Source organism: Protopterus annectens, chromosome 17.part0, assembly GCF_019279795.1.
Source record: "Protopterus annectens isolate FY-2018-M chromosome 17.part0, PAN1.0, whole genome shotgun sequence".
Lineage (NCBI taxonomy): Eukaryota > Metazoa > Chordata > Ceratodontiformes > Protopteridae > Protopterus > Protopterus annectens.
In genome coordinates, this window is record NC_056751.1 from 533907754 (window position 1) to 534196111 (window position 288358).

General features: G+C 38.8%; 1 long non-coding RNA gene across 1 annotated transcript; it reads left to right on the top strand.

The window, feature by feature from the left end:
• Positions 1-86039: 86039 nt before the first annotated feature.
• Positions 86040-215749, top strand: LOC122791709. Its single transcript, XR_006363190.1, has 2 exons — positions 86040-86442; positions 215118-215749. It is a non-coding gene; the product is annotated as an uncharacterized LOC122791709 (long non-coding RNA).
• The last annotated feature ends 72609 nt before the right edge of the window (positions 215750-288358 follow it).

Consider the following 288358-nt stretch of genomic DNA (forward strand, 5'->3'; position numbering starts at 1 on the left):
TCACTCATACTACACTGGAAGATATCGCTAACCTGCTAGCCGACAGATTCAGTGTAGACTTCACCCCCCATCCCCACCTACTGTATCCCAAATCATACCTGACTCCAGTCATTTGCCTATTATCTCTAGAGAACAATTCATCTCTGCACTCACCAAGGCCAAAAACACAGCCTCAGTGGGACCAGATAATGGTCTCACAACCAGACCAGATAATATCCTAGGTTGTTTACTAAACAATCTAAAACAAAACCTAGTGGACCCACTTGGCGTTCTGTTTAATCATAGATTGATAACTGGCTATATTCCTGTAGAATGGAGAACAGCAACTGTAGTCCCCCTGAATAAAGATAGGCCATCAACTGACTCTGTGAACTACAGACTTATAAGTCTAACCAGCCTCATCTGCAAGGCTATGAAAAGAATTATCATGGACCTTATCAACAAGGACATGGGTGACCTCCAGACACTGGATCCAACCCAGTTTGGCATCATTAAGGGTAAATCTTGCTTATTAAACCTGGTGGACATCTATGAGAAAGTCACCAAAGCCATGGATGAAGGTAAGACAATGCATACTGCCTGTCTTGACCTTGCCAAGGCTTTCGACATAATTCCCCACTATGGCGTCATTGAGAAACTCTCCCAGATAGGGACTAACCCCTACATTACTAGATGGGTAGCCATCTGGCTCACTGACAGAACACACTCTGCCAAAATTGGTGACTCCACCTCCAGCAGTAGACCCATCACCAGTGGAGTACCACAGGGGTCTGTGCTCAGCCCTTTACTGTTTGGCATCTATTTCTCATTAGTCCAGGCCAAAGTAGATGGCCTTTGGCTCACAAAGTTTGCTGATGATTGCAAACTGGATGCAATCAGTGAATACCCCAATGATGTCAACATTATTACAAGAAGGGGTAACACAAGCAAATGATTGGTGCCAAAGCCATGGTCTAAAACTAAATGCAAAAATGGGTTATTATTCCCTTTGGCAAAATGGAATTCCCTACAAATTACAATATTGACAGCACCCCCTAAGTTCCAACCGAGTGGACCCACAAGTTTTCACAGTGGTAAAAAAAACTTTTATGTAATGCACCTCATAAGGAAGGGCATAGCATCCAGGTCAAAGGATGTTATAACTCCACTGTACTTGTCCCTCATCAGACCACTAATAGAGCATAATGCACCCTTTTGCATGTACCTCGCCAGACACCTGCAGCAGCTGGTGACACCTCATAGGTTTCTCACTAAGAAAATACAGGAACTCCAAACCATGACTTACTTACATGGACAGGCTAAGAGCCCTGTCACTTTACTCTGTATCTTATAGGCTGCTGAGAGGTGACTTGTGCCTTGCCTATAGGGCAAGCTACAACCCTGCCCTAATGGAAATGCTGCACATCTGCAAGTTAAATGGCACAAGAGTCACTCACTCTAGGGATCTCAACCTAACTTGTAACATTAACAGAACATGCTGGAGAGACACATATGTCTTCCAGAGACTGCCACTTCTCTGGAATAGACATCTTATTCACATAAAATAGAGCTCTTCACTGACCCTATTCAAATGCATGCATCCTAGATAATTGGATGGAAGACTGCAAATTCACCCCTGGGGCAGCACCTATGTCCATCATGGACAGGGATAGCTAATGTTGATCACAGACCTGCTCTGTTCATACATTTGTTCTGCGAACTACCCAAAAAGAACATATGGGTATACTTGGGATTAACATGGCTAGGATAGGAAAGGCTCTAGGGCCTCTAGCCTAGTAACCTCCGATGAACCAGTGAACATAAAACTTAAATGATATTCTTAAATTGAGTGAAAACATATTCTTTACTATTCAAAATAATTTATGGAGGTATCATATTAAAATGCTTGTTCTTCAAGGTTAAAAAATAATCAAAATACATTTTCATTTTTTATTAATTCTCCCATGGATTTAACACTATTCTCACTAAATATTAATGGACTAAATCCAAGAAAAAGATCAAATCTGATCCAGTTTTTAAGTAGAAATATGGTGCAAGTTATATTTCTTCAAGAAACTCATATTAAACCTACAATTTATGTAATAATATCTCAATTTTGTTTCAAAACAAGAAGAAGAGGTGTTACTGTATTATGGAAAAATATTATCTCCTCAAATATTATATAAAGATAAATATGGACTAATATCTCTTACAACAACAAAATATAACATAATATGGATTCTAGTCAATTTACATTGATTTCCTGGAATGAGTTTAAATTTAGCCAAAAAACATCTATATAGTATTCTCGATAATGGCAAAGGTAACTTAATAATAGGAGGACACTTTAATGTTATATTAAGCAACACAGAGACTAGTGCAAAAACATATGACTGACTCCCACAGTTAAAGCTGTCAAAAATTGGATTGAGATTTTAAAGTTAAAGGAAACATTCTACTTAAAAGACAATAAATCATTTAATTTTACTCTTTATTGATTGCTAACATATTAATCTCTCAAGATATAACAGCAAAAATATTAAAGTTTAATATTATATAGTATTATACCCTGCCAATTTCTGACCAAAATGCTCTTATCTTAAAACTTAAAACAAAACTTCCATCTGTATCCAGAATACCAGCCTATATAACAAAATGGATATATAAGCCCTGGTTAATTTCTGAAGTAGATTTTTTTATAAAAATGAAATTCATGGAAGACACAAATATAATTATAGTATGGGATTCACTTGACACATGCATATATGGCAAATCACTATCTTGGTATAAACTCAAATTAATAGAACAGGAATCTGAACTAGTGGGATTACAAGATGAGTTACATAAAGCTAAAACAAACTATAAAAGTAATGACAAATCTATAATAATTGCAATTGAAACTGTAAACAAAAATATTTTGAGATTCTTTCACATAAAATGGTTTTAGCAATAGAAAAATTAATACTGGCCTCATTTGTCATGTCACAGAAAAATATGCATAACTTAGCTAGAAGAGTCAAGATTCAAACTAGAACTAATAAAGTCATTGAGAAAAAAAATAATAAAGATAATAAACATATACTGAAAATGGAGATATATTAGACAATTTCAGACAATATTATATTTCTTTAAATTAGGAATTGGAAAATATAGGATCAAATATACACCAAAATACAGACCTCTCACATCTGGAAAAGATTACACCTGAAACAAAAAAGAATTTGCTTTAACAGATTTACAAAAAACTCAATGATAAAATCCAATTACTCAAACCTAGTAAAGCTCCTGGCATTGATGGAATAATATTTGAAATATATAAGCTATTTTCTCCATCTATTATAACATTTTTATACAAAACTCTCATAGAAATTCAAAACAAATAAATTATTCCTACATCTTGCAAATATTCCTTAGTTTCACTGGTATTAAAAGTAAACAAAAATTCCCAATTATGCTCCTTGTATAGAACCATCTCACTCTTAAATAATGGTTATAGCATTTTATCTTTGAGGATGGACTAAAAGAACCCTCACTGCAAGTGATTAGTCCAGAACAAAATGGTTTATTACATAAGAGACAAACACATGAAAATATCAGAAATATTTTTATTATAGACATCCTTAAAAACAGAAAATAAGGCCCTATATTTGTGAGTTTAGATAACGAGAAGGCCATTGACTCCTTGAAATTGAATTATTTTTATAAAACACTAGAGATATTTAATTTCCCTACACAATTAATCCCTCTCTTTAAAAAAAAAAAAACTATATAATAATAAAGCTTATGTCAAATTAGATCACTTTACTTCTGAATCTGTTTCATTGACTAGGGGCACTAAACAGGGTTGTCACTTATCTCCTGTATTGTTTGTCTTGGCTATAGATTTATTAGAAGCCTTTATGTGAAACAACTGTAGAATAAAATGTATAGAAGCACCAAATAACTCAAAAATAATGTTGTTTGCTGGTGACATTCTATTAACGCTTTCAGATTCATAAACAACATTAAAGGAAATAAAACTCACAATTAATAAATTTCAAGAATAATCAGGTTAAAAATTTAATAACTCAAAGTCACAATGCACTTTTAAATAAAATAGAATGTAACAACTGCATAAAAATAATATTATTGGGGAACAGCTATAATTTTAAAATAGTTAGGTATAAATATAAGAAGTACATTGGAAGAAACTAAAGACATGAATTATATAAAACAAAATCCAGGAAACCATTACAGATTTAATTATCAAATTGAATAAAATGAGACTTTATATGAAGATAGAGTGTAATTAACAAAAATGGGTCTTTTTCCAAAATATTATATATAATAGAAGCTATAGCTCTTCCTCCAAACAAAAAGAAAAATAGAAGAAATTAACAAAATACTGGAAAAATTCCTTTGGTTTCGAAAAAAGTTGAGAGTAGCTTTAAACATCTTATTAAAATGTGTGACTCAGGAGGTATTAATTTTCCAGATTTAAATACCTATGCAAAATCATTAGTTTTTAAAACTATTTAAACTGGATAGAGACTAACTATAACTCAAACTGGAAGACTTTACGTATGTCTCTCTTTCATGAAAGAAAAAAAAAGTGATACAACAAATTTTATTGAAAAGGATAATCTTTTCTGGTATATATGTAATTATTATCAATAGAACATCTATTCTCTCGCTGAATCAAATTATATTAATCACTTTTTAAAACATTCAAAAACACAATTATAGGTAAGATAAATCTGAAACTGTGGTTTGAGCTGATTATTCCTTTAAAAATAACAAGAATCTTTTTTCATAAAATTAATACTACTAGAATCAATAACTGGAATGTGATAAACTGGCAACAATGCTTTATTGATTTAAGAATTAAAGAAACAGAATATTTTATAAATGCAAATTATTTAGATTCTCAAGTTTGGATTTATTTACATAATGTTAAAATATATGCTCAATAGAAATCATTCATAATACCATAATCCCAATACAGAAATAAGCCACATTTAATTTAACTTATATATGAAATTGCAGGTCTACGACAAAAGAACGAAACAACAGATCACCGACGACCACATTGCCAAGACAACATCGCCGACAGTAGACATCCCCGACAACGGTGAGTAGTGCGGAATGGGAGTTAGACCCATTCCTTCACTGTAGTGCGATCTCGTAGTTGGTATATTCAAGAAGGGGGTGTATGGGGGTCGCAGCCCCCACATGGTGGGTGCAGGGGGGCTTGCCTCTTCTATACACATTTTAATGTGTGTTTTGTGTGTATTACAAGAACAGAAATGTATTCCGTTCCATAATTACTTCACTGACCTTTGTCGGGGATGTCTGCTGTTGGCGATGTCATCTCGGCGATGTGGTTGTCGGTGATCCGGCGTTTTGTTCTTCTGTCGTGGACCTGAAATTACACATAATGCATACATAACAGAGAATATAATTTCTAAAGTATATAAAATTCTTATTCCTTATAATGTTAATAATAATGCTTACTTTTGGAAACATATTACCTTAGGGCATAATAGAAATCTAACTACTGAATGCAAAAAAAAACAAAACAAAAAAAAAACAAAAAAACAAAAAAAAACAATTATTGAACTGTAAAAAACATACCTCATGGTCACAATACTAGAGTATTTTTACTTGGAAATTTCTATATTGGTCTTTCCTTACTCCTAACATAATAGCCAAGTTTATTAGTAATAAGGATATACGATGTTGGAGGTGTTTGAAACCTTGTATATGTACTGGTCGCATATATTTTTGAATAGTCACAAGTAAGACTTATTTCAGGAGAAAGTAGAAAACTTTTTAAGAAAATTATGATTTCACACATTCTCTTTGACAAAAATGTTAGTTTTATTTAATATAATAGGAACTTCTAAAATAGGCAATGGAAAACTATCAGGTGGACACAATAAAGCCTACACAGTCATTTTTCAACATGTGTACATGGGTGCAGACAGTTTTAGATTCATTAAGCATCGTGTAGAGGCATGCACCCCTGCACAAACAAGGTAAACACCATAGCATACTAATTACAGCATAAGCAGCTAAATACCATGCTAATTAACCAATCCAACATGGTGGAGCTATTCAAGAAGTTATAAAGCATCCATGTAGATTCCATACTGGTTTCTCCTGTGAATTCCAAAACTTTTGGAATACAACCACAGAAGGGAGTCCACACAGACAGAATGTTGGTGGCTGCTGCTGCTGCATTAATTCATTTGTATGTGCTACAGGCTGAAGCCAGTGCTGCTGCTGCTGCTAAGAGGCCTCGGCCAAGAAAGAGAAGAGTTTTCAGGCCCCTTTAACTTTTCACAACCTACATGATGTGAACATTGTAGAGCGCTATGGAGGGGGGCAGGGACAAACTACAAGAACTCTGTGACCTCTGCTTAGAGCCAGAGTCAACCAAGGGGAGCCCATTCCAGTGGAGACAAAGGTATGTGCATCCCTAAGAATATTAGCTATAGGTATCTTTCAGAGAACAACAGGATATATGCTGGGGGTGTCACAGGCACCAGCATCCAGGATCCTCCACCAGTTCCTGAATGCTATGCTTCAACATGCCAGTGACCAAATATGTTTCCCCATAGTTCTGAGGAGAGAGCCAGAAATATGCAGGAGTTCTGTCATGTAGCACATTACCCTGAAGTAGTGGGTGCCATAGATTCTATGCATATAGAAATGAAGACATCACTTGGGGAACAGGGTAGGCTCTACATAATCAGAAGGGGCTACCACTCTGCCACAACTGCCAAGTCATGTGTAATGCCAAGGGAATCATCCTGAATGTGTGTGCTGGCAGCCCTGCCAGTTACCATGACTCACATAAATGGCACACCTTCCAACTATACCAGATGTTTGCTAGGGGGGATATCCCACAGGGACATCTACTGGGGATGCAGGCTATGCACTGGAACTATGGCTGATGACACCTATCAGAAATGCACACACACCCAGGGAAGAATGCCATAATGAGGCATACACTCAAAGCAGAAATATCATAGAGCATGTGTTTGGGCTGCTGAAGTTACAGTTCCACTGCCTAGATACATCTAGGAAAGCCCTGCAGTACAATCCATGGACATGTACAGAAATATTCGCAGTATGTGCCATGCTACACAACATAATCCTGAGGAAATAGCTTCAGCAGGATCAGCAAGAGGTAAGGGGCACACATCCCACCCCAGTCACCATAGTCACAGGCAGTTGAAGAGTCAGAGGGGGAAACACCGGCTGCTGTGGGTGTTGGCAGACATAGGCATGCTCAGTATGCCCTTGCATTGGCTAAGAGACAATGCATAGTACACTCACTCACCACCTAGGGGCAAAAGACCTTCCTCCTACTCACATATGTAAAGTAACATTTTTGCCAGGCAACTCACACAACCGTTACCTCCCTGTGTATTGGCTGTGTACTGCTTGCATCAGACCTAGTCTGCCCTGACCTAAAACTGTGGCAACTGCAGCATTTACAAGGTAATTCCTGAACTTGGAGTGTATTGTTTAATAATATGAATGTGTGGTACATCCTTGTATTTCATTAGTTGGTACAGTAAGCAAGTAAAATGTGAGAGATTTGTACCGAAAGTACCCTAACATGTGACAGCAGAGACTTATTTGACTTATTTGTGTCCATTACTAAGTAGTAGGCCTCAGGCATCAAAGATTCACATAATCATACCTCTCAAAAGTACTGATGAACACTGCATGCCCTCAGTTTAGCACCATACATTTGTACTAGAAAATTATTAAAGAGAGAATTTAGAAAGTAATGATACGTTGCAGTTTCTGACTTCAAAACCCTCACAAGATCATTCACTATACAGTTGGGAAATGTTGTTGCTATTAGCTGTCTAACTTTCCAAGGCCAATATATGTCGAAAGTACAATTAACAGTTCAACACCACAAATTCAGACATACTAAGCACTAAGATACAGTAGCTATATACCCTGGGCATCATACACAAAGCTTATGTATCCCTGAATCCAAAAGATAAAGATAGAAAACAGGGATATGGCACAGTTATCATCACTTGTACTGGGTGTTGTGCGTGTGTGTGTGTGTGTGTGGGGGGGGGGGGGGGCAGGAAGCCTAGGCTGACACAGAAGGTCAGTGAGAGTGTGTGTGAGTAAGAAAGAGAGGCAGACAGATAGTTGGATACACCAACAAATGGCCAGTGAGACAAAATGAGTATGTGTGTGTGTCTTTAGGGCTTCTCCAGGTGAAATTGGTGTGTGAGCATTTGCATGAATGCAGCCAAGCACTGTGCTAGCTCTACTTCTTGGTATGTCAGACACGTGTGAGCCATGTATGGTAGAGGTGGCAGCTCATCTTTGTCATCCCCGACTGTGAGAACTGGCTCTATCGGGAATTGCAATGGCACATCCACGTGACTTGATGTCTGCTGCATGAGATCCCTTCATGGAGATGCCCAGGGCCATGATCCCATGGCCTGCCACATCTGGGTGTGGACAGCACACTTGCTGATGGAGCAGTGGATGTAATGCCACTACTGGAGTGTGATCAGGCATGGCCATGTTGGCTGACAACAGATGATGTGGCTGACCTACATCCATGTGGATACTGTTCCTCTCCCAACAGACATCCTATCATGGACACCACTCATTCCAACATGTTATTTATCTGATCCATTGAATTAGCAACACAGAGGAGGCAGCAACACATGTCAGACTGTGCCACATCTACAACCCTGACCTGAGCATGTGTCTGGAGCATCTATGGGAACATGCCTGTGCCTCCATGACAGTCCTAAACATATGTTGAGTGGTACAGGAAGTGAGACACCTGCACCAGGTGAAGGAGGGACAGGAGGCCCCCTCTGAACACCCCTATCAGCTATCCTGCATGGCACCTTGTCCACACTTTGGCTACAGCCAGACTCAACAAACACTGAAGCTGCAGTAGCCACACTTCCTTGATCAGTGGCTTCACCCTCCACCTCTCCAATATCTGGGTTCTCACTCTAATAGGTAGGCACAGACCTACTGGCTGTGTCCAATGGAATTGCATAAAATGGCTGTATGCCAACCTCAGTGTCAGATTCAACCTCTGCACCCCTGACTGTGCCTCAACTTGGCCACCACCATCATCAGAGTCTGCTGATACACTAACATCAGGTGGCAGAGGGCCCACACTTCCACTGTCATGATCAACTGTGATAAAAAGCAACAGACACAAGAATAAATTAATACCCACACTACTGTACTGCAATATATGCTAACAAAGTAATGGTGCTGCCACTATTCCAGACAGTACAGCAATAAATACAACAGGTCTGACATCAACAGCACACACTAAAATATTTCTTTAAATTGCTCAGCAGTACTAACATAAAAAGTTTGGCTTACCATCTGCAGAGCAGATTCCCCTCTGTAATCTTGATGGTCCTGGAAGAAGTTAAGCAGCAGGTAAGAACAACATCATCACAATTAATAGTAACACAGGGGGTGATACTTTTACTCCTTTATATATCCATTAACTATACTTTCAACAAGAATGTGGTTGAAAACTCCAACCTAAGATAATAACTGTAGCCATCTTCAAACTCCCCCAAAAGACAGATAAGACACATAAATAAATTTCAGTTGTTTTACTATATAACAGTATTCAGCTGTTCAGATACCAAAGCCTACCTAGAAGCTCCTCCTGGGACGTGCTTGCTTTCTCTGAAACTGTTGCTCCGACATCCAACACATGTTGTACTGAACTCTCCTGGGAGCTGTCTCGATCTCTGATATTGGCCAGGAACTCTTCATTGGGTGTTAGTGGTGGTTCCCCTAGCAGGCCCTCCTATGGTAACCATCTGGTCAAGGCCCACTGCAGCTGTGCAGATGTGATCATGTCAGTGGCCCTGTGGTGCACCTGCTCATGGATCCTGCCATTGCCGCCCACAGCATTCATGTCAGCTACTATCTGGTGCCATATTTGCTGCCTACATGCCATATGTCCCCATCCCCTTTCCACCAGAAAAGCACCATGCTGCCTAAAGGCATCCATAATCACCTGGTTCTCAGCATTGATGAAGGGGAGTCTCTGAGGATTGACACACCTCGGTGGCATACTTCTAGGTGTCCTAAAAGACAGCAGAAGGATAATACACATAAGTATTACATAACTACAAAGTAACTGTTTACAGAACAAACAGAAAAGATATCCACTCAGTATTACCCACTGGAGAAACATAAAACAGTCTAGAGATGTGAAATAAGAACAACAGGCAGCATGCAAATAACGGAGAGTAACAAAAACAACATGTCCTTGTTTGTGCCACAACATTAACTCACCTTTGTCCCCCCAGAAAAGAACAATGTACTCATTTGTGCCATAACATTAACTCACCTTTGCTCCCCTCAAAAGAACAAGAAAATTACATGAGCCATCTTTGAAATGCTAAAAGTGCTATCAAAGGAACTGTCCTTGAAACATTTGTAGATATGTATCACACAGCATTCCATTTTCATATTAGCAATCATGTATACCTCTGGAATGGCTTGGCAAACCTGACCATGCCATCAGTACTCTTCTAACTAATACATATAGATAAAAGTATAAAATATTTTGCTTCAGATTTTTCTTAAATACATTCCAGCATATGCAGTATGCAGATGATGAAATGGAAGCATACATTCTGAAGTTCAGTACAGATATATCGTGAAGAAATAGCATTATCAGCAGTCTTCTCAATATAAACAAGTCTCCTCACCATCAGTTTGCCTAGTTACATGGTTGCCTTTTTGTATGGTGTAAATTCAGGGCTGTTAGCATGGTGAATATGCAAATGAGGGGTGAGCTGAATAGAATTGCTGAATCCCCAAAAAAGTGGATCCATGTAGGAGATGTAAACATAGTGCAGGCACTCCTTCAGTGTTTGTTTTTAATGGATTGCAACTGTGAATGATTAGTGGTTGGAAGAAAGAAAACACAACAGCACTGCAGGCAGCCTTACTTTCACTGGATGTGTCAGGTTAGATCTACAAAGTGTTAGATGTAAGGTTGGAAATGTAAGTAAGCAGCACACAAATCACAGGTTGTGGTCCTTAACATCCAACCTGCCCTTCATTTGTTGGCAACTGCATATGATATTATTTCCACTTAATATCCTCACACGTTTTAAGGCCAGTGATATAGAATGGCTTACACACTGCATGTCTTGGATCACTGTTCAGATAAATGAAGAATGGCAAGCAAACACAGAAATGTAAGACAGAGCTGTATATTCATAAGCAATAATCATGTCAGGTTGTGTGATCGCTAGGTGCACTACATCCAAAACTGATAAATGTACAAATAACACTTGTATGGTTTGATATCACTGTAGATGATGTTGCAGTTGGCTGTGTGCAGATTGAGTTCAGTTCTTTGCTGCAAAGCTGTTTGTGTGGCAAAGAGGGATAAGGCACCCATCCTGTGCTCTGAAGGTGCATTGGAGTGAGAGTTCAAATCCAGACTTATGTAGAAATATGTCATGTGTACTAACATTTTGTAGTGTGTATGTTATAGATTGCCTTTTCTTATTTCAACTAACTCTCCCTTTTTTTTTCTTTTCATTTTTTTGGGGGGCACTGTTTGTGCAATATACCATTTAGTGCAAACATGGGAAATGGAGAAAAATGAATGTCAGGTTTGGCTGTGTTTATCTCATTTGTACGAAGTGCAGCACTGTGCAAACTGGACAACTGGCCACTCAGGACCCAGACAGCCAAAAATAGAAACCAAATGCATTCAATTAATATTACTGAGCATCATGCAAACTTCTAAACAATGTTGCATGGTGGTTAACAGTGAGACTTTTAAGAATGATTAGTACAATATGGAATGTCATCTAACTAGTCCTGTGGCAGCAGGTGTAAGTGTAGGGCTGGAGTACAGCTGGTCCTGGGTTCTAGTACAGGGTGTGCAACCTTTATTTTACTGTTGTGACACTAAAGTTTATAGCAGTGAGCTGCAACATTGACAAGTATTTTCTCAACCTTCTTGTGGCAGCAGGTATAAGTGTAAGACTGCCATACACATGGTCCTGGTTTCACATACAGGATATTCCTTACACTTTTACTGTTGTGCCACTTCCAATTATAGTCACTCTCACTTATGACAGTTGATATAGTGGAGCTGATATAAATTATAAGTATGAGGGCTGAGACACTAGTATTGTGTCAGTTATTTATGTATATATCTATGTATTATCACATTTATCACATGTATGACTGTGGGTATACTGTGTACTATATTCCTGTAAGTATATTTCTGCTATCTGGACTGGCATGGCCTTCACATTTGCCTAACACACATACACAACTGTCTGTACATCCAATAACCTTGAAATTGCAACTGCAATTATGTAATGCCTCACTGCTTGCCACTGTTGTGCTCCACTTACCATCGCGCAAACATGGTGCTCAGAGGTGTTCACTGCTGAGCACTGTGTTTGCACGATGGTAAGCAGGGAGCAACATTTTCAAACAGTGTGCACACTCCCAGTAAATGCAATGACTGAAATTAGTGGGAAAGCATCATTCTCCATTGCTGTAGATACATCATGACATGGCAGGCATTTGTGGGGAAGGTATCAGGTTTAGGGCACAGAGATGGGGTGTCCAGGAGTCCAAGATTTTTATTGGACTCCTAGTTAAGAACCACAGTGCCAGGCTTCTGCAGGGGGACTATTCTGGCTCCCAGTATAAGTTGGAAGCTTGGGATAGTTTAGCTTAGGCTGTTACCAGTGCCACTGGTATCTTGTGCACTGCTGAACAATGTAGACATCACTACAATGACCTACATAGGAGGATGAGGGATACCCTTGACCATGTGATCACGGAATTTAGGACTGCGGATATCCCGCACTTGTGTAATTATCAACTACAGAGAGTACTTGTAAGACTTAAAATGCTGAATATAGATAAGACTGGTATTCATAATAGTATTCTGTTCTGTTCCATTTTTTCCACAGCTGTTCGTGATCATGAGATAAATGTTCAAACTCATGGGGCAAAATTGGGGAAGATGTGGGAAGTATGTGGTTAATGTATGCAGAAGAAGAGTAGTGTTTTTGTAGCATTAAAGGTTAAAGATAGCTTTTTTGGTATTTTCTAGAGTTGTATCAAATTGAGCATGCATATTTCAACTGCAAAAGCAAGTACACATGCATTAGATTGTAACACAAACCAAGAGTACAATATTAGACTTTAGTCAGAGGCTATTGGTTGAAATACCACACTTCCCAACTATACAATACTGTTAATGCTTCAATTATTTTTAAATTAAATTCAAACCTCTATACCAGTGGTACAAGTGCTCTGCTGTAAACTGTAATCTGGATAACTGGAACATGCATATGTGCAATACATGCACATGTTAAGGAGTACTTGCTGCAATCTGTAGTGCAGTGTGCATCTGTTAGGAGCTGGTAGTCTTAAAAGTAAAAGTTATCTGTTAGAAGTTAGTAGTATTAAAAGTAAAAGTTAAGATAATAGAGCCAAATCATTGTATCAGTGCTTTGTATGTCATATATGAAGGTACTCATCTGATCTCTTTTTTTTCTCTCATTCCAACCCTTATCTCTCTTTTTTATTTTATTTTATTTTTGTATTTTATTATTAATTTTATTAAGTGTTGTCAAGATGTGTCCATGTTTATCAGACCACTAATTGAATACAATGCTATCTTCTGTCTGTACCTCATCAGACACCTTCAGCAATTGTAAAAAACACAGGGTTGTGCCTGGGAGACTTCAGGGCCTCCAAACATAACATACATGGAAAGACTGAAAGATCTGTCAGTGCATTCGGTTTCATGCAGACTGATGACAGGTGACATATACGTGCCTTACAGAGCAGTCTCAGACTCTGCCCTACTGGAAATGCTGGAAATCTGCAAATCAAATGGGAAAATAATAACATGGCTCAGTGTTCTCAACCTAGCCTGTGACAAAAACAGAACATGCATGTGAGATAGATATATTCTGAATAGCTCACACTCTTCTGTAATAGGTTCCCACTGTGTGTGAATCAGTGCTCCTCAATGACCCTGTCCAAGTGCAACCTTGACTACTGGTTGGGTGATTGTAATGTCACCTTTGGGGTGGCATCTATGTTCCTCATGGACAAGGTCAGTTGCTCACAATATCATTCTGCTAACAATGACCATCCAATTATGCTCAATAAGGGTGCTTATGTTTTTACACAGCTAGGCTTTTAAACACTGTAGGGCCATTAGGCTAGTAAGCCTCCTATGAACATATGAAGCTATGAGCCTATGCAAGTCTCCCAACATTTTATCTTCCACATGGCCTGCTGATGTCATGTACTATAAGTTCACCTGCAGTCATGTAAAAGTCAGACTTGTGCTGTGATGCTTGCATAATGTACTGTGTTCTGTAGTCTGTGTACTTAGATAGGTAGGGGTTCTGTTCTCACTGCAGTCAACTGTGTGTGTGTGTGTGTGTGTGTGTGTGTGTGTGTGTGTGTGTGTGTGTGTGTGTGTCTGTGTCTAGCCAGAAGAGCAGAAGTGTGTATTGTGTAAAGCAGCAAGTTCTGTAGTCTGTGTACTTAGATAGGTAGGGGTTCTGTTCTCACTCCAATCAAGTGTGTGTGTGTATGTGTGTCTAGCCAGAACAGCAGAAGTGTGTATCCTGCAGGTACCATTCCAATCCCATGAATTGAAAGTATTTTGATACTTGCACATGTCTACACATCTAGTTCATCCAGGCATCCTGACTTTTTCTCTACAACATGCACTTCTGATGCTATCCAATATGAGTTGGCCTGCAGTCATGCAAAAGTCAGACTTGTGCCATGGTGCTTGTGTAAAGTACCAAGATTTGTAATCTGCGCATTTAGATAGGTATGGGTTCTATTCTCACTGCAGTTAAGTGTGTGTGTGTGTGTGTGTGCTGTTTGACACTACAGAGAGCATTTTACACCAGCATGTGGGACACTGTTATGTTCTGCTCAACAGACACTGCTGATCAGAGCCTGTGCTAGCATTTTGGGGGCTCCCAGCAAGTTTCAAGTTGGGGGCCCTACTCAGGAGAATATAAAAAGTGTTACCACATTGCCGTCACATCCCCTTCCATATTAAGGTCATGCAGCACCATTTAACAATCACTGTATAGTGCTACTACATTCAGACCATTAAAAAGACTTGAAATGCCAAGGGACATACTGACTGGCATTTAGAACCAATGCTGCATTATGGCAAGCCCCTGTGCCACAGCAAGGGAGCCACTCACAGATGTACACACACACACACACACACACACACACACACACACACACACACACACACACACACACACACACATTGACTGGCATTTAGCAGTAATGTTGCTACATTATGGCAAGCCTCTGTACTGCAGCAAGGTAGCCAGTCCCACAGAGGTACACAGAGACACCCACACAGACTCCCTCACACAGAACAGAGACACAAGACAGACAGCTACACAGAGACACACGGGATGAAGACAGCACTACAGTAAGACTACAGTAAGAATTAAAAATACTGGGCTTATGAACTAATCGTGACACTAGAATAAGCTTTTTCAGTAGCATGTGTTGCGTGACCCCACATTTTTGATGAACAGACCAAAACTAACAAACATCTGGACATTGTGCAACATTCTCACAGCACCTACCAACCTCCTAACCTCTCAGCATAATTCCAAAGCCAAAAATAACTGCAGAACAAAGGTGTAACATCGAGGATAGTTACAAACATTGCTATGATAAACTTAGAAAGATATTAGAATAACAGGGATTTCATTAAATAATCAGTACATTCTGTAGACCTCCTCCCAAAAATCTCAGCACAATTCTAGAGGAGATAAAAACAAAAATAAAAAAAACAAAAAAAAAAGAAAACAAGGACGTAACATTAGGGATTTAAAACACTGTGCTTATGAACAAATACAAATGGTAGAATTACACATTTTCCAGTACCATGTGTTGTGTGAATTCACATTCTGATGAGCAACAGACCAAAAATACAGGTCAAACATCTAAACATTGTGCAACATTCTCACAGCCCCTACCCCTCTCCTAACCTCTCAGCTTAACAATTTCAGACAAAGACAAAAAACAAAACAAAACTGCAGAACAAAGGCATAACATCAGAGATAGTTTGAAAATTTGCTATGATCAACTTCGATAGTAGAACAGGGTTTGCATTGGAATGATTTAAGAAATCAGTACATTCTGCAGAATTCTCACAGCCCATACCCCCCAGTGCCTCAGCACAATAAATCTGGATGAAGTAAAAGCAAAATAAAAAAGGCATGACGTTAAAAAACAATGTGCTTATGAGTAAACAAAGATGCTAGATTAACAGATTGTGCAGTAAAATGCATTGCATAACCCCAGATGTTTTAATGAAAAGAGACAAATACCAGGCAAACATCTGAATATTGTGCAACATTCTCACAGCCCGTAACCCCCCACCAACCTCTCAGCAGAATAATTCCAGACAAAGCAATGATTATAGAACAAAGGCGTACCTTCAGGGATAGTTAGAAACATTGCCAGTATACACAATACTAGCATAACAGGGTTTGCATTAGTATACATTAAAACAACATCTGTAGATTCTGCAACATTCTCGCACCTACTAACTCCCCTCCCAACCTCTCAGCACAATAATTCTGGACAGAGCAAAAAATTATCATAGAAGAAAGGTGTCACATCAGGCATAGTTGTAAACATTGCCGATATACAAAAAACACAGTAGCAGATCAAGGTTTACATTGGTATACATTAAAACATCTGTACATTCTGCAGCATTTTCACAGCCACTATCCCCACTACCAATATTTCAGCACAATTGTACATAAAACAAAAATGCATTAATGAATATTCTTATGGAAGACTAGCTAAAAAAACTACATCAAATCTGGACATTAATTACAGACAACCTTTCCTTCCTCAGTCTCTTGGCAGAAGAATTCTGGACAAAGGTAAAATAAAACTGTTACAACCACAACCCCTGCCCCCCCAAATCGTAGCATAAGAACTCTGCAGAAAAAAGTTATACAATCCTCTCCCTAGGTTTCCTTGCCCCCACCCCGCCAGCAAAAAATAATGTTAAAAATAAACCCAGTAACTTACCTTTTCTGCAGTTGATAGAAGGCTGCTACTAACCCTCCGCTTGCTTCTCCTACACACAGACCAGACCAGTTCAACCCTTTTAAATTGCCCTCAAAAGGACAGTTTTTCAGATCTTTTAGAAATTGCCTTACAAGGGCAGTTAAAATACAGCTGCTTTGCTGGTCCCATGGTCCTTCCAGTAAAAATTGCATCCTCCATCTATCATCATGCCATACCTCTCAACCTCTTAGCGTGACAAATCTAGACAAAGCCAAAAATAATTGGGGTACAAAGGCTTAAAAATAGGGTCACTTTTTAAATCTAGCTCATATAAACTTACAAACTTGCTTTCAGGCTTTGCTTTAGTGTATATTTTTGGAAGGATATAAAGTAAGGTTACCATCTTTTCCTCTTTGTCTGGGACAGTCCATCTTTGGGCAGTTGTGTATTTTGAAAAAAGTAACAAATGACAAATGTCCTGAAATTTTAGGAGAAAATATATTTCACAAGTTTTCTTTAATAGTTGTATTAAACTATTATTTAATATCTGAAATACCTAAGTGTTATATAAAATAGTATAAGCAACTCAAATGCTACAAGAAGTTTCTATTTTGGCAAAAAAATGAACTTCCATCTTTTGTATTGGCCGTGAGTATGTTTTGTTTTGCACGAGCTCTCCTTTCTTAAAAAAAGTTCCACTTTATGCATTTGAAAAGGTGCCAACCCTGTAAGTCTGAAACTTAAATGACTGCCATTATTTAGAGACTTCAGTACTCATTGATTTATAAGAAAACCTTGAACAACAAACCAAAAATATGAAGCAAAAATCTGGACTTTCTTAAAATATCTGGGCAGTTCAGAGGTGTGCCTAATGCTGAAAATTCACAGAACTGACCCAACAGACCATAGATTACAAAAGCTCATCAGGAAACTAGAACTTGCTTCCTTGACTGCTGCAGCCAATCAGGTCCCTTGATTCATTGAAACAGACCTGATTGAGTGCAGCTTACAAGTGAAGCAAGGGACCTGATTGGCTGAAGCAGTCAAGGAACCAAGTTCTTTCAAAAAAAAAAGCCAGACTCGTGCGATGATGCTATAAAGCCAAATGACTGAGGCACCGAACCAGAAGGGAAGAGATAAAGAAACCCACAGCTGCTTCATGTGGGGGCCTTCATACACAGGGTGATAATCAAGGGCTCCCCGCAGCCGCAGGTTCAGTGGGTGCCTAACGCCAGCTATGCTGCAGATGTCATCAGCTCTAAAATGTTGTCTGACACACTCCAAGTCAGACCTGAACTGTGGTGCATGTGTAAAGTACTGTGTTCTGTAGTCTGTGTACTTAGGTAGGGGTTCTATTCTCACCGCAGTAAACTCTGTGTGTGTGTGTGTGTGTGTGTGTGTGTGTGTGTGTGTGTGTGTGTGTGTGTGTGTGTGTCTAGCCAGAAAAGCAGAAGTGTGTATCCTGCAGGTACTGGTCCACTCCCATGAATTGAAAGTATTTTGATACTTGCACATGTCTACACATCCATTTCATGTAGGCATCCCAACTTCTTCTTTACAACATGCACTTATGATGCTATTCATTATGAGTTGTTCTGCAGTCATGTAAAAGTCAGACTTGTGCCATGGTGCTTGTGTAAAGTACTGAGATCTGATTCTGTGTATTTAGATCGATAGGGGTTTTGTTCTCACTGCAAGCAACTGTTGTTTGACACTGCAGAGAGCATTTTACACCAGCATGTGAGACACTGTTATGTTCTCCTCAACAGACACTTCTGTCATCAGCTATAAAGTGTTGTTTGACACACTCCAAGCTACAAGCCTAAGATCTCAATATGATGATGTGACTTATGATGTGCACAACATAGGCTTTCAATACCAGTGGAGACACTTGGTGGTCAAAATTCAGATTGTTATCTACATGTGTTCCCAGTGCTTGCATTACTGGGTTTCTGCATAGCAGGTCTGTTGTCAATACTGTAATTAACATGGAATTCCACTTTTCAGGTGGACAACATTACAAACACACATTTCTGCATTTATTTGTAGATCATGTGCACTTGTCACCATTCAGATGTGTGTGTTACTTCCTCCTGTACTATGTTGTCAGCGATGGTGGATTTAATCATTACACACAATATGCAAGAATCAGCAAACTTGGTAAGCCGAAGGCTACATACTTCAGTCAAAACTGTTGAGAAATAGAGTTCAAACAGTGAAGGGCCAAACTGTTGGGAAATAGAGTTCAAACAGTGAAGGGCCAAGCACAGATCCCTGGGGTACACCAATGGTGCCAGCTCTACTGGTACAGGTTGATTCACCAACTTTCACATGCTGTGTTTTGTCACTGAGCTAACTGGTTACCAATCAACTGATGTAAGGGTTAATCCCCAGCTTGGAGGTTTTCTCAAAGGTAGCTGCATGGGAATTGTATCAAAACCCTAGTTCAGATCATAATAGGTAGTATGTACTGTCTTACCTTCATCCAGGCCTATCACATGGAACCACTGGGCTGTGACAACATCACAAGTCACCTATGGCATGACTCAGCACATACACCTTCCTGATACAGTTGACTACACAGTTTAACACACCTTCCACACGGCCTATGTTCACATGCAAGGGTGTACATCAATGTGCATCCACCTGAGTTGAAGGACAGCACCTGATGCATGCATGTATAGAGACATTCTGACTCTCCTCAACTGTGAGGTAGACCAACATTTCATCATGGACTTCTTCTGCATGTACATTAGTAATACTCCAGGTGTGTGCAACAGACCTGTGTGAGCTGTTAATGCTACATCAAGTCCATTACATCTGTTAGATATCCTCAAAGATGTCAGTGAGGGCATGCATGATGACAACAGTATCATCTTATGGAACTTGAGCAGGTCAAGGCATTTGACACAAATCCACATTGAGGTATTCAATCAACACTGTCATATGTAGCCGTAAACAGCTATATCACCAAATGGGTAGCCCAGTATATGACATATGTGGCATCTCACTATGTTGAAATATATGACATGACCTATATCACAGGTCCAGTGATCAGATCGGTACATCAGGGGTGTCTGCTGGACCCTTTCCTGCCCATTAGTTAAGTGATGGACATGACAGATGACATATGCATACTGTGTCCAAACAGCTGCCTGCATAACCACAGATTGTAGGCAATCGTTGGCACCATCTGTGATATTAATATAATACAGACAATATCAGCACATACCAAAAACTGCTCAACATCCATGACAATACCTGCATTGACAAGAAACATGGGATTTGTTGAATCAGGAAATGAGCACACCACCCAAGTATAATGTGGAAATCACACCCTATAATCAGACCAATAGGTATGTGATCCGTGTCCTGGGGTAGGTGGTAAGTGGTACATCCACCAGCATGTGGTCACAGTGCTGACTACTCCCTTGAATGTAACACAAGTACTGGGTATGTGAAGGGCATGCACATCAGAGGCCATAATATCTTCATGGTTCATCACACCAATAACTGTATACAATGCACCCTTCTTCATGTACCTCCCTACACATCTTCCAGTTATGTGTAACTGACGTGTACCACCTTTGCCACAATGTGCTGTCACACAGCTTATTGGCCATACCTAGGTATTCTTTCTGTGGAATATACATGACTGTCTGATGGTGCATATATATATAAAAATACGTATACAAAGCAACTAGCCTCTATTGCCCATACTGTCAGATACAGGTATAGCAATGTCCCTACTAACACTTGCTGCAGATCTTACAGTGTCAGGACAGTGTGCATGGTTACCCTTGTAGACTGTGGATGTATCATAATAGTTATTCAAATGTTTGTATACAGAAGCATGTCTTATCACTTCACATCGCATATGTTATGTCAGAGGCATGGGATTAGTAATGGTATTATTTTAATATTGTCCAAGAATGTGGCTGGTTCTTGTAATGGTTTCCATGATCTTTACCCGTGGCCACCTTGCTGGTGACCTCTGCTGTGAGTACAGTCATATCCAGGAATATCAGTTTCACAGCTTCACAATATGTACTACCCCAGTTGTATGTCAGATCCCTTGTAGATGTCCTCTGCATTCTTCATGTAAGGATGCTTATCTCACATAGACATCCTCCCCATTGTTATGTCACCTTGTGTGACAGTCGCAGACAACACATTTTTACTGTACAGTCTATACTGTATCATATAAATATGTGCTTAGTGTTGCTGCTACAACCATCTTCCATTGACATGCCCTCCTCTGCTGTAAGTGAGGGAGTTTCACCTCTCTTCTTTCCATGGGTTCATTCCTACATTCATCTGTGTGTCTATATTCAATACACACAGTTCTCCTGAGTGATCATTTTAGAAAGCAGTCCATGTCCTGTTACAGATCATTAACATAGCTTCAGTACAGAATGCCTGGAATGGGATATAACAATACTCTGCACTGTAGGTACACTGTCTGTACTTTGTTTGCACTACATACTTCACATTCATACCTCTCAACTGTCCAGATATTCCCAGGATGTCTAGATGTTTTCCTTATCAAATCTGTGGCTTTCTGCAATATCACTGGGATGATCTCTGGACTGATGTGACTCAATATTACATACATTTGAATGCATACCACTCATCTGTCTTGATTTGTGCAGAATGTCCAGTTTTTGTTTCATATTTTTGATCCTCTCCTCATAACATTTTTGTTTTTTAGCAAATCATTGGCATGCCATTGTGGAGTGAAATCAGAAACTGATGACTGACATTTGAGTTTCAAAATACATGTTCTTCAGAAATTTCATGCTAATGTACAACCTATTATTCTATCAACTTTCTAAGTTTAGAAGTGCAATATTAAAAATCTGTCCTTATTTTTGGTCCTATGTCTCCCCATTATGTATGCCTTTGTTCACATATCTTGCTCAAAGAGGATGACAGGTATGTATGAGTTTCATTCTGCCGCCTTTGTATGTGACATCTATGGCAAATATGTCCCTATTTCTGGTTAAATATCCCCACATTATGTTGGCTTTTGTGAAGATATGTTTTTTCTTGCCACAGCCATAGTAGCTCAAAGTAGATATTCCCCAGGATTCAATAAACTCTATGTAGGCTCCACGTGAAACCTACATGGAGTTTACTTGTTTGCACGATGGTGCGAGGCGAGCTGCAGCGTGCAATGCATATTAATGCTGCAAGCTATCTGTGAAGCTTTGGTGGTCATTATGGCATTCCACTCAAATTCATAGAACTTAGGTACTCTGATTTTTACAGAACTGTATCTATGTTTGCTTACACGTTTTTCTGGCCAGCAACACTGTTGCCAGCCACAAAATCTAACTTAGGCCTGCCTTGCAGCATTAATATGCATTGCACGCTGCAGCTCGCCTCGCACCATCGTGCAAACAAGTAAACTCCGTGTAGGTTTCACGTGGAGCCTACACAGAGTTTATTGTATCCTGGGGAATATCTACTTTGAGCTACTATGGCTGTGGCAAGAAAAAACATAACTGTGAAGTTGAAAAACTCAGTTTTAAGAATTTTTGTCATCATTAAAACAAACAACCTTCAAAGAGACTAGAATAAAGGAAAGCAAAATATATCCTAGGACTATTCAGAAGAATCCTTGGACTAAAGTTCTATCACTTATTAATTTTTATCAGAACATTTTTACCATCATAACTTGATAACTATATAACTACTAAATGTATTTATTAACTTTCATATAAAGGCATGTATTAAATAAGAATTCAGGGAACTATGTACATATTGCATATTTTAAAATGTACTGTTTAATTTTTCACTATGTTTCAAATTGTATTAATGTATGTATCAATGTAACACATCACAAAGATTTTAATAAAATACAAAAATCACGTTAGTCCTGCAAAACCAAAATAATAAGCAAACAGCAGGCAGCTAGTCATTTCTCTTCAAAGAAGACAGCCACAATGATTACACCTTGTCTGCCTGTGCATATCAGGTGTCTAGTTAAGTAGTTCATCTTATTTCTCAAAAATGCACACAAGTCCTGTTAAGCTAGAAAGTGACTGTTTAAACTGAGCATATGAGAAGAAGCTCAGTTAATTTCATCCAGCCAGCCCCAACTACCACCCAGAAGTTGTAGCCAGAACATCTGATGGCATAACTCTCAACTGTATCTGATTTTGACTCAAATTTTAGCTTTGTCCATCTTAACCCCTCCTAAAAATGGTAACTTTTGGAGAAAAAGTAGTGAATTACACCTAATAAAACAACAATAATTAGTGAAGTATTTTATTTCAAAAATATATATCAGTTCAACGTTTCTTATTCTGTTAGTGTCTTAAGTTAATAGTACTAATGTTTTAAAGGTGTCCCTGATTATTTCAAAATTAGTCCCAATTCTGTTGAGATTAGTCCCTGATTCATTAAGAGCTATGTCTGATGACTATGCAATATTTCACCTCTTAAGTCCACAGAAACAGGTAGCACAGACACATTGAAGTATGCCAGTCTAAGTTGTGCCACATAAATCTCAAAGCCAGAGAAATAGTGCCCAAAATATCCAGTTTATCACTGCCAGCATCTCTGTAAAAAATAACAATGCTTATCTCATCTCAACTAACTGTCAAAACAAATCACAAAGCCAGAAATATGTGGTTGATCACCACTAGCAATATTGTAAAAATACTTAAATTGCCACCACACCATTCTTCTCCTCTCAAATGGCCACACAATGCTAAAATATTATTTATTTTATTGACATTTAATTAACTAGAAAGTCCAACTAGATAGGTGCTCATTTTTAGTGGAGGCTTGGGGAGAAAAACTCCACATTTAAAACCAATAATTTTACAGTGTTCAAAATAATACAAAACAATTTAATTTTAAATAATTATAGCACATTAAACATAATGTAAAAACATTGGTTAAGAACGGATACATTTTATATGAAAATTATGTAATATTTAGAGAAATTTTAGCCAGTTTATAGAGAAATTAATGTTAACATACAAACAGGAATTGCAATATGGAGTGAAAGAAAAAAACAGGGTTATGGCATATTTAGAAACAGTGTCAGGAGAATAAATTAAAGTAAGGAAGTGATTGAAGAAGGGAGAGTAAGACGGTCTGAAGTATGAATAGGTATTCGTTCATATTTATGGTTTTAGTTTTTCATGGGGCTAAGCAAGAACAGAGCTGGATATTGTCGAAGAAGTCTTTTAGAATGGTTTTAAAGGGCTGCAAAGAGGGTACTGACCTGATGGATACAGGCACACAGCTCTAGAACATAGCAACATAGTATGAATACAGACCATGCTCAGCAGATTTGATAGGTTTGTGAACAAATAAAAGTTTTTGGTCATCGGATCATAATGACCGATTGGAAACATAGTTGTATATAATGGTATTTAGTGCTGTACAAGCAGATAGATGCTGGATAATTTTATATGTGGTAAAAGCTGGGTACATGTTAGTTGATGGGGTAGCTTTAACCAATTTAGGCTTTTTAGTGATATATAATGGTGGATTTGCAGTTAGTTTAGCCACTTTATTATAGCATTATTCAAATTCTGATTTTTGAGATGCCTGAAGATTAGTAAGGATGGTATGCCCATAAAGTAGTATGGGAGGAGGTAAGTGTAGTTTTTGGTGAATTGGCCCTCTAAAGCATCCCTATTTTTTGGTGATTTTTTTTTTTTGTGCAGCTTTGTATATGATAAACAGGTCAAATTTAAGATTATCATCCCTCTGTCATCCCTACTAATTTGCTATAGAAACAATGTCAATGCTTTTATTAATAAGAGAGGATTTTAAATTTTGTTTTTTCATGAGAGTGAGACATGTAACTGTGTGATACCTTAAACCTCTTGCATCAGAGGCCTCATGGGATATATGCAAATCACTCTTTAAGGATATCATGTGTTTCAGCTAAATGGCCTGAAAGTGGCCATAAATAGACTTAAAAATGATAAAAAGAAAAAGTCATGGACATTCAGAATTGCCATTTAGCTGAAACACCTGATATCCTTAAAGGGTGATTTGCATATATCCCATGTGGCCTCTGATGCAAGAGGTTTAAGGTATCACACAGTTAGAAGTCTAGCTTTGCTAGATTTTTCTTTTCGTGTTTCTTAACCAGTTGGTTATCTGTGTGACCTTTTTACTCTTTGTTTTACTTTGAGAATGGGACATGGGAAAAAAAAGAAAGTAGTTTTATTTGGGGGGGGGGGGGGATTGAGCATGACTTGTGAGTTACAAAGCCATGTTTCAGTGGCTGTTAAAGTTTCCTGAGTAAGTTTTTGGAGATGTGTCAGGTTGTTAGATATACATATGAGTGCGGCATCATCTGTGCATAGTATTAGGGAGGGCTGTTGTCTGGTTGCATAGTGGGTATTAAAGAATGTTAAAGAAGAGGGGACCACAGAAAGAACCTTGTGGTACACTGATGGTGACTGGAAGGTATGGAGAGAGGGTGTAGTGCTATCTTACTGACTGAAATCTATTGGACAGGTAGCATTTGAACCATAGAAGGGTGGGCTGAGATAGAACTAGGGAGTACATTTGAAGTACACATTTGCTGTGGCAAACTGTGTTGAAGGCTTTAGACAAGTCTAGAAATAAAGAGGAAACTAGTTTGCCCTTATCTCTAGCTTTATTGACTGTATCTATAAAAGCAGAAATGCAGTGTTAGTACTATGGAAGGGATAGAAGCTATGTTGTAAGGGCGATTGGAATTCGACCTGCAGGAGATAGCTTAGCAGTTATTTTTGAATGCATTTATCAAGTCTTTTGGAGTGGGGGATAAGATTCCTGTAGGTCTGAGGTTAGTAATGTCTGTTGAATTTCCTCCTTTGTGTAGAGGGAATGTAGCAATCTTTGATTCACCTTTTTATAAGTATTTAGCCGGGATAGGCAATGCTACTGGCTACTATTTGAATGTACTTGCTTGGAAAGTCATCAGTCAAAGCATGATTTAGGTTTGTTTAAAAGTAGTTTTATATAGGATGTAGGCACAGGTTTGGGGGTGAAAGTGGATGTGGTGATACATGGCTGTTGGGCAGGGTAGGGATTAGATGGTTGGAAATCTTTGGTTAGGGATGCTATACTATATATAAAATAAAAGTTGAATTATATAGCAGTTTCAAGTGGTGAATTATTGGGAGAGTGGTTAGAGTTTAATTTTTTTTTCTGGGATGTAAGATTTCTTTAATGGTTGACCAGAATTTTTTAGTGTTATTATTGTTGAGAATGTTGTTATAGTATGTTTCTGTCTTCATTTACCTGCTTTGTAGTACTGTTGCAGAGCAGTCTGAAGTTTTCAAGATATTGCGTTTTTTATACTTTTGCCCTTCTTTCCATGCTTTTTCTCTATCTGAATTAGTCTTCAACTCTTTTTGGGTAGTCAAATTGCATTATTTGTTATTAGTCTCTGCAATCCAGGAGGTGCAAGGCTATTTAGGATATTTAGGAAAGTTGTATTGAATTAATTTACAACATCATCTAAGGGGATGCTTTTTAGGATGTCCAGTTCATAGATGATAGGGTAGTGATGAATATTTCTGGGTTAAACTTGGACAGGTTGCATGTTGCTGTAAAAATAATACTGTTTAAGTATGTGTGAGATGTCTGGTTGCATAAATTAGGAGATGGTCATGAGAGAGTCTGACATTGTACCTGTAGTGGTGACTTTGCTAGGATTTGAAACTAGGATCCAGCCTAATAAGGAATTTGATGTCTTGCTATATGTGGTGCTATTAATTAGTTTTGTGAAACTGTATAAGTTCATGCTGGATGAGGGTAGTTAGAGGTTATGTCTAACCAATTGATATTGACATCACCTAGTAGTATTTTTTATTGTAGCATTGTTATGGATAGGATATCTTCCAGTGTAGCTTTATTGCTGCCTGGAAGAATGTAGAGCACAGTAATACCTATTTGTTTATATTTGTTTATTTGCAGGAAAGTAATAAAAAACTCTGCTGAACTGAATTTTTTTATTGTTTTTTTGCAGGGGGAAATTAAATGTGGTAGTTGTTGGGAAATAATAAAGTAATATTACCACCTTTCCTCTTTACATAGTCATTAGGGATGATATTATAGCTGTGAGGTTCATTTTGGAGTCATTTATGCTGGGTGTAAGCCAAGTTTAAGTTATAGTGAGAATATCAGGTTGTGTTGGATAATCTAGTCTTGTAGTTCATTAGTTTTACCTTATGCTTCGAATATTTATTACAGCAAATGTTAGATTACTGGGGTTGGGGGTTGATCACTGTGGGGTTAGAGTAATGTGTTGAAGACAATTGCCTTGATATTGGTGGTGATAGGTGAAACCAGGATTAATAGGTTCATAGGTTGGTACTAGGCTATCAGCCCTAGGGCCTATACAAGCCTAGCCATAACAATTCCCTGGCTATTTCTTCCCACACTATTTACTTCCCTGGACCCCTGTCTAGCAGGGCAACTGACATGATCCCTGGGGTGAATTTCCTTTCTCCCATCCAATCGTCAAGGTTCCTTTTGAAGAGGACCAAAGAGGCATTCTGCTTGACATGTATGGGCAATCTATTCCAGAGTCTGGGGAGTCTCTGGGACAGGAACCTATCCCTCCAGCATGTTTTGTTTATTGTGATGACAAGGTTTAGATCCCTGGAGCGTGTGGCTCTGAGGGATTGGGATTTCTTTAAGTGTAGCATGTCCAACAGCGCTGGATTTGACATGGCCTTGTATGTTAAGCAAATATTGCCTCTGAGTAGACGATATGCGACAGAGTATAGCTGGAGTTTTTTAAGGCGGTCAGCATAGGGCATCTGCTTTAGGCCTGTGATTCTTTTAGTGAGGTATTTCTGTGGCCTTTCCAGTTGTTGCAGATATCTTGAGAGGTACATACCAAATGGGGCATTGTATTCTATAATGGGTCTAATTTGGGATGAGTACAGTGGGACAATGACCTCCTTTTTTCTGGATGAAAAGCCCTTAGTGATGAGGTGTGCCATATAGAAGGATTTCCTGACTGTTATGGCGATGTGGTTATCGAAGGTGAGACCACTGTCCACCTGTGTCCCTAAGTCTCTTATCAAACTTTCGGTGTTTAGTGTACTGCCACCTATATGGTAATTCATGGATACATGTTTTTTCCCAAAGGGGATAACTATACATTTCTTGGCATTGAGCTTGAGCCCATGGCTCTGGCACCAAGCATCTGTTTCTGTAAGGCCCTTTTGTAGAGTATCCACATAATTTGGGGATTCAATAATGGCTCCCAGTTTGCAGTCATCTGCAAACTTTGTTATCCAGAGTCCCTTAGTGTTGGCCTGTACTTCAAAGAAGTAGATGCCAAACAAGAGCGGTCCCAGGACTGAACCCTGAGGTACTCCACTTGTCACTTGTCTGGAGCTGGATTTGGAGTCGGCTACTTTTACAGTGTGGGTTCTATCAGTAAGCCAGTTAGCAACCCATTGGGTGACGTAGGGATTAATGCCCAGCTTAGTAAGTTTATCTATGATTCCAGAGTGGGGGATGGTGTCAAAGGCCTTGGCAAGGTCTAGATAGGCTGTGTGGACCACCTTACCCTTGTACATGGCTCTGGAGACTGATTCAAAGAAGTCAATCAAGTTTAGGAGACAAGATCGGCCCTTCACGAACCCAAACTGGGTGGGGTCCAGTGTTTGAAGGTTGCCTGGCAGCTCTACATAGCATTACTCTGAATGTCCCCTCCTAGGAGGATTTTAGTGTTTTGAGGAATTACTGATTCTCGTTTTTTGTAGAGTATTTTTCCACTTAATTTTTAATTTGATTTGAGTTGAAATGGAGTTAATTATCAAACATTATCTCATTGATCACTGCCAAACCTATTTTTAAAATAATATAGCTTCTCACCTTGCCAATGCTTGATCACTCCTCAATGTTTATAACTCTGCAGAATATCCAAATAAAATAAAAATTGCAACATATAGCCAATGATTTTATTTTAAAAAATATAAAAAACCCAAATCAAATGAACAACAAAACAAGCTTTGTGCCTACATTTAAAGTCTGCAAGGACTGTCCTCCTCTGACCTTGCAACATTTAGAAATGTCATTACATTATTAGTGAAGCTGAACACTTCTCTCTGGAACATCCAATGTTTCTGGGTGCATTTTGTTATTCTTTTGAGGTGAGTTATTTGTTTATATATTATTGATTGATTTAAATAAGCAGGAAAAGGGCACCATTACAAGAACAGCAAGCATGGGGCCCTTAACGGTCACCTTATTTACCTATGTGTAAGGCTGGCCCTGCCTATCAAGTGGTAACTGAATCTACCAGGTAAAGCATGCTCTATACTGACTTACCCACTAGCATTATGTAGAGCACTACTAGGTAAGGCAGTAATGCTATGTAGAGCTGCCAGGCTGCACATCGCTGCCTGTCCTTCCCAAACCCAAGGCAGCCTGGTATGCATTAAGTGTAACAGGTTCTCCTGTGCACCATTCATGAACACATCAATGTCATTATGTACTGTAGAAAATTATCAAGATTCAAGACTGATTCTTTGTTGTCCGTGGCAATATAGTGAGCTCAGGTTGCTTGATCTTCAAAAAGCATGTACAGATGAACAACCAATCATGTTTTAATTTTTTAATTAACTCATTTCATTGTGCACTGTTAATTATTAAATATTTTACTTTGCATTGTACTATAGCTATTTATTCAGACCTGCTTTTTAACTATTAATCAAATTCTGCTCCATTCTGAAGCTTTGCACGCTTCTGCCCCGAATCATTTTTTTAGAATCAGCTTAAACATGTTATTAATTCAGTAGAAAACATCAAAGTCAAGCCACATCTGGAACTGAATGTGCATTATTTGTTGAACATTTTATCAGTCCATGATCCATTCAAGCATGAATTCAAATGTTGAAAGGAATATGTTACCATTAATGAGACCACCAGTTCAAAGTGTTTTATACCAATTGTATTTTCAGAGGTTGAGATTTCATCATCATTATGTGTATTTAACAACAGTTTATGATCAGGGACTACTTGAAACACAGGTAGTGAAGTCTTAAAATTTTCAAATACTCTGTAAGAGTGCAGTAGGCAACTTTTCTTTAAAATTAGCGTGTATGCACACAAAATGTATATAACGGACTATTAATAGTATAACGCTAATGGGGCATTTCAGAGGAGCCACATATGGTAATTAGCCATGGGCTCTTCTCCTAGAAATGCCTGCAGTAAGTGATTTACAAAGCAGAGCAAGTCGTAGAATTGTGGTAATTAACTTGGTCAAAAGCTTACATTCACCCATTGCTTTCAATGGTTGAAACTTTGTTAGAGGTAAGTGTTGGGGACTTTCACATATAGGTAGTGTTGGGTATTAATATGAATGTGTGTGGCTGCATGTATGAGTGTATATAGATATATGACTGGTGTCAGGTAAAAGTGTGTCTACCAGGGTGATCACAGCGGGGAGTTAGAGGATAGGTAGGGTAGGTGTTTTGTGTGTGTGTTTGTTTTTGAGAGAGAGAGAGGCCAGGAGGGGTGTCCATACCTCTTAACTTCCCATAGACTAACAGCCAGTAGATGCAATGTGTGTGCGTGTGTGTGTGGGGGTGGGGGTCTAGACACCAGAGAATATTTTCTATATTTTAATCACTGGAAAACAACAGCATCACAGGTTCTGCAGCATGAAAGATGTATGGAGCAGGGTAACACTAGTCATCAGGTAGTATTGTATTTAGTACTCTAAGCTACTTAAAAAGTTAATAGAGTAACAGGTCTTGCATTTGAATGCATTTACTGAACAATAAGAAGTATAGAAATCTAATGGCTGGCATTACTGATTGGCTGTAAGGGTCTGTGATGTATGAGGGCTGTACTCAAGACTGCAGACCAAAAAAGAGGAGGGGGGACACTAGATTGTACCAAGGAATTTTTATGAATATAACTGTGGTCCACTTAAAAAGTTATTAGAGCAACAGGTCTTGCATCAAGTGTGTGCGCGGTGTGTGTGTGTGTGTGTGTGTGTGTGTGTGTGTGTGTGTGTGTGTGTGTGTGTGTGTGTGTGTGTGTGTGTCTGTGTGTTTATATTTGGATGTGTGTATGTGTTTGGAAATTAATGAGGGTGATACTTGTGCTAACAACATGTATCGGCCATGTTAGAGCTTGTGGTAATCAACAAGCATTTCAGGCATGTAAATTAGCTGATATTTTACAGTCAATGTGCCTCTGATTCATTGGTTTCCAAGATCTTTCTAAAAGACTCTTAGTGCTGCAGCCTGGCAACATAGTGAGTTTAGGTTGCAGGGTCTGATTCTGGAGCAGGACTTGTTCCCATGGATAATGCTTGATCCTTAAAAAGCATGTACTAATGAACAACCAATCTGAATCCTGGCTACTTATCAGACATCCATGCATTTGACCGCTGGTAAATCAGCATTCATCTAGCACATTCATTAATAGTTTACTGTAATCTGTTCTGCCTGACTGCATGAATGGCCTGAGGTTTGATATTCTGGGTATAAACACTGTTATATAAGTCTAAAAATAAACATATGAAGAACTTCAAAGACACTGTGAGCTAAGTTTGAATTTAATTATTTTCTTAGGTATAGTCCTTCATTCATTTTTTTGTTTTTAGTAGTATACAGATTTTATGTACAGGACCTGCCCTGAATGAGTCAGTTATTTTCTTGTTTTTTTTTTTTTTTATGGATTGTTGCAAGTCGGTCCTTTCCTGAACCTACAATAAGGAACCAATCAGTTGTAATGCGGATCAGTGCATATGAATATGACTCTATGGGGGCTATACAATTTAATAGGATCAGATGGCAGGAGGGCTAGATAATTAATAAAATATGAGTGGGAGTTAGGGCACTCATTCAGGCCAAGTGGCTACAAACAAATGTGTTGTGAGCTACTAGCAAATGAACACTTGTAGTAGACCTAGTCTGTTCTCTGCTTGGTCAGTTTCCCTTTCCAATCTCCTGTTTTTGCTCTAAACTTCAGTGGGGACAAAATTAATAAAACATGCTGGATAGTTACATTAGTCATAGTAATAGCACAAGACCATTAAGATAAAGTCTCAGTTAAATAGTGTGTCTACTCAAAATACAGCACATTTTTCATAGCATATTATTTCCTATAATTTCATCCACTACACATACTCATATCTTATTATTTATATAATTTCATGCCCATAATTTAAACAGATATCCTTCAACATACCAAGTAGAAGTTGCCACTAATTATGGTTCTTGGCTAAATATGATTAAATATGCTTAATCATAAGTAAAATCAAACCCTGAATCATCAAGTGTGTAAGAAGGGGTTGTTTCCATAATGCTGCAGTTTTATTTAGCAGATTGTTTAGCAGAAAGCATAGAGATGTGAGTTGAATGACTGGGTTATGGACATTTTTCAGCCCTTGGGAAAGATGAGGAGTGAGGACTTTTGCAGTATGGGGGGGGGGGGGATGGGGATGCTAGCACAGAATGACAAAGAAACTGAGAGGAAGGGATACAAGTGACATCCAGTCTTCGTATATAATTCAAGTGACCCAAGGAAACATCAAATCATTTCTGGAGATGACTTAACTAAAAAAAAAGAAATCCTAACCTGCAGCATGATTAAATTAGGAAAACCTACTACAAAACTGTCCATCCATAAACGTGATTAGGTAGATGAGCAAACATAGTAAGAAACATTGGTGGAGAAAGTCTCAGTAGCATAAGGGCAGCAGATCAGGAACCAAAATATATAAAACAAAAAAAAGAAGTATATTTACTTATCTAATTCTTACTAATTGCAGTCAGCATGCTAAAAAAGGAAGGGATGCTGCCAGATATAGTTTTGGCAGTAGGAAAGGATGTCAGAATGAAAAAAAAATGTGTGAACATCCGTTGTAAGGGTGGCTGACTGTGAAGTGGATGTTGACATAGCTTATCAATCACAACTGGATGAGCTGCAGCTTATTAAATGCTCTTCTGTGTAGGACATTGTTGTCAGTTTTATTTCTTACACGTCAGCAGTTCCTCACTGTCTTTTTGGAGAGTCCGCTTTTCTTTGTGATGGTTTGACCACAGAATTGTTTTATAAGTAAAAGGGTACTGGCTGTTTGCCCTCTAAATTGGGATGATGGGGGGGGGGCTTGCCTTGCAAAGAAATAAAAAAAAAACCCACTTTGGCTAGATATTCAGCTTTGACCAGTTGTGCTTGTCTAATTGTAGTTTCAACCTGTAGTTACTTGTTAAGGCATAGCAGAAGCCTATAAACTATTATAACATTTTAGAAATAATTAATGAAATGCAAAAATAGACAAGTTAATTCTCGTTTTCTTCTACTATTAAGCTTAACTCATGTATTGTCATACTTATAAAAAATCCAAAACAGTTTTAATGGATTATCGTACTGAAAGGTTATGATAATTACTACAGATTTTGTAAAATTTGGAAATATTAATGTTCACCAGCATTTCATATTTCCCTTGCTCATGTTTGTTCATTCAGTAAGTAACTGTGTTACTGTCACTTGCTTTCTGTTTTTACCATTATAAAAACTACCAGACACATACCTCATTTTTAAAAATATTTCTGGTGGAGGATAGTCTAGTTTTGTGTCTTTCCCTGGAGTCTGTTAATTAGATTAGAAATTATATTTCCTGTGATGAAGTGCGGTATTGCCAGCTATGCCAGGAGAAGTAAGGCAGTAGATGTATACCATATACCAGCACAGCTAGCTGGAATTTTGTAAAGAATTATATGTCATTTGTATATCAAACTGATTTGTACAGATGCCTGTGCTGAAAATGTATTTGTAAAGCTGATTGTATTAGAAATGTGTCAGTAGTGTTTCCTGCAGGACAGAAAAGGAATGTACACGCATTATTGTAACTGTTTAAATGTATATGTTTTAACAGGGGATACTGAAAGAGCAGAAGTTAATCTTAATACACCTGACTTTGCAAAATATATCTGAAATTAAATTACTTTATGGGTTAAACATAAAGATATTATCCCACAGTTTGAATGGAGTGAGAGATGCAGTGTCTGTGCTAGAGAATAATTGGTAGCTCCTGTAGGAAGAGTGAAATAGTTTTATTGTTTTATGACTTCTAGCAGCTGCAGCTAATCTGAGAAATACTCTATATGTGTGTATGGTAACACATAGGTGCTAAAACCCTGGCAGCTTCTTTTGCTGGGGATAGTGTGGGAAACAGAATCAGATGACCAGATGCATATAATGTCATTCTGTACATAAATAATGTTCTAATATTAGAGGAGACTGAAGTCTCAGGGGCACTCTGTTCTTGGAAACCTGACTAGAAAGACACCAGTAAGTCATTTAACTAGGGGACAGTAATTATTTTAGCCAATGAGGAATAGATAGTGAGAGTAGCTAAATACTGTTTTTCTGTATCTGTGTGAAACTTTCTATCGGTGTTATTTTTAATATTTCCTGTGTCTGAAACTCTGGTGTTTACTGTAAATAGACATTTAGTATTTTCATTTTCTTTTGTTATTTATTATTAAATATATTTATTATGCTTTAAACTTTATATTGTGACTGGTCCTTTTAGAGAAATATTTTAACCTTTGAGAGTACTTATATCTATTGGAGATAATTCTGGCCACTCCTGAAAGCCTTGCTGTTTGGTCAACATTACCATTTTTGTTAATATTAATTTCAGCCAGTATAAATGGGTACTCTTGCAAGAGCCTTGCATAGTTGGCTTTGTAGTGTCTGGTGGCAGTGATAACTACCTTATAGTTTTGGCAGAAGGGGCACAGTGGGAAAATCTGTGCCAGCCTTTCCCAGGTGTGTGTGTGTGTGTGTGTGTGTGTGTGTGTGTGTGTGTGTGTGTGTGTGTGTGTGTGTGTGTGTGTGTGAAAATCAAATCTCATAGTCTGTGTGTTTCAGCTACTTGGAGCAGGGACACAAAGCACTGGTTTCACACAAAGAGTGGTTGAGGACTTGGCTTGAGGACTTAACTCTGCAGATGTGCCAGTGGGGAGCCTTACAGGGTACCTGGGAAGAGACAGAGAGAGAAACTCAGACCCCGGACTGAGTGTGTTCCCTGTGTCCTCTTAACGGAAATTGTGCTTGCTATAGAGAGGGCTGCATTTGGAAATACTGACTGTATCCATTTATATACATTTATATACCAAGTGAATGTTTATCTCCAGGGTCTGTGGTGAGGATTCAAGCTCCTTGATTACTGGCTCAGAGTGGGGATGTCACAGTTCACACAAAGGTTAACAACCACACATCATGAAAACATGGCAGTGCAGAACACTTACAGACCTGTATTGTAGTAACTTGGAAGTAATATTGCAAGAATGTAATGTATATCTCCCATGCCTTACAGGAGGATGCAGTGCCATGCTCTTCATGTCCTTGGATGACCTAAAGTTGGTACTGCTCTATATGGACTCACAAACTCCTGCATCACACTACATGCAGGGAACATATTACCTTTATTATCATATGTACGCTTTATGGATCTTTTACCTTAGATTATTGTCTCAAAATGGGGATAGAAAATTAACCTGGGTAAAAAAAGCAAAATAGTAGCTCTCCTACTGTAGAATTAATAGCAAGTTATGTTCAAAATAATATACCTGTTGCCATATTCAGAGCCATAGAAAGGCTTATTAGAGAAGACAGAGCTTTGTTTTACAGTTATGTGATATACTATTTGAATCATGTTATCAGCTAACCTGACACCTTCAACATTACCCATGAAGTTTTATTCTGTTCACTTCCATTGTGGATAAATGTTATATTCTATAGCTCTCCTCTATAAGTAATTATTCTATTACTATGGTACTGTAATTGTTTTTTATCCTTTATTCTTGTTAGCATATGGTATGTAAGTTTCATACTGTAAATGATATACTCTAGGTCAATTTTCTTCACATATTACATTGTATGGTTGTATCTAAAGCTTCAACATCCAACTCTCCTTACAGTGATCTTCAAGCAGAGGGTTTGCTAAAGTTACCAATACATCATAAACATAAAAACACAGAAACACACACATGCATACATTATAATTTGATGATTCAGTTATTCATGTTCAGTATATTTCTGTATTTTACTTCCAGATTCTTGTGCCTATAGCTATAAGTCTGGCTAGGGATCTATTTATCTATTTAATTTAATTATTTTATTTGTTATATTTTAATGCTACCATATGAAAGTCTCATATATTTCCTGGAAAAAATACACTTCTGCTCCTTGCTTATTTATTGTTTTTACATCAGAGATCCCTGCCAGTCATTGAACAAGGTGTCCGCTATGAAAGCTTCGGCTTTTCACTCTCATGGGACAGCATTCATGTTTTTCTGTTATTTGAGAATGATAAGGAGACATTTTGGTGTGTCCACCTCATCATATGTATGGCCACAGGATGCTGGAACATATACTGGTAAGTGACAGGCAGAGAACCAATCCTGGATGGGCACGAGTCTATTACAGAGTGCACACATATGTACCACCTACTGATTGTCAATCAATGTAAAATTTTACCAAATGCCTGCTTTCATGTCTTTGAGATGTGGAAGAAAATGGAAACACCTGGCAAAAAACAGTGTAGATACAAGAAGAACATACTGACTTCACACAGATAGCACACTAGCTGGGACTTTGTTATTCTTATGGTGTTACAGCTAGGTGATGTTGTACTTCTCAATAAATTTAGTATTACACGATTACTTTATGAATGTAGTGCCTTTTACTTTTATCTAAATTTAAAGTTCACTTGCTTTTCCTACTGATAATACTGCATCTCCCAGTATCTCTTCCCTTTCTTTGTATACTGACTGCAGTTAGTGAGAATTAGATGACTAAATATGAGATTTTCAAAAAGTTTGTTTCTTTAGTGTTAAATGTAAAATAAAAATACTGATAAGGAAAGGGAAATCCTTCTGTTTTTATAATGGAGGAAGTCATACAAAGATATGTCCCTCTAATGCTTTATCCTGCAATTATTATCCTGTTTTACAGACCCAAGTTTTGAGCTCCGAGGTCTGGTACTGAACTCCAATAACTTTCTTTGTAATATTTGCATACTATACTAATGTCTTTTTAGGGTGTGTTTGGGTATGCTGTTTTTCTTAAAAACACGATAATTGAATTGTTAATTCTACACAGTGCATAGTTCAGATACAAACACATGCATAAACACCATGTAATGCTTGTTGACTATTAGTAATGTACTCATATAAATATGTATATACACACACACATACACACACACACACACACACACACACACACACACACACACACACACACACGTGCGCACACACATACATGGGTCTCCCTTAATTTTGTCAAATGCCATTTCCTTGACAAATGCAGGGGTGGTGCTTTAATGTTAATGGTTAAGATATCTGAGCAATGGCAATGTTGATAGTGTTTAATGGCAAGACAGGTAAATGGGGTTGGAAGGTAAGAGTGTTTGCACATGTGTATATGAGTTAGGATTGGAGATGAGTATCAGTGAAGGATAGGTGTTATATCTTTGTGTGTTAGTTTGTGGGTTTTAGGGTTAGGGTCAATGTTAAGTTAGGGGCTAGATATTGTGTTTTTTGTGTATGTTTGTGAATGTTTGTGTGTCTTTTATAGTGGCAGTTCTTATGAAGGTAAGGTATAGGGTTAGGTTTGAGGGAAGAAGCAGCATTAGGGTTAGGGTTAACACCCATTACTAAGGTGGAGCAGGGGCAGGGTATGGTTATAGATGGTTTTAGTATTAATATCAGAAGAGAAATAGTTTTTCTTTCTCAATATTATTTCATTTGATATTTTTCATGTTCGGTATTGTGTATGTTTGAGCTTTTTTTGTCAGTGTTTTAAATTAGTTCACTCCTACACAATAGAACCATACACACACACACACACACACACACACACACACACACACACACACACACACACACACACGCACGCATATTACTAATAGTCAATGTGCATTACATGCATACACATTATATCAATACCAGCATATTGATAACATGCCTAAATGAAAACAGTGTCCTTTTGCAAATGGTAAAAAATTAATAATAATAAAAAAGATTGCTAAATGGCAAACTGATATTTTCTGCATAGTGATACTATTAAGAAAAGGGTGTTTAGTATTGGAATGTGTAGGGCTGGGATTAGGGACAGAGAGCAGGGCTTGGGTTAGCTTTAGGACACATGAGTAAGGTGGTGCAGGAGGATGAAGTACTGGGATTGAAAGTTTAAAGTTAGACTAAGGACAAAATCTAAGGAACGAGATGGATTTTGTGTAGTACTCGGTCATGAATACATAAGAAGTAGCTGTGTATGTGTGTTTGTGTGGGGGATGTGTGTGGGTGTGTGTGCGTGTATGGGCATGTGTGTGTGTGTGTGTGTGTGTGTACATACGTTTGCATATTGTTTAGTAGTATTGTTAAGGAAAGAAGATAAACAGCAGAGCCCCACACAAAAGATAAACTGCCTTTCTAATTTAAATAATGTTAAAACAGATGAATATATTTAAAAGCTGTCACTATTTGACACTCTCTGCTCTCATAATTCAATTAAAGCACAGTCTGTTGCTTCCTTCCATTCTCATAGCACAATAAGGGAGAATATTACAAGTGTCCCGACACCATTACACATCACAACTAATTATAAAAAAAAAAACTTGGTGAAGTTGAGAAACCATTTTTTTCCCAAAGTTTAGCATTTTAATCTGAAAAATGCCCCAAACTTTATCAGAACAAACAGCCATTAATTCCAACAGTTTAAATATCCTTCAAAAATCATGTGACAATCATGTGATCAACATTTTTTAACAAGTAAAAAAAACTCCCGAAAATAATTTATTAACATTTTAATGTAGCTCTAACATGAGGGTTACCACCTGTCCCACTTTGCGAGGGGCAGTCTCTCTTTTGGCAGTTGTATCCTGCATAAAAATTGAAAAAATGGCAAATGTCCTGAGATTTTAGGACAAAAATATTTCCTATATTTTACATAATACTTGCATAACACAGTTATTCTGTATCTGAAACACCTAAATGTTATAAGAAACAGAATAAGCAACTAGAATGCTACAAGAATAAGCTTTTATTTAGGCAAAAAAAGTGAATTTCTGTCCTTTGTAGTGGTCGTGGGTATGTTTTGCCCTGCAAAATCTGACGTTTGTGCCAAAAATGTCCCACTTTGGGCATTTGAAAAGGTGGCAACCCTAAACATGACTTTCTTTTAAAAAACAGCTAATGTTTACAATGACATTTAATCCTAGATATATATCCACATGTAAATGTAACTGCCATCTTATTTCCTTAATTTCTAAACTGTTTATGAAATCTTCTTCACTAAAAGCTTGCAAATGGAGGTCTAAAATGTGGAAAAATATGTTTAAATTACTACAAGTGGAATGTCTGAAAAGAGCATTATTTATATTCTTAACATTATTTGCATACACTTGCTCCCTGACTCTTTTAGGTTTATAGGTAAATACTAGGCTAGCTGCCTTTGCAGGTCATTTTAAGCCCAGCGAATTTTCCTCTCAAAGGAGAGAATCAAATCCTGTACCTTGTGACTGTGAGGTAAACATCTTTAAACATTATACCAAACCCCCAACATTAAAGGTCATCCCAATATAAACACACTCACATGTAGAACACAATGCAGCATAAATATTATAAATAATAAACATATTTATATATGAATATATGACAGACAGTCGAATTATCCAAACACTGAACACCTGTTACACACTTAAAACTGTTTAAATCATAACAAAGATTTGAACAGTAAATGCATTGAACCAGGCAGGTTTGAACAAGGAATACATTTTTTTCTGCAGGGGTATGCTCCCCCTACCTCCCCATGTGGGCTGCACCCTGTACACCTCCTGCTAATTATATATATCAACTCTGAGATCACAATATAGTGGGGGAAAAGGGTCAATTCCTTGATCCCCACTGTACTGTGATCTTGCACAGTGTCCAATTTTTGATCAGCTGTACCATCTTTTTCGCAGTTTAACAAGTCAACTAGTCGATGGGCTGAATGAAAGTCATCCATTCATCCACAGACATATATATATATATATATATCTATATATATCTATATATATCTATATATATATATATATATATATATATATATATATAGATATATAGATATATATATATGTACATATAGGTTTACTATCAAAATGATGAAAGAAGATGCTTCGCAGATGGAAAATCGAAAGATGGATGTTCGATTTTCCATGTTGCTGAACATCTCTGTGTTTGAAAGTTCATATCAGTGAATGCACAGTGCATTTGATGATATGAACTCGAAGTACTGTACAGAGATCGCTGTACAGTGCAGTTTGGGAAATTCATCCCTTTCTTCACTGGAGTACGATCTCGGAGATGGAGTATACAGTTAACAATGTGATGTGAGGTGTAGGAGTTTCATTTACCTGTGCTCCTACATGGACATTGTGTGATCTGTTCGACGATAACGTCAAATCTACTGAATTCATTCAGCAGATTTGACATTGTGCTGTTCTATATTTTTACTTTCGTGTTTTATTTTCGGTGTTCCACAGTGGATTTTTTTGCATGGGTGAAATTTTGATATTAAAACACACACACACACACACACACATATATATACATATATATATATATATATATATATATATATATATATATATATATATATATATAGAGAGAGAGAGAGATACTTTGAAATGCTGAAAGCCCAGAATACCGAATGTTATTTTCATGACATGAAAATAATGAAACTGAAAATCCCAAACCACGTACTTTTTCCCAGGGCAAGTAAACACTCACCCAAAACTACAAAAAACAAGTTGTTACCTCACAACAAGAGGCTCTCCCATTGGATTCTCGGCTTGGCTTGGGAGTGCCTTCTGTGGGGAGTCTGCATGTCCTCCCCGCGGTTGGGTAGTGTTCGAAAAACATGTGTGCGTAAATGGGCGTGCCTTCGTTGAAGGTTGGTCGTTGAGCTGGCACCTCGGCGTTTCGTAAAAATCTACTGCCAATCATTAGTGGACCAGAGTTCCACTGTGGCGACCCCTTACCGAAAAAAAAGCCGAAAGACAAACAACAATAACAACAACAACCATCTGAAATCCACCTATATGGGGTCTACCCCACTATCCCCTAACTGTATATACCAACTCCAACTACAGTTGGTAAAAGGGCATATTTCCCCACGTTGGGCAAATGTTTGCCTTGGGGAAACAGCTGCTTTTGATTAAAAAAGGTGCATTAATTTAAAGAAATGATTATGTTATAAAGAACAGCCTAAGAATTTTATGTTATTTACCAGCACAAAACAAGGCACCTTTAAATGTACAAATGTGTTTATTGTATATGTGTGTGTGTGTGTGTGTGTGTGTGTGTGTGTGTGTGTGTGTGTGTGTGTGTATATATATATATATATATATATATATATATATATATATATATATATATCTATATTTATACACATATGGAGAAATCCTTCAAAGATCCTTTTAATCGAAAAGACTTCTTTTTGCGAATTGTGATTCACGAAATTTGGTTTACATGGCTAAATGTAATAAATGTGATGCATACTATGTGGGTATGACAAATCATAAGCTAAAGGAGCAGATAAGTAATCACCTATCAGATATTAATAGAAAAAATATTACAAATGCACTTTATAAGCAAATTTTAGATATTGACAAGTCACACTGTTTTAAATTCATGATTTTATGAATAATTTATGAACCATTACAAGGTGGTGATATAATGCATTTAACTGACAGTGAAGAACTTAAATGGATTTTGAGACTGAGAGCTCATATACCTACTGGATTAAATGGCACTGTCACTTTAAAACCAGTTCTGAGAGAGCTCCGTAAACAAATGCACTGATCCAAGATGTTTTTAATTAATTAAATTATGCGACTATTTACTTTATAAAATGACCTTATTTTACTCACTTTATATCCCTGAAGAAGCCTATGAGCGAATGTTTTTACTAGCGTATTAAATAAAGTTCTAATCAGTGTTGTAGTCATAGTTCCAGTGATTTTGTTACTTTATTTTATTGACTTCTATTTGAGGATTATAATGACAACAGTCTGAGCAGTGTTATATGGCTGAAATGTTCTGAAATGTCATTATTGGTTCGTATGTTTTGTTCCACTGCTTACTATAATTTTAAAATGCACTGTAACAAGCGGTGCTGTATTAAACAAAGAATGTATTTTGATACAATTAGGAAGATGAACCAAAGAACACATGCATTTATGCTTGGTGCCATAAATATGTGCAGTGGGCAAATGGTTTGAAAACAGCCCAGAGATACACTTAATCCACCACTGGCCAAATGCATTTTCTATGAAGTCGGGTTTCAATGCAGTTTTAGTAAATGTGAGTTTCAAATGTCAAAATTTGAAATAAAAGTTTTAAATTAAATCCAAATACTTGTAATCACTGTACAGGTAAAGAGGAAAATATTATGCACACTGATAGGTTTGAACAGTGTTGTCTGGTAACCGGGGAGAGAGAGGCAAGTAATGGGACATAGAATGGCTGCTGGGTTGGATGCTTGGAGGGAGAGCAGGGAAGGACCTAATCCATTACCCTGCCTAGGGCCCCATTTAACCATGATCCAGCTCTTTGTGTAGTGGTACTATTAGGGAAAGGGGTTTGATAATGTAATGTGTAGGGTTTAGGGTATGGGTAAGGTTAAGGTAATATACACGAGTAAGGTGGTGATTCAGTATTTTCAGTCATCATTGTTTTGTGCATTCAGTCTTTTTTACACACACACACACACACACACACACACACACACACACACACACACACACACATATATATATATATATATATATATATATATATATATATACACACATATGTGTGTGTGTGTGTGTGTGTGTGTGTACATATTTAGACCTATAGAATATGTATTTATGAATGTTGTAGGCAGGGAACCAAGGATAGAGCCTTGTGCTACAGAAATGGTGACTGGGTGGTATGGAGAGAGGGTGGAGTGCCATTTTATTAACTGATACCTTTTGGACAAATAGCCATAGATGGGAGGGGCTGAGATAGATCTAAGGAGGATATTTGAAGTAGACATTTGCTGTGATGAAGTGTGTCAAAAGCTTTAGACAAGTCTAGAAATTAGGAGGAGACTAGTTTGCCATTATCTCTATCTTTATTGAAATTGAAAGTATCTTTAAAGGTTACAAGTACAATGTTAGTATTATGGGAAGGATGGAAGCTGTGTTGTGTGGGGGATAGGAGTTCTTCCTGCAGAAGATAGTTTAGCAGTTATATTTGAATACATTTTCAGGTATTTTGGAGAGTTGCAGTAAGACTGCTATAGATCAAAAGCCAGTGATGTCTGTTGAATTTCCTCTACTGTATAGCGAGATAATGCCTGATTTTTTCCCAGAGAAAAGGAAAGTGGGATTCCTGGATTGACCTAATTATAAGGATTGAGACCGGGAAGGCAATGCTATTGGCTGCTATTTTAAGGTACTCGCTTGGAAGGTCATCAGTTGAAGTTTAGCATGGTTTGAGTTTGTTTAAGAGTAGTTCTATACAGGATGAGGGAAGAGGTTTGCAGATGAAAGTGGAAGTGGTAATATGTGGCTGTTGGACAGGACTGGAATTAGATGTTGGGGAATCCATGGTTAGGGACACTATGCTATCTATGAAATAAGAGTTGAATTCTCTTGCACTTTCGAGTAGTGAGTTATTGGGAGACAGGTTAGGTTTGAAATTTGGCCTGGATGTAAATTTTTTTAATGGCTGAACAGAGGTTTTTAGGGTTGTGTTTGTTATAGGTTCATAGGTTCATCAGCCCTAGTGCCTATACAAGCCTAGCCAAAAAGGTACCCTGGCTTTCACCACCCAAGAAAATTATTTTCCTGTGCCTCTGTCGAGCAGAGCCACAGAGGTGATCCCCGGGGTGAATTTCCTATTTCCCATCCAATCATCAAGATTTTTCTTGAAGAGTGCTAATGAGGAGCTTTGTTCGATATAGATAGGTAGTTTGTTCCAGAGTATGGGAAGTCTCTGGGACAGGAATCTATCCCTCCACCATGTTCTGTTTATTGTGGTGACAAGGTTTAGGTCTCTAGAGCGTGTAGCTCGGCGGGATTGGGATTTCTTTAAGTGGAGCATTCCAACAGCTCTGGGTTTCTCATAGCTTTGTATGTTAGGCAGAGATCGCCTCTGAGTATGCGATATGTGACGGAGTAAAGCTGGAGTTTTTTTAAACGGTCTGCGTAGGGCATCTGTTTGAGACCAGTAATCCTCTTTGTGAGGTATTTCTGTGCTTTTTCAGTTGTTGTAGATGTCTTGTGAGGTACATACCAAAAGGGGCATTGTACTCTATAATGGGTCTAATGAGTGATGAGTAGAGGGGAACAATGACCTCTTTTTTCCTGGATGAGAAACCTTTTGTGATGAGGTGTGACATGTAGAAGGATTTCCTGACTACTGTGGCAATGTGATTATCAAAGGAGAGACTGCTGTCTACCTGTGTCCCAAGGTCTCTTATCACACTTTCAGTGTTAAGTAGACTACCATGTACGTGGTAGTTCATGGGTACAGAGTTTTTACCAAAGGGGATGACAGTACACTTTTTGGCATTGAGCTTGAGGCCATGGCTTTGACACCAGGCAGCTGTCTCAGTAAGGCCCTTTTGTAGGATGTCCACATCATTAGGAGTTTCAATTATGGCTCCTAGTTTGCAGTCATCTGCGAACTTCATTAGCCCAAGACCTTCTGTGTTAGTCTGTACTTCAGAAAAGTAGATACCAAACAGGAGAGAACCCAGGACTGAACCCTGTGGTATTCCACTTGTCACTGGTCTGAAGTCGGATTTAGAGTCTGCTACTTTCACAGTGTGGGTTCTGTCAGTGAGCCAGTTGGAAACCCATCTTGTGACATAAGGATTTATACCTAGTTTAGTGAGTTTATCTATAATTCCAGAGTGGGGGATGGTGTCAAAAACCTTGTCAAGATCTAGATAGGCTGTGTGAACCACCTTACCCTCGTCTATGGCTTTAGTGACTGCTTCAAAGAAGTCAATCATGTTTAAGAGAGATGATCTGCCTTTTACAAACCCGAACTGGGTGGGGTCCAGAGTCTGGAGATTACCAATGAAAAATGCATTTTAGTTTGCGTGCTCTCTCCTATGCTGTGCTGGATCCAAAGTTTTCTTAAGGCACACAGTCTTGCTGTGCTGTTTACTGCTGAATCAGAGACACAGAACTTTGCATGACTCCATCTGTAGTCTGTTTAAAGCACCAAGCCTTTCAAACTGCACACTGATAAAGAAATATATTTTGCAGCTATAAGCACAGTTACAAATAACTTAATTTATAACAAACGATACATACTATTTCTGTCAGATTGTAGCATATATTTACAAAGTTTTCCTTCATTACAGATATGAATGATGACAAATACAAAATATCTCTCTCGTCCTTCTCTCACATAACTGAATTACTACAATAGTTACATAGAGAGCTAGTCATGCACATAGATGTTGTTTCCTCTTGGTATGTTTTTTTTTGGCCTTCTATGGGAAGTCACATCTATTGACCTGTCAGCAGTTCTGCTGATGTGAAAATGCACAAATGCACACAATCAGAATAACAGAAGAATGAAAGGAAATGTCTGTTCTGTTTCTACTGGAAAAACATCACGTATTGCTGAATTTATAAAAAAGGATGTCTGTTAATAGATATTTGTTCTGCAAACATGAGAAAATCATGTAATACTTGTTTTCCAATTTTGATGCTGTGAATAAAAGCCTGTTTGTTATACATATAGTATGAATGCACATTTTAAACTCTATACATATATTCAAGCAAACTTTTTCTTTCAGCATATTTATAACAGAATTAATGTTAGCCTTATTTTCATAATATCTAACAATTCCCTCTGTTTTTACACATACTCAAAACATTTTATACGGATATGTATTTTTGATCACATTATATAGAAAACACATTAAGAAACAAAACCTTTAGTCTTCTTTTTATACAAGTCAAAATGCAATTTTACATATACAATTATATCAAGTATTACTACCAAAACTGAATGTATTTAATAACTTTTTCTTTTGCAGACCATTCTGTGAAAATATTTTGTTAATAATGAGCTGTGTCTGCTTTAATTTTATTTTTAAACTTGATTAATTTATAACTTAGTAGTTTTTTATTAACTCTTTGCACCTGTTGAATTAACTGTTTACTTGTATTGATTATTTTATATCAAAAGATTAGAGATAGATTAATATCTATAAGAGGCAAGAACTATGTGCTACTCCAAGCATTTATACACTGCTGAAAATATACAGTTTCAATGTCATTTTAATCATAACATTGTGGTCATGTCTCTGAACTGCCCATTAACATCTTGTTAAAGTACTGAACTGGGCTTAGATAATACTTGAGGATTAAAAAACCCCACAATTTATACACTAAAGAATGCTATGTACATATTAATCCATTAGCTGTATGAGTACAATATTTTAATATCATTTTCCTCTAACTGGGGTAAAACCAGTGATATTACACCTTGACAAATTACTTTTGAACTTATTACAATGTATCCTGTACAGTATGTATTTACACAGACTGTTTGCTATATATGCATTTCAATCTAGTAGGTACCCTGGACCCATTTTTTTTAAAACATGTTTTTTCACACATATTCATTACTAGACATTAATTTCATTTGTACTGAATTCTTCTGCATTTGTACATACAAAGACTATCATTTGTACTGAATTCTTCTGCATTTGTACATACAAAGACTGTAATGTACATTTAGTCTAATCTTACAAATTTAATAACATTAATATTAAGCAAAATCTTGGAAAATCTGTATGTCTCTTTAGAAATATCTAGTGGAATTGACACCAAAGGCATATGTCCTGTTATTTTAAAATACATACTCAGCAATTAAAAACATTTATGCTTTTTTATACCAACATTGTTTTGCCAAAAAACATATTAAAAATAGTGACCATTCTTGCTATTAGAAACATTTATGCATTTTGCATATCTTTATTCTGTCTTGTACAGCTTTAATAAAGCAATTTTAAATCCATGTCTTGTATAGCTTTGCAGTTTAACATGTTGCAAATACAATTTAATACTAAACAGTACAATAATAAATAACTAACATAAAATATTTTGGCATTTCAAGTTTAATCTGTTTATTGCTAATGCACTAATACCTGTTTTTTCATCCCTCTTAAAAGAGTATTGTAAAGAAGGAATGAGATATTATTTTCTCCTGTAGCTCTTTTTCAGACCCTTGTGCAATACTGCTTATACAGTCAGTGTAAAACTGAAAAAGTACCCCTCCCCCTGCAGCATTGCAGTATTGTTTATCTGCTTTAGAATGTACACCAGCCCAATACTTTGGCCACACATTTACTTTATTGGGTTGATCATTTTTATAAAACTTTTGCTGTTTATTACCACTAGTAGGCATTTACACCCTTCTGCACAATTGATTTGAACTGTATGTATACTATAGCCCATTTGCTGGCTGTACTTGATGCAACTGAGTTTCTTTTTCTTTTAACATTTACTTGCAAACAGATTATCAGTGACATCTATGCACAATTGTGACATTTTATTACAATTACCAAATAGCGTTGCTTGTAAACATTTTAACAATTATGTTTTAATAATAATAATGTTTTATAAAAACTCAAGCTACTTGTCTGGCAATCAGTCTTGTTTTTTTTATCTTTCCAACATTTCCTGTAACTATTCATCTAGTCTAGGAAAGTCTGAGCTCACATTTTATACTCTATAAACTATAGTTAATTATTTTAGCATTTTTTCCTTTAATTTGATTGTGATTTGCATAACTATGCATTTATACTACATAAATAGACATTATTTTACAATTAGCTTACATGGATTTCAGAATTGTTTATTTTTTTATTTATCTATTTAACTGTCCTGCCATTAATTTTACAAAAACTGTTTGACTAATACCATCTGTGATTTTATTTCTTTTTAAAATTCAGAACTTTGACTGTTTGCTGTTACTATACAATTATAAAAAAAATTGTAAAAAAACAAAATAGGTATTAGCTTAACTAACACATTTATATTTACATTATTTATATTTGCTGTTGTCTGCCTGTTATTCTTGTGTATTGTAACAGATGTATTTTAGATGAAATGAAAATACATGCATGTCTTTCTTGTGACTATAAATATTTATGTAAGCATGTCAGTCTTGTGATTTTAAATCTTTACTCTTATTAACTATTTTTATTTAATTTTATGCAATAAAACTGGTGTATACCTTTTGACTATGCTATTAGAATAGCAGTTTTATACTGTACTACTGATAAATGTCTTGCTTTAACTGAATGAAAGTAAAACATTTGAGAATGATTTGTCCCTACCATCCTACCATGTATGCTTAACCATTTTCAAAACATAAACATATTATAAAATATATTTATTTTGCGCAGATTAGCTGTGTATGCAGGAAGTTCCTAGTCTCTGTCAGTTCAGCTAATTGATTTCCTTTATCCTGCAGCTGCTGTTGAATAGTTTCCTGTAATGTTGCATGGTCTTTCTGACATTCTTTAGTAAGCTGTTCTGCTGAATTTGAAACTCCTATGCACTTTTGAAAATATGTATGTATAACTTGTCTAAGCTTCCTGAACTCATTGTGTCTGTCTTTTAGAAGTTTATTACATTCTTTTGTAACAAAATGTACTAGAGGTTCTATCAGTAAGTGATTTGACTGTTGTTGCAGCTCTGAAATAAACCTTTTACATCTGGTGACAGAACATAATTGTCTAACTTTTGAATATAATGTCAACATATTAGTGGCATGCACTGTATTTTTATGACATTGTACACATAATAAACATTTTTTTATACCACACAGGATTTTGTTGCAGATACCAGTCAAATATTGTAATCCATTTGCATAATGCCTTACTATCAACTTGCAATCCATTTGCATAATGCCTTACTATTAACTTGCCCTAATAAGGTTTTACATTTGCTAATATGCAGTATATACATTTATTCTGTTATTATTATTACCTCTATGGCATTCATACTGTATGTAATACAGAATAATTTTCTTACCAGTCAACATAGAGGCAGATGGCCAAGCTGCTTTACTGTAGATGGTTGAAATGTTTCTGTAGTCACTTGTGAAGTTGGTATAGCAAAACTGGCAGTTTCAGTCTTACAACTTTGCCTTGTACCTTTTTTTGGAGAATTTATGGAACTGCTCCACCTTCCTGCATTGCAGTCTCTCTGGATTTAGACGTCTAATGAACTGTATTGCTACAAACTGTGGAAAACTGTAGAAATCTGAAGTACTTCACATAAACGTTAGTCACTGTGCTTTTTATAGGAGTGACCTTATACAAGGCATTACCCATTCACTCCCCCTGTTTTAGGATACAGGCTAGAAACGTTGTCAAAAGATCATGATTGAAAAATTTATTTGAATTCGCTTGCTCTCTCCTATGCTGTGCTGGATCCAAAGTTTTCTTAAGGCACATAGTCTTGCTGTGCTGCTTACTGCTAAATCAGAGACACAGAGCTTTGCATGACTCCATCTGTAGTCTGTTTAAAGCACCAAGCCTTTCAAATTGCACACTGATAAAGAAATATATTTTGCAGCTATAAGCACAGTTACAAATAACTTATTTTATAACAAATGACATGTACTATTTCTGTCAGATTGTAGCATATATTTACAAAGTTTTCCTTCATTACAGATATGAATGATGACAAATACAAAATACCTCTCTCTGTCCTTCTCTCACATAACTGAATTCCTACAATAGTTATATAGAGAGCTAGTCACGCACATAGATGTTGTTTCCTCTTGGTATGTTTTTTTTGGCCTTCTGTAGGAAGTCACATCTATTGTCCTGTCAGCAGTTCTGCTGATGTGAAAATGCACAAATGCACACAATCAGAATAACAGAAGAATGAAAGGAAATGTCTGTTCTGTTCCTACTGGAAAAACAACACGTATTGCTGAATTTATAAAAAAGGCTGTATGTTAATAGATATTTGTTCTGCAAACATGAGAAAATCATGTAATGCTTGTTTTCCAATTCTGGTGCTGTGAATAGAAGCCTGTCTGTTATACATATAGTATGAATGCGCATTTTAAACTCTATACATATATTCCAGCAAACTTTTTCTTTCAGTATATTTACAACAGAATTAATTTCAGCCTTATATTCATAATATCTAACAACCAATGCCTTGCAGACCAGGCTCGTTAGGCTAATGGGGTAGTAGTTCCTGGGGTCTGTGGTGGCTCCCCCTTTGTGGAGTGGGATAATCATTGCTGTGCACCATTCAGTGGGCACAAAGCCTGAGATGAGGCTATGATTGAACATAGTGTTTAGATGGGGTACCAGTTCATGCAGAATGCAGCCTGGGATGTTGTCAGGTCCCATGGATGCTGTGTTCTTGGCTTTGGAGAGTGTGGTTTTTACATGTGCAGCTGTGATTACAGGAACTTTGTATTCTTCCGGTATAGAGATAGGCCCTTTAGGGGGTGAGGGGTGTGTAAAGTTAGCACTAAAGCTGTCTGCCAGGATGTTGGCAATATCAGTTGGTTCTGTATCTGTAGTGCCATCTTGCTGCAACTCATAGAACAGATCTGACTGTTGCCATTGGGATTCTTGACATAGCTATAGAATGCTTTGTGGTTGTCTTTAGAATCAGTGACAATTTTGTTTTCATAACTAGCTTTGGAGGATTTAATGAGAGATCTCAGCTTCTTACTGAGGCTGACCAGGGAGTACTTCCAGTCATGGGATTTTACTCTTTTTTGCAACAGTTTCTTTCTTCTGTTGTAGAGTTTGTTTATGACAGGGGGCCACCAGATTGGCTTCCTTTTTTTGGAGGATACCATCTTGGTTCTGTTAGGGATAGCACGATCCATGCACTCGTGTAAGTGCTTATAAAATGCATTTGTGTAGGATTCAGCAGTAGTACTTCTATTGTCCGTCTGCATGGGTCTTGTGATGTTTGCCACTTTGGTCTTAAGAAGAGTGAAGTTGGCTTTGGAGAAATTTTTTACGGTGGGTTCCCTAATGGGGGGTGGGGGTGGGATGTAAATTTCTAGGCTGATTAGCTTGTGGTTGGATCTGACCAATGAGGACTTGACCTCTGGTGTGGAACACCGGTCACCCATGTTGGTAATGACCAGATCTAGGATATTGCTGCCCCTGGTGGGGATGTGGATAAATTGATCCAAGGCATTGGAATTTATGAATTCCAGAAAATGTCGAGCAAAAGAGTTGGTACATGAGTAGTTTTCCCAGTTAATGGTGGGGTAGTTGAAATTGCCCATTAATAGGGTGTTGGGTTGTACCCTAATATTTTCCAGTGTATCAAGAAATGAGGAATGGAAATCCTGGGGCATGGTGGGGGATCTGTGGCAAGTTATAATTTGGATTGCGGTCTTGCCCAGAGGTAGTTGCACTTGGATAATCTCGGATGCATTATGCTGAGCAACTAGCCTGGAGGTGTGGATATCCTTAATGAATATGGACACACTTCCACCTTTAGTGTTTCGGTCCAGGTTAGGTGGCCAAAAGGTGTGGTATGAATTATAGCCTGGTAATGCAGGGGTGCTCTCCGGAGCCTTGAACCAGGTCTCTGTCACTGCACAGATGTTGATGTTCTCCATTTTAAGGAGTGCCTCAAGTGAGCGCATTTTAAGGTTTAGACTTCTAGCATTCAGTAGCATTACCCTCAGATTTTGCTTGCTTGTACCTGTTACAGTGGTGAATTTGTCATTTGAATCTTGCCTAAAAATTAGGTGTGGCAAAAGCCTTAGCCAGTATCCGGAATCCCAAGGGCGACAGGTTCAGGCCATCTCTGGCAAAGCATCGTTGTCTGTTGATCATGTCATCCCAAGCAGACAGATACTGGATCCCCTTAGAATGACACCAGAAGCTTAGCCAATTGTTGAAGTCAATCATTTTGTCCTTGTACTGTGGTATCAATCTGGGTGACGGCAGGATGCTACTCAGGGTTAGGGTCATACCTGCCTGGGCTACAAGATCAGAAGGCTCCTCCATGTCTCTTTTCATGTAGTCCAGGGAGGTATGTCTCAGGTCATTCACACCAACATGGACAATGACAGAGTCATATTTGTACTTGTTGTGGAGTGACCTGAGTGCATGCATTATGTGGCGGATCCTGGCACCCAACAGGCAGCTGACAGTAACTTTCTCCTTGTTTAGCCTGGTGAGTGGAACATCAGTTTGCCTGACTATAGAGTCACCTATGACTAGAGTGTTGGTTACGTTGTTATGCCTTGTGGGCTGTGTGTCATTTGGGTTGTGTTGGGGGGGGTGTAGGTTGCATGTGTTTCTGCTTTGGAGATCTGTGTTGCTTGAGCAGATTTTTATTGAGAGCCTCTGTGAATGTAGGTGTGTGTTTTGTGTTTCTATGTGTGTGTTTTGGTGGTTTAGGCTTTGAGGGACTATGTGATGAGTCTGGTGTGGTGCAACTGTTTACCTTCTCCTCTTGACTGTCTAGTCCAGTCTTGGGTGAAGTGAGCTTTGCTTCCAGTTTAGCTATATAAGTGCATCTCTCACAGGTTGTAGTGTTGGGTGGTAGGAGGAGCGGGTTGTCTGTGTACATGAGGCAACTGCTTCATTGCCCCAAGATGCCCAGATTCATCAGGTAGACAGAAGCTGACCCTTAGAAATGCCTGGATAGGTGCTTATTTATTAAGTACTAAAACTGTTTTCCTCTAGACAAGTGAGGAAAGCTGAGTGCTGTAGTAATTTGTAGATTATTTAGTGCTTACAATGAGTTCTGAACAAGTGCTGAGCTCAAAGAAACAAATCTGAGTGCTAAAACTAAAAAACTGGCTGGTTCTAAGGGAAAATTTGAAGAGCAGACTTTATGGCGACAGAAATAGTTTACTACTAGCTAAATGATGATGCATAAAATGTATTTTTTTTTAAATAACAGTAGCAAATGAGCAAACTGATTTAAACAATGTAACCAATAAAAAGCTAAAAACTGAGCCCTGTTTTAGCAGTCTTCAATCCAACAAGTTCTAACTGCACACTCCTGCCATTAGGGTGCAGGGGAACCTTCTCCAAAAAAGATGGCCTAGATTAGTGCTCAAGTTATACAAACAAAGCTAGATTCAGGATTCCTGAATCTAGGCAATGCTACAGCAAACAAGGCACACCAATTTCAGGAAGAAACAGTTCAAATAAGCAGGCACAGTAATCCTTTAACCAGAAATTCCCAGCTCAGAAGGGCAGAATCTAACCTCTCCTCCCACAAGAGTGCAGACCACAAACCTTCTTAATGTAAAATAACTGGCCTGAAGCCCAAGTGCTTAAACCAGAACTAATACATTTTTAGAATAACAGACACTGAGCCTTCAATCAGCAATTCCAATTTAGAAAGATGCAAGCTACCTGTCCTGCCACAACAGTGCAGACCACAAACCTTCTTAATGTAAAACAACTGGTATGAAGCCCAAGTGCTTAAACTGAAAGGCTTAGAATAGCAGTTACATTTTAATCAGGCTACTGCCAAGCAGTAATAAATGCAGCAGAATAAATACAATTGAGTACTTTTAAGAAGAGTCAAAAGCAAAATAAAGTGCAATATATATATTTTTTTAGTAAAGTGCAAGGAGAGAGGAAGGAGGAGCAGAGGTTAAGAACCTAAGTGGGTTGGTCTTCTCAAATGTTCTCTCTGTATTAAGTGGAGTGAACACCAGACTGGGAGGGGTGTCCCCGATCAAATTTACAGTAGGGGTGGGCAACTGGAAAGCCACCTACTATAACAACTGTACAAGAATAGGGTGTGAGGGAGGGGGAAAAAACAGTTTCAGGACAGATGAGAAACATAAAACAAAAAAAATTTGTTCTGGATGTTGCTGTAGTATAGCATAGTGTAGTATAGTGTAATATAATGCAGTATAGTTTTTTTGACATCATTTATTTGCTTTGTAGTACATTTGCAGAACATACTAAAGTTTTCAAGATATTGTGGTATTTGATATTTTTATCATTCTCTCCACGTTTTTTTCTCTATCCTGAATTTTTGTTCTACTCTTTCTGGTTAACCAAATTGCATTATTGATTTTAAGTCACTTTTTTCTAGGAGGTGCAAGGTTATTTAGGATATTTAGGAAAGTTGTATTGAATTACATGATAACATCAACTTCTAAGGGGACAATTTTCAGCATGTTCCATTTAATAGATGATAGGGTAGTAATGAATATTTCTGGGTTAAACTTGGACAGGTTGCATGATATTTTACAAGCATCCTATTTAAGTGGATGTGTGAGATGTCTGGTTTTATAGACTGGGAGATGGTCACTGACAGAGTCTGACATTGTACCTTTGCAGGATCCAGTTTAATAATGAGATTGCTGTCTTGCTGTAATGTATAGGGCTATCAATTAGTTGTGTGAAACTGCATATGCTCATGCTGGATATAGGGGAGTTATAGGTTATTTCCAACCAATTGATATTGACATCACCTATAGTATTTTTTCTTGTGGAATTGTTATGGGCATCAGTGTAGGATATCTTTCAGTGTACCTATATTGTTGCTAGGAGGGATATAGAGGAGAGTAATACATATTTGTTTAATTTCAGGAAAGTAATAACCTCTTCTAAATTTAATTTTGGTATTGGTTTGTTGTAGGGAGAGCAATACGATAGTCTTTGGTAAATATTAAAGCAATGCCCCACCTTTCCTCTTTTTATGGATGATATTATGCCAGTGTGGTTGTAATTTCAGAAATGTGTGCGCTGGGTTTAAGCCAAGTTTCAGTTATAGCCACAAGATCAGGCTTGTGTTGAGTGATCCAGGCATGTACTTCAGTAGTTTTATTTCTTTTGTTTCTACTATTTATGGAGTCAAGAGTTCGATTACCTGGGTGGGGGATGACCATTGTGGGGTTACAGTAGTGTGTAGAAAGGAATTGTCTTGATGTTGCTTGTGACAGGTGTGGTGAGGAATAGGATACATGTCTCCACCTTGGAGGATTTTAGTATATTGGGGTATTTGTTTGAAGAGTATTTACAACGTACTTTTATTTTGATTTGAGCTGAAATGAAGTTAACCAGCCTATTGTTGGGATAAAGTTGATGGACATTATTAAATAGATTTGGCGCAATATGTGAATAAAGGAGAATAGAAGATAAGCTGAGGAGTAGCATGTGTAAGTAAAGTGATCTGTGTTTTATTGATGTAGGTATTAGGGAAGTAAGAATCAAGAAGGAAGCAAGACGTTGCAGGGCTGTAGGATATTTAGTTGTGGCGCAGTCTGAAAGCTGCTAAAAAGCAGGCAGGAAAGAAGTATTTTCTATGAAGGAAACAGAGTTAGGTTACCCTGGTATCCTGTCTTACATTTCTGAAATGTAAGAAACGGAGGGTTTTGAAAGGGTAGAGTATGAGGATATAGTTAAGACAGGAAGTAGTGAGGGTTTATTTGGGGAAAGTAGAAGCTGAAATGTAGAGTAATAGATAGGCACTGTTGGGAGGGGTCTAAGTATGAATAGATATATATAGTGCAAAGCAGTATAGGAGGGAGAAAGGTTGTTGGGAATGATGCTAGATGGAAGTTGGGAAATATGAAAATAGAAACAGGAGTGTTTGCATGATAGTAGTAAAGTTGTTTGTGGATGGTTAGGGAATGGGTGTCACGGGTGAAATATGCATGTGGGAAGTATAATGGTACAGTAAGACAGGGTGGGTAGGAAATGGCAGTAGGGTAAAGCTACTAGGTAACAAACAAATGCTTCTTACTCCCATCCCTCAGCTCTTCCAGCTCATGAGATGCTAATGATACCTTAAATTAAATAGCCCAAATGTGTCTTTCGTGAAAGTGTTTTATGAATTGATTTTAATGCTGAAGATATGTGATCTTGTTTTATATGTACAAGTTTGTGGGTGGGGTATGGTGGGATTTCCTCTTTCTGCAAAACCACTTCCCATAAACATGCCTTTGAGGCTTTGCTTTTGAGATTCTGCCATTTGTGATTCTTGTGTTTTGTAATATACTATAAAGTGTATATATGTATATTTATATATATATATATATATATATATATATATATATATATATATATATATATATATGTGTGTGTGTGTGTGTGTGTGTGCGTGTGTGTGTGTGTGTGTGTGTGTGTGTGTGTGTGTGTGTGTGTGTCCTAAAATGTACACTGAGAAGTAGTGTGATTAAAATGGTTATCAGATGCAGATTATATCTATTTTCGTTCATCTCCATTCTCATTGTCTTTTTTTCAAGCATTTATTTATTTTTCTTTGTTGCTTTTGCCCCTGTATCTGTTGCCATCAAACCTCTTCCCCAGTTAGACATGGCATACGCATTCCCTGTACTTGAGAATTTTACTAGAGATCAGGGTAGAAGCTGTCTGGAAGTGGTCATCATTCAGGCAGCCATGAAGACATTTTGTGCCTCCACCTGTCCCCTGACCATCCACTTCTTTGCTGTGGAGAACAGTGCCCCTCAGGTCAGTCTGGCTACACTCATCCAGATTGGGATCTGTAGAAGTCCTTATCATTCTAGCCCTACCTACAACTATATGAGTCAAGCATAGTTCCAAGACTAAAAATCAAAGATAACCTAGTCTATGTAACTCTAGATGATAAGCACACTCTCTTATCAACAGCCTGCATCATCCTTGGACACAGACAATGGAGGAAGTTCTCCAGCCCATAACCCACTAGTTTCTGATGTGTGCATTTTCCCACTGAGGAGATAATGTCACCAGATGCACAAGCCAATTCTGCCCCCCCCCCCACCTCCATCAATGCCCACTCATGAAGCCACTGCTTGCATTGGTGCACTTGGCCAACCAAACATCACCATACCCTTAGCTGAGAACTGGCTACACCCAGCATATACTTCTTACTCTCATCCTCCCTGGATCTTTCAGCACCTGTGAGATGCTAATGAAACTCGTTTTATCTGATTGTAGTTAAGGCATCATTCCTCTATGAAACTGTGTCAGGCTTGTCTTCAAACATTTTTAGCACCCTGTACACATTAACAACCATTCTTCACCATTGTAGAACCAGTCACAGTACATTCGCCCTTTTTACAAGAAACCATAACATCATTCAAACTTGAAAGAAAGTGATTGGAAAACCTCTTATCAAATCTACCAAATCAGTATCCATAAATAACTTTTGCCCCATATGAATCCTTCCCACAATGGACAAAATATTCAAAAAGATAGCCTACCTCAAACTTTTTGACTATCTTAATTCTTACAGGATGTTGTCCAATAATCTGCATGGGTTCTGGTCTGTCAGTAACCTGCAAACTACACTATTTAAATTCACTGATGATATTCTATTAAACATGGGCAAAGGCAACCTCAATCAACATTCTTTATTAATCTTAGTAAAGCATTTGACTCAGTTATCAAATCTGGACTAAATAACAACGGTTCAGTAGCTTTCTAAAAGTCTGACCACTTTATAAATAATAGAAGGAGCTCCACATTAGCATTGGCCCATCTTACAAAAAGAGTATCACATGGTGCAGTTGTTTCACTCCTTCTATTCCTATTATTCATAACCTCCCTTTTTGCTGACCTTCCCTACCAATCTATTATACTATATGCTGATGACATTGTGATCTACAGATCTCACACTTCCCACAGCTCAGTCAAGAACCTTCTGCAAGAAGACTTGATCCAGCTTTCAGACTGGCTAATAGAGAATAAATTAGTAAAAAAACAATAACCACCAGTTCCAGGTACACATAAATCAGGTCCCAAAGTAGCAAGTATAATGTCCACTAAATCGCCAATACAAAAGAAGCAAGTTTAATGTCCACTGAATCGCAATACAATAACGTTTTACAAAAACAAACATTTTCGTCATCAACTTCCTTCCAAGTTGATGACGAAAACGTTTGTTTTTGTAAAACGTTATTGTATTGCGATTCAGTGGACATTAAACTTGCTTCTTTTGTATTGGCGATTTAGTGGACATTATACTTGCTAATTTGGGACCTGATTTATGTGTACCTGGAACTGGTGGTTATTGGTTTTTTATTAGTTTATATTTTCCGCCATCGGCTCTTGTTTTGTGCTTAAGAGAATAAATTAGTCTAAAATGCTACAAAGAATAAATGAATCTAAAATGCTACAAAGACCAAATCAATGATATCTGGTACTAAACACAAGCTCTCTTTTTTTCTTAGTGGCTGACTAATAACAATCAGTAGGCATAACTCTCTAGAAACCACACAAAATTTCAGATAAGTGGGAATATGGTTAGAGCCCATCACCATGTTGAATTAACCAATGCTAAAATCAGCCCAAACTTTTCTGGGCCTAAAATACCCCAATTTCTTTCTTCCAATGGAAGGAATGAAACTGGAAAAGAGGTCATTCTTTCCCAACTGGAATATGGACTCCTTTTTGTAGCCATACTTTCCAAGACTATTTTTTATGCATTACAGACTACTGTCAATAACATCTGCAGAGTCATCACTTCAGTACTAAGGACAGAACACTGCTGTCAGGTGCTCACTAAAGCCCATTGGTAGCTAATTCCCTACAGAATTAAACTGCTTTTCAAGCTTAATTAAACTGCTTTTCAAGCTTATTATCCTGGAATCATTTCCTTTCTTGTCAGATTGTTTGCATAGTTACAGCTTAGGTTATCACCTCAGATCCCTCCCTTTAAATGAAACATTCTGGAAAATACCAAGAATCAATCTGTATTTCACTAGGCACAGTTTCCACATAGTACACTACATATCTTGGAATATCTTCCTACTTAAGTGAAAGAAAATGCTTTTTATAAATCATTCAAGTATGATCTTAAACAATTCCTATTCAGAGATGAGGTTTTATAAGTGATTCAGTATAGGCAAAATCAGATGAAATGACATAGCTAACCCCTCTGTATTAATCCTTCCTGTATACTAAAACTCAAGCCATTTAACTCCATACTCTTCATCTTCTTACAATCCTTTTCTTTTGTATAATCTACATAGCTCTCTGTTTCTACTATACACTCACTATCTTCTTTCTGCAGTTGAAAGTTATTCCGATACTCTTTATTAACATGCATGTTGCTATGGTTAATTATTTGTATTTTTGTATGATTTTAACTGTTATGAGATTCTTAATTTGTGATATTATTTTATTTTGCTGGGCTGAATGAAAATGGTCTTTCAGAGATCAGCATTCCTTCCTAGATAACAAATTGAAATAAAATAAATTATGGTAAAATAACTAAGTCATTCAAATTAATACCAGACATACTCTGGAAAAAACAAATACTGAAACTACTAAAAAATCTCAACGTAGCATCCAAAGAACGACTCGAGAAGGATAAAACCAAATGAAAACTTTATGAAGCACTTTTTGTCAGGTTCGCTGACCCAATTTCCTCAGATAACAAAAAAGTTTAAGTACATTCAAAGTGTCATGTGGTAATGTCATTTACATAGTAAATTGTTTCAATGTCAATTAACTACATAGTATCTCATTTAATTCTCTAAACTACCTTGCTTTTAAAGTAATATCCTAACTAATAAAACATGTTAAACTGTTTACTAAAAGTACAAATAAATGCTCTCTACTTTGATATATAGTTAAAACCATTCCCCATACAATTCAAAACCTCAAAAAACACTTAGTTTAATTTATGTCAACGTGTGATACACTATTTAAAAAAATATATATTCCTTGGACAAGTGTTGTTTTATATATATATATATATATATATATATATATATATATATATATATATATATATATATACATATATATGTATACACACACACACACACACACACACACACACACACACACACACACACACACACACACACACACACACACACACACACACAATTCCTTACAACTATCTAATCAAGCTTCTAAGTCTCAAATATGGCAAAATTGAACAAGTTTAGTTAATTCCGGGAGAATGATGGGCATCTAACCTTAACTGCCATAACAGCTCCAGTTGTTCTAATAAAAAACTGGTAGGTCCTCCTCTATGGTCTGCCATAATCTGGTCTATTGCCCTAAATTTCAAACTTTGAGTAAAATTGTATTTTATGTGTTTAGTTAAAGCATTCTCAATCTTATTTTTTCTTATACTGTAAAGATGTTCATATATTTTTTCTTTCAGTTTTCTATTGTTTTTTTCTGATATAGAAAGCTGGACAGGAGTTACATTGAGCTAAATAGACTACCATTTTTGTGTTACATGTGAACCTCTTCTTAATACTGTATTCTTTATTTCTAATGATAAATTTTTCTCCCGTCGCTATAAATCCACATTAATTACATGATTCACATTTTAACATTACTGGTGTCTGCGTAAAATTTATATTTGATACCTCTAACAAGTTTTTTAAATTATGTCCTCTCCTGTTCACAAAATCTGGTTTTATTCCTATTTTACTTGCTATATACTTGTCATTTAATAAAATGTTCCAGTTTTTCAAAATAACTTTTTTTTATTTCCACTGTTTCAGGACTATAAGTAAACACAAATCTCATGTTATATTTTTTACTTATTTCTTTTGTGTTCGATTCTCCCTCTAGGTGGACAATGTCTATTTGATCTATATTTTCTTGTGCTGTAGTTTTTAATTGAAGTTCTATACATTTTTGTTTTTGTTTCAAAATTGGTTCATATATTCCCTTAGATCTTTTATAAGTTACTTCAGATACCAGGTCTAAAAGAAGTGTTACTAGGTACCCTCTTTGTGTGAACATCTGTGTTAATTGTTCACATTCTTTATGAAATTCCACTTCAACAGTTACCATCTTAGCTGCCCGCACTAATTGACTCTTAACTACTGATCTTTTTTGGCAGTAAGGGTGTGAACTGGTGAAGTGGAGAAATGAGTTAGAATATGTTTCTTTAAGAAAAATAGATGCTCTATAAACATCTCTGTCCTTCCTAAGGAGAACGTCTAAGTATGCTATTTCATCAGTGTTAAAATTATTTGTAAACCTCAAGTAGGTACTGCTGTTGTTAAGATGTTCCACTAAATTTTTAGCTATAGTTTCAATGCCCTTCAGGACGATAAAAATATCATCCAAAAAGCATGTGTAGTAATGGATATGCTTCATTATGTTAACATTTGAAAAAATAGTTTCGTGTTCCCAATGGGCTATCACTAAATTTGCATTACTAGATCCCATCAGTGAGCCCAATGCCACACCTATTTGTTATGTAGATAGATTTCTTGTTCAAATATAATGTAATTGTTATGCAATATTATAGAAATAAGTTCTTCTACCAGTCTAATATCTATCTGGGGAGCTTTATGTTTCCTCATCATTGCTAAAACTGCTTGAATCCCTTCCTCATGGGGTATAGAACTATATAGATCACAGACATCTATTGTTAAAAAATTATATTCTCTGTGAAAAAACAATTTATCTATATCTGATAAAAATGACCAAGAGTCACGACAGATCTGTTTTTCATTGTTGACATATTTTTTCAAAGTTTTTTCCACCACTTTTGCACTAGCATAGGTGACCGACTGCCTAGCATCTACTAGTGCTCTTATAGGTGGGTTAGCTATGTTTTTGTGGACTTTTGGCACTCCAAAGATACATGGGATCTTTGGAAAGGATATAGTTAAATAATTCAAAGTATGTGTATCTATTATTCCTTCTATAAACAAGTCATTGAGATATGTATTAATATTTCGATATGCTGTATTTAATTAATTTCTACTAACTTTTGTATATCTTTAGGTACTTAAAACTTTATTCATCTTGGTTACATAGTTGGTACTGTTCATCATAACCAAACCATCTCCTTTGTCTGGTTTTATACATCTAACAGGTTGATTTCTTATTTCATTTAACAGTGAATATTCTTGTTTAGTTAATTTCTTACTATTATAATTCCTGTCCTTCAGCATTGTTCTGAAATCTAATTCATATATCTGCTCAAATGCAAATAAGGATGGGTGTAATGGTGGATTGAACATACTGGGAATATATAATTCACTGATTGTAGTTTTGTCACTACCACATACAACCTCCAAATTAATTTTTCTCACAAAACTTTTAAAGTCTAATAACAGTCTTGATATGTCAAGGTGTGGTGTTGGTACAAATGTGTAACCTTTTGAAAATAGTTCAACAATGTCTTCATTGATCTCAATGTCTGAATAGTTATAAAGTTTAAAGTCACCTGATTTGTTAAGCATAACTTTACAAGAGGAACAAGATAGTTCAACATCAGATACTTCTACCTTTTCTGCTACGCTTTCCCTCGTGTATTGTAAGGGTTGAATTGGGTGTTCGTTACCGAAATGTACTTCTTGTTCTTCACCGAGTGAAAATTTTGTCGGTTTGATTGTACTGCCGCTGCATATATATTAGTGTCTGCATTACTATATGAGAGTTCCTTGCCTCTGTTTGTTTCTTTTCCTTGTTTGTTGGCACTAATTTCAGCATCGTTTCTGCTGGTAGATGGCATAGAAGTAAAGTCCTCCTTGTTCAAAGCTTGGTTTCCATTATTATGACTAGATGACGTTGTATGCAAATTACTTGTTGAATTCCACGCCTGTGATGTGGGTGGGTTGGGCTAGGCAGTACCTTTGGCATAATCTGTGCGGTCTCTTTGCAATTTCTTAATTTTAACATCTTTCAGTTTCTCAGTTTGTTGACTAATACTCGTGAAAATCCTGTTATGATCATAATAATAACAACGTGGATAATCAGGGTGTTTTTTTTATATCCACATTAAATTGCTCAATTTCCTTAGCTAGTAATTCAAGATTACATTTATAGTGTTTACTCATGAGCTCCATCAGTTCAATACCTTGCCTATTAAATAGTTGTAATAATTCTTTGTGAAAAATCGACCCAGACTCAAGGCCTGTAGGAAATTGCCAAGATCTGAGTCCTTTTGGAACTATATTAGTATTGCAACATTCATTAAAATTACTAATCTCTAATTGAAGTTTCTTGTGTTTTAAAATTTTGATGTCAAGTAGTTTTAACTTATTCACCAGTAAGTTCTCGTTTCCTTTGGCCGATAACACAGTAAAGGTTCCTGTACCTGGTTTAAGCAGAAGTAGTGCGTCTTTTAACCAGGCAGAAATCTCTGGTGTACCAATAAGCCCCAAGGATGAATTTGTATTAAGTAATGATATAATAGAATCATTGCTTACCACATTTTGACCACTTCCTTGTATTGGTAGCAATGATTTTCGTTGGTTTGAATGGCTTGTTCTCTGTTCACTTACAATAGTAATGGGAGCTAGTGTTCATGGACTAGTAACACTAGTTCCGTTTACTTTCACAGTCCCATTTGGTTCTTCATTCACCATGACTGGCTGCGGTTGTGATATTGTTTCCACTCGTGCTGCAAGGTCGTCTAGTCGTTTGGACATTAGTCCCAGGAGCAGGGTAAGATTTCCTGCTTCAGTTGGAGTTGACTGCATTAGTGTATCCTCTAGTAGCTCAATTTCCTCAGATGCCATAACGAAACAAACTCTGGAAAAAACAAATACTGAAACTACTAAAAAATGTCAACGTAGCATCCAAAGAACGACTCGAGAAGGATAAAACCAAATGAAAACTTTATGAAGCACTTTTTGTCAGGTTCTCTGACCCAACTTCCTCAGATAACAAAAAAGTAATAAATACAAAGTTTAAGTACATTCAAAGTGTCATGTGGTAATGTTATTTACATAGTAAATTGCTTCAATGTCAATTAACTACATAGTATCTCTTTTCATTCTCTAAACTACTTTGCTTTTAAAGTAATATCCTAACTAATAAAACATGTTAAACAGTTTACTAAAAGTACAAAGTTCATAAACTTTTCATTTGGTTTTATCCTTCTTGAGTCATTCTTTGGATGCTACGTTGAGATTTTTTAATACCAGACATACGTTTACAGCTGCCAGTCCAGTCTTTGAAGATGTCTTTGAAGGTTGTCTGCCATGTACCCTGCTTGACATATACAAGGTAGTCTTTCCAAATGGGGTTGATGTGTTGAATAAGAAATCTATCATGCCATTATAAGATCAAGTCTTGTTATCTTACTGTGGCAATTTTGGTCTTTAGAACAAGTAATCATTTTGGAATTTGTTTCTCTGAAGGTATAGGAAATCAGAATTTGCAGGTTCTTTTGGATTCATGTTGACAAGCTAAAGATAATTTCAGTCACTCTGAAACCTTCAAAATGGGTTTGCTGAAATCCACATGAAGTGAACCTAAAGCAAAGTTTTTGTGAAGAATGTAAGCCCTTCCCCACCTATCTTACACAGACTAAAGCCATTGTCATACAATAGTGGTGAAAGGAAAAATCAGTTTAACTGACTATAGGCTTTAAAACCATTTCAAAGTTGTAACTCAATAAAAATACTTTTATTGTATGATCACATTCCTGATCCTTCTTGCCACTAAATGCTAAGTGAAGGTCTAGAACCCAAATGAGATAAACTATTGCAAGAGGGACTTTAATCTCTCAGGATAGCTTCAGTGACTTAAATAAGAAATTTTATTTAGTTTAGAATTGTTCAGCCATTCAAGATATGCAATGTGTTTTGTTAGGTACTTTCTAAATGTGCCATTGCATTCAGTGATGGACCTTATAAAGGAGGGGTACAGAGGGACAAGCTGATCCCTTGACCTGAAGAAGATACTAAGATAAGTAAGCTGTGCAAGGCAGAATGAATTTTTAACTACCACTGAGACATGGTGACCTAAAGACTGTTCATTGTTTATGTGGGTATTGAGATCTATAATAACAGATTCTGTTTTGAAGGGACCACCAGCAATGTGATGAAATGAAGGCAACATAGGACTCATCACAGGTAATTATGTCTGCTATTAATGCATTGAGTGGTGGTCTAATCCAGCTACTGTTAGAGAATATGGGCATCATGGGTGGGATCTAACAATAGCACCCCATTAGCACCCATAAACTTGATTAGCCAGAGACATTGGATGCCCAATTTCACTTCTGAAAAAGTTCATGTCAAATAGAAGGAGACATAGGATTAAGCCATGTTAGACACCACTTTTGACATCTCTTTGACTAGAGGAGCAACCCCCACTTTGACACTTTGAGTTTGATCAGTATGCCATTTACTTTCTGGCAGATAACGTAAGGGCTAACTTTGAGAATGGAAAGTTTGTCAATTACCCAAATGAGGAATGGTATCAAAGGCCTTAGCAAGGTCAAAGTAGGCAGTGTGGGGCTGTCTTGCCCTTCTCTATAGCTTCTATAACATTGTCAAAGAAATTGATCAGGCTGAGTAGATGCGACCTGCCTTTAAGAAATCCAAACTGATTAAAGTCAAATGTCTAGAGATTGTCCATGCCATTATTAATTAGTTCAAAAATAATGTATACCATGCTTTTATACAAAATGGTAGCGTGTCCAATATGCCTATAATTAACAAGGATCTGTTGTGGAGAAATGTAAATGTGTCTGTTTCAGGTATATAACATATTGAGAGACTAACATTAAAAACATTTGGGAGGTTAGAAAGGATAGGGAAGAGAGATTGGTTAAGCAATTCACAAAGAAACAATGGGGATATATGTATGTCTCTCAAACATGCGACAAAGTCTAGAAGATTTAGAATGTTTGCTTGAAAGTGTTTACCATAAGTATTTTTAAACCGCAAGTAGATTCCAAAAAATTTTCCTCAGGTAGACAGCAAATGTTGGAGGTGTGATTGGGAAAAAAAGAGGTAATTGGGACATATTTTCTGCGGTTGTAATGAGTTGGTAGACTTTAACAATTCCCTGCAGGCTACGCTATCAGAAATACTGGGTGAGCAAATTGGTATGTCTAAGGAAATTATTTTTTGAGCTATGATACAGAATTGGAATTGCCTAGATATACTAAAGCCTTGATTAGTCTAATTATGATGGCTGCCAAAAACATTTAGTAGGAAATGGAAATCAAACAAAGTCTAAACCAACTGTACTAGAAGTAATGAATATAGTAACAGAGATAAAACAACTGGAAATGGGATCTTTAGAAAAGGGTGGGAGCAGACTGCATAGAAAAAAATGGAAATTGTGGGAACAATACACGTAGATGAGGAATGAGATTTAAAAGAAAGCATGATTTGAATGAGCTATGTAATGTTTGACTGACAGTGACTGGACAGATATAAGTGATGTATGTTTGCAACTGAAATTATGTCATTATAGTTTGTTTTCATTTATATAAATGTATGATTGCATATGTCATAAGTGATAATTTAATAAAGTTGTTTCTTGTTTTAAAAAAACATTAAAAACATTAGAAGGGATTGGTTATGTCATGTTTGATACTTGCAAGAAGACAACCTGCAATGTTGTCAGGACACATGGAACTAGTGTTTTTAGTTTTAAATTGTGCTGATGTGACTTGGTCTAGGCTGATAGCAAGTAGGATGGACAGAGGAGAAATTGAGGGGATATTGTAATGGTTGAAAGACATGTTGGAGCTAAATCTTTCCTAGGATATTAACTATGGTTCATGGACTGGAAAGAGATATACCTTTGAAGATATGCTCAGAGAAGGAATGGATATTACTTCTGAGTTTCCTAATGTAACTGAAGAAAACCTTGTGGTTATCCTTAGAATTGATGGGCCTTCTAAATTCATGAATGGCGTAGCACTTACTAATTGTTCACTTTAGGGTTTTGCTTAATACTTTACATTAAAAGTGAGGAAGACAGATATTTTACCAAAGAATTATGAGTTTTTTTAATATGGGACTTCCACCATGCTAGCTTATTTTTGGATTTTATCACTGTTATTGTGGTGGACAGGAACAGCCTCTTTTCTGCATATATTCATGAGGGATTGAAATACTGAGAGGTATTCCAAGGTCAGGGTTGGCTCTGCCACCTTTGATGGAAATGCCTATTTTTTGACCATCGATGTCATCGATCTATATTCTTCAATCCCCCATGAGGTTGCACTCGAATGGATTCAATTGGAAATGATTTTTCATCAAGCTCCAACCAAGGAGACATCCATGGTGGGTGAAGTGTTGAACATTATTTTGACTTGCAATTACTTTGCATTTAACAACCGATGGTTCCACCAGCTGATCGGTGTTCCTATGGGGTCTCCTTGTGGCGCTAGTGTAGCCAACCTGGTCATGGCTCACTGGGAAAGAGTGTTTGTTCTTTCCAGTAATATTGTGCAAGAGAAAGTCGCCCTGTATACCAGATTCTTCGATGACATTTTCATTTTGTTCAATGGCACACTAGAAGAAGCTCAGGATTTAGTGTCTAGCTTCAATAATTCATCTGACTTCCTGAAATTCACATCTACTATAGACCTGGAAAGAATATTTTATTTGGATGTGGAACTTTTTCAAGATAGGAGTCAAGGTCAGTTTAAGGCTAAAATTAATCATAAATCAACCTTCTTTAATTCGTACTTGCACTATGACAGTGACTATCCGTCTCATCAGAAAAAAGCTATAGTTAAGGGCCAACTTGTGAGAGCTGTCAGGATGGTTACAGAAGACAGTGATTTTCTGGACAAGTGTGAGTTCATTTCCAATTTATTTCTGGGCCGAGGATATCCAGAAACCTTGATTGGTGAGCTGTGTTTTGAAGTTAAGGCCAAGAGGGCTAACGGCCATTTTTTTCCTATTTTGGGTCGTTCTGCCCTTGAAGTAAATTCTTTATCTTCCAGCTCATGCCCTGAATCTCGGGTGAGTAGGTCTAGGCCTAACTTAATTTTATCCTTTAACATGGATGCCAATGACATAGCAGCTATAATCAAGAGGAACTGGCGGTCATTATCTCCTGATTTGTTTGGAGGGTCGGGTTTCGACCAACTCCCATTGATAACATTCAGGAGAGGCCACAACATCAAAGACATGTTGGAATCTAGGCGAACCCTAGCAACCCCAAGATCTGGGATGTTCAAATGCAATATGTGCAAGTATTGTAGATTCGTCCAGGCTGGTACAGCTTTCACGGTTAGAAACAGAAAGTTTCTCATTAGGGGATAATATATTTGTTCCAGTGCCCAAGTGGTATACCTTGCTCAGTGTTCGTCATGCCCTAGTTTTTACATTGGCAAGACTGAGAGGAAACTTCAGGATAGAATGTATGAGCATTTGTATACCATTAGGAGAATGAAAATGGACAATGCCTTGGCTACACATGTCCACGACTATCCAAGCCATGAGTTTACATTCATGATCATAGAGCAATTGCACACTGCCAATTTAGGTGGACCTGAGCCATATCAGATTAGAGTGTGAAGAACTTCTTTGGCAGTTGAGACTGGAAGCTTATCGTCCCCCTGGGCTCAATAGCTCGTTATCTATTAGTAGTTTCCTTAAACTTAAAAGTTTAAAGAGGTGATGAGCTCCAGTATTAATAGGGGTATCTTTGATTTTCTTCCAGAGGCTGTTTATGCATTTCACCTTATCAATTTTTCTTCTTATTCTTGTCATTTTATTATATTGTTAAAAATTGGGCTGGAGAATTTCATCAAATTGTTCTTGACCAAGTGGATAGTGGTATAGAGTTCCTTTTTTATATTAACTGTTTTACTATCCGGTATTCAAAGGTTGATGATAGGTTGTTCACTAGGGTTTGGTTTATTAGAATTTAAACTACATTAATATTTATTACATTTTTATATATTATATACTTTCGGTTTTTACTTATATAGTGCTTTTAGATATATTAATCATATCACAGCACTTCCATGTCACCTCATTGACATGGTTAAATTTGAGTGTTGGTAGTTGGTCTAATCACTTAGGTGTTTATCTTTATTGATTTATTATACAGATAAACTAAGATTGTTTATCTATGCATCATTTTATTTTATTTTATTTAAGCTATTTATTAATTGATAGCATGCACGATGTAAACTTTTGAACATGCTTTTTATCAACTGGTGCCCGGCTGGCATGGCATGGTTTGTTGGAGATGGAAATTTCAAGTAATTTTGTACAAGTTCTATTACCATACTCATGGACAGTCCAGCAATTTTAATGTACTGCATTGGGATTATCCCACACAGTTAAAAGGTTTTTATTGTTAAGATGGGGTAATGGAGTTCATTTTGTATCATTTGTTAGTGATTGTTTGCATTTTCTAATTTAACATGTTCAATACAACTTTAAAGAACTGTACCTTTAAGTACTTCCTGAAAGAACAAGGGGCGTGTTTGAATGATTAGTATTTAACGATTATTTTCAATGGCGCAAATGTTTTTAGGTATCTGAGGAAGTTAGTGCAAGGCATTAACGAAAAGCTTTGAGTATAGCTTAAATAAAATTAGCTTTTTACACTTATTGAACGTGTTGGATTGGCCTGTGTTATGTTCCCGGCTGCTCGAGTTAGCGGTGGTTTTTGCTGGTTTGTTTTTTGTCTTCGAAAGAATTTTCATGCTCTCATTTTAAGTAGACTACTGATACTGATAACTTTATTTAGTGTTTGAGTGGGCATTTCTTAAAAGCAGCTTTGATGCTGAGGTGTTGGTTTACCTCTGGAGAAAACACAGGCATTAAGCTTACCTGCCATTCCTAATAAAAAAAAATCTATCTTTGGTATCTAAAACTAACTCATCACGCACAAAAAATATAAGCTTTTTAAAATGACTGCACATTGTGCTGTGTTTGAACAGACAACATTTTCTTCTTTTTCTTCTTATAGTATTAAATATGTTCATATATCCTATTTAAGGACCTAAAGGTACATGTTACATGAAATGCCTAACATGATGTTCAACCAAATGCATAAATAACATGCCAAAAGCTACAATTAAAATAGCCTGGAGGCTTATAACTTGTTTTTCTATTTTCACAATAAAATAAAGGCACCTTAGCCAAGAAGCTGTAGTGATTTTTGCAATGATTACAGGCATAAGTACCCCCTAGGGCCCTTACTGCTAGCTGATTTAGATTGACCCACCTCCATTCCTTAGTCAATAAACAGTGACCTTTTACCAACAGTCTGAATAATATGCATATTATCTTGCAGGAGCAATTGCTCTTGACAATAGCTTTACTAGATAGAAAACCTAAACTAAACATTGAAGAAAAGCAACATCCTAGATTGAAATGACAAGAAAGAAGTAGTATTGCTGAAACAATCTGCCAAATATAAAGGCTTGTAAATATTAACCTTATAACCTTGTACCTTTCCTTTTATTTGTTAAAGTAATGTGACTGGATAGCCCCTCACAGAAAATGTATCAACTAGATTGCCATGCTTATTCTCAAATGTTGCCTCATCCTGTCAAACTGCTTGTTCTTATTATCTGAACCTTAACCACTGAACATGAAGTGGATGCTAACTGTTAAAATGAAGTAAGAATTATAGGTTCCTAGATAAGTACTAGGCTAACTGCCCTTGATGGGCCATTCTAAATCTAGCCAATTACCCCATGTGAGAATAAAACCCTGCACCTTGTGTCTGTAAGGTAAACACCTTAACCATTATGCCAGCCTCTCACCTTTATCTTTATCTTTTCTATACATGATCATATGATGTCTATCAGAACCCACACTATGATAAGGAGATAAAAAAACTATTGTAGTAGAACTTCACATAATATCCAGTCTAAGAAAACCATTGATCCTACTCAAATTATTACTAAATACAAACACACCCTGCTCATTACAACACCAAACAAAAAAGCTATGTTGTCAATAAAATTAAAAAATAATGATTTTCAGGTTACAATTGTACACTTATTCCTACTGAGCCATAAATAAATTAATGTAATTAGGGTTCATTGCTACATTCATTGAAACTCCATGAACTTGATAAAAGAATATATCCTTGATCGTAACAATGTTGTATAGTATTAAAATGCAAATATTCATTACTTAAATTTCTACACCCTGAGAAAATTCAGTATTATCCAGATGATCGACTTTAATTCAATGCATGCCAAAACTGTGAGGTATCAAAGTATATATGCTATTTACACTAGCTATGACCAAAACAAACAAACAAACAAACATAAAAGTTGGCTCAATAAATGTATCCTTTTTCAACAAAATCCTTAGAATTTAAGTTGAAAGATTTAATGTCTTTAACCACCTTTTTATTTTACATTTTATGAAAATTGCTAGTGGCTCAGTCAGTAGCAACAACAGGCTAAAAATGTGAATCACAGGGATTTCTGTATAAATTATAAACCTGATTGGTATACACAGACAAGAAACTATAAAATAAGTCAACCATTTCTTCAGCATTAAAACAATCATCAATCGACGTATCAGCTTCACGCATGCCATTTTTTATACCTTTTTATAAAAAAACAGTGTCTGGTAATTAGGAAAACATTTTATTTTCACGATCACTTGAGTCTGTTACTACTGAACAACTTCCCTTGCCAGCTTTCATAAAATACAAGTTAATATTTTATTTAAGTTTAAAGAACGATTCTCTTTCACACAGCTATAAAATTGAAAAGCTTATTACTAGAAAGTGGCACTGAAAGAAGTTTTCACATATGTAATTCACAATAATATTTGAAAGTTTCTGTGCTGTGAGTTACAGGCAGGTTAAAGCAATATGACTGTTTTAACATGGGTGTAAGACTTTAAACTACAATTGAGTCCAATAGTCCATTCTCTTTGCAAAGGAACAAAGCTCCAACTTTGTTTGTAAAAGTGCACTCAAACTTAATAAAGTTGTGAGAGGATAAATTAAAATTTTTAAAGACTACAGGCGCATGACTCTCACAATGTTACTATTGCACCTGTTTGCTGCTTGGTGAAAGGCACCTTACCTCAGTGCCCTGGTTTGATGGTGCTGTGTATGCAGAGATATTGGCAAATGCTGATTGTTTCTCTTCCATAATATTGTTTCAGAGTCTACCATGTTGAACTTTCTTCAAAGCTTTTTCATCTGAAGCAAGTTGAGGGGAATGTCATTGTCCTAAAACAACCTCCTTGTTGATGAACAGTGCTGGACTGTTTTTATTGTTGTGACATTTTGGAAGAAACAGCTTGATTGGAGGCAGAGGAGGTTACAGGAGACTACTTAGAATAACCATTTACCTAGTTAGTGTATTTTTTTTTCTTTAACTAGCTTATCATAAATATAAGAGATACTAGAAGAAAAAATTGTTGCTTTTTCTTGAAGTTTGACATCAAATGATTGGTAGAAGTGGTAATTTCTTCAATCTGCTTAGTATTATATTGCATAAGCAGTCAACATCTAACAAAAAATAGCTTATTGAGATATCATATTCTATTTCTTTAATAAATCACTAGGGAAAAATATATGTGAGGAATCTACTGCCACCCACAAACCTCTTGGTACTCAATCAGCTTCTAAAATATGCTTGAAGAACAAGTTGTCTTATGATATCCTCTTCAGTTTTAACAAGTCTCTTTGCAAACAATTGAATGTAGAGTCAGCCTTCATCATGGTGAATAGAACCTATAATGGAAGCCAAGGAAATAGTAGGTTCCTTAATGAGGTCAACTAACCTTGAATCAAAGGAATTATCTTTAGAGACAGTGACACCTTGTATGCTGCTTAAATCTCATATAGCAGTTGAACTAAAAGAGGCAGAACTAGAAGTGATTGTAGAAACAAGAAGGATATTACCTGATGCTCCATCATTATAGTTAACAGATGGCCCCATGTACATCAGAACATCATCCAGTAGTACCACGAAGCTCTGCAGAAACAATATGACAATATAATAATCCAAAAGCCGAGGGATTAGTAGGCTGACTGATGCTTGTTACAGCTATCAATGACATAATTAAATATAATTTACATAAAAAATGCCAGCTTGTGACCGGCTGGCAAAAAATAAATTAAAATAATATAAACCAACAAAAATGGGTATTCACTTTATCCCACATTATTTAACACGCAAGTGCTTTCACCTCCTTTCAAGGAGAATACATCAGATAAAAATGATAAAGAGTCCAAGGTTATTTAAAACAGTTTGAATAGCCAGTCAAAATTTATCATACACTATATTAAAAGAAGACAAAGTAAAGAAACATCCTCTTAGTTTGTGTAAAGATACGTTTGTTTACAATAAGTTTGAATTTATTGTGCTTGTTTAGCCTTGGGAAAGCACAGGTATTAAGCTTAACGTACCATTCATATTTCCAAAGTCCAGATAATTTTGTGACCCCCCCCCCACCATACATGAAATTACTTCATCAAGCAAAAAAAAGACAAACCCTTTAAAATGACTGCATATTGTGCTTGGTCTTTATGAAAAGTAGTTTAATTATACTGTTGTTTAAGGCAATAAGGGTATTTGCTATGAAAAATGCAAAACAGTACAGAACTAAATGTGTAAATAACATTCCCAGAGATACAGTTAAAGAGGCCTGGAGGTTTATAACTTGTTTTTGTTGGCTTGTTTTATTTTAAACTGACAAATAAGGCATTTTGAATGAGGCATATTAAGCAGTATTATTCATCTCTATACTTTGCAGTTTTGCTGTCTGCAGTACTGTGAGTAAATGGTATGTTGATTTGTTGTTACTAGGATAACACACAGATTGACACATTTTATGTTATAGAATATTAATCAAGGTCAGTCTAATCAAATCTTAACCATTGGCTCAATGGTATAGTAGGATTAAGTTCTTACTATGACCTGGGTAACCTGAGTTGGATGGGTCAGGCTTCAAAAAGTCATGCAAGGGAGGTTAGGAATGAACTGCTGATGTTAGGACACCTATCATGGGGTGAGGGAGTGGTGGTTTTAATTGACTGAGTGCCATAGGAAGAATTAGACCAAGACTCGGGCCATGGGTGATGGTAGCCATATTCAGTATGTGCATGTGTGTATGTGGGGTGTGTGTATGTGGGTGTGTGTGTGTGTGTGTGTGTGTGTGTGTGTGTGTGTGTGTGTGTGTGTGTGTGTGTGTGTGTGTGTGTGTGTGTGTGTGTGTGTGTAAGTATCCATGGATATGGGGAGGGTAATACAATATAGTGAAGCTAGTGCTTGTGTCAGCCACCATGGGAGGGTTAGAATTTTAAAAAGAATCCTTTGGGATACCTAGATAGAATCCCATCCAAGCAGAGAATATATAAGCTGAATGGTTGTGGGAGAGTTGATGGTTGGCAGAAAGTGGGGATCAAAATGACACAGAAAAACATGTACTCAACATCTGATATTTAGAAAATACACTCGATGCTGTGTATATCAGTTTTTTCAGACAGTGGGAATGCAACACAGTTACATTCCTGACTTTCCTTTGACATATCTCATATGAAAAGCTGTTACAGAAAATATGATATACCTTCTCTAGACTGGTCCTATGATTATATGTTTTTTTTTTTTTGCCTTTTACGCAATAAAAAATTCAACACAGATGGGAATGTGAGTGCATTTGTTGACCTAGATAGCATACATGCTTATATTCCCAACCCACTGTGCAAATGACAAGCTGCAGATTAACAAATACAAAATTAACTTAGAGAAAAGGAATACAACAGCAGGTAAAATACCAATGCAAAGGCACAGAAAGTTAAAAGCGCTAATGGAATTTCAGACATCCATTTTGATAATTGTCTTTCATTTTGATGCTTGATATATTTCATTTCCTTTATTAAATGCAAAGAAATGGAGCCAATACTTTTTTGACAGTATCTTTTTATTATTAAGTTTATCAGGTATAACATACAGAACATTTTGAGTCAAGTATATAAGAAGGAAACTGACAATTCTATTATTTATATATTGATAGACTAGGCTGAAAAGAATAAAATGAATTAAGTGTAGGCATACCAAACTGGGAAAAAATGGGGATAAAGCAGTTTTAATTTAGCTTTCAAACTGCAAAGAATCAAATACAGTGCTGACAAAACATGAAAAAAAAAATCTACACTTCCCTTGAGACTTGCTAAAATAATGCCTGAAACGGATGAAATGCGGGCTTTTATGAATACTGAAGAAGGATTGAAAGGGCAATAAACCTATTTTTAATGTCTGAGAAATGAAAGATAGCTGGAAATTAAACCTGATGCACTTAGCTGACCATCTTCTAAATGATTAGGTGAGGCTGAATCAAAAATATTTATGTAAGTAGTTTCTACAACAAATGACCCATTTATACTGCTCATAGGTTCATAGGTGTTTACTAGGCTAATGACCACAAGGGCCTTTTTAAGCCTAGCCATGCATCCCAAATCTCTGACAAGTTCTGATACCCTTGATAAGTGTAAGCATGGGCCTGGGAGATGAACCATTTACAGGTTATCTGTGTCCATTAGAGACACAGGTGCCAAACCAGGGATGAAATTCCGGTTTCCCGTCCAATTGTCCAAATTGCACTTGAATTGGGTTAGGGAGGAACTCTGCTTCACATGGATGGGGAGCCTATTCCATAGATGGGATAGCCTCTGACATACATACCTATCTCTTCAGCAGGAACTATTTATATCACAGGCAAGGTTTAAGTTTTTAGAATGGGTAATTATGGTGCTATTTGTTTTTTGGATATGCCAGAGGTCCATCAGAGTGGCGTCTAACAATGCCCTGTATGCCAGGCATAGATCTCCCCTCAAAAGCCTGTAGGAGACAGAATACAGGGATAGGGCCTTGAGGCAGTCTGCATACATAGCCGGCCTTAGGCATAGGCCAACTAGGTGGCCGCCTAGGGTGCCGCTTTAGTAGGGGCACCTTTCCAGTATTTATTTGGTGTAGGTAGACCAGGATGGGGGCACTGGGTGGTGTGGTGGGGGGTGCCATGGTGCCCTTTTGCCTAGGGCACCAGTTGACCTAAGGCCGCTCCTGTCTGCATAGGACATTTTACTTACAATTACACCCTGTATTCTTTTAGTGAAGAACCTCTGTGGACATTCCAATTGTTGGATATGCATGGTTAATTACATACCAAAGGGGGCATTGTACTCAGCAATAGTTCTGATGAATGCCGAATACAGTGGAACAATGACGTTCTTGGACTTAGATGCCATACCTTTGTTTATAAGCTGTGCAATATAGAATGATTTCCCCACCACTGTAGACACATGATGGTCAAATACTAGATTACTATCTATGTGTGTCCCTAAGTCCCTGACTACCGGGTCAACTCTAAGGGATGTGTTGTCAATATCATAGTTACCAGTGATGGATGACCCAAAGTGTATATTTTAATTCTTTTCCATTCTGTTTTAATGTGCTATTTCTGGTTCAATACTTCTTCCCCAAATGCACTGCACCCACACAAACACACATTCAAACATTAATGCACCTCTGGTTTCACTTTTTAGATTATTTTATTAGCTGGCTAATTAGCACCTTATTGAGTGTATATTCCCCACATTTTCTCATAGATTAGTGAATCAAGGAAGTATGGATGTCATCACATTTATATTTTACCCTGCTAAAATAACTGTTCTAACATGACAGCACAGCACAAGAGAAATGAGAGTGGTCTAATTGGTGGAGTATATACAGATGAGATGAGGGGAAGGTAGTTCACACAGCCTACCTTGACCTTGCCAAGGCTTTTGACACCATTCCCCACTCGGGAATTATAGAAAAACTCACCAGCCTGAACATAAACCCCTACGTCATGAGATGGATTGCCAACTGGCTTACAGACAGAACTCACACGGTAAGAATAGCGGGCTCCAGGTCCGACTGTAAACCATTCACAAGTGGTGGCCCACAAGGCTCGGTCCTGGGATCCCTACTGTTCGGCATATACTTCTCAGAAGTACAGACAAACAGAGAAGGTCTATGGCTAACCAAGTTTGCCGATGACTGCAAACTGGGAGCCATAATTGACTCTCCGGCTGACATGGACATTCTCCAAAAGGGCCTTAGTGAGACAGACACCTGGTGTCAAAGCCATGGTCTCAAGCTAAATGCCAATAAATGCATAGTCATCCCGTTTGGGAAAATCAAAACACCCATGAATTACCACATAGGTGGCAGCCCCCTTAATACAGAAGAGGTAATAAGCGATCTGGGGACCCAGGTAGATAGTAATCTCTCCTTTGACAATCATATTGCCAAAGTAGTTAGGAAATCCTTCTATGTAGCCCATCTAATTACTAAAGGGTTCGCATCTAGAAATAAAGAGGTTATAGTGCCCCTCTACTCGTCACTCATCAGACCCATCATCGAGTACAATGCCCCATTTGGGATGTACCTCACAAGACACTTCCAACAGCTGGAAAGACCACAAAAGTACCTCACCAAGAGGATTACTGGCCTCAAACATATGTCCTATACAGCCCGACTGGAAAAATTCCAGCTGTACTCAGTCACATATCGCTTACTCAGAGGTGATCTCTGCCTGACTTACAAAGCCAAGTCCAACTCAGAATTGATGGAAATGCTCCACCTAAAGAAATCCAAGTCACTGCGAGCCACTCGCTCTAGTGAGCTAAGCTTTGCCACAACAATAAATAGAACATGCTGGAGGGATAGATTCCTGTCACAGAGACTCCCCATGCTTTGGAACAAAATTCCTAACTACATTAGGCAGAACCCCTCACTAACACTCTTCAAGAGAAACCTTGACGAGTGGATAGGTAACAGAAAATACACCCCTGGGATCACTTCATTGGCTCTTCTTGACAGAAGCACAGTTAATTAATCAATGGGGTGGCAAAAGCTGACACACTCTGGCTAGGCTTATAAATGCCCTCGGGCAGATAGCCTAGTACTTACCTTTGAACCTATGAACCTATGTATCCACAGCTTCTTTTATGTAATTTCTAATGGGATGGGATAAGCAGGCATTATATGAAATAAAACTGCTGTATTAAAATACAAAATAGATCAATATATGTACACTAGTGCTGGAAGCATGTCACAATTATATTCATGTTTACTGATCTCACTCCTTTCGTCCTGTAACAGATCCATTTATGATAATGTGTGCATGATACTTAATATTTTTCAACTCCTGTTTCAGATCTGCCTTTCCATTTTGGAAACTTATTGTGGTCCAAACATTAAAGTAGCTTTGGAGTTAAGAGTTTAATTTTTGACAAGTGTTTCACCAATGAAGTAATGTTAAAAAAATCCACATTCGTTTTGATAAGCTTACAGCATGCAAAGCTTATCCCAGTGCCATCATTAAAATAGCTTTAGGCTACGCTCTGGTAACTTCTAAAATTTTTGAAGAGTCAGAAAAAGAAAGTGGTGCTTGCACAATACATAGATTTTTCACCCAAAGGATGACGTGTCTTCGCAAACTGAGAACATTTCAATAATACAAAGCAAGACACATGTCTGTTATTCTCAACAAAAGAGAAAACAAGGAAAACAAGTTGTTGGTTACCTAGTTTATCCAGTAAAGAGGGGAACTGGACAGATTAAATAAATTAAGCAGTCCTTAACTTCTTTTTCTGTGTTTCATTTGCAGAGATTGACAGTTGTATCCTGAAACTATTTTCAAGACTACTGTCATGAAAAACTTATGCAAGCAGTAATACCATCTGGGGGGGGGGGGTCTATATTACAAGACCGAATATGCATTCTTTCAAAATAGTCTTGGTTGAACATAAAAGGCTGAAAACGCAAAATATCGAATTGGCTGTTAAGCGAATTCTTTCCCTGGTAAAGAATTCGCTTGGCTGCTTCAGTACTTTGCTGTTTTCGGCACTGTAGTGCGGTCTCTGAGTTGGTATTTTTAATTAGGGGGTGTGGGTGGCACAGCCCCCCACTTAATGTAATGTTTGAAATTGTTTTTTTTTTTTTTTTTTTTTGTTGGAACAGCGATTTTTTTCCCTTGGAAACAAATCACTGTTCTGACACTTTATCATTGTAGGCTTTCACTTACATAGGGTTGATTAATCACCGTTCGCTTTTTAAGCGTTTGGTGATCTAATATAGACCCCATCTAGAGTAGGCACTAGAAGGAAATAGCCCAAGAATATTGTGAGGCTACCCCAGCCCTTCATTGTCCTTAATTTCTCTGTCATGTCCACACTGAAGAGCATTATTGTGCCTATAAATGGCCTCCACAATTGTTTTTGGCTGAGTTTCTTGCTGTATGGCTTTGAAATTTTAAAGGGCATTTTATAAGTTTCTTAATGCTATCCTTTGTTTCCCTTTACACTTGAATATTTCACATACTGTGAACTTTTAAAATGGCTAAATGATTAGTTGTCTGATAAGATATGTATTTAATTGTAGATCTGCAACAGAGTTTGTGTGCGTGTGTGTGTGTGTGTGTGTGTGTGTGTGTGCTCACGTGCATGTGAGTGCGCGAGTGGGCTCACGTTCTCCAAGAAGAGTAACACTGGTACTTTTCTGACTCTTTTGGAGCTGTGACATTCTGCTTTACATATTATGAGACAGAGCATACATTTTACCAACATAATTCTTTTTTGTGGTAATAAAACACTTATCTGATAAACCCAAACTTGACTTCTCTGAATGGAGCTGTTACATGGAAGGATGATCTGAGCTGAGGTGAGATACTTTGCATTTCACTTTGTAACAATAAAGAAATAACTTACCATATTTTAAAATAATTCTGAAAAGCAAAACTGAGAATTGTACCACTTTTCTGACTGGTCTGGTGCTATGATCTTCTGCTTTGTATTTTATAAAATTTATTTTATTTTAATTTACATTTGTAAGATATCATAGCTCAGCTCGGACCATTTTTACAAAATATGCTATTCTGTGGCATTAGCCACACTGTTTGAAATGCCTGAATGGTATTAATTTGAATAGAACTGTGATATGGGGTATTCTGAATTTAGCTGTGATATTTTGCATTGTACTTTATAGTGGTGAAAAGGTAACACACACATAGTTAAAAAAATGGGACACATACTGATAGCAACACAGTGGTATTAAGTGGAGCTGTGATATAAAGCAAGATGTACCATTTTGAAATAAGCACTTAATATAAAGGTCAGAAATTCAAATTAAGCAGTCCACGATCTCTGGAAGTTGTTTGGCTTCTTGGTTTTATAGTTATCTGAATAAGAGAGCCTTTCAGGTTACCATTGGCATCACTATATCAAACACAAGAAAATTTATTAGTAGTGTTTTTTTAGGTCTATTATAAGCCCTACACAGTTTTCTCTATTAAATTAAACCCTGATCTCCCAAAATTAGATTTAACAGTGTATGCAGATGATATACGTCTTGCAAGTTTTGACAAAAAAATCACCAATTTACAAAATAAACTACTAGCAAACTTTAACTCTTTATAGAACTGATAACACAAAACAGACTTACAATCAGCATTAGGAAATCTACAGTCAAGATCTTTGCAACACCACAAGTGCTGGGGCTCTGTGGGAAAGCCTTAGCTCAGACGTTTTCCCCATCATGCTAAACCTTTCCAGTTCAGAAACTGCTCTACTACTGAAGCTTTCCATGGAGAGCAGTCTTGTGGTCAGAACTGCATGCTAATCCAGCAGTCCAGGGGAGTGTCTAATGTTTATTAGACATGGAGGAAAAATTAACCACAATAAAGCACTGTAATCACCCATTCACTCCTGTGAGTGAATTCATGGTGCAGGTAAGTTCAAGAAAGATGTGGGGATGTGTTGTATGTTAGTGTATGTATTTATGTGTAAATGTCTGCCAGGGAATGACTAAAGATGCATGAATGCATGTATATGCATGTGTGTCTATGTGTGTATGTGACTACCATGGTTTAGGCAGGGAAATTAAAGTCTGGATATGTGTGTGTGTGTGTATTTGTAACTACCAGGGTGGTTGAACTGCAAGTTAGGCAGGGAACTGTGAGTCTGGATATGTGTGTGAATGTGTGTGTGTGTGTGTGTGTGTGTGTGTGTGTGTTTTGGATTGTGCATGTGAATGAATGGATGAGGGTTTCTGTGGTAGTGATAGAGTGTGAGGGGAATAGGGCTTGTTTGCTGATGGGTTTATGTGGCTGTGTTTTTGTGGGAATGTCTGGAAATGTGTGTGTGTGTGTGTGTGTGTGTGTGTGTGTGTGTGTGTGTGTGTGTGTGTGTGTGTCTGTGCGTGTGTTGGCTACTAGGCAAAACTCTAGGGCAATTTGGTTAGACCGCTCTAGTGTGCGATTCAGAAGCTTGCTAATGAGCTGAAAATGAAGTCCTTCTCATAGCAATCATACTTGCCTGATAATCACATTTTCTCACCATCTCACTAATTGACCAAACTACATTGGGCAGTTAGCATGAGCAGTGAGTATGTTTCTGAATCCTGTACAAAAAGGATCCAATTCAGATTACATTTGGAGACCTTTTTGGGAATGCAATTAACCAGGCTTAGAAGCACAAATACTTAGGCCTTCTCATGAGTCATATCTATCCTACCTTCCAAACCATAAACTGAGATAATTGCACAAAAGTTATTTTATTAGGTAAACTGTGATGTGCAATTTCATCTGAGCTTTCTCCTGAAGCAAGAATGGCAAAATAAGTATTATTACCAACATTCTTTTTAATTCCCTCTGTAAAGACCATAATACCCCAAGCCATTGTAACCAGAATGTGTTTTTTTGTATTATTTTAGCTAAGACCAGATGCCATCACTGCTTACTTTTGCAGAAAACAAGGTAAAGCAACACAACTTCCTGCAGCTTTCCTTATCAGATTAATGTACACATATATCCTCCTTTATCTTCAAAGCATTCAGCATTAACTACCCCACATGATCATTGGACTAATAATGACAATGTGTTAACCCTAAAAAGACCCATTTCAGCCGAACCACTTGAGAACAGGATTTCTCCAAATTGTGTACAATTTGCTGGAACAGTCTTTCTACAGAAATTAAGCAGCAACAAACTTTTGCAACCTTTTAAAACAATGTAATTCTTTTTTTCTTTTCAAGAAATATGAATGCTTTGGCTTTAGAGAGGCAGTTCCTGGGATTCAGAAATATTTTCTTTGCCCACACTCATTGCCTTACACATGTTGGTTAATTAGGATAAGAGAGAGAGATTCTGATTCAGAGACATGGTATAGCTGCAATAAAAATACCTCATTAGTTGCTTATTTTTTCTAAATCAAACACTGCATTTACATGACTGCACAAATGGTCTGCTTTGCAGCCCTAAGCATCACGTTGGCAAAAGGTATTCTCTCACACACACACACACACACACGTTCATCCAGTCTCAGCATCCCTTACCCATCTATTGCACTGGGAGCACACACACGCACGCACACGCACACACACCTTGTAATCCCCTGCCAATCTTCCATAGTGTGACCACTCAGGTGGACAAATATACACGTGGAAACAGGAATTCATTCAGCCACATTCATGCTGCACTCACTGAGATACAGCTCCTCTGTACTTAACTGCACCATGAGTATTCCCATAGGTGATGGGCCTTCTTTCAACAGTGCTCATGGTTTCCTGCTTTAAAAAAATTGTAGTAATTTGGGACCCACAAGTATTTGACATGATAAATTAGCATTATCCATTCCCCCAGACTGCTGCATTAGTTTTATCCTCTCCTCATTACGGCCCCAGTGTGTAAACCTAATGAGAGAAGGCATCCCACTAAGCCTTTCTGACTCACTAGAAGTTTATGCCTTAATTTGTTTACTATATAAAATTGTCTGCACTAAATACAGAATAATAATAAACCTTCCCCCTGCTTTATCTTCTGCCTCCACTACTACGCTGTTGAAAAACTTATTTAAATTACACTTAATGAACTCCTGGCTATGTCCATGCATTACCTAACCTTCTCTGTTTCTACCACCCCAGATAGCTTCATTTCCAATTATACCTATTGTATTTTTTCTACAGTATCAGGAATTTTTTTCTGCTATAGTTTCTAATAGTTATACTAGCTCATACTAAAACTTACACTAATTAATTTCTAAGTAGTCTCTGTCTGTTTCTATAGGCAGTTATAATGCTTATCTAGTGTCAATTTCTGTATCAGTTTTATTTTTTTATCTAGTGTCAAATTTTTGTTTTTGTATCAAAAGTTGTATTTGTATTTATTGTCAATTTTTTTGCTTCTGTATATTGTTATCATATTGTTCAACTATTTGCTTTTCTGTGCTGAATGTGGTGTTTTTCTCCCTGGGCCTCTGCTGGAAATGGACATGTGTCCAGTCGGACTATCCAGGTAAACAAATGTAAAACAAAATAAATAAAAAATAAAAACCAAGTCTATGAATTTAAATAAGCAAACTTGGTAATCTCAAATATAATCTTTACATATGTAATATACTATGCTACTGTTGTATTTAATACTGTTATTGTTATAGTTTTTGTCTTGTTACTACTGCAGTATTTAATACTGTTACTGTTATGTTTTGTCTTGTTAATACTGCAGTATTTAATATTGTTATTGTACTCACATCCATTTTTTTTCTATATGTTTTCATTTCTCTGCTCCTGAGAGAGCTTAGGTCATAGCTGGAAAGGGATTTGTGACAATTGCACTTTTCTAGTAAAAATAAATAAATAAATAAATGAATAAACAAACAAACAAATAAATAACAAAGGCTGCCCATGCACTGAAAACATGAAGCTGAAAATAAAGGTGTAGATTTCATCAAATGTTTGACAGTTTTGATAGCAGTTATGATTGTCAAATGAACAAGATATCCACAGAGATGGTGGCCTTTGGAAATATTAAAATATGACTTATGCAATAAAGTCTGGCAGCTTAGAGAGAGAATTTGGGATACAGAGTGGCAATCTGCTTTAGAGTGTCACAGTTCTGTTTGTTAGCAGTCTGTATGGTCCAATTTTCTTTTTAATTAGCATAATGTTTCTACAATCGACCCGTCACATTTAATATATTTATCCCTTCTGTAGGCTGTTTGCTAAAAAGTAATAGCAGATGACCATGTTAAGCTCCTGTCAATCTGTCCAGAAAAAAGTCCCCTGGAATTAAACAATGAATAAACAAACAACAGTAATCTTCTTTATATTATTCCTAATCTGCTTTTCTTTCTTTAAGTGATGTTACTGTTGCAGATTAACAGAATTAATTTCTGTAAACTGGCATGTTATTCCACAACTATTTTCAAAATGTTACAACTTACTAAAATCCTCTTATGTTTTTGGATGATGACAGTTTTTATTTTTTAACCCTTCTATATCTGGCATTCTGCCAGTGCCCATCTTTTCCTCATGCCTTCATTCGTGGCACCTTGTTATGGGAGTTTTGTTAGTGTTGCAGGGCCCATCTTTTCCTCATGCCTTCATTCGTGGCACCTTGTTATGGGAGTTTTGTTAGTGTTGCAGGGCCCATCTTTTCCTCATGCCTTCATTCGTGGCACCTTGTTATGGGAGTTTTGTTAGTGTTGCAGGGCCCATCTTTTCCTCATGCCTTCATTCGTGGCACCTTGTTATGGGAGTTTTGTTAGTGTTGTGCCGCTGTGACCCTGGGCCAGAATACTGAGGTCTGCTATTCTCTAACCTGAGTATGTACTACAAAGGCTAAGCAGATGAGCACTTGTACATCATACTGGGCATGTCTCTGTGCTTGGACTTCCCACTGCCATCCTTCATCAATGGTCAAGTCTTCCCATATCCAGTAGAGGCTGAGACCTTGAGGTACTCCACCCAGAGGAAACAGATCAGACTTTTGGCTACTCGTTCCTGTCAGAAGACTTCCTATGTCAGGCACTAGTCGAAGCTGGAACTTTAATCACACAGCCAGAAATTCTACCTTGGTGCAAACAGACTGCATAAATTTACACTTTAATAGTAACACTTGCAAGTTTCTCCCAAGTACAGAACTGCTCAGGTAAATATTTGTTTGTTTTCAAAAACTGTTTAACTGCTTAATATTTCCATCTCAAATACTTAGCATATTTTAACATCATCCATTAGAGAGAGGGGTTTGAGTACTCTCAGGGGCACACTGGATGATGTACTTTCCCTGGTGTAGACTGGAGAGACCACCACTTCTATTCTGAGAGGAGAGATAGGGCCACTTGAACAAGTGAGGGCAGTCCTCTGCAGATGGCCCATTGCATGCTTGTCACCAGTACCTAACTGAATTTGCAAGTTAGGGATGGAGAGAAAATCAGAAAAAATGTAAACTGCTCCAATGGCTATCTAAATGATTGCCCCACCTGTATGACTCTTGCCCTCTCTGCTTCACATCTGCAGGCTTTGGGGTTCCAACTTGCCGTCTGTTCGTTATTTGTGCAGGGGGTACATTTTCTCTCCATAGTTGCAAAACTTACTTCCTTTGCTTGATTGTAAGCTTTAAAACTATAAATGTTACAGTTACCTTTGTCTGTATCTCAGGTTATGAATGAAAATGGTCTAGAATAGACCAATTGTCCAGTTAGCAAATAAATATGCGGTGGTAGGGATTGTGTGACTTTTCTTTTTTTCAAAACACAAAAGGTAAGGCTATTGCTCCATTAGGCATGTATTGCAATGTCAGAAGCATGTATATTGTTAGGATTGGATAAAAGCATGCATTTTCAGGGTGGTGTTTATTCCAGTGTTGGCATTATGAGCAGCAGACAATAGCTATATGAAACAGAAGTAAATAAGTTCACCATATGCAGTATAATTGTGTAAATTAAGAAGTCTAATTTCAGTGTATATTCCAACATACACATGCTGTTGCCAGTAAACTGCCTGCAGTTTTTATGAACATGTTTCAAAGAAAAAAAAAACATTAAAGGCAATCAAAAATCAGATTTATAAAAGGAATAAAAATTGCTGAATCTGTTTTGCGGATACACAAAATTACAGTGAAGCAAAGCAAAATGGTTAGTTTACATTATGATTTTTATGAGCACGTTTGGCCCATCCCCCTCCCCTACTCCCAGGAGGCTAGGACTCATTCCAACACAGAGTACGAAAGCACTCTAATAAATTTAAATTGTGCTTGTGTGTACATTCAGGTCATTACTTGCAGATGAGAGCCTTTATATTCTGGCCTGATAAATGATGCCGTAAATCTCTCTAAAGCTGCCAGCTAATCTCCCTGAGGCCCTCTTTCTGAAATTAGAAAGTGAAATAAATAAAAAGAAGCAACAAGGCAGAAGATAAAATTGTACTGCAGTTAGAATGTACTAGCACCTAGCCATTCATTTTTCACCATAGGATAAAATAGTTTCCTAATGCTGTGTAGTTTTTCCTGGTGGCTGATTTGACATACAGCTCTCCTTCCTTAACAAGAGATGATGACCACCTGACATTAACATTACTGGCTATAATGATTTTGGAGTTCCCTACAAAACCTTTAACTTGGATCCTGAAACAGGGACAGTGAGTTGCAAGAAAGTCATCACCACTTAATATTACTTCATTTTAAATACCATATTCTTTGAGTAGTGCTTGCAAAATGTGCACGCTCTTCCGTGTATAAGATGCAAAGTCTATGCCCGTAGCTCTGGACAAAGAAGGAGAAAATGACACAAAAAGAAAGAAACGGGTAAAATAACTCATCAAAATAAGCAGTTTGGTTCGACTCTCCTACACTGGTAAATATGCTTCATCCATTCTGAAATGTCAGTTATTTATTTACATATCTATCCTTCTAGTTATTTATTTATTTGTACATATAAGAGAACTGGAGCACTATGGCCTGTTTTTAACTTTGACCTAGGTACTTTAAAAATACCATTATGCTTAATAATAAGACCCCTTCCAGCCATGTAAAACAAAATATATAAGAACAATAAGACTCCTATAAAAATGTCTGTAAACAGTATATTATTTAGCTGCCCCCCCATACACATTTACAAGAAGATTCATGCCCGAAGTGTTGATTTAATGCTTTTGTAAAACTTGGAGTTAGTATGTGTGCTACTTAGATTTCAAGTTGAAGAGAATTCTATTTGTGCAATGCATGGATTAAAAAAAGTCATAGATGTACAGTGTCATGACCATAAGGGGTGAGCTAGATTAAGTGAAGTAGTAGTGGGTGATCTGGTTGTCCGAGCTGAGGCATTTTGTTTAAGATTCTGCACACAGAAATCTGTTTCTGTCTTGATGAGGTAGATTTAAAAAGCCTTGATTATGACCTAGGTAAGCCATGATCGATTACAGTGATTTGCCAGTGTTCAGAAGCTTACCTTTGCACCACATGTTTTGCTTAAACTACCAAACAGTACTATTCCTCATTATGAAAAGCTTTCAGCATCTTCTCCGCTAAGAAAAATGCTTTAAAAATATACATTTTTCATATGCTGATGTCACTGAGTAAAAACAGGGAACATCAAAATCAGTGTAGGAAAAACATTAGTTGTGTCCATAAACTTTAATGGGTGTACCACTGCTCATGTACTAGTTTTCCCAATTAAAGTCTATGGATGTACCACATGTTATCCCATAATTACACTGCAGTAGGAAAAACTAAATTTATTTGTGCTGTGGTTTAATAAAAAAGCTTACAAAACTTTTTTTATTAAAAAAAATGAACCAAAAATGTAAGGAAGCTGTGACAATTGGGGAGAGATGGGTGAAGGCTGCCAGCCTAGTCAAATAGAATTTGATATATAATTCTGGCATTTATAAATAAATGTAAAATACAGGCATGTTTTCTTGAGTGTAAAAGAATACTGTGAAATGTGGAACTGCAAAATATGTGACAACATTGCATTTTACTGGCCCAGTGAAGCATGTTGTGACCCTATCATGTTAGAATTCGGCTCCAGTGAGTCTGGATGAAGGTTTCATGCCCATTGTTTTAAGGCTAAAGTTTATGACAAGAATTTACATGTGGAAGGTGCTTTATTGCTCTGGTTTCTGTTAGAGTATATATGTGAAATGACTTTGATTGTTGTAAGTTTCTGAGCAGGTGTTAGGTTGCTAAATAATGCAGTTTGTTTGCCTGGGAAAACCTAAGTGTCAACATGATGTAATTTGGGAGGGACCCAGCAGACATGTTTGTTAGTAATGTTTAAATACTATTTCTCAAAAGAGACTGGACGCATTTTGATCTTGGGTATCTAACTCAGCACTCTGCCTAATCTCACATGTAAGTTTCTAGTACTGTGATTTCTTGTAGGAATAGTTAAAGCTAGTCTTGTGTTTTAATTATTTATTATTAAATATTTTTAAAACCTTCTACCTGTGGCTGGTTTATGTAGAGATAAATTATGCTTTAGCATACATTATATATTTATAGAGTTTACTGTCTAAGCCCTTCCAATATGCCTAGACTGAATAGTCACACTACCATTGGATAATAATACTGTACAGTAATAATTGGACACCCTTTTAAGTGCCTTTTAGTAGTTGATATTATTAGCTGGGTGGTGGCAGGGATTACTACCATATGGTCTGGGTAAAGGGGCACAGCTGGAGAATCTGTGTCGGCCTTTCTCAGGAGTGTCTGTGAAGTTGTATAAATACTTATCTCAAAGTGTGTGTGTATGTTGTGTCAGCTACTTGGCAGGGACACGAATCACTGGTTGGACAGAGAGGATACTGGAGGTTCTAGCTTGCCAAGCTAGGCTGAGACCTTGACCCTATAGCTGTGCCAGAGGGTAGCCTTATTGGGGACCTGGTGAGCAAAGGAGCAACCAGCCCCAGACTGACTGTGATCTCTGTGTGCACTTAAGGGAAATTTACTTTACTGTGTATATTAGTTATCCTTTTCTCTTCTATGAGACAACCTCCCTGCTGTTAGTGCTGAGGATTGGTGCTCCTTGATTGCTGGGCCAGGGCACGGTCATCACAGAAGCACAAGTGGGAAAATACATTGTGGCACTTGACTCACCAAATGCTGCTATGTCTATAGAAATATAGACAAATCACTTAAACAGCATAGGTGCTAGAGGCACTGTATGAGGAGGATGAGAATGAACAGTGGATGCCAGCTCACCCATTCTGGGGGGGGGGGGCATCTCAGGTCTCTGCAATGGTGACACTTACAGGTGTATGGGTGATCACCCAAAGAAGCAGCTTTCAGGTTTGTTATGTATAGATGGTACACTGCTTAATTAGAGTGATATGTCTGGTAGTGCAGCATGCAATCACAGAGGTTGAAAGCCATGTGCAAAAATGGGCGTTAGGGAAGTCAGTGGGGCTGGCTCACTGGCCTGTTCTGTGCTATCCAAATCTCACTACCTGGGGGAATGAGGGAGCTGAGAATGCTCTCCAGACAGGGAATGGATGGGTTGTAGGGTTCTTCACACCCCCATTTGGGAATTAATGGCTCTTTCCATAACAGATAAATGAATGAACCAGAGGCACACAGGTAAGGAAGCCATTGGGCAAATCACATAGACTAGGGAACAAATAAATGCTTTACAGAGAAAACAAGAGCCCTGCAACTGCAAGTCCCACAACTACAAAAAATGTAGTGCAAATAGTAAACAGCTACAGTGACTCTCAAAACTATCAGCAGTGCCGTGAATGTATATTTACAGGGATGGTTCATTTCCTGCACCCCCTGATGATGAGATGCACCCTACACCCCTGTTACTTACATATGCTAACTCAGAGAGATGTGGCTTGGAATAAGGGGATGCACAGAGATACTGCAGTCCTCACAGTACTATTACCATTTCACACTTCTAGTTGTGCAGTTCTGGGTATCACAAATGTAATCCTTGCAATTTCATAATGAAGCCAAAGTGAACATGCAGTAATTCAAAATGCAGATAATAAGTCTGACATAGGAAATTATAGGTAGGCATATGGGTTCAGCAATGTTAAACAATGATGTTTGCTGAGTGGAACTCATCACAAAATGGCTGACTTTGTTTTGTGCAATCTGTAGCTTGCTGAGTAGTTTGTCATTTCTGCAACTGTAGGTAATGCATACACCATTGTGGAAAGAGCACTTTCTTTGCCAGTGATTCCATTGCTTTGCTTGAAAGAAATGTGTATGTACTGTAGCAAGATGACAGCTATGACTTTGGAAATAGCCTTTCTTTTTTGCAGAGAGGAAAGTGACTGATGGGTTGAGCCAGACTCCTAAATATGGGTAAAACATCCTCTAGTTGTGATTGTATACTTCCACAAGCAAAGGCACAAGCTGTCTTTTATCCTTTCTAACTTTTTGTGAGTGCTAAAATATGTAGTCTCTTGTTTCTTTCAGTATACTTCTAAACCTATCTGTTCATGATAAAAAATATCTGAAGCTGATAGGTAGTGCATTTAGGCATAGTAGTACATATATACCTTACTTTGTTAGCTAGATAGAGAACGTGTTTAGAATTCTAAATGTTTTTATTCTGTAGATAACAGCTGCTGAAACAGGTTAATTCATTGTTACCTAAGCCTTAGATTTTGAATTTTATTAAGAGCAATATGTGATTTACTGAACCAAACACCTTGGCAAGCTCCAGAAATATGACCTTTGCTAGTCCTTCTTTGTCTATGGCTCTTAGAACACAGTCAGTAAGTTATATTAGAGCCGTGCATGGTGCATGTCCCATGACCTTTATAAATACATGATTTTGATTACTTAAAAAGGTTGTAGTGGTTAAAGTGATTTTTAATTTACATGGCAACAATTATTTCTATGATTTTGTAAATGGGAATAGAAGAAAGGCATGTATATAGAAATCTATTTTGTTATATGGGTTTGTTTTGATAAAGAAGTAATGTAGGTAGTTATCCATAAGTCTGCAAAAATGTCCATGGAAAGAGAGATTGGAGATAAGACTTATGATATGTTGCACTGGAGTTGCTAGGAAAGTGTCACAAGACCCTTTGAAATTCCATCAGACCAAGCTTGAATGCAGTATGGTACTTCCCATAGGCATTCAGCAAGTTTAGCAATTGCTACCTATGTAAACAGAAACCAAACAATCTGTTCCACTGATGCTTCACTGGTCTGCCCTTCTGCAGTGTTCTTCCAGCACAGCTGCTGCTGGATAAGGTGTGAAGCAAATATTTTGCCACAGTTTAGCTTCAGACACTATTTGTGCTTTGATAAGCATTATATATTTGATATATTTTCTTCTGCCAGCAAGCAGTATATGCAGATGATATAATGTTTTCTTCTGTCAGCAAAGTTAATCTATTTTCTGAAACTTTGAATTTCCAAGTAATATCTGTTTTTCTGTTTAACTTCTTCTTTCGGCTTATCCTGGTTAGGGGTCGCCACAGCAGATCACCTGTCTGCTCATGATTGGCAGTGGAGTTTTGCAGTGTTGAGTTGCCAGCCTGGTGCCCAACCTTCCACAGAAGGCACACACATGCATGCACTCACACCTAGGGCCAATTTGGAGTGTCCAATCCACCTATAGCATGTCTTTGGGATGTGGGAGGAAACCAGAGCACCCGGAGGAAACCCACATGACCACAGGGAGGACAAGCAGACTCAGAACAGAAAGCACCCCAGCCGAGGATCGAACTGGAGATCCTGTTGTTGTGAGATGGCAATGCTAACCACTGCACCACTGTGGCTGCCCTTCTGTTTTTCTGTTTAACTACTTTAACAAAATTAAAAAATGTCAACAGGTTTTGGCCTTGCTCACACACTTGTTGACAGTTGTATTTTATGCTGCAGTAGTGCAGTAGTATTTGTAGCCATCAGGACTCTCATTGTCTTTGTATTATTTCTGACTACTTCTCATTTTTTGAGAATGCCTGTTTGAGCTTCAGAGTGATCCATACTGTTGTTGTTCCTTTAATCCTGTTGGTTCTAATATGGTAAATTATCTACTGGAAGAAAAGTAATCTGTTGAGGGTGCATTCAAGAGCTTCACTGCAGTGTTTTTGTTCAGTGACTTTTCTTTATTTGCTTTAATGGCATGATCCAAACATGGTCTTGCATTTGTACTTTAAGTTACGTCTACTTAATTACTTTACTTACTGGTAAAAGAATGTGTCTACAGACATAAGACACGATATCAGGAGGTACATAAATGGTGCTGACATTGATGGATCTGAGTTTGCCCAGTTTTAAAGAAGTCCCTCTCTGGTGCTGCAGGATCTGGAGACAGTGGAGAGAGACATTGTTTTTATTAGTTTCTTCATACATTGCATACTCAAGGTTAACATTAAAAAACTAAATACAGAGGCAAACAAGCAGCCATACAAACAAACAACTGAATAAATAACAGTGGAAATACAAACATTGCAAGTCATGAAGTGATAACAAAATATGATTGAAAACTTCAAAACATCATCGTTTAGGAGATTCCTACTGACTCTGTTTAATGCACCATTTTGCTGCTGTTCCAAACATTATGAGAATGACTGAAGATAATTTTAATAATGTGTTGGGGGACAAAATACCAGACAATTTGCACTAGTGCAGATTTCCTTGGGGTGGTGGTGAAAGATTTGATTTTAAGAGGTTGTTGAGGAGGGTCTGAGCAAACAACCCAGTCATTAGGATCAGCAGCTTTCCATTTAGGGGGTGTCAAGACATTAACTACATTTTGTGGGTTTTCTCCGGGTGCTACAGTTTCCTCCCACATCCCAAAGACATGCTGTAGGTGGATTGGGCACTCTAAATTGGCCCTAGGTGTGAGTGTGTGCATGTGTGTGCCTTCTGTGGAAGGTTGGGTGCCGGGCTGGCAACTTGACACCGTAAAACTCCACTACCAATCATGAGCGTACAGGTGATCCGCTGTGGCGACCCCGAACCGGGAAAAGCCAAAAGAAGAAGAATAAGAAGTCCTAATACCTGCTTTATCCTACGAATGGTCACAGGGAAGCTGCAGTATATTCCAGTAGTAATAGGTATCATTTGTGGAACTGTTCCTGGATGGGGGTGCCAGTGTATCACAGGATATGTGTGTGTCCATACACACACACACACACACACACACACACACACACACACACACACACACACACACACACACACACACTTCACTCATACCTGCAAGCAATTAGAGAATTTCCAGTTTGAAGTATATCAGATGCGAGAATGACACTCATATTTCATAAACTGAAGAAAACAAAAACGGAAGGCAGGAAATGCGAATACTCCACTGGAGTATTCATATTTCCTGCCTTTTGGTCTGGTTTTCTTCAGTTTGTTATTTTCTGGCCTACTAGTGGTTTGTTGTTTGTACCTATTACACTCAGATTTCAAAAGGCACCACCCCAGTAAATGAACCAGAATAGTTCCTCACAGAACAATTTATTTTATGTTGAGTAAGTACAGGAAAATTATCTGTGCACATTTTTAATTTTATTGGAAATGTATTGCAGCAATTAGATCTTTGTTCCTTACAGAGGTGTATCCAGACACTTCCATTTTGTAATCACAGCCTCATAACATTGCCCAAAAGGAACAAATACATACATAATTACATATCAGAAAAGATAAACATCTTAAACACAAAATGAAAAATGCAGTTATTGAATCGCTGTTGGAGTCTTCAGTATAGAATAAAAACATGGAGAAAAAAGAGATAGGTACAACTATTAAGAAATAAACTATAAAAAAGGACTCATTCAGTTAATATATCTGTCTATCCAGTCAGAACCTGCCTATTACAATCCATATATAGGACTCTAACTTTAAGAATTTTATATTTTAAAATTGAATTGCTCTCTTTATAGGACAACAGGCCTGCTGCTGAAGTACCTTTCCTAACATTAGGCACTGTTGCAAAATACTGGTTTCTATAATATCAGAATGAAATCAGTTTTAGTTAGTTCAAACGAGCACCTAGAGGATATTCAGGTCTATTTTTTATTCTTGAGATGAATTTTCTAATTTTGTAATAGCACTACAGGAACATGTCATGACAGAGATTGCACGTTTACATTGCAGGTGAAGTGATAAACAGCAGATATTTCTTCCTATTAATTCTATAAAAGCTTGCTGCTATAAAGTGACAACTACTGCAGTGTGCATAGGTCGATAGTACCCCTGTGGCTTGTTTTGTGGTAATATTCTCTTTGCCTTGTTGAAGTTAATGAACTGACTTGTGTCAGGAAATGATCATGTTTCTCCTTCTTTTAAACAAAACAAGTGGGTTCTTGTTACTGAGACAGCCATCCTGAAACAAGAAGGCTGACTGTTTTCGCATTTCTTTCTCAGTGTTCAGGCAGAATACAGTACTCTATAACAAAATACACTACAGATCTGTTTCCTGTTTAGTGTGTCATTTCTGTATATTTGTAAAGCAGTAGAGATCTGACATCATACAAAAAGTTATTATTCAAACAAAAAAAATTATCTTTGTTATTTAATCAGACAACAGGGAGCTACCTAAAAATAATTAACGACTTCTGTTGCATGGATGTGCTTAATATTAGTGGAGTGGCTATTGATATGTAGTCATAACCAATTCATGTCACTAGTCTTCACCAAAGAATTAATCTTGCGCAAAAAATCATCAGAATCCCTGATAACTGTTTTTTTTCTGATATCATTGCCTGCACACATATAGTACATTTAAATGTGTGGACATTTCTCTAAATGTTACAGCTTACATGTTTAATAAGTGAAGGCATCACTTTCAGCTGTTAACATCCTAGTCTCTACAACCACAAAATGTGTGCACTAGAAGAGTAACTATATTCTGTAAAAATTGTTGAGCAAATACATACTATAGATATCAGGTTAGATAGTTAAGCCTCTTCTGGCCTTTGGTAACCATAATGTTTCAGAAGGATGCCTACTTATGCTTCTTGGAGTATACTCAGTATGCCTACTTATGCTTCTTGGAGTATACTCAGTATGCCTACTTATGCTTCTTGGAGTATACTCAGTATGCCAACTTATGCTTCTTGGGGCATACTCAGTATGCCTACTTATACTTTTTGGAGTATACTCAGTATGCCTACTTATGCTTCTTGGGGCATACTCAGTATGCCTACTTATGCTTCTTGGAGTATACTCAGTATGCCTACTTATGCTTCTTGGAGTATACTCAGTATGCCTACTTATGCTTCATGGGGCATACTCAGTATGCCTACTTATACTTTTGGAGTATACTCAGTATGCCTACTTATGCTTCCTGGAGCATACTCAGTATGCCTATTTATGTTTCTTGGAGTATACTCAGTATGCCTACTTATACTTTTTGGAGTATACTCAGTATGCCTACTATGCTCTTGGTTCTTTGAAATATGATAACCGTTTACAGTCCAGATCTATTTGAAAATTGTGGCGCACTTTTCTGCACCTGTGGGATTATTGTATTAGACTACAGGTATATTAGTTTCAAGCTTAATTAGAGGATGAGTTGGTATTTCTGTTTTCTGAGTTTAGAAATTGCTTGGTGCTTGTACATAAAATGTTCAACTCCTTTTTAAGAGCAAAGATGCAATCGTGTTTTTTTATGTAAGATGACCACAAGTATCCCACTGTTTTTCTATATTGCTAAGGCATTAAGAGGCATAGGTTGTTACCTGTGCAGGAGGATAGATTTAATCCTAACGTCCATCTGAGACAGAGGGCAGGGTATAGTCATACCTTATGGAAAAAAGTTAGGTCCATCATGTTGTTTTTCGAAATGATATAATTTCATGAAAAGATGTATTCACAAACTTCATCATGACATTACATGACTTATGTTACCAGAAGTGAAGTATTAACAGTATATGTGTGTGTGTGTGTGTGTGTGTGTGTGTGTGTGTGTGTGTGTGTGTGTGTGTGTGTGTGTGTCTATCTTTAAAGAGGATAGTGTACACAAACCACTAAATAAATATTATTAAACCAGGCAGCAAGAAAGCTGAAAAAAATACACGTTACACAGACAGACACGCACACACAAACATACACATGAACAATCACACATACACACAGACATAAACACACAAACACACACATTGCAATCAATCTGGATTTAACAAAAAGGTCTAGACCGGTAGCAGGTCACCCCAGAAGAAAAGAAATCATAGTTTAAGGCATGATTTCCTTCTTTGGAACTGATGGTTTATGGGTATTGTCGCTTGTCTTGTTTCACAAGTGAAAACAAACAGGCAGGATAGTTCGTTTATATGCTTTATTACATAGAAACACATCAGCATGGATAGCAGCAGTACAAAATATAAATGAACTGATTAACTGAGACTACACAGACATCCATGCTTACATCTCAGCAATTTACTACAAAATGGCAGTCAGACTCACACGTGTTCAGTATTTATACACTTGTGCAAGCCCCTAGAAAGCTTCTTACAGTCATTGATGAACAACTTGCTTCAGGAGTTTCTTTATTTACTGGAATGTCCTCTGGAATCAGAATGCTGGATAACTCACTCTGAGATATAGAATCTTTCTCACAGGTATGATACTGCAATACAGACTCAGACACCAGTACCAAATGTTTCCAAATCCACCTAAATTCTGTTCCTTGCGATTCCACAGTGTATGATCTCGGCTCTAGACATACAATCTTCATGACTCCAGTTCGATCAAAACCTTTTGTTGTCTGCATCCTCCCTGTCTCTCCTTCTCCTAATGGATTGAGCAATTTGCTGGACTTGTCATAATAGGACTTCTGGGATAAGTGCTTCTTCAACAAATGGGCTTTCACTGATCTGTTGTTCTTGACACATGGAACCAATAATGAATTATTAATTGTAGTGTGGTTCTGGTTTGTCTCAACAGAATTCAATGTGCAGGTGAACCAAGATGTTTATCATGAGGAACATTTCTGAGATTCAGGAGATTCAAGAAAACATCGTTAGTGTCTAGGTTTGACTTCTCCAGTAATTGTTTTGCACTTTGAACTGCACATTCTGCAAAATCATTTGACTGCAGGTACTCAAGGCTACTTGTAACATGAGTAAAGTCCCACTCTTCAGCAGATCTTTTGAACTGCTGACTTGTAAACTGTGTATCATTGTCAGAAATAAATTTGTGCAGGCTGCCATAGAATGGAAAATTACGCTTTATCTTAGTAATGATAGCATTGGCCGCTAGACCAGGAAGTAGGTCAATCTTGAACCTATTTGAATAAGAGTCTACTAACACCAAGTAATGCTGACCATTCCACTCAAAAATGTCTGTGGCTACTGTCAAACAAGGTATTTCAGGAATCTGGTTTAGCTGAAGTGGTTCTTTCTGTTAACGTGACTTAGTACTATTACATATAGCACAAGATGAAAGTACTCTAACCCAGCCACTGGGGATGCACAAGCCAGTGCATTTCTTTGTGCCAGTCCCAAGCCTGGATAAATGGGGAGGGTTGCGTCAGGAAGGGCATCCAGCGTAAAAATTCTGCCACATAACTTATGGCGTGAAAATTTCATATTTCCATACCGGATCGGTCGAGACCCAGGTTAACAACGACCGCCACTAGTACTGTTAGCCAACAGGGTGCTGGCGGAAATTGGGCTACTATTGGCCAAAGGAGAAGAGGAGGGCGAAGGCATGCCTGAAGGCAGGAAGACAGGAGGAAGGTTAGGAGTGTAGCAGTGAGGGTAGGAACTTTGAATGTTGGCAGTATGACTGGTATAGGAGAAGACCTAGCTGATATGATGGGGAGAAGGAAGGTTGATATATTGTGCGTGCAAGAGACCAGATGGAAGGGAAGTAAGGCCAGGTGTTTAGGAAATGGGTTCAAATTGTTCTATCATGGTGTGGATGGCAGGAGAAATGGGGTAGGGGTTATACTAAAGGAACAATATGCCAAGAGTGTTTTAGACGTGAAGAGAGTGCCTGACAGAGTGATGTTTATGAAGCTCGAAATTGATGGTGTAATGATGAATGTTGTTAGTGCATATGCTCCACAAGTTGGGTGTGCGATGGATGAGAAAGAGAAATTTTGGAGTGAGTTGGATGAAGTTGTGGTGAGTGTACCCAAGGGTGAGAGACTAGTGATTGGAGCGGACTTTAATGGGCATGTTGGTGAAGTGAACAGAGGGGATGAGGAAGTGATGGGTAGGTATGGTGTTAAGGAGAGGAATTAAGAAGGTCAGATGATTGTGGATTTTGCAAAAAGGATGGACATGGCTGTGGTGAATACGTATTTTAAGAAGAGGGAGGAGCATAGGGTGACGTATAAGAGTGGAGGAAGATGCACACAGGTGGATTATATCCTATGTAGGAGGGCCAGTCTGAAGGAGATTGGAGACTGTAAAGTGGTGGCAGGGGAAAGTATAGTTAAGCAGCATAGAATGGTGGTCTGTAGGATGACGTTGGTGATCAAGAAGAGGAGGAGTGTGAAAGCAGTGCCAAGGATTAAATGGTGGAAGTTAAAAAAGGGTGATTGTGAAGTGGAGTTTAGGGAAGAGTTAAGACAGGCACTGGGAGGCAGTGGAGAGTTACTGAATAGCTGGGTAACTACAGCAGAACTAGTAAGGGAGACTGCTAGAAAGGTGCTTGGTGTGACATCTGGACAGAGGAAGGAGGACAAGGAGACCTGGTGGTGGAATAAGGAAGTACAGGAGAGTATACAGAGGAAGAGGCTGGTGAAGAAGAAGTGGGATTGTCAAAGAGATGAAGAAAGTAGACATGAGTATAAGGAGATGAGGCGCATGGCAAAGACAGAGGTGGTGAAAGCTAAGGATAAGGCGTATGGAGAGTTGTATGAGAGATTGGACACTAAAGAGGGAGAAAAGGACTTGTACCGATTGGCTAGACAGAGGGACAGAGCTGGGAAAGATGTGCAGCAAGTAAGGGTGATAAAGGATAGTGAGGGAAAGGTACTCACAAGAGAGGAGAGTGTGTTGAGTAGATGGAAAGAGTATTTTGAGAGGCTGATGAATGAAGAGAATGAGAGAGAGAGAAGGTTGGATGATGTGGGTATAGTGAATCAGGAAGTGAAACAGATTAGCAAGGAGGAAGTAAGGACAGCTATGACAAGGATGAAGAATGGAAAGGCTGTTGGCCCAGATGACATCCCAATGGAAACAGGAAGGTGCTTAGGAGAAATGGCAGTGGAATTTTTAACTAGATTGTTTAATGAAATTTTGGAAAGTCAGAGGATGCCTGAGGAGTGGAGAAAAAGTGTTTTGGTACCTATCTTTAAGAATAAGGGTGATGTGCAGAGCTGCAGTAACTACAGAGGGATAAAATTGATCAGTCACAGCTTGAAGTTATGGGAGAGAGTAGTAGAAGCTAGGTTAAGAAGGGAGGTGATGATTAGTGATCAGCAGTATGGTTTCATACCAGGAAAGAGCACTACAGATGCGATGTTTGCTCTGAGAGTGTTATTGGAGAAATACAGAGAAGGTCAGAAAGAGTTGCATTGTGTCTTTGTAGACTTGGAGAAAGCATATGACAGGGTGCCTAGAGAAGAGTTGTGGTATTGTATGAGGAAGTCGGGAGTGGCAGAGAAGTATGTAAGAGTGGTACAGGATATGTACCAGGGTAGTGTGACAGTGGTGAGGACTGCAGTGGGAGTGACAGATCCGTTTAAGGTGGAGGTGGGATTACATCAAGGATCAGCTCTGAGTCCTTTCTTATTTGTAGTGGTGATGGACAGGTTAACAGATGAGATCAGACAGGAGGCCCCATGGACTATGATGTTTGTAGATGATATTGTGATCTGTAGTGAGAGTAGGAATCAGGTTGAGGAGACTCTGGAGTGGTGGAGATATGCTCCAGAGAGCAGAGGAATGAAGGTCAGCAGGGCTAAGACAGAATATATGTGTGTAAATGAGAGGCAGGGTAGAGGAATGGTGAGGATGCAGGGAGTAGAGTTGGTAAATGTGGATGAGTTTAAGTACTTGGGATCAACAGTTCAGAGTAATGGTGAGTGTGGAAGAGAGGTGAAGAAGAGAGTATAGGGAGGGTGGAATGGGTGGAGAAGAGTGTCAGGAGTGATTTGTGACAGACGGGTACCAGTAAGAGTGAAAGGGAAGGTCTACAAGACAGTAGTGAGACCAGCTATGTTATATGGGTTGGAGACAGTGGCATTGACAAAAAGGCAGGAGTCAGAGCTGGATGTGGCAGAGTTAAAGATGTTAAGATTTGCACTCAGTGTGACTAGGATGGATAGGATTAGGAATCAGTATATTAGAGGGTCAGCTCATGTTGGACAGTTTGGAGACAAAGCAAGAGAGACGAGATTGCGTTGGTTTGGACATGTGTTGAGGAGGGATGATGGGTACATTGGGAAAAAGATGCTAAGGATGGAGCTGCCAGGTAAGAGGAAAAGAGGAAGGCCTAATATAAGGTTTATGGACGTGGTGAGAGAGGACATGCAGGCAGTTGGTGTGACAGAGCAAGATGCAGAGGATAGGAAGAAATGGAAAGAGATGATCTGCTGTGGCGACCCCAATGGGAAAAGCTGAAAGATGATGATGATGAAAGTACTCTCTCAATGTCCCTTGACACAGAAGGCCAAAATATTAATCCTCTCGCCCTTCTTTGGGTAGAATCAGTTCCTGGGTGGCCATGATGCAAGATAGTAATATATTCTTGTGGCAAGGATTTTGGAAGAATCACTTTAGTACCTTTCATGATGATACCTTCATCAAACAAAATCTCATCTCCATAAGTAAAATATGGTTACACTTCCACTGATAAGCAAGATTGTTTTAACGGCCATCCTCAACTGATAAAGTGGTTAAGCTTCTGAAGAACTGGATCTGTGGCTGTATGACTTCTAAGCTCATCAAGACTCATGGAAGAAAAATGTCTAACTATCATGACTTCAAAATCAAGTTTCACATTTTCATGCTGTTCAATGATATTTCTGGGTGATCTGGATAAAGTATCAGCAAAATAAAGAAGTTTGCCTTTTGTGTTGACAAGACTGAAATTATACTTTTGCAATTTCAATATCATGCTTTGTAATCTGGCAGGAGCTGTATGCATAGGCTTTCTCAAAATAGTGACCAGAGGTTGGTGATCTGTTTCAATCTGGATAGGTCTACCATAAATATAATCATGGAACTTTGAACATACAAACACAATTGCCAAGAGTTCTTTCTCTATCTGAGCATACTGCATTTCAGTTTGAATCAGAGTTTTGGATGCATAGGCTACTGGTCTGCCATCCTGAAGAATGACTGCACCAAGACCAAATTTCAAAACATCACAAGAAAGAGTAACTGGTTTATGAACTTCATAGTATCTGAGAGTTGGTGGACTGGCAATTCTTTGTTTCAGAACATCAAATTCTCTCTGGTGTTGCTCTAACCATGACCAAGATACATCTTTATGTGTCAACTCTCTAAGCGGTGCTGATAGTTGCCTCAAGTTTGGAATGAACTTGCCTAGGTAGTTAACCATGCCAAGAAAATGTTGTTGGCCTTGAACACTGTGTGGAGCTGGCATCTCAAGAATTTCTGTTTGCTTTGAAGCATCTGGTCATAAACCTGAACTGGTAAATAAATGACCAACATAAGTAACTTCTTGTAGCCTGAATTTGCACTTCTGAGGATTCAGCTTAAGATTTATTTCACGCACTCTTTGCAGAACTTTCTTTAAGTTTCTGTCATGCTTAGCTTCACCATTACCTTCTACTAGAATATCATCTGCTATAATAGCACACAGATACCCAGAAAAAATTTGCCCCATTGCACTCTGGAAGACTTCACTGGCAGAATTTATCTCAAATGGCATTTTCAGAACTCTGTACCTGCCAAACGGAGTACTGAAAGTAGTTAGCGATGAAGATTTTTGGTCCAGCAAAATTTGCCAAAATGAACTCTTTGCATCAAAGACAGAAAAAAAAGTGGCATTTGGCATGAGAGCTGCAACTTCTTTGTACGCATTGGATGATGTGGTCTTTTTAGGGCTATGTTCAAATCTTGTGGATCAATACATATTCTGATATCATCTGAGCTTTTCTTATGAGCCACGGCCATGGTGGATACTTATTCAGTTGGTTTATCAACTGGACAAATCACACCCTGCTGGACTATTTTATGTAGCTCAGCTTTGACTCTACTCTGCATAGCTACTGGAACTTTCTGGGCTGGTCTGATAACTGGACTGACCTCTGGGTCCAACTTCATGGAGTACACAACTAGGAGTCTGCCTAGTTTGTCTTCGAAAAGATCAGCATAGGTAGAGAAAACAGACTGGCCGAAATTAGAACAGTTGTCTTTCAAGCTTACATAGTGGACTTCCTTGTTAAATGAAAGCAGTCCCATTTTCAAACTTCTGAGGGCTAGTAATGACTGTACGTGCCTTTTGACCACATAAAATTGCAAGTCATAACTGTTCCCAAGCAGAGTAGCATGGAAACACTACTGAACCTTCAGTTTAAATGTCTTTACCACCATAAGCAACAAGCTTTGCACACTTTGCCAAATCAAGCTTCTCAACAGCACATACTCTAGCAAATGTTTCTGCTGACATAACATTGCACTTTGAACCTGTGTCAGCTTTGAGCCCTATGAGAGACCCATTTATCTGAGCAGTACAAAATACTTCATTCTTTGCCCATAAATCTACTGCATTGACTGTTTCATTAAGCACAGACACACCATCAAAATAAAAAGTAGGGTCACAGCTTTCTAATTGATGAACTTGTCTCTTGGAATGTTCCCTTTTAATAAAATAGTAACCCCCTTTTGGTTTACAAAATCTTTGAAAATTATTCCACTTTTTACATGTGTGGCATTGTTGACCAAAAGCTAACCACTTTTCTCTTTTAGATTCATGGTTTCCACCACAATTATGACAGCTGGCTATGAGGCTAGGTGGGGATACATAGTTTGAGTTTGCTGACTCACCCTTGTGCTTTACTGAGACTGTGCACACTCTGGAATTTGCTAGAAAGGTACAGGGTTTACCAGTGACTGTTGCAGTGGTCACAGTTGCTGTCGTGCTTGGGCCTGTTTTTTTTAACCATGTGCTGCATACTATCAATATTTGCTTTAGAAGATACTGGAAGCATGCATTTCTCATTTGTAAGCATATTTATGTGCTTTTCTCTAAGCTCATATATTTGAAAAATCTCAATGGCCTTATTCAAAGTTAAATCACGATCACAAAGCAAAATCTTTTTCACAGCATCATCTTTAATGCTAGACACAAGTCTGTCTTTTATCAAATCATCCCTTAAATCACCAAATCTGCACATTTTAGCCTTGTTTCTCAAATCAGCTATATATGCTGAAATGTTTCACCAGGTTTTGATCTCTTGTGTAAAACAAGTGCTTTGCCATTGTAATATTAATTTGGGGGGTTACACATTTCTTTAAATATACCTTTTAAGCACTTGGGGTCTTACATTGACTCAGCCGGTATCACTATATGATGGCCCCCCTCCTGCAAATACAGTAGGTGCATACACAAATTAACACTCTCTTTCAATGGCTTCTGAACCAGCTAAATTAAATAGAATAAAAGCCTGTGTATGTACATCTTTGTCAGAAAATGCAGCTTGTATAAAATATCATAATGTTGCTCAAACACTCTCCAATTCTCAGCAATATTATTATCAAATACAAGTGGACCTGGTTTTCGAAATCCTTCAGCCATGCCAAAAAAGTATGCCCAAACACACTGCAAATATGGCCCTTGTAATTATGTATGAACATGCACACACAGCAGGTACTTGTAATAATATTCAAGTGCACAATAAACTCTTCAAAATACAATACTCTGTGAAATACGCTTTGAAATTACTGTATTTTGTGAAATAACTGCACTGTAATACTACACAAACATGCGAACACTTCATACTTTGGATATCTTGAATAGCTTTAGTTAATGCCAAAAAGTAGCACATAGCAAAAAATGTGGTTGTTTCCCTTATTTTATTCATTTTATGTGATTCAGACATTATTTCAAACGTTTTCCTTAGTTATTCAAATATTTTGATCAATATGTCGCAGTTTCGACATTTCGTTTAACAAGAAATTTGTTTAGAGCATTCTGAGTGCTTTGTTTTATATTTTTCAAATATGAAATTATTTAAGTAAACTTTGTATCTTGAATTTCATTTCTAACCTATTTTTGCAAGTTATACATGCAGTAGTGATGATCCACTTCTGTATATTCCACCAAAATTAACTGAGTGCCTCTTGGTCCTGAATCTGGTCCCACTTCTGACACCATATCACTCGTCTTGTTTCACAAGTGAAGATGAAAAGGTGGGGTAGTTCATTTATATGCTTTATTACATAGAAACATTTCAGGATGGATAGCAGCAGTGCAAAATATAAACAAACTGATTAAATGACAGACTACACAGACATGCATGCTTACATCTTAACAGCTTACTAGAAAATGCCGGTCAGGCTTGCAAGTACTCAGTATTTATACACTTGGGCAAGCCCCTAGAAAGCTTCTTAAAGATATACATACATGTTGATCTACATGTATGACTGCTAGAAAGGCTTTTAATACATGGGTGCAAGTTTGCTGATGCTCATCATGTAATGGTTGTCAAGCATCATTTACCTGTATCTCTCACTACCCCTGTCCCCCATTACCACTGCTACACTCTAAATCCTGTGGCTCAACATTATTTTACTTTACAAAGGGCTGATCAATCAAAAGAAGGATCACACTGGACTGCCTGCCAGTACGTGTGGGGAAAGTAAAAAAGAAATGGGGAAAGGCAACTGGAGAGCTGGCATAAACAGGCTACGAGTGAGGCAAAAACAAAACAGGCAAAAGTGAATTTGAACCAGTCTGTATTTTAGTACTCTATATCCTGCCTATTAGAGCAAGAGAAAATTACTGTTACTTTTGCTGTGATTAACACCTGTACCTCCTTTGAATCAGAATTTGCTGTGATTAACACCTGTACCTTCTTCGTTCGTAGGTTCATAGGTTGGTTGGTACTAGGCTATCAGCCCTAGGGCCTATACAAGCCTAGCCATAATAATTCCCTGGCTATTTCTTCCCACACTATTTACTTCCCTGGACCCCTGTCTAGCAGGGTGACTGATGTGATCCCCGGGGTAAATTTCCTTTCTCCCATCCAATTGTCAAGGTTCCTTTTGAAGAGGGCCAAAGAGGCACACTGCTTGACATGTATGGGAAATCTATTTCAGAGTCTGGGGAGTCTCTGGGTCATGAACCTATCCCTCCAGCATGTTTTGTTTATTGTGATGACAAGGCTTAGATCCCTGGAGCGTGTGGCTCTGGGGGATTGGGATTTCTTTAAGTGCAGCATTTATTTATTTATTTATTGATTTATATTTGTTGACCGGGAGTGTCCGACTGGACGTAGGTCCATTTTCAGCAGAGGCCTGGGAGAAAAGCTCCACAGTTAAAATAAACAGACAGTAGTTACATTGGATTACATAGTGATTAACAATTTACATAGCAATTACTTACAACATATTTACAGATGAAGAACATAGTACATCAGTAGACAACTAGAATCTTTATCTGTGAAGTACATAACAGACATTAACAAATGCTAAAATAAGAAGTTCCTGCTGTATAAGTACTAGGCTTATGAGCATCTGAGCTTGCTATAATCATGGTAGTTAGTGGAGTGGAAAGAAAGGTAGTGGTTGGATGGGGTGGGTAATATTAGAGTGGGAGTTGCAAGGGCATAGCCAGCATGTTTTTAGGTGTGCTTTTAGTAAAGTTTTGAAGTGGGTGCATGATGGTATGGAGGTAATTGTGGGTGGGAGGGAGTTCCATAATTTGGCTATGGTGCAAGAGAATAGTGCTTCACCAGCAGAGTTATTGGCTTTAGTGATCTGCAAGTGATTTTTGTTGCTGGATCTTAGTGGTCTGGTGGTGCGATAGGGTTGGAGTAGATTCTGGAGGGATGGGACATTTAGTGGATGGTTTACTAGTTTGTGGGCGAGTGAGAGTTGATACCATTGAAGAAGGTGAGGGAGTTCAAGCCAGCCCAGTTCAGCAAGTGAGAGACAGTGGTGACTATGGTAGGATGCCCCTGTGGCGAATTTGGCAATTTTGTTGTAGCAGGTCTCTAGCTTGTTTATGTCGCATTGCCTTAGGTTGGTATATATTGGAGAGGCATAGAGTAGAGTGGAGATAAGGTGAGAATTTGCTATTGAAATCTTTGCTGCTTTGGTGAGAATATTCTTATTTCTATATACCGCTCCTAGTTTTTTGTGGACTTTTTTTATGGTCATGGATATGTGAATGTTAAATTTTAGTTTATTGTCTATTTCCAACAGCTCAGCATGTCCAACAGCTCAGGGTTTGACATTGCCATGTATGTTAAGCAGAGATCGCCTCTGAGTAGACGATATGCAACAGAGTATAGCTGGAGTTTTTTAAGGTGGTCAGCATAGGGCATCTGCTTTAGGCCTGTGATTCTTTTAGTGTGGTATTTCTGCGGCCTTTCCAGTTGTTGCAGATGTCTTGAGAGGTACATACCAAATGGGGCATTGTATTCTATAATGGGTCTAATGAGGGATGAGTACAGTGGGACAGTGACCTCCTTTTTTCTGGATGAAAAGCTCTTAGTGATGAGGTGTGCCACATAGAAGGATTTCCTGACTGTTGTGGTGATGTGGTTATTGAAGGTGAGACCACTGTCCACCTGTGTCCCTAAGTCTCTTATCACACTTTTGGTGTTTAGTGTACTGCCACCTATATGGTTATTCATGGATACATGTTTTTTTCCCAAAGGGGATAACTATACTTTTCTTGGCATTGAGCTTGAGTCCATGGCTCTGGCACCAAGCATCTGTTTCTGTAAGGCCCTTTTGTAGAGTATCCACATCATTTGGGGATTCAATAATGACTCCCAGTTTGCAGTCATCTGCGAACTTTGTTAGCCAGAGTCCCTTAGTGTTGGCCTGTACTTCAGAGAAGTAGATGCCAAACAAGAGCGGTCCCAGGACTGAACCCTGAGGTTCTCCACTTGTCACTTGTCTGGAGCTGGATTTGGAGTCGGCTACTTTTACAGTGTGGGTTCTATCAGTAAGCCAGTTAGCAACCCATTGGGTGACGTAGCGATTAATGCCCAGCTTAGTAAGTGTATCTATGATTCCAGAGTGGGGGATGGTGTCAAAGGCCTTGGCAAGGTCTAGATAGGCTGTGTGGACCACCTTACCCTTGTCAATGGCTCTGGAGACTAATTCGAAGAAGTCAATCAGGTTCAGGAGACAAGATCGGCCCTTCACGAACCCAAAATGGGTGGGGTCCAGTGTTTGAAGGTTGTCAATGTCTTTGTTTATAAGTTCCATGATAATACGCTCCATGGCCTTGCAGATAAGGCTTGTCAGACTGATGGGATGGTAGTTTCCGGGATCCAAGGTGGATCCCCCCTTATGGAGTGGGATAACTGTAGCTCCGCGCCACTCAGTGGGCACGAAACCTGAGGTGAGGCTATGATTAAACATGACACTTAGGTGAGGTGCCAGTTCATATTGTAGTTCATGTAGTACACAGCCCAGGATGTCATCTGGTCCCATGGATGCTTATTCTTAGCTTTGGAGAGTGCGTTTTTTACCTGTGTGGTCGTTATTACCAGAATTTGGCAATCTTCCAGTATTGGGATGGGCCATTTAGGGGTTGAGAGGGGGGTGAAGTTGGCACTGAATCGATCTACCAGGATATTGACAATATCCTTGGGATCAGTATATTTAATGCCATTCTGTTTTAGCTCAGAGCAGATCTGAGCATTGCCATTTAGATTCCTGACATAGTTATAGAATGCCTTGTGGTTGTCTTTGGAATCTTTGGCAATTTTATTTTCGTAACTAGCTTTAGAGGATTTTATGAGGGATGTCAGTTTCTTACTGAGGCTGGTAAGGGAGTTTATTGCATCCTGGGATTTTCCTCTTTTCTGCAACAGTTTCTTCCTTTTGTTGTAAAGTTTGTTTATGGCAGGGGACCACCAGATTGGCTTTTTTTTTTGGATGAGAGCATCTTGGAATCAGATAAGAGCATCTTTGAATCAGTACTTTAATAGTGTACAAGTTTTTTGAGCTATTGTATACAGTAACCCAGGCTCAGATACATGCAAAAATAAAACAGCCACACATTCATATAGATACCCATAATATAGATGTCCACACACTCAAACATAGTCAGAGCCACACACTAGCATCTATTCTTACCCACTCACATAACAACTACACATATCTCAGACCCTCATGTACTCCACACACATACACACACATATCCAGGCATACATGTATAGGGACAGAGACACACAGACACACACATATACACACACACACACACACACACACACACACACACACACACACACACACACACACACACACACACACACACACACACACACACACACACACACCAACATGCCCAGAGGTATTTGTCTACATGAACATGTCATTACACATACAGCCACACATATATACACACTCACACAGCCATTCACAAGTACATTCACAAATGCACACATAAACATTTGACATACAGAAATACATGTACAAATACACAAAGCCAACAAATACTCATCTGTACACCCACTCAACCCCCGCACATGCACACTTTCTCATTCACCTACAGCACATAGAAATACTCACACAGACACATATACACATGCATCTAAATAGGTCCACACACTTACTTTGAGATACACACACACACACACACACACACACACACACACACACACACACACACACACACACACACACACACACACACACACACAAGCCATCTAGCAACATGATTGTGTTTACTGCTCCTATAATTTAGTCTTGCATTGTTTCTACTTCTAGAGTTGGGAAACACCGCAGAGATATGCTAAGGTGCACAGAATTTTATGGTCTGAGGCTGCTAACTTTTTTCAGTATCACAGACATACAGTATACACAAATGGATTGTCAGTGAATAAAGAGGGTCATTCCCAGTGAAATAACTTCTGCAAACTGAAGCAGACAGCAACAAATGTAGATGATAAATGTAGAAAGGAGTTAGTAAACAGCTGAAATTATTCATTTTTTCACCAAGTACTTTTGATATCTAGAACAGTATTTCCACGAAATACTGGAGGTCTCTTACTTACAAGAGTACAAGGCCACTTTGTGGCATTAAATGATGACGTATTTACTGGAATAAACAACAAATGAATACAAACAAAAATATCAGAAGTATAATCTGTGAACTGAACTTGGGGACAATGTTTTTTTTCTCTTTTAACTAGTCCAACAATGTAGAAGAAGAGAATGCATTGTTAGACATTCCTAGACATTCCCAAGGGTGTATTTGGGTGGGTGGGCTACAAACGGATACACACAGCATCACTTACATGCACTAGTTTTTTAGTTTGTCCTATTTCCTTCATAATCCTTCTCATTTTCTAGGACTTACTTATTTATCTTTTGTCAGGATGATCCCTATTTAACCTGTCAGAGTATCAGAAATTGCATTGGGGAGCTTGAGCCTTCATGTCAAGCAAATAAAACAAAAGGGAGCAGGAAGAGGGGTTATCAGTGAAAAAATATAGATAAACTATACTTTATCATCATGAAAGTATAATGCAATATAAATGTGCAGATACTGGGGATAAAGAAAAAAGTCACAGACTATTCCAGTCATTAAAAAGAGTACCGCTGACTATTGAGAAAGCAACTTGGCTTTTCAAGCCTTGAAATGGAGTAGCTTTTCAAGCTGGGAGGTTTTGTCAGGCTAACATAATACTCTTTTTTAACCGAGTGTTAAGGGAATAAGATTGGAAAACACTGTAGGTTTATTCTAGCTGGTATTCCAGTGAAGCTTTTGAAATAGTGCCCCATTAAACGTACACAGATGATTGCACACAGCACTACAGACAACAGGTTATTGATCCTCCCATTAGAGAGCTGCATACAAATGATTAAATGTCTAATGTCTGCCCACACTAAAACACACACTTACACTGCCTCCATCCATCATATTGTAACACAGACAGATGCTCCAGATATTATTACATTAAACACAGCATCATCCTGGGATCCAGACGTGATAATATAATTCATGTCATGCATGTACACTCTGACACACACACACAAGAATGCACATGGTAACATAAACAGATGCAGACATATACACAAAACCTTGTTCAAATCTAGTTAACAGATCTTCTAACAAATGATTTTATATCTTAGCTTTAGAGATAAATAATTAAAAGCTGTGTACATGAATAGTGAACTGGCTGGGATTAATTAATACTATACTACTATATGATATACATATGCGTGTATATATATATATATATATATATATATATATATATATATATATATATATATATATATATATATGTGTGTATATATATATATATATATATATATATATATATATTTATATGTATAAAGAAATAGAGAGTGACTATGGTATGAATCTCTGAAAGTGTGAGGGGAAGAATAGCTGGGTATGATTAGAGGGAAGTCTAGTTAAAGACAGACATAAGGTTATTAGACTGTGAAGGATGCCTACAGGAGACTCCGGTAGAGGAAGGTAGGAGAAGAATGGGGCTTTGTGATACAGCTTTGGCATAGGGTAGGTGGGTTGAACTCATAAGAAGGATATGAAAAAGAAGGATATTTTGCATTTGGCAGCCAGAAAGGAAAAAGAAAAAGAACATGAAGATTACGACTGAAGTCAAGCTGAAGGAAGTACCATTTTTATAGAAAGAATGGAACAACCCTAGAATGTAGGTGAATGTGCACAGGGCAACTGAATGGGGGGTAAATGTGCGTAAGGCAACCAAATGGGGGGCAAATGTGCATAGGGCAACTGAATGGGGGGGTAAATGTGCATAGGACAACTGAATGGGGGGTAAATGTGCATAAGGCAACTGAATGGGAGGTGAATGTGCATAGGACAACTGAATGGGGGTAAATGTGCATAGGGCAACTGAATGGGGGTAAATGTGCACAGGGAAACTGAATGGGGGTAAATGTGCATAGGGCAACTGAATGGGGGGTAAATGTGCACAGGGCAACTGAAAAGGAACAAAGAGCATGTTTCCACATTAGGATTCCTAAATGCCTAATATCTTTTGGCTGTAATGCTGTAAATTATGCAACTTCAGCTGAGCAAATGGGTGAAACAGACCTTTTAAATGCCTGTGACTGTAAGCATGATTTATTCTGTTTGATTTGTTTGGTTTTGCACAAATGGAAAACTGAATGCTGAGGGGTAATGGTAGTATATGGCTGTTGTCCGGTTATTGTTTTGTGTTTTGACTAGCTTGAGAAAACAGATCAAGGATAGTTAAAAATGGATAGCTGAGTGAAATGAGTACATTCTCATCTAGGATACAAATCAAAGAATGTGGGTGGCCCCTGTACTTCACAAAGTCAGACAAACAGAATCATGTCTATGCCAACACTTGCATACAGAATTTGATTAATAAAAGGGCTTTCAAATGTATACGTAATGATCTTTAGACAACAGCAAAGAAGATTATGATTGAGTCTTCAATCATAACTTGGTTATTATGTGTTTAAGATTGAGATGCCAGGAAATTCACCCTGAGAGCAAAGCTTGAGAGATGAATCTTGGCATCCATGTTGAAAACACATAATAGTGGGCTAGGATTTGAATCACAATTATAAATTCTTAGCACAGCATGGAGCTTTACCTGCTTCATGTACTAATAGTTAAAGAAAAAAGTGTTGGAGTATAAAGTGTTTTGCCAACTTTTAAAACTGGTAATACATTTAGTACTGTCAGACAGACAGCAGGTAGAAATAAATGACCCCTCTATAGACCTAATAGCTTTAGAAGCTGTTAGACACTTCATTCTGACACACTTTCTGTTCATATATGTTGTGATGATAGAGGTACAGCCTGCCATGCCAGAAGAAGTATGGCAGTGAATGTGTAACATATGCCAGCACAGCTAGCTGAGATTTGTAAAGAATTATATGTCATTTGTATATCAAACTGATTTGTACAGATGTTTGTGTTTAAAAATGTATTTGTAAAGCTGCTTGTGTTAAAATGTATTAACAATGTAAAAATGAAAAAAAAAGCTAGGCTGAGGAAAACCAAGTTATAATAAATCCAAACTCCAGTTGATTGTGAGCACTTTTGTCCACTTTAATGAAATTAACTACTTCAGACAATTAAACAACTATTTATCCCTCCTATATATATATATATATATATATATATATATATATATATATATACACACATCACTATCACATGACTAATTAAGTCTTAATTAGTCATGTGATAGTGATGTGTGTGTGTGTGTGTGTGTGTATATATATATATATATATATATATATATATATATACATATATATATATATATATATATATATATATATATATACAAGGGGTTAACAGTTGTATAATTGTCTGAAGAAGTTCATAGGTTCATAGGTGTGTACTAGGCTAATGGCCCTGGAGCCTTTACAAGCCTAGCTCGTAGGATTACCCTGGCATCGTGCTACCCGACCTTAGTTCCCAGTACCTCTGTCGAGTAGAGCCACTGGAGTGATCCCCGGGGTGAATTTTCTATTTCCATTCAAGTCATCAAGATTTCTGTTGAAGAGGGCCAGTGACGTGCTCATGGGCAGTCTCTGGGTTATGAACCTGTCCCTCCAGCACATTATGTTGATTGTAGTAATGAGGTTGAGGTCTCTGGAGTGTGTGGTGTGGAGGGATTGGGATTTCTTTAGATGTAGCATTTCTAACAGGTCAGACATGGCTTTGTAAGTCAAGCAGAGATTACCTCTAAGTAGGCAATATGAGATAGAGAATAGTTGGAGTTTTTTTGAGTCTGTCCATATAGGACAAGTGTTTAAGGCCTAGGATCCTCTTTGTGAGGTGCTTTTGTGGCCTCTCCAGTTGTTGCAGGTGTCTAGTGAGGTAGATGCCAAATGGGGCACTGTACTTGATGATTGGCCTAATGAGGGAAGAGTAGAGGGAGACAATGACCTCTTTCTTCCTGGATGCAAAACCGTTAGTAATGAGATGTGCCACATAGAAGGACTTTCTGACCACAGTGGCAATGTGGTGGTCAAAAGACAGGTTGCTGTTAACCTGTGTTCCCAGATCTCTTATAATGCCTTCTGTGTTCAGTGGACTACCATTGATGTGGTAATTCATGGGAACTGGGTTTTCCCAAAGGGGATGATGACATATTTTTGGCATTGAGGTTAAGGCCATGGTTCTGATACCAGTCAATGGTCTCAGTGAGGCCTTTCTGTAGGATATCAACATCACTTGGGGAGTTAATAATGGCTCCCAGCTTGCAATTGTCTGTGAACTTTGTCAGTCAGAGTTCCTTCGTGTTGGCCTGGACTTCTGAGAAGTAGATACCAAACAGGAGAGGACTCAGGACCGATCCCTGTGGGACTCCACTTGTGACTGGTCGGCAGTCTGACTTGGAGTCAGCTACTTTCACACTGTGGGTTCTGTCTGTGAGCCAGGTTGCAACCCACCTAGTGATGTAGGGGTTGATGCCCAGCTTAGTGAGTTTTTCTATGATTCCTGAGTGGGGAACGGTATCAAAGGCCTTGGCCCGATCAAGGTAGGCTGTATGAACCACCTTGCCTTCATCCACAGCTCTGGTGACTGACTCATATAAGTCAATCAAGTTGAGCAGGCATGATCTACCCTTCATAAAACCAAACTGTGTTGGATCCAGAGTTTGGAGATTCCCTATATCCTTGTTTATTAGGTCCATGATGATGCATTCCATAGCTTTGCATATCAGACTTGTCAGGCTAATGGGGCGATAGTTCCCAGGGTCTGTAGTCGCTCCTCCTTTGTGGAGAGGGATGTCTATAGCAGTGCGCCATTTGGTAGGGCCAAAGCCTGAGGTGAGACTGTGATTGAACAGGTCACATAGGTGAGGAGCCAGTTAACTCTGTAGTTCATGTAGAACACAGCCAGGGATATTGTCAGGTCCCATAGAAGCTGTATTCTTGGCCTTGGACAGTGCTGTTTTAACCTGTGCAGCAGTAATACTGAGTGCCTGGCAATCTACTGATATTGTGACTGGTCCTGAGGGGGGAGAGGGGTAAAGTTGGCACTGAATGCTGGTCAGTATATTGGCAATATCTGTTGGCTCGGTATAGAAGGTACCATTGTGCAGTAGCTCAAAGCAAATCTGGGTTTTGCCATGGAGATTCTTTACATAACTATAGAAGACCTTGTGGTTGTCTTTACTATCTGCTGCAATTCTATTTTCATAGCTAGCTTTAGAGGATTTGATGAGAGATCTCAACTTTTTGTTTAGGCTGATAAGGGAGTTTTTCCAGTCTTGGGACTTCACCTTATTTTGCATCAGTTAACTCCTCCTGTTCTAGAGTTTGTTTATGGCAGGGGACCACCAGATTGGCTTCCTTTTTTTGGAGGAGATCGTCTTGGTTCTATTGGGTATGGCGAGATCCATGCATTTGTGTACATGTTCGTATAGTGTATTGGTGTATGATTCGGTGGTCATGCAACTCTTCTCCATTTGCATGGGTGCCCTGAAGTTAGCCACCTCTGTTTTTAGGTGCCCAAAGTCAGCTTTGGAGAAGTTTTTCATGGTGATTACCTTTGTGGGGGTGGGGTGGGAGGGATGTGGATTTCCAAGGTGATTAGTTTGTGGTCGGATCTAACCAGGGAAGAGTTGATTATTTGGTGTAGAGCAACAATGGCCCATGTTAGTAAAGACCAGGTCAAGGATGCTGCTACCTCTAGTGGATATAAGAACAAGCTGGTCCTGGGCATTGGAATTAATGAATTCCAGGAAATGTTGGGCAAGTGTATTGGTACTTGAGTAGTTTTCCCAGTTAATGGAGGGTAATTGAAGTCGACCAGTATGAGAGTGTTAGGTTAGACCCTAATATTCTCCAGTGTGCTTAGGAATGTGGAGTGTGAGTCTTGGGACATGGTTTGGGATCTATAACACACTATGACTTGAATCTCTATCTTACCCAATGTTAGCGGCACCTGAAGGATCTCTGATGCATTATGTTGGGCTACCAGTCTGAAGGTGTGCACATCCTTTATGACTATGGAAACATCATCGCCTTTGGAGCTTCAGTCCAAGTTCTAGGGCCGTTTCAATAAAGTGGACTTAAGTGCTCACAGTCAACTGGTGTTTGGATTTATTATAATTTGGTTTGCCTCAGTCTAGCTTCTTTTTTTATTTTTTTCAGTGGTTTGTAATTTACTTGGTGCTGTTGATGTATTAAAAGTGTGCCCTGCTGGAAAGAAAAGAAATGTACATGTATTATTGTAACTGAATTAAATGTATATGTTCTGACAGAGGATACTGGAAGAGAAGAGGTTAATCTCACCCTTCAAAAATAGTAAGAAAATTAAACTACTGGGTCTATGCCATAAAGATGTTATTTCACAGTTTTGAATGGAGCCAAAGACACAATGTCTGTAAGAGCTATGGTTTATTTCCTCCTGTAAGGGAAGTGTTTTATGGTTTTATGACTTCCAACAGCTGCACCAGATCTGAGCAATGCACTTGTGGGCATGTATTATTTACATGTAGGTGCTAAATTCCTGGCAGCTTCTAGTGTTGGTGATAGCAAGGGAGCCAGAAGTCAGATGACAATGCATGCATGCAATGTCATTCTGTACAGAAATAAAGTTTGAATATTAGAGGAGACTGAAGTCTCAGGAGCAGTCTATTTTTGGAACCTGACAAAGGAGGAAGACTACTCACCCACTTCATCTTGCTTTGGGCTAGTAAGTGACCAGGGATAGTAATTCTCTAAATCAGTTAGGAAAATATAGTGAGGATAGTTAAGTGTGTGAATCTTTCCAGCTGTGTTATTTTTAATATTTCCTGTGATTGAAACTCTGATGTTTACTGTAAATAGATATTAAATATATTTAAACTTCTCATTTTGGCTTGTCCTTTTAGAAAAAATATTTAATCTTTGAGAGTATTTGTATATATTTATTTGGTGATAACTGTGGCCACCCCTGAAAGCCTGGCTGTTTGGTCAACATTATCATTTATATTAACAGTAATTTCATTCAGTAAAATTGGGGACCCTTGCAAGATTCTTAGGTAGCTAGTTATGTAGTGCCTGGTGGCAGTGATAACCACCTTATGGTCTGGGCAGAAGGGGGCATAGCTAGTAAACCTGTGCCAGCTTTTCCCAGTGTGTGTGTGTGTGTGTGTGTGTGTGTGTGTGTGTGTGTGTGTGTGTGTGTGTGTGTGTGTGTGTGCATGTGCGCAAATCAAATCTCAAAGTGTGTGTGCTTGTGTCAGCTACTTGGGATACAAACACTGGTTTCACAGAGAGAGCGGTGAAGAACTTGGCTTGGGCACTTGGCTGAGGACTTAACTCTGCACCTGTACCAGTGGGGATTCTTACTGGGGACCTGGAGGGAGACAGCTAGAGAAATCCAGACCCCAGGCTAAGTGTGTTTCCTGTATGCTCTTAAGGGAAATTGTGCTTTTTGCAGAGAGGTCTGCATCTGGAAATACTGAGTGTATCCATTTGTATTCCAAGTGAATGTCCCTCTCCAATGTCAGTGGTGAGGATTCAGGGTCCTTGATTACTGGCCCAGAGTGGGGACATCACACATGTGACAGCTGTTTTACCTTCTTCCACTGTTTTTGGCAGCCAGCATTTTTTGCTCTCAGTTCCTAGCATGAGACCCTATCTTAAATCACTTGTGTCCTTACCGAACTTTTGTTAAGCACACCTAAGTACTGTTAAGATTAAGTCTAGTGCTAGGGAAGCAACTAGTAAATTTAACTTTATCCCAGTTTCTGAGCATAGTCATGGCACTCCATGCATTTTAACATATTTTTATTTCTGAAGCTCCACCCCAGAAGTGGTGTATAATAAAATAACCATTACAAATTATACAGAGTAAGCACTAAATATTATTAAACAACTTGGTTACACTCATACACATGGAGAATCACAGATAACAGAAATAAGACACATATGATGCTTGAGTAAGTACAGTAGAGAGTCGATTATCCAAGCTAATTGGGACCTAGGGTAGTTTGGATAATCAAACTGTTCGGATAATCAAACATATAATTGAACCGGACAAAACAATTCTAAAATCTTGTTTTTTCTGCATGCAGGGAATACACTTTTCAAGCATTCAGTGATTCCAGTGGACAATAAAGAATATTTTTCACACATGAGTGGGCTACAAGCTCAAAACACACACACAAGTAAATACATATAACATTTACATATTCAGACTTTATGATTTTTCCTACCTGAAAACTTTGGAAGGCTGTGTTCGGATAATTAACGTTTCAGATAACTGATGTTCAGATAATCGACTCTCTACTGTAAATACATAGATATTTATGGTGGCTTTAAAGGTTTCCAATGACCATGACTCATAAATTCACTATGACAAATTCCACTGGTCTGGAGATGGAAATGATAACAAGCACTAATTTGTTAGAACATCCTTTGAATGTGAATGCATAGTCCAGGAAGGAACATCAGGACAAAAAGCAACTTACAAATTCTGCTGCAGACTTTTTTTTTTTTTTTTATGTTATAGAAATTTGGTTGTCTGCCAGATGACCTAGAAGTAATTTTTCAAGCCTAGATGGCACAAGTGTAAAGGCTGGTACTGATGTAAAGTTAGGTGGAATCAAAGTGCTTTATGGAAAGGTGCAGACTTAATTACAGAAGAAACCTGGAGTGAAAAAATAGAGTCGTGGTTGAACACCATATAAAGTATGACACCCTGAATTAACCATCTGAAAGAGCTTCCTGTTTTACCTGACTTCATAGGCTTTAATAACATATCACTTGTATATAATAAAAAGTGCCTGTCATGCAGATTTCAGTGAAATATAAATTTAATCTCTTGCACTGAAAGCCATTTGATTCCAAATATCAGCAAGGCAGTAGTGGACAGGAGACCTCCAAAGATGTAGGAGGTACACATTGTTTAGTGTTAGACTTATAAGGGGAAATTCTGAAACTAAACCTCAGAAAGTAATGTGCTGATTGGACAGCCATAATTTCAATATGTTTGAAAAACTTCAAGATACATGTTTAGTGCCAAGCTCAGTGAAAGTCCTTTGTTTTAACTGACTGAGGCATGCAACTTCCAGTTAGAGATCCAGATCAATGAGGAACTGGAGGAATCATGGCTGAGCTACAAGATTTCTTTGTTGTTAAAATCTTCCAGAAGACCTGAGAGCACAAGTTAGAGCAGTATTATTATTTTTATTAAAGCAAAATAACAATAACAGCAAGCATTTCTTAAATATGTGTCTGCATTTTTTTCATAAAAGAATACCATTTCACAAATTAAACATTTATCCCTTAAACTGTTCATTCTTTCCCTAGGATAAGATTCCTGATTTCCACCCTACATATTTCTCAGCTCTCCCTGATTTTGGCTTGTCCCTCCTAAAATGTTTAATTTTCCTTTAAACCACTGATGATTACAGTCTTTCTTTATTGCTAGATATTAGTTTCAGACTTCTTATTCCTCAGAAACTGCACATTAATGCAAAACATGTTGCTCAATTAACTAATCAAAGGAATTATAGTGACATTTAGAAATTGTCAGTAATTTTGGTCCTTTGGCTCTGATTGTTGAAAACAGATGTTGAGAACTGTGCCACCATGGCGTCTTCCACTCTCCAGACTGATACTTTTTTCAAAACACTTTGGACTACATTACTTTTTAAAGCAGATTAAACAGTTAAAACATAAAAACATTATATATCTGTATTTATACAAATAATAATAATAGTAATAACAACAACAACAAACAAAACAACAGCAATAATAATTATTATTAGTGCTTGCAAAATGCCCATCTATATCACAAAATACCCACATATTTCATATATAATACAGTAATTTACCTCAATTTTCCATTCACTTTTCATAACCCCCTAGCAGGGGATTTGTTATGGTGTCAGTAACCTATGTAACTTTTAGCAACTGCTTCCTCTGCCTTGTGCTTTTAGTAAATTAAACCAAATATACCTTTTTTAAATAAAATGATCAAAGTTTCTTTTCTAAGAACTGCATGTTTGATAATGCAGCTTATAAGGGGGAGGGGGCTACTGCACCCCTTCACCCTCAATAAATTATTATATCAAGATATTATAGTAAAATTTAAGTGGTAAAAGGATTGCTAACTCCATTATAAGTAATATTGATGGAATTATACATTAAAGTAAGGTTCTTTTGATATTTTAAAGAAGAGCACAACTGCTTTCCACTTGGTATATAATTAAAAGCATGTATTTATAAAAGACTAAATATTATTTTATTCCTATTATGTTTACTGTAGAAGTGTATGTGTGTAATAGCCGAAATGGGTATTATTTGGAACCACATCATCACATACTAGGGAAATATGACCTAGGAAGCTCATGCCATGTATTTAAACTTAGAAACACTAACCACCCAACCCAATACCATATTCAAGGGTGACTTTAATTACCCCCACTATTAACTGGGAATCCTATAGGACACCAACATACATGCACAACGATTCCTGGATTTTGTAAAGATAAACTCCCTGGACCAGATAGTCAATACACCAAACAGGGATGCATTCATACTAGATCTGGTCCTCACTAATTTGGGAGAGTGCTGCACACCACCTACTGTAATGCCTTCCCTTGTAAGGTCAGACCACAAAATGGTCTCCTTTGAAGCAAAAATAAAACCTGGACCCCCAGCTAAACCTGGAATATTCAGGAACTATTCTAAGGCTAACCTCCTGCTATTAAGTGAGAACCTGGCAAAATTTCAAGCCCCCATACACCTTGAGAACACTGCTGCCTATGCGGAACTGTTCACAGAAACCCTGTACAAGCATGTTAACAGCACAGAGGCAGCTGTACCCACCAGGAGGAAGTACAGAACTAACTCAAAAAACAAGCCACCCTGGAGGAATCACAAAATCAATAGGCTGTATAACAGGAGGAAGAAAATAATGGCAAAAATTAGGAGGTGCAGCACCCAGCAGGATAAAAGCACCCTCATCAAACTAAACAAACAACTCAGAGGACAAATAAAGTCTACTAAAGCCAAATTTGAGGTAAGTTTGGCCTCCCAGGCCAAGGACAACCACAAAGCATTCTTTAGCTATGTCCACAACCTCAAAAGCAATTCACAATTGTGTGCAGACCTCATTGTAAATGGAGTCACCTATACTGAGCCAGAAGATACAGCAAACCTCCTGGCTGATAAATTCAGCTCTAACTTTACTCTTCTCCCCCCCTCTGGAAATATCATCAAATATAACTCCCCATGCTATCACTAGAGAAGAGGTCCTTAATGCTCTCTCTAAGACCAAGAACACTGCATCAGTGAGCCCAGGCAATATCCCAGCATGCCTTCTAAATAGCATGAAACATGACCTATCAGGGCTTCTAGAATTACTGTTTAACTGCAGCCTCCAAACAGGCTTTGTCCCTCATGAATGGAGAAAGGCAACAGTCATCCCTATGAACAAAGGTGGGCCATCTATAGACCCATAAGTCTCACTAGTTTTATATGTAAAGCCTTGGAAAGAATTATAATGGAGATGATCAATTGAAATATAGTAATCCACCAGACACGGGACCTAACCCAGTTTAATTTCGTCAAGGGCAGATAATGCCTACTTAGCCTGGTGGAGTTCTTTGAGAAGTTCACCAAATCAATGGATGAGGGCTAAGGCATTTGACACAATGCCCCACTTGGGCATTGTTGACAAACTCAAGAGGTTAGAAATAAACCCGTATGCCACCTGGTGGATAGCCAGCTGGCTCATAGACAGGACCCAGGAAGTTATTATTGGGGAGTCCACCTTTACAACGAAACCAGTCACAAGTGGAGTCCCTCAGGGATCAGTCTTTGGACTGCTCTTTTCTGGAATGTACTTCTCAGACGTCAAGGCCAATGTCAGTGGTCTCTGGCTGACTAAATTTGCAAATGATTGCAAATTAGGAGCTGTCATTGAATCTCACACTGACACAAATGTTCTTCAAAAGGGGATGACACAGACAAACAACTAGTGTCTGAGCCATGGACTAAGACTAAATGCCAAGAAATGCATAATAGTACCTTTGAGAAGTCATCCATGCCTGATAACTATCATATTGACAACACACCCCTTAGACTTGACTCAGTAGTCAGAGACTTAGGGGCACACATAGATAGCAATCTAGCCTTTGACCATCATGTGTCTATAGTGGTGAGGAAATCATTCTATGTTGCGCAACTTATAAACAAAGGTATGGCATCTAAGTCCAAAGAAGCCATTGTTACACTGTATTTGGCATTCATCAGACCTGTCATTGAGTACAATGCCCCCTTTTATGTACCTAACCAGGCAATCCAACAATTGGAACGTCCACAGAGGTTCCTGTCTAAAAGAATACAGGGCGTAAGTAAAATGTCCTATGCAAACTGCCTCAAGACCCTGTCCCTGTATTCTGTCTCCTACATGCTTTTGAGGGGAGATCTATGCCTGGCATACAGGGCATTGTCAGACCCCACTCCAGTGGACCTCCTGCATATCCACAAAACAAACAGAACCAGAATTACCTGTTCTAAAGACTTAAAGCTTGCTGTGATATAAATAGCGCCTGCTGGAGAGATAGGTATGTATTCCAGAGACTACTGTGTCTATGGAACAGGCTCCCCATCCATGTGAAGCAGAGTTCCTTCCTAACCCAATTCAGATGCAATTTTGACAATTGGATGGGATACTGGAAATTCATCCTTGTTTTGGCACCTATGTATCTAATGGACGTAAGTAACCTGTAAATGGTTCATCTCCCAGGCCCATGGTTAACACTTATCAAGGGTACCAGAACTTGTCAGAGATTTGGGATGCATGGCTAGGCTTAAAAAGGCCCTTGTGGTCATTAGCCTAGTAAATAACTATGAAACTATGAACCTATGAAAAGCACAGGAAGATATTAACATGGCATTGCTCCAGAGGCTGTAAATTCAAATGCAGAGAAAAGATTATCTACCACTGCATGGTAAGGATACAAGGCAAAAATGAGGAGGAGGAGCTCATTTCAAATGCTGGTTACACAGAAGATGTAGCTTTGCATATTTAAACATGTGACTGTCAAGATACGTAAGTACAGTTTAGCCCAATTAATCTGGTAATTTTCTTACCTGATGGATAAACAAATAATCTTAATTAAGCAAACATTTATTTTACTTCTACCCTTTATAAATTATTGTATGTCTGCCTCATGAATTTTGGAATTCATTCACTGTTATTGACTACACTATCTGTATCTAAAATACTGTTCTGATTGCCTACCACCCTTTTTGTAAAATAGTACTTCCTCACGTCTCTCCTGAGTTAGCCACTTTTGTTGGGTCTTATATTTTGAAAGTCAAAACATCAACAAAATGGTGTAACTCCAAGTTGGTACTTATCTCAATTTCTATCTCTTTATGACTTTAATGTTGGGAGGTAATCCCCTTTTCAATGCTTAGGTACAATGCATGGTAATGCAAATGTCAGCATCTAACCCAGATTTTAAAAGATGACATCCAGTTTGACACTATAATTTTTCCTGAGGTATTTAAACATTTTTGGCATCATCTTCTCTCTGTCTTCTTTCCTGAAGATTGTATGTGTTAGAATCTTCAAGTATCTTTTTTGTATGGTTTTTGAGGCAGGCCATACACTAGTTTTGTTCATCCCTTTTTGTATTGTTTTAGTCAGCATAAAGATGTATTTTGCAGAACAGAAAAGATTTCCCCAGAAGGGTTCTTATATGCAGTAAATGTGGAAGCATTGCAGCATTCAGATTCTCTTCATATTCCGCAATGCATTTTTGTGTCACTTCATTATTTTTAGTTAATTGGATAGATGAGCTCTGGTCCATTTTTTTTAGGCCTGCAGACCATCAAGCCATTCTCCTAACCCCTTGATACCCATTCATGTCTTATCAGGATGAGAGCTGGGCCATTTTTCCCCAGTCAAGGCAATTCTCTGACCTGGACATGAACTGAAAGCACATTCCTTCCCTCCTGAGATCAGAGCTGACTCCAGCAATCATTCATCTTCCAAGTGTTTCATCCAAACTCCTCAAAGTCTAACTCCCATGAAGGCTATGATTCCTGCTATTACTGCTTCCTAGGAAGATGCATGCAGGGGTGCATAAATTCTTACTTTCATTGTAATGTGGTCATCATTTCAGCCCAAGGTACTATATATTTCACCCTTTACACTCCTGTGGAGGTTGGCATTACAGGGAGATGAACTGCTCCCTTCCTACCTGGATGGGCAGGCTGGCATTATTCATTCAGTCCAAACATCTCTGCCTGTCCTGTCCAGCTACCCATGTGATGCCCATGCCCTGGGCCAGCAATCAAGGAGCCTCAGTCTTCACCACTAACACCAGATAGGGCATCTCATATCAGAGGAAAGGATAACAAATACACACAGTAAAGTGCAATGTTCATTAAGAGCACACAGAGATCACAGTCCAGGGCTGGTCGCTCCCTTGCTCCCCAGGTCCCCAATAAGACTCCCCACTGGCACAGCTATAGGGTTCAGATCTCAGCCTAGCTGGGCAAGCTAAAATCTCCAGCACCTTCTCTGTCCAACCAGTGCTTCATGTCCCTGCCCAAGTAGCTGACACACACACTTTGAGATAAGAGTTTATACAACCATACAGACATTTCTGGGTAAGGCTGGCACAGCTTCTCTAGCTGTGCCCCTTTTGCCCAGACTATATGGTAGTGCCACTTGCTACCCCCCCAACTAATATTTATCAGCTACCCAAAGGCCCTTAAAAAGGTGTCCAATTATTACTGTGCAATATTATTATCCAATTGGTAGATGTGACTAAACAGTCAAAGCTTATTTGGAGTGACCTGAACAGTAAACTCTATAAATATGCAATGTACTCTAGAGCTTAAACTATCTCTACACAAAACCAGCCACAGTTAAAAGGTTTTAAAATATTTAATAATAAATAATGAAAACCACAAGACAATACTTTCTACTACACAGTGCTAGTCAAAAGAGTTCAGAGATCACACAGAAATACTTAAAATAAATCAAGTAGTACAGTTCTGACATCACAGAAAAACACTTAGTCTAAATTTTCTAATTCCTAGCTGTTACTACAAGAAAATTTATTTGTGTCTTTCGGCTTTTTCCCGGTTAGGGGTCGCCACAGCAGAACTCCGGTCCGCTAATGATTGGCAGTTGATTTTTACGTACCAGCTTGCCAGGCCTGACGCACAACCTTCAACGAAGGTATGCCCATTCACGCATGTCCCCATGCAGAAGACGCTCTAGCTGAGAATCAAACTGGACAGTGTCTTACTTTGAGGCGACAACGGTACCGCAGCACCACCACCTATTGCTACAAGAAAATACACTTCTAAAATAACTTACTTACATAGATCAGCAGGCAGTGCTGTGAGTTGGATAGTCAGACAAAAATGCTTAATAATCTCTGGTTCTCACTGTTTAAATTGAAACTCCAGTTCTGCTAAACATTACATAATTTTTTACACCTTCCTGGTGTTCCCAGGCTGACAAAAACTGCATTTACATTATTTTACACTTAGAGCAATAAAGGACATTCCATATGTAAATTCTGGTCATTAACTTTAGCCTTAAAACAATAGGCATGTTACACCTTTCCTCTTTTTTTTAATTTGGTATCACTGCTTTATCTGCAGTGATGCACATACTACCTGGGCAATTTTATTCCCAGATACATTACTCTACTCATGTTTACATTAATTGTAAGCTTCTGAGGATTAGATCATACATTCAGTCTTGCAAAGACATTTCTCATTCTTTTACCATTTATCCTTGCTACATGTACTTATTTTTATTTATTTTATTTAACATTTGTTTACCGGGGAGGCCTGACTGGACTAGAGATCCATTTTCAGTGGAGGCATGGGGGGAAAAGCTCCAATTACAATTAAGAAAAAAAAATGACAATAATTTCCATTTACAAAAGAAGTACAATTAAAAAAGTGACAATAATTTCAACTTACAAAAGAAGAATAACACATTGTTTGATAGTATAACATTAATCTAGTTAGTACATAACAATAATAGAAACCATCAGAGTATGTATCTTCTAGTAATAATGGGTTCCATACATTCTATCCCCCTTAATATAATAGAAGACTTGTCAGCTGTTTGTTTTATATAGCAATATTATATATAAGGAGAAGTGAACTATGGTTGGGTGTTGGGGAGTAGGGGAAGAGATATATAGGGTAAGAGTGATAAGAGTAGTTACAAGAGTGAGGTGTAGGGTAGACATTATGGTGTGTTCAGCCAGGTGCTATACATGGGAATGTTTTACTGTGCCTAAGACCTCACCAAAAGACTCCTCAACCTGCACCTACTCGTTCCATTTGTTCTAGGAGCACAGTAGTTGGGAATTTCTATGATAGAAGACAGCCCACTGGCCCATTCATTCTTTCCCAGGAATCTGAATCAGCACTCTGCTCCTTATTGAGATTTGGATGGTAAGAAGCAGGCTGGCTTGCTGGATCTGGGGAGTGGCTTTCCTCTCCCTCTTGCAGATCCCTCCTAACCCTTTTGCAGATCATCTGAGACTCACTATTGCTGTATCCAAGGGACATGTGTCTCCACACAAAGTGTTCCATAGCTTAAAAGTGTTGTGTTGTGTCCCAGATCGGTCCAGAGTTGGATCCAGCACTAGGCAACCTAGGCAGCTGCCTAAGGTCCATGTTGGCTGGGTGGGCGATGTTTGGCTGGGGAGCCCAGATTTCACTATACAAAAAAAAACATCTTCTGTAAACAAAAACAACAACAAAAAATAAAAGCAAGACCAGCATTAGGACTTCACTGAAAAACTTCCATAAGGACAGGATAGCAAGCACAGAAACGTCAGTGTTAGGACATTGATAAACTTCTGGGCAGATACAGAAACCACAGGAGAATTAAGTGATGCAGACCACTGTTACCACTTTAGAGCAACACTGCACTGTTCCACTGTGCATGTGTGTGTGTGTGTGTGTGTGTGTGTGTGCGTGTGTGTGTGTGTGTGTGTGTGTGTGTGTGTGTGTGTGTGTGTGTGTGTGTGTGTGTGTGTGTGTGTGTGTGTGTGTGTGTCTATGTCTGTAATACCCCAGTTAGGGATGGCAGGTTGGTTAATTAATCATGTGCCATGACTGTAGGAGACAAGGGCCTTAATCTTCTACAGCACATACCTAACTGTATAATTACAGTTATTCATTGGAGTTGGTCAAAATGCTCTGAAATAAGTAATTTTGTCATTTATTGGTTCATTGCGTAATAAAAAGATGTTCAAAAACAAAATTTTTGAAATGAACTCCAATAAATGTTGCTGTATTAAACAAGGAATACATTAAATCAGAAATGTGAATCAAATAACAGTTGTGACTATGCATGGTCATAAAAATGTATGCAGGGGATCCATGGCTTGAAAACAGCTTAGGCACCAAAGTACTCCTAATCCACTACTGACCATGTGCATTTTCAAAGAATGTGAGTTTCAATGCATTTTCAAAGAATGTGAATTTCAATGCATATTCAATGGATGTGAGTTTCAATAGCATTTTCAATTGATGTAAGCTTCAAGGTAAGAGAAGTTTACAGTTGCTCATTCTAAGTCTGTTTTCAATGTACACCTGTCTTGTTTAGCAAATGGCCATTTGTGTTTGTGCTGTAAGATTTAAACGCACTGCTAGTAGTACAACAGGTAGCATACTCACCTTTGGTGCAGAAGGCAGAGGGTTCTACTCTCACAGCAGGTAAATGGATTGCTAATACTACAGTGCATTTTAAGGGGGCTACTGCTGCACTCCTGAGTGTTTTATCCTTCAGCTGAGATGTTAAACCAAAGTCCCATCTCTCTGCGCAGATGGTATGTGCTCTGAGATCTTTTACATGCACCTGAGCTATTGAAAAGAGTAGGGGGTAGTTCTCTGATGCCCTGGCCAAAGTACCAACAAGGGTTTCCAGTGAAAAGAGGCTACTAGCCTAGTGGGACTAACCTGATCAACAAAGGCTAAATAAATTAAAAGTTTTAAATTAAATCCACATCTCTGTCTTCGTTTCAAAAGCAAAGAAGAAAATAGTTTGCATGTAGACAGTTTTGAACAGTGTTTATGGTAATTAGGGGAAAACAGACAAGCAATGGGGCACCAGAATGATTGAGGGGGCCCTGGTCCATTACCCTGCCTAGGACCCCATTTTACCATAATCTGGCTTTGGGTATGTGTTACCTATGTGTTGAACCAGAACTACTTCCCTCTCACCAGAATGGGTGAGGTGGCAGCTGGTGCTCACTCCAATTCTCCCTGACCAGCTACTAGAGGCACCTGAGCTGCTAATCAATGTTGGGTAGACTACCCCATAGTGCAGGCTTTATTCCACTACATCATGGAGCTGACATTAACCTCTTTTGTGCAACGTTGTGTTATCAGTAATGTGAAAAGTTCCCTTCAAACCTTTTGGATTGTCACCTATAAAACATTGAAAAGAGCATGTAATAACTCCCTGCCCCCAGGTCTATGTTAAATAATCAAATGCTTAAAAAAGTGAACGATGATTTATCGAACCCATGTAAGCAAAAGCTTTTAATCTTCAGCGCTTAGAACAGTGATTTTTTTCCAAGGGAAAAAAAAATCGCTGTTCCACAAAAAAAAAATTTTAAAACATTACATAAATTGGGGGGTTTCACCTCCCACACCCCCCTGATGTGGAGGGCTGTGCCCCCACCCCCCCCCCAATTAAATATACCAACTCTGAGATCGCACTGCAATCATGAAAATGGCAAAGTAACGGAAGCGGCGAAGCAATTTCTTTCCCAGGAAGGAATTTGCTTATATGCTGTTTCGCTATATTGACTTTTCGTGCTTTCAAGTTCGATCAAGAAGCATTTGAATGAATGCGTCTTCGATCATTTAATAGGAACCCCCCCCACCCCCCCAGGGAACACATTTTCATCTGAGTGAACTCCATTTACTGTGTTTGTCTGTGCCTTTTTGCCCAAACAATGTTTTGCTCATGCTGTCACCCTAAAACCCACTCTAAATCATTCTAATGTGTTTGCATACTGTTTATGTGGTACCATCATATATCAGGGGCATCAGCCACATCTTTCTGATGAAACGCATTAGTTACTAAGGTAAAGAATTCTGTTAGATTTGCATGAATTGAATTTTTCTCTTCATATTATATTCTGTCTTTGGCTCTGTCTCACACTAGTTTCCAGATATTCTAAAATTCCATAACTACTACCTAGGAAAGTGCGTAATCTGACTCTGCCATAGGCTCTATTATGACATAGAAATCTACATCTTTCTGGACATACCATGTGCATTCTGTTTCTTTACTATAATATATAAACTATGCTGACATCTCCACTCTGGAAATTGTAATTGACCTTGCCTGTTCTGCTTACTCATTTGCACAGGTTATTGGGTTGGGCTCTTGTTCACACTCATCATGGACTTTCTTTTTCATTTATTTTTTAACTAAATATGTTTTAGGGGTATGTTGAACCCAAAACATGTTTACAGCTAGTGCATTCTGGTTTATTAACCTGAATGCATTCTCACAGATTCAAAGAGTGATAGAATTTACAAATTTGAGTCAGTCCATGGATCATTATCAACTTAACAAAACCTGCCCCCATTGGGTACTTCCCAACTCCTGGAGGGCAAAACAAGTGAGGTTGAATATGGATTCATGAGTGCTCATCCAGTCATCAAGGTGTGCCTTAAAGGAAAAGAGGACATCACAAGATTATCCTACAGATGGTGGAAGTGTTGAGTAATAAATCTGTCTCTCTAGTATGTCTTATTTATTTCTTGATTGAGTTTCAAGTCTTTATTTTATTAATCTGGGTAGAGCACTGATCTCAGTAGACCATTTTCAGGCTCACAAAACATGTTCATGCAAAATATTTATATGTAAAGAACATGAATATGCAATAGAATTGTATAAAATGTAAAATAGATTAATGATAGTACTAATAAGGCATGTAAGTCTTAATGTGATCTCATTAATCAGCAGATAGGTACAGTTAATCAGAATATAGGTACAGTAGTAACAATTCTTAAATAAAATTTATCATAATGGCATTGTTAGCAAAATGAAAAGGTTACTGCTTTAAGACTGTAGTACAAATTGGGTCTGTATCATATCTTCGAAATTCCAAAACATCGAACACCATAAGCTCGAGCTTGGAATCTCGAAATATATCATCAAAAGCTCAGAACAGCAAATTTTTTCCCTGGGAAAAATTTTGCTGTTCCGAGAAACACGCACACAACACAAGCACACCAAAAAAATACAACAATCCACACACATACACTTAAAATCCTACATCTAACCCTACACTAAACTGTACATACACTACTATCTATCCACTTACCTTAACCCAAATCCTAACCCTAAGGTCCATCACAATCGCACACTCACCTCACCTGTGCCCTAACTCTAACGTCCGCACAATCGCACACTTACTTGAACCCGACCTGTAACTTTACTCCACAGTGCTGAAAATAGCGAAGCCACAGAAACGGCCAACCGAATTCTTTACCTAGGAAAAAATTTGGTGTTCTGCAGCTTCGCTATTTTCAGCATTCACTGTTTTGGTGTCGATATTAGAACATTCAGTGTTTTAAAACTTCGATGTTCTAATATAGACCCATATAAATTAGAATGTTAGGAAAATATTTAACCTTCTGCAGCAACTGGAGAGACCGCATAGGTTTCTCACTAAGAAGATACAGGCCCTCCAAACCATGACCTACATGAATAGACTGAATGCCTTGTCACTGTAATCTGTATCATATAGGCTACTGAGAAGCGACTTGTGTCTGGCCTACAGGGCAGTCTCTGACCCCAATCTGATGAAAATGCTGCACATCCGCAAATCAAATGGCACTAGAGTCACTTGATCTAAGGATCTCAACCTTGCCAGTGAATTTAACAGAACATGCTAAAGAGACAGGTATGTCTCCCAGAGATTGCAGCTGCTCTGGAATAAACTTCCAATTCATGTAAAGCAGAGCTCCTTAATGACGCTATTCAAATACAACCTGAACAAATGGATAGGTGACTGCAAATTCATGCCGGGGTGGCACCCATGTCCCTCATGGATAGGGGTAGTCAGTACTGATCTGTAAAGTATGTCCATCTAACCAAGGGCAATTGGGATAACCCAGTATTAACAAGGCTAGCATTATAAAGGCTGTAGGGCCGCTAGCCAGGTAATCTTCTATGAACCTATGAACCTATAATTGTTCTACAACCTAGGATGGGAGAGGAAAGGTATGCTCATAGCTTGTACTGAAATTCATGTTGTCATTCTTCTTATGTTACTCATTCAAATGAAAGACAGTATCATCTGACATCTTTGAAGATAATTTAGGTCTTTTCTAAAGCCAATAAACTTCTACCAAGACAATTTAGTTTTTTTCTAAAGGCAATACATTTCTATCCCTTTTTAAGACCATATGTAAGGGTTTCTCAGTAAAGTGGGCTAGTCTTGAGAAGCAGTGTTTTGTTGAGTACAGTTATATTTTTGTAGTTAGCAAGGCTTGGGCAGATTTGTGAATAGATCTGAGATGAAAGTTAGTATTCCTGATGGTGAGCCATGCTGTTAGGGAATAGAAGGATTTTGCTGAAAGAGTATTAAAGATAGTGAAAAAAAGTAGTAGTTTGAATCCGTGCAGCATAGGCAACCATTTTCCATTTAATAACACAGAGCTTTGATGCTCTCCTTTTGGGCCTAGTCAAATAAACCTACAGAGGCTGTTGGAGGGAGTTTGGAGAGCAGTGGCATACACGTCTGCTGAGGCAATGATGGGTATACTATACTCTAGCCATGGCAGTAGCAGACCTTTCTGTATGACTGACCTTCCATCTCGACAGTGGATATCAGAGATCGTTTTTCCCCTGGAATTAAGAGAGAGAGAGAGAGAGAGAGAGATGACTTTAGATTTTATGAAGGTGAGATGACGTTTGAAATTTAGGTTCTACCAAATCCTTAGAAAACAAACTTTACTTTGAGTGTTTCTGGAGCCATTTGTGTTGCAGAATTGTACAAGATCAAGGAGGGTTTGGCCCTTTATAGCAGAGAACACTAGATACAAATCTCTACACAGGAGTCTATAACAGACAAAGTATGAGGGATAGAGCTTCAACCCTGTCTTGGTAGCTGTGGGTCTTTAATTTGGTGATCAGTTTAACTGGGAACTTCTATGGTCTTTCTAGCTGTGTGATGTGTTTGGATACAGATAAACTAAAAGAGCCACGGGACACTATATTCTGTAGTTGGTGTGATCAGAATACTGAGGAATAATAACTTATTTTGACCTGGATGATACCTTTAGTCATCAACTGACTTAACAGAAGGATTTTCTAATTAAGCAGTTGTCAAAGGATAGAGTTGATTATGAAAGAGATGTGACCTCTGCTGACTATATTCAGTCTTGCCAGAAGTGCTGTCTATATTGAAAGCAAGTACAACTGCTGAGATTTGACTTGAAACTGTAGTTTTATTGGCCACTAGGGGTCATTTCCAAAACTCCTTCATCTTCCTCTCTTAAAACCTAGTTGCTTCGTGGTTTGGGCGTCTTTTCAGGCTTGTTGGCTGTTGGTGAAGCACCCTCCAAGAGGAAAAAACGCTGAGAGAAGAAGGGAGCCACTTTTGAGATTTTAAGTATTTTTTCTCTGTTTATTTGCTAAGTTTTTCTGCATAGCTGCCTAGCTTGAGCATTTTCTGGCTTGTTAAACTTGATTTCTGTATTAGTAGCTGTATTTAGAGCACAACCAAAAGCTGTTTGCTGAATTTCCTGTTTGCACTTAATTTTAAATCATTTTTTCTTAAAACTTGCATATTTTCTGTCCTTGACCTAGCACTCTTGTGTGGGGTCATTTACTGCACTGTTATAACTTGATATTACTTGTGAACCTCTGCTATCTCTGTAAAAACAAAAAAAAATCTTGCTTTTTCCCACTTTTCTGAGAGTTAAAAAAGTTCAGTTACAGGCTTGCTGTTCCTGAACTGTTTGAAAGTTTCTGTGAGGCCATTTTTGCTTGGGCTGAAGGAGGGTCTCTCTGTTGATCAGTGGCAGTGAATAACATTGAGCAGCTTCCCTGCCCCCGTAGAGGTGGTTACTGACTTGAAACTGTAGTTTTATTGTCCATTTTGGGTCTATTCCTGCTTCTTTCCAGCCCCTGCTATCAAGCACGCTTTAACGTGCTTTAGCGATTTAGCGGAGTTGCCACTAGAGCAGCATCGGGCAGCCCGGTTAAACAAGGTTAAACTCTTTCTGGCTCCAGAAAGTCTGTTCTTCAATTTTTCCCTTAGAACTTCTCTGTTAGGAACCTAAACAGTTTACACCTTCACTAAAAAGTGCAGCACTTGTTCCAAATAGCTTTTTCCTCTCAAAAAGCTCAGCACTTGTCTTATAAGCATATCCCTTGTCTTATAAGCATTCTCTTTGCAGGTCAAGCACTCCTATATTATACAAATCTCTCACTAGCAAACCCCCCCAGGAGTGCCCACTTCCCTGCTAAGCCCACTACTTTTCTGTCTCATACCAACTCATAATTCTTTCTAGCATGTCGAAGGGTCAGAAGCTGGCGTCCTCTCCTGCCCAGTTGGTGAATCTGGGAATTCTGAGACAATGTTACAATTGCCTCATGTACACGGACAACCCTCTCCTCCTCCCACGTAACACTAACACTTGTGAGAGATGCAGCTATTTAACCAGACTGGAGGCTGAGCTCTCTCAACTCAGGACTGGCAAGACCAGGCAGGAGGAGAAGGCAACTACACACACCACAATACCAGTCTCACATAACTCAACCACACCACTGAATAAAACACATAAACACACTAAGACATACTCGGAGGCTCTGAGTAAAAATTTACCTAAACAGCATAGGCCTCCAAAGCAGACACCCAAGCAACTGCAAACTCAATACACCACACAAACAACACATAAACAACAAAATCAGTGTGCAAAGCAGTCACTGCCCTTAAGGCCAAATACAACACCAAACATACTTGTCATAGGTGACTCCATAGTCAGACACACTGACGTCCCGCTCACCAGACTGAGTAAGGAGAAGGTCACAGTAAGCTGCCTGTCGGGCGCTAGAATCCGCCACATAATGCAAGCACTCAGGTCTCTCAACAGCAGGTACAAGTACGACTCAGTCATTGTCCACGCTGGTGTCAACGACCTGAGATGTACCTCCTTGGACTACATGAAAAGAGACATCGAGGAGCTCTCTGATTATGTAGCCCAGGCAGGTATGACCCTGACCTTGAGCAGTATCCTACCTTCACCTAGAATGATGCCACAATACAGTGATAAGATGATCAGCTTTAATAATTGGCTTAAATTCTGGTGTCATTCAAAGGGGATCCAATGTCTGTCTGCCTGGGATGACATGCTGGACAAGCCACGCTGCTTCGCAAGGGATGGCTTGCACCTGTCACCCTAGGCTTCCGGATATTGGCAAAGGCTCTTGCCACCCCATAGTGCCTTTTTAGGCAAGGCTCAAATTCTAAACCTACCACCCTAGAACACAAAAAAGTAAAAAAACTAAGGGTAATGCTGCTCAATGCCAGAAGTCTCAATCTCAAGATGCACGCACTCGAGGCCCTTCTCAGTATGGAGAACATTGATGTCTGTGCTGTGACAGAAACCTGGTTCAAGGCTCCTGAGAGCACCCCAGCACTATCAGGTTTCACCTCATATCATGTGTTCCGGCCCCAAAATCTGGACAACACCAAGAAAGAAGGGGGGGGGGGTGTCCATATTCATAAAGGACACCCACACCTCAAGGTTGGTGGCAACGCACAATGCATCGGAGACCATCCAGGTGCAATTAACCAAAGGCAAGACTGCTCTGCAATTTGTAGCATGTTACAGGCCACCCACTCAAACTCAGGAACCTCACATGGCCTTCCTGAAAACATTGGAGGGGATAAATGTATCTCCAAACACCATCATACTAGGTGACTTCAACTACCCTAATATAGACTGGGAACACTACTCAAGCCCAAACACTCTAGCCCAAAGGTTCCTGGAGTTCATAAACTCAAATGCCATGGAACAACTAGTCACCATCCCCACAAGAGGAGAAAACATACTTGATCTCATCATCACGAACATGGGATCACAATGTTCAACACCGGAAGTATACCCCTCACTGGTGAGATCAGATCATAAACTAATCTCGCTGGAGGTCCTCATCCCGCCCCCACCTGAAATAAAAAAGACCACAGTGAAAAACTTCTCAAAAGCCGACTTCATACTTCTAAAAACTAGTGTGGTCTCCTTTAAGGCCCCTGAGCCAGTGGTAAATATTACTCAAACCGCTGAATCACTTACAAATGCCTTCTACCAGCACCTACAGGACTGCATGGATCAGGCAATCCCAAACAAAACTAAGACTCTTTGTACCAAAGGCAAGCGTCCAGTCTGGTGGACCCCAGCCATAAACAAGCTTTACAACAAAAGGAGGAAGCTACAAGATAGAGCAAAATCCTTGAAAGGTAAGACACCTTTGATCATTATAAGTAAAAAACTAAGAGCTCTCATAAAATCATCCAAGGCAAATTTTGAGAGAAAAATCGCCAAGGAATCAAAAGACAATCATAAGGCCTTCTTTAGCTATGTTAGAAACCTAGGAGGAAACTCCCAGATATGCTCAGAATTAGTTCAAACTTATGTGAAGATTACTGAACCTACACACATTGCCAACATACTGGCTGACAGGTTCAGTGCAAACTCCCAAAAGGAGAGATATCTATACCAGAGGATTGTAGCCCCCCAAACATCTCCAACGCCCAGGTGAGAACTGCTCTCTCCAAGGCAAAAAAAACAGCATCCATGGGACCGGATGGTGTCCCCGGCTGTGTGCTCCATGAACTCAATGAGGAATTAAACCCGCAGTTAGGACAGCTGTTTAATCTTAGCCTCACCTCGGGATACGTACCCAAGGAGTGGCGCACGGCGACTGTGGTCCCACTTCACAAGGGCGGTGCCTCCACCGACCCTGGAAATTACCGTCCCATTAGCTTGACAAGCCTTATCTGCAAAGCCATGGAGAGGATCATAATGGAACTCATAAATAAAGACATAGGGAACTTGCAGACTTTGGATCCAACCCAGTTTGGCTTTGTCAAAGGCAGATCATGCCTTTTAAACTTGGTTGACTTTTTCGAGACAGTCACCAAGGCCATTGATGAGGGAAAGGCAGTCCATACAGCCTACCTCGACCTGGCAAAGGCCTTCGACACAATACCCCACTCAGGTATCATCGAAAAACTCATCAGCTTGAATGTAAACCCATACATCACAAGATGGGTTGCAAACTGGCTAAGTGACAGAACCCACAGGGTCAGAGTTGCTGGAGCCATGTCAGACTCAAAGCCTGTCACAAGTGGTGCCCCACAGGGCTCAGTCCTGGGTCCACTCTTGTTCGGCATCTACTTTTCTGAAGTACAAGCAAACACAGGAGGGTTATGGCTGACAATGTTTGCAGATGACTGCAAACTGGGCGCCATAGTCGAAAACACATCTGACACAGATATCCTTCAGAAGGGCCTCGCAGAAATGGATAACTGGTGCCAGAGCCATGGCCTAAAGTTAAATGCCAAGAAATGCATAGTCATACCCTTCGGGAAAAACAAGGTTACCCCTAGCTACCATATAGGTGGCAATCCACTGAGCACAGAAGAAGTCATCAGGGATCTGGGGACCCAGGTTGACAGTAGCCTTTCGTTTGACACTCATGTTGCTAAAGTAGTTAGGAAAACCTTCTACATTGCCCACCTGATCATGAAGGGATTCACATCTAGATCAAGGGAGGTCATCGTCCCCCTGTACTCATCACTCATTAGACCTATGATTGAGTACAATGCCCCATTCGGAATGTATCTGACCCGACACCTGCAGCAGCTGGAAAAGCCCCAAAGGTTCCTCACCAAAAGGATAAAGGGTCTCAAAAATATGTCTTATGCTGCCCGACTGAAAGAACTCCAGCTCTATTCAGTCTCATACCGCTTGCTCAGAGGTGACCTGTGCCTGACATATAAGGCCACGTCAAACCCAGATTTGATGAATATGCTTCACCTCAAAAAATCTAGATCCCTCAGAACCACAAGGGCGGGAGACTTAAACCTTGACACGGTTATTAATAGAACGTGCTGGAGGGACAGATTCATCACCCAGAGACTCCCTATGCTGTGGAACAAAATCCCGGTACATGTGAGGCAGAGCACCTCGCTGGCCTTGTTCAAGAGGAATCTTGACCAATGGATGGGAGATCGCAGATATACCCCAGGGATTACTTCAATGTCACTGCTTGACAGAGGCACAGCAAAATAATAGGCATAGTTTTATTCAAACTAAAGGGGTGGCGAAAGCCACATAACTATGGGCTAGGCTTATAAATGCCCTTGGGCAGATAGCCTAGTATGAACCTATGAACCTAATGCTAACAATGCTAGATTTCTGTGCATTTAATTTTAATCTGTTTCTAACATAGCAATGAATGTATGGTTTGGCCCTTGCTATAACAGTAATAAAGACTTGTATGCCATTGTGCATTCATAAGCTAGTATGTGGCAACATATATATGTATGTAAAGAGTTATTTACATATCTCCCGACACATCATCTTCAGAGGAAATATTTTTTCACAAATGGTACTCTGTTTTGCCAGGGTCTTTATGATTTGGTCTTATATGCATTTGCTGCAAGACCTTTTTCTTGATTTGGTTTGGGCTATAAAATACCATTATTAATTAGAGTGAGAAATGCTTTATAGAAATCCAGAAACCCAGTAAAATGTAAACAGTACAAGACATGAAAAGATACAGTAGAAATACAACAATTCATGCTGAAAATAGTTCAACAAATATTGATGCATTCTGAATTCCAACAAGTCTAAGATACATTGAAGGCATATTTTATACTCGCTTGCTGCTATAAGCATATAAAGTGCTAATCCCTTAACCCTTGAGAACCAAGCAAAACCCCCTCTCTGCCCTTGGATGGTCATCAGTTTCCTACCTATAAAGTTGTCTCAATATGTTTGCATGTAAGAGACTGGGTGCTACAAAATAACTTCCTGAATACTTGGATATACAGATGCACACAAAATTATTTTCCTGTTCATGCAGTGATTACTTCTCAAAGACACCCTTAACCTTTGCTGCAAGTATGTTTCATGCCACTGACTGGTGTTACTTTTTCCGTGACTAGTCACTATTCTGTGAGTGTCCAGTTGTGTTAGAGACTTGCTTTCTGCTTTTGGTGTTTCTTGTGAAATTTTATGAAGATGGACTTTGCTTACTCTTGCTGGTTGAGTCACTGAATAGAAAGCCGTTGGCTCCTTGCTCGTGTCTGCTTGCTGCTCAACAATTATATCAGTTATAATATGAACCAGTGGCGACAGTGTGACAAGTGTTTTTATAAGTAAATGAATTATAGGAATCATGTTTGGTCTCACAGTATAACTATGAGATAAACACTTGGTTTTATTTAAACTGACAGTTACACAAACTATTTTGTTAACTGTCACACCAAATACAACAGGCACGTAAGACAATTGCTAAAGTTGTATAGATGTTCTTTGGGGGAATTCACAGAAGAAGAAGAAGATGCTTAATTATTAATATGTACTAAAACATAAAGCATAGAAAGTCACAAAATTAAGATATTTGTAAACAAGCTGAAAAAGTCTGTCTTTAGTACGGCAGGATGGTAAACAAGAGGGACACCTTATTTAGTGGCGGGTACTGTTTTTGCAAAATCAGCCAAGTGATATAACTAACCTTAATAATAAATAAAACATCAGTATAAAACATTTTTTTGTATTTTAAACTCACAGAGAAATGGGGTAAATCATATGATGATTCTGTGAGTGTACAATGATGACTCTTCCACTATAAGGAAGTGAGACACGGTCATTGGAAAAACAACTGTATGGTCATATCTAATCAAGAGCACATCACCTACAATCTGCCCTCTCTCTTCAAAATAAAACCCCAGCACCCCTAACACCATAGTTGCAAGAATTTTGTGGAAAAGAGAAACTCAGGCTTTGCAAAAGCAGAAACCTCGCAATTTCTATATCTCATTGATATGACCTGTGAACAAATGCAAATTCTGTCAATTGCGTTCAAGCAGTATTAACCTCATCAACAGACACCAGACTTATGTCAAGAACTACTACCAGATTTGACATCTTTTTAGGCTTGTGGAGCTGTCAAGCTTTCAGGAACAGATTTCATTGTAATATTTTGTACCCCGGACTGCTGCACAAATAAGGGATAATCAGCTCAGTATTGCCTAGATTTGGACTCTCTCCATTCAGCTTCATTCAGTCAGCAGTTTCAGGTAAACACTAATTCAGCCTTAAGACCAGAACTTTACCCTAAGTAACAGAGAGCATGCATTTATTTAACTTTTTGATAAGAAATGTGTTGCTATTTAAAATAAAAGCTTTCATAAGCATTCAATTTAAAGATAATTTCAGTGGAAATGTTATTCTTTATTTGAAGCTGGATTTGGAGAAGGACAGATATAGTCTAAGAACATTTCCTCTTCCAGAATGGCACAATCTAGTGTAATTTAACCATTACAGCTCTTAAAAGGACAACTCATTTGAGAGAATAAATAACATAGATAGGTAATATGGCATTCTTCAAGATTGCCCTGGCCTAAGTTAGAAAGAAAACCACCTTTCCTAGTTCTATAATTAAAATGAAACAGAATTTGACCTCAGCCTATGAATGTCATTGCTATAGGAATCAGAGTTAATTAATGTAGGAAGGTAACTTTTGCAGTTTGTGGTCTAACTACAAAAATGATATGACTATCCAAGTTATGTTCTGAATACGATTTGATTAACTTCATATTTTCAAATAACTTTCTTTTCAGCGCTGCCTTTTGTAATATTCTCCTCTTTAAGACTGACATAATTCTGTTGGCTATTTATTTTATATTCAGTGCTTCAGTTTGTGAGGGTATCTTTGTACTTCTATTTATATAAAAAAAATTTAAATAAGGTATTATGCACAATGTTAACTATTCTCATTGATTGTAAAATGCCCAATTCTGATATGCTGTACCTTTCAATTCATGTTTATTTTATTAGTATGTTGTAATCTTGTGCCAGTGGCCCATTTCATATCTGAAATTATCTCTAGACTAGCCCACTTGCCCCAATTAACACATAATTGAAATATATAAATACAATACATTCTAGGTGACACCAGGACTTCAGAATTGTATTACTGTAACAGGCCTTTGTCTCACCTGCAGACATTAATACAATAATGTTGTAGCAAAGCATCAGTTTCTCTGTCATCTTGTTACCCAATTTGTGCATATAAAACAGATAATATTGATTAATTGGTTCATAGGCAAGTACCAGGCAATCAGCCTCCAGACCATTACAAGCCTAGCCAATAACCCATATTACCCATATTCAAAAGTTCCCTCCTGCTCCAACAAAGGCAAAACAAATTAGACTGTGGGGAGAATTTGAGGCTGCCCATTTATTTATTTAGGTTTATGTTAAAGGTGTATTTGCCCTTTTTCTTATTTTTACTTACATGCTCTTAAATGTTTCTTCTTTTTCTCTTTGCTCACCTGCATTACTTTTAATGTACCCACACAATGACCATGTATTGTGAAAGTTTATGTTTTGATGCTTTCTTCTCTGCATGTTTAAAGAATTAATAGATCTTTTTTATGTTTGTCTGGATGAATGACTTTTCTTAAGTTTACAATGCTTGTTTTTAAGCAGTGCAATCCTTTCTGTGGTCGTACCATGAAACGACTAAAGTGACAACTGACCCACAACTGGTGAATCACTTAATGTCATGCTGCATCAAGCTGTTTCCACTCAGAGATAAAAATTTTAATCAGTCCCATTTGTATCTTGTTTGTACTTCTAACTTAGAAACCACATGAATAAAGTAAATTAGACAAAAGGCTGCTCCACCAAAACCATAAAAAAGCACGGACACTAAGGTTAGTGCTTTCATTCACTTTAATAACTGTGAACTTCTTCAGAAAACATAAATCCACCCAGGAAAACATTTAAATACTAAACTATCATACCACATGATTAATGGTGTCACAAATCCTTTCATTGTTGTTAAAGAAATAATTCCTACAAAAATACTTGTTCAAAATAATCTTAAAATAGTTATAAAATATGAATTAATAAACAAAATATATACAACTGATAATTTTAAATATTATAAAATCTACTTGTGTAAAAAACCTTTATTGCCTGATTTGTAGGAAACATTTTATATTTATGGTGTCATTCAAACCTGGCACACGATCTGCACCAAGATAAATTTGCCACAAAGATTCCTTGCATTCAAGCAATGTTTTATAGTCACCTGAAAATATATCTTGACTCATACTGTCTATGACAGAAAAGGAAAACTTTTTAAAATGAGTACATGTAATAGCGAACCTAGCTAAGGCATGAGTTTGTTCTTTTTTCTTAATCAAACTCCAGTATAATGATAGGGTAGTATTCATAATTTCAGCCTATGCCCCACAGCAGGGTTGGGATAGCAAGGAAAAGAGTGCATTCATACAGCAGTTGCAGGACCTACTAGTTAAAGCAGGACAGCAGGAACAGATGTTGATAATGGGTGATTTGAATACACATACTGGGACAACAGAAAAGGATATGAGGACTACCAAGGTCCACATATGTGGGCCAACAGGAATAAAGAAGGAGTGGCAATTCTAGACCTCTGTCAGGCATATGGCTTAATAGTAGCCAACACATGGTTCAGAAAGTGAGACAGTGACAAAATTACATACAAGAGTGGCCAACGTGCAACTCAGGTAAACTTTCTCCTAGTAAGGAGAAGGCACTGGGGTAGAATCAATGATTGCAATGTTATTTCCAGTGAAACAGTCAGCCCACAGCATAAACCACTGGTTGCCAATATCAGCTGCAAGCAGTGGTCAGAGAAGGACCTAAGATCAACAGAGACCAGGCTGAAGACCTGGAAGTTGACTGGAGAAAAAGTACAAGAATTCAAGGAATTACTCAGGGCTCTAGCACCCCAAGAAGAGGAGGAAATGGGTGGAGTTAAAGAAGAATGGCAGCACCTCAAAAAAGCATATGTGAGGACTACAGAACAGATATGTGACCAAGACAGGTATGGAAATAAGGTACGTAAAGAAAGCTGATGGTAGAGTGCAGAAGTCCACAAAGTCATCAAAAGAAAGAAGGAGTGCAGGAAAAAGTGTGAGACAGAAAAGACGGACCAGGCTAGGAAGGAATACTGGTTGGCTAACAAAGAAGCTAAGAAAGGAGTTGCAATAGCAAAGAATAGGCATCGTTGGTACTCTACCAACTTCTGGAAAGTGACTCAGTAGGTGGCACAAAGAAACTATATCAGGTTACAAGGCAAAGACAGAAAGATAAAGAAGATAGTCAGACACCCTTCATAAGGGATGCCAGCAACAACTTGCTCACCAGTTCACAGGACATCATAAGTATATGGAAGGAATACTTCCAGCAGCTTCTGAATGAAGAAAACCCCACAGAAGCTGTACTACCCCAGACACAGCCTATGATGAGAGAAGAAGAGGAGCCCACTGTAGAAGAAGTAAGAACAGCATTAAGGAAAATGAAGTCAGGGAAAGCAGCAGGCTCAGATGAGGTCACAGCAGATATAATAAAGATGCTGGGTAAGACAGAGAAATGGCTGCTGAGGTACTCATTACAATGTGGAGAGAAAGGCGTATCCCAGATGACTAGAGAATAAATGTACTTATGCCAGTGTTCAAAAAGAAAGGGGACAGCCACAACTTTGGGTAATGCAGAGTATTAAACTCCTGTCAGATTACATGAAAGTTCTGGAGAAGGTGATTGATAAATGAATACTTAGAGTAGTAGAAAGTAAAATGTGAGATGAGAAGTTCAGATTCAGATCAGGATGCAGCAAAACTGACCAGATGTTTGCAGTGAGACAGATAGTTGAGAAGAAGCTAGAGATGAGGAAAGAGTCCAACTGGGCATTCCTAGATTTGGAGAAAGCATATGACAAGGTCTCAAGAAAGTGATTTGGGCAGTACTGTGGGGATTCGAAGTCCCAAAAACATTAGTAGAATTAGTGCAGGCTATGTGCAAGGATACAATGACTCAAGTACGAACAGTGTTCAGTCTCACAGAGGGGTTCTCAGTGGAAGTGGGTGTGCCCACTGCTGTTCATATTGGTGATGGACTACATTAGCAAAGAGGTCAGATGGGACAGATCAACAAAGTTGCTGTATGCAGATGATGTGGCATTACAGACAGACTGAGCAAGAACTTCAGCAAAAGATAGGGGAATGGAATGCAAAACTGAAGGCACATGGAATGAAACTGTGTATAGATAACACAGTGGTAATGACATCAAATTGGGGAAATCAGAAGAAGCTGAGAACTGAGATAGACATGAAGATAGTGGAATAGGTAAATAGCTTCAAGTATCTGGGAGGAGTTGTTGAGGAGAAGGGAAGTCTGAATGAACAGGTCAAAGCTAGAATCAGAGGGGCTGCAGCCAAATGGCATAGAGTGTCAGGTGTAGTGTATGATGGAAGAATGGCAAAGAAGCTGAAGTGTAAGGTGTGCAAAATAGTGGTGTGACCAGTACCACTGTATGGTACAGAAACCTGGGCAGTAAAGGCAGACCAGTTCAGAAAGCTAGAAGTGATGGAAATGAAGTGCCAAAGTAGGGTGGTAGGATGCACACTGTGGGACAGACAAAGAAATGAGGACATAAGAGCTGAAACCAACGTAGCATGCAATTGCAGAAAAGATCAAACAGAACAGATTATGGTGTTTTGGGTACATGTGCAGAAAAGCATAAGATAATCTGGTGAAGAAGATTTGGGACAGTCAGGAAGAAGGTAAGAGGAAACAAGGGCATGTAGCAAAAAGGTAGATGGATTGTGTGAGAAGCTTTGCGACAGTCAGACATGAGAGTCAAAGAAGGCAGGAGTGTGGCATTGAATCAAGAAAGATGGTGGCAGTTAACATGATACCCCGACCCCATGTAGAAAATAAAATAAAATAAGGGAGTTGACGATGATGATGATGATTCATGAGGGGAGATACAAGCCATGTGGAAGCCTCCTTCTCAGCTGGCTGAATTATTTTTGCACCACACAATGATCATAGATGTTCTGGCCATTGTCCATAGATAAACAAACCAAGCAATCATATATCGCTCTCTGGTTTTGTTCCGCAGCTAATATTTTAACCTTTTTTCCCATTTATTTGTGCCTTGTGTCATCAATAAAGTAAGTATGTACTATAGCTCTTAATTCAAATTCCTGCACAGCTTAAAGTACAATATACTAGAGATAAATACTTTCAAGTTTGTCCATTTTTGATAAAATTAACATATGCTTAATGGGATAAAACTCAGCCGTTGAGGCCTTTTAAAGCTGCTAATAAGTGGAATTCTCTTGAAACAGCCAAGGCTGTAAATTCTGCGGGAGCGGGTTCTGGTGCAAAATAATCAACTGCTCAATGACTGCATTCACATCATGTGAACCACCTGCAAACCTTTGAAAGCCTGATGATAGGAGATTAATATATTTTTAGGTGAGGGTGGGGGGGGGGGGGAGTTCATCTTTTAGGGTTAATGATGTTCAGACTAAAATTTTGTACTTCACCTTTGAGACCATAGATGGCAGTGCTGAACTGGAAGACTCAATCAACAATTTGGCTGCAGAGTTCTGTACTAAATGAAGATGTTGAAAGTCAGCACCAGAAAACTCCAAGAAATATGGATTACAGTAGTGCAGATTGGTGGCAAGAAATGCAGGAACCACTTAATATCCTCAAGCTTATTAGTACTGGTGATATTTATCTGAGAAAAGATGATGTTCTAACCAATGCTATCACTTGGTCTCTGAGTAGGATTACCACTTGTCTCTCTTTGCGCAGGACAGTCCCTGTTTAGTCAGTTGTGTCCAGCAAAAAATACTGAAAAATGGCAAATCTCCTGAGATTTTAGTACAAAAATTATTCCTGCTTTTCTTTAATAGTTACACAAAAAATTAGTTTAGATCTGAAACACTTAAATTTTATCCAAAACAGCATAAGCAACTCAATTTCTATAAGAATAAGCTTTTATTTTGGCAAAAAAATGAAGCTCATCCCTTTGCACTGGCTGTGGATATGGTTTGTCCTGCAAAATCTCAGATTTCTACAAAAACGTCCCACTTTGGGCATTTGAGAAGGTGGCAACCCTATCTCTGAGTGATAGCTGTCCATTAAGAATCACTCCAAGATTTGGCATTTTGATCAAGTCTGTAACTTGTTAGTGTATAAAATATTATAAGTAAAAATAATGTGATATGAGGGACCTTGTTTTAAAGTTCTGGAAAGACAGCAGTTGACCCTCACAACCTCAGTGCATTTTATTAGTTCTGTAATAAAGTAACTTAGTATTTTCTCCTCCTTCGAGGTCCTTGCCACATTCTTTCATGTATTCACTACAAACGTTACCCATCTAAACACTGTGCAATAGCATTTCTTTTTACTGCATTCTATTAGGAGACCAGTAGACCTGACCAGTACCAGTTTGGGTATCCACCAACACAGCACTACCACCACCATGGCCATCCCTAAGTCCACCTTAATGTACCTTTTACTGTGACTGGACACTCTCTGATGTCACTGTGAGTAGGCTGAGTGGTCTTTTAGTTGCAGGGTGTTCTTCCATTCCATAGCCAGACCAGCTTCACCTTTACTGAAGTAACTTCCTTACTTAGGCAGGAGAAGTGTTCATGTAAGGAACGGCACTATGTTTTCCAGGAAGTATTCAAAAATGTTCCCATGCCACAGATGTTGCATTGGACAGCTTTATTTGGTTCTACATTATTTTCTTTTCTCTTTACTCCTTTTCCCATCTATGTCTATATTTTTATTGCATTTGGGCAAAATCAGTGGGAGTGGTGAGCATTGTACTGCCTATCTAACGCTAGAGGAGTGGTTTCCAGCTCTGAAATTGTAATTTTATTAGCCTTTTGGGCTGATTTCTATCCCTTTCAACTTTCTGGCTTAAAAACGCGTGTGTTTGCACATTTTCCGCATTGTGCAGCACTGCGAGGCTACAGTTAAACTATTCCAGGTGCCAGAAAGTCTGCTCTTCATATTTTCCCTTACAACTAGCTGATTTCTCAGTAGTAGCACTAAAATCTTAACCCCTGTGACTAGCACTTGCTCTAAGCTGAAAAGTACTAGGAAGCCTGAAACTGATACAAGCACTCAGCTCTCCTTGTCAATAAGGAGAAATTAATCATAGGCACAAAACAGCAAAGTACCTTGCAAAGGTAAGGGAAAACAGCTCTTATACTTTACAAAAAAAGCACCTAAACAGGCATATCCAAGGGTCAGCTTCCGGTGATTTCTCCTGTCCACCTGGTGAATCTGGGCATACTGGGGCAATGCAGCAACTGCCTCATGTACACAGACAATCCTGTCCTCCTACCACCCAACACTACAACCTGCGAGAGATGCACTTACATAGCCAAACTGGAAGCAAAGCTCTCTCCAGCCAAGATTGCGCTAGATAGTCAAGAGGAGAAGATTAACACCTGCACCACACCTCAAGCAACTCATAGCCCTTCAAAATCCACAACATCAACACCCACACATAGCAACACTAAACCCACATATGTGGAAGCCCTTAACATTAACCTGCCCAAGCAACAAGGACCTCCGAAGCTGAAACACAAACAAACACCAGTCACAACCAAAGTGACACATAGCTCACAACACAAGTGTGCCACCCAACAACAGCCCCTAAGGCAAGACAATGTACCCAACACTTTAGTCATAGGTGACTCTATAGTCAGGCACACTGATGTCCCACTCACCAGGCTGAACAAGGAGAACATTACAGTCAGCTGCCTGTCAGGTGCCAGGATCCACCACATAACGCATGCACTCAAGTCACTCCACAACAAGTACAAATACGACTGTGTCATTGTCCATGCTGGAGTGAATGACTTGAGACACACCTCCCTGGACTACATGAAAAGAGACATGGAAGAGCTCTTGGATCATGTGGCCCAGGCAGGTATGACCCTAGCCTAGAGTAGCATCCTTCCTTCACCCAGAATGATACCACAGTATAAGGACAAAATGACTGACTTCAACAATTGGCTAAGCTTCTGGTGTCATTCAAAGGGGATCCAGTATCTGTCTGCCTGGGAAGACATGATCGACAAACCACGATGCTTTGCCAGAGATGGTCTGCACCTGTCACCCCTGGGATTCAGGTTACTGGCTAAAGCTCTTGCCACCCCTATAGTGTCTTTTTTAGGCAAGGTTCAAAGGATAAAACCACCACTGTAACAGATACAAGCATGCAGAATCTGAAGGTAATGCTACTCAATGCTAGAAGTCTAAATCTCAAAATGCACTCTTTCGAGGTACTCCTAAAAATGGAGAACATCGATATCTGTGCAGTAACTGAGACCTGGTTCAAGGCTCCAGAGAGCACCCCTGCAATACCAGGCTACAACTCTTACCACACTTTTTGGCCACAAAACCAAGACCGAAACAATAAAGGTGGAGGCGTGTCCATATTCACCAAGGATATTCACACCTCCAGGCTAGTTGCCCAACACAATGCATCTGAAATTCTCCAGGTGCAACTAACACTAGGTAAGACTGCAATCCAAACTGTAGCTTGCTACAGATCCTCCACCATGCCCCAAGATTCTCACTACACCTTTCTAAACATACTGGAAAATATTAAGATACAACCAAATATCCTAATACTGGGTGATTTCAACTACCCTGCCATTAACTGGGAAAACTACTCGGGTACCAACTCTTTTTCCCAACGGTTCTTGGAATTCATAAATTCCAATGCCCTGGATTAACTAATCCATTGGCCAACCAGGGGCTGCAATATCCCAGACCTGGTCATTACCAACATGGGAGATAGATGCTCTACACCCGTGGTCACCCCCTCATTGGTCAGGTCTGACCATAAGCAAATCACCCTTGATATCCACATCCCACCCCACCGCCCAGTAAGGAAACCTCCTTAAAAAACTTCTCCAAAGCCAACTTCATGCTACTGAAGTCAGAAGTGACAAACCTCATGACACCCATGCAGACGGGATCTGAAAGTTCGACTGCAGAATCCTACACTAAGGCACTGTACAAGCACATCCACTCGTGCATGAATCATGCCATCCCAAATAGAACCAAGATGCTCTTCTCCAAAGAAAGGAAGCCAATCTGGTGTCCCCTGCTATAAACAAACTATACAACAGCAGGAAGAAACTGTTGCAGAAAAAAAGAAAATCCCAGGATGCAAAAAACTCCCTCACCAGCCTCAGCAAGAAGCTGAGATCCCTCATAAAATCCTCAAAAGCTAGTTACGAAAATAAAATTGCCAAAGATTCCAAAGACAACCACAAGGCATTCTATAGTTATGTCAAGAATCTAAATGGCAATGCTCAGGTCTGCTCTGAGCTACAACAGAATGGCATTAAGTATACTGATCCCAAGGATATTGCCAATATCCTGGCAGATCGATTTAGTGCCAACTTCACCCCCCCTCACCCCCTAAAGGGCCCATCTCAAAAGATTTCCAAATTTCAGTAATCGTGGCCACACAGGTAGAAACCGCACTCTCCAAAGCTAAGAATACAGCATCCATGGGACCAGATGACATCCCAGGCTGTGTACTACATGAAGTACAAAATGAACTGGCACCTCACCTAAGTGTCATGTTTAATCACAGCCTCACTTCAGGCTTCGTGCCCACTGAGTGGCGCACAGCTACAGTTATCCCACTCCACAAGGGGGGATCCGCCTCTTATCCCGGAAACTACCGTCCCATCAGTCTGACAAGCCTGATCTGCAAGGGCATGGAACACATTATCATAGAACTTATAAACAAAGACATTGGCAACCTTCAAACACTGGACCCCACCCAGTTTGGGTTTGTGAAGGGCCGGTCTTGTCTCCTGAATCTGATTGACTTCTTCGAATCTGTCTCCAGAGCTGTGGATGAGGGTAAGGCGGTCCACACAGCTTATCTGGACCTCGCCAAGGCCTTTGACACCATCCACCACTCTGGAATCATAGATAAATTTACTAAGCTGGGCATAAATCCCTATGTCACTCAATGGGTTGCCAACTGGCTTACTGACAGAACCCAGACTGTAAAAGTAGCTGACTCCAAATCCAGCTCCAGACAAGTGGAGTATCTCAGGGTTCAGTCCTGGGACCACTCTTATTTGGAATCTACTTCTCTGAAGTACAGGCCAACACTAAGGGACTCTGGCTAAAAAAGTTTGCAGATGAATGCAAACTGGGAGCCATTACTGAATCCCCAAATGATGTGGATATTCTACAAAAGGGCCTTACAGAAACAGATGCCTGATGCCAGAGCCATGGGCTCAAGCTTAATGCCAAAAAATGTATAGTTATCCCTTTGGAAAAAAACATGTACCCATGAATTACCACATAGGTGGCAATACACTAAACATCGAAAGTGTGATGAGAGACTTAGGGACACAGGTGGACAGTGGTCTCACTTTCGATAACCACATCGCCACAACAGTCAGGAAATCCATCTATGTGGCATACCTCATCACTAAGGGCTTTTCATCCAGAAAAAAGGAGGTCATTGTCCCACTGTACTCATCCCTCATTATACCCATTATAGAGTATAATGCCCCATTTGGTATGTACCTCACAAGACATCTGCAACAGCTGGAAAGGCCACAGAAATACCTCACTAAACGAATCACATGCCTAAAGCAGATGCCATATGCTGACCATCTAAAAAAAATTCCAGCTATACTCTGTGGCATATCGTCTACTCAGAGGCGATCTCTGCTTAACATCCAAGGCCATGTCAAACCCTGAGCTGTTGGACATGCTCCACTTAAATAAATCCCAATCCCTCAGAGCCACACGCTCCAGGGATCTAAACCTTGTCATCACAATGAACAAAACATGCCGGAGGGATAGGCTCCTGACCCAGAGACTCCCCATACTCTGGAATAGACTGCCCATACATGTCAAGCAGAGCGCCTCCTTGGCCCTCTTCAAAAGGAACCTTGATGACTGGATGGGAGATAGTAAATTCACCCCGGGGATTATGTCAGTTGCCCTGCTAGACAGGGGTCCAGAGAAGTAAATATTGTGGCAAGAAATATCCAGGGAATTGTTATGGCTAGGCTTGTATAGGCCCTAGGGCTGATAGCCTAGTACCAACCTATGAATCTAAAAAAGGTATCCAAAAATAACATATTGATAATGTTCTCCATTACAGACACTATTATTTCTGACTGTATAGCGGTGTTATAGATAGGTCATCTGACACACCAGGCAGTTCTCCAGACTGGTGTCCCTTGAACCTAAAGTTGTGGAAAAAAATGGTCTTCTGTACTTTTGTAACATTAGCAAGCTGCTGGCTACAATGGTAACAAGCAGCTTGCTACAGTTACTAACACAGAATGAGCTTCACCACAAACATGGATACAGCAACAGCATTCATTCATTTATAAATCCCTGATATCCTTGCAGTTTCATAAATGAATGAATGCTGACACTGTATTTCCACCCAAGTGGGAAATGCTGATCAAGCCTTCTATCAGCTTGTGCTCAGGGCAGGTACTTCCCTTTGCCCCATCCTAGTTATTACTCTGCTGTATATTATTAAGGATTAAGGAAATGAGACACTAATTAATTTCTTTATGTAGTCCTAGGTTTAGGTTACACAGTTTCCCCTTGTACCAGACCAGTGCTCTTAAATTAACCCTGAAAAGATGCACTTGTCCCTAATGAGTCTTATCATGTTAACACATTAATACAATGAAGCACATGCCAGGGGTAAGGGGTCATCTTTATTTGTACTCTTACACTTTAAATAATATCAGATGAGAAAAGAAACAACAGGTTTCAAGATTAGAGCTGCACCAACAGATTTGATCAGTTTTATGAGCAAAAGTAAAACATTGTATTACTTAGGGTCAGAACAACTGATTTTAAAGGGCAGCTCATTCTATAGTATGTCCGTTCATTCTTTTCTTCCCGCAGCTGTCCTTATTCCATATTTATCCATGGTTGAATAAGCTATAACATGAAAGCAGTAGAACACATCACACAAAGAATCATGTTCCTTAAAACAACTCACAGTTAGGTTTTGCTGCCAGAAATGCTTTAAAAAAAGCATTGAGCTAACACCAGCTTTATACATTCTTAAGTCACCCCCCCTTACACACATCGTGATGACAAACCATACCTCTCAACCTCTTAGAGTAAGAAATCTGGACAAAGCCATGAAAAAAGTGGTACAAATAGGGACAATTTTTATATATTGCTCTTGCAAACATAGAAAGTTGATAGAATAACAGGTTTTGCATTAGCATGACTTTTCTGAAGGGTATGAAGTCTAAAACGCAAATGACTGTCATTATTTTCTAACTTCAATCTTTAATGATTTGCCACTAATTTGCCAGAATGCCACAATTTTATGAAAAATGAACCAAAATATAAGGCAAATATCTGGACATTCAGCAAAAATCTGTACAGTTGAAAGGTATGTGACAAACCCATAATGACAAATGTAGATTTCTTCCTGAAACTAGGCAAGAAAAAATCCTTTTCAAAATAAAATTCATTGTCAGCTGCTTAACAGCTCTGAAAATATAGCAGATTAGTTCCTGTGATACAGAAAGGACATTTTCTAATTCATGAAGAAAAATTGGGAACATGAGCAAAGCACACTGTGACACTAATACAGCAATGGACTGCAAGGGCCTCGGGCTGTAGGTTGAAATAGTAATTGTTCCCAGCTGTAGCATTCAGTCTTAAAATAAGCAATGACTTTCTGCATTTTATAGAATGGTTCAGTAACTGGCAATACAGTTTAATTACCAGCAAGATGTTTGGTAATGATTCTTCATGAATATACACACCATCTTTATTGTACTGCTGGTATCATCTTATTTCCCGGATAGAAACTACAAGAAAAAGTCATCAGTAAAAATAATACCTCGTATAAATATATAGTGCACCACCGCAATGTGCCTTTGGAGAGAAGCAATCTACTATAGTAGTTGATGAAAAAATAAAATATCAGTTTGGAATAACCTGTTGGGGCATTCCATTTTTGCTGAGAGAAAATTTGAGAACAAAAAGTCATTATAAAGTGCATTTCTCAAACAGAATCAGCTATGATAATCACTGCAAAAAAATCAGTCATTTTACAAGGTTTCCATAGCAACAAGAGCATTTCTTTTTTTATTTTTTTTCAGACAAAGCATTACATTAATTAAAAATAACACTTTATGTTTTTCTTCCTCAAAAGAAGGCGGTGATGACATTTTATATTCATAATAAACCATTTCTGGGTGTAGATTATACCCAGACAGTCTCCATGTCTGGAGTGCATTTGCAAGTAATGTGTGGTTTTATCACCAGCCTTCCCAGCTATGTACAGAATGGTTCCATGATTCCATGCTCTGTCCTGTGTTCTCCATAAATTTAAGGTGATGCATTAATACACTCTATGGTACTGATGCATTGTAGGGGGTGGTAGTTGTTTCAACATGATGGTAAAGACAATTTGAGGTATGTAGGAAATAGCTTTATACTCATTCTGAAGATGTTACACGTTTACCACCTCAATAGCTTAAACTATGTTTAAAATGCCTCATTATATAATACTCTGAATGAAACAGCATCCAAATTCAGGAAACTTTCCTGTAATTTAGCTCTAAATTATTCTACTTTTATGCTGAAATAATGAACAATGACTACAAGGTATGGAAAAAAGAGAAACATATTTACACCTTATGTTTTATATTATCTATATTAAATCCAATTAGACTGTCTAAAAAAAAAGACCTGAATTCCAAGCAAATAAATTACTTCAGTTGTGCAGTTCCTGCTCTTGATAGTTTAAGGAAGTTTTCAACATATGTTTTAATCATTATTTATTCATGTTTTATTTTTACCAGAAAGTTTAGCATGTAATTAGCACATTTTTAATGGAAGCCCAGAGAGAAAGGTGCAGTTACATTTTATGAAACCTATATAACGGTGGATGAACACAGCAAATAATCATGACGTGTTCACATTAGGTTGACTATATCTGTATTTATCCAGTACATACATCTCTATGAATAATGCATTTGTGCTGAATATCACTTGACCCAGCACAGTCTATTTTCAGCATATTTATACATCTAGTTATGTTTAATACAGCTATACATCTATTTACCTCTATGTACATATGAGTACAATTATGGAAAACAAGTAGAGAGGAAGACACTTCTATCTAATTAATCTAGTTTGATATTCATAATAGACAAGCAATAATGATTTTTGACACATTGCAGAAATGCAGATCCAGGTATACAGTCAGACAAAGCTGACGTATTGTCACTGGGCAGGCAGTAGTTATAGGCTGTAGTGAGAATTTTAGCAGTCTTAGAGCTGCAGAATGGTGTCTAAATTAATTATTCAAAAGAATATTCATGTGGGAGGAAAATATGCAACGGGTTATTTGTGGCGTGCCTGAGTTATGTCTCTGGAAGATGTTGAAGAGGACAAGCCCCTTTCTTCACCTACATTACCAAATAACTTTGTCCTTGATTAACAATGCATCACATGGACATTGTTACTGAGGGAAGAATTCTGCTTGTGAATTCCTTTGAAGTGACTTTTTTATTCTAGAAATTTAATGTGGTACAGGGATTTGTTTTTCTATGCTACAAAATGCTGAAAAACATTTTTACTTATAGACCATTACTTCACAGTTTAGGTTAACCATTGCAAGATATTTCGAGTAACCTGCCAAATTAATCTCTTAACTATACTTTCAGAAATTTAGAATTCTGGTAACGCCTTAGTAATATGCGTTTCTCACACCACAAGGGTGGATATCTATCATTTCTAATACATATTGTCTGCTTGAAAACTGTCTTATTGTCACAGTGATGCCAATTTAATATTTATCGTGTGGAAAATGCTCCTGCAAAGAAACTTCCCAATACCTCTGTACTTATAATACAAGTACATTCTCAGAGACGTTCAGTCAGGTTCTACTGAACGCCAAAATGAGAATGATGCCATCTATTTACAATGTCCTGAGCATTTCAGATACAGTTTCCTTAATTCTCTAGGCATTCTTACTACCTTAAAATGGTTTAAGGTCAGAGACCAAATGTATTCCATTAAACAAGCAATGGAAGACAAGAATCTTGCATCTAAACATAAAAAAAAATCAGGCACTGTGTTTTTTTTTACAGTGCTCTGAATACCTTAACACCTTGCTTAATGTTCCAATCAACAACAATCTTTTAAAAAAAAGAAAACATACCACATTCTTTGAATAAAAATGAACATATCTCTAATAGATGCTGACACTGAAACAAATCTAAGATCATTCTTGTCTTCGGAGACATTTATGTGTATTTAAACTATTATATTTATTTGTTTGCAGCTATGATTCAAGCTTCATGAATGAGGATTAAATGTGACAGCCATAGATTCTGCTGGAATTAGTCAACTTGTATAATTTTGGAGTAAAGAGGAATCCAGAGTGCCCAGCGAAACAAATATCAACATGTAGACTTCACAAAGACAATGACCAGAAGTCAAGCTTGATCTTTGAATACTTAAGCTGTGAGGCAGAAATTCCATATTAAAAAAAATAATAATTGTATTTTCACATCAGGTAATCACTCTGTGAGGAGATCATAGACAAACGTATCCACCAAATGACAAAGGTGTTTTACCCTTAATAAACATGTTGCAAGAATCAGTTTGAACTCAGTAATACCTCACTCACAGCCTTCTGGCAGTAGAAGGTTACTTATTTTGCAGTAATCTGAGCTGAAGCCAGTTTCTGTGGCCAGTGTAAATAGACCAGTTCTCAATGTTACATTGCTAGGAACACCTTCAGCTGTAGATTACCACCTTTTTTCTGCACTTATCTGCTGAATATGTGGGCATGCCAGTTGTGAAACCAATCTACAGATTCTTCACAGAAGAGCTATTTACCTTCTCTAAAACAAACTAGCATTGTCCCCTTGCCTAGGTGAGGCAATAGCCACAGCTCTGATAACTGCAGACCACTAGATCTTCTCAGCCTGCTGGCTAGGACCCTATAAATATATGGCAGCAACTTTCAAAGAGCCATGTTCTCTTACCCTGATGAAAACTATTTTGTCCTGGAAGAAGTACTGGCATATGATTAGTAGAGATCATAAATTAGATGTACGGGGAACAAGTGGTAAGTATCATACTGCCTTATTCGTCCTTGATCTTAGGCACTGCCAACCACAACTCACTGACAGACTTATGGCATAACAACAGGGCCAACAATTCTAAGATGCTTCAATTACAACAGTACTCAGTGGGTTAAATGAAATGAGGAAACTTGCAAACTAAAGGTTATTGTCTTGGGCATCCCTCACTCCTTTGTAGACAGAATGTGGTACAGCTATGGAGGTACAAAAACATACAGTATAGGTTCATAAGTGTTTACTAGGCTAATGACCACAAGGGCCTTTTTAAGCCTAGCCATCCATCCGAAATCTGTGACAAGTCCTGATACCCTTGATAAGTGTAAAAAAAGGTTTGGGAGATGAACCATTTACAGGTTACCTGTGTCCATTAGAGACATAGGTGCCAAACCAGGAATTAATTTCTGGTTTCCCATCCAGTTGTCCAAGTTGCACTTGAATTGGGTTAGGAGGGACTCTGCTTCACATGGATGGGGAGCCTGTTCCATAGATGTGGTAGTCTCTGGGATACATACCTATCTCTCCAGCAGGTCCTAGTTATATCACAGGCAATGTTTAAGTCTTTAGGACAGGTAATTCTGGTGGTGTTTTTTTTTGTGGATATGCAGGAGGGCCATCAGAGTGGGGTCTGACAATACCCTATATGCCAGGCATAGATCTGCCCTCAAAAGCTTGTAGGAGACAGAATACAGGGATAGGGCCTTGAGGCGGTCTGCATAGGACATTTTACTTACACCCTATATTTTTTTAGTGAGGAACCTCTGTGGACATTCCAATTGTTGGATATGCCTGGTTAGGTACATACCAAAGGGAGCATTGTACTCAGTGATAGGTCTGATGAATGCCGAATACAGTGGAACAATGACTTCCTTGGACTTAGATGCCATACCTTTGTTTATAAGTTGCAAAACACAGAATGATTTCCTCACCACTGTAGACACATAATGGTCAAAGGCTAGATTACTATCTATGTGTGTCCCTTAGTCCCTGACTACTGGGTCAGTTCTAAGGAGTGTTTTGTCAATATGATAGTTACCAGGGATGGATGACTTCCCAAAGGATACTATTATGCATTTCTTGGCGTATAGTTTTAGTCTATGGCTCTGACAGTTTGGAAAGTTTGGAACTTTGGAATAAAGTGTTTTTTGATATCAGCCATTGTCAGTTTATGTTTATAGCAAGTTTGCTGTGATTACTATTACAATGTGCTCGACTGAATTGAGTCCTGATGAAATGCAGAGCTTAATACTACAACATGGTTTAGCATTCCCAGTTTTGCACAATGAATTAATTGTACTGACTCTATATCTCATTACTCTGTAAATGACATCCTTGGATCTCGGCTGTACAAAGTCTGCTTATCTGAAGGTGCCAGATATCTTCTATAAGTCATGTGACATAGCTTCCTGCAACGTCAGCACAAGGCTATGGTATGCTGTCCCTCTCTCACTCAGAAATTAGTTGTTTACCTGACTTCAGAATTAAACATTAGGGCCATGTCCTCAGGGAACTGAGATGTCAGGAGTGTAGAACAATGTGTACAGCACCTGCAGCTTTACCACAGAATACTGCTGTACAAATGTGTTTGGTTGTTTGTTTGTTTGTTTGTTTGCTTGATGGTAGGGATAGAACACTGATCCCACCAGACCATTTTCAGGCTCATCCCCGGATTTACACCAAAAAAATTATACAAGCATTTAAACATCATAGTTGTGGGAGGTATTTATAATTAACAAGAGCTTTAAATAGTCAAGCAAAGTAATGTTACAGTCCTGTTACAAGGTATTTACAATATGTAGCACAGCCATGTTTAAGGTGCAACAGTTTAAGGTGCAACCAATTTAAGTGATTGTAATGTGTGATGGAGTTAACAGGTTGGAGACACTCGGACAGGCAGGGTAGTATGATGCAAGTAGTAGTTATAGACTAAAAGCAAGGTTAGGTTGACAGCACAAGAGAAGGGTTTATACTAAAGGTAAAATTGTTGCAGAGCACACCCAGTTTATTTATTTGTGATAATACAGAAAAATGTAGTATGTGATTTGCTAATTGGGATTGTTTTTGAACAGGTACAATTAGTTGATGCAAACTGGAGCTACTTTGAAGTTTAGTGTGGGACGAATATAGTTTTTAGTGACGGGGATGTCTGGGGAATTGAAATTAAGTGATGGAAGTGATGGAGATGTTTAGGAATTAATTTGCAACATGCCTGTCTGTAGAGATAGTATTCCAATTCATTCCAGAAGCTTCTGATGGATGTGATGAACTTTATATTGTCAGGTATGCATTTCAAGGCCTTGGGTGCGAGTTTGGGAAATGCATGCTCAATGTATCTTAGATTAATAAATGTTTGTTTGTTTGTGTCTTTCGGCTTTTCCCGGTTAGGGGTCGCCACAACAGAACTCCAGTCCGCTAATGATTGGCAGTAGATTTTTACGTACTGGCTTGCCGGGCCTAACGCACAACCTTCAACGAAGGAATGGCCATTCACGCATGTCGCCACACAGAAGATGCTCTAACTGAGAATCGAACGGGCAACGTCTAACTGTGAGGCGACAACGCTACCGCAGCACCATCTTAGATTAATAAATAATGTGTGCAAATGTGGCTTGGACTCCCTCAGAGATTTAAATTTATATGGAGTCAAGGATCTCTCTCTCTCTCTCTCTGTGAAAAAGGGAAACTTTCTTCCATTATATGTCTAAATAATAGAGTCCCTAGCAGGAAGATAGTTCTTTATGTTTTAGGTAGTCATTTGGCTTTTGTTAAAATAAGACAACGGTGTTCCCCTTTTGGAGAGACAGCTATGAATCTACAAATGTTATTAGAGGTAGACTGTGGAGTTTTTTGTTTATTTGTTTGAGAGATGAATGAAGTGAGAGAGTCTATGCTTTAACTGGTGAAGTAGGACTCCTTTACCTAAGTCTGCCCTAACTGTGGGACAAAGAAAGCGGGAAATTGTTCTGACCCAGAACAGAAGTTTATTAAGTTTAGATTTTATAATCTGAATATAGTGATGAAGGTTAAGTGCAGGGGAGTGTGGTCAGCTGCATCGTGTTATTCAGTTAGGTAAATAAAGACTGTATCAATTAGGTGGCCTTTATTTCCATTTAGCAATATGTCATCTGTACACACATATGCACACACACACACACACACACACACACACACACATATACATACATACATATATATATATATATATATATATATATATATATATATATATATATATATATATATATATATCTATACACACACACACACAAACACACACACACACACACACACACACACACACACACACACACACACACACACACACATATTTTTTATATATATGTAGAGAAGTCATTGTACTTCAAACTGATCAGAATAGGTCTACAAGTGAATGGCCAACTGATTGTAAATTATTTTCTGAACTAATTTTTCTGAGAGTGGAAAAAATTAAGATGGGTCTATAGTCACTAGCTGTGTTTTGGTTTACGGTTTTGGGAACTTATCTGACTCTGGCTATTTTCCACTGTGACTGCATATATTTTTTTTTATTTTTTTGGTGATGCTTAAGTTTTAAAGATCCTTTAGGGTGAAGAAGATGTACTTCTTACACTGTAGAATAAACCAGGAGTAGAAGCCATCTGTTCTGGGGGGACATCTGACGGAATTTTGTCTAAAATCTTTGAGATACTTTTGGAAATTATTGATGTTCATCGTGTTTCACTGTTGCAGTCATTACTCTTGGGTTATCCTGCTGGCAGGCTACCCTCAGTCGGCCAGAATTCCAAAGTCTAGGTCTGGCGTCGGTTGCTGTCACCTCTTCCCTGACGTCAGTGCACCAGGGGTATAAAAGATGCAGCCGACGCCATTTTCTTCAGTCTTTCTTGCCGCGCGGTGCCCGAAGCAAAAGCAGTTCGCAAGTGGCGGTCGGCTGACTCCTGAGATTTTCAAATCCGAATTTCAGAACCGAAGTCTTCATTACAGCTAGGTACCCCGTTGGGGAAACTTTTTTCTTGCTCCAGACCGATGTCAGAAAAAGTTATCAATTGTATTTCTTGTGGGAAGCAAATACCTCATAAGGATTTTCACTCTTACTGTGTTCCTTGCCTAGGCCCTGATCACAATGTTGCTAGCTGTCAGTTTTGTGCTAGATTTAACCAACGCACTATCAAGCGTCGGTTCAATTTTGCATTTCATTACTTTGGCCGAAGATTTAATTATATAATTCCATTGGACCAGCCAACAACCGGAGTTTACAAAAAACGCAAGGACAAGGAAAAAGATAGGCATCCGAGGTCCAAAACCGACGATAAAGCCTCTGCTAGGCCAGTCGCCGGTTCTTGGTGAGGTGCTTTCGCATCCCCTGGAGCCCGCTACCTCAGAGCCACAGGCCGCTTACGACTCCCACGTGGAGCTGACTGGGCCTCTGGATACTCAAGGTATTGGGCACTCAGAAATCATTCCCTCAGATGGGTCCGGAGCCGCTGTCTAAAAACTTTGAGATGCTTTTGGAAATTATTGTTTTGAAATACAGGGAAGGTGTTTCCCTTTGGAAGTTATTGTTTTGAAATACAGAGGAGGTGTAGCAAAGCTTATCAGGAATGGGGTCATACAAGAGGTCTGATTGTTGGACTTGTCTATGGTAATTGAGGTGAACTCCTTAAGAAAGTCTGTGGGAGTGTTATATCCTGTGGCTGTTTTGACAGAATCTTTATAAAGAGGGTCATTTGGAGGAAAGTGGCTTGTACCTGACTAGGTTTTTCGAGTTTCTTTTTGGTTATATTGCAAAACATTCTCTGCAGTGCTTAGGAGCTTGCTTTGTGATGTCGAGCTGACTTTTGCAGAGTTTTGTGGCAGGATGAAGTGGTCATAATTGCCTTTGTTTGGGTTATTTTTTCCACTTCTGCTGTCCCAAAGTTTATAAAAGACTCTTAGTTCCTTTGTTGGCCATTTTAGTTTAGTGGCTTTAGGAGTCAAGTGACTTCGGGAAAGACTATTGGACAGGGATGTTGCTACATCATCAGGGTTGACATTTGCTAACAGTTCATCCCACAGAGGTGCAAGAGCTGTTATTTTACAGCTTGTGTCTAGTTTTGGCCCTTAAAGGAAAAGGTAACTAGTTGAGGGGGCTGTATTTTTTAATGGGAGGTATGATAGAGAATGTGATGGGGTAGTGATAAGTGATGGAGAGAGGAAGGATGACATTAATCAGAAATAAGGGATCATTTGTGATCCACTAAGGCATGATTTCCTGTATGAAAATTTGGTGTGGAGGAGTACTTAACTAACCAGATAAGGCTGAGGCTGGATAGCAAGTCTTCAATGTCTGAATTTCTGAATTCCTGGGGTGGAGTATGTTGATATTGGAGTCCTCGGGGATAATTAGGTTTTTGCATGGGCTGCTGTCATCCGTCTCATCTTTAGAGCAGTGAGTTATCTTTTGGCGGTTTAATGGGAGGAGGGAGGCATGCCACTGCCACTCTTGGAGGTGTGCAGCTGAAGAATTGAAGAGTTATGGGTGTCCATTTGGTATTATGGTCATGAGTTGTGGGATCGTGTTTGTGATACCTAACTTGTATATTGTCTCTGATTTGAAAGGGTGTTCCTCTACCAGGACTATTTCCTGATCTGGCACAGGATATATAAGTGTAATTTGGAAAGAGGAAGTTGAGGTCAGATGTGCCTTATTTTTTCCAGGATTCTGGGATAATTAAGATGTAGTGCCTGGAGCTTGCTGATATTTGGAAAGAGACAAATCAGTTAAGCTCCAGAGTGGCATGAACCCCCACCTTAGCAAATATTAAGCGCCTCCTTCTTATGTTGTTAAGGTCTGCCTTAACTGGCTTGCAAATGACAGCAGCAGAAATAAAACATTTGTTTCTGTCTGCTGTCTGTACCGGTAATGTGTCCCCAACTTCTTAAACCAACTCAGTTACTAGAATAACAGGATGCAGTCTCATCCATTTCCTGAAGGATACCAACTCTGAAGCTCAAATGAGTGCCATTATTTTAGTGACTTCAAGCCTCAGTGGTTTGTCTGAAAAATCACAGATTTTATGAGGAACAAACAAAAAATATGCAGCATTAATCTGGATATTCTGTGAAAATCTAGACAGTTGAAAGGTATGAAAGGTGAGTGTAACCATAATGGACTACATTACACTAACTTTTTGACAGTGCTCACTAAGTGTTCTACAACTTTGAAAGCTGGGAAAACACTTGGCGATTTTTCCCTCTCACTAGTAGTAAATGGAGCAGGTAAAGCTGCATGCATTACAAACAATTATGATCAGTTTGATGATCATGACCTTAAATTAAGTGTTCTAGGCATGGATGCTAAGACTCACGTCTTGAGCTTCGCTTTCGAGGTATTTTCTTAGCATCCATGTCTGGAGCACATAAGTGGGTTATGATCAGTGAACTCATTATGATCCTGTATGTCCACCTTATTTGTTTAGATTCATGAGTGTAGTTGATCTAGTTTATTTACTATTTTTCCTGGATTTATCATGGCATCATTCAGTTTTCTGAGTTTGGTGTATTGCGGACTTGGCCTTGATTATATGACTACATAAAAGAATTATGTGAGTTAGGGGGATTGGTTTAATGATAAAATGTTTGATTATTTTCTAATTTTTTGCCATAAGATGACATTTTGGAATTTTGAAATAGTACCAAAAAAGATTAATGAAATGTAACCTGATAGTTTTAGTTACAGAATTGGTGCAAATGACGCAATTGTTAGTCTGTAAATCATTTAATGATGAATGAATCATCTGAATCATAAACACTTACAAAGTGGCAGTAACATAAATAAATTGGGTTCCATTGTCCGTTTGTAACCTAAATTATTTAGTTTGTTTGACTGGATCCTTCGTTAACTTACTACTCTTTGTGAAATCCATGTCCACTCCTTTTGCCCACCGTCTGGTGCCTTTCTTTATTCTTCAGTATTGTATCCTCCACATATTCTCTTTTCTGGTTACATATTCATCTTTCTGGGTTATGACTACACTTGTCATTTCATTTTGTTTGTACCTTTCTTTTCAAACTGATGTTATAATAACAAATATTTTTGCAAATCTGTCAAATCTTCTACGCAGGTGAGAACTGCTTCTTTACATGGTTATACACTACATTTCCCATCACTTACTACTTTCTTTTTCCCATCATTCTCTTAGAGTCTGTCTTATTTATTTATTTACTTTTTTTCTTGACTGACCTGTGCCCAATAGGTTTATGCTTTATTCAAGAAAAGCATAATGTGATATTTACTCAGAGTATGAGACATATGGCCATGCCACTAGGGAGATTCCCTGGTATTTTTCCGATGACTGCTGAAGAATTTTAACATTTGCCTAAGATACAAGCAATGTAGGCATCCCCTACCTTCTGTTTTGCCCTCCATCAGTTACTGAAATATCATATTAGTAGTAAAATTTTTAGTAGCTGTATTGATTCTTACATCCAACTTCCAAGACCTCTACCTTCTCTGACATTATTTTTTTTTTTGCAAAAAAAACCCCATTACGTTTAATTTGTTTTATTCACCTCAGTCCATTCAGCTATCTCTTTTCCAACATTCCAGGCAAGTTTCTCAGGCTTAGAACTGTTGCTCCTAGCAACAGCAGTGAGTTTCCCTAACATCCCAGCTAAATCCAGCTCCACCCCAGTCAGTATATAAACAACTCTGGGATCTCCCAGGAAATGCACAATACTCTGCATTCAGGGAAAAAAATCCACTGCTGGTGGTAAGAGCTGTGGTCAAAGTGGAATGTTTCCACAATGGAGGAAGTTGCAATTCAGAGACACATTAGCTGCAGTGAAGACAGATGTCATTATCAGCTAATTTGCATGTCTCTGAATCTCCCTTAATTACCAAGATTGAAAATTAGCATTTTCATGTTGTAGCAAACACTGGCAGCCTATGCATCTTGTTGTCACAGTCAGCCACCTATTCACTCTTACAACACACACACACACACACACACACACACACACACACACACGCATGCACGTGCACTCACACACACACACACACACACACACACACACACACACACACACACACACGCACATGCACGTACACACACACACACACACACACACACACACACACACACACACGCACGCACACACACACACACGCACACACACACACACACACACACACACACACACACACACGCACACACGCACACATGCACACACGCACATGCACGCGCACACACACACACACACACACACACACACACACACACACACACACACACACACACACACACACACACACACTGACATACCTCGTACCTATCCCTGGGGTGACAGAACATCCCAAATGTATCCCCTTATTTTACCTGCCCTTCATATTTCACTGATGATTACAGTCAGTAATGCCAGGCATTAGACTTTCATTTTTCTTTTTGTTCATAAAGTGCATCATGATGCTAGACTTATTGCTACATTAACTTTTTAAGTGAGTCCAAGCCATAACTTAGTCTCCCAGATGTCATCTAGTGTTTCGCCTGGCTTTGTCTGGAAGCTTCCCTGTACATGGACACACCCCAATTCATATCAGCTGTCCTTGATTTTACAGGATACTCCTGGTGTTCTGTCCCTCATACCTCACGGACCATTGCAAACAGTGAATACTGCCATATATTAGCATTTCATACTTCCTATTATATTTAAAAATACGACACTAACATCACTTAGTGTAGTGGATTTAGGCTCCTTGCTTGAAATGTTGCTTCCTGATTCACTGTGCAGGTCCTGCAACTTACCTTCCCCTTTCAGTTTATTTAATTATTTTTGCAAATATCTAGGTAATATTTAGCTCCGACCATAGTGTCTAGTGGTGATGTTAAGGAAGTGTAAATTCTGAGGTAGAGGATTTGAATAATTTTAAGTGCCTTTCAGGCACAATATTTATTTAATGTTTGTTTAATAGAAAAGTCCAGCTGGGTCAGAGCCCATTTTCAGTGGAAGCCCGGGGAGAAATGCTCCAGATGCATGTATTTGGAATGTGGGAGGACACCAGAGCACCTGGAGAAAACCCATGTAAATGCAGGGAGGACATGCAGACTCTGCACAGAAAGCACAGTGGCTGAGAATTGAACCAGAGAACCTCTTGCTATGAGGCAACAATGCTAACTGCTGCACCACTATGCTGCCCTGTTTATATATAAAGAGTTATCCTTGGTGTTTAGTGCTCCTCCCACCCCAGGTCTTTCATGCTACAAATCTTTTGCTGTATTAGTTTGAAGTGTCTCCATGACACAATATAAAAAGTTATCTCTGTTACTTGTTAGTCTAGGGAAATGTGGACTATGACAGCCACCCAAGCACACATCCAAACATTCACACATGTGTACCTATAAACACACACACGCACACACACACACACACACACACACACACACACACACACACACACACACACACACACACACACACACACACACACACACACACACACTTTCCCTACTTATCCCCTAACTAATCTCCTCTACTATGACCTTCCAGGCAGACACATACTTACATATATACTACTCTTACTGCATGCAGCCACACATGTAAACACACACACCAATACTACCTATCCATTAAACTCCACAGCACATATCTCTAATGAGATGGCTGAACATAAACTTTTGGCAGTGTTCATTAACAAGGCTGGCTAATGAACCTTATGCAGCTGATTTTCTGAATCACTTGACTGCATAAATGCCTTTTTTGGGGGGAACAAGCACTAATATACCCTGACACTGATTGCCCAGCAGAGCAAGGCTCTTTATTCACCTCTCACCAACCAAGCGACTAAGCAGCTCACCCTACTATTCAGGCATGACCAAAGGGCAACTTCAGGTGCACTCTCCAGTCCAGTTGGTGAATCTGGGTATCCTAAGGCAATGTTACAACTGCCTCATGTACACAGACAACCCTCTACTCCTACCACAAAACACTAACATATGCGACATATGCAATTATACAGCCAAACTAGAAGCTAAGCTGTCTCCACCCAAGACTGGAACAGACAATCAAGAGGAGAAGGTTAACACTTGCACCACACCTCCAGCCGCACACAGACCTACTAAAACAGCACTGGCAAAAAATACACATAAATACACAAAATCATACTCAGAAGCTCTAAATAAAAACCTGCAAAAGCATCAGAGACCTCCAAAGTGGACACACAAACAACCTGCACTTCCCGTTACAAACCAGACAACACATAAAACACAAAATCAGTGTGCCGCACAATCACAGTCCTTAAGGTGAAATAACATACATAACACACTAGTAATAAGTGACTCTATATTCAGACACACTGATGTCCCACTCACTAGGCTGGACAAGCAGAAGGTTACTGTTAGCTGCCTGTCGGGAGCCAGAATCCGCCACATAACACAAGCACTCAGGTCACTCCAGAACAGGTACAGATATGACTCTGTCATTGTTCATGTTGGTGTGAATGACCTGAGACATACCTCCCTGGACTATATGAAAAGAGACATGGAAGAGCTCTCTAATCATGCAGCCCAGGCTGGTATGACCCTGACCCGGAGTAGCATCCTGCCCTCACCAAGAATGATACCTCAGTATAAAGAAAAATTGATCAATTTCAACAATTGGCTAAGCTTCTGGTGTCATTCAAAGGGGATCCAGTGTCTGTCAGCCAGGGACAACATGCTCAACAAGCTGTGTTGCTTCACAAGAGATGGCTTGCACCTGTCACCCCAAGGCTTTTGAATACTGGCCAAGGCTCTTGCTGCCCCCATAGTGCCTATTTTAGGCAAGACTCAAAAGTCAAACCCACCTCCGTAAACAGCACAATTAACAAAAGACTGAGGGTTATGCTACTCAACGCCAGGAGTTTAAATCTCAAAATGCACGTGCTCAAAGCACTCCTCAGTATGGAGAGCGTCAACATCTGTGCAGTAACTGAAACCTGGTTCAAGGCTCCAGAGAGCACCCCAGCACTACCGGGCTACAACTCATACCACACGTTTCAGCCAAAGAACATGGACCAAAACACAAAATGAGGGGGTGTATCCATATTCATCAAGGATACCTACACCTCCAGGTTAGTGGTGCAGCATGATACCTCTGAGATCATTCATGTGCAACTAACATCGGGAAAATCTGCAATGCAAATGGTGGCCTACTACAGATCACCCTCCATGACCCAGGACCACCACTCCACCTTTCTGGAGACACTAGAAAACATGAAGGTCCTACTGAACACCCTGATATTGAGCAATTTCAATTACCCTGCCATTCACTGGGAAAACTACTCGAGTACAAATTCCCAGGCCCAGTGCTTCCTGAAATTCATCAACTCAAATGCCCTGGATCAGCTGGTAAACTCCCCTAACAGAGGTGAAAACATATTGGACCTGGTCATCACAACATGGATGACAGGTGTTCCACATCAGAGGTCAACCCGTCACTGGTTAGATCAGGCCATAAACTAATCACTCTGGATGTCCACACCCCACCACCACCCCCAACTAAGGAAACCACAGTAAAAAAACTTTTCTAAAGCAAACTTCACCTTACTTAAGGCAGAGGTGGTAAGTTTCACAGCCCCCCACGCTAAAGGATAATGCTGCTCAAGATGCAGAAACCTTTACAAATACACTCTATGAGCACCTACAAGGATTCATGGATCGTGCCATCCCTAGCAAAACCAAAACTCACTCCTCTAAGAGAAGGAAACCAGTTTGGTGGATCCCTGCAATAAACAGGCTATACAATAGAAGGAGGAAACTAGTTCAGAATAAAAGCAAATCCCAAGAAGGAAAGACATCCCTGATCAGTATCAGTAAGAAACTAAGGTCTCTCATGAAATCATCCAAGGCTAATTTTGAAAGAAAAAAAGCCAAGGATTCAAAAGATAACCACAAAGCCTTCTTTAGCTATGTTAAGAATCTAAGTGGCAACTCGCAGATATGCACTGAACTAGTGCAAAATAGCACAAAATATACTGAACCTACTGATATTGCCAACATCCTGGCAGATAGATTCAGTGTAAACTTCACCCCCCCCCACCTCCAAAAGGGCTCACAACAATACCGGAAAAGTGTAGTGTCCCAAAAATCACAGACGCACAGGTGAAAACAGCCCTTTCAAAAGCCAAAAACAAAGCGTCAATGAGACCAGATGGTGTCCCAGTCTGCATCTTGCATGAACTACAGAACAAACTAACCCCCCACCTAAACATGCTGTTCAACCTCAGCTTCTCCACAGGCTACGTGCCCATAGAATGGTGCACAACAATGGTTATTCCTCTCCACAAAGGAGAGGCCACAACTGACCCTGGTAACTATCGCCCCATAAGCCTGACTAGCCTGGTCTGCAAGGCTATGGAGCGCATCATCATGGAACTCATTAACAAAGACATTGGGAACCTCCAAACACTTGACTCGACCCAGTTCAGCTTTGTTAAGGGTAGATCATGCCTACTAAACTTGGTTGACTTCTTCGAGACAGTCACCAAGGCCATTGACGAGGGAAAGGTGGTTCACACAGCCTACCTTGACCTCGCCAAGGCTTTCAACACCATTCCCCACTCGGGTAGTACAGAAAAACTCACCAGCCTGAACATAAACCCCTACATCACGAGATGGGTTGCCAACTGGCTTACAGACAGAACTCACACGGTAAGAATAGTGGGCTCCAGGTCCAACTCTAAACCAGTCACAAGTGGTGTCCTGCAAGGCTCGGTCCTGGGACGCCTACTGTTCGGCATATACTTTTCAGAAGTATAGGCAAACACAGGAGGACTATGGCTAACCAAGTTCGCCGATGACTGCAAACTGGGAACCATAACTGACTCTCCGGCTGACACGAGCATCCTCCAAAAGGGCCTTACTGAGACAGACACCTGGTGTCAAAGTCATGGCCTCAAGCTAAATGCCAAAAAATGCATAGTCATCCTGTTTGGGAAAAACAAAACACCCACGAGTTACCACATAAGTGGCAGCCCCCTTAATACAGAAGATGTGATAAGAGATCTGGGGACCCAGGTAAATAGTAATCTCTCCTTTGACAATCATATTGTCAAAGTAGTTAGGAAATCCTTCTATATGGCCCATCTAATTACTAAAGGGTTCGCATCTAGAAATAAAGAGGTTATAGTGCCCCTCTGCTCGTCACTCATTAGACCCATCATAGAGTACAATACCCCATTTGGGATGTACCTCACAAGACACTTCCAACAGCTGGAAAGACCACAAAAGTACCTCACCAAGAGGATTACTAGCCTCAAACATATGTCCTATGCAGCCTGACTGAAAAAAACTCTGTCTGTACTCAGTGGCATACCGCTTACTCAGAGGTGATCTCTACCTTACTTACAAAGCCACGTCCAACTCAGAATTGATGGACATGCTCCACCTAAAGAAATCCAAGTCACTGCGAGCCACACACTCTAGTGAGCTAAACCTCGCCACAACAATAAATAGAACATGGTGGAGGGATAGATTCCTGTCACAGAGACTCCCCATGCTTTGGAACAAAATTCCAAATTACATCAGGCAGAGACCCTCACTAACACTCTTCAAGATTAAACCTTGACGAGTGGATGGGTAACAGAAAATACACCCTGGGATCACTTCATTGGCTCTTCTTGACAGAAGATCAGTTAATTAATCAATGGGGAGGCGAAAGCCGACACACTCTGGCTAGGCTTATAAATGCCCTCGGGCAGATAGCCTAGTACCTACCTATGAACTCATTTCTATATGCTGCTCCCCTACAATAACTCATTACCATTTACAGTTTCCCTTGGAAAACTCCACAGCAGAGCTAGTCAACCTGCAGTGTAAACCTTGGCTCGAGATGATTGTCACTGCTGAAGTGACACCCTGACCCCATGTGCAAAATGAGGAAAGGGGTTGAGGATGGATGAATGGATAGATGCATGGATTTGCAGTTTGCCTTGGAGACAGCCAACCATAGTGCTGCACCTCTTTATGGTGGTAGCACTGTCTCTGAATCAGAAATGGGTACGGTGAGATGTATACCAAGTTTTCACCATGCAGTATTCTTTGTGAAATAGGCCCACTGGTTCAATGTGACCTAATTTGTATACAAATTGCAATAAAACAAACGTAAAGATCAAGCTAAGAAAAGAAAACTGCAGGAAATCATTTTTGATCTTTGCCCAGTGCAGTATTAGTATATCTTAACAAGGAAGGAAACAAAACAAAATGTAAGCTCACAATGAAAAAAAAATCAAATAATAAACTTTTTCCCAATAACTGATTATTCTCTAGTAAAAACCCATTATACAGAAATGTATAGTAATTAAAGGCATTAAATATTAAAGAACTTATCCTTTGAAAACTGAATGGATGGTGACTGTAACTAGTTTTGATTAAAATCAGTCTCCTGTGACCTAGACAAGTCAATTGTGACCTCAATAGGCAAAATCTGCACTCTGCTGGAAAGAATGGGTTTCTTCTTACATAGCAAATCCTAGATAAGCAAAATCAAATGTCAAAAATGTATGTATGTATGTGTATGCCTTACAGGGCCGATGTTAACATTTTGGGGACCCCAGCAAATGTCTATTTGGGGGGCCACTGGAACACTTCCAGTGTAGGTATCACCTGGTTACTGCCATCCTCCCAAAGAACCTATTGGGTGATGCGGCCAGGAGTAGTTTGCAAAGACTGAATAGTAAATTCAATGCTCTTACATTAATGCAGGTCTGTGTACCACTCTATGTTTGCCCATTTCACAGAGGAACACTCACAGTTACTGGTATTTAGTTGTGACAAGAACTCTATGTACATGAATGGACTTAGGTGAAATGGTGCCTTAGGCACTGCCTACTGTTTCACCCCCCCCTCCCCACACGCTCACTTATCCTCCAGTGCTCCCCTCTGCCCTCCCTCTCCCAAGCTCCCAACATCATGCACATTAACTTTTTCTTCCTTTTCTTATGTTTTGCCTTAGACTTGTGCTTTTTCAGGAAGCCATGCCTATCTATGTACTCTGAAGTGCATTTTAAAGTTGTTTTTCTTTTTTATACAACCTTTTCATTCAGTGATGGCTTGAACAGAAATTATGATTAAGGAAAGAAATTCAGTGTTGCTGTTCAAATGTATTTTTCCTTGCATACTTTCAACACCTTTCCTAACTAAGACAGCACAGTAATAACCATTTAGGAAATAACTCAATTAATCCAGGGCCCCAAGATGTCTGGGATGCATTTTAGAGCATTTTCCCAACCTTTTAATCTATTGACTGGCCTGAACTAAACACATGAGGATTTCAAGGAAGACATAAGGTGTGCCCAAGGCTTAATATTCAAAGTTGAGAAAATGGTAACTTACAATAAATTAGCAAGAGAATTGTTGTGAGAATACACAAATCCTATCTGGGAATGCTTACTGCCCCCCAACCCACAGCAAAAAAGAAAGATTAGCATGCCTCCTCACTCGTCACCCCTCACCCCTAACTACCAAAGGTAGGAACAAAAATAAATGCCAGATCTGTGGTTGTAAGGAAAGTGAAAACATAATTATTACAGTAATATATTCCACTTTGTTGCTCCTAGATAGCACACTGCCCCCAAACAAGCTATAGTAACCTTCTTCGTACACCTCTGAGGTCTGTGAGGAAAGTAAAAGAAACAATGATGACACTGCCCCCAGCACCAACACAAGTTATAATGATCTCCTGTATAAATCTCTAAGGTTCGATTCTGATAAAAATGTAAAGATGTAATGACCACACCCTCCCCAGCCCCCCATACAACCTGCTGCAACCTTTGGTACACACTTCAGAGCAGGGCTGGTTTTACAATGGGTGCGATTGAGGACAGAAGCCACGATAAAGTCCATACCAAAAATCCTGTGTGTGGGGTGTGTGTGTGTGTGTGTGTGTGTGTGTGTGTGTGTGTGTGTGTGTGTGTGTGTGTGTGTGTGTGTGTGTGACTCCTAGAAGCTCTAAATGTGTGTGTGTGTGTGTGTGTGTGTGTGTGTGTGTGTGTGTGTGTGTGTGTGTGTGTGTATGTGTGACTCCTAGAAGCTCTAAATGTGTGTGTGTGTGCGACTACTAGAAGCCCTAAATGTCTGAATGTTCTCTGATGTATTGTGTGTATTCTGTGATGTATTTTATGCCTTAAAAATGTAATTACTTGTTAACTGCATTTTTTTACTGTTGCCTAGAAGAGTTAAGTATGTGCCTGGTAATACTGTGTGTATGCCCACAGATAAAAATCAGAGATATTATTTACACACACACACACAAAATAACACACACACACACACACACACACACACACACACACACACACACACACACACACACACACACACACACACACACACACACACACACACACACACACACACACTGTAGATTCATCTTATGGAGACTAGAAGAATTCCATTTAATCTGCTGCATGTTCTTGAGGTGCTAGAGGAAACCAGAGCACATGGATAAAAGCACACACAAGGAGGGAGGACATGCAGACTCCACATAGAAAAAAAACATAGCAAGAACTCAAACACAGCAAAGCACTGTAAAATGGCAATGCTATTCACTGCACCAACGAACAGTTGCTTTTGCCCACATCCTAGCCCACAGGTCTATGTGATGATAAATGAAAGAAAATAAGGCCAGCTTGTTACTTTTAAATACACTGCAAACATGACCCCCCCAACACGTGTAATGGCAATGCTGATGATGTTTGTAGTAGAAAGTCAAATAAAATAAACCCAACTTGTTACTCTTTCATTGCAACACACAACACACACACACACACACACACACACACACAAACACACACGCACACGCACACGCACACACACACACACACACACACACACACACATTTTGTACTGTTTTCAGCAAATAGCAAAACATTGTGCAACACTGGTAGTGCCACACCAGATTGGTGAGTATTGTTTAGCAGTCATCAAACAACAGCAGGGGTAAGTCACTTTTACCTCAGGAGCAACTTATCTGCCTCTGTCACTAATTTCACAAGCGTGTCCCTGATTTTCCCTCATAATTTTGCTTTGTCCCTTGAAAAAAAATTGACTTGCTGGTAAATCAGTTAAGATTACAGACAGTCAATAAATCCTGTCATCAGATTTTCATATTTCGTATTGTCCAAAAAATGCATTTTGATGCAAAATATGCTATTCTGTTAACTTTTTAAGTGAATTAGAGTTGTTGTTGTGTATTTCGGCCTTTCCTGGTTAGGGGTCGCCACAGCAGAACTCCGGTCCGCTAATGATTGGTAGTTGATTTTTACGTGCCGAGTTACCAGACCTGACGCACAACCTTCAACGAAGGTACGCCCATTCACGCATGTCTCCACGCAGAAGACGCTCTAACTGAGAATCGAACCGGACAGTGTCTTACTGTGAGGTGACAATGCTACCGCAGCACCACCACCGTGCGTTTTTATATTTTTAAAATATTCCTGATTTTGAGTCTTTATTCTGCTATTATTTTTAGGCTTTCCCCAAACTTCTTCTATTCCTCCCAAAATCACTCTCCCATACCGAACCAACCTTCTCCATTACCTCACTAAACAATACTGTTATAAATTTGGAAACCCACACTAAGCTTCTAGGGGCCATTATAGATGACCAGCTCACATTTGACCTCCATGTCCACCACTGCATTAAGAAATCCCACCAAAAACTAGGGTTACTATACCAAAACAAAAAGATGCTAACCATAGACTCCCCAGTCTCTCTAGCCTATGCTTATCTTCTACCCAGCCTCCTCTACAGCTCCCAAATCTTAACTAACCTTTATTTTTCTCTTTTAACTAAACTTGAAACCACCTATAATAAGGTAGCTCAGTTTGCTGCTAATGTCTCCTTGACATTGCTGTCTTTCACTTAAAGCCTTAAACTGGCTGGAGTTCCCCCATCAACTTCTACTGTCCTTTACACTCTGTACTTTACAAACCTTCCACCTGCCTAGACATCTCCTCTCATCTCTCTTTACACCTCCTCCAGAACCCTCAGGAGTGCCAGCCTAGAAAAAATTGTACTATACAAACCCAAAACATCTATGCATCAAAATCTCTACAGCTATTCCCCAACTCTAGCCTTGAACAAGCTACACTTACCCATCTGACAATTAACTCATCGAAATGAATTCAAAAAAGTGCTCAAAGAACACCTACTATCCAAGTGGACATGTCACTGCTTAAATCCCCCTTAAATAACACCTTTTCAATCTCCACCTACCCACCTGCTTCTGAAAATCAATTTATGCTCATGAATAAGTCTGTAAATACACCTACTTTCTACCTGTACTTGTTACTGCTCAAATCACCCTTAACCACACCTCTCCATCCCTATCTCTCTGAGCCCCCAACTCCCCCACTCAACCTTACTGCCTCTTTCCCCCCTTTTCTTCCCCAACCTTACTCTCTCTTCCAGTTCTCTTCATTGCCTGTCCTTGCACTGACACTAGTCATTGCACTAAAAATTCTTTAATTCACCCCACTTGACATTTATTACATGTTTTATTGCATGTTTGACTACTCTACTACTGCCTAGTTAAGCGCACAACATTTTTTACCTTGTGTAAAAAATCTACTCATTGGCTGTATTATTTTTGTTTTCTTGTGACTGTTATTTTGTGTGTTAGCGGCCGCGGTGGTGCAGAGGCTAGCATTGCCACCTCACAGCAAGAGGTTCTTCGGTTCGATCCTTGGCTGGGGTCCCTTCTGTGCGGAGTCTGCATGTCCTTCCTGTGGTCGTGTGGGTTTTCTTCCACATCCCAAAGACATGCTGTAGGTGGATTGGACACTCTAAATTGGCCCTAGGTGTGAATACGTGTGTGTGCCTTCTGTGGAAGTTTGGGCGCCAGGCTGGCAACTCAACACCATAAAACTCCACTGCCAATCATGAGCAGACAGGTGATCCACTGTGGCAACCCCTAATTGGGAAAAGCCGAAAGAAGAAGAAGAAGAAGAAAATGTTAGCAAATAGCTTAACTTGAAATGATTATCCTACTTACGTTCTAGTCCTAGCAGTTTATTAAAACTTAAACACAAACAGTAAAATAGAACTAGAATAGATTGTACTCAGGTCAGGCATCACAGTATCACTCTTCTGTAATCTTCTCACTCTGTGCTTTTATTGTAAAACATAATTTCTAATTGTGGAGCTTTTCCTCCATGGGCCTTCGCTGAAAAAGGGATCTGGCTCAGTCGTACATTCCTGGTCAACAAACATCAAACTAACTAACTAACTAACTAAAGAGACAACTACACCTGAAGATCAGAAGCACCAGCTCTTCTTAAAATCCAAGGTAAACACATGATTGGTCATTCCAGACCACTGATCTCTAGCTCTAGCACTTACCTTTCTCAAGTTCATTCACTGATTACTGGCTGTATGTCACAACACTGTATCCTAACAGGGTTATGTCACAATGCTGTATCCTAACAGGGTTATGTCACAATGCCGTATCCTAACAGGGTTATGTCACAATGCTGTATCCTAACAGGGTTATGTCACAACGCTGTATCCTAACAGGGTTATGTCACAACGCCGTATCCTAACAGGGTTATGTCACAACGCTGTATCCTAACAGGGTTATGTCACAACCCTGTTTCAGATAAAGAGCATAATCTTTTTACTCAACCAGCATCATCTTTTATGAGGCACCTATACAGTCAAGGACAATGGGGGGGGGGGGGCTGCAACTCTGAGCACTGCAGGTGACTAAAGCTGGCCATAATGATAGTTTTAATGTTGAGAATGCCCACCAGCAGAAGTAACTTTGTTAAGGGCACAATGTCAGTGGTAAAACAATATTATGAAATTGTGAAGACTATTACTTGACAAAACATTGTTACTATAACTAGAGATATCTTTATATTTTAAAGGCTATATAAATAAGAGTTATTATTCACATAGTTTATTTACACAAGACTGCTTGTACTAGCTTTTGTTTGTTTGACAAACATGCTAAAAAATATCAAAGTAAGATAACTTGCTGTTTTTAGGGGCTCCTAGGACTAGGGAGGCCCAGCACCTACAGGCTTCACTGGTACCTAACGGCAGCTATGATGCCTTAGTAATACAATACATAAGAAGTAGCATGCTTATTCTGTTTTTATTCTATTAACCTTTGCACAGTCTATTTATGCAAGTCTAGTAAAAAACAAAACAGTTCATACATGTTGCTGAAGTCTAGTAAAAAACAACACAGTTCATACATGTTGCTGAAGTCTAGTAAAAAACAACACAGTTCATACATGTTGCTGAAGTCATATGTACTTCATTTTGCTGTTGATTCCTTTTCCTTTTTGACCAGCATGAACATCACTACCTCTCCCTAAAAATGCCAGTAGGAAACCAGTTACAGTACCTGGTTACATTGCTCCTTTCCTACTTCACGTTTAAGTTGCTGCATCCTGATTAGTGTCCCCCAACATGAAAGCCAGAAATCAAATTATATAACTCCGTAGCCAAGGTGTCATCTATATATCAGAGCCCAGGTCTGAGTTATGTATTATTGAAAGGGATTGTTTAAAATTGGTACAGCTAACAAAAGTCAGCTGCCAAAATAGAATGAGATGAATTATATATCATTCAGAATCAGGCAGGTGGAATACTTACTCATATGAATACACTACTTTAGGGAAATGATTGAATATTTTTGGTCAAAGTCCTTACCTTGTTTCAAAGATGAACATATTTATAGTTGTCTTATTAATTTAACACAAATACTTTTCTGAATAGAATTGTAAGTCACTCTGTGTGCCATACATTCACTCAAATGATACATTTTGCTATCTTTTCATAGCATGTACTCCAACTGCAAAATGTAATTATGCATATAAAACATCATCTCTTGATTTGTTACAGTTTTATTATCACTGCCATTCATTTAACTGATTGTTGTATAAATCCAATGTGTTTTAGCCTAGGGTGTACTGAAAAGGGTACTCAGACTAGTTTATCAACTAGGTGAACAAACATACAAAGAAACAAATTATTTTTAATGGTGATATAGACTGTAGAAAGTACATACACATAAGTGTGAGTGGCACAACATATTTCTGCACTGTATATGGCCTCAAAAGAGTGCACTTAGTAAGGCATGCAGACAGAAATATACAAATATTTTTGCTGAGGCTAAAGACACAAGCAGAAATATGCATTTAGATAGACAGACGGACAAATAGGCGGACAGACACTATAGATAGCTACATTTCTACTCATATTTATGAAGTCAAATGACATGCTTTTGGTAAACTCATCTGCATCTGAAGGCATATCGTATTTTTTTCTTTATTCTTTGCAAGTTGTTTCAAGATCATTAGAGTTGCTTCCAGCTGTGCAGATCACATGTATATGCTGGGATAGTCTTAAACCCTTTATGTGGAACAAGGGTTTACAAAGCAAGCTTGGCCTAATTCTTGTTACATCTGGCAGCAGATGCATTTTTCATGATTTTATATGTTCCCTTGCAATCATAGGATGCATCAATTTTATTTAGCAAACATCCATAGCTGCTTTTGAAAAGTATTTAAGCAATGTATTAATCTTTCCAGTTTTCCAATACAATGTTGAAGATCCAAACACTGAATAACTGTTTTGCTAAATGCTTCTGCATCATTTTAAAAATAAATTTTTAATGCTGAAACTGAGTTTATTACTGAAACACCAATAAGAAAATCTACAAGTTATATTTTTAGAATCATATTTTTTGATTTACCAATCCATTAGCTAAATCACAAATATAAATCTGCATGACTTTTAACATCACAAATTAAATGCAGGTTCAGGGTGGCAGCTGTATTGATTTTCTGGGTTGGGGGAGTGGAATAAGGTAGCTGACTTGGAATGGATCCTTTATGTGGCACAGCTGATGGTTTGCAGCTGTGGGAAATTGTACCATTTTTCATACTATATATTTAGTTGCAGTTTCAGTTTTGGAAAAAAAAAAGTCACGACCCCAGGCAAATAAAATATATTTCCATTTTCATCCTAAAAAAATTTCAAACAGTACTGTCTATGGTAGCTCAGAGGGACATTCTGTTTTTTAAAGTGCTGTCTGACTTCTTTGCTAGATAGTGTATTCAGGAACTTCAATATATAATTTGAATTCAGTAGCTTAAATTTTAATTTACAGTGACTCATCAAAAATGTCCTTCTCATTGGAGTAGGATGTAACACATCTTTTTGTCAATTCCAGCATATGAAGAACAGTTACACAAATGAACGTATCCTCTGTTATGTTATAAGCACAAATCTGCAGAGTATGAGAGCTGCAGAACTATGTGCATGCGGCTTCCCATTCTGAAACAAATGCACCATGGCCTACAGCAGAAATGTTATTGGTAGTATGAGTCATTCCTGGAACATTGCTTCACCCAGCAATTATATGGCTTTACAGTGTCTATAACACAGACCACTAAGTCTGTAAAACATTTATTTAAGTCTTTATGTTTGTTAAAATGGGTTTGAGGAATGAAGTACATCTTATCAAACCTTTTTACTATGAAACCAGTCTGGTCAAGACTAACAGACTGAATGGACAACTTGCAGAAATGTTCTTATATGGGGTTGAGGATAAAACAGTGTCTCTTGCACTCCTAACTTTGGGGTAAGTTATAAATATTGTTTTTTGTAGCTTGTCCTTTATGTCTATTGACCTTAACCAAATGGACTTTACAGTATTGGTCTTCACAGATCAAACAAATACCAGGTGATGAGTCCCACATCATCAACATCTTAATGTGTGACAATGATCAGGCTGTGTAACCAGGTCACAACTAAATAAGACACGATTATCACATAGGTCTTATCAAAATAAAACAAAATGTTGTACTGAGTCATAGAGCTAGAGTTGTGCCAACAGTCTTACTCTTGTAAATAAAACTCTCTACCAGCCTCTTAGCATGTCAGCACCATGATCCGGCAAGATACTTCAGCCTTTAGTGGGACTCATAATTGGCCTTGCAGAATAGCGTTTGAGTAAGTGTACTATCAAATGCATTTGAATAATGTGATTATTCCCATCAGTAGCCACAATTTGTAGCATGTCTGAAAAAGTTCCATAGAGAATCACTGAAAAAAAAAATAACAGTCATGCATATACCACCTGACCTGTCCCATACTCTAAAGATGAAGTAACAGGCCAACAACTGAACATTTTGTGTATCACTCCTATGTACTTGCAATGTCAGGTCTCCTATACCATTTTGTGGCCCAGTCCAGAAACAGGCAGATATTTAATTTGTGGGGTTTCTGTACTATCAAACATCTTTTACTAGGCCAGCAGTAAAACATACAACCTCTATATGGACTGTTGATATCTAAATGTATAACTCCTATTCTTAGATCCTTACTAAGTTATAACTGCGGCTTCCTGCACATGTTGCTGCATTTTGCTAAATGCCATTTTTGCTTTATTATAGTTTGTACTGTATTGAATGCCTGTATTGTACTGCCCACCTATGTTATTCTTTTGTCAGTTATTATATACCCAATATTATCTGTATTGTATCATTACTGCACTTAGGGCCGGTGTTAGCATTTTGGGGGCCCCCAGCAAATTTCTAGTTGGGGGCCCCCTAGCTATTTCTAGTATAAGTATCATCCTGTTAATGCCAAACCTCCTAAGAAACATTTTAGTTTGTGCTGCAAACTTTTAGGAGTAGTATAACCGGGATAAGCCGAAAGACACAACAACAACGCACAGACAGACCTTAGCTACAAAGTGTTACAGTACAACAGGCCTATCTACCACACTTTCTTAACCTGTCTAACAAAGGGACACTTACAATTACTGGCATTTAGTTGTAACAATGATACATTACAACAACTTTATATACAGGTCTGGGCTTAAATGAAGCGATGACTAGGCCTACTGTTTCAGCACCACCCGCACACCCTCCAGTCCTCTCCTCTGATCCTCACCCCCTTTTGGGCTCACCATATCATGCACATTACTTTTTTCTTCCTGTTCTCATATTTTGCCTTACACTCAGCTTTTCAAGAAGCCATAACTTTCTATATGCTCTGAAGTGCATGTTAATGTTTTTTTTTCTTTTTACACAACCTTTTCGTCCAATAATGGCTTGAAAAAAATGTATTATTGAGGAAAGAAATTCACTGTTGCTGTTCAGCTTTAGTTTTCTTTGCATTCTTTCAGCACTCCTTTCCTGACCACGACAGCACAGTAATATCCATTTAGGAAATAACTCAATTCAGCTGGTGCCCCCAAAGCCATAGGGGTTATGTATGTGCCCTGAGATGCAATTTAGAGCATTTTCTCAGCATTTTACTCCCTTGGTTGCCTAAGCAAAAATCATGAAAAAGAAAAGAATATCAGTCTTATTTTTTTCTTTCAAGAAAGACATAAGTTGTGCCCAAGGCTTAATGTTCAAAGCTGACAAAATAGGAGCTCACAATAAACTAACAAGCCAGTTGTGAAAATACATAGGTCTTATCTGGGAATACTGCCTCCTTCCCTAACCCCCCACAAAAGACAGTCACTTCCTATATATCCCTCTGGTGTTAGACTAGGATGAAACCAGAGGTTTAAATTGCCTTAGCCATACATTTCAAGTGACTGCTGATATATGTATACATAGCGTGCTTCCTCACCCCTAACCCTCAAAGTCAGCCCCATGTATATGTGCCTGATGTGTGATTGTGAGAATGATTTCAGTAATATATTCTAATTTGTTACTCTTAGACAGTACACCACCCCTACACAAGCTATAGTAACCTTCGTTTTCCACCTCTGATGTCTGTGAGAAAAGTAAATAAACAATGACCACACTGTCCTCAGCTCAATCACAAGCTATAATGACTTCATGTACACACCTCTAAGGTTTGACTGTGATGAAAACTAAAGTTTTAATAACCGCACAATCCCCAGATCCCCAGCAACTTTCTGTACACACACATTTGAGCAGGGCTGGTTTTAGAATGTGTGTGGTCGAAACCATAGGCTATTATTAGCTTTATCCTAAAAGGTTCATATCTCAGCACTGTTCAGGTTAAACAGCTCAATCAGAAAACTGATACATTTTTTTGTCCTCATTTTTCTTCAACCAGCAATAGCTTTTGTGGGGCTCCCCACAGAGTCAAGGATGATTAAGGGAGCCCCCAGTATCCATTTATACAGTCTGTTGAGTAGGGGCCACCAGACTCTAAGAAGATCTAAGTGTCTGAATGTTCTGTGATACATCGTATGTCTAACTTTTGAAATATAATTACATGTTAACTACATTTTTTATTGATACCCAGAAGAATAATGTCTGTGTCCTGGCATTACTGGGTGCATGCACATACAAAAATCAGTGATATTTTTTACGCACACACAAGCATAAGCCATAGCAGTCCTGGTTTTGTAGTTATTTCAGCAAATAGCAATATATTGTGCAACACTGGTACTACCACACCAGATCAATGACTGCTGTTTAGCAATCATCAAACGGCAGCAGGGGTAAGTCGCTTATTTACCTCATTGGCAGTAATGCATAGCTGTCACTGTCCCTGATTTCACAGACCTTCCCTGATTTTGTTCATACATTTGCTTTCTCCTTCGCAAAAAGTTTGATTTGCTGGTAAATCATTCAGGATTACAAACAATCAATCAATCCAGACATCTGAGTTTTATACTTATAGTCCAAAAATACATGTTGATGCAAAAGATGTTAGTCTACTAACTTTTTAAGTGCATTAGAGTGATATTTAAAATGTAGTCCTGATTCTGTGCCTTGATTCGATTATTTTTAGGATTGCACTGAATTCTTAAGCAAAGGAATCGAGAGTTATACTATCTGGTGTTATGCTTGTATTTATAAAACTCTCTGAAAGAGAAAAACATCCCTGATGATAAGAAGTATCACCTCTTCTTAAAATCCAAAGTTTGCACTGAGGTAAGTCACTCTGGCCTGCTGATCTCTCCAGGGCTTACCTTGCTCATGTTCATTATCAACTTCATCCTAACAGGGTCGTATCACAGCCCTGTTCAGGTTAAAGAGCATAATTAATAAATTAATACATTTTTTTCTTCCTCATTTCTCCCTAATCTGCAGCAGTTTTTATGGGGCCCCCACACAGTCAAGGATGATTAAGGGGGACCCCCTGCAGCCACAAGTATAGCAAGTGGAGAAAATGTCCAACTGCAGGATTTAACTAAGCCACGGGCAGTATGTCAATGGTAAAATATTTAATAGAATTCTGATTGCTATTAATTGACAAAACACTGTTACTACAACCAGAAATATCTTTGAATTTTAAAGGAGGTATAAATAAGAGTTATTATCCATGTGGTTTATTAAGTATACAAGAATGCTGTAGTAGCTTTTGTTGGTTTGATAGACATGTAACAAAATATCAGGATAAGATAACTTGCTGTGGTTGGGAGCCCCCAAGGAACAGGGGGCCCTCAGCGAACGCAGGGTTCGTTGGTGCCTAAAGCCAGCTATGCACTCCATTTATCTGTAAAAGCAGACATTCTTGTCTACAGGCATCTTCTGAAAATGGGCCATACCGAATATGCAGTCTGGTGAACAAAAACAAATGTTTTATAATAGCATGTATATTACATGTTCTAACATTGTGTATGTTACTCAGGAGTTATAGGGTGTCTTTACTGATACAACTTAAGACAAACTTTGATATTGTATGTATCATATCTTTCTGAAGGGAGGACAAAACTATGCAGATGAAGGAGAATGGTGTCCATAATTGTGTGGCATGCAAGGCATAGGTCACTCTGCGAGAGTCTATGAGAAACTGTGCAAAGATCTAGAGATTCATTTATTTCCTCATTAGTTAGGAAACCCTAGGGCTTCTCCTGTTGCACAGTACATCTAGAAAGATACATCCCGAAGGGGGTATTGTCCTCAATAAGTGCTCAAATTAGGGCTGCATAAAAACAGATGATAATTTCTTTTGACCTGGATGATATGTATTTAGATGTTGATTGTGTTAAATGAAGAATTTTATGACTACTTCTGCTACATAGTAGTGAAAGAAGAGGGAATTATTATTGAAGTTTCCAAGATCCTTGACTACATTATTATTTTGGAGTGGGATATTGGCTATACTGTATGTTTTGGGACGGAGTTTACCAAATGTTCCTTGTTTGCTTTATTTGTTAGTTTGTTTTCACCATGGCTTGTGGTGTACAGTAATAGGGGTTTGATTTATTTGATTCTTGTCATTAAGCATATACAAATGTATTTGCTTATAAATCTTCTTGTCTGCTTGAACCAGACACCCTTGGGAACACTGTTTGAACTTGGCTAAGCTTGTAAGGGCCCTGGGGCCGTTAGCCTGGTAACCTCCTTTGATCCTATGATTTGCATTAACTTGAAGTGATAAGTTATTCCTTTTTTCTCTCTCCAATGCCTGCATGTACAGCTGGATATTCACATGTTCCTGTTAACAGACAAAATGGCAGCAGTAAAAGTTTATAAAATGGAAAGAGTGAGTGCAGTATGTACATATAAAGTGCAGTGTAAGCTAGAAGCTTAGACTGTACACCTGAGGGATTAGGAAACATTTCACTCAGAACATGATTTCCCACTTTTATTGGGATGCAGAATCTAGAAGCCAGGCTGTGAGCAAAATGTTTATTGATTTGTCTGGTGTACACATTTGGCTGATATTTTTATCTAACTCTGTTTCTGTTACAATTCTCTATGACTTGCCTGTCATCAAGACCAGTAAGAATAACAGACCAGGAAATAAAATGTTAGTGCTTATGTAAAAAAGAAAAATAATAATTTATTTACCAGATAAATCAACTAGGAACAAACGCCTCCTTTAGGAGTAACCTAGGAACATTGTTTGGTTAACTGACTTGCTAAGATTCAATGAGCAAGCAAGTGGTGACCGAGGGAATCAAACAAAAGACGAGAGAAACAAACTTGTTTATAGCTCATTACCTAAACCTTCAGACACTGCACACTGATGACCCTTCTATACATGTGATTTGCCTGTTGTTGTTGTTTGTCTTTTGGCTTTTCCTAGTTAGGGGTCGCCACAGCGGAACTCTGGTCCTCTAATGATTGGCAGTGGGTTTTTATGGTATCGAGTTGCCAACCCAACTCCCGAAGGCACACCCATTCAACGCATGTCTTTTGAACACCCACTCGACTGCGGGGAGGACATGCAGACTCCACAGAGAAGGCACTCCCAACCCAAGCTGAGAATCGAACGGGAGAACCTCTTGCTGTGAGGCAACAATGCTACCGCTGCACCACCACGGAAGTACATGTAATAACGAAAGTAGGAATCACTCATTTCCATTTTCACACTTACTGTACTAATTTCACTTAAAACATAAACCCTCCCTTTCTTCTTATCAGTAATGTAAACATGAAGTCATGGTGGAAAAGTGGTTTTAGCTAATAAAATTACTTGTGGTATAACAGTCTATTGTTCTTACACACTAATAACTGTTTTAAGATCTATGTTTACAGATATTCCTTTGGGTAATTCATTCAGCTGTTCTTGCATAATAAAGGATAATGGCAGTTACCACAGAGGATTATGGTTATAAGCTGTTAACAAGCTGATTCATGTAGTCCAGGGTTCGATTCTGTCAGCCTCACTTTGTCTTCTGTGTGCCTCTGTGCAAGTCACTTAACCAGATAGTGTTCTGGGGCAGTTGGGAAATTACACTAGACTCCTCAATGGTTTATTGGACTGTATGCCTACTAGGAACTGCCTATGGCTAACAGTAAGTTGGCTTCATCAAGAAATTATACTTCATGAGAGGTGTAAAAATAATTCTGTTCTCAAAAGTGAAGCTCCACACACCTTAAGAAGCACAATTTCCAGATTAAACTTGTTATGATACACTTTATTCATCATAAGGTATGAAATTCTGAATGTTTTTAAGGTTTGAATTTTGTTTTTACTTGTTTCCTCAGCTCCTTGTAATCTGTAGTGGCTTCTCTAACAAAACGTGAGGCAAAATTGTTTCTTTTTCTAGACAAGCTACAGAAAGTTTGCCACTGTAGCTGGATTACTGACCATAAAAATCCACAAAGATATGGTGAAGTAACCAAGGCACAGAATATCCTAGTTTAAACACAGTCCAAGAATGAATGAAGTGTAGATAAAATCCAAGGTAAATTTATTTGCTCAGGTAAGTGCTTTCATGATAACACATATCACTTCTTCAGATCTTCAAACAAACACATCCTAGCCAACTATATTTAAACAGTATTCAAACCAATCAAATCAAACCAATTAATACTTAAAGTAAAACCAGCCATTCTGCAATATGTACAAAGTCATACTAGACAAACATTTCACACATAAATACATAATGAATATTGTAACATAAAGTGCATTAATTAAAAACAAAATATATATTTGATGTGTTTCATTAAAATAATTTAATTTCATTTGAACAACCTCCTATTCTTCAAAACTGGTTTCAGGGGTATTCTGTCATTAAGGCCATTTCATTAGCCAAACATGTGTCTTCTGAGGGCAATGACTATAATTTTATGTTCTCAGTTATTGAGAGAATTATTCCTAATGAGAGAGGCAGTGATATAAGGAACCATACAGAGACCTCTGAAACTAGGTGGATTATCAAATTAAGAGCTAATAAAGGAAAGGGCCTTAATGATAGAATACCATTGAAACCAGTTATGAAGAATAGGAGGTTGTTCAAATGAAATTAAATTATTTTAATGAAACACATCAAATATATATTTTAATTGTTTTTAATTAATGCACTTTATGTTACAATATTCATTATGTATTTATGTGTGAAATGTTTGTCTAGTATGACTTTGTACATATTGCAGAATGGCTGGTTTTACTTTAAGTATTAATTGGTTTGATTTGATTGGTTTAAATACTGTTTAAATATAGTTGGTTAGGATGTGTTTGTTTGAAGGTCTGAAGAAGTGATATGTGTATCATGAAAGCGCTTACCTGAGTAAATAAATTTACCTTGGATTTTATCTACACTTCATTCATTCTTGGACTGTGTTTAAACTTATTCTGTGCCTTGGTTACTTCACCATTTCTTTGTGGATTTTTATGACTTTATTGTATCTTGGTGGAGTATTTATCCTAGCTGTTTCCTGCCTAGTGTTTTCTTGGATTACTGACCATGGTTCATTTGTCTGAAGTCTGGAAGTTTCTGAAATATATTCATTTGGTTTATTTATTTATTTGTTTGAGATTTGTGTCTTCCCTTTTTGGCTTGGGGTCTGTTGTGCTTTCAGATGTTATTATGCCATGTTGCCTTTGTTAACAAAGCAGCATGACACATTTTGTGACATAGAGGATTATAAAAATCCTGTATCTTAATTCTTTTTCTTACAAAGTGTAGTTTGCGCAATATGTAGTGCAGTAACGTGATCATTAAGTAAACAGCTTCAGCTGAAGAAAAGACTGTACTTCTAGTTAGAAAATTCAAGCTTCTGATAGGAATCAATATATATATATATATATATATATATATATATATATATATATATATATATATATATATATGGTTCCCTATCAGAAGCCTGAAACACTATAAGCCTGAAAATCAAAATCCTGAAAACTAAAGCCTGAAAATTCAAAATCCCAAAAACTCAAAATCCTGAAACTCAAAATCCTGAAAACACAAATAATGCTAATATGTCACTATAAAGACACTAATATCTACCAACTGACCCTGACCCTAACCCTAACCCTAAGGTCCGTCACTATCGCACACTCACCTGACCCGCGCCCTAAACCTAACTCACTTAAACCGCCCCTAACCCCAATATTTGTCACTATTGCATACATGCCTAACCTGCGCCCTAACCCTAACTCACTTAAACCGCCCCTAACCCTAACATAAAACCAACCGCACACTCACCTGAACCCAACACATGACCTAACACCACAGGGCTAACAATAGCAAAGCCACAATGACGTCAGTATGTCCATTTTGTGTTTTCAGGATTTTGAGTTTCAGGATTATGGGCTTTCGGGATTTTGAATTTTCAGGCTTTAGTTTTCAGGATTTTGATTTTCAGGCTTATAGTGTTTCAGGCTTCTGATAGGGAACTATATATATATATATATATATATATATATATATATATATATATATATATATAAATACATACGTTAAAGGTAAAATGAAAATGTTTTATCACGTATTATGTGCATGAGACTCATAGACTCACTCTATCTATCTGTCTGTCTGTCACATTTTTTAAGTAAGTGATTGTGCTGGCCTGGCACGTAGCATGACCCATTTTCTGATGGCTTCTCTACTGTTCGTTGAGGCCCAACTGGAAGAGGCTCCATTTTTATCTTAGCAAAACTGAATTCCTAGATTGTTGTTTTCCATAGGAAATACCTGCTGTTTTGGTTTCTAAGTATATTTGAGCACTGATTCTTTTCTTCTGTGAGATTTCCCTTTTTTAAATTAATTATGTAACTTTGGGATTTCTGTCGGATTGCATTTAATTTTTTTCATCGGGTTGAATTTCTGACTGTATACAAAAAGTTGGTCGTTCACTGAGTAATAACTCTATAAATCAAAGTGAGCACTTTTCTGATGCAGTAATTATGTCTTATGGAAGTATTATTTATTTGTAGATTTGTGTTTGGGGGATGGTTGGTGGTAGTGTGATAGCCTTCATCTGAAAATGTGCATGTAAGATTTTTAATGAGTTTTTCAACATTTTTCAATCAAGCACAACAGCATGTAGGGAATGATGGTTAAGGGAGTAAAGTTAGATAAAAGATAATAACAAAAAAGGGCTCAAAATGGGAATGTTAATGTACACAATACTGATATATTACTGAATTCTTTCAGTTTCTGCAATCCATGACAGATGCTAGCCAATCACTGAGACAAGTCTCCAGCACAGAGTGCAGTGTCCTTGGGTGCATGGAAGTGCCTTTATTTATTACTTGCAGAATTCCTGGACAATAAGTTGTTGGTCTAAAGTATATACATACAAATATTTCAAGCACAGGCATTAATGCCCTTCTAGCTTGCCAGTATACCAAAACTCTTGTTCCCATAATAAGTGTCCAGGCTGTTCTTAAAAATATCTAAACTAATAATTGCTATAATGTATTTGGTAATCTGTTCCATGGATTACCTGCTCTGTCAGAGAACCAATTAACACACTACTCATTCCTGTAGAATCTTCTACCTAGGTTGTCTGATGATTCTCTAGTATTTTTTGATAACCCCAAACATTCCCAGAGATAGTTGTCTCTAAATGCCCTATATACCTGAATAAGATCTTGCCTTAGATATTTTAGTCTTTTATAATAACTTAAATTTTCACATCCATGGATACCCTTGGTATATTTTCACTGGACTCTTTCCAGTTTACTCACGCTTGTTTTCTTATAAGGTTTCCATATTGTTATTTCATACTCAAGTTTGGGTCTTAGGTAACTAACAAACAATGACTTCATTATTTTTAATTTCCTAGACTTTATAAATGCTTTTATAAAACCTATAGTGCTATATCTATCATTAACCAATTGGTTGATATGATTAGAAAAACTCACAGCTGAATCTACCCATATACCCAGGTCCTTGAATGAGTCTACAGTTTCAATCACTGTGTGCTGTATTAAATATTCACCTTTCAATTTATGTTTCCCAAATTTCATATGCTTAGTTTTTGAAATAGTTATCAGCATATTATTCTCCTGTGCACAAATGGTCAATTTAGTCAAGTTATTTTGCAGACATGACTTATCTGTAACTTATGTAATTAGTTTATCCAACTTCATGTCATCTGCATATAGACTGTAGAACACCTCAGATGAAAAGGTTAGCTCTGAAAGATACAATCTAAACAAGTAAGACCCTGGGACAGAGCCCTTTGGGACACCCTGACTGTAACCAAGGATTTCACCTGTCCAGTTGCTGTATGATACTTGCCATGTCTTATTTGTAAGCCATGCAGCTATCCATCTTATCAAGAGTACATCAATACCTACTTGTACTAATTTATTAATCAGTGTTTTCTGTGTGACCCTGTCAAATATTGAAGTTAAATTTATATAAATTACATCACAACACAATTTTTCATTCATAGCTGTTATTATATTGTTATAGAACATCATGTTACAGGTAATAATAGATCTATTTTTAACATATGCGTGCTGATATATGGTTTCAACTCCCAATCTATCCAGTTCTAACAACTTATCCAGAATTAACTTCTCCATTATTTTTCCACAACATGAAATAGACTTAAGGGTCTATATGACTGGGTTTGTCCTACTCCCATTTCCCTTAAAGACAGGTTTAATAATCATATGTCTCCAATCTTGAGGAATCCGCCATATTTATATGACCTAGTGAATAGTAGATACAATGGTACCATACATTCTTGCTGAAGTGTTCTCAGGTCATTGTTACTAATTCTGTCTCCTCCCTGTGTTTTGTTTGGATCCAGTTTGCACAGTTCTTTTTCAATATAATCTAATTTGATTCCGGTATCTGGGGTTTCCTGAATGACACTAGGACAATGTAATACCCCCTTTTGTGGAGCCAAACTGTTTGCATAATATTTTGTAAATATATCTATAATCTGATGTGTCTGAGAATAAATTTTAGAATCCGCACACAACTTATCGTTTTGTGTGTCTTTACTCCTTCCACGTTATGTATTTATAAAAAGGTTTCCCTGTTATGCTTAATATCTTCATATACATTTTCATTTTTTTCTTGATCTTGTCTCACACTATGCTTAATCTTTTTTTCCTGCTTGTTTATTTCAGTTTTCAAGGTTGTAGTTCGACCTCTCTTCCATTTCTTATATTTTTTTGTCTCTCACCTTAATCAGATAGTATATAAGCAATATATCCATTTGTTAAAAGGGAATCGTTTTAGATTGTTGACTTGTGAATGTTTCCATTTGTTAATGTTCTTTGAGGAAGTTATGCCAATGTAATATGGTAGAGAGTTATTGATTTCCATTTATGTGTTGCTGTATTAAGATAATACATGTTAGCAACTGTTATTGTAGTATTTGTTTTATATATTTATTTTTATTGACTGAGTTAGTCCCACTAGGCCAGTGGTATCTTTTCAGGGAGACCAGAGGTGGTAGAATTTATACTACTAACGGAAAATGGGCCAGGGCATCATAGAGCATCCCATACTCTTTTTGACAGATGCTATGGTATATTTTGCATCTACCTGAGCTACCACCAACTCATACAGATGGACCCTTGGTTAACCATCACATCTGAAGGACGGCACACTTAGGAGTGCAGCGCCTTCCTTATGTTGTACTGCATGCAGTGTTAGCAATCCATCTACCTGGTGTGGGAATAGAACCCACAGCTTTCTGGACCAAAGGTGAGTTTGTGACCTTTTTCACCACTCTTTTGTCCAAAAGTGTTTTATGGACACAGAACATACGGATTCTGCTTTAATGCTACTCTGTTAAGTCTGCTAAGTCATAAATCATTTTATAACTGTTTAAATATACTTACTTTCTTATGTTATTTATTTAGTTATTAGAGTTTCTAAATCAAGTTAAGCCATCATTTGTGACCTGGATATAAAAAGCTGTACTGTATATATCACACAATAGTACAGTTTAGCACACTTTTAACAAAATCAAAAGAATAATATTCAAAGATGTTATGTTTACACAATATTACAATTGTATTGTGTGATTAATCTATTCACGTGTCCTTGTATCTTGTCAATACTATGCAGCCCATTAAATTGATGTAATTGATTTAGTGATCAAAACTGTAACATTGTGCTTTCTTCATGTAGCATTCGACATTCATTAGATTATCACAGCTGGGCTGGATGTGAGGTCATATAGGCACAACAGATGGACTTGTCTAGACTCATTGGTTTATAGGTACTTACTAAACTACTGATCTATGAGTCTTAAGAAGCCTAGCCTTACATTCCCATGGTAGTTTTTAGCCCTTATATTTTACATACATAAGGGCGTGTTGAAACTATTACATATTTTCTCATTCATAAGAGACAAGGAGGCTAAACCAGGGATAAATTTGGCAGGGGCTACCTGTCAGTAACCTGTATGATACTGAAAAGAAGGACATGGCTTTTAGATGGTCAGCACAGTTTTATGATATAGACCCTTGATTTTTTTAGCGAAAAGCATTGTGATTGCTCCACTGTGACATGTGTTTGGACAAGGGCATACCAAAAAGGGCATTATAATCAGTGAATGGCCTAATGAGTGCTCAGTACAATGGAACAGTTACATCTCTGTATCTGAACACAATACCTTTAGATATAAACTGTGCAATTAAAAATAATTTCCTTACAACAGTGGGTATGTTTTGACTGAATGGTGTTCAAATCACAGTTCATTGCTGACATAAGTTCACAGATTCCTAACTATGGGATCTGTTTTCAGGAATGCTGCTATCAATGTAATATTTACAAGGGGAGTTAAGCTTGCCAAAGGATATAATTATACACTTATTGTCATTTAGTTTTAATAAATGGTATTGACACCAGCTATTTGTTTGGGAATGGCCCTCTTGGAGTACTTGGTGTCCTCTGGCGAATTTATGATGGTACTGAGTGTGCAGTCATGTACAAACTTGGTCAGTTACAAACCCATAACATTAGCTTTAACCTCAAAGAGGTAAATTGCAAAGAGGAGTGATCCAAGAAATTAACCCTGGGGTATACCACTGGTGAAAGGTATTTTGGAGAAGGCACAGCTGCCCGCCCTAACTTCTGGTTTCTATCTGTGAAACAATTTGCTCGCTAAAGTTTGCTAGATAACCTTTGATTCTTTTTTTGACAAAATTTGAGTACAGCAATATGTGCTTCCAAAAACCAGCATCAGTTCTTAGATGTTGTTATCATGTAGTGATACTCTCACATAAGAATATAATACACAGGATGCTTTTATATACTTTAAAAGTATGTTTCAGCAGTTTACATCTGCCTTTGTAATTTGCTACCTCCATTTTTTCCCCTCCAGTACTTATCTTTTGTCTTTAACTTAGCCAGGGTATGACTCATAATGGCACTCTCAGTCCCCCATGTAAACTGGCACACTTAACAGGTTTCACCATGTAGTCCTGTGTTAGATCCACTCACTGTCCATTTCTGAGACACTAAAACAGGCAGCTCTCCAAGATTACCCTAGAGAGAGGTAGTTGTGCCTTACAGTTTTACCCAGTTAAAGAAAACTTGGTTATGCAATATGTTCACCTCTGTAACAATGTAGTTTGCTAGCACAGGACTATAAGTACTTGCTACCACACATGTGGCCGAGCTTAGGACAACTGTGTGGCATATAGTTACTCTGGTGACATATGTGGCTGCAGAGGGCAGTCATTCAGAAAACAGACAAGTGGTGGCACAGGGGAAAAGAGCAGATCTTGTCCTTCCATGAACTTGCAGACTTATACTTAGTAATACATCCCAGCTCATTGGTTGCAGAGGCAGACATATTGCCCTGTGCTAATGGCCTAGATGTGTTGAATTTCCTGTGATATTTTGAGATGGTATATATTACATTATCCTTCATGCCTTTTTGTTATATATTGTCTGTTTACTGCATTTTTAGATATAAAGCAGGGTTCTGTTAATTAGTTAATTTTATTTAGTTATTGAAAACAAGTGACGAAAGTCACGAGTGACTTTATTTTCGTGGGGCTTGGGAGGTTACAAAAAAGAGTAGATTTAAATTTAACAACATTCATGTCTAGCATCGACTGCATACATTCAAAATTTTACTCCGTTCCACTGCTAGAATATTCTACCAGTCCAGTACTGAGTAAACAAAGCTCTGCCTAGTCTAAATACTGAGAGTAAATTATCTTACTGTCCTGTGCAGGCAGATGAGAGACATCATACTAAGGGTATTGTCATTTTCAAGTAAAAAGGACTTGGTTATCACAAACAAGACAATATTTCTCACTTAAGCAGTTACATAGAGAGTGATGATCTATTAGCAGTATTTAATTAATGTGTTTTGTTTTTAATTTAAGGTAATGGAGGGTTTGAGGCTCAGAAGAAGGCTTTATTTACTGTGTAAAAGTGGCAATTATCTTTATGATCACTAATCATTTAAGCTTGATTGTGATTGTTTGAATAACACACTATATATACTGATGCTGGCTAGTGACGGACAGAGCTTGCACATTTTGTCTGCTGGGCATATATTTAAGTCAAATGATCCTATATTAAATTGATATCAGCCAATATGATTCCAGAAAACAGGAAACCCATTTTCTTAGACTATTACTGTACCATATGTGGTAGTCACAAGAACTTAGATTGCTTTAAGATTGCACTTGCCTTCCACGATATACTTTGATTATTATAAGAAAACATGTAACTTGTCATTGACATTTTTCAACTCAGCAAATGCATTTCTGCTCATTTTTGTGAAAAATATGTAAAATTAGATTATAAGGCACATTGTATTGCATCTGTATTATACTGATCTTTTCAAAATCATGTTTGGTATGTTTATTGTCAGAACCCCTTGCTGCAGTTGTTGTTGTGTCTTTTGGCTTTTCCCGGTTAGGGGTCGCCACAGCAGAACTCCGGTCCTCTGATGATTGGCAGTAGATTTTTATGTGCCGAGTTGCCAGCCCTGACGCACAATCTTTAACGAAGGTACGCCCATTCACGCATGTCTCCACACAGAAGACGCTCTAGCTGAGAATTGAACAGGGCAACGTCTTACCGTGAGGCGACAACACTACCGCAGCACCACCACCGCAGTCCCTTGCTGCAGTTACACCAGGTGATTTTTCCTGCATTTATTAACTGTAAACAGCCAACTAGTTAAGATATGATTGCATGCCAGTTCAATGGCCTAGTCTAACAACAGCTTTTGCTGTGAGGTAAGTATGTGTGCATGTGAAGATGACAGAGAAGTAAGTATGTGTGCACGTGAAGATGACAGAGAAGTAAGTATGTGTGCATGTGAAGATGACAGAGAAGTATGTGTGCATGTGAAGATGACAGAGAAGTAAGTATGTGTGCACGTGAAGATGACAGAGAAGTAAGTATGTGTGCATGTGAAGATGACAGAGAAGTAAATATGTGTACATGTGAAGATGACAGAGAAGTAAGTATGTGTGCATGTGAAGATGACAGAGAAGTAAGTATGTGTGCATGTGAAGATGACAGAGAAGTAAGTATGTGTGCATGTGAAGATGACAGAGAAGTAAGTATGTGTGCACGTGAAGATGACAGAGAAGTAAGTATGTGTGCACGTGAAGATGACAGAGAAGTAAGTATGTGTGTATGTGAAGATGACAGAGAAGTAAGTATGTGTGCATGTGAAGATGATAGAGAAGTAAGTATGTGTGTATGTGAAGATGACAGATAAACACCTTTTGTCCTTTTAAAAGCCTTGTTTCTTTACTGTGTGGTTATACAATACAATGAATCGAGATTCTGAAAGTTTCCTTCCACACAATAATCCTTTCTATGAGCCACCATGGGATATTTAACAGGAAGTATGCATAAGCTCTATTTCTTTATTAGATGCAACATTTGCTTTGATTTCATAGGAAGCAGGTCTTACTATAATATATACATTTTTCTAGCTGTAACCTCAGTTCTTTTCAATGAATAAAAATTATAGTCTACTTTGTTTTCACTGCCACAAAAAGGCCTGGTATGTCTTAAACAATTAGGCAGTGTAAGAGGTCATAGCACAAACTGAATTTACTTATCATAACTGCTGTAATCTTGTTGCTTAGATCAGCAGGTTCTGTGTATGATGTTAAAAAGGCAAGCTGTTTGAGAAGACCTCCGAAATGTACATGATTTTCAAATACATCACTGAACTTGCCATGAAACTATACACTGACCCTCGAAATGTTTGTTAAGTTATTCAAAACATTGAGGAATGGAGCTAGCAAACATACTATACATTATTTACTGAAAGTCTTATTTCTCAAAAAGGTCATATTTATACAAATCCTCTTATCTAGCCAGCTTCCTAAGTGAAAAGAAGTATCATTATTAAAAAAAAAAAAAACAAACAGATTTGGATGTTTGTCTCTAATTTATACTCCCTATTCTCAGGGTAAGATAGCGTGAGCTACAGGCTGCGGGACTGACAGAGGGTTATAGATTGTACGGTACAGTTCTATGTAGCAAAAAGATGTTTAGCATTGCTAGCACAAACTGAAATAAACTTGGGCCAGTAGCAAAGCTTGGCGATGCAGTGGGAAGGAGACAGTAAAGCTTTCCTTTAAAGTAAGAAACGTTGTTGTCTCATCTGATTAAAACAAAATCATGTGACCTGGGAACCCTTTGCATAATTCTTTATCAAAGGATCTCTCTGAAAAACTGTTCTATAATGGCTATCTTTTGTACTGCTTTCTCTACAATTAAGGGTGGGTGCATGGTTAAGCTTACAGTCAAATGTCATGGTTACAGGTTTGCTGAGTCCATCCCAAGATATATGTTCCCTTTTGGTTCAAAGTAATTACTTCACTTAGATCTTCAGGATTCCTACAATGTATTCAGTGGACCGTGCACTGCCATGCTGCCAAAATGTTCCCAGTGTCCTATTTAGAAATAAAGAGGTCTTAGTATTTCACTGCCAAAGCAGACATTAGCCCATTTTAAATGAATTCGTAAAACCTGACACCCTGAATAGCCCACAAATTCTACTGCTGCAGCATTTTGGTTCAAAATATTGTCAGGAATGGACGAAAGTGGAAGATGATTCTCACTTGATGCAGAATGATCTAGAACAAAGAAATTCTGTTTCTTCTGAGCTGCCAAAAGTTCCTTTCTGTAGAGTTTTATTTTAGCATATGAAATTTAAAATGTGTTCCAGTAAATTTAATGTTTACAAGCGCAGCAGGAATGAAAGTTTTCTACTGCTGTGTTCATTTAAAAATCTTTTCACACTGCTGAGTTATGCTAATGGGCAGACATAAAAAAAAGAAAAATAAAACGCTCCAAGATGAAAATGCAGTAAGGAACTGAATTCTACAAGTAGTTTATGCTGAATTAAAAATATGCAAAACATTGCAGCTGCAGCATGTGACTGGTGTTCTTTGAGGCAGTACAAAATGTCCTTACGCATTTAAGAAATAATGAACATTAAAGACGCTGATCTTGTCCTAATTATATTACTGTGATAGAATTACACTTAAAGAATTATTACCTTTAGAGCTATGCATGTATCCTGTTTCCACTTTTCTTTACAGGTAAAGAGCTAATGGCTTTCATTTACATGCTGGAGATGACTGAACCATTGCACATACCAGTTCTGGCACTGTTAGTGATCTGCTTCATTGTCTGGGTCACTGACACAGAGGAACTGAGAAAGAAGCTAAAACTGCATTCAAGCAATAAAGCAATTTATCTAAGCCAGAGAAAATATGTTTTGGGAATATCACAAAACCAGAGGAATAAATTTAGTGTTGGAATGACCATGTGACAGTGAGATGAGTGTTTTCTAAAAGATTGGAGTTAAAATAAATACTTAGTTATAATGGCAAGGGGATCTTAGTATCCATGGTAAACAGATTACAACCAGCTCTGGTGCTGGGACATTGTACCTGACTGTGTCCCTCAGAATGTATTTTAGTTACAGCTATTTGAATGGAATAATGGCTATATCATAAACTCTTTGTGGAAAGACAGACACAAAAATTTGTTTGCTGGAAGATGGCAGATGAAGCCTTGTAATAAACATTGAAATCTGTCATATTCATACAATGTGAAATAAGAAAATGGGTCTATGTTCAGCCATCAAATGAGCTAACCATCGAACAGTAAGCATCGAAAGTTCACTCAGTGAACTTTCATTTCATCGACAGAGTAAGTAACTACTTGTGCAATACTTCCCTGTCTCACACATGGAAGTGTTTCAAACCCACCCCCCCACACCCCCCTTAGTATATATATATATATATATATATATATATATACACACACACACCAATTCCAAGACCACACTACAATGTGGTAAAGGGGTTTGAAACGGGTTTGTGAGACAGGTAAGTGTTGGACAAGTAGTTACTTACCCTGTCGATGAAATGAAAGTTCGCTGAGTGAACTTTTGATGCTTATTGTTTGGTGTTCAGCCGTTCAATGCTTAACTCATTCGATGGCTGACAACAGACTCTAAGAAAATGGGAGAGAGACTTAAATGGAATGTAAGGAATTTTTTTCAAAGATAGTGAGTAATGGTTGATCCAGACACTCAGAGAAGATAATGTAAGTAAAAGGTTTGCCCAGATTCAGAAACTGCAAGGACAACAATATAAAATTCTAAGAAATGAGATGAATAGAAAATACCGAAAACTGCTTCATGCTTGGAAAAGCAATGTGGAGAAGGAAAGTATGGCAAACAGAGAGTAGCTTGTAATGCTTTCTACTGACTCTTAGTCTTATGCAACGATGGAGTGAGACTTCCTCTGTTTAATAACTGTTCTACTCTAATACTAAGCTTTAATACTTTAATTTGTCAATAGCAGAGAGCTCTTTCCATACCTCTCAACTGTCCAGACTTTTGCAGAATGTCCAGATTTGTGCCTCATATTTTTGGTCTGTCCCTCATAAAATGTGTGACTTTCTGGCAAATCATTGTAGACTGAAGTCACTAACTGAGCAGTAATCCATGGGTGTGCATGGGTATATCACGATTTACCTACAGTTGCTGTTGTTTGATCTCAAGAATGCAACCCAAGTGATTAAACAAAGCCAGCCTTGGGTAAATCCTGATATACCCACAAACTGGAGAGGATTATTACTTTTATATAACGACATTATTAAAGAAAGAAATTGCTTACCTTTTTAAAATAATATCTTTGTGGAATGGCACTTCAATCTTCTTTCGCATTCTTTGTTTACTGATGTGCCGTGCTTGTACATACATCAGTACAGTGCAGCAGAAGCAAGAGCGAAAAGAGAATCTCATTTGCTGTTATATTTTTCATTTTTTTTTTTTAGTTAGGATTTTACAAGGGGGGTGGAGAAATACAAGGAAAATCAGGTATGTTTCAGTTTCTTTAGTTTTGTAGAACATACCTGATTTTTTGTATTTTGCTGTCCCACAGCATATAACAATAGAAAGCCTGGCCACTCAATGGTACTTCAGTGACTGGACTTTTATCTATTGGTATATGCTTGATTTACAGTGGGCACACACTGGTTGGGCTGTCCAATCAGCGTGCTCATTTTTCAACAGCAATGAGCATTCATTGGATAAATAATGATAAAAAATGTGAGGTTCAGACATCATATCTTTCAGAAAATCCATGCAAATACAAATTCTGTTACTCTAGCAATCCATTAAGTTTATAATAGCAGTATTTAAAATCTGTCCCTCTTTTGGGGCCTATATCCCTCATTATTTTAGCCTTTGTCCAGATTTCTTATTCTAAGAGGTTAAGTGGTATGTATATGTCTGCTATGAATAATCTAGTAGCAATACAAGAAATAAATGGGAGATTTAAAGTAGGCTAAAAGCATCCAGGTATCTGACAGGCTAAATAAATCAAGCCCTGGTGGTGTTTTGAATGTTATTACAAATGTGGCCATAACCATTCTTTTTCAAAGTGTTCAACAAGGCCTTACAGAACAAATTTACATTAAGACAAAACAGTGTTCACAGATGCTTATTTGTTCTTATAAATAAATAAAAAATAAATAAATAAATCAGAAAATATATAACATTGCAGTACATATCGTATTTATGGTGCTTGTTTATTATTTATGTTCATGGTTCACAATTAATGTTTTTTCATACTGATCCAAAATGTATGAGAAAATTGTATAATATACAGTGGGTATGGATCACAGCATCTGAGCAGGGAGACCTAGCTGATGGATTCTCTATTTCTGTACATTGATGGCCTTCCTATTTGAAGAACACCTCATTTTTGATAAAAAATTCCTGATTGTTGGACGGTATAGCAGGGCACATCTCCTGTATAGTAACCTTGTCTGTCCTTTGTAAAAACTGGCACACTGACTTATGTGTTTTTTTTTTTTGGGGGGGGGGTTGTAGGCAGCTCCCCTACCATAGGTATAGTCGAGTTGATTAGTGGAGAGTGGGCTCAGAGTTTCGGTACAGTGGTATGCACTGTTTGATGTGGCTACAGGGACAGAAGCTAAACTCAACACAACAAATCTTAACTTTAATTACAGTGTTCTCACAAATCACTTTACAGTGCAGAAAAGTTTCATGACATAACCACATAGCCTAACCTAAGAAAAAAAAACTACTAAATGTATGTTAAATGCTTATAAGGGTACTGTTTAGTAAAATAAAATATATCTTAGAAACTACAATGTTAATGTTATAAAAATATTTTTAAAATTAAATTGTAACTTTAAAGTAACTGAAGACACCACTAAAACTATTTCAAATAACATTGCTTAATAAACCCAGGTCATAATATATTATGTGGTACATTATACAGCTTATCTTCTGCTTTGGAAGATTCTTAAAATCAAAATATATGTAATAATGTTGAATAGCAATAAATACAATTTTAGTTCCAGAACACTTAATTTGAAAGAGAATTAAATCATGTTAAATATTTCAATTCTGTTTAATATTTAAGTTATACTTATAGTGACTTGTGTGGTGATACTACTCTGTACTTTTCTGTTCTATTCCACCTGTTTGTATTGTTTTAGTTTGTTCTGGAACCTTAGTCTTGTATTTTAATTAGTAGTTGTGGGAAGACTGTGTTTCTGCATTATTCTGCACTTCTATTTTGACAAGTAGAATTTCTTGAACAACTGTCAACTTGCATTTTAAACCCTGCTGGGCCATGGTCTTGTAGCTTAATTCACAGTTGTGGCAGAACTGTGTACTACTACTACTACTACTACTACTGCTAGATGTGTGCCTTTATAATTTATTACTGCATTTTCCTCCACAAACAGTGTTACTGGTAAATTTTTGCACAGTCTGGTGCTTTAAACTGTAGCAGATTATTAATAGTGACAGAATTGTCTCTGCTGCAGTTTGTGCTTCAGACCTTTAATATTCTGCTTATTTAGCTGCTTAAAGTTGCATTCTTTGTCTGCCCCATCTCCCACTAACACATGAATCTAAAGTTTCTGAAAGAGACCCAAAATTGCCTTTACTTGATTAGATGCCTCTCTAGTTAGCCTGCTATTTCCAGCACAGAGCTACCCTTGGCCACTGTCTTTTATACAAAACTTGGAGAGGTGTGGAACTGTGAGTTGGGAAGCACTGCTAATTGTTTGTTGTTTAATCTGCACTTGAGAACTGCTTTTGGTGTGCTTTTACATTAAGAGATTCCAGGGTCAGACATCTTTTTGCAGAGGGTGTTTACCTGGGCTCTCTGAGTTTGTAAGTACTCAAAGTGTGGTTATGGCTAGAGCATATAGGAGTTCTCTGCTTGGAGCTGCCCACTGGGAAGCAGTGGTTAGCAGTACACTGTATAGCAGCAAAGACAGTAAAATTTACCTATAAAGTTAGGAGTAGATTTGAAACCTGTTAAACAATGTGGCATTGTGTGGGATTAAGCTTAGCCCAGCTAGTTTTTTCATCAAATAACACTACCATATCCTAGCATTATATAACGTCTTGCCTATAATCCCAGAAACTACCTAGTAGACACATATTAAAACCCAATCCTTAATCCTAAATGGCCAACCCTATTTCAGGACTAGACAACATGGATATGCAATTTCTAAAGGTCTCTATGGCCAGTTTGGTAGATTTGGGCATCCAAAAGCAATGTAGCAATTGTCTTATGTTCTCTGACAACCAGTTAATCACTAAAGAAAATAGCACAGTATGTGAGAGATGTAAATACACAATTTCCATGGAGCCAAAAATCTTGCATACAAATGAGGTTGTCAGAAATACCCACACTACATCCATCAGACATATCGTTCACCAGACACACTGATTGTCTTATGCCGAGATACTTAAAAGAAAATTTCCCAAATCTCAATGACCTCCAAAGCCACCTAATGGCAACACTGTTCCACAGCAATCATTAAAGCACACACCAAAAGCAATACCAAGCATAAACCTATACTTAATGGTCCCCCAAGTGCAAAGTCCATAATGCAAGCATACACTTTACCCAATAGTCTTGTCATTGGGGACTGTATTGTGCGACACACACATGCCCCACTCACCAGGTTAGACTAGGAGATGATAAAAGTTAATTGTCTATCTGGAGCCAAGATCCCCAAAATCAAGCGCACACTCAAGATACTGCACCCCAGGTACCAATAGGATTCTATCACAGTCTAGTGGGTGTAAATGACTTAAAACATACCTCACTGGACTATACAATGGAAACATACTGTATCTCTTGGAATGTGTGTCACAGATACATATGAGGCTTGCACTGAGCAGCATTCTACCCTCTCCAAGGAAAATTCCACAGTGTGAGCATAAAATTATTGATTTTAATAATTGCCTTCGTTTCTGGTACCACCCCAGGGGATCCAATATCTGTCAGCATGGGAGAACATGGTCAAAAGATCATTTTGCTTTGCCAAGGATGGGTTGTACTTGTCTCCCCACCACAGGCTTTCAGATATTGGCTAAAACATTATCCGCCCCCTTAGAGACATTTTTAGGCAATACCAAAAAGGCAAAACTACCAACATAGTGAAAACATCTACACGCAATGTTAAGGTGTTACTCCTTAATGCTTGGAGCCTAAACAAAAAACTCCACACCCTTCAAGCCCTCCTCATCTGTGCTGTGACTGAGACTTGGGGTAAAGCCATAGAACGTACTCTAGATGTGCATGGCTAAAGTGCCTTCCAGAAATTTAGACCAATGACAGCACAGACTGGAGCCAAAGATGGAGGTGTCTTGATCGACATTAGCAACAAGCATACCTCCAGATTTGTTAAACAGAATGATACCATGGAGCTTATCCATGTGCAAGTCACCACAGATAAGGTCCCTAACCATATCATGACCAGCACAGGTCTCCATCTACATCTATACAGTCACATGACTCCTACCTAAACCTACTGGAGGTGCTTGCCATCCAACCAAACACCCTATTCATAGGTGACTTTAACTACTCCTCTATAGACTGGGAAATCCAGACTGCCTCAAACTCACATGCACAATATTTCATTGACTTTATTAACACAAATACCCTAGAACAGATACTGCGTGCTCCAACCAGTGGATCAAATATACTGGATCTGGTACACACCAAAATGGGAGAGCACCCCTCACACTCATGTCATGTCCTCACTTGTGTGGTCAGATCACAAAGTGGTCTAATCTGAAGTAAAAATCAACCCAGAAAATGCACATAAACCAGTGACAGTTAGGAACTATTCAGTGTCAAAATAAATCCTATTAAGTGAGAGTTTATCAAAATTCAAGGCTTCCCCCAACTCTGAGACCACAGCTACTTATTTAGAATTATTCAGAAAGTCACTAAACAATCATGTGAATGGCTGCATAGAGACTGCCTTACCTGCTAGAAATAAACCCTAAACAAACACTAAAAACAAACCCTACTTGGTATAAGACACACTTGCTCTAGGGAACTCAAGCTAGTATGTGATAACAGGACTTGCTGGAGAGACAGATGTGTTTCACAGAAGTTACCTCTCCTCTGGAACAAACTTCCAATTCAGGTTAAGCAGAGCCCCTCGCTGACCCTATTCAAGCATAATTTGGATGACTGGATGAGAAACCGAAAATTCATCCTGAGAGTTTCACCTGTGTCCCTCTTGGACAGGGGCAGTAGTTGTTGACTTAGTTCTGCTTAATACCTTGATATTACTGGGAACAGGGGTTGTACTTGCTAGGCCAGTAAGGGCCCTAGAACCATTAACCTAGTAACCTCCTATGATCCTATGATGGAATTCTCACCTAAACAGAGTATGTATTAAAAGAAGAAAAATCATAGCCATAATTAGGAAAATATACTCCTTTAAAGACTCAGCTAAAGAAGAAGGTAAGAGGTCTAATTAAGTCAAGTTTGGCAAACTATGAGATCAGGATAGTCTAGCAGGCTAAGGACATTCAGAAGGCCTTCTTCAGCTACATCCAGAACTTTAGAGGTATTTCACAACAGTGTGCTGAACTGGTAGTGAATGGTACCACCTACACCAGTCCAAGTAACATAGTAGATCTGCTGGCTGATAAATTCAGATCAAACTTCATCCCCACTCCCTCCTGCTCCACCAGGTGAAATTCCCACCAACATACTCTCCCCACCTATTAGCGGAGACCAGGTGGTAGTAACACTCACTAAAGCCAAGAACAACACCTCCATGGGTCCTGACAACATCTCCGGTTACATTCTGAACAGTCTAAAACATGACCTATTAGAACCACTTGAGGCACTCTTTAACTACAGCCTTGAAACAGGCTACATTCAAAGTGACTGGAGGACCTCAACAGTCATTCCCCACCAGAGGGGTGGGCCATCAACCAACCCAGAAAACTACAGACCCATCATTCTAACAATTCTAATATGTAAAGCCATGAAATGAATTATCATAGAACTAATAAACAATTACAATGGCTGCCTACATACACAGGACTCATCCCAGTCTGGCTTTATTAAGGGAAGGTCATGCCTACTTAACCTGGTAGACTTCTTTGAGATGATCACCAAGACAATGGGCACGGGTAAAACAGTGCATACTGTGTCTCTTGACCTGGCTAAGGCAATCTCAAAGGAAGCAACCAGATCTGCTCAGAGCTAGTGGTCAAGGACACCATATACAAAAACACCGTAGATATAGCCGACCTGCTGGCAGACAGGCTCAGTGAAAACTTGACCCCTCTGTCTCCCATCAGTAAATCAGGACATCCCCAGCACTTGCCCTCTCCCCTTATTTCTAGGGAGCAAGTCATCACTGCCCTCTCAAAGGCAAACAATACAGCCTCCATGGGACCAGATAACATCCCAGGCTGCATCCTACATGAACTCAGGCAGGAACTTGCAGCACCAATAGGCACTCTATTCAACCAAAGCCTGAATACAGGCTTCATCCCATCTGAGTGGAGGGCAGCCACTGTCATTCCATTGTACAAAGGTGGAGCATCCACTGATCCAGGAAATTATAAACTCATCAGCCTAACTAGCCTGATCTGCATGGGTATGGAGTGGATTGTCATGGACCACATTAACTAGGAAATTGGCAACCTCCAAGCACTCAGTCTGACACAGTTTGGTTTCATTGAGGGGAGGTTATGCCTTTTAAATTTGGTCGACTTCTTTGAGATGGTCACCAAAGCCATGGATGAGGGGAAGATGGCGCACACTGCCTACCTTGACCTGGCCAAAGCCTTCGATAATATTCCCCATTCAGGTATAATAGATAAACTCTCTCAGCTAGGCATCACCTAGTCAAAATAGGAGAAGCCACTTCAAGCAGTAGATCCATAATGAGTGGTGTACCCCAGGGATCAGTCTTGGGGTCTCTGTTGTTTGGGATATACTTTTCTAAGATGCAGGCCAAAACCAGTGGGCTATGGCTGACCAAGTTTGCAGATGACTGCAAGCTGGGTGTTGTCATCAATTTCCCTAGTGATGTGAACATTCTCCAAGAAGGTCTCACCCAAATGATTGGTGCCAGGAACATGGCCTCAAACTGAATGCCAAAAAATGCATCATCATCCCCTTTGGGGAGAGTGATGTCCCCACAAATTATCACATTAATAACAAGGTCCTAAACATGCAATCAGTCGTGGGGGACTTGGGCACCCAGGTTGATAGTAAACTGACTTTTGACCACCATATTGCCTCCATTGTACGGAAAGCTTTCTACATGGCCCACCTCATTAGTAAGGGTATCTCATCCAGGGACAAGGTGGTCATAACATTCCTGTATTCTTCCCTTATAATACCCATTATTGAGTACAATACCCCTTTCGGTATGTACCTCACAAAGCACATGCAGCAGCTGGAGAGACTACAGAGATTCCTCACCAGGAGAATCCAGGGCCTCAAACATCTATGCTGCACAGATAGGCTAAAGGTCCTGTCCCTCTACTCAGTCTCATACAGACTCCTCAGAGGTGACCTCTGTCTGGCATACAAAGCAATCTCAGACCCTGCTTTGATGGGACTGCTGCATATCCGCAAGTCAAGCTTCACTTGAGTAACCTGCATGCACAACCTCAACCTGGTCTGTGACATCAATAGGACTTGTTGGTGGGACAGAATTGTGTCCCAGAGACTTCCCCTTCTGTGGAACATACTCCCTCTCCACATGAAGCAGAGTACCTCATTAACCTTTTTTAAGCCCAACCTGAATAACTGGATGGGGAACGGGTCTATATCATATCATTGAATGCTTAAAAAAGCGAAAGATGAATAACTGACCCCATGTAAGTGAAAGCTTACAATCTCGAAAGCTCAGAACAGCAATTTCTTTTCCAAGGGAAAAAAATCGCTGTTCCAAAAAAAAAAAGAAAAAAAAAAATTGAAAGAATGCATAAAGTGGGGGGCTTTGCCCCCATCCCTCCTACTTAAATATACCAACTCTAAAATCGCACTACAGTGCAGAAAACAGCAAAGTAACGGAAGCGGCCAAGCAAATTCTTTCCCTGGGAAAGAATTTGTTTAAAAGCCGCTTCGCTATTTTGCCTTTTCGTTGCTTTAAGTTCGACCAAGATGCATTCGATAGAATACATCTTTGGTCATCTAATAGGAACCCATGAGGAACAAAAAATACACCCCTGGGATTCCACCTGTTTCGCTGCTGGACAGGGGGTATCGGATGCTGACTTGTCAGAACATGAGTTAAATTCTTGGCTAGGCTTCTAACAGCCTCAGGCCCAATAGCCTAGTAACTTCCTCTGATCCTGTGATACAATACCTCACTAAGTCATTGTTGAAAAGTTCTCTGAACTAGGCATAACTCCTTATGTAACTTACTGGATTGTTGGCTGGCCCACATACAGGACCCAAGAAGTCATAATCGGTGAGACCATCTCCACCAAGAGACCCGTCACCAGTGGAGTACCCCAGGGCTCTGTCCTGGGACCACTCCTGTTTGGCATCTTCTTCTTGGAAATCAAGAGTAATGTTACAGGCCTTTGGCTCACCAAGCTTGCAGATGACTGTAAATTGAGATCTGGCATAGTTCTCCCCAAGAAGGAAACATCTTGCAAGTGGGTTCAATACAGATAAATGGCTGATGCCAAAGCTATGATCTAAAATCATTGCCAAAAAGGCATTATAATACCCTTTGGGAAACTGTCAATCCAAGTCAATTATTCCATCTATAACTTGCCCCTAAGAGTCAAGCCAGTAATAAGGGATCTGGGAACATATACAGGCAGCTATCTGGTCTTTAAGCATCATGTAGCTAAGATAATAAAAAAATCATTCTATGTCTCCCAACTTGTAGGTAAGGGTATGTCATCCCAGTCCAAGGAAGTTATAGTACCACTCTACTCAGCCCCTATTAGGCTTATCATTGAATACAATGCTCCCTTTAGCATGTACATAAGCAGACACCTGCAACAGGTGGAAGGCCCACAAAGGTTTCACACCAGGAGAATTCATGACATGAATACCCTGTCCTACACTGGTCACTAAAGGCTCTGTCTCTGTATTCAGTCTCCTACAGGCTGCTGAGAGAGGATCTTTGTCTGGCTTACAGGGCTTCCTTAGACCCAGCCCTGATGGATCTGTGCACATGCACAAAACAAACAGCACAAGAAACACTAGATCCAGGGATATGAATTTCACTTGTGACATAAACAGCACGTCAGAGAGACAGATATGTGTAACAAAGGATCCTTGCACTATGGAATAGGCTCCCCATCCATGTAAAACAGAATTCATCCTTGACGCTATTTAAATGAAACATAAACAATTGGATGGGAATCCGTAATTTTACCTCTGGTCTGGCTCCCATGTTCCTTATGAACAGATGTCATCAATAGGAAAAGTATCATCCTAACAGCCCCTCTACAAATCCTTAGCTAACTGCCTACTAACATGCCCCCCATATGAAACTTGGGACCCAAATGATTTGGATTGTGTGGAAAGGCTTGTAAGAGCCATAGCTGTCATTAGCCTAGTAACAACCTGTAAACCTATAAACAGTAAATAAAATAAGATATTCATTAAAAGAAGCTGGTTTAGTACATCTCAGATCTCAAGTCTGTGTCTATTTTCAGACACAGCAAACACACACCCTAAACTTCACTTAATAGATAGCACTGACAGAACTGATCAGTAAACTTTGTAGTTACAATTAAAAGTGATTAACGATCCCCACTAATTCCATGCACTGTGATCCACTCAGTATCTCCTCAGAACCAGGCAGCAGCCTTGCTCAAATCCCATTCATTAAGACGTTGACACAAATCCATTTGCTCTCAGTAGCCAAAAGAAAGACACCTAACATGCATCCTGCACATATGACTGTGACAAGAAATCAACTTTATCACTTAATGACCTGCTGAAATTAGCATCAAGTCAACCTGTCCTTAAAAACGTAATGAAATGTTCTAACACCACTCTTCAGTATTCAACTGTGGTACCACCTTTAACATTCTTGTAGGAAAAGCGCAGTCCGGGTCTGAACTGTCTGCAAACAGCTACAGTTAACTTTGAATCTAACACCACTCTTAAGTATTCAACTGCGGTACCACCTTTAACATTCTTGTAGGAAAAGCGCAGTCCAGGTCTGAACTGTCTGCAAACAGCTACAGTTAACTTTGAACCTAACACCACTCTTAAGTATTCAACACGGTACCACCTTTAACATTCTTGTAGGAAAAGCGCAGTCCGGGTCTGAACTGTCTGCAAACAGCTACAGTTAACTTTGAACCTAACACCACTCTTAAGTATTCAACTGCGGTACCACCTTTAACATTCTTGTAGGAAAAGCGCAGTCTGGGTGTGAACTGTCTGCAAACAGCTACAGTTAACTTTGAACCTAACACCACTCTTAAGTATTCAACTGCAGTACCACCTTTAACATTCTTGTAGGAAAAGCGCAGTCCGGGTCTGAACTGTCTGCAAACAGCTACAGTTAACTTTGATTCTAACACCCCTCTTAAGTATTCAACTGTGGTACCACCTTTAACATTCTTGTAGGAAAAGTGCAGTCTGGGTCTGAACTGTCTGCAAACAGCTACAGTTAACTTTGAACCTAACACCACTCTTAAGTATTCAACTGCGGTACCACCTTTAACATTCTTGTAGGAAAAGTGCAGTCCGGGTCTGAACTGTCTGCAAACAACTACAGTTAACTTTGAACCTAACACCACTCTTAAGTATTCAACTGCGGTAACACCTTTAACTTTCTTGTAGGAAAAGCGCAGTCTGGGTTTGAACTGTCTGCAAACAGCTACAGTTAACTTTGAACCTAACACCACTCTTAAGTATTCAACTGTAGTACCACCTTTAACATTCTTGTAGGAAAAGCGCAGTCCGGGTCTGAACTGTCTGCAAACAGCTACAGTTAACTTTGAGTATGTGTCTACCTGTTTGAGCCAATATTCATTTTCCCCTGGAGAGCACTCTGCTTTGGCTTGTAAGCAGTCCCCACCACACACACACACACACACACACACACACACACACACACACACACACACACACACACACACACACACACACACACACACATTCACTTTCTCTTATTCCCTTCTGTTAGCAAATAGTATCCATAACTGATCAATACTATGTGTTTGTTAATTTAAACTATGACTACAGTAGCCTATTGATACAAGGTTATCCTGTTTTTCCACCTGAGAAATTAAGAAATGATTTACAGTTTCAGAGCAGTCCTTGGTCAATTGTGATTGTTTCTTAACAAATACTTGTCCTTGCTTTGGCTCATTAGCAGCAGTACAAAGAACTGCCTGCTCACACCCTTGTTCTCCCCTCCCCCTTCCCTGTTTATTACCTTAAGACAATCCCAAAGTTAATAAATATTACTTGTGGCAAGCACCATTTTTAAAACTACAATCCACTCTGCTACAGGCCCCATGAAGGCTCAGTGTCTCTCCAGTAAGTGTTTTACAACTGTAAATGCCTATTTATGTTGAATTGTATTAGACATTTTACAACTGTATATGTTTATGTTGAATTGTGTTAGAAATCTAATATGATTTATGCTTTATTATTGGATGTTACTATGGCATGCTAGCATTTGTATGCACCAAGTTGTTTTTAGTATAATAGTATTGTATGGTCTATTTGCATAACTGCACCTTGTTCACTAATGTTATTCATGTAATTGTGTTGTGTGTAGACAGCTCATACTATTGTCTAAATTATTTCTATATATTTGTGCTGTTACTGGTGGAAAGAATCACATTAGAGAGCCACGACAGATTGCTGCTCGCTATATTTTTATCTGTGACTGCATAACTGTCTGGGTTTTTTTTTCTAATGTTCTTCCAATTGGCTCAGTATCTGCATATACTAAGTAGTTGGTTCAGGACATTGTCCTGCATGTGGTAGCTATTTGCTCAGTGTGTTTTTTTTATAATCTTTATAATATATATTTACCATCTCAAAAGTGCTTACTCCTCTCTGTACTCTTCTTTTCTAGACCTAACACCACTCTTAACTATTCAACTGCGGTACCACCTTTAACATTCTTGTAGGAAAAGCGCAGTCCGGGTCTGAACTGTCTGCAAACAGCTACAGTTAACTTTGAGTATGTGTCTATCTGCTTGAGCCAATATTCATTTTCCCCTGGAGAGCACTCTGCTTTGGCTTGTAAGCAGCCCCCCCCATCACACACACACACACACACACACACACACACACACACACACACACACACACACACACACAAACACACACCCCTCATGAAAGTTTCATCCTTTAATGATTAGCTAAAAAGATGGTCTCTTCAGCACAGAGCTCGGTGAATCCCTTTGGGGAGGACATGTGATTTATTTGTGGTGTAAACAAGAGTTATTCATCTTGGATCTAATTCACATTTATTTATTTGTTAATTTGTATATTCATCCTTTTGTCGACCAGATAAGTTTCACAAGGCAGTGACCTCTTTTCAAGGAAGACCTGAGGTGGTATTTATACCACTAGAGGAAATCTGATCAGGGTATTGGGGAACATCCCCTACTCATTATGAACAGGAATCCATTTTGTGGTATTTCTTCTAGTTTTTGGTCTGATTGTGGAGCAGCTCAGAGAAACTGGGAGGAGAAATAAGCCAAAGCAGTGATGGCATGTTCAAAGCATAGCGATAAAGTTATGAAAGTAGTGGCTGAAGAAAAAGAGGTTTTTGGCATGAAAGAAGATTGTTCAGGAGAAATGAGAAAAGTGACAATATGAAGGCAGGTGAGCCTTTGTGGGAAAGATAGTACAAATGCAAAGAAGTTGAGAAAGTGTCTGAGCTTCCTCAGACTTAGAATAATATGGAGGAGAAATGTTTGCATGCAGGAAAGGATTCCAAGGACTTATTCCATCAAAATCTCTTCAGAGATGTAGAGTCAACACAGGAATGTGTTTTTATAACCCTCCAGTTGGGGGGGGGGTTGTGGGATGATTAGCTCATGAAATTAATGAATGCTAGTGAACCTAAAAGTGGTAATGAAGTTTCATGGAGAGACTTAATGGAGAAGATTCAAAGAGAGGAGATTCAACAGGTCGAGAAGAGAAAGTCATACACTGAGATGATAAAGGTCAGAGTAGAGAAGGAAAGAAAGTAGAAAATATGGGGAGAAAAAAAGCTTTTTAAAGTATGAATTGAAAAAAGAACAAGGTGAGCTGGACAAATATGCAAGGTATGGGACAAAATAATAATGCCTTTAGGAGTAACAGTATATGAGATGAATATAAGGTAAGGGCATTTATTCACATAAATAAAGAGGCATTTTGTGATATTATTTTTGAGACTGGTGAAGTAATGGAAAACTTTGTTTTTTGTGAGAGTATGAGAAAAATAAAGACTGTGTTCTCTTATGTATTTAAAGCATTTCACAGTGAGACTAAAAAGAACATTCAATTCAGGACTGAGGTTGAAAAAGAGACTTTAAAAAGGTATTTATTAAGTTTATGTAAAAATATGATAAATATTGTAAAGGTTTATGAAAACAGAGGTTTGTGGACAGGTGCATGGGATTGCAATATTTTGAAAATTGAAAATGATAATATTGTACACATTTTAAGTATTACATATGTGGAAGGGGCTAGAGGTATGGTAAAATATCGGGGCCTGTCAAAGACATATTTTTTGTGTAGGAAAGCCAATCATTTGATTAATATTTGTGAAAAATGAAAATGCTTTGTGTGTGGAAAGACAGGATATGATATAAGAAATTGTAAATTGTTATAAATGTAAAAAAAAGCAGGACATTTGAGGATGGAATGTAAATTTGAAGTAACAGAAATAGGACAAGAGATTATAGAAACATTAATAGAATAGAATCAAGAATTGGAGTCCATAGACATAAGGAAAAAAGTAAGGACTGTACAAATAGAATATGAGGAAATAAATAATTTGGAACTTTAGAATCACAAAAATGTAAGTAATAAGAGCTTTAATTTTAGTAAGGGAGATGAAGAAGATTCTGGATTAAGTGATAATCGAGATATAAAATGGAATTTAGTTAAGCAAAAAATAAATTCTATTGGTAAGAGAGTTCAAGAAAGAAAAATGAAAACTGTAGAAGGATATAATAAAGGAAAAAAGAAAGGGATAGGTTAAGAACAGTATTAAAAAGTTAACATTTTGTGTAAGGTACTTGCATTAAATGTTAATAGTTTAAAGAATATTGTAAAATGAATAGGCATTCTTGAGTGGTGCAAAAAAGGAAAGTGATATTATTACATTAGAAGATACTAGGTTTCTAGTAAAAGAAGAGATACAACAATTAGAAGTATGGTGGGGAGAAATGTAAATTTTAATTTAGGGAGAGAGAAGTGTTCGGGAATAATTATTTTATATAAGGAGATGATACTTTTTGATATTACCTTTGGTATCATAGGTCAAACTACAATTTTTGATGTAAGATGGAAAGATCAGGTATTTAGAATTATAGCAATTTATGCATATGTGATAAAAAAGAGAGGGAAGAGATGTTTAAAAATATAATTCAATATGTAGGAGTAAAAATGGATATAACTGTGGCAGGATATTCTAATTGTAATATAAGGCAGCAAAAAAAAAAAAAGAAAGCATATGATGTTAAGAAGATGTTAGATATTATAAGATATGGAATTGTACATATTTGGTATATGAGTACTTGCACCTATTGCAGAGGTGAACATAAAATGGAAATAGAGTATTTTTTTTTAATTTCTTTAGGACTGCAAATTAGGTTTTTTGTATCACGGAGCAATCTGGATTGATTTAAGAAATAATTCATAAAAAATAGGAAAGGGAATAAAGATAATTAATGAAGTTAAATGGGATGATGAAAGGAAGATGTATATATTGAATTTATGGCAAGATCATATAGAAATTAGTTTTTTTATAAAGATGATGGTGGCTGTACTTTCAACAAAAATATAAAAAGTGCTATATAAGGTGGGAAATATTAAAAGAAGGAAGGAAAAATACAATATGAAAAATTAAACAAGGATATATTTATTAGTTTAGAAAAGAATGAAGAAAGTTATTTCATTAAAGAATATGAATTATATGATTTAAATTAGAAGTAAATAAAGGATTTGCTGTATAAGCAAATATATTATTTACAAGGAAAAAAAAGAAGAAAGTGCACCATATTTGACAAAAGTTATTAAGGAAAATGAGAGTATCATGAGGCAAATGAAGGACATGGCAGGTATATTGTATAGTACACAAGATAAGATTATGTAAATAGTAAAAAAGGTATGTTAGAGAAAGTTTTAGAAGATAGACATTGCACTGTACTAAGGAATGTAAGATAAAGATTTTGAAAAAGGATTAAAATGGAAAAAATTGAAAGTATTTTAAGGAAGATAAATTTGGAATATGTGGCAGGTCCAGATGGAACAGAGTACAGAATGTATAAGAATAGGCCATTAACTCAAAAAATGTTTTAAAAAAGTGTTAAATGAATGGCTAAGAAAGAGATTCCAATACAAAGAGTTGTGTAGTGGTATAATTATATTCATATGGAAAAACGGTGATAAGTGTGAAAGACAGAATGAGAGATCCATAGTTTTTAATAATGTAGATTACAAGATCTTCATGACAATTTTACAAAAAAGAATGGAAGACAAATTAGGTAAGAATATAAATGAAAATATTTATGTTATTAAAGGTAAAAAAGTTCAAAATTTATTGGTAATTAGAGAATTAGTGGATGACATTTTATACAAAATGGTTCAAGAAAAGTTAATGGTGGTTGATTTAAGTAAAGCTCCTAATTCAGTTCAACATAGTAACTTATGGAGGATATTTGATACTTGTAAGTGACAAGATAAAACTGTACTACTATGTATAAGTTAAATATAGTTACCATACTAAGAAATAGTTGGTTTAGTGAGAAAATTGTGCTTACAAAAGGTATAAGACAAGGTTCCCCACTAAGCAGCATTATTTTTATATTAGTAATTTATTTGGTTTTGACACACATTAATAAAGAAATGATGGACATGGAATACATAACTAATGAAGGTGTAAATATCCCGATTATGCTAACATATGCGGATGATATCACTTTTGTTACAAAAAAATTGGAAAGGAATGACTAATGTGAGAAATTATTTACATGATTTTATACAAAGAGGCTTTTCTATAAATAAAGAAAAAAATTTAGGTTATGAGGGTATATTAGCAGGTATTAAATTTAATATGCTAGGTATTAATATACTTAGACTACGTTTTGGAAATAGGGAAAATATGTGAGCTATATGGGAAGAAAAAGGTCATGAAAAATATGTATATGTTTTGGAAGACTTTTTTATTTGATTAATTTGATTTTATTTGCTAGAATTGCTTATTTAGCACTTGTATCCCATTGACAATTGAAAATATATTCTCTAATACTATTTCCACATTTATCTTGGGACCAAGATTAAATCTAGTAAAAATGGGGATTTTGTATGTAAAAAAAAAGAAAAAGGTGGTTTGGGTTTTATAAATTCAATAGTAAATACAGCTCTCTTTACATTTGTATAAAGTATTAAACATTTAGAAGGATGATGATAATTCTTTGTTGGTAAGAACTGAATTTTTTGAGTTTTAAAAGAAAGAGATTATCTGACAATGATGAAATAAATAATTATCAAGACAACATTTTGCTTTGGAAATTAAAAATCAATGAGACTGAAGATGAGAGAAAGTTATAGTATCATAGTATTATGGATCAATATGTTTACATTTATCCTCGAAAAGAACTGTGCAAAGAAAAAAAATGCAATTAAGGCAAGAATGGAAAGATATAAAAGTATGTGGGAATGTCAGGATTTTTTATGGAGACTAATGACACAGAAATTACCAGTAAAAGCAAATATGGATTACAAAAGTAAAAGTAATAGTAACTGCATATATTGTAAAAATTTGAAACCAGTGAACATGCTTTCTTAAGTTGTAAAAAAGTTAAAATACTATGGAAAATATAATAGACTTGAAATATTTACAAAATTATACAGATGTAAATAATCTTAAAATGGATATAATTGAATATGAATATTATGGGGACATGATGGAAAGTTATGTTAATAGAATTGATGAAAATGTTTTGTATAATTTTGCTGATATATCAAAGAGTGAAGGAAATCATGTTTAATGAAAAGTGAGATTAAGCAAAGATGTTAAAAAAATAACATTTTGGCTGTGGAAAGTGAAGTGGGGGTCCAATGATGCAACACGAGTAAGTCTGTGTAGTAAAAAGAAATGTGATGTTTCAGAAATGTGCTTGTAAAAACAGTAACTTTTTGTAAATAATTAAATAAATTATATATATGTAATGTAAATAAGTATTACATAAATAAAGGGCCACTACTCTTTTTGATAGGTGCCATGGAATTTTTTACATCCACCTGAACCACTAACAACTCAAGTAGATAAGACCTTGGTTTAATGTCTCATCCAAAAGGATAACGCACTCAGAAGTGTGGCACTGCAGTGTTAAGAATCCATCTACCTGGTGTGGGAATAGAACCCACAGCCTTCTGCACCAAAGGCAAGTGTGCTACCTGTTGCACAACTGTCATATCTGAAATCTGGTTGAAAGTGGAACATGATGTAACTTGTAATGAACTCACCTTGTTCAGTTTTATCAGTACCCTTACATTTGCTAATAGTATCACACTGGCAACACATATGCCTGATATAAGGTTTTTGGACTACCCTGTGTGCTGATTTTAGATCACTATTCTCTTCTGGATTGCCTGCCTATTTTAACAACATGTATATAGTTTCATTCATCTGTCATTTTAAGCAGGATGCCGTGAAACCACTTCTGTGTAAGTCATCTATTCCACTGACCTATGCATTTAAAAAATGCTTAATGTCTTTGGTATGTACTGCATATAAAAAGAAATATTCATCTCTCCAGAACTAAAAGTATTAACAAATACAAATCTAAGACTGTTCAGCATAAAGTAATCTTTACAGTGGTCACAGCCATTTCATTCTATGACTTAAACTAAATTTTATGAGTCACAATAACACAGTAAATATTAATTTTGTAATATTTTGCGAGCAGCTCACAACATGTCAGTAAGCATACATACTGTCACCAGTATTCTGTCCATCCAGCTGTTGCTTCCATTGGAGCTAAGTAGTTCTGCCTGTGATGCTTAGCTGTTGAAATGTTTAGAGAACTTTGAAAATTTTGACAATCTGAATGTACATCATATAAACAACAGCTGTCTAGGCAGAGATCAAGCATCAGTACAGTTGTGTTGCTCATCTTGTAAGCGTTAAGATGAAATCTTTGAATATCGTTTGTAGTATGAGTTTAAAAATAATAGTATGAATCTGAACAAGCAATACTAAATGCCTAAAGGTATGACTAGACCGATTCTAAAGAAATGCCTTGGAGGCATCACTAGGGTTTAATTTGCGAAGATTGGACAGAGTATAAACATGACAGGACAATAGGTGGAAATAATAAAGATGACATAAGGATAGGAATGGAGTAATGATAATTAATGCCAGGTGAGAAAAGCTGTTTAACGTTAAAGAAATTTAAATATATGCACATTTTACTGTATATAATATCTAAACCCATAATGGACCTGAGTTATTTTTTAAAATAATTATTTTACCAGGTTTGATGTTTTCATAAAATGTAACTAATATTCAATGTGATGCTTGTTTAGTTATAAAGAAATACCCAGAAATAAAAATAAAAAATGACAGCTATATGGGTACACATCATGGTTGTGGGCAACTGCATACCTTGGAGATTGGGCAGTGTTGCAATAGGTCGCCAAGAAGTACTGAAAATCTGTAAAGTAAATATAAAAAAAATCACGTAAAGAACGTCTCACTTTAAAGAATCATGATTTCAGTACAGACTTGTTTCTTAGAGATACTGAAATACTTATAGAAAAAATAGTTTAAGTTATATTTTGTGATAAAGACATCTGATTTATCCCAGTGCTCATGTTGATTTAAGGGTATCATTTAAAATACTAATATAAAGAAGTTGAGAATTACTCTCCTTGTTACAGAATAAGTAAAGGACTGTGTGTTCCATCTCACTTTCATTACTGTGGAATACTCTCCTTGTTACAGAATAAGTAAAGGACTGTGTGTTCCATCTCACTTTCATTACTGTGGAATACTCTCCTTGTTACAGAATAAGTAAAGGACTGTGTGTTCCATCTCACTTTCATTACTGTGGAATACTCTCCTTGTTACAGAATAAGTAAAGGACTGTGTGTTCCATCTCACTTTCATTACTGTGGAATACTCCCCTTGTTACAGAATAAGTAAAGGACTGTGTGTTCCATCTCACTTTCATTACTGTGGAATGGGATTAGAAATGCATTTAAAATTGGCTCTTCTTTCAGTGAAGACTGACTGTTCTGTATTACTGTCATGGCACATATCCTGCCAAGCCTTATTCTTTAATTATGTGAGAACAATTTTATCTAGATTTTAGCTGTTCTTTTATACTTATTTATGTATATAATTGAATATTTATTTTCTTTTTATTTATTACTTTTGCTAATTTGATTTGCATACTAATCTCAATTGGTCCATTCCTGGCACATGTATTCATAATTATGAAACCATTAATAGCATATACGTGTTGATCACACACTGCGCAGAATATATTGCTTGTTCCATTGTGTAGTGCAATAATCAATAAAATGCATCTGCTGTATCACTGCTGTTATGGGATAAACATTTCTGATGATCTAGCTAATGATAGTTTTCTTTTTCTGACAATGTAGGTTCCTGATGAACAGAAGGATGTCTCACAGAAAGCGTGATATTAGGCCCTGATGAAGGATAGAGCATCTTCTATATTGTGTTGTCCTTGCAGTTGTTTCCATTGATTTCTGTGTTAACAGTGGAATACCTGCCTTCATGTAAACACTAGGATATATAAACTTATCATATGGCGTGGGGCACACAGTCCCTTTGTGGTCTTTCACTATTGCATGATTTCTTCTAAATGAATTAACTCAATGAAGACAAATTAAGAGAAACCTGATACAGGACCACAGAAAAATGTCCAGTCTACTTTGTAAGGACCAAGATACGTAGATTAACCTTCTTCTTATGATATCTCTGCAAATAGGTGGAAGAATGTTACCCTCAATCTGATTGTTTTCCAAGTGTCAGATGCTGCCCTTCTTTTTCACCAGAATAGGTGAACATCATCAGAATGCATACCCAAAGCATAAGACAGCACTTGCATTATTCCTCAAATGCTTTACACTTAAGCTGTCTTGGGGCATGTCAAAAAATGTAATGACCATATAATACAAATTACTTGTTATCATGAGTCTATTGTTTCCCCCAGACAGGATGATCATGGTTGATTGTTTAATTAAACCACTTTCTTGTATATATCAATTTATTTAAAAAGTCTGTCATGATAATTATTTGAATGTTTTCATTTACTAGCTTAACCTTCAGAGCATAATACACAAGTAAAAAAGTCAGAATTAATGTGTAAAGCAAAGATATAGTGGGAGAGGAAATATGTTCTTAAACTTTTCAAAGTAAGCTCACATATTAGACTCATTTATTCAATTAAAGGTAACTACAAGCTACAAAGAATAACACCTAGCTAGAGAAAGCATTCAACTTTCTTGATATTGTTCGATGCTTTACTGTAAAATTTCAAAGTTTGCTATACAGATTGCAACTTGTACCTAATTATGAGACTAGCTACCTGGTTACAAAAAGGAGGGCTAGTCATTATACTTTTTATTAATAGTCATGGACAATCAAGTGGGCAGCTCCACAGAACATACATAGCTGATTATCTGATCCTTCATGGGGTTCACAGCTGTGCCAGAGGAGTAATTGCCCGCCGTTATGCAGCTCTTGTAAGATAAGTTCTGGAATACTTTATTTTACACTGTTCTGTGACCAACTCAAATGTTATATAGTATAGATGGAGAAGTTGCAAGGATTCCTCACAAACAGAATTGAAGGACATCAAGGCTTGTGATATACTAAAATACTCCAGCAACTCACTTTCTTCACTGTAAAGTGTTGCTTTCTTAGAGGAGACTTATTTTTCATATACAGAGCATTAAATAACCCCTTGCTATTTGAAACTCTTTGTTAAAACTACCTTCCTAGTGACATGAACACAATAGAACAGTCAGTATCAGTGAAAATAAATATTGACCGTACCACTATTTGGGACACATCATGTGTCAAAAATTTCCATTCATATATAAAACAAACTCACCCTCTCAATTAAGCTCATCCTATCAATTCATATAATCAAGAAGGACTTGCATGACCCCTTAAGTTCCAACATGGTATCTGAGGTCGCAAGCTACAAAGTAACAATATGGGAGGTAGGCCTAGGACCGCCAATGAGATAATCACTGGCTTTTCTCCATAATCCAATAGACTTTATCACCAAATCATAAGTCTTTTTAAAACTCTCATATCTCATTTTCTGCCATACATCAATAAGTAGTGAATTCCATCTTGTCACACCTATAAAATAAAAATTGTTTCTGCCTAATGTAGTTCACAGTTCAGCCAGTTTAACAATAATCTGATTATTCCTAGTACTTCTCCCAAAGGTTAGAAACACAATTTCCAAAGTAGTTTTTGTTCTTCATTGTTCATGCTTTTAAATACCCACATTTGCTCTCCTCTTACTTGCCTAAATCAAACTAAGACCAGATTTAATCTTTGTAATCTTTCTTGACAAAACATGTTTGTGAAACCTTAAATTTACTTCATTGTTCTTACATTTAAACACCCAAATTTGTTCTCCTCTTACTTGCTTATAGTAAACTGAGAATTAATTCAATCTTTTTAATCTTTCTTGATAACACATATTCATTAAACCTATAGTTTTCCTTGTAATAAACTTTTCACCTTTTTCAGTTTATTAATTTCATGACCAGCTCCACGGTGGTGGTGCTGCGGCAGCATTGTCGCCTCACAGTAAGACGCTGCCCGGTTCGATTCTCAGCTAGAGCGTCTTCTGCATGGAGACATGCGTGAATGGGCGTACCTTCGTTGAAGGTTGTGCGTCAGGCCTGGCAAGCCGGTATGTAAAAATCAACTGCCAATCGTTAGCGGACCGGAGTTCCGCTGTGGCGACCCCTAACTGGGAAAAGCCGAAAGACAAAAATAATTTCATGACCAGAATACTCACAAAAACTAGTGGCATACCCCTGTCTTGGTTTAATAATAGAGTAATAAACTGAAATCATAACCATCTCTTCTCTAGAAGATATTATTCCAAATATTGTTTTAATCATTGAACAACAATTTTGCAGGATTTTCCTTACTTTTTACAAAACTAATTTGTTGTCTATTATGATACCCACGTCTTTATCCTGATCACACTCTCCAATTTGTTTCCCATTTATAGTACAAGGGAATTTTAAATTTCCTTTACCCAAATGCATAATTTTGCTTTTTGTTTCATTAAACACACCTCCCTTTGAGTGTGCCTGGTCATACAGTCTAAGTACTTCTGTAAGCCATAATGATCCCTCACAGACAATTCCATTTATCCTAGAGTCATCAGCAAATTTCCAAAGCAAAACACTTTAATGACACAGGAAAAACAGTCATGAATATATGGAATAGTGTCCAAGACAGATTCTTTCTATTGCACCTCTTCGTGTTTCAAATTTTTTTGATTTTATTCCTTTTTTACACAACCTAGCCTTTTGATTAGTTAACCAGTTCACTATCCACCTAGTTAAATACATAATAAATTAACATTTATTTCCAAACCATCTAAAATATAACCTGATGAGGTACTGAATTTATATATAAGACACAGCGGCCTGGTGCAAAATCCTTTTAAATTTACAGTGATAGACTTAAGTGTCATATCTGCACAAGTTTCTAACTCATGTGTGAACACCTGCATTTACTGTGGAGATTTCTACAGGAGTAACACTCTGGTCTCCAGATTATATAAAATTTTAATGTTCCCTTCCATTAACTTAAAATTGGGCATAGTTTTTGTCCAGTACCAGGTCTGACTCCATCAGTTAAAAGCCTTATACTAATACTTTCTACTACAGGCTGAAGTTGAAAACAGGATGAGGTAGAACCCGAATCTGACTCTAAAATCCTGTGATTTTCCACAATGAAATAATGTCAGGGCTTAAGTGACATTTGGTCAACAACATTCTTAACTATATAATTTTAATAAATAATAAGCTAGACTAATTCAAAGAGACATTATCACAGTATCAGCTTAGCAGGGCATCCCCATGACAGTATAATTTTAGATTCCATTTTGCATGTGGGCCTCCTACTTTGCTGCAATCTACACATGTTGTTATAAAAACCTGGGGAATGAATAGTACAGACTGCTGAATGAAGCTATTGGCCTGCAGCCAGAGTTTATCATTCTGTGGTTATTTTATCTAGGTCTTCACAGTTTCTTAGTTAAAGATCTTATTTATTATTCTTGGATTGATATCAGCTTTTCATTGAAGAAGTTAACTGAATACCATGCTGAAATCTGAAATACTTAAAGGGCAAGGATTTCTTCATATGCCCATAATGTGGATTTCCTTATAAATCAATGTATATGGTTATGTAAGACAGTTGTTCTTATTGTTTAGGATACGCATCTGTGGAAATGTCAGCATAGTTTTTATTAGAGTCCCAAATAACCTTTTACCTAATGAGAAATAATTTGCTATGTCGCAATAGAGACTATTTTTGTTTTCAGTTTTTGTGTACTAGTTGACACATTTTCATCAACTCACATCATACCAATTGTTATGCAACCTTCAGAAATATTGTAAGTGATATATTTTAACTGAAGGTGAACATATTTTTGTATTAATATTGTTTCTCCAATCAATACAGTTGTTTCAGTTTTTTTATAGCATATGTGATAACTTTAACAAACACGTAAACTTCATATGGAATTATACACAAACTGGACAGTGTATACAGAACACAGAACAAAATGAGTAATTGATTGTCATAACTGCAAAATTATTGGGAATCATTTTATTAATATTCATCAGGTTATTTCAGCTGACAGTTTTAACCATTTATTACTTTTAGTAGCGTCTTCAAATGGTTGTACTGTACAGCTACCAAACCCTTGCTTATCACCTTGCTGACATCTACCATTATTGATTGTCAGCTCAGTATGACATGGAAGTCACTGTCACCAGTCTGTTTCTGACATTTTGGTGCTTATTTCAAAGCTGAAGCTACAATTGGAAGCATGGGTGGGGGAGGAGTCAGCATTCATATTCAGCAGTAGCCAAGGTCTACAGAAATCATGTGGCTGAACTCAGCACCTGTCCAATCAAGGAAGGCCAGTCTTCCTTAACACCTTAAGGCAGTACATGCAGTGATATTAGGACCTTTCCAACTTATTATCTTCACTTGTTTGAGATAACATCAGACTTCACTCACTGACATGTAGTTGCATTTACCTCCAGGAAAGGAAAGCAATCCCCATAATAATTGCCTTCCTCCATCTTCCCAAAGCAGTTCATCATCTGTTTAAGTCTCCCCTCAACATTTTCTCTGATTACCATTGTCAGAAATCAGACCAAGGACTGAAAGGATGCATGTGAACTACTTTATATGACCCCTTCCCTTGCCGTCTTAATTTGGCTTTTATGTATATTTTTATATTAGTGATATGACAAACCTGCGTTAAAAGTTCTAAAGATATAGAAGATATTGAGACATTTATTTTTTATTTACTTTATTTGTTAACTGACTAAATGAAATAGTCCTCCTTAGATGATAGTCAGACATACGTTGTCCACAAGGGCACAGATAAATGCATGAAACATAAACAGACGGTTTAGTGTAACCATTCAAACGATATGCTTTTGGGAGCTAAAGAGAAACCAGTGTACCAAGAAAAACATGCACATATGCAGAGAAGAACATACAGATTACAAGCAGTAACTGGATGCCAGGACTGAACCTGTGATCTGAGGTGTAAAGTGAAGAACTAAACCACTGAGCTACAGTGCTATTCTTTATATTTCAGCATAAAGGAAGACAGTAAAAGCATGTACATGTGGTAAGAGAGTGTTTATTGTTGACAGTTTACATTCAGTATTTGACGTATGCACCTTAATGTATTTGCCTGATGGTGAACAAACCTTCATTTTATTATAGTGAATTGCTGCAATGTCTGGGATGTAGATTGACAATATAATTCTTCACTTGTCCCCAAATTTAACATAATAGTGCAAATTTTCTTTTTTTATCCTAAGAATGGGTTTTACATTCACATGATCTCCATCACTTGGAAGTGTATGAAGATAAAAGTCCCACGTTTCCTTATACATGCAATATATTTAATAGTTCTGTCAGCTGATCCATTAAATCCCTTGGAAAATTCATATCACATTGGTGCAAACTGCTTAATGGTTCTGAAAACTGAATTTATTTTATTCTTCCATGCAAGTATAATCCTGGCTTCTATTATTCTGCATGGTCTGCTTTCAGCTGTCTGATACTTGGCCAACAAGAAATGTGACTTTATAAAGCAGAAATTTTACTTTATGTTAGTCTGCAATTTTGTTGCTAAACACCTACGGCACAATTCATTTTTCTGTAGATACAGTTTCATTCTGCATATAACAAAAATGCTGATATTTTTTGTTAGTACCTGGTAGCAACATATAAAACAGAATTTTGTAGTCTGTTACTATAAAGAGGTAATTGTAATCTGATGAATGTAAATGCGGATTAGGAAATATGTGATAATAAGAATTTTCCTTTATTGCATTTATATTACAGTATTTTGAACATGCATTCCTCCAAAACTGTTTTAGCTGATATTAATAAAAATATGAGAAGACCAACATGGGGTCTGTGTCTTTATGATACTCTTTGCATGCCAAAAAATTGTTTCTCTCCTTAATATTATACTCTGTTTCCCCATCCCCCCGTGCCTCATCAATAATCATTGTCAGATCAATGGTGCTAATTCTTAACTGACCATGCTACATTTACCCTTTATCCTGAGGGAAATTAAAACATTTGTGTAATACACAGAAAAGAGAACCTCTGACACAAAACAAATCTGCAAATTATCCAGAGTATTTTCTGAGAAAATGTAATATGTTGCTCTGTTTTACTGGCCTGCTGCCAAAGTCAGTGTATGTGCAATTATTTACTGGCATTTACTCTCCTGGCACTGTAAAAAAGTGCATGCACTGTTGCTATAAAAATTAAATTTTGATGACATTTTTCAGTGCTGTCAGTACACAGCCTAAATGAACAGACTGTGTTAAGAAACTGTGTATAACTATAGAAGCTGTCAATTATGTCTGCAAATGTCATTAATCAGCTCTTCAAGAAACCATTGTGACCTGCCATCTTATGTTACTTGCATGTTACCTACTGCCTTTACGACCTCAAGGACTGTAGCCATAGAAACAGTATAGAATTCTAATGCATATCATAACAAAAAATACTAGCTTCTCTTGTAATATTGTACTTGTTTTACTGTTTATTGACAATACTCAGTGTACACTCAAGGCAATATGAAATGTTTGGAACATCTGATCCTTATAACACATTGCTAGCAGCTGCTTAAAATAAAAATATTTGCAAACATATATTCATATATTGTATGCTTATCCGTAATGTTTTTGCATTGCATATCTTGTATCAAAGCAGTGTGATATCATGCTTTATATTAACTACCTGCTATAGTGAAAATACATCTGCCTTTTGATTTATTAATCACTGGGACAGGAGGGTTCGCTGATTATAACTAAACTTTCCAGACTTTACTCTGATGCATTGGGAAAGTATAAGCAATACGCAAAGAGTAAAGGAGCGTGAAAGTGCAGCCTAAAGAAGTTGCTAAAAACCAAGTATAAGCTCAGGTAGCATCTAATAGAAGCAGCAAAAAGCAGTCAGACAAGAAGCAAAAAATATATATTTTTTTAAACTTCATTTAGTCAGTCAAGTGCATTTGTCCATTTTGTTCACAGGACTTCATCAGAACCATGTAATTTATTACAATTCCCATTTAAAAATAATTTGTGTGTCACATGATACTTTGTATTATTTATAATTTAAATAGTTGTGTATTTTTTTAAAAAAGCAAATTACATTCTAATAAAAGTAAATTAATAAATAAAACATCATATAAAACTATTCTTAGCAATGTTTTCTTAAATATTGAATTTCATTTTAAAACTTAATATATTGTTATACATTAAATGTGTAAATAATTCAACCATTGTCAAGAACACACACACACACTAAATCCTTCATACATATCACTCACCACACACATATAACTTCTTAAGCTGAGGCACTTTTCTATACCTCAAAGACCTGCTGAGCCATCAAACAGCACCTATCCTCACTCAGCAATCACTAAAGGGAACACCTAACACCACATAAAAGTCTGCACACAATGATCTCCTGCGAACAAAGCCCTTAAGGCAAGTAAACACTAACTAGCGCTCTTGTCATAGGGGATTCCACTGTACGACACACAGACGCCTCGCACACTAGGCTAGACAAGTAGAAGGTAATAGTTAGTTGCCTATCTGGAGAGAGGATCTACAATATCATGCACATACTCAAGTCACAGGTACCAACATTATTCTATCATAGTAAATGTGGGTGTAAAAGACCTGAGATGTACTTCACTGGAGTATATGGAACGAGACAGTATGGCTCTCTCTAATCACGTGTCACAGACAGGTACTGCATTGAGCAGCACTCTATCTTTACCAAAGATGATGCTACAATGTGAATGGAAAATGGTTGATTTTAATAATTGGTTTTGTTTCTGGTGTCATTCCAGGAGAATCCAATATCTATCAGCATGTGAAGACAGGGTTGCCAGATTTCCGACTAGCCGGGTAGGGACAAAAAAATGGTCTTTCACAGTAAGTGAGGACTAAAATAAAAAAAAAAAAAAAAAAAGATCTTTAAACACGGAGCTACTGAGCTACTTCTGTTTAATATGGAACATCAGGCAGTTCCACATTAAACACAAGTAGCTTTGGGTTTACCGGTTTTTGATTGGTCCGTATGCGGGTATACGAGCCAATCACAAAACTCGCAAAACAGAGCTGTGTTTAATGCAGAACTGCCTGATGTTCCACATTAAACACAAGCAGCTCTGTGTTTAGCAATTTTTGATTGACCCTTATGCTGGTATACGAGCCAATCAAAAAACTTGCAAAACGGAGCTGTGTTTAATGCAGAACTGCCTGATGTTCGGCATTAAACACAAGCAGCTCTGTGTTTAGTGATTTATGATTGGCCCGTATGCCGGTATATGGGCCAATAAAAAAAAAGCAGAGGGCTGTTTCGCCGGGATTTAAACCAGCAGTGTGGGACTCGGGATTGGGTTGCTGATCCCGGGACAGTCCCACTCAAATAGGGACATCTGGCAACCCTGTGTGAAAACATGGTTAACAGACTGCATTGCTTTGGTAAGGATGGTCTGCACCTGTCCCCTGGGCTTTCAGATATAGGCTAAAACTTTATCAACCCCATTAGAGCCTTTTTTAGGCAATATCAAAATAACAAAACTACCTGCATAGCAAAAGAAACTCAAAGCAACCTTAGGGTGTTACAGGTCTATATTACATAATCAAATTTTTAAAAGTTCGAATGTCATATGGTCAACAACATATGATCGAACTTTTAAAAGTTCGAAAATGTAATAAAAAAAATAAACCAAAGAAAAAAGCTACCTGAATGGTTTAAGCAGGGGGGAAGCCCCTCTGTACTCCCCACACCCCCTGCTCTTTAAATATACAAACTCTGAGATCGCACTATGGTGCAGAAAAGGGAAATCTACCCATTCCGCACTGTATGGAAATCTCCGTTGAAACATTCAAACTTTTAAAAGTTCGATCATATGGTGTTGACCATATGACGTTCGAACTTTTAAGAGTTCAACAATGTCATATAGACCCGGTGTTACTGCTAAATGCTCAGACCCTAACAAGAAACTCCACACCCTACAAGCTCTCCTCACTCTGGAGAATGTAGACATCTGTAATGTCACTAAGAATTGGTTTAAAGCCACAGAAAGTACTCCAGCAGTAGAAGGCTTTAGTGCCTTCCACACATTTAGACCAACAGAAGCACAGACAGGGGCTAAAGGTGTAGATGTCTTGATCTACATTAGCAACAAATACAACTCCTGGGTGGTTAAACAGGATGATGCCCTGGAGTTCTTTCATGTCAAAGTCTCCATAGACAAGGTTCCATACCATGTCCTGGCTAGTTACAGGTTACCCTCTATAACACACAAAGCTCAGAACTGTTACCTAGACTTACTAGTTGTGCTCACCATCCAAACAAATGCCCTACTCATTGGAGACTTTAACTACCCATCATTATAAACTGGGAAGCATACACTGCCTCTAACTCACAGGCACAATGTTTCCTGGTCTTTATCAACATAAACACCCTGAACCAAATAGTGCTCACTCCAGTCAAAGCATTGAATGTATTGGTTCTACTACTCACCAACATGGGAGAATTTTGCAACCCCTGCCAATGCAACTTCCTTAATGGTAAGATTGGACCACAAAACTGTCTCCCTCAAAAAAAATAAACCTAGAAAACCCAACTAAACCAGTAGCAGTTAGGAACTATTCTAAAGCAGACAACATCCCATTGACAGTTTGTCAAAATTCATGACACTACCAAACACTGAGAACACAGCTACCTATGTAGAACTATTTACAGAAACCCTCTACAAACATGTAAATGGCTGTGTTGAGGCTCCTGTACCTACCAGAAGTAAGCCCAGATCTAACACAAAAGCAAATCCCACTGGTGGAATCCCTACCTTAACAGAGTAAATAACAAAAGAAAAAAAGTCATGGCAAAAAACAGAAAGAGCAACTCTCAGTGACAAGAGCTCTCTGGTTCAAATAAACAAGAAACTAAGTGTTAGAGAAATATGTATTTGAATATATGTGAAGTGCTAGTTTAAAAGCAAAGTAGTATGTAATGCATTTTATTCTATTCATTATATAACAAAAAAATGAATTCATATGTAATTGCAAGAAGTTTTTGAAACTGCAGTGTGCCTTGTTGCAAGTTGGCCTCTGACCCTGGCAGCTGCTAGCTCAGCAAGTTCTAATGTTTATGCTTTTCACAAGTGATTATCTGCTGGGTCAGGAAATTAAATATGTGAAATAATGAAATCTTCTGCTCTTTCCTGCTGGGATGATTTGGCCTTGTGTATGTGTTACTAGATAACACGCAGCTGTTGGGAAAGTGTTACAGGGGAACAAAGAAGTGTATTAAAAGACTGAATCTGCTATTGTATTTGAACCAGCCTGGAACCTTGAAGAAGTAACTTTACAGAAAGACATTATGTCTGACCAGGTGGTTAGCAAGGCCGTATTGTTACCAGAGGAAAACTTTTTTAAATACACAGCATCAGCATTATTTTATGAATAGAATACTGTAAGCTAAAGTGATGTAGATGCCCTGTGACTGACCACGTCAGTAAGGTGGGCACAACTTGAATGTAAGTAACTATACAAATTGTGTACTTTCTGCCTCATGTCAGACAAAATTCTGTACTTGTACGTTTTTTGCCTCCTGGTGTACACTAGTAAACTTTTGAACCTGAACCTCCAGTGTATTGATCTTTTATTTTATTTAACAGTTTGGTCCTTCTTAGCCGGAAATCCCTCAGACAGCTGCAGATCAGAGTCTACCGGTGGTCGAATACTGCACAGGAGAAGTTACCGAAATGGTTCTTCTTGGGTGAAAAGACCTCCGACTGAATTGTCGTTTAAAGAGGCTGGCCACTTTCTGATCTGTGGCCGAAGAGCGGATCCTGTACGGCTCAATATCAGAGGCTCAGGTAGGAAGACTTTTGCCTTTTTTCTGTTTTAGATCAGGGACTAGGTTACAGTAAATATTGTTGTCAAGATTTGTTATGCAGATCAGGGACAAGAGGAATTACTGTGTATTTGGTCATAGATCAGGGTAACAGAATAAGGTAGGCAGTTATTCTAGATAAACTGTGAAAGGAACTGAAATTTTGGTACCACGTGATAAGAAGGGTTATGTAACATTTTCTTTTAACATGGGAAATCAGTGCACTAAAACATCGCGAGATCCGCCCCTAACCGAAGACGCAAAATATATGCAATCACAACGTTCTGATAATGTTAGTTATTATACGAAGTGGGTTAACAAATATGAATTCGATGGTAAATTAGATAAAACTTCACTGGTTAAACTCCTTAAGCAACTTAAATCCGATGCAGAAGGTCAGGCAAAAAAAGCAACGCCAATTAGGCATTCCTCAGGCACACAGGTGGATTGAGGAAGCAAACCGTAGGGAGCAGAAGACTAAAAATTCAAAAGCATTATTTTTAGATAAAGAAAATAACATAGTAATAGCAATGGTTCCTCCTCCCCTGCCCCCTCCGTTGCCTTTTTCAGGATATGAAGTGGGTGGACAGGCTGGTCTGCCTCCGTGTTATCCTGAGGTCTCAGTGAGACCACAACCATTTGTTAGAGATACTATTGAAACTAGGTCCCGAACACGTAAAATACATGGGGACACAGAATCGTATCAAATAGAGAGAAACCTACAGGATGAGAATGAGGAAGAAATGTGTCAGCTTTTAGATGTCCCAAATCCTCAGGCAGGACAGGTAGGGCAGGACCCAACTCTCTTAGTATACAGGCCATGGACACCGGAGGATATCCGGAAAGCTACTGAGGGAATTCCCCATCCGAAAGTTAATTTTACGAAATTTTTAGAAGATTTGCAAGGCCTGAGGTTGAGTTACCACTTGAATGGGGAAGAAGTAGAAAAAGTAGTCAGACAAATTATAGGTCCAGATTGGCACATGATTTGTGGCACCTGGAATTCTCGTAATGCAGAGTTTAAACCACTCCCACACAGTGACGCAGAACTAGACAATAGAGTGAAAGGTCTTACAGACCGAATCTCTGAGAAATGGAAACCTAGAGCAGACTGGACTTGCATTAACCAATGCATACAGCAGGAAAATGAGATGGTAGATGGGTACTATGCAAGATTATTGGAATGTTTTAATAACCATAGCGGTATGACAGTTCCTGAAAACCAAGTGAATGATTCCTCGTATGAACAACAATTGAAAAATGCATTTTTAAAAGGTTCCATTGCACCTATCAGTAGCTTCATTACGAAGCATATGATAGATCATCGAACAAGTAGGCTACAATCCTTACTTGAATATGCTAGGCATGCTGAAAGACATTTTAATAGCAAGAAGAAAAAGAAGGCGCAAGTCTTCACTGCTGAAGACGGAGCTGAAGTATTTGTGTTACAGTCAGGCAAAAAGGGAAAGAAAAATGCCCAGGGAAATAAACAGTCTGACAAACGGTCAGAAGATTTTGAAGAAAGGAAAAAGAGAGGTGAATGCTTTAAGTGCGGGAAGAAGGGACATCTAGCGAGGGATTGTAAACAAAATAAGAAGGCAATCACAGAAGACAAGGGAGATGAGGACTGACTATATGATAGTGAAGATACATCATGCAAAAGTCAGAAATCATCAGGAGAAGTCAATAAACAGAGAAGAAATGTAAATGTGATAGAAGGAATAGAGGAAGTGCAAGTAGATATGGAGGATGAAGAAAGTGAAATTTTGGATTTAGCATTATTGAGCCTGGAGCTCTACTTAGCAGACACAAAACCAGAAGTTACACTTCTGGTGGAGGGAAGGGAAGTCAAATTCCTGTGTGACTCAGGAGCGTCACGGACCCTGATACACCCCTCCAAGTTACCAGAACATTCTGAATCACCTGATTATATATTAGTGAAAGCTGCAAATGGACAGCTATACCGGGAACCACTCTCCCATGATATAGCAATAACTGACCCTGTTTCAGGTATGACTCAGAGAAGTAAGATTGTTGTTTCTGCAAAGTGTCCAGTGAACCTATTGGATAGGGACCTTATGCAGATATTTGGCATAGCAGTAGTTCCAACTTTGCAGGGTATGGAGGCACAGAGGCAAATGGACACTTTTGTGGTGCGATCGGAGGGTGAAACTTTTTATTGGTACAGCCAGGACCTAGTTACGACTGGTCCAGGGGCAGTAACCGAGAAACTGATGAACGTAGCCATCAGTAAAGCCCCCTCCCTTGACACTGATTGACAGCATTTGTTACACTGTACTCTATACTACTGTAATACACCAGGACCTGATAGAGAATATGGGCAAGAATTGTTCAAAAATCGTGCAACTAGATTAGTATTACGTACTTTGTATTGGGATACTGAGGGGAACAGTGTGGTTAGCTGTTCATTACCTCAAGAATTCCTTGCATTATATAGATCAAATTGATTGCCACATGTCAGCTTGACAAAGAACAAAAATGTAAAATGGGCAGACTTAGGAGAGAAGGTAACAAGATGGGAAAAACAGACTGACTTAGAATTGCCAGAACAGGGGATACAGAAACAAAAGTTAAATTGGTTGACGCAGACGCACCCGGCTGTACACTTGCAATATAGCGAGGACAGCTGATTAGCATTTTTATTAGAAGAAGAAGAGAAAGCCTTATGTGAGATACCAACGACTCTTTGGTCAACAGGCAAGTCAGACGTAGGACTTATTCGAACAGCAGGACTAGTTACAATTACACCAAAGTCAGCATTTAGGCCACAGAAAAGACAATACCCTTTGAGGAAAGATGCAGAAATAGGAATCAAGCCTATAATAGCATTATTACTCAGGGAAGGAGTACTGGTAGAATCTCCTGAGTCACCATGTAATACACCCCTATTTCCTGTTAAAAAAGCAAACGGGGAATGGCGGATGGTTCAAGATTTACAAGCTGTAAACAATGCAGTGATACCCAGAGCACCCACGGTGCCAGACCCACATACTTTTTTAAATGACTTAAAGCCCCAACAGAAATATTTCTCTGTGGTAGATATCAGTAATGCTTTCTTTTCAATACCTATACATCCTGATAGTCAGTACTGGTTTGCATTTACATTTCAGGGTAAAAGGTATACCTATATTCGACTACCACAGGGATATTGTGAGAGCCCAACAATATTTGCACGAGAAATGGCTAGCAACCTGGCAGGGTTTACCCCACCAGGAGGTAGTCAAATTCTACTTTACGTAGATGACATTTTGCTAGCAGCCCCCACCCAGCAGCAATGCAGGGAAGATACTGTAGTGCTATTGAAATTCTTTGCAACACAAGGACACAAAGTGAACAAAAGTAAGTTACAACTCTGGAAAAAGCAAGTTAGATACCTGGGATATGTGATATCCAATGAAGGTAGGATATTGGACAAGGATAGAAAGACAGCAATTTTACAAGCACCCAAACCAGCAACCAAAAAGGAAATGATGTCCTTCTTGGGGACAACTAATTTTTGTCGGAGTTGGATACCAAACTATGCTTTGGAATCTGCTCCACTGACTGACTTGATATGTAAAACACCAATGGCAGCACAAGATTTATTACAATGGACACCCAAAGCAGAAACGGCTTTCTGCAGATTGAAGCAGTTGATAGCTTCTCATTAGTTTTAGGACTCCCAAATTATCATAAATGGTTCTTTCAGACCGTAGATTGTAAGCAAGGATATATGACGTCAGTGCTGACGCAACAACATGGGGATAAACAACGCCCGATAGCCTATTATTTATCACAGTTAGACCCAGTGGGGCGATCTTTGCCTCACTGTGTACAAGCAGTGGTCGCAGCTGCAATGGCAGTACAGGCCTCGGCCTCAGTGGTATTATTCCACCCTCTCACATTGAGAGTGCCTCATGCAGTCGCGATAATTTTACTGCAAGAAAAAGTAGCATATCTCTCTCCTGCTAGACATCTTTCATGTATGACTATACTGCTGAGCCAACCTCATATGACAATTGAACGATGTACGACATTAAATCCATCAACATTACTCCCAACCCCTGCAGATGGCACACCGCACAGCTGCCTGCAGGAAATTGAACAGTTAATCTTGCTTAGACAAGATCTCACAGATATGCCCTTGGATGATGCCAAGGTGACATATTATGTGGATGGCTCATGCAGAAGGGGCCCTACAGGGAAGCATCTAGTGGGGTATGCAGTAGTTTCAGACACTGACATTTTAGAAGCCAAACCCTTACCACATAACTTGTCTGCACAAGCAGCAGAATTGATAGCTTTAACACGAGCATGTACTTTAGCAAAAGACAAATGTGTAAACATATATACTGACAGTCAGTATGCTTTCTCTACAGTACATGTATTTGCGCAACAATGGAAAAATAGGGGAATGATAACATCTAGTGGAAAACCAATTAATCAATCGCAATTTATTTTGGAATTATTAGAATCTATCCAGTTTCCTACTAAAGTAGCTATTTGCAAATGTGTAGCTCATACAGAACAACAGGATAGGATTTTGAAAGGCAATGCGAGAGCTGATGCAGCTGCAAAGCAAGTGGCCTCAGACTCAGAAACTTTACTTTTGAATGAGGAATTACAACCCTCTGAGATTTTAGATTTAGACATGTTGAAAACAATGCAGACGCTTACTACAAAAGCAGAAAAACAAAAATGGGAAAAACAAGGCGCAATTCTCGAAAATGGACTATACATTTCCAAAGAGAAAAAAAACGATATTGCCATCTAATTTATTTAGATATGCAGCTTTGTTGAACCATGGGCAGTGCCATGTCTCAACAGAGGGGATGGTACAGTTAGTAAACCGAATATTCCAAACATACGGATTCACAAATTATACAAAAAAATGTTGTGCAGCTTGTCATACTTGTAACAAGCACCATGCACAAGGGGCATTTAAACCTAAACAAGGAAGTTTTCCTATACCACCGTATCCGTTCCATACTATTTGTATGGATTTTATAGAGTTGAACAAATGTGATGGGAAAAAATATTGCCTAGTCATTGTAGATATGTTTTCTAAATGGGTAGAAGCCTTTCCAACCAAAAATCTGGATGCAGCAACAGTGGCGAAAGCCCTGATAAAAGAAGTAATCCCTAGGTTTGGCATACCGGAAAGGATTTATAATGACAATGGCACACATTTTGTTAACCAGACAATCCAGCAACTTGGAAGATTTTTCGGAATCTCCTTGAAAAATCATTGTGCCTACCACCCACAGTCTGCAGGACAGGTGGAGTGGTACAATGGGATCCTTAAGAATAAACTTAGGAAGTTAGTTAGTGAAACCCAGAAGAATTGGATATACTGTTTGCCTTTAGCACTGCTGAGTATGAGAACGGTTCCAAATGCGAAGGGTTTGACTCCCTTCGAAATGGTTTTTGGGAGAGCATATTATGTGCCTCAGTGGAAAGCTCTCATGCCTGCAGAGCAAGAGGCTGAAAGTTCATTAGCTAGTTATATGAGAAAACTGTTAACAAATAAATCTGTTTTGCAGTTTAACTCTTTTTCAGATAAAGAACAGACCAGAAGCAGTTTCGGCTCAGGGAACTTGGGTGTGGCTAAAAGTGACGAAGAGGAAGAATTGGGCGAGTCCAAAGTGGGAAGGACCATACCAGGTACTGTTGGCAACACCTACTGCAGTCAGAGTGGCTGAGAGGACGTCCTGGGTCCATTTGACACACTGCAAACCGGTAAAGAACTTTCAACTTGATGAAAACTTTGTGACTGATATACAACAAGGGCAAAATGGCCAAGAATAAAGCGAATAGAAATGCAGATCAACCCCAGAGATGTTGCATAATTATTTTGTTGAGTATGCATTTATTAACTATAATTGTGACAATTTTCCTCTTGTTGTGGTTTTTCCTACACTCAACCATACAAGTGAAAGTGGGAAGACGTGACGAAACATCTATAGACTGGCATCCAAATTTTAACACATACCTAGAACTCAACTGAAGCAAACAGTGCAGCAACCATAAAAGTTCAACTAGAAAAGAAAAAGCAGCAAATGCACTGTGTGCAAAATTCTGTCTCTGTGTCTTGGGAATTCACCTCTATTCAACGCTCATGACAGCCCCCAACACCTTCAATGAAACCAAGTAGAAGTGAACAAAAGTTTATTGTAATGCCAACAAACAAAGAATGGTTAAGCGCTTTCACTTGAATAAAACAAGCTTCCTCAGAACACCATAGCTTGCATCACAGTTGTTTAAATAACTTTTTTGGCGCCAAAATTCAGTTTGAAATTTTAAAGCTATACACACATCCTTGACCATTGTTCTCTATTCATAAAATATAAAATAATATTCATATTATTTCTAAAAGCAATGTTACATATAATATGTGTTGATAAAGTGAACAAGTTAAAAAACTGAAAAAATGTTAACAAAAACATTTACATTTAGATCATATCAAAACATGTTTAAAAACATATAACAATATACCTAATAGATAGTTCATTTTAAGACCAATAGTGGTTTGACAGATACAGTGTCATTTAAACCTGGTATAGTGGAAGCATCCGTATATATTTGCCACCAAAATTCTTTATATAATAATAAATTATTAAAGTCACCCCCTCTGTTATTGGTGTGCACAATGTCCACTATACCAAAATTAAAATAATGTTTGTCACCATATTGTTTAATATGTTTATACAAAGCATTTTTTTCATCCTTCCTTCTGATGCTATAAAGGTGAGAGTATATATGTTTATTTAAACTCCTTTGAGTCTTACTTATATAGAATCCTGAACATGTTCTACAGATGGCAATATACACCACCATTTTAGTTGTACAGTTGCCCCACAGAATTTAATTCTAGTGTGTTTATAATTATCCAATTTCACACTGTCTCCCTGAAATATAGTGTGACATTGTTTACATGCCCTACATTTTGCAGTTTTCATGTATTCTGTCTTCTTAATAAAGATACCCTTCTCTAAAATAGATTTTATGTTGGCCCCTACCTTATAAGCAAACCTTGGGCATTCACCTAATGTGGGTGCTATATCTTGATCAGCAGATATTATATGCCAGTTGTTCATTAAAATCTTCTTAACTTTACCTGAATGTATGCCAAATTCCAAAATGCAAGATTTACCAAAAATGCAAGTTTCAGACTTCATATCACGCAATGTATCCACAGTCGAAACAATAGCTATCCTATATTTTTCACCCAACAAAGGCTTGTACTGGTTACCCCATTTCCTCACAACATAATTACTTACATTTTCCATAACTCTAACATCATAGCCTCTGTCCTTAAATAAGGACGTAATAAATTTCACCTCATCCAACATGTCCTCATACCGTGAGGTCATCCTAACTGCTCTAATAAGCTGACCCTTATATATATTCGTGAATTGTTTCTTCGGATGGTAGCTAGAATATTCCAAATAACTATTCGAAAAGTGTTCTTTCTATAAATTTTGGATTTAAACTCATCCCCTGTTTTTGACACAAATGTGTCTAAATAAGCCACACCTTCGTGGCTGCTAGAGGAGGTAAATTTTAAAAAATTACTGCTACTATTGATGTATTGTAAAAATAATGCTAGCTGTTGTTCTCCACCATCCCAAATCAAATATATGTCATCAAGGTATCTGACGTAATATTTTATGTATGTCATAAAGTGACTATCTAAAATAGTCCTCTCTTCCCATTCAAGCATGACCAAGTTGGAGTATATGGGAGCACAAGCTGCTCCCATAGCTACTTTGGTCTGCTTGTAATATTCTCCTCAAATATAATGTAATTATGTTCGAGAACCAGGGACAACATATCCGTAAGAAGACAGATGGTGTCCCATTGGATATCTGTATGTTTTCTTATACTCGTAGCAAAAGCTGATAGACCATCTTCTTTTGGTATACAAGAAAATAAATCTATGACATCAATAGTCACAAATATCAGATCTGAACTGGATAGGTAAATAGGATACTGTTTCAGAAAATCCCATGAGTCCTTAGCTATATGTGGAATAGTGGCGTATATATGTTTCAAATAGGTATCAATAACCTTACCTATATTAAACGTCTTAGACCTACTTCCTGATATAATGGGTCTAAAGGGCGGTTCATCTATATTCTTGTGAATTTTAGGAATACCCACTATAGAAGCTAATACAGGATGTTCAACCTTAATATAAGTATAGATGTCATTATTGATCCTATTATCTAGTAAGTATTCTTCAATACATGTGTCTATTTTTCTATACCCTATGTTGATCTCATTCAAGGACAACATAGAATAATTTCCAGAATTGTTGATCTCATTCAAGGACAACATAGAATAATTTCCAGAATTGTGTAGTATTTCATGTATCTTACAAGTGTATGAAAAAACTATCATAGATGACTGTGCCCCTCCCCCCTTATCTGGTTTCATGATTCTGATGTTACTAGCACATCTTAATTCCTGTAGTACCCTGCTCTCATCTTTTGTTAAATTGGAACTGATCTGATGTCCATCGATTTGTCTATCCAACTTGTAAATCTATTTAGTCACTACTTTATCAAAGATAGAAATGGTGGGGTGCATGGGGGCTATATATGTACTTTTCTTTTTGACTACTGGAATGAACGGCTCGGCATGAGAAGTGTCACCCACTGTTTTTTTTATCTTTAAATAAAATAGACAGGTTAAGCTTTCTCACATATCTTTTTATTTCACAAATACAGTCCACTAGATTGAATCTCCTAGTGGGAATAAATTTAATCCCCTTAGATAGTAAATCAAAGTGTCCAGTATTTAAAATGTAGTTTGTATAGTTGTATATATTAAAGTTCCTATAGGTGTAAGTAACACCATCCTGTAGGATGCCTGCATTATTATTACTGGACTCACCTATTGTCTCAGTAACAACTGAACCAGAATTTAACGTGGGGTCCTTGGATATGGATGGTAGTGAGAATCTCTTCTGTAACCCCTCGTCCACTTTCTCTCCCTCCCCTTGTATTCTCCGTATAAAAAATCAGAGTTAGCATTTCCATCAGAACTAGATTGTTTGTATGTATTTACAATTCCTGTCTTTTGATCCCCTCCACATACTTAGGGTACTTACTATGATCTTTTTCCCATAAATATGCTGTACCTCTTTTGTATTGGTCCAAGTCCCTATATAGTTTTTTCATCTTATGTTCATATATTTTTGAAATATTAGATTCAGCATAGGAGAATTGTTTGACGTACAAATTCTCCCACTGAGAAAAAAGTAAGTCATTTTTAATCAAAGTGTTTAATGCCACATATAGCTAAGGACTCATGGGATTTTCTGAAACAGTATCCTATTTACCTATCCAGTTCAGATCTGATATTTGTGACTATTGATGTCATAGATTTATTTTCTTGTATACCAAAAGAAGATGGTCTATCAGCTTTTGCTACGAGTATAAGAAAACATACAGATATCCAATGGGACACCATCTGTCTTCTTACGGATATGTTGTCCCTGGTTCTCGAACATAATTACATTATATTTGAGGGAGAATATTACAAGCAGACCAAAGGCGTAACTATGGGAGCAGCTTGTGCTCCCATATACGCCAACTTGGTCATGCTTGAATGGGAAGAGAGGACTATTTTAGATAGTCACTTTATGACTTACATAAAATATTACGTCAGATACCTTGATGACATATATTTGATTTGGGATGGTGGAGAACAACAGCTAGCATTATTTTTACAATACATCAATAGTAGCAGTAATTTTTTAAAATTTACCTCCTCTAGCAGTCACAAAGGTGTGGCTTATTTAGACACATTTGTGTCAAAAACAGGGGATGAGTTTAAATCCAAAAATTATAGAAAGAACACTTTTTCGAATAGTTATTTGGAATATTCTAGCTACCAGCCGAAGAAACAATTCACGAATATATATAAGGGTCAGCTTATTAGAGCAGTTAGGATGACCTCACGGTATGAGGACATGTTGGATGAGGTGAAATTTATTACGTCCTTATTTAAGGACAGAGGCTATGACGTTAGAGTTATGGAAAATGTAAGTAATTATGTTGTGAGGAAATGGGGTAACCAGTACAAGCCTTTGTTGGGTGAAAAATATAGGACAGCTATTGTTTCGACTGTGGATACATTGCATGATATGAAGTCTGAAACTTGCATTTTTGGTAAATCTTGCATTTTGGAATTTGGCATACATTCAGGTAAAGTTAAGAAGATTTTAATGAACAACTGGCATATAATATCTGCTGATCAACATATAGCACCTACATTAGGTGAATGCCCAAGGTTTGCTTATAAGGTAGGGGCCAACATAAAATCTATTTTAGAGAAGGGTATCTTTATTAAGAAGACAGAATACATGAAAACTGCAAAATGTGGGGCATGTAAACAATGTCACACTATATTTCAGGGAGACAGTGTGAAATTGGATAATTATAAACACACTAGAATTAAATTATGTGGGGGCAACTGTACAACTAAAATGGTGGTGTATATTGCCATCTGTAGAACATGTTCAGGATTCTATACTCAAAGGAGTTTAAATAAACATATATACTCTCACCTTTATAGCATCAGAAGGAAGGATGAAAAAAATGCTTTGTATAAACATATTAAACAATATGGTGACAAACATTATTTTAATTTTGGTAGAGTGGACATTGTGCACACCAATAACAGAGGGGGTGACTTTAATAATTTATTATTATATAAAGAATTTTGGTGGCAAATATATACGGATGCCTCCACTATACCAGGTTTAAATGACACTGTATCTGTCAAACCACTATTGGTCTTAAAATGAACTATCTATTAGGTATATTGTTATATGTTTTTAAACATGTTTTGATATGATCTAAATGTAAATGTTTTTGTTAACATTTTTTCAGTTTTTTAACTTGTTCACTTTATCAACACATTATATGTAACATTGCTTTTAGAAATAATATGAATATTATTTTATATTTTATGAATAGAGAACAATGGTCAAGGATGTGTGTATAGCTTTAAAATTTCAAACTGAATTTTGGCGCCAAAAAAGTTATTTAAACAACTGTGATGCAAGCTATGGTGTTCTGAGGAAGCTTGTTTTATTCAAGTGAAAGCACTTAACCATTCTTTGTTTGTTGGCATTACAATAAACTTTTGTTCACTTCTACTTGGTTTCATTGAAGGTGTTGTGGACTGTTATGAGCGTTGAATAGAGGTGAATTCCCAAGACACAGAGACAGAATTTTGCACACAGTGCATTTGCTGCTTTTTTTTTTCTAGTTGAACACATACCTAGCCATGAAACATGTATATGCAGAGACTATGAACATTTCAAACTGCTGGGTTTGTACAGCTATACCAACAGCATATGGAGGACTGTTAATGTCCGCTGTCCCTCTGGGGATAAATGAGACTTGGGAAAATTTGCTTTTTGACACAGGGACTGTGAGATCACAGGACAAAATAGCTTTGTTTTTACCTGTCACACAAAAGGGAATTGTATGTTTTTATAAAAATGACACTCTCCAAGTAGGGTGGAGCAATTGTAATATAACCATTACTTATAAATGTTACATTAAAGTTAGGAATGGAGATACTGTCTGTAATACCAACTATGATTCATATCTGAGTTCAATGAAAACAACATTGGATGAAATACGACAAAATCCTGTTTTAATTAAACAGTTATCTATCATAGATAAGAAAACGTTTCATGCAAGGATGGCACGTATTAGTACTAAAGTAGAAAATTGTTATTTTATTTGTGGGAAAAAAGCATACAAATGGCTACCTGAGAATTGGTCCGGCAGTTGTTTTTTGGGTTATCTGGTTCCCGCCATAAGACATACTGCAGAATTACCTTTGGGTAAGATACGAAACGTAAGAGAAGCAGTCCAAAAACCTGAAGGTCCAGTCGAGAAACCTGTAAATCCAGTAGGATGGATCGAAGCTGGCTGGAAAGACCATAATACCATAAAGGACAAAAGCAAATTGACTCATATGGACTTGAGTGACAGTGTTATATCTTGGGCAGGAATACTCCCAGCATATGGAGCAGTCAAATCAATCTGGGAGTTGAGGAAGCTGTCGAACCTTCTCGAAGTAATGAGTAATGCAACTTTCTCTGCCCTAGAACTGGTGACTGATGAACTGAATGCAATGAGAACTGTCATGCTACAAAATCGAATGGCTCTTGACTTCACCCTAGCGGTGAGGGGTGGTACATGCGCGCTTATCAAAGAAGAATGCTGTGCGTTCATTCCGGACAACAGGCACGAAATTAATAACCACCTAGAGGTAATTCAGCAGGTATCGGCCATGACTGAACCAGGCCCAAACCCACTGATGGGCTTCTTCCAGAATTTATTTGGGGGGGTGGGTTTCCATTCTAATGAATATTCTGATTGCTATTTGTGTGGGTTTACTCCTATTAGGAGCATGCGTTTGTTGTGGAATTCCCTGCATGAAAAGATTAATCAAAGATTTTATTGATGTATCTGTTACTGAAACTTTGTACCTCAGAGGATAAAACAACTGCTAACGCCACGCTATGTAAGCTTGAGAAGCCAGAAAACATTCTGAAGTAACTCGTGCAAGCAGCGTCTGGTAAAGATCCACAAATTTAATAAAATGTCATACAATACACCACACAATAACTGGATACAAAAACTATAAAAACTGGTTGAGCGCTTTCACCCGTGAGTAATACAGGCTTCATCAGAACTGAATGCCATATTGGATTCCTGACCATATTTAAAAAGTCTTTGGCGCCAAAAATTTTTAAAGCTGTACATGCTTAATTAATACTTTGTGATTAACATACTCTAACCTTGCTTATACTAATCTGAACTACAAAAATATTCTAAATAAAATTAGAAAATATTGAAAATGTTAGTGAATAAGCATATAGTAAATATAATAAATATATTCAACATTGTTACAGAAAATTGGTAAATGTCATTAAGTATTATTAAGTACAATAAAATATATATATGTTAACACAAAAAATATATTTATCCACAATAAATACATTAAAAAATTTGTACCAAGATATTGAGATTGAAAAATTAATCTCAGATGAAACTTTTTCTGAAGTATAGATCAAATGACTCACCTAGCTGAAAATCCTTAGTGGAAGAGGTTAGGAGACGAAATGACATTGTGCATACTTCAAAATAAAATAAAAAGTATTAATAGGAGGGAAAATGTTAGAGAAATATGTATTTGAATATATGTGAAGTGCTAGTTTAAAAGCAAAGTAGTATGTAATGCATTTTATTCTATTAATGATATAGCAAAAAGAATGAATTCATATGTAATTGCAAGAAGTTTTTGAAACTGCAGTGTGCCTTGTTGCAAGTTGACCTCTGACCCTGGCAGCTGCTAGCTCAGCAAGTTCTTATGTTTATGCTTTTCACAAGTGATTATCTGCTGGGTCAGGAAATTAAATATGTGAAATAATGAAATCTTCTGCTCTTTCCTGCTGGGATGATTTGGCCTTGTGTATGTGTTACTAGATAACACGCAGCTGTTGGGAAAGTGTTACGGGGAACAAAGAAGTGTATTAAAAGACTGAATCTGCTATTGTATTTGAACCAGCCTGAAACCTTGAAGAAGTAACTTTACAGAAAGACATTATGTCTGACCAGGTGGTTAGCAAGGCCGTATTGTTACCAGAGGAAAACTTTTTTAAATACACAGCGTCAGCATTATTTTATGAATAGAATACTGTAAGCTAAAGTGATGTAGATGCCCTGTGACTGACCACGTCAGTAAGGTGGGCACAACTTGAATGTAAGTAACTATAAAAATTGTGTACTTCCTGCTTCATGTCAGACAAAATTCTGTACTTGTACGTTTTTTGCCTCCTGGTGTACACTAGTAAACTTTTGAACCTGAACCTCCCGTGTATTTATCTTTTATTTTATTTAACACTAAGATTTCTAAAAAAGTTAAACAAGGCCAATTATGCAGTCAGGATAGCCTCCCAGGCTAAGGACAATCACAAGGCTTTCTTAAACTATGCTAGGAGCCTTAAAGGTAACATGCAGCAGTGTCCAAAAGTAGTGGTCAATGGTACAACCTTTTCTGATCAGGATGACATAGAAAATCTCCTGGCTGATAAATTTAGCTCTGACTTTACTCCCTAGTACCCATGGTGAAACCCCTTCTAGCACATTTACCCCAATTATCAACAGGGAGAAGGTGGTGGTGATGCTATTGAATGCCATAAACACTGCTTCAGTGGGCCCCAGAAATATCCTTGGTTGCTTCCTAAATAGCTTAAAACATGACCTATCAGGACCACTTGAGGAACTACAGTCTCAAAACAGGTTACATACTAGGTAAATGGATGGCCATAACAGTCAACCCTCTTCATAAGGGTGGAGTATGTGAAGGCTGCCAGCCTAGCTAGATAGAATTTTATAGATAATTCTGTCATTTGTAAATATTATTGTAAACCACAGGCTTGTTGTCTTAAATGGCAAAAATAGTGTTACATGTGGAAATGGAAAATAATGTAACAACAGTGCACTCTGCTGTAAGGAAGCTAAGTCAAGCATTTTTTGACTGTCTTTGATCTTTAAAGTTGACTCCGGCCAGTCTAGATGAAGGAATTCTTGCTATTGTTTTAAGGTCATAGTTAATGGCCAGAATTTGCATGAATAAGTGTCCTTAATGGCTTTGCTTCCTGACCTGGTGTGAGCTTACTAAAGAATGTAGCCTGCTAGCCTGGGAACCCCATGAAAGTGTGAAGAATGATATAATGTGAATCAGGACTGTAATATCAATTTAAACAGATAGAATCAGAGAGCATTAAGCATTTTTGTCTTGACCATCCAACACAGCACTCTGCCTTTGCTCTATATGTAAGTTTATCTTAGACTTGTGTTTTCTCTTAGAAATAGCTAGAAACTAGAAAGAGTAGACTAAGTGTTTTTCTGTGATGTCAGAACTGTACTACTGAATTATTTTAAATATTTCTCTGTGATCTCTGAACTCTTGACTAGCACTGTGTAATAAAAAGTATGGTCTTGTGTTTTTATTATTTATTATTAAATATTTTTAAACCTTTCAACTATGGCTGTTTTGTGTAGAGATAATTTAAGCTCTAGAGTACATTGCATGTATATACTGATTCTGTACCAAGTCACTCTAATAAACCTTGACTGTTTAGTTGCACTTACTAATTGGGTAATAATATTGTACAGTAATAATTGGACACCCTTTTAAGAGCCTTTGGGTAGCTGATAATTATTAGCTGGGTGGTGGCAGTCATTTCAAATGTATAGTCTGGGTAAAAGGGGCACAGCTGGAGAACCTGTGCCAGTCTTTCCCAGGAGTATCTGTGTGGTTGTATAAACTTATCTCAAAGTGTGTGTGTGTGTGTGTGTGTGTGTGTGTGTGTGTGTGTGTGTGTGTGTGTGTGTGTGTGTGTGTGTGTGAGCTACTTGGGCACGAAGCACTGGTTGGACAGAGAGGGTGATGGAGGTTTTAGCTTGCCCACTAGGCTGAGATCTGGACCCTATAGCTGTGCCAGTGGGGAGTCTTATTGGGGTCCTGGAGAGCAAGGGAGCAACCAGCCCCGAACTGACTGTGATCTATGTGTGCTCTTAAGTTCATTTGCACTTTACTGTGTGTATTTGTTTCCTTTCCTCATATATGAGATGCCCCTCACTAGTGTTAGTGATAAGGATTGAGGCTCCTTGATTGCTAGGCCGGGCACGGGCATCACATATTAATTGTTTGGCTGTGGTGGGATATCCACATCACATATGAATTGGTGGCAAATATTAATTGGCTTGTAGTGGTGTAGGTAGAGTGAATTCCTGTAGCATGTGTACAATGAGCTTTGAAGGTGTTTTGTACTCTAAATCAGCCACGAAGTGAATGCTGAGAGTTCAGATCACAATTGTTTTATTTCTTTTTAGCTTAGTTAGTCAGGGTGAGCAGGCAGCTTGTCAGCAGAAGAGTATGGAAAGCTGACAAGGAGCCAGCTGGCTGAGATGTGCCAGGCTAGGGGACTGGTGCATGGAAACCTGACTAAGGCAGACCTGATTGCAGCCTTGGTTACAGCTGCATCAGAAAACAGCAACCAGGAGGACAATCAGACTGGCAGTGGAGATATAATACCCTTGGAGAATGGACAGCTCAACCTTTCTGCAGAGGACTTAAAAATCCATCTGGAGCTAAAGAGACTTGAGTTGGAGACTAGGCATTTGGAGATAGAAGCAGCTGAGAGATTGAGGAGTCTACAGGCTAAGGAGAATGAGAAACTGCTATGCCTGGAAGCCATGGAAAAGGAGCGGCAGAGGAAGCATGAGAGGGAAATGCCAACTGTTCACCAGAGTCATGGAGGTAATGGGGAAGGGAGTAACTGGACCCCAGATGCACAGAAGGTCAGTACATTTCTTCCTCAGTTTAAAGAGGGGGATAATTTTGATAGTTTCATTCATATGTTTGAGAGGGTATGCAAACAGTATAGTGTTGACTAAAGGTGCTGGGTACAGTTCCTGACCCCCTTACTCCATGGTAAAGTTGTAACTCTTTTGTCAAAAATGTCTGACGTTGCATGTTTTGATTATACTGCTGTTAAAAATCAATTGTTAGAATTGTTTAAGCTAACACCTGAAATGTATAGGAAAAAGTTTTGTGAGCATAAGACGCAAGGCAGATGAAAGTGTGTGTGAATATGTTGCTGAACTGAGCACTTATTTCCATAGGTTAGTGAGTGGATGTCAGGTCACCACTTTTGAAGGGCTGGCAGACCTTTTGGTGAGGGAACAAGCCCTTAGCACTTTGCCTGAGGACATGAGGAGCTGGTTAGCTGATAGAAAATGTGCTACTTCAGATGAGTTGGGGAAGAAGGGAGACCTATACCTGGCAAGCAGGGCAGCCCTGCACAGGAAAGGAGCCCCCAGTTCTGCTCATGGGTCTAAAGGAACTCATGGTGGGCAGCACAGACTGCCCCAACAGAATCTGCCACTAGCAGGGGAAACCACTAGTCCAGGTACATGTCCAGGAGCTAGGGTTAAATGATTTGAATGCAACCAGTGAGGCCATGTGGCATACAGTTATCCACAGAGGCAAAGTGGGGAACAAAAGGTAAGGGAGCCAGTAAGTGGGAAAGACAAAACGCCAATAGTAGGTTGTCTTGAGACAATGAGGGTACCAAACTACCACCAGAGGTTATATCCTATTGTAGTAAATGGCAAAGGGGCCATTGCCAAGAGAGACACAGCCTCTGATATAACCATTGTAAAGCCTGCAATGGTTACATTGGAGCACTACTTGCCTGGGTAGTCTACTCCAGTCAGGGCTTTAGGAGGGATTCCATTCCAAATACCTTTGGCTAGGGTTCACCTTGACTGGGATGGTGGAAAAGGAAGCCAGCAAGTAGGTGTGTTTGAGGATATATCTGCAGATGTCCTGATAGGGAATGATTTTGATAGTGCAGTACCCTGTGCTTGTGCAGTTACATGCAGTCAGGCTTGGAGACAAGCAGATAGGTCTGGTAGCCTGGGGGAGACCCAGACAGACTGCATACTTGCAGCCAGGACTGGTGAGGTGGTTACTTCAAGGAGGGAGTGACCCTGTAGCAGTGAGACTGAAGGTGAGCCACAGCTGCTTGGGGGTACTGATGGTCCCTTGGACAGAGTGACTGCAAAGGTAGAGGTGAGTAGTAGTATCCAGGCTGACAGTGAGGCACCATTGTCAGAGGATGCCAGACTTCCTGTAGAAGGGGAGCTGGAAAGGGTTACCAGGAGAGAGTTGAAACAGACTCAGCTCTCAGACACTACATTGCAAGGGCTGAGGGAGGTAGCTAGGGAGGCACCTGATTCTCAAGGAAAGGGGGGATCTGTATACTAGGACAAAGGGTTACTATACAGAGAGTGGACCCCTGAGGGAGGGTTAGAAGATGAGAGAGTACAGCAGTTGGTACTGCCTAGACCCTACAGTCTGGCACTTCTAGCCATAGCCCATGATATTCCCTTTGTAGGTCATATGGGCATAAAACATACCAAAAGGCATATTATGCAGAACGTCTATTGGCCTGGAATTTCCAGAGATGTAACAGGGTACTGCAAGACTTGTGAGCAGTGCCAAAAGGTAGGCAAGGCAGGAGACAATGTGAGAGCTCTTTTGATGCCTTTGCCTGTGATTGAGGAGCAATTTCAGAGGGTAGCTATGGATATTGTGGGTCCTCAGAGTACCCCAAGTCCTACAGGGAAAAAGTATATCCTAGTGGTAGTGGATTACACTACATGATACTCTGAGGCAGTGGCTGTGTCCTCCATTGAGGCAGAGAGGGTGGAAAATGATTTATTAGAGATTTTCAGCAGGGTAGACTGACAGAGGTGCCAATTTCATGTCAGACCTGCTGGCTTGTCTGTGGAAGTCCTGTGGGGTGAAGCACATGAAGACCACCCCTACCATCCCCAGACTAATTGTCTTGTTGAGAGGTTAAACTCTACAATCAAGTCCATGCTATGGGTGTTTGCAGATCAGTTTAACAGGGAGTGGGACAAATATTTGCCCCATCTGTTGTTTGCTTACAGAAAGGTTCCCCAGGAATCCACAGGTTTTTCACCCTTTGAGTTGCTGTATAGGCATAGGGTGAGGGGACCTCTAGATTTAATTTGAGATGAGTGGGAAGGTGAGTGCGAGTCTCACAAGGAGTCTATTGTGGCATACATCCTAAACCTCAGGACAAGGCTCAAGGAACTCATGGGCCCCGCCCAGGAGAATCTGGCAGAAGCCCAACAACGGAAGGTGTGGTATGACAGGAATGCTTGAGCTAGAGAGTATGCTGTGGGGCAGCAGGCAAAGGTTCTCATTCCTGTCAGACACAACAAGCTGCAAGCAGCTTGGGAGGGACCCTACATGGTGGTAAGAAAGGTAAGCAATGTTAACTACATGGTGGAACTGCTAGGCAGAAAGCAGGGGCACAAATTGTACCATGTTAACATGAGGAAACCTTACCATGATAGGAAGGCCATTGTGCTGAGCATTTGCAGTGGATTTTCAGGAGGAGTCTGATGGAGATCTGGGGACTGATCTCCTCAGTGAGGCTTGGGCTGACACCTCAGTGGAAGGGGTAGCAATGTCCCAGCAGCTATCTCCTACCCAGGTTCGAGAAATCCGAGCAGTGTTGCAGGAATTTGGTGACATGTTCACTGGGAAACCAGGGTGCACCCTCTTGGGGCAGCACCATGTGGATACAGGACCCCAAAGGCCTATTAGGCAAGCCCCTTATAGAGTGCCTGAGAGAAGCAAACAGACTCTGAGGTAGGAGGTACAGGAGATGTTGGAACTAGGGGTGATTCAAGAGTCTAACAGTCCCTGGGCTTTCCTGGTGGTGAGGGGGCCAAAGAAGGATGGCAGCACCAGGTTCTGTGTGGACTACAGGAAATTAAATAGTCACACAGAGTCAGATGCTTACCCCATGCCTAGGACAGATGAGGCCCTAGAGCAGCTGGGTGGGGTTAAGTATCTTACAACCATTGATCTTACCAAGGGTTACTGGCAGGTGCCCTTGACTCCCAGTGCTAGAGAGAAGTCAGCCTTTGTGACTCCTTTTGGCTTGTATGAGTTCACAAAGATGCCCTTTGGGATGAAGAATGCCCCAGCAACTTTCCAGAGGCTGGTAGATCATATCCTAGCAGGAGCAGGAGGGTTTGCCCTTGCTTACCTAGATGATATTGCCATCTATAGCCATTCCTGCCCAGAGCACCTTCAGCATATCAGGGAGGTGCTAGGCAGACTACATAGGGCAGGGTTGACCATTAAGCCGAGCAAATGTCAGGTGGGTATGGCAGAGGTCCCCTACCTAGGACATAGAGTGAGGAGTGGTAAGATAAGGCCAGAACCTGCCAAAGTGGAAGCCATTCAGGCATGGCCTGCACCTGTTACTACAAAGCAGGTGAGGGCATTTTTAGGGACAGCATGGTACTACAGAAAGTGTCCACAGTTATAGTACCATAGCTGCTCCCCTCACAGACCTGACAAGGAAGAACAGGCCAGATAAGGTAGTGTGGACCCCAGCATGTGAGCAGGCATTCCAGAAGCTTAAAGAAGATTTGGGAGGACCCCCTGTGTTAGCCAGTCCAGATTACAGCAAATAATTTGTTGTGCAGGTGGATGCTTTGAACCATGGGGTGGGGGCTGTACTTATTCAGATTTCTTCAGAGGGAGAAGAACACCCAGTGGTTTTATCTCAGTTGTAGGCTCCAACCCAGGGAGGAGTGCTATGCAGCTGTAGAAAGGGAATGTATATCCATAGTGTGGGCACTGCAGAAACTTCAGCCTTATCTGTATGGAAGGAAATTCACTATTATGACAGAACACAACCCCCTAACATGGTTAAACAGAGCCAGCCAGCAAAATGCCAAGTTACTAAGATGGGGCCTAGGGTTGTAAGCATATGATATGTCAGTGCAGCACCGCAGTGGGATTAGCAGTGCCATTGCAGATGGGTTCTCAAGACAGGGAGTGGGGTAAGGTATACTCAGATAGACCTAACCCTCTCAAGCAGCGTTGCTCAAGGGTCACTTGAAAAACTGTCTTGAGTTTTCGGGGGGAATTAATATGTGGCACCCATGCCCTGGCCCAGCAATCAAGGAGCCTCAATCCTCACCACTAACAGCAGTGAAGGGCATCTCATATATGAGGGAAGGATAACAAATACACACAGTAAAGTGCACTTTCCCTTAAGAGCACATAGAGATCACAGTCAGTTTGGGGCTGGTTGCTCCCTTGCTCTCCAGGTCCCCAATAAGACTCCCCACTGGCACAGCTATAGGGTCCAGACCTCAGCCTAGTGGGCATGCTAAAACCTCCAGCACCCTCTCTGTCCAACCAGTGCTTTGTGTCCCTGCCCAAGTAGCTGACACACACACACACACACACACACACACACACACACACACACACACACACACACACACACACGCACACACGCACACACACACACATGCACACACACACACACACACACACACACACACACACACACACACACACACACACACACACACACACACACACACACACACACACACACACACACACACACACACACACACACACACACACACACACACACACACACACACACACACACACACACACACGCACACTTTCAGATAAGTTTATACAACCACACAGACACTCCTGGGAAAGGCTGGCACAGGTTCTCTAGCTGTGCCCCTTTTACCCAGACTATATGGTAGAAATCACTGCTACCACCCAGCTAATAATTATCAGCTACCCAAAGGTCCTTAAAAGGGTGTCCAATTATTACTGTGCAATATTGTTGTCTAACTGGTAAATGCGACTAAACAGTCAAGGCTTATTAGAGTGACTTGGTACAGGATCACTATATATATGCAATGTACTCAAGTAGTACTGTTCTGACATCACAGAAAAGCAGTCTACTCTTTCTAGTTTCTTGCTATTTCTAAGAGAAAACACAAGTCTAAGATAAACTTACATATAGAGCAAAGGCAGAGTGCTGAGTTAGATGGTCAAGACAAAAATGCTTAATGCTTTCTGATTCTCTCTGTTTAAATTGATATTACTGTCCTGATTCACATTACATCATTCTTCACACTTTCCTGGAGTTTCCAGGCTAACAGGCTACATGCTTTAGTAAGCTCACAGCAGGTCAGGAAACAAAGCCATTAAGGACATTTATGCATGCAAATTCTGGCTATTAACTATGGCCTTAAAACAATAGCTAGAATTCCTTCATCTAGATTGGTCGGAGCCAACTTTAAAGATCAAAGGTAGTCATAAAATGCTTGACTTAGCTTCCTTACAGCAGAGTGTACTGTTGTTACATTATTTTCCAGTTCCACATGTAACACTATTTTTACCATTTAAGATAACAAGCATGTGGTTTACATTAATATTTACAAATGACAGAATTATCTATAAAATTCTATCTAGCTAGGGTAGCTACCTTCACAGGGCATAAACCAACCCCATTAGTCTAACAAGTCTGATATGCAAAGCCATGAAATAACAACCAACAAATACTAGATCCATCCCAATTTGGCCATGTTAAAGAAAGGTCTTGCCTACTAACCTGGGAGACTTCTTTGAGAGGGTCATCAAGGCTATGGATGAGGGGAAATGGTGCATACCTCCTACCTTGACCTGATAAAGGCATTTGATACAATACTTCACTTAGGTATTGTTGACAAAATGTGTGAACTAGATATAAATCCCTGCAAAACTCACTGGATTGCTGGCTGGCTCACAGATAGGATTCAAGAAGCCAGGATCAGTGAGACTACCTAAACCAGCAAACCATTCACCAGCAGAGTACTCCAGGGCTATGTGTTGGGCTTACTCCTGTTTGGCATCTACTTTTCGGAAGTAAACGCTAATGTCAAAGACCTCTGGCTCGCCAAGTTTGCAGATGACTGTAAATTGGAGCTATCATAGATTCTCCCCATGACAGCAACATCATACAAGAGAATCCAACACAAATAAATGATTGGTGCTAAAGCCACAGATGTAACTCACTTCAAAGAAATGCATTACAGTGCCCTTTGGAAAATCATCCAACCAAGTTAATTACTGTATCAAAAAAAAACAGCCTTACGATGACCATAATCTGGTCTTTAACCAACATGTAGTCAAGATAGTATGAGGTTATGGCATCCAGGTCCAAGGAAATTATAGCACCACTCTACTTAGTTCTTATCAGATCTGCCATTGAGTACAATGCCCTGTTTGGCATGCACCTAACCAGACATTTGCAACAGTTGGAACACCATGAAAGGTTTCTCACCAAGAGAATCCAGGGAATGAATACCCTGTCCTACATAAATCACCTTAAGGCCCTGACTCTGTGCTCTGTCTCCTACAGGTTACTCAGAGGCGATCTATGCCTAGCATTCAAGGCATCCTCAGATCCAGCTCTGATGAATCTCTTGCACATTAGCACAACACCAGAAACACTAGATCTAAAGACCTGAAATCTGCCTGTGATATAAACTGAACATGCTAGAGAGATTGATATGTGTCTCAAAGGATCCCAACATTATGCATCCATCTACATGAAGCAAAGCTCATCCCTGACCATATTCAAAAGAAACTTTGATCATTGTATGTGAAATTATAAATATACCCTGGTCTGTCCCCCATGTCTCTGATGGACAGAAGTAAACAGTAAGTAAATTAATCTCCAACTAACACCCCCCCACATAACCCATAGCTACCTCTCTAATAAAATAATCAATACCTCTCTAATAAAGAAATCTTGCTTTTTTCCCACTTTCTGAAATGTAAGAAAGTTCAGTTACAGATTTGCTGTTCTGAACTGTTTGTAAGTTTCTTGGAGGCCAGTGCTTGCTTGGGCTAAAGGGAAGTATCTGTGTTCACCAGTGGCAGTGGTTAACACTGAGCAGCCTGCCTGTCCCTGTAGGAGTGGTTACTGCCTAGAAGCTGTAGTTTTATTGGCCATTTTGGGTCAATTCTAAACTCCTTGATCTCTCTCTCTCTTAAAACCCTGCAACTCTCTTTTTACGCAGTGTTGCACACAGAGCGGCTTCGGGCAGCGCCGCTTAAACAGGTTTAAACTATTCCCGGCTCCACAAAGTCTGCTCTTCACTTTTTCCCTTAGAACTGCTCTAAACCTCTAATTAAGCACTCTATTTTCATTCTATATCCCTGCATTTGCTTGTATAAGTAATCTCATAGGTAAACACAAACTAAAGCACTACATCCTCTTATACTCCTTCTAAGCACTTGCTCCCTATTGGTTCTTTTTGATCAGTCAAGTAGTTCCCTATATTATTCAGGCATGTCCAAAGGTCAGTTTTGAGTTTACTCTCCAGTCCAGCTGGTGAATCTGGGAATCTTGAGGCAATGTTACAACTGCCTTATGTATACAGACCACCCTCTCCTCCTCCCAACAAGCTCAAATATATGTGAGAGATGCAACTATATAGCCAAACTGGAGGCTAAGCCCTCTCAACCCAGTACTGGCACAGCCTGTCAGGAGGAGAAGGTAACCACACACACCACAATTCCAGTCTCACATAGACCTATCGCATCAGCAAACCAAACACATAAACACACAAAAACATACTCGGAGGCTCTAAATAAAAATCTGCCTAAGCAGCAGAGACCTCCAAAGCAGACATCCAAGCAACACCTACCACGAAACAATATCCACGTAGCACATAGCTCACAAAGTCAGTGTGTCACATAGTCACAGCCCTTAAGGCTAAACAACACACCTAATACACTTGTAATAGGTGACTCTGTCGTCAGACACACTGATGTCCCACTCACCAGGCTGAACAAGGAGAAGGTTACTGTAAGCTGCCTGTCGGGTGCCAGGATCCACCACATAACACAAGCACTCAGGTCACTCCAAAGCAAGTACAAATATGACTCCGTCATTGTCCATGCTGGTGTGAATGACCTGAGACGTACCTCCCTGGACTACATGAAAAAAGATGTACAGGAGCTCTTTGATCATGTAGCCCAGGCCGGTATGACCCTGACCTTGAGTAGCATCTTACCCTCACCAAGAATGATGCCACAGTATAAAGACAAAATGATCAATTTTAACAATTGGCTAAAGTATTGGTGTCATTCAAAGGGGATCCAGTGTCTGTCAGCCTGGGATGACATGCTTGACAAGCCACGTTGCTTCACTAGGGATGGCTTGCACCTGTCACCCCTGGGTTTTCGAATACTGGCAAAGGCTCTTGCCTCCCCCATAGTGCCTTTTTAGGCAAGGCTCAAAAGACAAACCCACCCCCATAGACAACACAAAGAAAAAAAAAACTAAGGGTAATGCTGCTCAACGCCAGAAGTCTAAACCTCAAGATGCACGCACTCGAAACTCTCCTCAGTATGGAGAATATTGATATCTGTGCAGTAACAGAAACCTGGTAGAAGGCTCCTGAGAGCACCCCAGCACTAACAGGTTATACGTCATACCATGCATTCCGTCCCCAAAACTCAGACTGAACCACAAAAGGAGGGGGAGTATCCATATTTATCAAAGATACCCACACCTCCAGGTTAGTGGCACTGCACGAAGCATCGGAGACCATACATGTGCAACTAACAGTGGAAAAAACTGCCTTTCAGTTTGTAGCCTGCTACAGACCACCCTCCCAAACACAGAAACCTCACTCGGCTTTCCTGAGAACACTGGAGAATATGAATATCTCTCCAAACACTATTATATTGGGTGACTTCAGCTACCCAAACATCGATTGGGAAAACTACTCAAGCCCAAACACCCTCGCCCAACGGTTCCTAGAATTTATAAACTCAAATGCTATGGAACAACTGGTCACCACTCCCACAAGAGGGGAAAACATATTGGATCTGGTCATCACCAACATGGGGTCTCTATGTTTCATACCAGAGGTATACCCCTCATTGGTAAGATCAGACCATAAACAAATCTCACTGGACATCCATATTCCATCCCCACCCCTACCCAAGGGAACCACGGTGAAGAACTTCTCAAAAGCAAACTTCACACTTCTCAAAACTGAGGTGGAATCCTTCAAAGCCCCCAGGCTAGTGGAAAATATGGCCCAAAATGCAGAATCCTTTACAAAAGCATTCTATGGACACCTGCAGGAATGCATGGAGCATGCTATTCCAAATAAAACCAAGACTCACTCCTTCAAAGGCAGGAGACCTATCTGGTGGACCCCGGCCATAAATAAGCTATACAACAAAGGAGAAAGCTACTACATGACAGGGCAAAATCCCAAAAAGGGAAGGTGTCACTGATCAGTACTAGCAAGAAACTACGATCCCTCATAAAATCATCTAAGGCCAGCTTCAAAAGAAAAATTGCACAAGACACTAAAGATAACCACAAGGCCTTCTTTAGTTATATCAGAAACCTAGGAGGCAGCTACCAGATATGCTCTGAGTTAGTGCAAAATGACAAAAAATACACTGAACTCACAGACATTGCCAACATCCTGGCAGAAGGGTTCAGTGCAAACTTCTCTCCCCCTTCCCCCCCAAAAGAGCAAATGTCTATCCCAACAGAGTGTAGCCTTCCTGAGATCACAGATGCACAGGTGAGAGCTGCCCTCTCCAAAGCAAAAAACACAGCATCAATGGGACCAGATGGTGTCCCGGGCTGCATCTTACACGAGCTCCAAGAAGAACTAAAGCCTCATATAAAGTCACTGTTCAATCTCAGCCTTACTACAGGATATGTACCCAAGGAATGGCATACAGCAACAGTGGTCCCACTCCACAAAGGTGGTGCCACAACAGACCCCGGAAACTATCGCCCTATAAGCCTGACTAGCCTGGTCTGCAAAGCTATGGAGTGTATCATCATGGAAATCATAAACAAAGACATTGGGAACTTCCAGACACTGGTTCCTACCCAATTTGGCTTTGTTAAGGGCAGATCTTGCCTCTTGAACCTGGTTGACTTCTTTGAAACAGTTACCAAAGCCATAGATGAAGGGAAGGTAGTCCACACAGCCTACCTGGACCTTGCAAAAGCCTTCGACACAATACCCCACTCGGGCATCATAAATAAGCTCACCAGCTTAAATATCAACCCTTATGTCACAAGATGGGTTGCAAACTGGCTCAGGGATAGAACCCACATGGTCAGAATAGCAGATGCCATGTCAGACTCTAAACCAGTTGCAAGTGGTGTCCCACAAGGCTCAGTCCTGGGACCTCTCTTGTTCGGTATATATTTCTCTGAGGTACAGGCTAACACAGGTCGACTATGGCTGACCAAGTTCGCAGATGACTGCAAACTGGGTGCTGTAATCGACTCTCCAGCTGACACAAGCATCCACCAAAAAGGTCTCACAGAGACGGATAACTGGTGCCAGAGCCATGGCCTAAAGCTAAATGCCAAAAAGTGCATAGTCATCCCCTTTGGGAAAAACAAAGTGCCCACAAATTACCACATAGGTGGTAATCCATTAAGTACGGAAGAAGTAATTAGGGACTTGGGGACCCAAGTAGATAGCAATCTCTCCTTTGACAATCACGTTGCCATAGTGGTTAGAAAGACCTTCTATATAGCCCACCTTATCATGAAAGGGTTCACATCTAGATCAAGAGTGGTCATTGTGCCCCTCTACTCATCACTTATCAGGCCCATAATTGAGTACAATGCCCTGTTTGGGATGTACCTTACCCGACACCTTCAGCAACTGGAAAGACCCCAAAAGTATCTCACCAAGAGGATCAAGGGGCTCAAACAGATGACCTATGCAGTTCGGCTAAAGAAACTCCAGCTCTACTCAGCTGCATACCGCCTACTCAGAGGCGATCTGTGTCTGACATATAAAGCCATGTCCAACCCAAAATTAATGGACATGCTTCACCTCAGGAAATCCAAATCCTTTAGAGCTACACGCTCCAGGGACTTGAACCTCAGCATAGAAATAAATAGGACATGCTGGAGGGACATATTCATATCCCAGAGGCTCCCCTCACTCTGGAACAAAATCCCAATCCACGTTAGGCAGAGCCCCTCACTGACTCTCTTCAAGAGAAATCTTGACGAGTGGATGGGAGATCGTAAGTTTACCCCTGGGATCTCTTCTGTGTCCCTGCTTGACAGAGGTACAGTAAACAAACCTTAAAAGGGCTACCTTCTGTGACCTACTATACAGAGGCACAGTCTACTAATCTAAAAGGATGGTGAAAGCCAAACACACTCTGGCTAGGCTTATAAATGCCCTAGGGCAGATAGCCTAGTATCAACCTATGAACCTATAACATACCCCACCATATAGGCATCCACATAACTCAGGACAAAACTGGGATGGGTGCACAGCTAGGCTTGTACGGACCCTGGTGGTCATTAGCCTAGTATAAACCTAAGAACGTATGAATCTAACTCTAATGAATACTTATATACAATGCAACCATAATAAACATTAAACATATAAATGTATTTGCTATATATTAATACCATTTACTTTCATATGTAAGAAATGTTTGTCACCTTAAAAAGTAACAAAGTATAAAACTAAAAACCTTATAAACTATTTTAAAAGTTATGTATACATTCTTTGATTTCTTCTAGTTATAGAAAGTTAGGGGGTATCCTCCCCAACACAAATAACACTAATATAAGCTTTACCTTCAAAATGGTTTCCACCACTTCAATAAAAAGCATGCTCTAAAAAGCTCATCAACAGCAGCGGACCTACTCCCTAGCTATTTCTTGAAACTCACAGCAGATGCTATTGCTATCCCAATCTCCACTCTCATAAACAGATCAATTGTTGAAAACTATGTGCCCAAACTCTGGAAAATATCCTATGTTACACTCATACATAAAGGCGGGACCTCTACTGAACTTAATAACTATAGACCCATTGCTTTACTCTCCCCCCCTGGCCAAAATCCTAGAAAAATGCATCCATACTCAGGTGCCAAAATATGACCTAGACAGCAACATCCTGTCACCTACTCGGCATGGTTTCAGACCTGCCCTTAGTACCACTACAGACCTCCTCTGCTTCACAGACACAGAAAACCATCTCAGAAATGAAGGCCTGCAGGTGTCAACTCTTTTTTTGGATATGTCCAAAGCATTTGACACAGTCTCACACCAAATCCTGCTAAACAAACTAAACCAATATCACCTATCAAATTCCACTCTTACCTGGTTCCAAAGCTATTTAACTGACAGGTACTAAGCTGTGAAATGGGAAAATTCTCTCTCTCCTCAGCTGCCCATAAATATAGGAGTCCCACAGGGATCTATCTTAGGACCACTACTATTCACAGTTTTCAGAAATGACCTCCATACTGCCACACAGCATGCATCTATCATTCAATATGCAGATGATACTACCTTAATCTGTGCTGCACAAAACATTCCACCCTCCTACAAACAACTCAACTAGTGTTCTCTGACGTTGAAAACTACCTTACCAAAGCTCGACTTGTCCTCATTCCAAAGAAAACTCAGCTTATGATTATAACCAGTTCTAACAAAAACATTAACAGTCATTTCACTATCTACTCCACAAATGCTACTCCAATCGCTCCAGTGGCACAGGCTAAGCTATTGGGAATAACCATAGACTCCCACCTAAAATTTGATAGTCATCTCAAATTAACTATTAAAAAAAGTACATGCCAAACTGGGGTCACTCTACTGTATCAAACTATTTCTTACCAACAACACAAGATCAGCCATTGCTTGCTCCCAACTTCTATCCACCCTACTCTATGCATCTCCCATTCTGACTAATCTTAACCAAACTGAAATAAGCAAAATGGATGCCTGCTATAACAGAATTGCCCACTTTGCTGCAAATTGCTCATACAGAACTCATCACTGTACTGCTATGAGACAGATCCACTGGCTTGAACTGCCCAACCTCCTAACCCACAATCAGCTCTGCCTCTGTCATTCTATCTGTTACCTCCCCAATAAGTGTGCTGTCCTCAAACACCTAGTACAACATCACTCAGCCAAAAGGCCTTTTAGATCATCAAGCAAACTACTACTAGAAGTCACCAACAGCTACAATAGCTTTGGAGACACACTATATAGTTCAGTGGCTAAAAAATGGGACTTTCTCCCCACTAGCATACAAAACACATCATCCAAAGTCTCTTTTAAAAGCCTCATTAGACAACTTCAAGGAAAGTTGGCAGTGCCATGATTGCTTCCCAGTCTAGTGAAAGCAGATAAGGTTGTTGTTGTTTGTCTTTCGGCTTTTCCCGGTTAGGGGTCACCACAGCGGAACTCTGGTCCGCTAATGATTGACAGTAGCTTTTCACGAACGCCAAGGTGCCAGCTCGACGTTCAACCTTCACCGAAGGCATGCCCATTTACGCATGTCTTTCGAACACCCACCCAACCGCGGGGAGGACATGCAGACTCCACACAGAAGGATAACGTACACATACTAAACCTAGAGTACTTGTTAATAGTTTTCACTCTTACTCACAAACACTGGCTAATCTACAATGTATGTACTGTACCTGTGTACTATGTATGTATTCTACCTATGTTCCAAATTTCAGCTGTACACCACAAATCTATTAATTACTTTTATTTTTAAATTAATATCTTCTTGTTTGTTCTCTCCACTGTAACTGTTGATGTGCTGCATACCACTGTAAAAACATGTTTATTGTAATTTGTGTGTATACTGATCATGTCTAAATATCTAAATGTATCTGTAATTTTTCTATGTGGAGCTTTTCTCCCTGGGCCTCTGCTGAAAAAGGGCCTTTTCGGCTCAGTCAGACACCCCCAGTTAACAAATGTAAAATAAAATAAAAAATAAAATTAAATCACAGATATTCTTCGTGTTTCACTGTTGCAGTCCTGACTTGTGGGATTTCCCACTGTCGAAGCCCTTGGCTGGCCTGACTATCCAAAAGTATTTTTCTATCCTTCAGAAACCGGAGGATGCCCTATATGACATCTGTATGTTTGGGTATAAAGGGAGTTGTCCATCTTCATGACTTCAGTTCTTTCTTGCCATTGGAACCCGAAGCAGAGTGTTAGTCAGTGTGTCAGTCAGTCCGCACCAGAAAAGAAGATGTCTAAAAGCTAAGTACCCCATTGGGGAACTTTTCATGTGCTTTTTGCTGAATTTCAGTGAAAGTTAATAACTGTCTCTGCTGTGTCAAACAGATACCACACTGGGACTTTCATTACTTTTGTGTGACTTGTCTAGGGACAGAACATGACATTACTAGCTGTTGGTTTTGTGCTCACTTTAATAGCAGAACTATCAAGCATAGGGCTGAGATTCTTGCTAAATACTTCAGTAAGTTGTCAGGATATTCTTGTACCATGTCATCTGCTGGTTGAAATGATGTAGATCTGCCTAGGTGTAAAAAGTGCTTCTGACTTAGGACAATGCTCATTTTCTGTCGGCCAGTCCTCCTAGGCTTGTGATTGCCAAAGAAAGTGAGTCTCCTTTGCAGCACTCTTCAATGACTGAGATGATGGCACAGACGTCTTTGAGACCCATTCATAGCCCAATATACTTCTGGGTCCCTCTTCTTCTTCCTTACAAGCCAAGGGACTTAGCTCATCGATTTGGTCTGGAACTGCTTTGCAGGCTCTGGCTTTGAATGGTTGCTCAAAAACTAATGACATCTCTTTGTGTCATCTAGAGATTGTCTCAGCCTACCATTCACAGGAGTTGGTTGTTCATTGTGCTCGTAGTGTGGAGGTTGACCCTAGGCCAAAACCTAAGGCCATTCACAAAAAAGCTACTCCTACCTTGCCTCAGACTAGACCTACTGACTCCCACTCCCAGGCCTTCTTAGTAAGGCTGGCTGAGGATCTGATTTCCTTGGTCAGATCCAGATCCCTCCCTCCACCTGAAACATCCCCCTGGTAAAAGAAAGAGAGATACTCAACTACATGAATTTTCTGATTCTTTTGACTCAGAGGATGACTTAGATCATGATGAATCCACCTTTGAGGATAGTGCATTGCTTCCTATGGGGATTCTAACTTTGAGAAGAACCTTGCCTCAGCCCCCCCCCCCCCGAGGATAATTCTTTTGGAGAGACATTGCACACCCTGAGGGAGCACTTCAAATGGGAAGCTCAGGACTACCCCAATACAAGAAAAGGATCAGGTAATTTGTTAATCTTCCTGATCATAAACTCTTTGTCATTCACTCACTCTTGGAGGTGGCAGATGATGTCTTCTTAGATTCTTCTTTATAACTAGACTCTCTAGCCCTGCCCCTGGAAAACCAGGCAGATCTTACAGGGTTCTAGATTCCCACAAACACCTTTTTAGGAACCCTGTGGCAGATACCGAGGTGGTGATTCCAGGCCCTGAAGGAACAAAAGCTAGCTCTTTCATGAACCCTTTGCCTACAGACAAGGATAGCAGAGCCTTAGGCAGGTATGGAAAGAAAGATGACACCTCTACTACCCTTGTTATGTGGGCTTTGAACTGCCAGTTTCATATGGTGCAGTACCAGGAATCTATTCTTGACCAGATGAAACAAAAACTAATGGGAAATTAAAATAAGGCCTTCTCAAAGTAGTTAATGGATCCATGCAACTCCTGCTCTCAGTTGGCTAAGTATTATTTGCGCTGTGGCTATGATGTCTTGGAAGCCTCCAGCAGAGCAGTAGCCACAGGATCCGTCATTAGAAGACATGCCTGGCTGAGGGAACAATCCCTTCCTGAGCATGTCAAATCTAGTCTCCTAGATGCCCCCTTAGACAAAGATTTTCTTTTCAGTCCAAAGGCTGAAGCTGTCCTTAAGAAAATGGAGGATAAGGCCAAATCCATAGAAACTGCCAAGGACTTCCCTCAGGTCCAACCCCCCCTCCCCCGATTCAGCCATAATTATCCTACCAAAATTGTCCTTTCCAGTCCAACAGTCTAAGTCTAGACAAAGAAAACCTTGTAGGGAATAGAGTCAAAGGCAGCACCAGCAGCCAAGACAGTTGCAATCTGAACCCACTAAGCCTTCAGGATCACGTCCACAGGGACCTCGCAGGGAGCAATCATGAGTCTTGCATGGCACTTGCTTACCTCTCTCCCCTTCCCCTCTCCCCCAACTTCAGAGGTTGGGAGGGAGACTTTCATTTGTTACAAGAACTGGACTATCATTACTGGGGATCTATGGGTGCTAAGCATCATTCAAAGAGGTTGCAAACTCAAGTTTAAACTACCCTTGATTTACTCAGGCTCACCAGACATTCCTCCAAAACAAAAGACAGATGCCTTAATCCAAATATAGCTTCTGTGCACTCAAGAATGTGTGTAAATCTGTACCAATTTCCTTACAGGGAAAAGGCTTTTATTCCAGTCTTTGCCTGGTTCTCAGAAAAGAAGGTACCTTGCAGTGAATTCTAGACCTGTCAAGGCTCTGCAGATTCTTACAGGTCCCAAAATTGAAAATGCTAACTCTACAAAAACTGCTGCCCCTGATTACCCCCAACACTTCCATGGTAACCTTAGATCTAAAAGATGCAGACCTCCATATCCCCATACAGGAATCACACAGAAAGATCTTATACTTCAGAGCAGGTGTGAGGCACTATTATTTCTGTGCTCTGCTTTTGGCTTATCGACTGCTTCCATGGTCTGCACATAATGCGTAGCACTGGTGATAGCCTTCTGCAGGACAAAAGGAATTCAGATTTACCCCTACTTAGACAATTGCCTCATTCAGGCAACAAGCCTAGAAAAACTCAAAGCAGACCTGCTTTATACCAAACATTTACTAACCTCAATGGGGTTCACCATCAATACATAAACATCTCAAGAAAATCACATCAGCAGGATTCTGTTTCAAGGAGCCTTACTAGACTCAGCTCTTCAGAAGGCTTTCCTTTCTCTGGACAAGCCTACCTTTGTAAATTTACTTCAAAAAGATCTTGAACAGAAATTGTCTCACAGCCAGAGAGTATCTCAGGGCCCTGGGATACATGACTTCTTGCATTCTCATGATTCCCCTGGCCAGACTTCATATGAGAAAGCTGCAGTGGTATCTCAAAAATGTGTGGTGCCAAGATTCGCAGTCTCTCACCTTCAGAATAAAACTGCTTCCCTGCCTCAAGAAAGAGTTTGCCTGATGGGCCACCCAAGCATGCTCCCTCATTCCAGTCCTCCCCTTCAGGTTGATCTGTCAGGACCAAACTCTGACAACAGATTCATCAGAAATAGCCTGAGGAGATCACTACAATAACCTTCAGACTCAAGGTAATTGGGACTCCAAGCTCAAAAACAAACACAATTAACTACAGATGCACCTGAAGGTGTCACTCAGATGTAATGAGTTAGCTCATTACATCTGAGTGATGCCTCCGGGTGCATCTGCAGTTAACTCCTATTGATGATGCCTGTAGGCATCAAATATTACTTGTTCATATTTGCATCAATAATTCCAAAATCATGCTATGTCTTTCGGCTTTTCCCAGTTAGGAGTTGCCACAGCAGAACTCCAGTCCGCTAATGATTGGCAGTGGAATTTTACGGTGCCGAGTTGCCAACCCGACGCCCAACCTTCAAGGAAGGCACACCCATTCACACTCACACCTAAATGCATGCCTTTAATGTCACTCGACTGCAGGGAGGACATGCAGACTCAACACAGAAGACACTCCAGCCGAGAATCAAACAGGAAAACCTCTTGCTGTGAGGCAACAATGCTAACCGCTGCACCACTGCAGCCTACAAAAAAAAAACATGTTATGTACAAGGTGATTTGGGTGGCCGCGGTGGTGCAGCGGTTAGCGTTGTTGCCTCACAGCAAAAGGTTCTCTGGTTCGATCCTCAGCTGGGGTGCCTTCTGTGTGGAGTCTGCATGTCCTCCCTGTGGTTGCGTGGGTTTCCTCCCACATCCCAAAGACATGCTGTAGGTGGATTGGACACTCTAAATTGGCCCTAGGCATGAGTGCGTGTATGTGTGTGCCTTCTGTGGAAGGTTGGGCACCAGGCTGGCAACTCGGCACTGTAAAACTCCACTGCCAATCATGAGCGGACATGTGATCCGCTGTGGTGACCCCTAACTGGGAAAAAGCCGAAAAAGAAGAAGATGTACAAGGTGATTTCATCCTAAAGCTTACACAATAACAAACTCAACTGCATTATATTTGACATGAGTGCAGGTAAACTGATATTAACTGTTATTTTTATGTTATTAATTTATATAGGTATAATTTTCACATTTTTTCTAAATATCTCAACAACCAAGTAACACAGACAGAACTCCTTAGCCTCATATGAATGCTCTCACCTAGGTGAATAAAATGTTGCTGACAGTATGTGTGTAACTTAAGAGGTTGCTGAGATATTGTAAGTTGTTTACAAAATATTACAAATGTAATAGTTACTGTGTTTACTGTGACTTATAAAATTTGGTTTAAGATCTAGAACCTAAATAATACTATCACTGTAAAAAGAGTTTGTGCTGAAGAGTTGGACATTTACACTTCTTCATTAACCCCTACAATCCTAGAGATATGAAAAAGAAGTTATGTACTCACCTTAACGTTCCATGTGAGTTGTTCATCTCGCCTTCATTCTTACAGATGGGTTCGGAGCCGATCCTCGGCTCCGAGTCGGCCATCTACAAAGCTCGAGATCTTCAGACAGCACGAGGCCAAGTCCCTATCCCATGATGCACCTTGTGTTACCTCAGATCTTGTTTGCTGCCTCTAACAATGCCATATTCCATTCTATCCCTATTTTAGGTAAGGAAACCATAGAAAAGAAAAAGCAACCATGATAAAATATGAATCTCGGTCCTCGAAAAAAGCCTGAAGGGAGTTGGAGGGTGGGAAGTAAGAATGAAGGTGAGATGAACAACTCACATGGAATGTTATGGTGAGTACATAACTTCTTTATGTGAAGTTGTTCTATCTCGCCATTCATTCTTACAGATGGATAGGATCCCAAGCACCATCTTTCTCAGGTGGCTCAGGGGAGTATGTTTCTCAAGACAGTGGAAACAAAGGAAGCCCTGTCCCTGGAGGCCCTATCAACTTTGTAATGAATGATAAAAGTATGAGGCTGTGACCAAGTGGCTGCTGCGCAAATACTATCTATTGGTAGCTTGGCAGTAAAGGCTGAAGATGTGGAAACAGCTCTGATTGAATGAGCCTTTATTTTGTGTTGCAGAGGTATACTGACAGCTGAGTAAGTGAAGGTGATGCAATCAGATAACCATTTCGACAGAGTTGTTTTTGCCACAGGTCTACCTTTTCTGGAGTCTGAAAAGGAAACAAAAAGTTGTTCAGATCTTCTAAATTCTTTGGTTCTATCTAGGTAAAATTGAAGTTGTCTGTGAACATCAAGTTTGTGCAGCATGTACTCCAAGTTATTGGTGTGTTTGGGGAAAAAAAAAACGATAATTCTATGGTTTGATTAAGGTTAGCTTCAGTGCAAACTTTAGGTAAGAATGAAGGATTTGTTCATAGTGAAACTCTATCAGAATGAAAAATCAGATACGGGGGTTTTATAGATAAAGCCTGTAGCTCTGAAACTCTTTAGGCAGATGTAATGGCTACTAAAAAGACAGTCTTTCAAGACAAAAATTTCAAATCACATGAAGAAGCTGGCTCAAACAGTGGAAGAATGACGCGTGAAAGCATAAAATTTAGATTCCAAGGTGTATAAGGGGATTTGACAGGTGGTCTCGGGTGGAAGGTCCTTTGAGAAAAGCTTTGGATAGCTTGTGTGACATTACATTAAAGCCTTCAGTACCCAGATGAAAATTAGAGATCGCAGCAAGCTGCACACGAATGATGGCTGCAGCCACTCCCTTGTTGAAAAGCATAGTCAAAAACTCTAGTATGGAGGAAATAGGGGCTAGGTAAGGGTCAATGTTATTTTGAGAAGCCCATATGGAAAATCTCTTCCATTTGCTGAGGTATAATTTCCTAGTAGATGTTTTATGAGAAGATATTAAAATATGTTGTATTTCAGTTGAGAGGTTATGGAACCTGGCTATGTTGGGAATTAGAGCAGCCAAGCTGTCAATTTTAGGGACTGAAGGGAGGGATGAAGAGCCCTCAATGAGTGCATTAGAAGGTCTGGAACTGGGTCTGGAATCCAAGGCTCTTCCAATAGATAAGGTCGAAGAAAGGGAAACCAAAACTGATGAGGCCAGTGAGGGGCTATAAGAATGATGGTCCTTCCCAGGGCTTTGGCTTTCTGTAACACTTTGGATATCAGGGATATTGATGGGAAGGCATAAAGGAGACCCGGAGACCAATCGTGCATGAGTACATCCCTTGGAGCATCTCCCGGAGGGGGGATTAGGGCAAAATAACTTCTGCATTTTGTGTTAATGGGGGATGCAAAGAAATCGCAGCAAGGCTGGCCCCATCTGTGGAATACTCTTTCCGCTATTTCTTCTTTGAGGGACCACTGAAGAGGCAACAAGATTGCCCTGCTCAGTTTGTCTGTTATCACGCTGGATTTCTCCAGGATGTGTGTTGCGATCAGAAAGTGCTGGGTGGAGGTAGCCCACTGCCACACTCTTAGAGCTTCTCGACAAAGGGGATAGGACATGGTCCTTCCTTGTTTATTTATATACCAGACCACCAACATGTTGTCTGCCTGAATTACAATTGTCCCCAGAGGGAGAGAGTCCTGAAAGTACTGCAATGCCAACAGTACTGCTCTCATCTCCAGGACATTGATATGCAGATGTGTCTCTAGTTTAGTCCATGTGCCTTAGGCTGTTCTTCCCTGAAAATGCCCCCCACCCGATCAGAGAAGTGTCCGTGGTCACAGTGGCTGATGGTGAGGGTAGGATAAAAGGACGACCTATCATTACTTGGAGAGAAGTCAACCACCATCGAAGATCCTTTTTGCAAAAGTTTGTTAGAATGATGAGATGAGACATTGGGAGTTCTTGATAGGACCATTGCATGAACAGGAGCCATTGTAGAATCCGCATGTGCATACGACCCAAGAGAATTGCCATTATTACAGCCGCCATCGTACCCAACAATTTTAGCACATCTGAGGCTGGCACCTTGTCTCTGGATATGAGGTTCAGAATTTGATATCGAAGAACCGATATCCTTTCTGGAGGAAGTTTTAAAGTGGTGGTGGTGGTGTCCAAATCTGCTCCGATAAACACGATATGTTGCGATGGCGATAAGGCAGATTTTTCTAAGTTTATGGCAATCCCCAGTTGATTGCAAAGAATAAGCATGGTGTCCCTGGCTTGTATAAGCTGATGTCTGGTGGTGTCGGTGGTGAGCCAATCTTCTAAGTACGAAAACACCTGAAATTCCAAATGCCTCAGGTGAGACGTGACCACTGCCATACATTTGGTGAACATTCTGAGGGCTGTAGTGAGACCAAAGGGCAGGGCTCGAAACTGGTAGTGACTGGCTCCCAGCCAGAAGCGCAGATGATCCTTGGATGGTCTGGCCATTTTTATGTGGTAGTATGCATCCTAGAGATCTATTGAGCACATCCAATTGTCTTTCTCTAAAAAGGGAAGTATCAACTGCAGTGTGACCATCCGGAACTTCTCCTTCTTGACAGATCTGTCTGTTGAGGTCCAAAATAGGTCTCCAGTCCCCTGTCTTTTTTGGAACTAAAAGAATCTTGAGTAAGTTCCGTATCCTATCTGGTCTGCTGGGACCAGTTGGATGACTCTTTTTTGTAGCAACCTTTGGACCTCTAGTGTTGCTTGTTCCCTGCAACTGGATGGGATGTCCGGGAATTTTGTTATCAAAGGGGGTGGAGTGGCAAAGGGAATAAAATATCCTCAGGATATTATGCTTTGTACCCATTTGTTATTTGTTATTTTTATCCAGGAGTCTGGATACAAAGATAAGCAACCCCAACTGCCTCCAGAGTAGGACAGTCGGGTCTCCTTTCACGAGTACTGGTAGGGTTTCCCAAAGAACTGGTCTCTGTCACCCTGATTTTGCAGACCCCATCTGCTGTGAGGGTGGCATCTTCCATTATTGCCCCCTCCTCTTCCCCTGGAGGGGGGTTCCCCATGTATGTCCAGAAAGGCTTCTTGGGCTTTTCAGAACCACATCTTTCCTCCCTTTTGACCTTTGGGGTAGGGTCTAGTAGGGGTGGAAAAATGGACTCTGACAGCAGACAGAGACTTTCCTTCCTGCTCACACCTGGTAAGAGTTTCCTTAACTTTGGGCCCAAAAAGAGATGAGCCTTCAAAAGGGGTGTTTACAAAGGATGACTTAAAGGGCTCCGCAAAGGAACATAAGCGCATCCAGGTGTGTCTCCTAAGAGCAATACCTGTACCCACTGCCCTACACGTTCCATCAGCTGCATATGAAATCAGATGCATGGATGTGTTCACTACAGAAATAAGAGTAGGAAGCTGGGAAGCAACCTTGTCTGTGACTCCCTCAGCTATCATACCCTGTAGAGTATCTCCAAGCTCTTTTAGGAGATCTGAAGAAAACAACATAGAACCAGGATCCAAATGCCAAAATTTATTAAAACCTCTTTTAGGAGATCTCTTTGCAGTCTCATGAAATGTGTGAGATAGTTCAGTGAACGCATAGCAAAGGTCACTGAACTAAACATGCGCTTCCAGTATCTATCCATGATCCTAGACTCTCTGTTAGGAGGATGGACAGAGGAAGAAGTTTCCGACATCTCCTTTTTGGTGGCCACCGCCACCACCATGGCATCAACAGGTACTCCCTTTGTGAGAAAAGTCTTATCATGGGGGGCAGAAATAAATGTATTAGGCCTCCTAGGGACAGGCTCCATGGTGCCCGGAGACTCCCATGCCCTTCATGAGACCAGCTCCATAAGCTCATCGAAGGGAGGAGACACCCAAGAAGTAGAAGGCTGAGACCCAAAAGCTTTCAGGAGGACCGACTCATCTTCAGTAGGGATGGAGGGCTTCCAGTGACCCCTCTGCTTTAAGATTCCCAAGATATCTGAAAATGAGACATCCTCAGAGGGGGACCATAGGGACCCTTCTGACTCATCCAAGTCAGAGTCTGAGATGATAGATTCTTGTGGGCAGTCTAGATGCTTCCTCTTGCAAATTCTCTTCTTGGGAACCTCATCAATGGGAGCTTCTGGTGAGGTCTCGAAAGAGCAGGGACCGCCCAGTGGGGCTTCCTGAGGCTCAGGGTCTCTACGCTTCAAAGGGATCTGTGAGGCAGAAGTGGACACAGGCCCTTTGGTGGAAGAGGTGGTTGGTCTTGAAGGGTCTATATTAGATCACTGAATGCTTAAAAATGTGAACGGTGATTAATCGACCCTATGTAAGCGAAAGCATACAATTTCAAACTGTCTGAAAAAAAAACACTTTAAACATTACATTAAGTGGAGGGTTTCGCCCCCCACAGCCCCCCACTTACATATACCAACTCCGAGACCGCACTACAGTGCCGAAAATGGCAAAGTAATGAAGCGGCCAAGCAAATTCTTTCCCAGGGAAAGAATTCGCTTAAATGCCGCTTCGATATTTTGCCATTTCAGGCTTTTGAGTTGGACCAAGACACATTTGAAAGAATGCGTCTTCAGTCTTCTAATAGGAAACCGGTCCTTAAGCTGTGGATGTCCTGGGGGACATTACTCTCCTCATGGCCTTAAAAGCACCTCTGCTCTGGTGGGAGGAAATCCCTGGGTCCGAAGAAAGATCTGTCTGACTATCCTCCCTGGACCCGACCAGCAAGTGTCAGCTCCTAGACTCCTCGATGGACACAGAGGAAGTCTGAGTAATTAGAACCAATGGCATTGGAGCAGGCGTCAGTTCAGAACACTCTACAATCATCAGGTCCAACTCCTCTGGCTCCGAAGGAGTGGTATGGCTTGGAGGACGAAAAGAAGTAGATGGAGGAATTTTAGTTCCAAAACCACTTGGGTCGGAACCGATAAAAATTTTGCAAACGCCGGTGCCTGTAACAACTTCTGCACCACATGATCCACATCCAAATCAGATAGGTTTATCGAGGACTAAGATGAATGGATCAAGGGTGGTACCAATTGTAAGATTGGTGACTTCAGTACTGTGGTGACCAGTTCCAGGACAGTTGACCAGCTCTAAAAGGATAAGATGCTCAGCTCCGAAGGCTGTGGAGCCGAACTCGAAAGTTTTTTTTGATATTGTCGGATCCACAACTCTATGCTCCGATGATGAAGACAGAGAACTTGGAAGATTTGGGGGATTTACCAGCTTTATCATGGTCGCCCAAAGCTTCTTGAAAGGGTAACTGTCAATTAACTTTATTTTTCTTTCATGTAGGATGCAGCTACTAAAAGAATGGCAGATGGAGCAACTCTCTTGCAAGTGCAAAGCACCCAAACAGTAAACGCAATTAACATGGCCATAAGTCACAGACATTTTCTGTCCACACTTTGGACATTTTTTAAACCCAGACTTGGGATGTTTCTCCTTATCCTGGTCAGCCATGAGAAAAATCTAAATGCACACAAGAATACCTCTAATAAATGTATATTAAAACATGCACACACACAAGCGTTCAACAAATTCAATGAACACACAAGTATTTTAAATAGTAAGCAGCCCTTAAAAAAACAAATGGGCTCTATAATGCTAAATAGAATCTAACTGTTAATGTTCTAGAAACATACTCTAATAAGCTATAAATTTCTACTAAACACACTTCTAAACTACTTAACACTCTTCTAAGGTATAAAAAGGCACACAAAAAAGAAAGGAAGGGAGATACTAAAGGCCTGATAAACAAAGGCCAAAAATGCTATAAAAGGACTATCAAAAGTTAAGCTATACACTAGTTCTAATAATTCTGAAAGTTATTAAATTGAAAAACTATTATGAAAGTTTATAAAGATAAACTTTTTCTAGAAGAAAAAACTATACTGGCCCAAGCTGTGAAGAAACCAGCGACCTGTTGCAGCAGCAAACTAAATCTGGGGTTACACAAGGTGCATCATGGGATAAGGACTTGGCCTCAAGCTGTCTGAAGACCACGAGCTTTGTAGTTGGCCGACTTGGAGCCGAGGATTGGCTCCGAATCCATCTGTAAGAATGAAAGGTGAGATAGAACAACTTCACATCATTTGTTTGAAATGTGAGGACATAATTTGATTCTGTCAAAAGGCTTAGGCTCCACCCATTGGAAGTTGCAATGCAAATTTCCTGAGCTCCATTAGAGTGAATGAGTTAAAAGAACTCTTGGCAGTCCAAAAAAGACTGATTGCCTTCCAAAAGAAATGGAAACCCAGAGTCCTCCTGGTGAAGACAGACAATACCACAGTTATGTGGTATATAAACAAGCTGGTGGGGACCCACTCTTATCCCCTTTGTCACCTAGTCATGGACGTTTGGGAAACAGCAAACTTCCTAGGGCTGCACCTCATGGCATAGTACCTACCAGGAGAAACCAATCAACTAGCAGATCAGCAGGAGCCTGTCAGACCCCCACAAGTAGTACTGGCAACTGCATTGGAAAGTATTTGTCAGCATAACTGAAAAATGGGGAGTGGCACAAACAGACCTTTTTGCCACCAGAAAAAAAAAATGCTCATTTGAAAATGTTTTGTGCTAAGAACAAAATGAAATCAGCCTGGAAGACAGATGCCCTTTCCTTTCCTTGAACAGGCCTATCGCTATATGCCCCCCCCCCCCAATATCACTGCTGTGCTGCCCAGGGTATTGCTGAAAATAAGCGAAGAATGGCCAAAGCTAATTCTGATAGCCCCAGATTGGCTGAGACAGCACTGAGACCCTCTATTACTCAGTTTAACCAACAGGTAGCCATGGCAGCTGCTACAGAGAGTGGACACTCTAACACAGAAAAGGGGCAGAGTAATACACCCCAACCTGCAAACACTCAAACTGACAGCTTTGATGATACCTTGATCCCATGGAAGGGTTCTCTCCTGAACAAGCATGTTCTGGACATTCTGAAAGAGGCCAGGAGACCTAGCACTAGGAAGTCTTACTCTGCCAAATGGAAAATATCCATTCTTTGGTGCAGACAGAAGGAACAAAACCCTCATCAAGCTCAGATCTCTTTCATCCTGTCATACTTATCCAGTGTTTTTGAAAAATGTCTCTCCTACTCTTCTATAAAAAATGCATGCTTCAGTTATTTTTGCCTGTCCACCTTAGCTTCCTCTCTTTTCACATCCCCTCATGAAACAGTTGCTGAGAGGGGTTGTCCACATTAGGCCTCCCAGAAAACACCCTGTTCCTCCCTGGGACTTCAACTTAATTCTGGAGAAGTTCATCCTTCCACCCTTTGAACCAATGGCTTCAGCTCATATAAAATTCCTGACCTGGAAGACAGCTTTCCTACTAGCCATTACATTAGCCAGAAGGGCATCAGAGCTTCAGGCCCTATGTGTGTGGAACCTTTCATCATTTTCCACCTAGATAGAGTGTCTCTCAGGATCAACCTTTCCTTTATGTCCAAGGTGGTGACAGAGACTTCTTTAAACTAGACCATACACTTACCAACATTCTTTCCTAACTGTCATAACAAGGGAGAAAGGATCCTCCATTTTTTGGATTTGCATAGGCAACCGTGTTACTACTTAAGACAGAACCAGGAAAGTCAGGAAATCAGACCAACGTTTTGTGACCTTTGTCAGTAGCTCTGAGGGGAGACCAGTTTCAAAACAAACTATTTCCAGATGGAACTCCCATTGTATATCGTTCAGCTACACGCAACATGGTAAGAAGCCTCCTGTTGCTGTGAGGACACGTTCCACTAGGGCTACTTCCACCCCTACTGCTTTTCTTAAAGGGGTGGCCAAGGACATTTTGGAAGCAGCTACTTGGTCCTCAGTGTATACCTTCACCAGACATTACCAAATTCCTACCTTTTCCAAGTCCAGAACAGGATTTGCCACTACCATTTTGCAGGGCATCCTTGCCACTCTTTAATCTTTCTATCCACCTTGCCTTTAAGCTTTGGCAATCATCCCACAAGTCAGGAATGCAACAGTGAAACATGAATAACATAGTACAGTTATGTGCACTTATAAATATAGATGTTCAAGTGTATTCACTGTTGCAGTATTCCTTCCTTCCATCCTTCCCCTCTGACCTATGGGATAGCCTAGGACATCCACCTTCTCAGTCATGGTGATCCCCTTCCTCCTTCACACTTATTCTGGAATACAGGGTCACAGACTCCTGGCCTCAAGGAAACACTGAGGGGCTCCTACTTGTTGGGGGCAAGAAAGTACTGAGGTCATCATGGTGCCATTGACTCCCCTTATACCCAAATGTAGTGACATCAGATAGGATGTCCGCTGCTGTCATGAGGAGGGAACAATATGCTCTGGTAGTCGGGCCGACCAAGGGCTTCTATGGCAGGAAGTCCCACAAGTCAGGACTGCAACAGTGAATAGACTCAAACATCTACATTTATTGTAATTGTATACAACTAATTTATTGTAATTGTACATAACTCATTTATTGTAATTGTACATAACTCATTTATTGTAATTGTACATAACTGTACTTTTTGTGGCTCTTAGTTTTAACATGGGATTGATCACAATGTGTTTATTTTGACCTGATGGAGCCATGGTATTCAGTTTTAATTGCCTCATTAATTCCCTGTATTCAATTTGGGTCTCCCATTGCCCACCCCTCTCATCCACTTTGATTATTTCCACAATTCTAAATTTAAATTTTTTTAATTCTTTGCAACTAAACTGTGTTTGTAAAGTGCACTGTTTGTATTTTTTCTTAATTATGTCATAATGCTGTTCATAAATCCTTTTTAGTAAGATTCTCTGTCTTTGCTATATAAAAGGAGTTCTTTAAGTCAGCATGGTCTTTTCTAAAATATAAGGACACTGTTTGTAAAAGCCACATTTATGTATCTCTTTTGTATCCTGGTCTTTTGGCCCACCTTTTAATTGTCTCAAAAGTTTCTTTTAAATAAGTTTTCCCTGCTTTGTAAACAAAACTGGGTTGATCCTCCAGTATATTAAATATCTTTTCATTAGTTTTAAAAGTGCTCCAGTGCTACCTTTCTTTATGTTTAATACTACTAGAGTCACTCTTGAATTTTAGAACTAATGATTTCATAACGTGTTTTCTACCATTTTAGGGTTTAAACTCAATGGTGATCTTTTAGGTGAAATCATCCGTTCCCTGTTAATTTTTTCTTGCCCAAAGGGAGGGAGTATACTTTCTTACCCATTCTAAACAAACTTCAGTGCATATGTTGTTAATTATTTCATAAGGATGGCCTCTTTCTAAAAACATTGCAACTAGGTTTTGTTTTTCAAATTCAAAAAGCCCATGTGTAGACTTAATTCTTGCAAGCCTTACAAAATGTCCTTTAGTCAAGCTCTTCTTATAGATCCAGGGATGACAAATCTTGTTGTGCAAGTAAAGTATGTGGTGGAGAAAGTTGATTTTCGCTATATTGTGGAAGTGAACTTTTTGTCACTCTTTGAAATTCTAACATCTGAATATTTCACTTTGTCTAAAGTGCATATGTATGTAAATTTAAGAAAAAATGTACTATTGGTGATGTAATCTATAAATTCATTAATCTTAACTTCGGGTGCTGGCCAAAGAATAAAAATATCATCCAAATTTCTTAAATATAGGTTCCAACTTGACTTATAAATACAATGTAGAACATATCCTTTCTTCCAGCTTAACATTTCAAGGTTAGCATATATTGGGGTACAAATGACTCCAGTTGCTACTCCCTTTGTGTGTCTATAGTGTTCCCCCAAGAGGTAAAGTTATTAAGTTCCATTAGTTCTATCAAAAGTCTTATTTCTTTACTGCCTGAGCATGTATATTCTAACAATACTATTATGTCAAATAACTCTAAACCTTCTTCATGGTGTATACACAAAAATATATCAACCACATCAACAGTGACAAAGCTGGTTTTCTCCTTGCAATGTTCATGGCTCAAAACCCATGAATCATTCAAAATGAGTGTGTGTGTGTTCAAAAAGTATAGCTTTTAAGATCCTATCAATAAAAACGCTAAAGGGTAGGTTTTAGAACCTTGAGCTGCCAGGATTAGTGTGTAAGATGGATCAATAATGTTTTATGAACTTGTATAACAGGATTCTTATTTAGCAAAAGTTATACCAGTCTTTTGAAATAAGTCCCTCTGTAACAGCATCTCCTAAATACAAGTCTGTTTTCTTGTAAGCTATATTGATTTCATTTTTGGATACCAGTGTATATTTATCAGTGCCATGTAACATATCAAGTATTCTGTTAACATAATCCATATGGTCCCTACAACTTATGCTTATCCCTAGTGCTTTTACATTGTATAAAACCACTCTGAGAATATGCAATATATAACTTATTGTACTAAAAATACATATTTCTCTAGATTTATTAATCTTTTTGACAGGACAGTATACTGATTACAACTAAATCTTTTAGACTTATTCTTGTGCATTGGGGAAATATATACAATAAATAAATGTAATGATTAAAGATGAAAAATAAAATTGTATGTAAACTATATTGCAATCAGCAGGTTTCATGGGTGAAAAACTATTTTACATTTACAGGCCTATGAACAGTTACCATTTGTCATCAACACTGTATTCTTACACTGGAAATTTCAAAGTGATTTCTGGACCTGCATACTGGACTGTACTTAAAGGTCTAATTTTAGTTCTGTCTCTTGAATTTCTCTTGCCCAATGATTCTGGTGATAAAATCAGGGACTTTGTACCATAACCTTGGTACTATGCAGCTGAAGGCATTACTAACATGATGTCAGTGTACTACAGCTGTTGATGTTTAGCTTGACAAACTTCATGGCAGACTTCATAAAGTAAATTAATCTAATTATGTACCTGCACAGAGAAAGCCACGCCTCATTTACATAAACCAGTGAAGTGTTTGCTGCTGAAGTCTGTCCCAATCTATCAGAGACATTTATTCAGCCCAGAATCTGGCCTGCCTTTTGTAGTAAATCAGATTTCTCTCTGCCCTGTGACATTTGTATAAATCAATAGAAAATGTCAACAAAACCAAGTGAATACTTAAACCTCTAGTATGTCACAATCACATTCAACATGACAGTAGTAGTTCAAACACTTTTGTGTAGAGTTATTTTGCTCCTATTCTCCAGAAAATTTAGGTGCAACATTTAAAACAAGGCAGTGCAAGCACTTACCTACAGGGCAGATGATGCTACATTTAGTCCAATAACATGATGGGTGTTATTATTGCAGGATTTAAATACAGATATTTTGCAATGGCTTGCCAAATGATAAAACTCTTAGCAAGTTGAAAACATTCAAATAGTTAGTCTGTGAGGAAAGAAGTAGCCTAGCTGCTACTAACATTTAAGTATGTTCATTTCAACGGACTGCTTAAGAAAACAGATGGCTTCTAATGCCAACATATCACATGTGCGATGATTGGAGAAGACCAGATTGTTGACTGCAGCTTGATGAGATTAATTTTTCTTACTTTAAAAGCAGATAAAATTAATCATTTAATGTAATCTCCAAAATAACAAAATGTAAATCCTGATTACACAATTTTTAACTATAAACTTGAAAACGAATTACAGCATTAAATAAGAAAATGCCTGCTTGACCAAATGGCATCACATGGTTGTAACTCAGACTCCCACATGTGGCAGGCTATGTATATCAGTGTTTCAGTATTGCAGAAAATAACACTAAGAGATATTTACTTAAATATGAAAATATTTTTGTTGTCCCAATATTTCAGTTGACTGGGTCAAACAAATAACACTAACATAGTTCTATTCAGATCTAGTTGTCAGAATAAATTATAGCCCATGCAGCTTACACTGACCATCGATTTGGTCACTGATAAACTGCAAATGCTGCAGGTGTACCTGACCTCTTAGGCCAGTCATATTCCAGACATAACAAATACATCTTGATGAGTTCTGGTCACATCAAAGGAGCATTGCCTTTAAGCAATTATTGCAATCAGTGGAAACTACAGAAAAAAATCAGCATGTTTTGCCAATCCTAGTCCACAGCAACAAACTGTAGTCACTGATGTACACACTATCACACCGGCCATCATTATTGCTGTTTAGGTCAGGGTAAAACAGTTATTTCACTGAAAGTAGCACCTACCTTTCCACAAATCACATTTAAGCCTTTTTGTGCACACATTACTAAATAATCTCGCTCGTATGTTACACATGCCATGGTGCACATTACAGCATGACTGCTGCATGTTGTTGGTGATATCCTGAAACAGATGGATTACTATATGGGTTTTAAAAGGAAAATGCATCCTCTGCCCTTGTTATTCTGTTTTAAGAATTTACAAAATATGTTGACTGAGCATTACTTTGACATTATATGTTTGCAACTATCTTCAACTCCAGTTTTTTGGCTTCCTTCTGGGAGAAACATTTGATGTTCTATAATTTGCTACTTTGACAGTCACCATTTTAAATAAACAACAAAGCAATGGATTGTTGCTGTGAGCAGCATATATGTTTAACTCTGTCAACAGATTTATTTGATTCCCTGCTGTTGAAGGTTGTGCGCCAGGGCCAGCAACTCGGCACGTAAAAATCTACTGCCAATCATTAGCGGACTGGAGTTCTGCTGTGGCGACCCCTAACCGGGAAAAGCCGAAAGACACAACAACATTTGTATTTAAATTTAACCTGGGCAGAGAAAACTACCATAGGAAATCAAGCATGATCTGTGATGGGCATTCTTACTGCAACTGATGAGAAACTTGGTAGTAGGAACAGACATTGGCTGCATCCAAATGACTGATGTGTATGCTTACCTCACCTACTAAAAAGCCACAGGGTGATCCAACACAAAGTGGTGCTTTGTAGCAGGGGTCAAGGTAAGACTGCATGCTATGACTAATGTGATGTCTCAGTTCAAGGTCCAGGTAGGGGGATGATATTCCTGAAATATTTTAGGTGACTATTACATCAATTGCATTACAATCACTTCAAGGTCCAGGTAGGGGTCTTTCTGAATAATTTTAGTGTAACTATATCATTAGTATATTTATTGTATTATAGTGAAATGGTGAACCATATACCATTTTGAAAGCAAGGTAAACAGCATAAAACCAGGTTATCTGAACATTAAGTATAAAGGCAGATGGACTGCTTACAGAGATTATCAGTGGCCCAGTGATAATGAGTTAACTATCCTATTACATACTGAGATTTATTTCATAAACATATACTAGGCTAACAACCACCAGGGCCTTTATAAGCCTAGCCATGCAATCCAACCCAATTGTGCCCCTATGTATCATGGGCATTTATTAGGAAGGCGTATATTAGGAAATTTCTAGAGGTTATTGGGGGGCAGGTATGTTAATTTGGGCATTACTGTCTGCCTCTGTCTATCAGAGACTTGGGGGCCAGCCAGACTCAGGGTGAATTTCCGATTTCCCATCCATTGGTAAAAGTTAAGTTTAATTACGGTTAGGGATAGACTCTGCTTAACATGTATGCAGAGATCTTCATATATTTTCTTATTCATAATAACCTGAAATAGACTGTTAAAAATCCCAGACAGAGGAAATATAGAGGATTATGACTGGATTGTTGATCATAACCTGCTTATTATGTGTTTGAGACATGGATGCCAATAAATTCACCTTTCAAGTGAATGTTGAGAACATGTAATTAAAGGTTATGATCAGAGACTCAACTATAATTCTTCATGGTGCCTAGAGCTTTAGCTGCTCCATGCACTACTAGTTACAGAAAAATGAAAAAAAAAATGCCAGGTCTTTTGCTGGTCTTCAGAATTGTAAAGCACTTAGCAAGCACTGTCAGGAATACAGTGTGATGCAGTCTTTTATGTTTACACTCACATTTCCATGCCTCTCAAATGTCTAGATTTTCACAAAATGTCCAGATTTTCGCCTCATATGTTTAGTATGTTCCTTTTAAAACATTTGATTTCCAGACAAATCGCTGAGGATTGAAGTGACTAAATAATGATCCAAGGAAAATGAGTAATCCACTAGAACTGGTACCAAACAGAATGTAACACACCAAGAAAAAAGCCAAGGATAGCAAAATCCGAAATAAAATCATCATGGTTAAGCACTTTCGTCTTAACGTTTGACCTCTTCAGAACTGTGAATGACCGTAAAAAATTCTCAATTAAAATACATGAATAAAAACACACCCCTTCACCAGAGCCAATTACAACTAAGCACAGAATTTAAAGACACATCTGTAAATGTACACACTGCATCAGATCAGTGAAAATTAATAAAAACTTATAAAGCAGAGAAAATCCAATAATAACACAATCATATACTCCATTAAATACACACAGCCCTTCTCTTAAGTTAACCGGCAATAGAAATGCTATCGTTTAAGCCTGGAACATTTGCAGCATCTAATCTATGCTGCCAAATCTTCTCACGATGTAATAACTTACTGCTCCAATCTCCAGGATGTCCACAAAATTGCACTTGCTCAAGAACCAAAAACTTGAATCTCTTAAATACTGCACAACTTTCTGACTGTCTGGCTAATGCACTCTTATTATCCTTGTTTCTAATACTGTAATCATGTTGGTAAATTCTCCTGTTCAATGCATTCTGAGTCTTACCAACATAAAAAAAACTGTGCATGCATCACATGTAGCCAAATAAATCACTCTCTCAGAGCGGCAATTAAATTTAACACCACTACAAATTGAACCTAGCCTTGTGAGCCAAGACACATTGGGATGTCAGTTGATAAAATAACACTGTCTACACTGCCCACACTTGACAGTGAACAGAAATCAAAAGTCAGGTTTAAAAGGCAGGCATTTCAAGTAACTCTTTGATGTTTCTTTTGCTATTAAATGTAAACGTGGGAACATCAGAAAAATATTTTTTGATCTCCTCGTCATGTGTAAAAGAAACCGATTTTTCTTTATTATATCCTATATATCCCTGGCATCCAAGGAAAATGAACCACCATTTTAGCATGGTACATATCACTGGAATTCTCTTGCCTTTTTGTGAACATAAACCCACTACAAATAATAGGTACATATTTATCTTTCCTGCCTGCCCAAACTTTCTCATGTATTTCAGTAAGAAGGGAAACAGGATAATCATGTTCTGTCAACATTGATTTTAATTGTTCAAATTGTTGTAAACATACTAGATCATTGGATGTAAGCCTGGAGATTCTAATCAACTGGCTTTTAACTATCCTCTTCTTTTGATGGAAGGGGTGACAGCTCCTGAAGGAGAGGAAAGCATTGCAGAAGGTTGGTTTTCTACAAATCTGTGTGGCTAGGTGACCTTGGGGTTACTTAGTAAGCTTGATGTTTAAAAAGTTAATATATTCCACGTTAATACATGAAGTGAACCTGAAAAAGGTGGTACTTGTGATGCCCCTGCACTAGCCCAGTAATCAAGGAGCCTCAATCCTCACCACTAGCACCAGTGAGGGATGTACACATTGGGAGGATGACAAGTACACACACACAGTAAAGTACAATTTCCCTTAAGGGCACACAGAGATCACAGTCAGTCTTGGGCTGGTTTCTGCCTCTTTCTCCAGATCCCCAATAAGACACCCCACTGACACAGCTATATGGTTAAGATCTCAGCTGAGTGGCCAAGCTAAGACCTCCAGCCCTCTCTGTCCAACCAATGCTTCATGTCCCTGCCCAAGTAGCTGGCACACACACACACTTTGAGATTTGATTGATATATAAACACAGACACACACACACACACACACACACACACACACACACACACACACACACACACACACACACACACCTGGGAAAGGCTGGCACAGGTTTACTAGCTATGTCTTCTTCTGCTTAGACTATAAGGTAGTATCAGCTGCCACCAGCCACCCTTACTTATCAGCTTATCAGTAGGTGTGACCAAGACTTGCAAGGCTATTGGAGTGGCTATACAGTGTCACCAAATACATATGCAAGTACCCTAAGAGCTTAAATATCTCTAAACAAACTTGCCACAATTAAAATGTTTAAATATATTTAATAATAAATAATAAAAGAACAAGAGAATACTCAATAACTTAATGCAGTGACTACAGAGTTCAGAATCATAGGAAATTGCAGGACAGTCTCAAATAAATACAGAAAACATCTAAACTAATCTTTACTATAGTCCTATCTATATCTAAGAGAAATCACTTTTCCCTAGTTACATACTCTTAGGAAGATGCAGGCAGAAGTGTTGAGAGTAGGATGTTTCTAGGTCCAAAGTCAAATACAAAATGCACATTATCTGAGAGAGAGTTCCCAAATTAATATCAAAACATTACTGCTTGTTATTACTGTTATTACAAACGTTTATATATTATAAATTTAATAAGTTCGTGTTCATAACTGGATTTTAATAGTGATGCATCTTACATCATGATATGTCATATTGATTAATTATTATGCCCCATACTTATACAGTAACAGGTCAAGTCTATTAATATAAGTTGTCATGAACTATATATTGTTTTTTATTATAAGCACAACTTGATTAGTTAGCAACATGTGATTTTTAGTTGTTTAACTAGTTTTTATGGTATAATAAGAAGTGTAGATTACAGACTTATGAATTATATTTTAAGTAACTTGTGTTGAAGTTTATGATTTAGTTAGAGTCTGTAATTTTATTTAGATTGCCTGAAATATATTAAGTTACTTGTATACCTTGTGACATCAATGATGTTCAAACTATCCAATAGGAATTGTTAGGATAGTATATCAGTGAGTTTTAACCATTTTAACATGTATTAAGAGTCGGAAGAAGCCTTTTGGCGAAAGCGCTCACTCAGATCTCGAATAAATGCTTTTTGAGCTTTAATAATACATTCTTGTATTATTGCATTATTGCGTTCAAGACTGTGGATTAACTTTACGTTTTATTGCCAGTAGAGGTTCACGTGCATGCTGTTTATTTATGGACTTTATATTTCAACGTGGATCCTCGTCTCAGTCAACGGGTGCACTGTGTTGAGTTTGGAATTTTACACTAGTAATCATTTCTGTTTTAAGACAATAGAAAGAAACTTCTAGCTCTAGACATCCTGTCTCCTTCAGTGAAACTGAGAGATAAACACAGTCGTACTACATTATGTTCTTTTCCAGTAAAATACACTGTGGTTATATTCTTGAAGCTCAGTACATAACACAGAGTTCTGTATAAACCATAGCAATATTCACAAATAACATAGAATTATTTACAAAATTCCATATAGCTGGGCTGGTAGTGTCACATTTCTCCCTTCCCTGAAAACTCAAGCTAGTTTTTCAAGTGGCCCTTGAGAAATGTTGCTTGAGAGGATGAACCTGTCTGGGAATGCACTACCCCATTCCCTGTCTTGACAGCCCATCTGCATTGGCATTGTTAACCCCACTGCAGTGCTGTATATCATATGCTTCCAACCCTAGGCTCCACCTTAGTAACTTGGCATTGTGCTGCCTGGCTCGATGTAGCCATGTAAAGGGACTGTGGTCTGTAACTACAGTAAATTTCCTTCCATACAGATAAGGCTGAAGTTACTGCAGTGCCCACACTATGGCTAGGCATTTATTTTCTACAGCTGCATAACATTCCTCCCTGGGTGGGAGCCTACAACTGAGATATACCACTGGGTGCTCTTTTCCCTCTGAGGAAACCTGGCTAAGTACAGCCTCCACCCCATGGTTTGAAGCAGCCACCTGCACAACAAATTCTTTGCTGTAATCTGGACTGGCTAACACAGAGAGTCCTCCTAAAGCTCCTTTAAGCTTCTGGAATGCATGCTCACACTACCTTATCTGGTCTGTTTTTCCTTGTCAGGTCTGTGAGGGGAGCAACTATGTACTATAACTGGGGATAAACTTTCTGTAGTACCCCGCTGTCCCTAAGAATGCCCTCACCTGCTTTTTGGTAACAGGGGCAGGCCATGCCTGAATGGCTTCCACTTTGGCAGGTTCTGGCCTAATCTTACCACCCCCACTCATGTCCCGGGTAGGTAACCTTTGCCATACCCACCTGACATTTGCTGGGCTTAATGGTCAACCCTGCCCTCTGTAGTCTGCCCAGCACCTCCCTGACATGCTGAAGGTGCTCTTGCCAGGAATAGCTGTAGATAGCAATATCATCTAGGAAAGCAAGGGCAAAATCTCCAGCTCCTGCTAGGATATGATCTACCAGCCTCTGGAAAATCGCTGGGGCATTTTTCATCCCAAAGGGCATCTTTGTGAACTCATACAAGCCAAAAGGAGTCACAAAGTCTGACCTGCCAGTAACCATTGGTAAGATCAATGGTGGTAAGATTCTTAGCCCCGCCCAGCTGCTCTAGGGATTCATCTTCCCTAGGCATGGCATAAGCATCTCACTCTGTGTGGCTATTTAATTTCCTGTAGTCCACACAGAATCTGGTGCTGCCATCCTTCTTTGGTACCAGCACCACTGGGGAGGCCCAGGGACTGCTAGACTCCTGAATTACCACTAGTTCCAACATTTTCTGTAGCTCCTCCCTCAGTGTCTGTTTGACTCTCTCAGGCACCCTTTAAGGGGCCTGCTTAATAGGCCTTTGGGGTCCTCTATCCACATGGTGCTGCCCCAGGTGGGTGCACCCTGGTTTCCAAGTGAACATGCCTCCAAACTCCTGTAACACTGCTCAGATTTATTGAACCTTGTAGGGATAGCTGCTGGGACATTGCTACCCTTCCACTGAGGTGTCAGTCCCTGTCTCACTGAGGAGATCAGTCACCAGATTCCCCCCAGACTCCTCTTGCAATCCACTCCAAATATTCAGCACAAGGGCCTCCATATCATCATAATGGTTTGTCATGTTAACATGGCACAATTTGTAACCATACCTCCTGCCTAGCAGTTCTACCATGTAATTAACATCACTGACATTTGTTACCACCTTGTAGGTTCCCTCCCAAGCTACCTGCAGCTTGTTGTGTCTGACAGGAATGAGAACCATTACCTGCTGCCCTACAGCATACTCTCTAGCTCAAGCATTCCTGTCATACCAGACCTTTTTCTGCTTTTGGGCTTCTGACAGGTTTTCCTGGGCCAAGCCCATGAGTTCTCTGAGCCTCTTCCTGAGATATAGGATGTATGGCACAACAGACTCCTTCTGAGATACACATTCACTCTCCCACTCATCTCAAATGCAATTTAGAGGTCTCCTCACCCTATGCCCATACAGCAACTCAAAGGGTGAAAAACTTGTGGAGTCCTGGGGAACCTCTCTGTAAGCAAACAACATATGGAGAAAATATTTGCCCCACTCCCTCTTAAACTGGTCTGCAAATGCCCATAACATGAACTTGAGTGTAGAGTTTAAACTCTCAACAAGACCATTAGTCTGTGGATGGTAGGGGCTGGTCTTTATGTGCTTCACCCCACAGTATTTCCACAGACAAGCCAGCAGGTCTGACATGAACCTAGCACCTCTGCCAGTAATTATTTCTTTTGGGAAACCTACCCTGCTGAAAATATCTAACAAAGCATTTGCCCCCTTTTCTGCCACAGTGGAAGACAGAGCCACTGCCTCAGGATATCTGGTAGCATAATCTACTACCACTAGGATATACTTTTTCCCTGTGGAACTTGGGGTACTTAGAGGCCTCACAATATCCATAGGTACCCTCTGAAATTGCTCCTCAATCACAGGCAAAGGCATCAAAGGAACTTTCACCTTGTCTCCTGCCTTGCCTACCTTTTGGTACTGCTCACAGGTCCTGCAGTACCCTATTACATCTCTGGAAATCCCAGGCCAATAGACGTTCTGCATAATACTTCTCTTTGGTACATTTTATGCCCATATGACTTGCAAAGGGAATATCATGGGCTATGGCTAGAAGTGCCAGATGGTAGGCTCTGGGCACTACCAGCTGGTGTATTCTCTCACCCTCTAGCCCTCCTTCAGGGGTCCATTGTCTTTTCAGTAGCCATTTTTCCCAGTATACAGATTCCTGCTTCCCTTGAAAATCAGGTGCCTCACTAGCTACCTCTCTCAAGCCTTCAAATGTGGGATTCGAGAGCTGAGCCTGTCTCAGCTCTACTTTCTTGACCCTCCCAGATCCCCTTCCACAGGAAGCCTAGTATCTTTTGACATCAGTGCCTCACTGTCAGACTGGGTACTACCACTCATCTTTGTCCTTGCAGTCACCCTGTCCATGGGAACATCAGTACCTACCAGCAGCTGTGGCTCACTTTCAAGCTCACTGCTACAGGGTAGCTCTCTTTCTGAAATAGCCTCATCACCAGCCACAGCTTCAGATGTGGGGTCTGTCTGGGTCTCCCCTAGCCTACCAGACCTACATGCCTGTCTCCAAGCTTGATTGAATGTAACTGCATGCACACATGGTACTGCATTATCAAAGTAATTCCTTATCAAGACATCTGCAGGAATATCCTCAAACACAGCTATCTGGTTGCTTCCTTTTCCACCCTCCCAATCAAGGTGAACCCTGGCCAAAGGTATTTGGAATGGGATCTCTCCTAAAGCTCTGACTGGAGAGGACTGCCCAAGCAAGTATTGCTCCTCTTTAACCACTGCATGCTTCACAATGGTTATGTCAGAGGCTGTGTCTCTCTTAGTGGTAACTTGTCTTCCATCCACTAAGATAGGATACAAATTCTGGTGATAGCTTGGTCCCCCTGTTGTGTCCAAACAACTTACTACTGGCATGCTGTTATTCCCACTTGCTGGCTCCATCACCTTTTGTTCCTCTCCATGCTTCAGTGGACATATGTATGCTACAAGGCCCCTCTGATTACATTTAGAACATCTAATCCCTGACCCTGGCTGTTACTGGTAGACTCTGTTGAGGTGGTTTAGGCTGCCAACAATGGGTTCCCTTATATCCATGTGCAGCATTGTGTATCTTCTTCTTGTGCTGTGATGACCTCTTGCTAAATAGAGATCCCCTTTTCTCCCCAGCTCATCTGCAGAGTTCCACTCTTGGTCTGCCAACCAGATTCCCATGTCCACAGGCAAAGTATTAAGGGCTTTTTCCCTCACGAAAAGTTCTGCCAGTCTTTCAAAAGTGGTGACCTGACACCCACTCACCCACCTATGGAAATAAGTTCTTAACTGAGCAATATAATCACATATGCTTTCATCTGTCTTGCATCTAGTTTTAGGGTTGGGAGGGTGGCCTAATGGTTAAGGTGTTTGCCTTACAAACACAAGGTGCAGGGTTTGAGTCTCACAAGGGATAATTGGCTAAGCTTAAAATGGCCCACAGGGGCAGTTAGCTTAGTACTAATCTATGAACCTATGTTCACAAAACTGTTTTCTGTAAGCTTCAAATCTTAACTAATAACATTCCAGAAAACATTGTTTCACTCTATCATAGTTTAAACAATCAGTATCAAAAATTTAGAAACAGCAGTTACAGGAACTGTACCCAGAGCTCTTTGTCAACATTATACTGTTTGCATAATCTTTCAAATATATGAATAAAACTATCAAAGTCATCCCACTCTGAAAATTGTGGAAGAAATTTACTGACCTTTATTGCTTCTGGGGTCCAGTTATTCCCTTCCCCTTACATCCATGACCCTGTCAAAGGGCCAGCATTTCCCTCTTCTGCTGTCGCTGCTTCTCTTTTTCTTCAGCCTCCACTTGCTGCAGTATCTCATTGTCTTTGATTTCCAAATGCCACAGTCTCTGATTTTCTTCAATCTCCAAAAAGTTGGCCTCCAGTTCATGGCGACCCTGCTTCTCCTTTTCTTTAGCCTCCAAATGTCCCAGTCCCTCTTTGGCCTCCAATTCAAGCTGATGATGCTTCTCCTTTTTTTCAGCCTTCAAACATTTGGTCTCCAGTTCATGTCTCTTTAACTCCAGATAGATTTTTAAATCTTCTGAAGAAAAGGTGAACTGTCCTGTTTCTGAAGACTGCACATCCCTAACACCAGACTGGTTGTTCTCCTGGTCACTGGTCCATGTTGCAGTGGCGATTAAAGTGGAAATCATTTCTTCTTTAGTCCAATTAGCATGCACCAGTCATTTATCTTCACAAATTGGACAACAAGTTTTTTGTCAGCTTAACATAATCCACTGCTGAAATCTTTGCCTGCTTGCCCTGACTAAACTAAACTAATGAAAATAAATAGAACTGTTGTGAAAATGAAACTCTGAATGTTTACCTTGTGGCTGTTGAGAGTACACACACCTTCAGTGACAACTGCCCACAGGCTACTGAAGTCCAATTAATATCCCACTACTCAGACACCAATATGTGACAGCTCTCTTTACCCAAGCCAGTAATTAAGGAGCCTCAATCTTCACCACCTACACTTGTGGGAGATGGTCACTAAAAATAGGAATGGATTTACACAGTATTTCAAATGCAGCTCTCTCTGCATCAAGCACAATTTCCCCCATGAGCACACTGGGGAACACAGCCCCAGACCTAGGACTGGACTCTCTATCTCTTCAGATCCCAAACAAGACTCACTTTGGAGCACTGTGTTCCGGTTCCACGTAAAACACACACACACACACACACACACACACACACACACACACACACACACACACACACACGCACACACACACGCACACACACACGCACACACACACACACACACACACACACACACACACACACTCCTGGGAAAGGCTAGCACAGATTTACTAGCTGTGTACCCTTATGCCCAGACAATAAGGTAACTATGCCACCACTTAGTCAGATACTATCAGGCTCTTACAAGAACATCCAGTTATAATGAGTAAAATCAATGCTAATATAAATGTTAGAGAGTAACCCAAACATCAAGGCTTTCTGCAGTGGCCAGGGCATCACTACAATAAGCACAAGTACTCCCAAGATGTTAAAAGAAATCTCTAAAACACGAGCCACAATAAAAGGTATATAAAATATTTATTAATAACTAATAAAATAGAAAACATGAGATTATCAAATATTTAAGTGCAATAAACATCAGAGTTTCGGCCACATGAGAAATTAAAATAACACAGCTGGACAGATTAAAGCAGATGCAGAAAAGCAATACTTAGCTAATCTCACTGTAATTCCTGACTGTCTAATGAAGAACTGTTCCCTATCTAAATTAATTAATACAGAAAGGCAAGATTACACGTGTCGATGCTTTCCTCCACAAGGCAAGGTGATGATCTTCCCCCTAACTGAACTCACCTGAACTGACTGTGATAACTGTCATAGATTTTTATATCAAGTTTCAAAGAAAACAAAACAAGCTGATCTGTGAATTCCATCCCATCAGTGCTGGTTACAGAATGACATCACATTTGATCACAAGACTCTGGCATAATTCAAACTCAGAGCTTTTCTAAGATCTGTTGCAGCATTCGAAATTTACAGAATTCTTTGTTTAAACAAACATTTAATCAGTTAAAATAACACTACTGATACATTTTTAACACAAGCATCTGTACAACTCAGTGTGATAGTCAAATGCCAATTATTTAGAAAACTATTTACAAAATTCCAGTTAACTATGCTAGCATATGTTACACATGCACTGGCCTATTCTACCCGGCACAGATGGCAATACCTCACATCGTCACAGAACCTATGTCACATTTTATGAAACATTTTGTTTCCTTACAAAAACAAACACAACTCCAGAACATCCCACAACCTATTAACTTAATACTAACACACAAAACTATGTACATCTTCAAATAATGAAGTATAACTGTTGTAATAGGAACAATTGTCCCAGACTGACAGTCATACTCACAGGCTTGAGTTAACCTATAATGAAGGTCACCAGCAGTATGATGCATGATACAGCCTGTGCTTCTACTTCTACTAAGCGCTGTCTGTTTTTGTCTTTTCTTTACTCCTCTCCCAAATGTAGAAAACAACTTAAATGCTTTCAGAAAACTCTATCTCCTAACTATTAAAATAAAGATGTATTCTGTTTTTACTACCCCCATAGCAGATTGTCTCCATAAAAACATGAGACCCAGATACACAATTGCCTTTCACTATAGAAATTGCACAGTGAATACTGAAGTGCTAGAGGCAAACTTTTCATTATCTTCAGTGCTTTTTTTCTTTATTTGCTTCCCTTTAAAACTTGTTATTGAATCAAGACAAAGGCCTTAATCCAGTCATTCGCCAATGCAAAATTAAAAGAAAGCATATCCATATTTCTTATATCATAATTTTTTGTCCAGGCTTTCTTCTCTTTTCACATTGCAATGCCTATATTTCTTAAAACTGAACAAGAAGTGAGAAAAAAGAAAGAAAAAATAGGGACACCTATTTATTTGAGTAGCCCCATTACACACACAAATAACTGAAAAAGCTTCACTTTATAGCATATAGCATATGTCATATATTATAAAAATACTGTTATAACAAAAAAATGTTTTACTTACAGTTTATTCTTTCCTTCCTCTTCCTATCTTCAATTGTTTCTTCCACACATTAATGAAGTGAAGTAGGGCATATGCTCTGGAGTCCCTTACAAGTTTAACAAAGTCAAAAAGTCCAATATGTCTAAGTTTTCTTGTTCAATCATAGTTTAAAAAAATATATATCCTTTGTAATCCCACATTTACTCATCAATTTCTAAGTTGATAGTTTTTTTCCTGATGATCTCATTCTCCCATATCCAGTTGCTGATTCATTTCCAACTTACTTTTGGTTCTTCTAGTGATTTTGTGCTTTTATTCTGTCTGTCAAGCATTTTCCTTCAGAGTATTGGTAAAAGTATTACTGGTGTAGTGTCACTATCAGCTTTATTATCAGAAGAATAAGAAGCAGAATCCCCTTCTGATTGATCTCTCACTTTTTGTTGGACAAACTTTTGTATTTCCTCCTTAGCATGTTCTGGATCAAAAAATTATTTTAATCCTCCAGAAAAAAAAGATTCTGAAAATCACTGGATACAGCAACTTCAATCTCACACTTGCTTCTTGACATTCCCTGATTGTTGGAATAAATTTACTCTTCTGCCTGGTGTACAGTGAGGAGTCATTTACCACAAACACTCTACTGTCTTCCACTTTTAGTACTTTATCCTTTTGCCATAGTTTTGTCAGAAACAGCTTTTTATCCTGGTAGGATTGCATATTTACTATTAAAGGTCTGGACTGCTTTCTTGTGGCCAGATTTGGAGCATATACACAATGTGCCCTTTCAATTAACAACTCCTGCTGTGGAATACCAGTCCAGCTGCTTATTTGTGCTCTCTTAAAAATAATGCAATCTGTTCCTTCAAGTTTTGCTGGTACAGCAGAAAAATCTCAGGTATTCCCTACTTTCTCTGTCCTCTAATTCTACCATTTTTTTAAACATCTCTTCTTGAGCAGTCTCATACTCAGCCAGCCTTTTCTTCATTTCAACCGCTGAATTTTGCAGTTTAATTAGTTCATCTGAATATCTGTTTAAATCTTCTTCCATTTTTTGCAGCCTTTTGTTGTTTAATTGATATACTCCTTTGGTGTTTCATTTATTTTAATTAGTTTTCAACATATTGTCTTATTTTTTTCCTCTAAATAACTTGTAGTTAAGTCTTGTACCAAAGCTGGAGTTTGAACTGTTTTTAGCCAAACAGCTACAGGATTCTTCCCAGCCAGTGTTTTCTCCTCAATTATTGTGATTGATTTTCTTTCAGATTCACTAAATTTCCTTTTTGCTGGCATCCAGGCAGTGTACTTACTAGACACTCACTGAAATTTACCTGAAAAGACAAATTCACTGGCTCTTGTTGGAGTTTCTTGGGAGAGCTGACACTAATCTGTTTCTCAGTGTGCAGCCGTCTTGGAAGTCCCAACATATATTTATTTTTGATGTAAATCAAGACTCTTCCACCTTTAGTCCCTGCCTGTGTAGTAGCTGCTCTAAATGTGTGGAACCTTGCACTACTGAGAAGCTGTCTGTGGCTTTAACCATGTCTCAGTGACTGCACTGACATCAGCTTTCTCTATGGTTAGGAGAGCTTGTGGAGAGGAGTGGAGTTCCTTTTTGGACTCCTAGCATTGAGGAGTAATACCTTTAGATATTCTTGGTTTTGATTTGCTATGAAATAAGTATTTTCAGTTTGGTATTGCTTAAAAAAGGCACTATGGGGGAGAAAATTGTTTTCTTCTTCCATGCTGATCCATATTGCACCCCCTTAGAATGACTCCAGAAACTAAGCCAATGATTAAAGTCAGTCATCTTCTGTTCATACTGTGGCATCATCCTTGGAGAAGGTAGAATGCTGCTCAGTGCTAGGCTGATATCAAATGGGACACATATTCAGAGATCTCTACAATGTCTCTCTTCACATAATCTAGGAAGGTATGTCTCAGATCATTTACATGCACATGGACTATGACTGAGTCATACTGGTCCTTATTGTCCAATGACATGAGTGTGTGCTTAATGTGGCAGATCTTGGCCCCTGATAAGCAAATGACTGTGACTTTCTCCTTACTCAGCCTGGTGAGAGAGATGTCAAAGTGTCGCACAATGGAGTCTCTAATGATCAAAATGTTGGATTGTGTGGTGGCTTGCCTTATGGGCTTTAGAAGTAGAGCTTCCATGAGGTATGGCTGTATGTGTTGATGTGGACATTATTTTGAAAGTGCATTTGGGGCTGCTAAGGGCATTTATGTGCACTTCATCTGGGAGGTCTTTTGGTTTTAGGAAGGTTACATTTAAGTGCCTCAGCATATGTGGATGTATATGTTTGCTCCATATTGTGTGTATTATGGGTGCAGTGTGTGCACTACTGACAACCTGATTGACATTAGGAGTGATCTTATATGAGAA